We start from the raw sequence: 243793 nt of genomic DNA, 5'->3' as shown, positions 1-243793 counted from the left end.
GATAAAAAGCAGCAGATCCTAAAAATCCTATAATCAATTATCAGAATAGTTGTTCTCTGTGCATCAGTCAGCTAACAAATTAAGCTCTAATTAACAATTACTGGTGACAGTTTCTGTATCTTTCATAGTGTTTAAAGATGCCCCAAAAGAAAGGGGACTGTGTGTCTCAACATGCAGACGAGCTCCATCTTGTTTTGACATTTTAAATGAAATGAGTTGACATGACAGAAACATGCAGATTGGTTAAGTTATGTCATATATTGGAAATTTCAGACATTAAATTAAAAGGATCCTACATCTCTCGGCAGTAAGATGTGCTTCCCCTTGTCAAGCCAAAGAGTTTAGAAACTGCCTCACGCAGAGCTCATGTACTGTGTCAGATGGGACATAAACAGCAGACAGACAGGTGTGTCTGTAGTCACGGCGCCTACAATAAATGTGATTAGCATCTCCCTAAATTCACACAACACATCATGCTATCCTCTGCTCAACTACTCCAGGCTGCTTTTATTCCAGAGCTTCAGAGCTAATTGCAATTAAGATGCATGGGGTGCTGAGCTGGGAAGTAAAAGGAAGTAATCAGTGTTGATTATAGAGCCTGAGCCTGATCAGAGTAAATCACACACTGCACGGTTCCTCTCTGGCTGCCTGAATCCCAGACAGGCATGACACCGGAACAGAGCCTGTTTTTAGTGTGATTACGTCCATGGCAGCGCCACCGACTCCAGCTCTCTGCCAGATTTGAAAGGATTACGACACACGTGACACAGTGAGGTTGACCCAATCATGTCTTGTCCAGAGACGCACACATACACACACAAAGATGCGTTGTGGGTCAAAAGTGAGCACAGTGCACCCAATGCAGCTGCCAGCCTGAAATTAATGGTTTCCTCACCAGTTGTTTTCGTTTCATAATCTGGGTTTGAAAACTGCTTATTATCACTGAAGCTGTGCTGCTGCGTTTCGAGCAGGATCCATGTACGCAAACAAAGCAGCAAAACGAGACCAAATCGTTTCATCTGTCTAAATCTGCCTTTTGGAGATTGCCAAAATCAAGCTGCAAGACTTGTGTGAAACTGTGCAGTTATTCTGTGAAATGCATGTTTGAAGGCAGCGTGCTGAATGAACATTTACAAGTCTGACAAATCTGTTCCTCTGTGTGGACTGTTTAGATGGTGTTAAATGATCCAAGCTGAAAAACATAACCCTGTATTGATCCAGTGAAGCAGAAGCAGCACAGTGAGCTGCGCCAGTCAAAGCCTTTTAAAAACTACAAAGAGAAGCTTCTGCAAACATTGTGGTTTCAGGGATATTTCAGCACATACAGTTCATCTGCCTCAACATAAGAGCTCCATGAAAAGAAGCCACTTCTTATATCAGAACTAAGGCAAGAAAAGGCTTTGTTCCCTTTCCTGTCAACAACTACGCTTTTCCTTTTCTCTCCAGATGTCATGCACGCACATCCGGAGGCTGTCACCAACCATCTTGTGCGAGCAACAAATGAGCTGCTCCACTGAAGCAGTCTGGGGACAGAGTGCCTTGCTCAAGGACACACGTTTGGTGAGTGTGTGAACTTCCCTGACCTCAGGTCTGAGGAGTCAAACCAACGTCTCTAATCTCAGAGCCACCAGGCATCAGTATGAGAAACACAGGAGAACCTGTGCACTCCGGGCTTACTCATGTTGTTTGTTACAGGTTAAAGAGGCAGAGGAATGGTCTGCCCTGATTGGCTAACCAACACTGACACCTAGTGGTTGATAAATGCAAAGTGAAGACAAAAGATCTGCTGGGCATTTCAAGGTGAAGGTTTATTTGCTTTACATATCCACTTTTGTTTTACTTCATTGACATTGACCATAATTGTCAGTGTACACACTTACATGTGTACACTGCTGTGTCTACTGTAAATATCCAATTAAAAGCACCTGAAAATAGCTACAAGAGAGTTCGTGAGGAGTCATCTTCGTGGTGACACATGAAGCGTTCGTGACGGCTGAGGTTCATGTTACATCCGGGTTCATTTAGCGTTTTGTTTCAGCGCGTGGCTTCAGAGGGAATGCACACAAAAACATGCAAAGGGAGTGAGGACCTTAGGCATAAACAAAGCTGTCATGCTAATTTCAAGCATGATCGATGCGTAATGGGTTTTAGCACGCTGCTGCCTCACTGGCCCGGCAGCACAAATTAATGCAAGCACGTGAGGAGGGAATTTTTGAGGAGCGCCTGAAATTCTGAAATTACACAATGATGGTTTCCCGAAACGAACTCTGGAATGAAGAAATAGATAAAAGCTGACATGAAGAAACAGAAAAAAACAGTTTCGGTGTCTCAATCAAAGATGTCAGGGAAGTTGTTTTGGCAGTATTCTTCAAAGCTGAAGTCATCAACCGTGAAAGTGACATCCTTCCACTTCTTCACCGTAATCCTGCCATCAGGGGTCTCCAGGGCAAAGTTCTTAATGGCTATGTTGGGCAGCAGGGCAACCTCCTTGTACTTTATCTCAAATCCCCAGTTCTGTGAATGCAAACAAGGATACAAAGCCCCAACGTGAGCACCAGCAATCTGGTTCAGATCTGAAATTAACATTTGGCAGAGGGCCATCTGTACCTTGTTGCAGTTGCCGTTATTGCAGTTGATTGTGCACCCGGGCACCCAGTCCGGAAAAGTCTTGTCCAGCCGCACCTCCCCGCCGACTTTGTAGCGTCTCCTGAGAGCAAAGAAAAGCCGCGATCAGAGGATTACAGACGTTTTTCAGCCTGAATATACTTCTGCATGAAGCTGAAAGAGCTCAGCTCACTTAAAGTCAGGATTGACGTTGACATAGTGTGCATTTTCAAGAAGTTTAATGTCGCTGCCAGAGGCCACGGGCTGCAAACAGTTTCGACACACGAGCTGGACACTCGCAGCGGCGTGGCGGCTCCTCTTCTCTGCCTTTTGGCTCTCTGCAATTCTTCTGCAAAGAACGGCCTCTCTTTGGAGCTCAGTTATCTGGGGACAAAGCAGAATAAAAGGTGATGGCAGAAATATGAAGCAGTGAGAGTGAAAAATGAGGACGGACGGGATGTCGCACCCTCACCTTTGTGCGAAACTCGTAGCAGCTCATGTCCTGGACCTTAGCAATGGCTTTTCCAGTCAGTTCCACCAGATAGTCGTTGGTGAGCTCCCGGCGCTCTTCCCTTCCTCCTTTCTGGGCGACCACTGAATACCGGCTGTCTCTCGCTCGGGCACGTCCGCTAGCCTGCTGCTGGGCAATCTCATTGGTAAGCAGTCCGTAGCGTACCACCAGGTTGCACTGAGGGATGTCCAGGCCTTCTTCAGCCACGCTGGTGGAGATCAGCAGGTTGAGAGTTCCCTGGCGGAAATTGCGGATGGTGTCCGCCTGCTCGTGCTGCAGCAAAAGTGTGGATGTAAGAACTTAGAAACAAATCATAGATACTGAATTGGCATAACTTAAAGCTCATAGGTTAGGATTGTCCATCAACACACCTGTGTCATGTAACTGATGCCATTGCCAGCCCCAGTGAGGATGGCTGCCTTGATGCCAGCTTCCTGTAAGGCTTTGTTGGTGCTGACCCAGTCCTTCAGGCAGTGGGTGCTTTTACGGGTTTTACTGAAGAGGATCCCCCTCGATTTCACATTTGGACCAAACTGTTCTAGCAGAGTGCTCTCGAGCTTGAACATCTTTGGGTTCTCGTAGCGAGAGTCCCTTGCCAGTTTTCTGAGCTCCACCTGATTCTCTGCGTGAAAGCGACGGTGATATTGAGCTAAAACTCACATGTAGCTAAGAATCATGCAGCCAAACATAAAAACAAGCGAGTTTACTAATATTTCTGGATTCCCACCTTGGAAAAGTCCCACCAGGAAGAAGTCGGTTCCGTCGATTTCTGTATCGGACTTGGTGTCGTAGAACTCCTCCAGGGAGCTATAAGCATCAATCATTCGCAGGGTGTCATTGACGAGCAGGGCGTCGTTGTACTGCCTGAGGTGGCGTGCACTTTCTGCCAGCGGTCTGTTGCCCTCTCTTACCCCTGATCCAAACATACACAAAATATGTCTGAGTGTCAACAGAAGCAAACACTCTTCCAGCCATCACCACCCTTAAAACTGTAGGAATCCATTACAGGATCAAAAACGAACCTCGCTGCTCCAGAATCACCACATCTGCCTCATACTCCTGTGTGCCACACTCCCTCAGTCTGAAGTCTGGAGGTGGGTTCATGTACTCATGGATCTGCAGCATCATCCACTTGATGTGATCCCCGAATGGATCCTAGGGAAAAAGAAAAACAACCAAAAAAAAACATTGGATGTGATAATAGCATCATCTCTACAAATAGTACTGGGAACGTTTCAAAGGGGGGACGAAATAATCGGCGCACCTCAAGCCTTTTCTCCACAATGTCAAACGTCTTGATGGGTTTGGGTACTCTCTCCTGCAGCTGTGGTACGTAGTTTTTCGTTGAAACTATGGCAGAGTCCAGGTTGGCACAAATCTGAGAGGGAGAAAGATGGTGAGTTGTGGCAGATCAGACACACCAGCTAAATTCAGCGACAAATTCAGCCTCAGGTAAACCCTCACCTGCAGCACATGCTCCACGGCCTTTTCCAGGGTCTTCGCGCCCCCTGTGCCCGGCGATGCAGTCAGACCCAGGATCTGCGGCAATGGCCGCTCTTCTCTCAGGTTTTTCTCCACGTAGCACGCCATCACCTTGTTGTAGACCGAATCCTTGTTGGTGTGGTGACACTCGTCGATTATCAGCAGAGTAATATCTGTAAGGAACCATGAACGCATCTACATCTTACCGTCTATATCAAGACAATTAGAAAAACATCAACGAAGAAGCTCACTTTCGCTGACCTGAGAGCTCGACGTGTTTGGTTTCCTCCATGTTAGTCAGAGCATTATATAAGATCTGTGCAGTGCAGATGACCACGTCCGTGTCCTGCACCACTTGCCCGAAGAAGTCCTTCTCTTCACTCTCGCCACTGACCGGCATCACGGTGTAGCTGCAGCCCAGGCGAGGCCTGAACTCGTTGTTGTAATGTTGGTCCACAAGGGGAACCTGCAATGTGGAAGACATCAAAAACATGCTGTGTTTCAGTCTTTTTCTGCTACACTGGTTGCGGGAAATATCCTGTTTTTATTACCATTGTTAGGAAAAGGATTGTGGACTCTGCCTGTCGTGGGCATTCTGTGTACCTTGTTCACCAGGACCACCACCTTAGCCCTCGGTGTGGTCTCCAGGTGTCTTTTGGCCACATACACAGCAGCACGAGTCTTTCCACCTCCAGTCGGCAGCCAAATAATTATGTTCTCTCCCCGAAGAGCCCTTTCAACCACTTCCTCTTGGTATGCATACAGGCCAAAATCTGCCATCCTACACTTGTCCTGTTTGATGAATCAGAGTTAAAGAGACTAATCACATTGTAGAGAAGAAGTCATTACAAGCTTAAAGTCTGGCCACATGAGGAGAAACAAACAAGCATTCTGCGAGACATGAATGCCGAATCACCGCATTCATCTTAAAGCTGCTACAAAGGAAGTCAGCCACCATGAACTCACCAGTCAGCTGTGTGCTTTTGCCGCTTTTCGTTATCCACTGCCGCCTGTCATTGCAGGTGGAGGGCTTTTAAATTCGGGTGTGATCAGCTGCGTGATGCGGAGACACGGAAACGAAAGCAAAACCTGCTGAAACTTTGGAAAGTGGCCCTGCTGAGGGGGGCTCTGGAGGGACAACAGACAGTCTTCATTATGCAGCAATGAGGAGGCCTTAACTACACTGATATAAGCCAGATCTTTGACAACCCTTTTCAAATAGAGCCACGTCTAAGCCTACATTCATCTCATCTGTAGATTTATCCTTGATGGAGCTGAGGTGTTGTTGCACAAAGCGTTAAAAACCGGCTGACATGAACCCTAACATCACCGTGATGTCAGGAAAGCAAAACCTACTGCTGCTGCCTGTGTTCATGCAGGGAATCCCCACAGCTGATTAAAACTTGTGTAACTTAATGTTTTCTGCCTCCGGCTGTTCAGCAACTGAGTTCCATTGTGAGTCATTGTCTTGAAGTCATGCTAAATGTTTGAGTCTGAGTGGAGCTGCACTGACAATGAAGGACACAAGTTTTTTTTTTTTTTTTTTAATTTGAGCTTTTGGAGCAACCAAATGCTCAAAATAATCCAGTTTTCTGTCAATAACTTGAATAGGAATGTCTATATATAACAATAAAGCAGGAAAAATACATGTTACAATACATTCTGACTACCTGCACACCTGTGCAAAAAGCTGAATTACCTCTATATGAACAAAAGGGACTCATTAAAAAGTCTAAGATGATAATAATGATAAATAACATTCAATGCATCAGATAATCACAGGACTGATGAAGCGTTCAGTATGAAACAGAATCTGTTTGAGTGAGTCACATGAGTGGCATCCATGCAGACCGCACTCAACAATCATTATGTGGTTTTAGGAGCGATTAAATATCTGGTTCAGATCACGTGGCCTGCAGAGGGGCCCTGCAGAGGGAGGCTGTGGAGGGACAACAGCTCCTTCTCACCGTGCAGTGACGGGGAAACTTCACAGTCTGTCTTCCACAAAATTTCACTTCCTGGTGCACATTTGTGCAAAATAAGGTAGATGCCTAACACTCAATAAAGGCTATTAAGGCCCAATTTTTACCCGTTAAGCCTCGACAAAAGGTACTTACTGAAGGCAGTTGAGGCAGCACACTTATTCTAGTCACCAACAAGTCATGATGCACCACATTTAGTGTCCTCTCAAAGTGTCCACATCTATCACGGGGTCCCTGTGAATTAGGACCACATAAATAAAAATGGTTTCAGCAGAACAAGTACAAACAAACCAGGTCACACGTTCAGGTCTCATGTTGAATTCAGACCTGAACATGTTCGTCCTGTTTGAGTGTTCCTTTGCCAAATGTAGCCTCGGCAGCATCATGTGAAGTCACGAGTGAGAAGTCGTCTTGCAGGTATTGTTTTTGTAAACTCTGAAATCCCCGAAATCTTAATTCAGTTCTGAATGAGAGATTCAAGTCTGCACCTGTCAGTGTAACAGTTAATTGATGTTTCCTCACAGTTTAGAAACCACCTCCACATTAAGGATTGTTTATAAAAAAACCCTTTATTGTCATGAACAGTATTACAGTTACAGTAAATGGCATTTATACCATAACTAGAGACAGTAGCCATCCTCAAACAGGTGGAAAGTTCACTCAGACTGACCTTTTTAAGAAAATCTGAAATGCAGCATAGGTAGATTAAGGGAGAAGTACGCAATCGACAACCCTGAATAATGCAACACTGACATCACTTCAGTAATTCAAAGCTAGTCATGATTCAAGTACAAAATAAACACACGCTCACGCACACGCACACCAACACAAGTCAATGAGACATTCAGCGAGCGGGCTCACCCAGCGCTGGACAGCGGGTGCATCTCAGGAAGCACCTGGTTTGACACTGACCGCTGAGCGGAGACGTGTTTTTAACAGTTTATTACAACGACTGTAACACTTAAAAAAAAAAAAAAAAAAAACCTGCAACGAGTTTTTCATGAATTCAAAGTGTAAACTGTCCGTCATGCATTAACACCTGAAACAGCTCGTGTACAGTGCGATAAATAAACCAGCTCTCTTCTTTCTGACTCGGGTCAGCACAAACTGACCTGTGACCCCCCCAGAGTCATTCCTATGTTCCCCAGACTTCAATGGCACATGATGGGAACATGACAAACGGGTCCTATGTTCCCCAGGTCCACCATATGTGCTCTGCGAGGGTCCCGTGTCCCCAGGTTTAGGGTTTTGACCTGAACGCAACAGGAAAGGTCATGTGTGTTGACAGAAGAGTAAACGAGGGAACGCAGGAACCCTCCGACCACTACATGGACTCTTTAGCATGAGAGTGGCTGCAAAACAGAACAAATCAATGCCCACGACGACGACCACAACGACATCACCTGCGAGCACGGTCAAAGGTTTGGAACACAGCCCTGCCAGTGGAGAATGGTGAATGCATCGTATGTGCTGTACAAGTAACTATTATGTTGTTGTCAACATGAAAACAACAGTGTTTTCTTGAAGGCAACGATGGGGGAAATTATTCTGTTTAGCGCACAAGTGCTGGAAATATTTGACGCCCAGTCCATCACTGGCAGTCCAGCAGTGTCTCAATCAACTCAAGAGCAGCGCCGCGACTATTTATCATCAACCAATCCGCGATTTTGATCGTTAGTCGCCTTTTTTTCTGACCGACAGTGAAAAAATATCCAAAGATATCTAATATATGCTGGAAGGAGAAGAGAAAAGCGACTAATCCTCACTTTTGGGAGCTAAAACTAGCAAATGTTTGGCTTAATTTTACACCAATCGACCGATTCGAGACTACTCAAGAGTCAAAGAACTGCCTTTCTCTCCTTCAGCGCCGGCTTTTTTATGGACGTCAGCCCTCACAGAACGTTTATCCTAAAACCCGTGAAGATGGCTGGGATGTTCAAGTGTCTGTCAGTAACGGAAGGCAACGTGGCTTTAGGTCCCGAGGTCCAGTTTTCTGTGAAAAAACAAACTCTACACGACACACACTTCAGCTGGAGTGACGAGTTTTACGAAACTTGGAATGAACAAACGTCATCAAATGCGACAAAACCAGGTCAGTCATACTATAAATAACGGTGGAAAGTGTGGCTTTGTTAGAACTTGGACCTATAACTTTGGTACACTTAATGAAACATGTATACGCAGATGATCAGTGGAAAAGAGGAAATGACAGAAGATAACCTTTCGGGGAAAGTTAATGCCATACGGACACTTTGTAATGCTCAGCTGGCTCTGATGCTTCCAAACGGCCCTCTTATGCTCAGGTCCAACAGTTCCCTTGTCAGATGTGTCAGTCACGTACATACATACAAACATACCCTTCGATTAACTCAGATATGACAAGCTAGCGATGTTTTCGGCGCGATCTGCTCCGGCTCGGCGCGAGGCCGCCGCGTTCGCTCGCTCCTCGGCCGCTCCGGGCTCATTTCTCGATCAGGCCTCCGTCTTTTAATTTGAAGTAGAAGAACTTCTCCAAGGTGTTGGCGCACTTGCAGTACTCGCTGTCCGGAGGGTTGTACTCGCGGCAGTTGGTGATGATCCGCTGCAGGTCGGCGATAAAAAGCTTCTTGGTCACGTAGTATCTGTTCTTCAGTCTCTCCGTCATGGTCTTCAGGTCTGCGGGGACAAAGACGGAGACGAGAGCAAAGCTTAACGTGAATTCAGAGTTAAAAAAACGCAGCTGGACAATCGAAGGGACGCAGGCTCACCGATGGGAAAGCGGATGATCTCGTAATAATCTGGAGCCTCGGATTTCTTCACGGGCTCCATGAAGGGCCAGGCGTCAGGGTGAGTCTGTTGAGACAAAGTCCTGGTTAGTCCTGTGGCATGTGCGTTCCTGTCTGGGGTCTGCAGGTTAGCCTTACCTTGATCTGGGCCAGGAGGTTCTTCAGCATGTTGTACAACACATCCGGATCCTTCACCTCTTTCCTGCAATGCATGCAAACGAACGTCAAACGAGTGTCGAGATCACACAGATCAGCCGATTATCACATCAGGAAGATGTAACACAAGCGTCTCAACACTGTGACGCCGATTTGAAGAATATATACTGAACGTTTACCCTTTGTCCTTGTTGCTGGGCTTCCAGCCTGTCTCTCCTGGAAGAGAAAGACTTGTGAGTAATCGGACAACACTGATGTTTTGAATGTTTCTTCGCTGCACGCAAACCAAACACTCACTTATGCCTGGAATGCTCTCCACCGGGATCTGCCGCACGCCCTCTTTGAAGCAGGTGAGACCCGGGTAAACCTTCCTGATCTGGCTCTGCTTCCTCTCAATCAGCTTCTTAATGATCTGTCAAGACATTTAGGAATTTAGTGGCATTAAAAGCACAAAGATTCAGAGCAGAAAACACGTTACTGCTTCGGCCTCACATACCTCCTTCTGTCTTTTAATGATGTGAGAGAGCTCGGTGTAGGGGATCCTCGGGTTCAGCTCACACTCCATGAGCGTCGCTCCCTCATAGTCTTTGATGTATCCCAGGTATCGACTCTTCGGCACTTTGATGTCTTTGGAAAAGCCCTGCGAGGAAGCAGCGAATTAGAGACAGGACAGCGTGGAGGGAGAGGACAGGGACAGCTAATGTGCAGGTCACGCCGACAGTACCTGCTTCTTGAAGTAGCCGATGGCGTACTCGTCGGCGTAAGTGAGGAAATAGAGGATGTTGTGTTTGATGTGATACTCCTTCAGGTGGTTCATCAGGTGGGTCCCGTAGCCCTTAAATAAAAAACCGGACATGTCATGAAAAGGTGAGGTTGATGAAAAATGGCTGAGAAAGTGTGTGTTTCTGTAGCAAAGACTGATTTCAGTAAGATTAACTGGGGAGCTCTTAGGAGCTACTTTTAGCTCGAAAATGTTTTGTGAACTGAACACAGAGGCAATGCGTGAGCAGCACCCGACCAAAATCATCAGTGATGCATGTAAAACAAAACGAAGAAAACACGCTTGAAGCCTAAAAATACACTTTGGGTGGCGTCTGCGTGCATACAGTGGAAGTACAACACGAGTCGATAAGCAGTCTGTTTGCAGCATGACTTCTGTCAGACGCCTGTGAGCTGAACCACTTCCTGTGAAGAAGCTGCAGCAGAACCTCTGAGACTTAAAGTGACGACAGACACACCCCTTATTTGTAGCTTCTCCATGCTCGGCCTGCTACGTGTGCTAAAGGTGTTAAAGAAGCTACTGCAAACGAAAAAGTGTCGCCGAGCGGCTTGTTCGTCCGATCTGACCGCCACAGCTCTTAAGAGAGAAAGTCATTACGTACCTTAACTTGCTCGTTGGACGTGACGGCACAGAAAACGATCTCCGTGAAGCCCTGAGTGGGAAACATCCTAAAACAGATGCCACCGATGACGCGGCCATCTTTGATAAGGGCGAGGGTCTTGTGCTTCCTGTGAAAGTTGGAGATGTCAGAACAGCGCGCAGGCATCCGGCGACGTGCGCTATGAGAGCATCTACTCACGGGTCGAACACCAGCCGCGTGATGTACTCTTTGGGCATGCGAGGTAACTGATGAGAGAAGACGTTCTGCAGGCCGACCAGCCACATCAGGATCTTCTTGTTGGACTTCTGGGAAAGCGAGTTTCCAATGACGTGGAACTCTATGATCCCCCGCCTCTCCTCCAGCCTGGCAGTCTCATCGCGGGCAGCGTTCGGCGTCAGCAGATTCGTCTAGCAATACGAACAGAAAAACCATGAGCGCCACATCCGAAACAACATATGACGCGCCCCCTTTCCCTAAACAAGTCACCTGCGATCGATCGACTCACCTCTGGTCCGAGCATGGCGGCGGGGTCAGTGATCGTCATCATGACCTCATTGACCAGCTCCATTGGAATATCTCCCATCACGCGGATCCGCTTGGCGTCCTCCAGGGTCAGCGCCTCCCGAAGTTTGCGTTTCTCCCCTGAACAGACAGTGACATGACTCAGACGGCGGCAGCGAGAGGAGACCGCTAACACTGATCCTTGCCGCGCTGTGGCACGTGAGGGTAGAGAGGAAACGGAGAATCAGACCTGTGATTGGCTCTGCACCTCCGGCGTCCATGCTGCCCAGAGAGGAGATGCTGCTCAGACCTTTGGGCAGAGCGGAGGAGCCGGACACTGCAGCGGGACTGATCACTGCGATGGAGACACACCGAGGGACAGACAGGTCGTTATAAACTGTGACAACAAAACCAGCTCTGATTACTTCATATATTTATGTTTAGTGTTCTTACGATCACACCTATGACTGTATATTTACATATATTAGGACTCTTTTCTGGTCCCACCTGAACGACCAGAAGGCCGTCAACCCGTCTCACCTGTCTGATGTCCCAGCTGTGTGCCGTCTGAGGCCGGCATGGTGAAGTCAGCCTCCCAGATCGGCGAATTCTCCCCGTAGATTTCCTCCTCCAGCATGGACAAGAACCTGACAATGGGAAATGTTATTTCAAAGTATGAGCAGGAGCTGATAGCCACAGGGAAGCAAAACAAAGGGAACGAATACACGTTTTTCACAATGTAAAGTTCAGCATTAACGCAAATGCAGGTGGAAGACGAGCGAAGACCAACAGCAAAGAACGGGATAAAAGCTGAAACTGATTCTCCACTTCACCAGAGTCAGGCCTTACTTGGGAAAGTGTGTGAGGATGAGTGTGCGCTTCTCTGGCAGCAGCTTGTCCTTCTCCACCCTGAACTTCTCCAGGAGCTGGCGTCGGGTCACGGTGAAGATGGACTTGAGCAAGCTGCGGCCGAACACGTGGGTGGTTTCATAGCGCGGCAGGCTGTCGTTACTCTGGGGGACGTGGCAGTAGCACAGCCACCTGGGGGTCATGAGGAAAAACAAGCTGGTACCAGCATCCAGCACTGAACCCTAACAAAGAACACACCTGCTTCCTCGAATAACAACACATCCACGCACCTGGTGTAGTCCACTTTGTAAGCCGTCCCGTCGTCTTTCTGGGTGCGCTGGCGGTACTGCGTCGGTGTCTCCAGCTTCCAGTAATTTAGGCACAAGAGGAACATCTTCGACAGCTCAAACATGGTCTGCCTTTCCTTTGGTGCAAGGTGGCTGAACTTATACTGAACGAAATTCAAAACTCCCTTTGGAGGAAACGGGAAGAAAACAGCAGCGGAAAAAGGAAAGGAGGGTTATAGAAATGCTGCAGCTTCTTTGGTGCATAACAAGGACAGAAAGCACAAGAAACATACGAGAAGCATGCTTATTTTCAGACACAGGTGGTATATAATCCTGCAGATGCTTTCAGTTTCAGCTTCACCTGCTCGATGTTGGGCTTCTCAAAGGGTGGACTTCCAAGCGATCCCTCTACGACCGGCTGGCTCATCTGCAGGATGCATTTCCTCAGCAGCTGAGAGAAATAGATCAGAAAGCAAGAACTGGTTAAACTAGGCTAAAAGAGTCTGTTTTACCTGTTTGACTGATGTGTGAGATGCACTTTTTCTTACCTTGAAAAGGTAGAAATACACCTGTTTGGTGTCAGTGTCCTCCTCTTTATGTACAGACATAAAGAGGTTCTCCACGTCCACCACCATCCCCAACAGCCTGTTAATCTCATCCTCAGACACATTTTCCAAGTGGGACACGTGATCAGCTGCAAGCAGAAAACACACATAGATGGTGTCAAACGACACAGGGAAGCAAGAAGCACCCAGGAATACAGCTTGATTTGCTGTGGAGAGGAGGGCTGGGGTGCACTGGAGTGTGTGTGTGCAGGCCGGTTAGTTTGTACCCAGAGCATGTCCACAGCTGCGGCACGGCTCGCTCAGGCTGGCCGCTTGCTGCTGCAGGTCCATACGTGTGGCTGACGGCGGGTTTGGGTTTTTCCATCCATTGCACTTGCATGTGTCAACAGCCTGAGAATAAACAAAATATAGCTGAACATCAAATAAAGCGACTTAAACAGTGACTCAGCTGCTGCTTTTCTACGCCAGTGAGTGGCTAAGCAGTTGACTTGAGCTAGCTGGTGATACATGCATCTTCAAAGATTTAATGAGGATAATACAAGTGTCCGGGAGACTGCCCAGCTAGCTAGCTAGCGAGCAACAAAAGTTCATATTAACGCTTCGTTATAACGCTATTTGTTTATGTTTTTGTATGCGGTGCCTTGTCTGTGCTACCAAATGCTTCCCCCATACACTAATGCCGATATTACCGAAGAGTGCTTTGTTGTGGTGAACTTTGGCTAGCTAAGCTAACTTAGCTACCTTGCATGCGGAGAATACGCCAAGTTTCTCAAGCTTTTTCGCCCGTGGGAAAGCTCGGACTTGGGCTTTCTTCTGGCTTGCACGCTGTTGCTGGCTAAGTCCCGGTCTGGCGGGGTCGCTATTCCCTGATCCGGAGCCGGTCGCGACAGTACTGGACCCAGCTGACCCAGCAGACTGGGCTTGGAGAAGCCGGGGTTGCAAGGCCTGCGCCGCCGGGTCCGACATATCCACGCTGCTACCCTCTTCCTCTGCTGCCGTTTAGCTCATATGCTGCCTTCAAGTGCCGTTGGTGAAATTGTAGTTCAGAAACAGCGGCGACGTTTCCGAGTGGAAATTATTTTTTCCATTAAAACAGTGACGTTGAGAGCGTACATAAATAATGCAGAGACCAAGTAATTTCACACACGAAGCAGACTTTTCAACACAACTTGTCAAGGCAGAAATATAGCAGCATGGTGTATCGACTACTCCCCTCAACGTGCCAAAATTACGTGACCGCCTCTGAAGAGGCCTCGGTACATCTACCTCAAGCAAAACCATGCACATTTCCGTTATCATTGCACATTTCGACACTTCTGCCTAATTGGAAGTTTTATTTTGATTATTATTACCGGAAATTTGAGCATTATGTTATATCTATTTTGATGCTCGTGTAATTGGATGGTTCCCTTCATGAGTATTCAGTGCCCTCCAGTGGTCACAGTGCATAACTACACGGTCGGCTTTATTAAAAGGTGCTCCCTGCCAAATTTAGCAGTCGTGTACTGACTTGGTGGAACTGATGGATGCAAAAAAAAAAAAAACGTTTTTATAATCAGGAGGGCAGTGTGGATAGTCTAAAATAAACAGAAGTAGGCTGTCAATGCCTTTGGCTCCCTCAGTCCATGTGCCATCCAGTGGTCAAAATGAGGAACTGCAACACTTTAACTGAAACGAGCTTCATTGCAGCAATAATACCATAGTCACTTCCGGTTGTAACTTTTCAAAATAACGCGAGAAGTGCCTGAAACGAACGCTGAAATTATCTTAAAGCGACCGTACTAATTATATTTTAGCAGTTACTCTTCGGCTAAAACTCCATATCTACATTCTAACGTGAGAATAATAATATGATTAAGTATCTTTATTGCTGTTCTTTAGAGGTTTCAGTGCCGGTCAAAAGCAAATGTTCCACTGACTCATTAATATTTGGATATGGTGAAATGATTAAACAGGCATACAGAAAAGATACCTTCCCCTTGTTTATTGGTAAAATTACATTGTTTTTCTTCTTTCTCTACCCATGACCCCACCCTCCCCAGTATCCCCCCACCTAACAGCAGCGGCTGCTGTGCAGGTTCTGTTGTGCTAGTTGTTGATGCCATAACAGGATGACAGCGCAGTCGAAAGCAATCCCTCCCTGTTATGAACAGTAAAAATAGAGAGAAAAGAAAAAGGAAAGGAAGCTGACGATAACATCTCAATTCACAAAGATGATGAGACAGAACCAGTGCATTTAATACCATAGATCTCCAGAAAAAAAAAAATTAAGACATAAAAAAAAAAAAATCCATCACAAAATAATTAAGGTTAACAAAACATCATGTAGAGATTGGGAAGATATTGTTTTGACATTAACTACTGATTGATTATAAACTTGAAAAGTCTGATACAAATACAGCAATGTTGTCAATACACAGTCGTGATTTTGGTCGAGAAAACAAATCTTGCTTTATGTATTTGTAATTGTACACTGATGATTCAAAAACGTTACATTAATGCTAAAATTACTCATGGGTGATAATGTTAATAAAGTACTATTTACTGTATATGGTTGGATAACATAGATGGATGATTGTAAAACCTTGAAGTCTAGGCTTTAAAATCATACTGAACAGCCTGTGTCAAAAGAAGATGAAGTAATAATAATAGTGATAACAATAACAACGTAATAATTCAATCTACACAGCTCTACCAAGAAGGAAGTATCTGTCCATTCCCGCTCTCCTGTCCTGACCCTTCTCTCTTCATCTTTTCCAGGAAGCGGACCAGGAACAAGACAGAAAAGTGAAGGACTGCTGCATGCACCTGGAGCTGTACAGCGTCATAAGACCACGATGGAAATACTTTAGAAATTTCAAAGGTGCATGTGGAGGCAGGGGGTAGAAGAGAAAGGACAGGGCCGATAATGAGCCTTTATATTCCTTCCTGTTGCGTTATTTTTTTTTCCTCTACACAAATACGGAAACAAAGGTGAGTTAGATGGCGCTATTAAGTGCCATTGGTAATGACTGATCTCTTTTTTTTTCTTCTTCCATGAATGGGACGTTTTTTGTTTTTTCGTTTTTTTTCCCCTAAGGTGACGTCAAGTGTCCATCATCAATAGAGAGGTCATGGATTGGCAAGTCCCGGGGGTTAAAACATGATTCTGTGAATAAGCCTGTGGGTCGATTTCTTGGTCTGTCGATCGGTTCCTCGTCTGGAACCGTCAGTGGGCTCTGGCAGTTTACTGGCCAGTGGACTCGTTTGCCAAACAGTTTTATTGGTGCTGTGTTGCTCAGAGGGTAGCTGGTCCGACCGCGGTTTGGTTTGACCAATGGGACATTGTTTGACAGCTGGCTAATATCTGGTCTGGTTGATCGAAGCTGTAGATTGGTTGGATCAGCTGACATGTGGTCGTGTTGGTTAGTTCCCGCCCCCACAGCACTGGCCGCTCCTGCCCTGCGGCGCGGCCTCCTGCAGGTCCACGCCGCCTCTGGCTCGTCCTCCGCCGCCCGCTCCACCCTGAGGCTCGTTCTTAGGAAGCTTCTTGGCTGTTTTGGGTGGAGTACAATGGATGAATTTCTGCACGGTGCTAATATGACTCATTTCATTATTGATCTAGAAAACAGCAAAAACTATTTTCTAGAGCCCGAGGCGATGTCCAAATACCTTGTTTTATTTGAGAAATGGTCTAAAACCCAAAGATATTCAATTTACTGTCATGCAGGACAAGGAAAATCCTCACATCTGAGAATCTGGAACCATGAAATATTTGCCATCTTTACTCGATAACTGACTTGAACAGAGCTGAAATGACTCGTAGGTTAATCGATTCGTCTGTTGATGGAAAATTAATCTGCACCTATTTTCCTTTCAATGCACATGCACACAATTTCGGCCACTGGGGGTCTCAAGCCAAACAACAGAAGGCAGAGTCTGATGCAGTCATGCAGCAGCCTGGGATCATGGGCTGCTGTTCTAGTGAATTTCTTCGGGTTTTGGACTGATGAACATTAAATAGTTATCTAATCCATCGGGCCCATCGATTAACAGACTCATCTTTGCAGCTCTACGTGACGGTGACACGGTTGCGAGCAGCTCTTACCGATAGCCATGAAAATCTCATTGACATTCATCGCAGTCTTGGCTGAAGTCTCCATGAAGAGCAAACTGTTGTCATCTGCATACGCCTGTGCTTCCTAAAGGAGGAAACACAACACTGCAATCAGCATTTTTTTTTATTTTTCTAGATCCATCAGTGTCAGACTGTCAGAATTCTCTTCACCTGGAAATCTACAGCTCTCTTGTTGGCCAGATCTGCTTTGTTTCCTGCCAGTGCAATAACGATGTTTGGGCTGGCTTGCCGCTGCAGCTCCTTCACCCAGTTCTTTGCACGTGTGAATGTATCCTTTAAAAAAAAAAAAAAAAAGTACATGCATGATCATAAAACCCTGCTTTTAAACGCAGGTTTTACATGACAGAAGAGCAAAGGTCTCTCCTGAATGAGCAATCATCAACCCAAACTGGAAGACAAGGATCAGCAAAACGTGTCACTTTCTTGGCTGGCGTCCCGCACCGTCCACGCAACTTACTGTGTTGGTGATGTCGTAGACCACAATGGCGGCCTGGGCTCCCCTGTAGTACATGGGTGCCAGGCTGTGATACCGTTCCTGCCCTGCCGTGTCCCAGATCTCAAACTTGACTGTTGTATCATCCAAACATACCGTCTGTGTGAGGAAGGCCGCTGGAAAGAAAATAACACGTATTAGACGGAGACTGGAAGACAATCGCAGCAGAAAATCACACGCTTACCTACAGGGCTGAAGTTTAATATTTAAGCTTCAAAATGTAGTGATTAAGAGTGCAGAGAGAGGAGATTTAAACATCAGGTGTACAGTAAGAGCACACTGTCGCGCACGGAGAGCTGGCACAAGTGTACACGACTCGCTTACTCAGCCGACCGTCACATGACTGAGGAAACGGAGCACTCATTTTCAAAGCACGTACTTTAAAGCTTTGTAATCTTTGACCAGGCGTGCAGCTGACCACCGGTTCAGCGCAACAGAAAACATGCTGACTCGTTCTGAGTCTCGTAAGCGCTGAGCATCCTGTCTCTTCATCCTAAAGCCACAGTGCTCAGACGGTGTAGGAAATCTGGTGCAACGTAACAAAAAAGAAATGACACACGAGGAAAAGGTGTCGCTGGTTCATGTATTCACATCTTCATGGCTTTACAGCAGACAGTTAACCTCACAGGTTACCGGATAAAGTCTGAAACAAGTCGAGCAACCAGAACTTTATCAATAAAGACTCTGATAATCTGCAGCTCCAGTGGAAACCTGTCACTGTTGCTTTTCCAGCTGGATTGAGGATTTGCACTTCACATCCCACTTAAAAGTTTACTTCTGTAGCCCTCAGGCTGCACTCGCCATCGCAGAGAAAACCAACACATTTAAGCCCAACGCTTTGTAAAACGTCAAAGTTTCGGACAGATTATCATATTGTTGCTTTAAAATTGAACAGTGCTCTTTGATCAGCTTCACTGATCCACATCGAGGAAGCGGCCATTGTTGTCTCAATTCCTTCCTGTTTCAAGTAACCTCGCTCAACTGCTGCCAAAGCACTGGCATTCACAGAGGTCGACCTGAAGCCATTTTCTGTATAAAACATCGACAAATATGATTTGTTTTCTGCAGAAATCATTATACGTGTCTGCCTTGTGTGAGGAGCTCGGAGGCTCACGGGGGAGTCATGTGACCAGCTGCAAAGAACTGGTTCTTCCACTCCTGCACGGGCTCTGACAACGGAAAAGATTAGAAGCAACAAGCGAGCAGTTCCTCTGTGCTGGCAAGGACATGTCTTCTTCTGCTGCGGCGCTCATATTTTAGAGAGTCTGCACAGCGACATGAGGCAGGGGGGTGAAACATGCTGGGGCTGTGTCATAATTCTGTTATTCTGTAAGAGAAGTTTTAAATGATTTCACTGACTATAACTTCTAAAAATCATACATGATTTGTATTAAATGGTCCCTCTGAGCTGTAAATTACAGCTGAGGAGCTCATTAAAACATGACGGGGAGCGAAGACAACCCTGAGACCAAACACACAACCCCCACCTCCGATGGTGCTCTCCTGGTACTCGTGGAACTGGCCTTTGACAAAGCGCAGCACCAAGCTGGACTTTCCCACCGCCGACTCCCCCAGCAGCACTAGCTTAAACTGGCAGATCTTGTTGCTCGCCGCCGCGCCGTTGGTCCGAGCTGGTCCGCCTCGCCCTGCCATAGCGCGGTGTTGAAGACCGGGAGGAAGAAGCTGGGTGAAGAGGGAGGAAGTCTGGTGGAGTTTAGGCCTGGGCTTGGAGCGGGGGCAGGAGAGGGCTGGGTGAGGTTCGGTTCAGGCAGGTAGGTAGTAAACCAGAGGAAGAGGAGACCTCACCGGTGGGAGCTGGAAAACACAACGCCGTCAGGATGTTAAGCTGTACTGAACACAAAACAGGCTTTTCATTAAAACAACCATGTTATGTGCTGGTTATCAACAAACAAACAAACAAACAAACCAACATCAATTCACTGTCCCTGCTGGCAGCGACCAAGAACTACGAATCAAGTAAAATACAGTTTGACTGTAAAACACATCAACACTGAAGCTTTTGTTTCAGCCAAGTTTTTATGCTGTTGACACAAAAACCTGCATCACACTGGGGCCGGGCCTCCAGATAAAGACTTTATTATTTAACCATGTTTAGTATAAACAAATGCTCCTGCTCTCACAGGTTGTCCTCATGGTGTGTGTGTTTTTGACATCACGACACACCGCAGAGTGAGATTCTTACTTCTGCTTTACTTCAGCCTCACTGCTAAAAGGGATGCACAGAAGAAATAAAATATATGCAGTTTTACGATAAATAGAGTTATACTATACAAATAAAATGATGTGGATCTGGAGAAGTGATGGCGAAAGGGTACAGAGGCAAAACGGAAAAGTAAAATTGAAGAAATGAAAAACAAACGTAGATAGAAATTAGTATAAAACTTTTTCCCTGCTGCCTTCCCCAAACATAAGTTCAGCACATTTGTTCCTGTGAGTCATCTGTTCACAGATGTCTGGCCCTGGTGTTAAGCAATGACTAGACGCCGTTCAGATCTCTGTGGCCTCTTCCATCGAGCGCCACCAAACCCAGATAATGAGCTCAATAGAAAGCATTAAGATTAATCAGCAAACCACCCATGAATCATTTTGGCTCTGCAACTTCCAGTGACCACGTTGTGTCGTGGCATTAATAAAAAGTTTGTTTTATTTGTGGAATTCAGGCAGTTTACAGTCAGTACTGTGAGTCTGTGGCTCTGAGGTTGACTTAGAACATCTTAATCTTTAAAAAATATTTCATCCAGCCTTGGCTGAAACAAGCTTGACAACTTCACTTGATAACAGCACACCAAGATGTGAAAACAAGCCAACAATAGATTGTCTTAATTTCAGACTGCTTTGCGTATCTGAAACCTTGCCTAATCTTTTTTTTTTCAGTTGGGTGATACACATGAGGTCAGCCAGCTTCTGCTTGGTCAAAGGACAGGAAACACAAGTCAGCTCAAAGCAGGAAGTGAAGATTGCAGAACACATTTTACTGCTGAGCACATTAAAACCCGGGATAGCCTCGGCTTTGTCACAACTTAGCGCAGAAACACAGTGAATACTGAGGACAAGCAGGAGGTTAGACTGCTCCTGAGTGAGAAGGGAAACGTCAGGAATGAGGAAGACTGAGGTAAAGGCGTCACTGCTGATACTCTGTAGAGTTTGGTTGCGCTCGGCTTTTCCTCAGCCCGTTGCTGAGCTGAGCTTAAGCTTCAGCATGTGACAAGAGATCACAGCTCTGTACATAAAATATTCATAACCGCCACGCTTCATCTGACAGTGTACCAACCACACTGCTCATTATATGAATTAATTTCTGCTACGCAGGTCGTCATCTACCATTATGCTTTGCAACACTAGTTTAATTTTAGACATCACAGAGCATCATGGGATATAAAAACATATCAGTACCTTTACGGTTTTCCCTGTTTACTCAAACAAAACTAACGCAGTGGCATTACATGAGTGACGGTTAAAGAAATAGCTGATCTTCTGCATGCTGCTCATCTGTTCACTTTTTATATTCATCTTAAGAAAGGTGCACGAAAGTACACCCATATCCAACCACAGCAGACATCATCAGCAGTGCGCTACAGGTCTCACTGGACTCTAACGAGGCAGGAAAGAGCAGAGGAAATCAGAAGCAGAGTTGGAGAAGGAATAAAGGCACTCTGTTCACTGGGTCAAATTTGGCCTGCGCTCATTTGATTGCAAGGAGCAAAGCTGAGCTCTCACCTGTTCACATTCCTCACGAGGGGGGGCGAAGGGAAGGAGGGGGAAATGGACTGGGTTTGTGGAAACAGACCTACGAAACACCCTGACTAACAAACGGAAACAAATGTAGCTTAATTGCTTTTCTTGGACAGAAGATGTGCAGTGGAATGAAAATCAAGAAAGCTAGCTTGAATTCAATTACAGACAAAATATAAAAAGTCATCCATGCATGTTTTCTTTTGTGAAAAAAATGAGGCTTCATCAGACATCAACGATTTTACAAACTGCACATTTTGCTGGCTCAGTGAAACTACAGATTTAGAAGGTGTGGATAAAACAGACGGGTGTCACAGACCTGTATCAGCAACAGGCCAGAGGAACAGGCTTTGCTATAGCACAGTTACTTTAAATGTGTGCGTACTATTTTTAATTTCGGCCAGCAAAAAAACGCCGTGCTGCAGCCACTCAGAGGAAGAGTACAGTGAAGGAAGGTTTCAAAGACAAAGAATGGCCTATAGGACGCAAAACAGCTTATGTGCCCTGGGCTGAAGCTACTGTAGAATACAACTATTGCTCGGTATGTAAACAATTATTATTCTACACACAGACAGATGATGTAGTGACTGTTAAATGCCAAAATAGTACGCCAAAGTGCAGCATATCATGTCAAGGGTAGAAGTGGCTGTCTGGCATGCAATCAGAGGCTCTTTGTTGCACTGAGGCAGACCTGCACACATCTTAAGCAGCCTGCGACGAATGCTTTGATGGCATCCCTAATGGGCTCTGAGGACCTCCACAGGGAAGTGGGTCAGAGAGAGACAGTGGGACATGGGTCATAGAAAGTGGGAGGAGGAAAGGCAGGAAGAAGGAGCAACCAAGAGGGAAAGCCTGTGAAATATTCATCATGGCCTCCTGTATGCTCTGCTGTCAGCAGGACATCCAAACACTTAGCAGGGATTGCAGTGCATTGATCGCCTGAATATAAGAATGTGCGCACAGATGAAACACCTGTATGTACCTGTATGTCAGCTTCAAACCCAAAAAACGACATAATATTCGGATGGGTAATTAGCATTCGCCCCATGAAAGCATGCGATGTGACGTCCCACAGTCAAATGATTCCCTGCCGCTGTGTCACAAGTAAAGCTCCAACATAAAAAAGTAAACAGAGACCAAAAAACAAAATGATACTGATAGTGGTATTACTCATTAACGATGGCAATAAAGTGATGTCATACTTCTCAGTAAAAGCTCATGTTCAAAAAAATCATTGCACTTCAAACTTCAGAAAAATGATTAGATCTGAGAGTGTTTTTATGAAGTAAATAAATATTTCATATTGCATTTTTGTATAGTGCTCAAGGGAAGGCATGAATATTAAGACAAACTTTCTTTTCTTCGTCCACAGCATGAAAAAAACAGCCTCATGTTTGCAATAATCAAATAAATAAAAATATGTGGTGAATTTTTCCGTTGCAGGCCATGCAATCTAAAATTTATGGCAGGATAAGTTCTTCACATGGAAGTTAGATATCGATTACAGAAAATAAACATATAAAACTGGGAGTATACTTAACATTGTGCTAACAGGGACTCATATCTCAAGTCATATATTCCCTTTAAGTAGTAATCCAATACTATCTGCAGCCGGTGTCACTAGATGGCAGTTTCGTGAAAACAAGCACAGACTTGTGCTGCTCACTTAATTTGAAGGGTGGGGTCCTGGAAGAACTGGTGGTGTCTGATAATGAGGGGTGAATATTTTGCCAAATGGTCTTGCTTGGAAGTAGGCAAACTTCTATGTACGGTGAAACCATGCGTTCAAGACCTGCACATTATTAGCAAAAAGCTTTTATATGCAACACAACAAAGAGCCTCAGAGACAACAAGAGCAGAACATTTCTAATGAAACAGGAAAAGCTCTTGATCCAAGGTAAGCAAGGTAAGCCCTTCTCCAGTCAAGTTTCTCATAAAGAATGGCTTTGGAAACAGTGACAGGGAAACTGGTGAAATAACTCAGGAAAAGCAAACAGGATACTCATCACCAGTAGTTAGCAAGGCCAATAGGAAATCACAGACACTTCCTTTTCTCGTGACTTCTGTGTGAAAAGCTCAGTACACAAACAGATGAATAGTTAAACTACAGGCCCAAACAAAATCTGCACCTCAAATCACAATCAAAAATTTAGAAGTAACCCATGAGCTTTAAAACATTTGCCAGCTGAAATATAAATGTGCAGTGGTGGTTCTGAGGGTGCCAAGTTACACAGTTGCTTACCGTATGCGATTACTACAGTATAGGCTGAGTCTTGCGCAGCTTTTCCTATGTCTAAACATGGCAAGAGAAAAGACAAAAAGAAGACCTTCTCTTGCAAATTCTTCCTTTATGCACGAAAATCTGAGAGCAAATACTGGTTTCCATACTAGCTGCAATGAAAATCAAATCCATTCAGCGCCTCACAATACATCAAGCCGCATAAGACATAATTTTCCCCTATTATATATTGCTAGAAGTTTCTGGTAAGTTTAAGGAAATTAAAACACTACCATGCCTAGTTGTCAGCAGCCCTGCAGCTTCAGACAGTGCAGAAACATGGCCTGAGTAAGAAAAGTGAGGGGTGTCCTTACGAATCCCAAACACAAATATTAAGCATGCTGATGGGAGACAAACTCGCAGTCTTTCTATCAGGGCTGGTTGGTCAAGTGCGTCACCACTTTGGAAGGACAAGGTCCAAACACCATAAACACAAGAAGAACCCAAGCACCTAACTTTAAATCCCTTGTGTCCCAAAGGTCCAAGCTCATTTCCCCTTATTAAGTCGTAAAGAGGAGCTATGAAGAGACACGTGCATGCCAATATATTTGCTGTTAAATGTAAGGAGAAACACATGCAGACACATAACAGCCTCAATAATGTAAACAGGCTGGACTACAACACAAATGCTGTCAGCAGTAATGACACCTTTATCACACATATTGTGATGGCACTGCTGAAAGTACAAGCCTGCCGGTATCTTGTGGCCTGACAGTGAAAAACTGTGAACCCTGCCTTCTACCTCAGATGAGTGCTTTATGTTAAATCTTCAGGGCAACCTTGTAAGCTGATCCACGCTAGAAACTGTCAAACGACCGTTTACAGTATAAAGAAAACAGGTTGCTCGACAGTTGTAACGTTACACAATTTGTGACTTGTGGGTAACAACAATTATTAGCTTTTTGACAGGCACAAAGCACAAACAAGTACATGCTACCAGTGCTGTCAATTACAGCTACATATCTATAATTTTACAGTTAGTAAGTTAAAAATGCTAAAAACGTGTGCTACTAGATTATGCTGACTTGCAAACTCGTCGACGTTACACAGTCGGCAGGTTCGCTGTTATGAAAATTCGGTATCAACTACCGTAACGTTAGCTAACCAAAAATGTGTATTGTCGCTAATTTGTCCTGTAAGGAGAAAAACGCTAACATTAGCCGATCAAAAGCGACCGTTATCAGTTACTTAGATGGCATAACACCGACTAACAGTTGTGCTTAGCAGTTTTCCAACTTGCTAACTAACGTTAACTAACGTCGACTAGCTAACGTCAGCGACAAACGTTACCATTTACCTAGCATTAGCACTAGCTTGCTAGCGTGAATCGTCGACAAAAACTACTGCTCAGCTCTGGGGAGGAAAACTTGAATTCTGGTAGCGTTAGCTAGGTTAGCAGCTATAGCCAAGTGTCGAAAACGTCAATAGACAACTTTCCTTTTCTCGGCCCCACGTCGTCAGCTGTTTGACATTTGACAAAGTCGAGGACTCGGACTTGCTATCGTGTCTGCTGCTGGCATTAACACATGTCATATGTCTCTCACTAACGTTGGTGCTAAGGCTTTTTGGACATTTTATGTGGTCTCACAGGGCTCGAAGCTCGTAGCTGTCTGATGGACATTTCGACTAAACCCGGACTTAGCTGATCGGTTGATCAAAATTTGACAGAGGGGTATCTAAATACGGTTAACAGCTGGCCGAAAAAAGGCCAGCATGCGTCCAGTGTTCCTCTTTATCACCATGCTCTATAATTTCAAGTTGCTCGACTTACAATACTTTCTCTTCTTTCGCTGGTCTCATCGGCGGCGGCTGTCTTCTTCTTCTTCTTCTTCTTGGGCTCTGGCCTTCCCTTCCGGTTAGCGATTTTTCCGGGAGCGTCCCACTTTTTGTCAGTGGCGGACTGACCAATGACAGCAGCAGTCTACTCTCAGACAGCAGCCTGCAGGACAGGGCGGGGAGGTGTGCGCTGTGCAGGGCCTCTCAGTCACTGTCTCTATTTAACTCACAAACTTAATTTAAACATAATTATCAATGTGATTTATGTTAAAACTGAAAATAAAACATGCACACACATACACTTGTACACACAACAAAGAAGGAGAAGTTCTTTTCAGCACAACCAGAGAAAAGAGATCAGACTGAAGGAGGAATCTGTAACTCATTTTAATGAATTTATCACAGAAAAAAAAAAAAACTTTTACAGCTAGACAGATACTCTAACCATGTTTTCGGTTTGAAAGACATTCTGGAAAAATGACACAATGAAGCATGCAGCCTAAAGTGATGTAGATAATAGTGTGAGACTTGCATTATGAACCAGGGGATGTTCTTGTCTGATATTCAAAGCTGATCTTCATCTATATGTCTCCTGTAAAAAAAAGAAACTTTGCTTTGCAAGTTCAACCAAGCATAAACCTTCTATGTTCCTGTGAGAAACCAAATGAATCAGCATTAACAAAATAGCTCTTTTTGCTCTTTGTTTTGCTAATGCTATTGTGCACATCAGAATTACGGCTAACATCCACTTCAGTACATGATTTTAGGTCAGGATTTCATGTTAAGTGCTACAGGGTTACATTCAGAGGGCCTGCATGCAGTGTCTTACCCTGCTCAGAACACATGCTCTTGTTTTGAAGACTAGCAGCAGTGTCAAAAGCCATAAGAGTATGACACACTGGTGGAGGCTATTGAAGGGTTTGAGTGTCTTATTGTGTCCAGAAGTTCAGGAGTTCAGTCAGAAACGTAGTTCAGCTGTAAAGCAGTGCTGTGAGAAGAAAGCAGGTGTAACACAGGACAGGCTACAGACTATTTTGTGGGGACTTCTTGCCATAGTGCCACTTAATGTGGTCATATGTATACTTACTATGTTAGTAGAAAGGGGCATTTGCCTGTACTATAAAAGGAAGTTTTTCATTCTCAGGATAGGTTACAGCTGTGAAGGAGTGCTGTAAGAAGTATGGAGGTATTTTGCAGGACTATGCATTACTGCAGGACTATTTTTCCTCCTCACACATGAAATGAAAAAACAAGTTCAAAATATTTTCAGTACACAAGGTGCAATGCCCGTAGAGGGACCCTCGTACGACGAGTGCTCGTATGAATAGTGATGAAGGCTGACATAAGAAAGAAATGTTAAAAGTAAAACCCTATTGCGAATGTGCAGTGCAAAATACTGTTGGAAATAAAACGAGTATCGTACTCACTCCTCTGTGTGAGTGTGATGTCAGCCTTTTGTTGTTGTAACCAATCCTCACCACTGGGTGGCGCTGTACATCCATAGCTCGTAACTTGCATCTCAAGCCTGGTCAGACTGAATTTGAATAATTGTTGCGATGACAGCAGTGAAAATATATACAGTGGGTCTCCCTTTGGTAAATGCCTTGCAGGACACCTGATAACAATCAATTGCTTGTTTTTATAAATACCCAAACGATCCTGTATTGAACACAAAAGAGCGACCGTGAGGTGCATGTGCACTGGCCCTACGACAACCCCTGCAGACCAGTCAGTAGTCTCTACCAGCTTAACAAGTGAGTTTTATTCAGTGGAGGAGGAAGGGTTTCGGCAGTTGTTCATGCATTTGAGCAGAGAGCGTTTTATTTCATGGAAACTTTACACCAAAAGTCTTTAAAGGTACAACAAAGTCATCACTATCATACAGGAACACAACAAGAAGTTGAGGTCATCAGTGTGGGGTTTGCATTCCCCCCATGTCCAAGAGAGCTGGTTGAACTTCTACAGTTAGCGCACTGCTGCTGCTCATACCCTGAAATTCATTACTGTCTGTCCTCTCTTGGTACAGCGACGCTCTGCAGTCGGAGTCTGTCACCTGCCCCAGCAGAGAACATGTGATGTCCTGTGTGTGGTGGATGGGGCTGGATCCCACGGGGTCATTTTGCCTGGGACCACTGAGAGAGCCCTGTTGGCTCTGGCTGTGCTCTGTGCATATTGAAGTGCAGACCCCTGAAATGAGAGAGCTGAAGGTCGTGTGATACTGCGACTGGCCAGTGGGGGTGATGGAGGAGTGGATGGGTGTCTGGGAGTTGCTGTGATTGTGTGTGGGATCAGAGTTAGTTTGAACACTCAGAGATGGATGGGAGCAGCCAGAATTGACTGGGGAACAAAGGGAGCTGCTCATTGTGGGAATGGCAGCATTGTAGGCCACCTGCGGGGCCTGACACATCACTGGGAAGCTGCTGAAAGCGGAGCTGAGGGCCAGGAGGGATGGCCCTCCCTGGGTGTGCGGGTGGGGCATGTAGGCAGAGTTTGGAGTTGTTCTGGAAGTTTGGAAGGTGCCGCACTGGCTCTGTAACCTGTGGCCTGTGCCCCCCTCTCTGTCTGAGCAGCACAGGTGTAAACAGGACGACACTGGGCTTGAAGAGTGCAGCAAGGTGGGACTTCTGCCCTGGGAGGACATCCCACTGCAGCCCCACACATTCCTGGCAGGGTGGGTGATTGCTTCATGATGGAGGTGCAGCCCAGTGGCAATAGTTAAAGGAACATGCGGCTGCCAGTTGCTGGAAGAAGTCACACTGGGACTGGGAGCCATGGGCATGCCATAGGAATAGGAGGAGACTGGAGGGGTATAATGGAGCATGGCTGCATGAGACGGTAGGAAGTGCATTATGTCATGGAGCTCCTTGGCCAGGTTGGATACTTCTTGGTTCAAGTTGTTCACCTAAGAGATAAAAAAAGAGTTGGCTGTCAGGCATGTCTACCTTTTAATAACTTGATATCAATCCTCAATGACAGGAATCAGTGATACACCACACTATCTATAGATATCAGGGAAGCCAGCTCGCTGAGTATTTTCAAAATCTAAAGAAAGCTAAAAGAAAGTATCTCTCTTCTAACAAACAATGGCTTTTCTGATATAGACCTGAAACTTTTGCACTTTGTTTCAAACTGCTGTCTTCTTTTAAAATGTTGTATTTTACTTGATTTCATGTATTTTATGTACTCTATTTTAAACATAATTTTATTACTATTATTCATTTTCCATATTATGTCATGAATTGTCTTTATTTTCACCATTATTCCATCTTACTTTTACTGTAAAGTAAATTTTTACTACCATACTATACATGAAAGGTGCTATACAAATCCATTTATTATTGTCATTATTAGAATTATTACATGTCTGAAAATGATTTTAAAAAAACCTTGCTCTGAGACTACAGTTAAAGTTGGAGTATGTTCACTTCTTGCTGTACATTTAACACTATTTTCACACCACTGAGTTGAAGCTAAAAATTGTTCATACCTCTTTGTTCAGTTTGCTGATGTTCTGTCTCACTTCCTCTGTCTCCAGAAGCAGGTTAGCACTCACCTGGAAGCGGTCTGAAAAAGGATGAAACAGTAGACACAGCAGCTGATCTCAGATAATCCTCTTCACTACTCTGTATTCACTAAATAACATAACATCTAATACCAGATAAGTATGATTATAGGTACTGGTTTGAATACACAGTGTCACAAATCTGATAATTTCCTTACGCTTATTCAACCTAATGATATTTCAGCATTTGTTCCTGAAAGGGGATTTTAATTAAGATTTTTGCTGCCCCCAATCCAATATAGCTCACATTTCATCCATTGTTCAGCTTGCGCAGATTTTACCTGTGACATTAGTCTTCGTCTCGCTCTGCTCTACATTAAATTGAAATGTATGACCATTGTCCTCAATTCCATCCACGACCCTAGCAGAGACAAAAAACAGTGTTACATAAATTTAAATGGATGGAAACTGATTAGTGAATCATGTTTGGGTAAAGCAGGATGAACAGGTTACCTGGGGCTAAGGTTCAGTGGACTAACACAAGGTAAGGACGGCATGAGTAGCTTGGCAGGCCGATGGTTCAAGCCTGGGTCACTGGTAAGCCTGGGCAAAGGAGACGGAGAGAGCTCTTCACTGGGGAACGGCTGAGGAGAGGGGCTGCGGCCTCTACCGTCCTGAACTGGTGACCTACAGAGGTGGAGTGCACTCATGTGGCGGAGCTCCTCTCCTAAAAGGGTGCTGAGGCAGGGCTGACGAACAGGGCTGCCTATTCCATGTAACAGAGGCACTCTTCTCTGCTGAGAGTGTCTCACGGCTTCTCCGTGCGCTGCATGATCTGCCTCAATGATAAAGGGCAGTTTATGGTCCATAGAAGCATGACCCTGAGGAGACAATGGATGGAAAATGAGATTTTCTTTGTTTTGTGGAAATAGGTGTCAGCTGCAACAGTTGATTTAATGCCATACCCATAAGATCAGTGAACAATTAGGGCTTAAACATACATGTTGATGAGCATCCAGTTAAGTTAACCAGAGACAATTTGCATGTATCGTCAGAGCTAAATTAAAATATCAAATCCAGAGCTTTCTCTTTTGCAACAGACCAGAAACCCCAAATAGAAAACAAACAGTGACAGTCTTGCGGCATTAGATGAAATGAGATATTATTGTCATCTCTGCTTCGTATCAGCATGCAAATTGGCCTGCAAGGTTACGTTTCTGAAAACAAAACTTCTGGAGCCAAATAAATTCTAACACCTTGCGCATAACAAAGTGTTGAAATAATGAATGCAGCAAAGCCTTGTTTGGCCTCTTTTTGGCTCGAATCCTTAATCTCTTGATTACCTAATTGGTCCTGCCTGTGTAGTCCATATATAAACTGTTCTCTTCACTTTCCATTTCTCTTTCAGTTAGCCACATCGTATCAACCTTCGTCTCAGCCGCTGAAATGAATTCAAGCACTTAATGTGCCATTTTCTATATTTACCACAACACTTCTAAGTTGTGAGTAAAGCGGACTAATTCCTATGAAGTAAATACAGATTGTGCAGTAGCTGACTGCCAGATGTATCAAGCAGATCAAGGCTGAAGTAATTACCTTAGAAAAGCACACATACCTGAGCCAGCCTGGAGGACCATGGAAACTTTGTTCCTCCCTGGAGATATTTCAGTCGAAATTAACAAGAGATTACACACACATTCTATACTTGGCTGCAAAGTATAAGTATGTGGTTGCTAATGACCAGGATAAATTGAAATTTCTGTCTTGCAGTACTATCCACTGCCTAAATGGGATAACAAATGTCTTACATCAGCTTCACTGCCCTCTCTCAGGTTGTAGGTGAGGTTGTGGTGGATGTCAGAGCTGAACCGGCTGCCATACTCTGGGTACAGCTCAAGGACCTCCTTCAAAGCCCTAACACTGATGTACTGTAAGTCACAGTAGGTCAGCGCCTTCACATCCGCATTGGTCTTGATCACCTGACCATGTTCTGGGAGGTCAGCCCCAATAAGGTCACCTTTGCCTGCAGGGATTGTTGTTTAAAAGAGAGGGGTTACAACAAGGTGAAAACAGCCGAAAGACGCAGAATGAAGGGAGAAAATGTTTCATATTTAGTGTAAACCGACCCAGGATGGCCTGGACCATGCCATCTTTCAGAACCTCCAGGGAGCCCGAGCAGACGAAATAGTTGGCTTGTAGGGCATCTCCGTGGCGTATGAGGTATTCTCCTGGTGCACAGAAGGAGGTCTTGATGTGCAGGGAGAGGGAGCGCAGACACCCTCTGCTGGCTCGCTCAAATACAGGCAGCTGCAGGATGTCTTTGTTCAGGTGCATGGCAATGTCAGCGCGCAGTTCGTCTGGGAAGTCATGCAGCAGCTAAGAAAGAGGACAGGAAAAAAGAAATGCATCGGCTGCAGCGCTTCATGAGCTGCAAAATACCCCCACCTCTGTGGTTCTCTTTTTACTCACGAGCATAAACACGTGTTTTGCTCTTCCTGACACTGCCCACTGATGCTTTCACACAAAACTGCTACACACAAACAACCATTAAAATGAAGAGCAGTGCTTGAAAAACTTCAAAAAGCAGCACATCCCATACAAAAGCATTCCTCTGTTGATGGTGCTGCTGACATACTGTGGATGGAGCTCATGTAGTGAATAAAAGCTTGTTCAAGCCTCTGAGGGCTGCTGGCATGATTTGCTTGTGATTTTGAACGCTGCACGGTTCTGTATGTATTTCTAAGCTCCATTAGGGAATGCTTTTCTTCTAACACCGAATCAAATGAGTCCATGAAATGTGAAAGGGTCACTAGTTGAGTCAAACACACTAAGTTCTTGTCCACACCTCCCACATAGCATGTCAGGAAGACAGCAGCAGCAGCAGCTTGAGTCATCTGTCAGCGTCGCACTGTATCTGGTCAGCACTGCCACATGTAGGCTCTCAGAAGCTTTTTGACAGCACGTGTAGCCTAATCAATGTAGTCACCAGTTTAAGTGGAAGAAAATACAGCTGAAGCCTAAAAAGATGCTTCAAGCCATAGACAGCTACCTGTTCTGTCCAACAGTTGTGAGATGGAGAACTGAATAAGATGGCCGAAACACGTAAACAGAGTGCAGGAACGAACGCCAACTCTGCAGCTTTATGCACATTTTAGCCACTTCAAATGAATCAATCGGTCAAATGAGGCGGTAGAAGCCAAACCAGAGCTGGTGACAAAATATTGCAGTTAAACGATACTTTTTGAAGAATGTATTAAATACACTTTGTGCTTTTGCCCCCTTCAAGTGTACTTAAGTGCACTCCAGTAGCCCTTGAGTACCTCTTGAGTAATACTTGACTATACTTTAAAAATAGTATGCTAAATTGGCACAACTTATCACAAACTCTAAGGGTACAGAAGTACACTCGTGAAAATTAGGATTCATGAGCATTCAAAACATGCTTGTAGTACAATTGTATTATATCAAAAACATGATGAAAAAATACTTATAGTATAGTATAGTATAGTATAGTATAGTATAGTACTATATAGTATAGTTTTTTAATACATAAGTAGAACTTAATGACACCTTGTTAGACGTATACCTCAAACATACTTTAAATTTAGGACAACAGTGTACTATTAAGGGTGCCAGGAAACAAAACTGTATTTCGATGCTTACGTTGCACTTCACGAAAAAACCCCCCAAAAAAAACTTACTTTAAGAGTGAAGCTTTTAATTCAAAACTTCTACTTGGCATAAGACATTTTTGATTTTTGAGTTGCTGCTTCTTTAAGCAGCCTAAATGATTTAAATACTTCTTCCACCAACGCTAAATATGAGACCAGAGGAAAGTACAGATTGCGGTTTTACAGGTTGATGCACTCACATGACACGGCAAGCTGCTCAGTAAAAACAGACACGAGGTGTTAAAACCAGCACATCTTCGGAAACCAGCGGCTATGTCTGTTACCTTCAGCACTGAATTCATTATGTACAGATGGTGATGGCGAGGGCGTTAATGAGTATTCTTTCTGTTTCAGCTCCTACTCTTGTAATTACAGGGATCTTCTCCTAGATAGGTTCTGGCATTGTTACTGAAGTTCTATTTGCAACATCGTGCCGTCTACTTAAGGAAGTGGAATAAGACTCGAGAGAATTTGAGATGACCCACATTTTAAGGATGACATATCTGAATGTAGGATCTAGCTCCCACACAAAATGTATTTTTCCTTCATGAAAAAGATCTTTCTGCAGCCCCCAAAAAACAAAAAAATCAATTAGGGCTGAAATATTGAGCGATATCATGGGCAAAAGGTTACCTGACCTAACCGAACTGTGTCAGTCCAGATTCCTCACCCACCTCATTGGCATTGATGCCATTGTTGACTGACCAGGTGGCCTGAAAGTACTCCAGCATCCTCTGCTTCAGCTGTTGAGGGAGCCGGTGCACGCGGATGAAGTCCTTGAGATCCTTCATCCGGGTGTGGTAGAGGGAGCGGCGTGAGTACATGCGCTGGATGATGGCAGTTACGTTGCCAAAGACCACTGCGTGCATCAGGGCTGCAGGTGGGAGAGGGACTAACGTTGTGATATCCTCAGTATTTATCATAATTATGGGAATTCTCTGTAATCTCCAGTAAACTCACCGCCCATGAGCATAATGCAGATGGAGAAGATTTTCTCGGCGTCTGTGTTGGCACACACGTTTCCAAAACCGACACTGGTGAGGCTACTGAGCGTGAAGTAGAGAGAGGCGATATAGGCGCTTGGCATGGAGGGCCCACCCATGGTACTGTTGATGTAGGGTGTCTCCAGACGCTTTCCCAACTCCTGAAGCCAGCCTGGGGGACAAGGTGGAGGACGGTTGTATAAGCTAATGTGGGAGTACTGTCAATGTTTTCATTTTTCCTTTGTGTCTGCTTCAATGGACGACCTTTTCTCCTTTGCTAGGTGATTTAATGGGTACTGGGTGATATAATGCATTACTGGTGATGTAATGAAATTAGTCTGTGACCCACACTTCCTCCAAGAGGAGAGACAAGCTCGAGGTTGAAATGATGCTGAGGCACTCAAGCACAACAAACAGCACTGGCCCATTTGGGTTGGCACAAGAGACAATAAAAAATGTCTCAGGAACCCTTAATGACTGAGGATGAACATGATACTCTGGTTCAGTGGCGTTGGAGCCGCCACACACACAAGTGCTCACCAATGTCCCAGGTAACGGGATCGCTGCTTTCTATCTCTTTGCGTCCGATGACGTACCAGACGCAAGCCATCCAGTGAGCCAGCAGAGCAAACACAGACATGAGCAGCGTCAGGACCACAGCGCTGTACTGGGAGTAGCGGTCCAGTTTCTGTAAGAGGCGCAGCAGCCGGAGCAGACGAACTGTCTTCAACAAGTGCACCAGCGAGGTCTGGACAAGGAGAGCAGAACAAACCAGCTGGAGCATTTTATATCAGTCGCCTACACTTCTAGTTTTATTCCACTCTTGTTCTATTATTTTATATATAGACAGATTGAGTGGTCTAACCTGTGGCCCATCCTCTTTTCTCCTCTAACCTTGATTCAGAGTCTTTTAAAAGTCTGTATTGAGAAGCACTGAATTTAATGCTACTGTTAGCGGGAAACTTTTTAACCAGAGTCGATTTCAACAAAAACCAAGGCTGCAGTCAGAGAGATGTCTTTGTGTGTCAGCCGAGGCCTGTGGCAAAGTAAGACTAATCCACGAGAAGTACAAGTGTTTATCTGGAGGATGAGCCGAAGCGAGCAGGCAAACAAGGATGCTCAGTGAAGTGGTTGAATGCAGAGGGATAATCATTTCCAGTCCAGTGCTCTGGGGGAATAACACCATCCAAACATTAAAGTTGGTGCACTCAAAGACAAAGGAAAGAACAAAGCCTGGGGCGTAGTGTACTTCAGGATGTGTAAAACAATCAACTCACCACTGTGATGTTAAACGCATAGAGAAGGTCAAAGGGCAAAGCTGCGATCAGATCCACGAAGAACCAAGTGGTGCAGTAATGCAGGTAGATGGATCGGGCGTCGTACACCACCTGACCCGACTGACTCACATAGGTGGTGCGGAAATTCAGGATAATATCTGAAAAGGAAAAGGGAAATTGACCACAAAACAGAAGTATTACATAAAAATAAAAACATTTCATGAGTGCATACACTTAGGGCTCATAGTGGGAGTTTAATCATAGTATAGCTCCAGTATATACACAAAAGAGTGCAATGGAAAATTAGTATATATTGTAAAAAAAAGCAAATATATTGTAGCACGTCTTAGAATAATAGCTGCAGTGGCGACTGAGGATGTGAAAATTGAAAAAACAAACATTGTAAGAACTGCTCTATGGATGCCAGAAGGAAAATAAAAGCGGCTGGAAGTGATGAGATCATGTCAATCATTTCCGATGTTGTACACTAAAAAACCTTTTCGCTCCACACTGATCATATGAAAAGACATTCAGTTGCCAGGCAGCAGTCGCAACATTTTTCCTCTCTTCTTTATTGTAATAAGATTGAAGAGAGGGTGCACCCACATTGAAATGAAGCTGGTTCGGGGACACTTAGCATTTAGCACTATTTGCTGAAGCTAAAAATAGACAGGCAGGGTGACAGCATGTACGACCTGGTGAGTTTATTTTGAGCATGAATATCACTGTCCCCAGACAAACTTGTTGAGGGAGAGGAAGTGAGCCTCGCGACAGATGTGCTATCACACTTCCTTTGAAGGAAAAGTGGGATGAAGTGAGAGAAATCTAATTATAATTCGTAACCTGGGGCAACAGAGGCACGCTGAGTGGGCGCGGAAAGGTAGGAGGTTTGGTTGTGTGTTAGCCATTGCCAGGGAAACCACTGCAGCTGCACTGGAAAATACATTTGCTCTGAATTTAAACCGAACATTGTTATCTCGTCATAACACTGCTCGAGATGCTCCAGCATAAAGGTCAGCTGGTGCGCAGCATGCAATCAGTGTAGGAGATGTTGCTTTAAAATTACAGTGGCACAAGCTAGCAATTATCTCACAAAAATACAATCGCCTACTATCAGGAGGAGGACCTTTGTTGGCCCAAGTTGCTTACAAGTCTTGATTGTTGGGGATGTTGTAGAGCATTTTGTTGCTGTTAACTGTCTGATGGGCCTTAGTAGTTCAAATCAGTTTTTTGAAATGATTGAAAATAAATCTTTTCATGCATGTACCGAGTATGAAGAGCATCTCCACTGCAATGTCGCTGCCTATGGTGCTGCGGCTGACGAGCGAGTGGTGGTCGCCGCCCTCGTCGTGAGTGACGAAGCAAATGTCGTACGGCACGGCGACGGCGACGTAAAAGGTCGCCAGCAGGATGAGCCAGTCCCACAGGGCCTTCGAGATGCTGTAGTGGAGCAGGATGAAGCGGGACTTCTTCACAGCTGCCACCTTGTACTCGGGTAGAGACGGTTTCTGAAACACACTCTGAAAGATGCACAAATCATAAAAATCTTGCAGCTCTGCGACATTTGAACCTGCAGCGCTCTCATTGGCATCCTGGCGCTGTGGAGTGGACGCAGCTGGAGGGAAGAAGCTCATTTTTAGAAACTTCTGAAGTGGATTATATCTACGGCCATCTTGAACCCTGATTGGCCTACAGAGGCAGAGCTGGCACACAGTAATTAGCTCAGCGTGAAACTCAGAGGGTAGCCACTAAACCTGCTTATAATCATCTTCATCATCATCTTCATAATATTTTCAATACATTTTTTATAGGCTTGAACAACCAATTTACACCCATAGGCTTGCTGAAGTGCATTTTCTGATCCTCGGTGTCAAAGAGAGGATTGTTGCAATGCAGCTTTTTTAACTAAAAATAACTAAACAAGCAGCAAGCTTTGAATAAAATGTCATCGGTACTTAGGTTACATTTTTTTAAGGTAAATGACATGAAAGCTTAGCTGTTAAGAGAGCAAATGCTTTTATTTTAAGCACAGTAACCAAACAGAACAGGCATCAGCAGTTTCATGATATTTAAGACAGGCGTTTGCACTCACGTTGGCCAGTTTCCTGTCCCCCCTCTTGCTGAACAGGTTGGTCATTTGGTGCAGGATGGTCCTCCCCCTCTCTCGAGCTTGGGAAAAGTGCGATCGATTGTTTTTCCTTATCTGGCGAGCAGCCTCTGACATACCTGTGAGCAAAATCATAATCCTCACCCAACAAATGTAAATGCTGTTTTTCCCATTAGCGTCAAATTTTTTTCAATGAATGAGGACGTGGGCATGACATTTTGAAGATGAGATAGTGCTAACAGCTTGGAAATGCTTGTGGCTAGGCCTCACCGTCTGCTTGGCTGTAGCGATGGCTTTTCCCATATGATTCACTGACGTCTTTGAAGGATAAGAGGTACAGCACCACCTCACCTTTCTCGTTTTTAATTGGCACGATATCCAGAAGGCACCAAAATGGATTTCCTGACGATATTAAATAAGCTATTATTACACCGAGATTACCCAACAATATAGCTGGCAGTTCTTACTGTCTCTTTTTAGGACAGATGGGACAAATGTAATATTAAAAAGTGTGTGTTTCACGCACGGCCAACTCAACGTCCTCACCATTTTTCCGATAGAAGCAGACCTCTCCCTGGCACTCCTGCTGGCCCTCCAGAGCTTTATCCACCTGCTGGATGACGCTCTCACTGGTCTCGGCGCCATGGAGGAAGCTGCAGGTGCAGGTTTTCTGCATCACCTCGGTCCGAGCAAAGCCGGTCAGCTCGCAAAACCCGTCAGAGCAGTAAACGATGGGGTAGCCGTACCGACCCTGAGCGTTTCCCAGGAGGAAGTTACTGTCTGCAAGGCAAACAAGGAGGCTGGAGATAAAGCCACTGTGTGACCTTCAAGAATGGAGACTGATTATGCGAGAGGCAATATTTTGTGGTTTTCTGACTGCACAGCTGTGGCACAGCTTGAGGCTGCTGCAGCTCTGAAAGTATAACAATCAGACAAGACAACCAGGTTTTTTGGTTGACTCTTGTCTTTTCCCTCCTCTTCTACATACTCCTCTCCAGATTTGATTCATTTGTTGATTCACCAACAGAAAACAACTACGTCTTGCTTTTTTATCTGAGTCATTCTATTTGCTTTCAGCTCAGAGCCCTGAAATAGTCTAGTGTACATCAGAGACAGCTTTGAAGTAAGCTGGTGGTGTGTATGAAGTCTGGGGATATATGCTGAGACCCAGCTGGCTCCATGGGGGACCGGTGCCTCAGTGAGGCTTTGGCCCTTAATTAGCATGTGGAGCATGTTTTCATCCTGCCACCAGTTGTGCAATGGATTTAGTATTTACACAGCTTGAGACACACACATGCATGCGCCCACACCCACACACACACATACATTTCATGTTGCATTAGATGGGGGTGAACAATGTTTTTCCATCCATTTTCTGCCGGCAGGGTCACGGTGCCAAGGTAGACCAGACATCCTTCACCAAAGGAACATTTTCCAGCTCCTCCCAGGGGAGCCCAAGGTGTTCCCAAGCCAGACGAGATATATATCATCTCTCCTACTGGTTGGACGTGCCTGGAAATCCTCCGAAGGCACCTATGAGGCATCCTGATCAGACGCTCCTGATGAACCTGAGCTGACTCCTTCTGGAGCGCAGAAGCAGCGGCTCTATTATAAGCTCCCTCTGGATGTCTGAGCTCCTCACCCTGCCCAGCGGCCCCACAGAGGAAACTATTTTCACCCTTATTTTGGCAAAACTGTGCATAGAAAATGTAATTACTACTTTGTAATTATGTAAACAAATATCATCCTTTAGGTTTTTGTATTTATACTATTAAACTTCTTAAACTCACTGGCCAGTTTATTAGGTACACACCTGGCTAAAACGAACTTACTGTATCACAACAATCGTGAGCGTTTTGGAGGATGTCTAGTTTAGCATTGCGATGTGGTGCTGTGGAATTGTACTGCATCATACAGACTGGTGTTTATTTCACTGAGTTTAGGCTAAATAACATCAGCGTCACAAACAACATCCTCCAGAATGACCTGAAAGTTGAACCGAATTAAATAGAAAGTGAACATTAGACCTTCATGTAGGTCTGTTGTTAGGTAGGTGTACCTAATAAACTGCCAGTTGCCAGGCAACTGGACAAGACTCCAGGAAGTTACTGCTGTTTTTTTTAACACGTCTTTAAATCTTAAAGATAGCATAATAACATTATATATAGACATAAAAATATCCATGTATCATACACATATACACACACACACACACACAAGCATAAGGAAGCTGAGTCCCCACAATGTGACAATGCAAACAGATTTATGTCCCCACAACCTAAGGAAAACATGGTACACACAGACTAGATATTTAAATCTACAGACTGAGAGTCAAGGACTCTTTCGGTCAGTTGTCTGAGGTCAGCTGCATTGTTTTTAAAAAATAATGGTGGCAGACACGTTCACGAACGACACATCAGTAACACAAACAAGGTACAACATATTAAGTAGGAAGCCTTAGAGGGCTGCTGGTTGGTGGACTTTGTTGCCTTCAGACAGAGCCAGTCTGCCTGTTTCCTCTTTCCAATCTAAGCTAAGCTAACTCAGGCAGCTGCTAGCGGTAGCATTAGCTTCACATTTTCACAGATAGTATATAAATCTTCTCAACTCTTCATATAAAAAAGAAAACGAAGTTTCCCCAAAACTTTAATTCCCTAATTGCTGTTTCACATAAATTTCAAATAGGCTTTCTTGTCTTGAAATTTGTTTTTAACACTAATTGGGGAATGAAATCAGTCTAAGTCATGTTGATCGCCACTTCTAAATGAACATTTCTTTGCATTAAAGTTAAAAGGCTGCGTTTACACTGAAGACTCTGTATTCCTGCAAATAAAAATTAATCACAAAGGAAACAGCTTTCTTTCTAACACAGGCACATAATTTAGCTAAATCTTTGATATTCAGCTATTACGTAACAGTGCATGCTGCCATAGGAGAAGAGAAAGAATACTCCTCTGTCTGAAGGACGGTTTTATGTCCGAGCACAAATGGTGGACATGAAGATCTTAGTGGAATCAATTTCTTTGTTTATTTGTAGATGAAAGCCATGTTTGGAAAAAAAAAGAAACTCCTTCAAACATAACTGTTGGAACATTGAAGAGTCATTTTAAGGCAGAGTAGATGGCGAAGCAGAGGAAAATAATCATGAAAAGCACTGAGGTTAAACTGAGAGATGCTGTAAGTCTCTTTCGTAATGACACAGTAACAAAGTAGCCTGTGATCCATTGCTTATTAGCTGCAGAATGATTTGTCAAAATAAACGACACGGGGTCGTGCACTCTGGGGGTTATTGTAAAGACAGACAACAGCAAAATCTCGCCATTATTCACTGACTAATGCATGTCTGTTTTGCCTCGCCTCCACACAATCCTAAATATCCCTTCAATATTTAGACAGAAAGAGTCCACTGAATGGCCTCGTCTTTCATTTATTCTTTCTGTTGCTCCCTGAATGCGGCTGGATTACATTTCAAACAAGTGTCTTTGTTTGGCTGCGCTGCAAAAAAAAGTAATGATGACATAGCTGCAAAGACAACACTGAACACCTGCACTGCAGCCCGTTTTAATGGGAGGGATGCTTTGTCTAATCTAGGACAAGAACACAGGTTGATAAAACCAAAGCTGATTCGGGCAGTTATGGATTTAGATTTTATGTGACTTTTCCTACCGAAAAACAATTAGCAAGCAAGAGAAGGTGTTAAGAAATGTTTGTTCCAGAGGAAACGACAGGCAGTTAATGATGTGTGAATACTTTCTACCTGACAAGTGTGCAGTTAATCTCACGAGAAACTGAATTAAGACCTTTCCAGGTTTGTGTTGCCATAGCAATTTGTGAAGAAAAGAAAAAAAAATCATATGGCAATCCTGCAGTCTGCATCTGCAGGGTTACAGAGACATTACCCTCTGCAAAGCAGATGTAGCCAGTAAAGTACCTGCAATTTGTATGCGATGCATTTAGCAGAGATAAAATGATTCCTCAGCTAAAACTGAAGCCCCTCGTGTCCCCTTGTGCAGATTTCTGTCGATTACCTGATCACCTACGCTCATCAGTTTTAACAATATTGATGCAGATCAGTCAGATTCTTGTTGATCTTCATGATCAGAAGTATACGCTGATTGTATCTCTTACCACCAGTTGCTACATGCTGTCTCTAAAATCAGCCGTTTTCACTTTCCTCTATGTCTTTCCTCTATTTCAGCCTGTTTCTTCTCACGGCTTCGTGTTATTCCAGTGAACAGTCAAAGAATTGTGCATCTGTGAAACTTACACCCCATCGCTTCTTCAGTAAATGCCCATTTCTCAGCTTCGACAGAAAATCAGTGCACGTTGTGAATCGTTATATAACAAAATAATCTCAATATCACAGGCGGTGAATCACTGTTACAACCGTTTTAGCATTTTTGGATCTCAGTTCTGGGCATTCCCTTAATGTATTTGCTTCCTTTCAGTTAAATTGCGCTCACTCATACACAATGAGTCTTGTCACTTATTTTCTATGGCAGCACTCATGAGGAGGAGAAAATGCAGTTCCAACACCTGAACAGGCCATTAGCAGAAGAGACTGTCGACAAGGAGGGATAAAAAAAAAAGGCACTTTACTATCATAACACTGAAACAATTCAAAATCTACTCTTGACCCTGTAGACCCAGTTGTAAAATTATTATATTAGAAATCATAAATGTTAGTCTAAAGTCTTAAATAGTGTCATTTTTTGTGCTTTCAGAGAGGATGGCTGAACGAGCCCTCTGCTGACATCTGATTGGCTCTTGGCCTCTGTATTAATTCTTTTTAATTAATTTCCCTGTTCACACATCAGGGTCATGTGAATGCCACCTCCATTCCCCAGTTGACATTCACGCTGTGGATAGCTGTATTGTATTGCATTCTTCTGCAAAGAGATATGAGTTGAAACAGCCTTCCAGCTCCGCAGTTATCCGCACGTCTTCAAAGAAACTCTCACTTCAACAGAGAGAGATTGAGGCCGTTCCTTAGATTGAATAGTGTTCTGCTCTGATGCCGTCTCTTTGTCAGCTGGTCCTAGCCCCTGCCTCCCACTGCGCTGCTTGATCAGTCTGCACAATTGCACATGTGATACAGTATTGTGGCAGTTTAGATTGAAAATCTAAAATGTCTCCTGCACTGATGTGCAAGTTTATGTGTGTGTCATGCAGAGAGCAGGGGCGAGACGATGTGAAGGGCTAATGTAGGATTTGTGCGTGTGTGATGGGGAGATGCAGACAGAGATAGTGTCATCACACTGAATATTTGAATTTCATAAGTTGTAAAGTACATGGACAGTCTGACCCGTATACGCTCGCTCACACCTTTCATCGTGTTCTGGGAAGAGCTGTCCTGTGTCTGCTGGTGACTTTCTACTCTGTGCTGACTCTGAGGCGCGGTGCACGCTAACAGACATGGACTGGTAGGGCAGGGACAAAACACAAACATGAGCAGCCATCATCACATAAGCATGAAGATGAACAACCGCTGTCTGACTTTTAGGCTCTGCTTTAATTCTGCAAAGCACAGACCTGCAGAGTCCACGCATGTTATGGTCTGTGAGTGTGCATCCAAGTGCATCTGCTGTATTATAATATATTTAGGTGCAGCACAAAAAGGTTCTGTGGAGCAAAACACGGTATAAACAAGGAGAATCCAAACAGGAAAATACATGAGAGGAAGCGATTTGCATTTGATGTGTTTTTTAAAGTCGAAATGACATTCGTGGAGGTTTTTTGATGGATAATCTTGAATATTTTTTATTTTTTTATTTTTAAAGCAATATCTGTAAAAAAAAAAAAAAAAAAGAGATAAAAATAAAAGAAGAAAAGTTTGGGTAAAATTTGTTATATTTTATAAGCAAAGCTTTGTTTCTTCAGGTCGACAATTCCTCGTGACTGCAGATTGTTTAAGTGGTTTTTAATCATAGTGTTTAGTATAATTTTAGTATAATTCTGTAATTGTGCATGCGGGTGGAATCGCATAATTATGAGATGAGTGACACTGTGCGGGGATAGATCTGATCCTGGTTGAGAAATCCATTTTCACAGTCGGTTCTCACCAAAATGTGAACACCTCTCCTGCCACCCTGGCCCATGCCTGACACAAAAACACCAAAAAGATGTACAAGCACAGAAAACAGACAACTGTGCGGATAAAGTGTTATTTCTTGGGTAGATTTTAAATTAGAGGAACAATGACAAACATAAGCTCTGCAGCCTTCAATATGGCTGTTCAAAGACACCAGCATTTCTTTGTTGGTTACTTTAAGAGAAATGAGAAACTGCTTGATTCTCAATGAAACATCATAATAAGCAGCACTGTGGCTCAACAAGTGGCTCTTCACTTCCAATAGATCACCACAGACTGCACTGTCCATCTCCACGTCCAGCTCTGCCTCACTGTCAGAACTTGCAGTCTAATAATTGGATCTCACTACAGTTGGACACATTTGTCGACAGCAGTGTTTTTCAGTGCCAGTCACGAACCTAAAGTGGGTTACAAAAATGCCAAAGGCTAAACTCCTAAAAGCTACAGTAGGCTTCGCTGGCAGAGTCGCAGCCTCAAAAGTGCGACAAATTCATTTGTGGCCATCACAGATTGAATTGAATAACTGGTCTTGTAATGTATCTCTGGAGAGGAAAGTTTAAAACCCACTGATGACATCATGCACAAAGAACCAGCACAGGCAACCAGCAAGCAGAAAGTATGCACAGAATGCCTTTTTGTTCTTGTTAAACTACATTAAAACTGCAAACTTACTTCGAATGCTGCTTATTTGCACATGCAATGTAGTAATCAATTACCTTTCCAGTCATGACAGCACACTTTGAGAGTATTCGCAGGGACAACTGTCAATATAATGGACATCTCTGCTCCAAAATATACTTACGAGTGCCATCGAAGTGGTTTGCAATGGTGTCCAGGAAGGTGTTTTGTGGAGCAAGGAGGCCTTTCATCACAGGCATCTTGTACTGGATTTAGAGAAGGCTGCAGACTCTCAGACAACACTTTCCATTAGTTCATCACCACTCCCCAAAGAGGACCTGAAAGAGGACCGCTGCGCCTCTCCTCCACTCTCCTGCACAATGTTCTGATGGAGTTGCTTCTGTTTTATGCCGGCGAGAGGAAGCCGCCAGCTTGCATCGCACAGAAATCTAATTTCTTCTTGTGAAGCGGGCTCAGAGGTGTTGCAGCGCTCTCTCAGTGTTGAGTCAGGAGCTTTCAGGTTCAGCGGCGCATCCCTCTGCTCTCAGCATCACAGCCAAGCCTCAGTTCTTCTTCAGTCAGTCTAACTCCACTCACCGTGGTTCCTGCCATCTCTGAGTTCCCTGCCTCTCTCTCTCTCTCTCTCTCTCTCTCTCTCTCTCCCTCTCTCTGTCTCTCACACACAAGCCTGAACCCCCCCCGTGCATTCATCAGTTATCTCTCTCACCTTCTCTCTCTTTCTCATACAAAACCTGCCTCCACCTACTTCACACCCCAAGCATAAGTTATGGAAATCCCTTCCCTCCTCTGTCTCTTCTCCCTTTCTCTCGCTACCACTGCATCTTTTCTTAAACTCCTTTTTTGGGAGGCACAAGTTACTTTTCTGTCTTTTTCTGCGGCTGCTCCCTTCAAATTGCAGATCATTAATGTGTCTGTCGAGGGAGAGCCATATACAGCATTGAGAAACATGAAAAGAGAGCAGTTGTTGGTTGCTGTGGAAACTCTTATTTTTTTTTAGACTTGGTTGGTGTCTGCGTGAAGATTTCTTCTACTCTTCTGTGGACGTACAGAGGTCAGAGGTCAGGTTGAATAAAGCGCAGCACTTGATGATGACTCATTGTCCGGCTGTTTGATGGCACGTCCTTTCCGAAGCTTGATGCCATCAGCAGCTTGAAGGATGTATCCGCCTGCTGTCCGTAACACCATATGCATATTCAATTTCTTTGCTATCTATAGGCTACTATCCACAAACAAACACTCAACTACTGCTCTCCGCTATATAGGAGTGTAAAGCTGTTGTGCACAGTCACACACCCACCAAGAGCTGACATTTCATTAATGCATAAGTTATTCAAATCTTATCCATGAAAAGGTAGAAAAAGAAACACAGCCTTAGTTTTCATATTAATGTAATTTGGCTTGTTTTGTTATATACTGATCCACATCATTTTGCCGGATTTAAAGTTCTTTTAAAGCCAACATGAGCAGTAATCTAATAGTTTACGTGACAGTGGCAGATTCAGCTTGAGACGTATGCTTTGACATGTTGCAGAGCGGCAGCCTTACTCTGCAGCTTCAGCGCTTCAGCAGTCTCACACAAAATCTGGTTCCCCGAAATTATTCACTGCAATTCCAATCAGCGCTGTGGAAGAATATAAACTGATTTCTGGAAAGACAAATCAATAAAATGTCCCCAAAAGTGACAAAGAAGTGTGAGCATCTTGGAGCCTATACTGTGTGTTTTAGCATATATATTAGCTGAAGAGTCTCAGTAAAGTCATTAGTCATCTCTGTCTGGCACACTGAGTGACTCAAGATTATTTCCACAGTAGCTACAGTAATCCCAGCTTCTCACTCATTTTCTATTGCACCTTTTTGATTTTCTTTTTATGCATTTACCTTCGATTGTGGCCAGAAAACAAGTGAAGTATCGTTCAGCACCGCAAAGCATCCCAGAGGCTAAAAGACACGGCACACAGGCAGAGGTCAGTGTTATATAAGTACATTCAATGAGGGGTGGGAGTTTGGGTCTGTTCAACATGCAGATGGTGAAAAAGAAATTGGATTACAGCCAGTGTTTCCTTATTTAAGATACAGAGAAAACAATCTTGACATCTAAAGAGAAACTTTGAATAGAAATGATAGAAACTTTGATTTCTTAAGAGAGTAATAAATTGGGAGGAAAGCCAATACTTTGAGGGAGAGAACGAATATGAAAAATACCTGCAGGATGAGTGATAATACTCTTGCTGCAGTGCTGTGCATGAAAAAGTTTTGAACCCTCAAGCTTATTGCTTGAAGGCTTAAACAAAAATCATTCTTTATATTGATTAGCAAGTGCACAGATACTTCCACACATCTGTGCAGCAGTCAGATCAGGAATGATGGAAGAACAGTACCTCTCTGACTTCTTTATCATATCAGCTCCATCTTGTGGCCCTTTTTAGTCCTGCATCGTCAGCGGTTCCTTGCTGTGAGCTGACGTGCTGGGCTTTGATTCGGTTACACATGTAACTGGAGTGGATTGTGTTTCCTTTGAACCCTTCCCTAATACCCCGGTCCACCCATTTGAAGTTTAATGTGTTAATGGAACAGCAATTTTCGCCACAAAATTGTACATGAGGAGAGGAAAACATAACAGATGGTGCTCTCTGTTCATCATACTGTTTCCATTTTCTCTTCATTTATGGATCCAAGTGAAAAAATGCCACACTCTTCAGAGAAATCATGTCTAATCAGGCTATAGAGATCCACGCCTAGCGTTTATTCAAAACTGACATTTAGCTTCTACCAAAGCTTTTAATTACTGAAGTGGGAAATAAAGCTCCGGTACAGAGACATGATAGTTGTTTGCATATGGTAAATGGCACCATTATGATCCATGGTGTTCATAAAAGGCATTTTTGGATGCAGATAATTTGATGCGATGATTCAGTAAATCTCACAGTATTAAAATGCATCTAGACGGGCACTGTCGGGCCACTGTCCCAGAGTGCTGTCTGTATCACAGCTGAGCTTTACTGCCATCTGCTAGATTTAAAACCAATTGTCCGATCTCACAATGTTAACAAAAGAGAAAATAATTCGTGTTTCTGCTCCGTGATTTGGATCCGCTCTAAAATTTAATGGGTTCGTCCTTGGCCCGTGCTTCACTCTCCCAACAGGTTTCATGGTAATCGGACCTGTAGTTTTTCTGTAATCCTGCAGACAAACCAAACCAAAAACAAAACCTCATTGGCGCAGGTAATAAATTATAAATCTGAGGCAAGAAGAACCTAAAGACTCTCATTTATTCTTGTTCATGTAAGATCTTCTTGTAGTTTTGATAAGATTCGTGAGAATACTCTTTTGCACCAGTAATGTTTTAATAACACTGCACTGATCAACGATGTGCTGCTTGAAATTGTTTGACTCACAGTTTCAATACAATCAGATTATCAATACATCAGAGCGAGTTTACTTAATAGAACTGTGAAAAATATTTCGTTGTAATCCCCCCAAAAAACACCCACGAATGATGAAAGACAAGTGGTCAACTTCATATTTTTTATTACACCACAAGGCCTCTTCCATGTATGTACAACATTACACATCTACATCATGTTATCTGCATCCTCTATCACATTCAACAAGGCACAGCTCAAAGAAAAACACAAAAAATGTTTCTACATGGAAAAAATATACATTTTGTGCAATGACACTCACTGAAGAAGTGCGATTTTAACAGAGTCCCAGTGTGCATTTAGCTTAAAACAGGCAGGGGCGTTGTGATGGTGGATCCTGACTGAGCCATCCAGTCCATGTACTGCTCTCCTGTGCTCTCCTCAGTCCTCTTCCCCATAGTCAGGATCCCCGCCGCCTGGTTCTTGGAGCCGTGGAGGAGCTGATGGAGTCGGCTCTGCAAGCGATCCTCATACTCTTTGCGTTTGCCCAGGGTGAGGATGCCGGCGGCCGCGTCTCCTCTGAGCGGTCCTCCCAAGGTCTTGCCGCCAGAGCGGCACAGCAGCACGTAGAGGCGACAGGAGCGAGACGGCTGTCTGCAGCACTCGGACATGCTGTGAGCATCACAGGCCAGTTGGGACAGCAGCAACATCAAAACAAGCAGCAGGACTTTCTGCTGGGCAGAAGAAATGAGTTTACACTGATAACTTTCTATCTTTGACATGTAAATATAATTGAGTATGTATGTTTTACACTGTAGTGCTCAGACAGAGGTTAACATGATGCTGGTTAGACCTTAATGTGTTTAATGCTGAGTGAACATGAGTTGACTCTCCAATAATATCATACTGACATTTATTCCACGTATACATGCCAGATCCTTAATCTCCAGTCAAAGTGATGTTACATAAACAAAATCATCCCAGTATAATAGATTGTATTTAATTTTTTGAAGTTCATATCATTCAACAAATGTAGTCATGGCGAAGCAATCTGCCTAAATCCTGAATAAATCATTATCTTTTAGCGTTATTGAAACAGATAGAAGACCAAGAGGCACATTTTTCAACCCTTGTCCTTGAATTAGATAAAATACAAACGGTGTACTCACTGCTACTTAAGCTAAAGTAGTAATACCGCAGCGTAGAAATACTGTTACAAGTCGCAATCCTGCATTCAATTCGAGTAAAAGTTTTAGCATGAAAATATACTTTCAGTACCAAAAGTAAAAGCTCATTATGCAGAATGGCCCATTTTAGAAAAATCTATATTACACAATGTTGTACGATTGGATTAAAATAAGGATGCGTTAATGTCTGCATCACTTTAAGGTTGCAGCGGGCCTAATCCGAAGTACTTTATACAGTATACTACTGCATAAGATGCATATTTATAATCTGAGTTTAGAGTTTTAGTAGCCCAAAAGTATTGAGCAATGCACATACTTACATTCCACCATTATAAAATACTTTGTCAAGACACTGACAACCAGTGATTATGTGCCTGATGACCCTCAGAAAGTGTCAAATGATCCAGAGAAAAATCTGTCCAAAAGAAGTTTGGTAGGACAGGGCGTCATGCAGTTCCCCGAAACTGCAACCCAAGTACTGCGGTTTCACCAAACGCAGCTTTTTCTTCTCATATAAACTTAAGAATTTAATAGAAACTGACACAACAAACTCTTCCAAGTCAGCTGTCTCCGAGACGAGGACAAAGATTTAGAGAGAATAAATGCTGAGAAAAACTTTTAAAACCAACAAAACGCTCACTAACTTCGACATTAATGATCAAAGTTAAGCTCTTACCCTGTTAGACGCGTCCCTTCCAGTGTGTTTCTGGAAGCTGGTGGAGAACCACGTCATCTTCCGGCTTGTGTGCAGTGGAGCCATCTGATGTTCTTATTGCTCCAGGGGAAGAACTCGTCTCTTATATTGTTCTGTGATGTCCATGCCGACGGACGTCATTCAGGCCGACGGCAAACACGCCAAAAAACAGCCAATTCCCTTGTTTCTGCTCCATGCTCATTTGAAGGGTTGACGTCAGGCTTGTTGCCGTTCATTAGTCTCCGTTGGCAGATCATCTCCTAGGCACTTCTCTGGACCTTTGATGAAGTACAAGTATTTCTTTGTGGCTGCATGCCAGAGGTTGACGAGGACATACCGTTATAATGAGTGGTGAGTGACAGAAGTTAATTAGCTTATGTGTCCTGTGAGTTCTGAAATATAAGCACAGAATAAGCCCAGATGTCCCTTCACAGCTCTGATGAAAAGCTCATTCAAAAGTCATGCTAATGAGATTCTATCGGCTTTATTCTCTCGTACAATAGTTTTGTTGCTCCTACATAACACTGATGAGTGGAGGTGATGAAGCTTTGGGTTCACAGCTGAAAAGGTCCCCAAAATTTCAAGTAGGATTATTCTAACTGGAGAAAACAGAGGGCTTTAGCAGTACCTCTGGGAGACCAGTGACTGCTCTGCTTTATAAAGCGTAGAGCACTGGCTCCCTCATAAGCCAACATAAAATCATTTGAAAGCACTTTTTGACTTTCAGATCGTTGTTTTTCATCCTTTCACAGCCATTTGCTTCACATCTGTTGCCATCTTACGGGCGCCGGGGAGCGCGGTTTTAAATGGACAGACTCATACGTGATATAACAAGCAGCCTACTTCTTGTTCGCTGAATTTTGGATCAAGAGAAATAACAGCGCATCTAAAGTAATCAATAAAGCTTTTGAAAGGCTTTATGGATTGGGAGAGCCAGCTATGTCTGTTCAAATGCAATTAAACACGTCACTTGCCAGGCACATCTGCATGAAAGTCACTGAGGAGAAATGAACGCGAGGAGACGGGATAAACAACGAAGCCAGTTTTAATGGGCCACTTGAAGGAGCTTTTACAGAATCCACACTCACTTTGCAGTGAAACACATGTCAGGTTACTGTTTGACCCTCGTGCTGTGGCGCTAACCCGTGACCCCTCGTTCCAGTCCCACATGCACTGGTTGTCCTGATCTGCACCACAGAACAACAGGTGTCAAATCACTGTATATGTGGAAGTAAAGTTAAAAAAGAATCAGAATATCAATAGAACTAACAACAAGTATTAGAATATCAATCATTAATGTCCGTGTCTGCAAGAATTATTATAGCAATATATGTTCCTTTCATACATTTTACATACAGTTTACATCTATATTCACTTTATGTTACGTTTTTTTTTTTTTTTTTTGTGACAGCAGTACCATGTTCCTGTTGACCTTTGACCTCTAGCAGGCAGGGTCAAATATTCCAGTTGTGATTGGCTGGTGAGCTCCGCCACTTACGGACGTGGGGCAAGCTCCACCCGGGGGACCAAAACACCACCTCACGTAACGTCAAAACACAGCCCCTGGGGAGGAGACGAGGAGACCCTGTGGGGAGAGTTCAGGAATGCCGAAGAACTTAAATCCTACAGAATGAACCTGGAGATGTGCGGGGGCTCCGTGGAGGGTGACACCAGCGATGGGACGCGAGAAGAGCACGTGTGTGACTGAACACATGAACAACTGCAGTTTGTTTTTCTATTCTAGCTCTACAGCTCCCTGCTTTGTGCTGAAATGGTCATCTGCGACTCCTACTTTGTGCACTTGAAAATGAAAACGGCATCCACTTCACTGCGAGGAGCGAGGGTTCGCACTTAGCTTCATGTCTACGATGGAGGAGGAGGAGGAAGTGTGAGCACGAACAAGTAAAAGCTCAAAGACATGCCGAGGAATCTCTGGAAATAAAAAGGCAAATGTGTGGCAGAAAATGCCAAAGTGAGGTAAAGCCTGTACCCACAGAGCTAGTGGAGGGGCATGTAACGTAGCACTGCCCAGAGAGAGACATCGAACTGACCGAACCAGTTCCTATGCAGGAACGCAGAGGTTCCCAGTTTGGCTTTTCACAAGAGAGAAAACAGAGGAGACCTAAACTTCTTGGCTCAGATGGAAGATCATCTTCCAAATCCACGAGAAAAGCAAACAGCATCTTTCCAGTTTTTTCAAAATGTGTGACTGAAGTGTGAGGTCTCTCTTTCTTCTCTCCGTCAGCCATCTGACCGACCCCTTTCAGACTTGAGTCTCGCTTCTTACACGACGAGCCTTCCTCGTCGTCATCATCTCTTTCACTCTCTCCGCCGCTTCCTGCATCTCCCTTTCATTACTGGCCTCCTGATTTTCCTCTACGCTCTTCTGCTTCTCCGTCCCTATCTCGCTCTCTCTGTCTCTCTTTGGGTAGGGTTCTCTGTGGGCACAGGCTGCGGGTCAGCAGGACCCCGCGGGATCCTGACTGACCATCTCTTTCTCGGGGATGGCGTCCAGAGGTCCCGCTGCCCTCTGCTGCTGGCTCTGGAACGGAAACTGGAGCTGGGGCAGGGGTGGGGGTTGAGGGTAGGCCGGTGGTTTTGAAACAGTTTGAACCAGAGGGAGAGCTGGCAGCTGGGGATGTTGCTGTGGAAGGGGATGGAGATAAGCCTGAGGTGCGATCTGGGGCTGGGGCTGGGGCTGATTTTGGGAGTGGTACAGCGGTGGGGGCTGGGGGTGGGCCTTGGCCTGGGGCTGTTGCTGGATCTGGATCTGCTGTGGCTGGTGGTGAGGGTGGTGCTGGAGCTGGGGGGATGCTGCTCCGTTCTTGCTGAGACCACAGGACTGAGCTGCGCAGTGGATCTGGCGCAGAGTGTCCAGTGCCTCGCTCTTAGCGTGCTTCAGCAGGTCTGCCTGGCCCTGAGGTAAGAAGAGAGGCCACTTTGTCAACAACACATCAGATTATAGGACAACAAAAACAGCAGGAAACATCTACTTCTATGAGGTTTAATCTAAAAAGAACCATTACCTGGTTAAATAAAGGTGAGAAACGGGGGAACAAATCTGATAAAAGTGGGAATGTTTCTTCTATGTGCACTAGCTAATATTACACTGAAGGGGGCAGTATAAAGCCACTGAATGCAGGCCTTTGGTTGTTTGCCAGCCCTTCGTCCTGCTCCTCTGAGCTGGTGAACAGTGCTGTCATATGGTGATAATGTTATACTACATTTCTGCTCTTTATTTGGGAGCACCCCAGAGATGAATCCCTGCCATATGTGGAGGAAGCGGTCAGGGCAAGCATCCTGCTTTACAGCACTGTCAAGTCAATCTGGGCCACTGCCATGGCTGCCTGCCTCTTTCAGCTCGCTGTCTCTGCCATGTGGAAATGTGGTCGAGTCTTCTCCACAGGCGCTTATTTCTGTGTGTGAGAGGTGCTTATATTATTAGAACTGGCCAAAATAAAACAAGAAAAGGAATCTGACCACATGCTTTTCTAAACTCTCTCCACTTCTAAAGACTCTGACTCTTCCCCTCAGGCCTCTCAGCCTTGCCACAACCCCCCACCCCCACCCCCCCACCGCTCTTACTTCCTTTACACCACCATCCCTCCAACATCTGTTCAGGAGCAAGCTGAAAGCAGTCGCCTTCTCATCAGCAAATCTACATATTTTCCCTCCCTCCCACTGAACTTCACTCTGGACTCCGTCTGACCCGCTGTGACAGCTCGTTAACATCGCTGTGAAGAGGCACAGGCTGACCCGCTGCAGTGTAAATGGTGAAAGGGATAAAGTTCCCAGTGCCACAAGGCGGGCACAGCCGTCTGACATATTGCAGAATGAGCAAAGGTGCTGCCCCGCGCACGGTGCCCGACGCTCTGCTCCCAGGGGATGTCAATATGCCGCAAGTGGCCTTTTACCTGAGCATCTCCTGCACGCAAACCATGAGCATGAATAAGTCATACGTTTGGGAAAGAAAAGAAATTATGTAAGTCATGACTCACTCGGCATAAAATAAGACAGCGAGAAGCCCGTCCTGCGCTGCCAGAGCCAAATCACGACGGCGCTTGTATTTGGGTACATTCACCCCTACAGCTGGGCTAAAGCTATCCACGGAGGCCTGAGTCCAGGCCAGCCACCAAACTCACCGCTATATCCTCATCTAATTCTGCCCTAATCCCCTCCTCGTTTATCAAAATCAGTCCATCCCTTGATGAACATATCAGCAGTCAATAACCTGCCTTTATTGTACACTATTTTAAGGCTTCACGGAGTGGTGTGTGACAGCAAAGCACGAGCAGGACTCACTTATGGGCTCAATAGGATCCCGCTTGAGCCATCATCTTCATCAGCAGAACAAATGAGCTCAAGAATGAGTGCTGGCAAGACAGAAGGAGGTCAGAGTTGCGACGCTTGGCCGCCCATTGCTAAAATCTGAGCTACTTAAGCAGGGGTTCAGTGAGTTATTTTATAACGTGCCTCAAACAACAGTTGATTTCATGTCTTTGGAGGCTGTTATTCTTCTTAAAAATGGCTGTTGCTCGACACAAGCAGCTCTTTCTCTCTCAGCTGTTCCCCTCTCAACAGGGTGGTATCACGGGCAGAAATGGGCCTCATTCGCCATGACAGCTCTGATATGACTGTAACGGTCAAAGTGAGGGCGGCGAGGGAGAGCTTGCTTCCTCACAGCTTCCCCTCCATGGACCAGCGAGCGCTTCCAGGCCTGCTGAGGGTCCGCAGAGGCCGACAGGTGAACTAACCGGCCATGGCTGCCAGCTTCAGCAAACAGGCGCCAGGCTCGCTGCGAGTGTTCAGTACGAGAGGCAAATTACAACTGAAGAACGGGAGGAGGAAGAGGAGGAGTTATGTGCACGCCGAGATGCCTTCATGTTCATAATGTGGCTCATCAAAGAAATTAGAGGGCCAAGAGAGGATGAAAGGGGGAGGTGTGTGAGGGATGGGAGGGGCAGGATGAGCTTCGGGGTGTATGGGGTGAGGCAGGGATTAGATTTGGGTGTCCATCTGTTATGGTACTTGAGTTTCCCAATTCTACAGAGTGCGATGAAGCTTAATTAAGATAAATCTGGTTGTTGCACATACGGCTTTAGTCAGCTAATCAATGAGTCAAAGCAGTTTTGACAATCAGTTAATTATTGAGGTCATTTATCAACCCAGTTTTCAGCTTCCCAAATTCAAGAATTTGCTGCTTTTATTACTGTTTTATGTTATTGTAAATTAAATATATTATTAATACATAGTTAGTCAGACAAAACAAGCAATCTGAAGATTCTGGGGTACTTATAATGACTATTTTTCACCATTTTCTGACTTTTTATACACAAAACTATGAACCACTTGTTTGAAAAATGGATAGATTTTCACCGTTAATGAAAATAAACTGTTTGTTGCAGCCTTTATCGTTGCCGTCTTCCTCTCTGATGAGGCAGACATGAAAAGGCAAAGCAGAATCAAGCGATCAAACATCCACCTAACCTCACACTCCAGCAAAAAGCCCGGCTAAGGGAGCTTCTTCACTCGATGCTAAACGATTTCAGGGTGATGAGATGAGATGAGATAAAAATATCCGGGCTGCTCTGTCCTTATTTAGCAAAACAGGCCCACTGTGCAGAGCACAGTCTGAGCAGCATGTGGTGTTTTATCAGTGCTGGTATTAACGCTGGTGTTCATAGAGGCAATGAGGGCACTGGGCAACCTTATCTCCCCGAGTCAGAGTCAAGAACGCGTTTTGCTGAGCATCGTCTTCACTGCGTGTCCTGGGGGCCCACTGTGTCCTTATGTGGAATAACAGAGCAGCATGTTTGTGTCTACAAACAAGTGTGAACAATCCTATCGCGTCTCGTCAAGATAGTTACATGAGCAAAAAAAAACTTGGAATCAGCAGTAATTAATTAAGAGATTTAGGGATTAGAGAGGAGGCAAATACAATTAACCCAGAGAGCTTTCTTAAAACACCATGTAGTTTAATCTCAACAACGGGGTCTGGAATCGCTTATCCAGCTGGTTATGGCCTCCGAAACAACGCAGAGGTCTTTGTTGTGCTGGAGACCACACGTCAGCTGTGGTTCAGGCCGTCTCACCTTGAGGACAGTGATGTTCCAGGCGTAGCTCTCCATGGCCTTCTGAAGTTTGCGGCCCTTTAGACCCTCTTTTGCTCCAATGCGATGCAGGTCCTCATGGAAGTCCAGACCTGGACACAGACACACACAGCAGGTGATTTCTGAAGAGAATACACTCAATAATTTACACAGTAAAGCCAAAATAAAAAGACATTTAGTCATAAACAAACAGAAGTGAAAACACAACGTTCTTAATGAAGGTAATAACAGGAATTTGCTTGCTCTTATGGTCACTTTTTCACTTTTGCAGCGTGCTGCACCAAGTCTGCAGAACAAAAGACATCCAGTCAGCTCCTCATGAGCACCTTAATAGCCAGAATAACAGTCCACCGTACAATGTGCTGCATTGCTAATGGGGCTAAAATTGAGGTAGTGCAATGCAGGCTGACCTTTAATTGGTCTATCAGTAGGTCCGGCTTCATTTAGCCCAGGCAGACCATTACTAATCCTCTGGGCTTTAAGAACAAACTCCTCCTAACGCTGCATGTCTCCGCCTGCTTGTCAGTCTGGCCCTGACGACTGACCTTATGCCACTCGAGCTTTGATTCACTGCAAAGACATTGATGAAGCATAATGTGCTATAATTCACAAAAGCCCATCTTCTCAAGTCATTCATTCTTCCGTCCTCAGCTATTTTCAGCAACCGGTCGACAGATACGGCACCTCCGCTGTTGTCAGGAGGAGTCTTTAATTAAATGGATTTTCATTGGAGAGCAGGGAATTACCTCAGCCCGGTGTTAGACTCCTGCTTGTTTTGTTGAAAAATAACTCTATAGACTCCATCCGAAATGACATTTTACACGGTAAGAGACAATATGTATGTAGCAAAGCTATAAAATATTGAATGATACAATTCTGTGGCTTAATATTTAATGATCCGCTTACGATTTGCACGATAAAAGTATGCCATGCTCTCCTGATCTACTCGTGCTGTTATATCATCTCCCACTACACAATAACATTATGTTGGTGCGTTCATAGACATACTGTATGTGATGCGCACACATATACGCGGGCCTCCTCGTCGCATTCAAAATGTGCACAATCATCATTCCGGCAACGTTTGAAAAAAGCAGATCAAAAGGTCACAAAGAAAATACAGGAAATACAATCTCTGGCCTTCAGTGTTTGTCAGACTCAACCTTCCTAAAAAAAGAACCGGGACCGCTGTTGTCTTTCATTTCCATATAATTGGTGATTTACAGCCATTGCAGAATATCTGTTTCTGAGCCTGAAAGTTGTGTTAACAGGGTTTAGGGCTGATTTGATCTTGTAATCTGGTGTAGTTAATGGGCTGCTGCTAGTGCATGGCTGAGCCGAGGCGGTGTGCGATCACAGAATTTGGGGAGCGAGGCAGGCAGAGAGCTGAATAAGAGATGAAATTAGCTGGAGGCGGCTCGTCGCAATACGGCCTCTTCAAGCATTTAATTTCCCAATTATTAAGCATTTCCTTCCCCCAACAGTCACGCAGTTGCGGTTTCTTACTGTCACTTAAAATCTGTGAAATTTGAGCTAATAAACAAAATGAGACCCCCATGGCACACTCTGACAAGACGGGGTCTTATGCTTAGCTTCTCTAGTGGAAACTGAGGGAGGCGGAGAAGTGAATGCTTAGGCAGACAGGACTGAGGGACAACATGTCTCCCACTCCCTAGCCCCTTACCTAACCCCAACCATAACAACCAAATGCCCAACCTAAATCTAATCTAACCTAACCCGAGGTCTAAAACTCCAACTGGCTCTCACAAACATAGCTGAACAAGTGCAAGCACACACACACACACACACACACACACACACACACACACACACACACACACACACACACACACACACACACACACACACACACACACACACACACACACACACACACACACACACACACACACACACACACACACACAGTCCTCAGTAAATGCTTTCAGTCTCTGCACTGAGCAGAGAGGCTTTTTTGCCTTTGTAATGAGTTCTGCAGCAGCACCTCTTACTGTATGCTCCAGATACACATGCACAGAGAAAGAGACAGCCAGAGAGAGAGAGAGAGAGAGAGAGAGAGAGAGAGAGAGAGAGAGAGAGAGAGAGAGAGAGAGAGAGAGAGAGAGAGAGAGCAAGGTAAGTAAATATTAAAATCAAACAGAATCTCCAAACAGGATCTGATGAAAAGAAATGATGAAAACAAAGATGGGGAGAGGGGCTGAGAAGGAGCTACATACAGTCAGAACAGTGTTTCATTAATTCATCTGGAGTCAGACGCGCTGCAGAGCCCAGGCAGAAGATCATCATTGCAAACAGAGAATGGGATTTTCCAGCTGCTGATGAGCCGGGAAAACAATGAGCGCACAAAGCCGAGGAAGACAAAGGGGAGGGGAGATGTCTTCATCCACCGGATTTTCATGGTAATGGAATCCACATGGAGTGGCCTCAAACCACACCGACACAGTCAGAGCTGTCGGTGAGAGAGAGAGTCTTTGCATGGAGGGGAACATCAATAAATAACAGGCGGGCTTGCAGGAAGGCAGCGGCTCCTGAACTCATACAGTGAGCTGTTCTGGGGCCTGGTTTAAGGTCTCTAAGGTAGCCGCTGTTCTGCTAGCATCCATATCTGAGAGGAGCTTCTCAGAAAAGCTGCCTACAATGTACTCTCAGAAGCATTTTAAGGCAGCAAGTTGAGCTGATTTTAACTGTTTTATAAACTTTTGGGTAGTTCAAAGACCCTGCACACCGGTGGTCCACCATCACAGACAGTGCTGGGAAAGTTCACTTTCTACATGAACTAGTTCATAGTTCTTTTTTTCATTTGTTGCTGCGAGCTATTATTTTTCTAAATTATTGCCAAAGCTCATATAGAACCACAGACAGCAATTATTTTATCAGTTTTAAACTACGCGTCAGATTTCATCTTCATATCCAATTTTGAATCCTTATCCAACCAGGGTTTACATTAGCATCGAGGGGACAGCTTTTCCCCATTGCTGCTTTAACGCTTTGTTGCTGTCCATTCAGTCCACACGAGTAGCAGCTGCAGCTTTCACCTCATGTGACTGAAGTGCAGATTTTCTTTTTGAAAGCCGGCGGGAAAAGTTTGCACAGAAATGACCTTGTCATAAAACTCATTTAAATGATCATACGATGCCTACATGCTGCTTTTTGTTTTGATGACGCATGAGGCGGTGCGACACTGACGGCTCTACATTTAAGGCCTGTTCACGGTGTGTTTTAGCCGGGTTTTCACCCAGAAGGCTCTATAGAAATCTGGCACCTGACTGAACGAAGTTAAACTGAGAGAGCGTGCCGTTCACAGACACCAGAATGAACGAGTTCACAGTAACATTCATCAGGCAGTAATACAGTACGTTCAGTTCACGTTCGCCCAAAATATGAACAAGTTCATGAACTATCGTTCAGTGCTCGCGTTCAGTGCTCGCGTTCAGGCACAACACTGATCACAGAGTACTTCTCTCGGGGATGTGTGGGCTTGCACTGGGCTGACGGACATCTCTGTTTCTGCAGCCACAGCTCCCTTGATTCTCAGTTTTAGCCACCGAGACTGAAGCGGGCTGTAGCTGCTGAATGCTAACAACGTTATCACCATTTTCAATCAACTTTTAAGAGCCAGCACACGAGCACGTCGGCTTTCAGCTGAATGCAGACACGAAAGAACTGAATATGCTTAAAATGTTCAGAGAAACTGCCAAAAGAAATCCTAACTTGAGAAAATCCTCTTAGAAGCTAGAAGAGCAAAGGCTCATTAGGAGAGGGAGTGGGAGTGGGAGTGGGAGTTGTGCTCTCCATACACAAACAGATTAGATATGCGTGCAGACACATAAGCCAGTGTAAAGCGTATACACACAAATACACAGCGGTAGCATCTGGAGGTGCCAGAGTGTGCATCCCAGCTGTCTATCTGGTCTCCCATTAGCAGCGTGTGTGATGGCGAGCCATCAATAGCGCCCAGGGGGGATCATCCAGCACCTCTCCATCCTCATCAACACGTCAGCTTCACTGCCCAAATTAAACTGATTAGCTGCAATAATGACGGGGCATAAACTGAACACAGGAAGGAGAGGGAGGAGGCGAGTTTGGGAAGTGAGAGCCATAACAACCCGAAACCGTCCTGCATCTCCGTTTCTCATCTCCTGCTGTATGAGCGGAGAATCGGCCAATCGCGCCACGCTGCTCGAATTCGGGACGAAAGGCGAGTTAGGAGGTAGGCGGTTAGTTCAGGCCCCTCATTTCAGATCGCAGCCCGTGAGTCATTGTGATTACGGCCCTGTCACAACAGCATTTAGCTGATGAGCAGAGCACACTTCCACTGGCTGGGGCAAACGTGTCAGGTCCAATCAAAGGCCTTAAATTAAGCTTAGATGCAGCACACACACACACACACACACACACTCATCTCACTCCATTCCATATTCCCTCACCAATGCTGACGGCCCGTCCTCTAATAGCACCTTATTCTGCGTCTCACACAGCCATTACACCAAAATTATACCTTTGGCTTCCAGATCGATCAGAGGGACAAAACCTTCAATTCCATGCAAATCCACCGTCTCACCCTTTGCGCGCCTCAACTCTGAGATTCTCCGTCTCTGTTCGGGCTGTTGCTATTGTCTGCACATAATCATATGGCTTATGAGATGGCTTCTGAAGGGTGCATTCAGGCCTTGTCAGTCTCTCAAAAGAGGTAAATCCATGCTTTCCCAGCGTTCACAAAGATGCAGCATTTTGTTGGGGAGTCATGATTTAATCACAATGTCCTCCGTAGTTTCTCTGCTCTCTGGAGGATTAGAAATGCTCATAATGAACCAGACTCGGGCTAAACAAGACAAGACAGAAAGAGACAAAGCCCATTTAGAACGGTCTGTGTTGTAACACTGCAGGGAGGCAGGTGAGCCTGTGCTGCATTTCATTGGATCATCTGATTGCAAGTAAGTAGCTTAGCTCAACCCTCTCAACCTTCCCATTTGTCCCATTTTGAAGGTCAAGTTTAAGCATTTTAGGGCAGTTTCACAGTCAGCAGCACACGTTCGCCAGCAGCTCATCAGTACACAACACATTAATTTTATAATAATCCTCACTGTATATATATGTACTTAATTTCCATTTGCGCTAAACCATACAGTTAAAAACACTTGACGGCCATTATGAGAGAATTCTGCATGTAAGTGAGCAAAAGCAGCAGATATCCAAACAACAGGGACCTGATGAGTCAGGATGCAGATGGAGAGGACAAAGAGCACTGCGAGCGGAGGAGCGGGACAGAAGTGTCGGCATTAATATTGGAAAGTGATTTGTTTATTTAACACAGGGGGGAGATTATTATAGCTGATTCACACAGGCAGTGCAAACCACCTTAATTTCCCTGTCAAGCATTTATTCCATCTTGAAAGGCTTTTAATTGATATTCAATCTAATTTGTATTTGCTTCTGCAATGCTAAATGTGTATTTTTTCGCTTTGTGCTTGCAGGTGTTGGTGTAAATGGAGCTGTTGTACATTATTAACCAGAAAGGCGACATTTAACTGCAGCAGCATGCAGTTAAATAATGTGGTGACGCACTGCTGCTAGACTCCATTCTGTATTCTGAGCTAATCTTACTTTCTATCCGCTGAGGCTGCAACAAGGTTAAATTTCATTTAAAGTTCAGAACTGTTATTTCCAAATTTTGATTTGAGGCAACAGGATACGTTATATAGCTTTTTTTTTTTTTTTACACATGAAAAGCAAAGTAATTGGATTTCGGTAAAGCGTTGGGGCATCTCTGGCAGCCTGCACAGCCACATTATGTCGGAGCAAAAGCTGGCTTTTGTACATTATATTATTCCTATCTTTTTTTTTTCAGCCCCGTGTATCGCTATCAAAACTACAACAGCGAACGTCTGGAAGCATGAATGAACAGACACGGCAGTTATGTGAGCTTCAGAGTGGTGGGGGTTTGGATCGAGGCATGTGTGTGTGAGTGCTGGGGGCAGGGGAGTGGGCGACGGGGAAAGTGCTATGTTTGGCATGCAGCTGAGGCCCCTCAGGGCTGTCGCTCCAGCCCTCTGCCTCATTGTACCATTCTTACATAATGCTGCACTTATGTGAAAACCTCATACCTCTAAATTTAGGGATTTCCATGTTTTCACTTCAATTGACTCCGGATTAGATGCTCCTTGAGAAAAAGCTTAAACCCCTGGGCTTGTGAGGCCCTTTCAAAATTGATTTAATGACTTTAAACAAGCATGCTCATGAGGCACAAAACCGGTTTGATTTTCTTACTGTAGCTCCTGAAAATTTGACATTTTGGACGTAAGAGGTTTTCACCAGACGGCGGCAGTAAACTGAGCATCAGCCTCCGGTATCCAGCTAGTGACACTGCTGTGAGTGAGGCTGTAGCTGTGTGGGGTTTAAGCTCTGCTTAACTCTGCAGCCATCGCCTTTGAAGACGCTTCCAGCTCCGGGCTAGGGGCCCATGGAGCCAGGGGACAGCGCTGTGATTGAAGCCCCAGCATTCAACCTACATCCCTGGGTAATTGCACACCACGAATATCAGCTATCAGCTTGTTGTGGTGTGGGGAGTGAGGCATACGCCTGCCTCTGTGTGACACCAGGGAGCGAAGCTGGGCGTAGCAGGCTTAAATTGGCTCATCAGCCTCAGGATATTGGGTTGGCTTGCGCTCGTGAGTGAGCCTTCTCAGTCTACTTCGGGTTTATCGTACACAAAACGACAACACAGCTACAAATGACTTTCCATGTTTACATTAGCTATCATAAACTCTCTAACAGGCCTGAGTCTGTAGGCGTCACATTTGTTTCAGCTCTTGCCTTCAGCATTAAAATGTGAGGTAAAAACATGCAAAATGAAGATGTCAGCATTCAAACTATGCTCTCCTATTCGAGGAGCTCTTCAGCAGAGGCACTTCGGCGCAGTAGAGAAGCAAAGCAAATGAGGAACAATTAGCGCTGAATGTAAAAGAGGCCGGAGAAGACAAGCCGCACGATTTCTTGATTTGAAGCCATTTCTCTCCTAATGATCTTATTATGGTGAATTTTATCCTTTCCTCTAAAAGGCCGGACCTCTTACTTTGAGCACCCTTTTTCAAAATGCCGTACTGATGAAATGTTTCTTTAATGCCCGCCCTCCCTCCCTCCCCGCCGCCAAACCTTTTCACTCCGCTCTTCCTCTCAAACGATGTTAACCTCTCTGTCCTCTTTTCTCCCTTTTGTCTGTGTGGCTGACTGACTGTTTTCACCTGCCCACTGACATGATAACTACTCGGCGGTGACTCACTGATGACGGCCGGTTCTATCAACAGCGGCGACTGCTGCTGATGTTGATGGAGATGTTGCAGCGTTAGATAAACTACCCTCATTCCATTAGGCGGGAGGACACGACTCATAATACGTTTGAAGGCTGCGGATGGCGTTCGTTTGGATCGGCGAGCAGGAGAGCTGGAAATTTTCACAGCCTCAGAAAAATGTATGTTTCTTTGCACCTCATGGTCTTATTTTTCTTGAGCAAATTAAAGAAAGATGCGGGTAAGCGAGGTAATTTCATTTGTGTCTGATATAAATCTTGTCCTTGAAATGTGAATCATCTTCTTCGCAGCAGCAGAGGGATCCATCTAAACCTGCCTCGTCTCATGCTGCTGACATAATGAAGCATACCTGCTCGCTGTGCTTGTGTGAGCTTGGAGTAGACGACGTCAGCGGACTCGATCAGTGTTCTGCTGGTTTGGATCATCTAGAAGACAGAGAAGAAGTTCATTTGAAACACATCTCAGCATCAAAGCGCGGTCAAGCCCTCAGAGGAGGCCTGACCAAACACTGTAAACAAACACCTGGAGGGAAACACTTCATGTTGACCACAGAGGTGTCACCTCAACAGCCGGGGGCTCATTTTGAAGTGGATTTAGCTGCTTTATTTACAAGCACGCACACAATTCACCCTTAGCCCAATTAAGGCAACATAGCTGTCATGTAAATATCTTTATCTGATGACTATAATTGGGGTAAGATCATAATCAGAGGAAGCAGATTCTTTCTAATTAATTGGGCGTGTAAACAACACGGTTCGGATTTGTTTTGCCTGGTAAGTAAGTACAAGAGAAAACTCAATAAAATTCATGAGGAAAGCTAAATTGAAAGCAGTCTGTTTAGTATTACAGCTTTGTAGCACCAGTGTTAAACTCCACAGGCTCGCAAAAAGCAAAGCAGGCCTTCAGATTTGCTGTCCAGATGGGGCCTGTCTGAGACATTTAAGTCATTATTTTAATAGTTGCAGGTTTTCATGTGAGAATTTGCTCTTACGTTACAGCAAACCGATCTGGGTTTTGGGCTGTTTGTCAAACAAAACGAGACATTTAATGACGACTCTTGCTCCTTCCTGTATATAACAGCTGCACATATGTTTGTTTATCTTGTCCTGCTGTGAGTTTGTTCTCTGGACTGAGAACCAGAGTCACATTCGTATGTGTCACATATAGTCGACTGACTGAATATCTGCATCTGGTGTCTTGGCACCACAAGGAAACTTCCTGTTTTCTCCTCTTCTTGCTTCTGACCAACACAGCGCTGTGCAGTCTGAGCCCTAAACATGATCCCGCGGGCTAAGGGGGAGCAGCTGAACCAGCCCTGCAGCACTGAGGAGGAAGCTAATGAAGTTTCACACTCCTGTTAGCAGGGAGACAGGAAGTGGACTCTCATCCTGTGTGTGTGTGTCTTTTCTTGTTTCGTTATTCTTATGAGAGCTGGTTTCAGTGCTGACAATTGAGGAAAGTGAGCTCCTTTTGGACAATCCCTTCATCCAGCGGGTGGTTTAATCTAAGGAGTCTAAATATAAAATGTTAAAAAATATACAGAAATCTTTAAGTATCTGATGAACCGGCATTTCCAAGAACCCACAGATGACGGATGGATGCACTGTGAGGTGTAGCAATAGCGAAAGTAAGACAGAGCAAGTATGTCCAATAGCAGCAAGTCAGCAGTCTTCAGTGCAGCGTGTCTTGAAGCTGCACCAGATTCTGGTCTCGAAAGTATCACCTCTGCCTACTGCTAAAATCGTGAGTCTAAAGATATATTTTAGCTGCAGTGTACACATAACTTCCTGCACATACACGCAGACGTGTGTGTACGTGAGCTTGCTCCAGTGTGATGGTGCTCTGTCAGCTTGGAGTTATAATGCCGGCAGGCTGCAGCTGACATGGGGGTGACTGAGGACACGCACACTGATATGCTACAGTAAATGGCCTGGTGTTGGCAGCCATGCACCCATGAAGTCACATGCATTTACACACATGTACACACACACACAGTGGAGCCTCTGTTCCTGAGCTGGGAGTGTACCAACAGGCCAGTGTTTGGGATGCAAACGCTCAGCTGACCAGGCTCAGGCAGCAGGATAAGGCCATAGGTTAATGCATGTGCATCTGAAAGCTGCCAGTACACAGGCTGTCATTATAGGGTGACAAGAGAAGAAGAATACACTCCCAGTTGAATTTCATGAGCACTGTTTTGATATTTCTAATGTCGTTTGTGAATATCCTTCCAAAAATAAATTATTCTGATGAACAAAGTGACAAATATCCGGTATTAGAGGCCTGGAGAGTGCATGTTCTAATGTGTACGCGTCTAAAATATGGATTTCTGCTTGTCCCCGAAAAGGTTTTTGTGGACTGGAGCGTGAGAGTCGCTCTGACAGTGCCAAGCCTCCCGCCTGGTGTGAAGCCTCATAAAAGCCGGAGCAGATTCCATTTGGCTCCGCTGGCTGCGTCGCTCCTGATGTCAGCGCACCCCTGTAGGTGTCAGTAGCAGGAGCGCCGATGATCTGAACGGCGTGCACGCGACAGCCTCGGTCCTCCCTTGTGACCCACTTCACCAGCTCCCACCAAGCCTCACAGGAGTGGAGGTGGAGGGGGGAGGAGAACAGCGGGTGGTAACTAATTACAGGCAGAGTCCTCCAAACCCCTTTTGGGCCGTGCCAATGTCAAGTGGTGAAAATGCAGTGTTCTTGTAAGAGAGGAGGCCGGATGGAGAAGGACATGTGAAATTATACAATGAGAAGCTGCATCTTGACAATGTGACTGGTCAAATAGGTGGTTCTGGCCACGTTCAGAGGCCTCGGAGCGCAGCCAGCTCTGTGAGCGCTCAAATGATAAGCAAACAAGCATTAAAGGAGCATTTTTGTCAGCTCTGCACAGAGCAGGAAGTGCACGCAGGGAAGCCTCGGTTATCGTACTCAAATGCCAGAGTGCTCTGACATTTTATCTTCAGCTGACGTAGATATTTAGTGATGTTACACACTATGATGCTCCTGTCGCACATGAACACAGTGTAAGATATAAATAAGTGTGTTCGTGTACTGAATTTGAACAATATTGATTTCTGGAGGGCATTTCTGCAGAGCACATTTGTTCAAAACACTGTTCATATGTGCAATACCTAATTCAGCCTCTCACTACGGCGGTATAAACATTTCTGTTTGCCTGACATGCTGGTGCACACACTTCTTCGTACCATGTCGTAGGCAGTGAGCACTTTGCGCAGCAGCTCAGGCACCGGACCCTGAGCCTCCATGGTGGGGTAAGTCTCGCTCAGGTCCACTGTCACCCTCAGTGAGCGCTCACTGTTCATCAGCCAGGTGGACACGGTCAGGATACACTGCTTCATGTTGGCCGCCGGGGTCAGGCCACAGAGCTCCTTGAAGGACACCATGGCATTCTGGGAAGAAAAACACAATGAAGGACAGCAGCTTGAGTCTGCATGCTGATTTTATGGGAAACAGCATCAATTAAAAGTGTGAAACATTCCAGCGCTAGCAAATAAATTCATGTAAATACTGTGAATGTGGTGTCCTCTCTGTCCTTGAACCTCTTCGCTGTCACTACAGTATGTTTGTGTTCCAGCGCAACCAACCAAAGCAACACAACCGACCGAGGCAAATTCCTGTGGAGTTATTGTGCTTGGCAAATGCAGCGACTGCGGTCCTAATGGAATGGTAAATATTGCCAGCACTTTTTGCAGATGACCTTGAGCGAGGAGATTTAATGAGAGGGATCGCGATACTCCCCTCAGACCAGAAACAAGATAAGATAGCAGCGGAGTGTTTGTCTTGGTGACAGTAAAATTATCGGTTTCCCATAACGTCAGTGTGCTCATTCAGCAGCCCAGAGGCTCTGGAGCCAAACTTCTGGCCACTGCCTGGAGGTGCGAAGAACATTCAGTTACTCATCCCTTTATTTCTGCTTTCTCACATTTTCTCTGCGACTTTCTCTGCATGTCTCTGTATTTATCTCCCTTCTCTAACTGCAAATATCATCTTAAATTGATCAAATATTAAGTAAATACCGAAGCAGTCTTCTCCTTATGTTCAGCCGTAGCTCCGTAAAGCAGGTCTGCAGCTAATCACAAAGTTATTCAAACCTTGAGCTCCTCCTCTCCACATTTTGTCAGCCTGAAGACACTGAATTAAATTGAATTTGGAATATGCTGCCAGCCTCACTTTCCCTCTGCTTCGCTCACTCCTCATCTACCCTGGGTCAGTCTGCTTTCCAGTCCACCAAAGCCGGAGTTTCTGGGTTCTTTGCAGCTCCAGAAACTAGACAACAGCCTCTCACTGCATTTTATTCTTCTGCCAGTGAAGGAATTTAAAAGGTTAAATCTACAAGTCATCGTGCTTTACTCATAAACAAGAGCTTGTTTGTCGGTCGTCTTGATTTCTTGTAATTCCTCACGTCTCAAACTTTATCAGAGCTGTTAGGATTGTGAGGGGGCAACACTGCACAGTATGCATCAGTGTCGAAGAGAATGCTGACACATATCGAAGGAAAACTGCTCACTGCACAGAGTTTGGCTGCTCCTTTGAATCATCATATGTCAAAGTTTGAAATGCTCAGACAAGGTGGAACCGGCACAGACAGCCGCTCGAGTGTCGCGTGATTGTGTGCGAGCGTGTTTGTGATGTAGACACGTGGCCACGTACGCTGACCAAGCGCAGAGACAAGACTCCACACTGAAGCTGCTTGTCGAGCACTAACAGCCCCTGCAGGTCGGTTAAGAGCAGTGAGAAGCTGTCAAAGAAACATGGTGATTACAATCAACATCTCAGGTGTGTTACGTCTTACATCAGGACAATATGTTTTGTTGGCCGGGACATCAAATTCGAACGAACACATTATTTGCTAGAACGAATTCAAACACTGCCCATACAGCAGGCGAGCAGGAGAGTCCTCACATCTGTTTGTAAAGCAGCTGCTTTTTACAGTCTGCACACAGCCTTGGTTTGTTTTTCTGATTATTGATTTCAGAGCAAATTGTGTTACTGTTATCTGAAGGGACTGACATCCATACAGACAGTAAAGCATACACTGAAAACCCAAAGGCCTCAAGACACACTGTGATACACACACAATACTAAGGCACTTTAACAGTGTACAGCTCTGTCTGCTCCGTCGCTTGTTACCCTGCCATGCCGGATAAAGGTCTTTCATCACAAAGGACAAAAACCAAAGCAGAGAAGAAATATGGAGGCCAGAGAAGAAAAAAACTGAATGTCACAAACAGCAACACCAAAGACTTCGGTTGTCAGGTGGAGTCTGCTGTCCGTGACACTGCTGAAGAGAGAAAAGGCTCTTCTGAGAGAGCAGCTGGAAGACGCTGAGATGGAGCAGCGCATGACTGGATGCTGCAGAGAAGAGGACTGCAACGCTGATGACTCAGCTGGAGAAGGCTCACCATGACCTGAGGAACTCTGAAAACAAAGTTGCAGCTCTGAATATAAAAAATGGCAAAGAAGAAGCTGAAGAAGCAAAGCAGCTGCAAACACGAGGACGGTTTGTGCTACAAAGGCTTCACAGACGGTGAGAACAAAATCTCCGAGCTGACGCTGCAGCTCCAAAAGGCTCACAAAGACCTGGAGAAGTGCACGGCCAAGCTCCGATACCGAGGAAGCCGAACAAGAGCAGCACGAGAAGGTTGCGGCTTTCGGGTTTTCCTCTTCAGATTCAAATATTATTTCAGCTGGAAATGCTCTAAATATAAACAATCAATAATACATATATTGCATTTTCTAATCTCCACTGGATTTACCTTATTGATTTCCTGGGTTGATACTGTGATTGAGAGCTGAGTCACCATTTGAATGCCAATTTTTGCATTTAATTTTCACTGAAAATAAAGATAAATAATGTTGATTTGATCATTTACCAAATGTATCAAACAAGCTTATGTTTGGAGAATATTATTTGTGGGCTGGGGCGTTTCTGTAGCACCACACAGCTTCATTTATTATATGTTTTGACACTTTTTTAAAGCATTTTGTAACCGCTTTTACAATGAAGAAACAATTTCCAGGCAGCTGTGAATGTTTACCCACAGAGACATCACCACATATGAGGTTATAAAACCTTTATCACCTTTCTCTACACCAATTATGGATGTGCTGTAGGATGCATTGTGGTAAATGGAAATATATGCATAAACACATGGAAATGTCCTTATAACGTATGCCGCTTGTATACAGCTTAGATGGAGGCTGAACATCTTACCTTGAAGTGGAAACACCTATGCTACATGTCGATTCACTTGCTGGGATGTATAAGGTACTTCTCTATAGTCAGTGTATGACCTGCAGTAGATGGCGGTTGGCACGCCGCAGTTTGGAGAAGCAAACAGGAGTTCAGGCACAGATGCTAAGCAATGTACTGCTGTGGACAGGGAGAAGCAGCAAAATGTATTTTAGCCACCTAAAAAAAATCAATATCAGGTTAAGTGTATGCTGTGCTTGGTTTATTTTCACCACTTCATCTTGCTGTCAGACAGCCTTTTCCAACGGGAGCTGACGGCGTTACATCCTCTAAGCCACCAGACTCCTTTGACAAAAACTATAATTTTACCTTGCAGAACACAGAAGTTGCTAGTCTCGATTGGTTAGTTAGTTTGTATTATACTGTTTAATTCAGATACGAACTAAGGTGTTAAAATATCAAAGTCTCAAAATAACACAAGCAAACTAAACGACTGAGGCAGCAGTAGAACAGCAACTCCCGTGTTCTGCGATGTAAAATTACCATTTTTGTCAAAGGAGTCTGGTGGCTATGAAGAGAACGATGTAACAGCTTCAGTTCCCCGTCAGAAACAAGATACGGCAAGATGAAGTGATAAAAATATTCTAAATAAAGGTGCACTTAAACTCATACAGATCTTTTAGGTGGGTCTTCTTATAGGGGGCTAAAATATGTTTTGCTGCTGCCCTCGTCCACAACAGCACCACAACTGCTTAACTTCAGTGCCTCTTCTGCTGTCTGCTTTTTCAAACTGGGGCCTACCATCTACTGGAGGTATTACACAATAGAGAAGTACCTCATATAACCCCACTTTAACACATCCAAACTAAGGGTTAGTTTGGATGTGTTAAAGCAACCAAATCAGTCCCACAGCTTTTCACATGGCACAGCATCAGGTAGCTTTGGTCAAAAGGCAAGTAGTAAAGAGATGAAAGAAGGGAAAGAGAAAGCGAAAAAGTCTGAAACTGCAAAGAGACAAGAAGAGCGAGGGCGCTGACGAGAAGCACTGAAGACACACAAGTCAGGTAAGAGAGCGTGAGGGAGAATACGAGATGCAGGGAAAACCAGAGGCAGAACAAGCCAGTGCTGGTATTTGGAAGTCCGTCCACACACTCCGCTCTCTGCAGTGTGGGAACCAGCTGTCTCCCTGGGTTAGACCTCCAGGCCTGCAGAAAAATCCACCCCACCACCCCCTACCCCAGAGAATGTGCTGTCACTGCGGGGCCTGACCTTCCTGTAGGCAGAGAGGGTGGCCAGGGGGACAAAGTCGGTATCTGTATCTGAATCTGTATGCAGAGCCTCAGCCACAGTTAACACCTCTTGGGCCACCGAGTGCAGCCAAAGAGAAACACAATGGTGGACGTGGGACAGCTCTGGGTTAAAACAACATTGTGTGAAATATGAGCATGCGTGAATGCACGTGTGAGCTGAAGTTATTAGCATTCACGATGCTTTGTATAATTCCACGCATGTGTGTATAGGACCACATGCGTGAATGCTTTTCAATAATTGTTGCACTATAAAAGCCGTACGGTTTGCAAGCTATGGTGCTGAAAAACCCAATGAGAGGCTTATGTTTTTAATTACTCCCTTCCCCCCACTTCACTCCCCTCCCAAAATTCCCCAAATGAGAGCTCTGTGTCCAGTTACAAGCCTGCTTTTGTTTCTGTTTTCCTCTCTCGCTCTCTTTATGCTTTTATCTGTGCATCTCTCTGCTCTTTCCTCTGGCCCACAGTATTGAGTGAATGTGCCTTTGGTGGCACACACACTTTCAGGCAAATAAAGAGAAACTCCAGGCTCACAGCTCCCCCCAACTCCATCAACACTTTACAAGGTTCATGGGCAGCAGCACTGCGGAAAGGACATCATTCAAGTCTTGCACAGACGTAATTGATTCGCTGCCTTGATCCACATAAGAAACATGGCTGATGGGTTGCCATGTTTCTGCCGAGTGGTCAATGTTCATGGTTCTTCTCAGGCTTTTTAGTCTAATACACTTGTCTTTCTGCTATTATTCAAAGCAGACCACCTGGAGGCTTCGCTGTTAGAGGATAAAAGGAGTCTGAAAAGAGCTTAGTGAGGTGAAATAACACTTTTGGCGGTGACATCTGAAGTGTGTGTGTGTGTGTGTGTGTGTGTGTGTGTGTGTGTGTGTGTGTGTGTGTGTGTGTGTGTGTGTGTGTGTGCTGCGTTCACGGCTGAGGCTGTGCGCCATGATATCTGGGATTTCAGTGGGTATAAGAACGGATGATATTTCCCTCATGTTAACGTCTAATCTCGGCTTCATGTCAGGGGGTTGCGTAAATTCAATGAGCAGTTTAATTAAAGTGACCGCATGCAAAGGCCTATTTCTTATTCCCATCATTTTGAACCTTTGTACAAAATTTCAACTCAGCATTAACAAAATCTAAAATATGAGTTTTGTGTCACACTCTCTCCTCCATGTTTGTGTGGCCTTCATGCAAATTTCCTGTCTGCAGTTATTGCTATAAAGAGTGTGATTTGCAGCTCAATGACATAAACAATAGAGCATAATATGATACATCATCACATCGTTCAACCCTTGTGGCAAAGCTTTCAGGACTTGCCTGGTTGTAGCCTTGTGGGTTGCTGATTCTGGCCTCCAGCTCCAAGGCGCCAGACGCCACACAGGTGGCCTCCTCAAAGCTTTCACAAGTGTCCATTTTTTACATTTAAAAGACAAACGTCTTACTCTAAAAACACCTCAATTTATCCCCTTTAAAGCCTTCCTCTCGATTTCACCTCTGTCATTAATTTCATCAACTTTCATCTCTTCATTTCAAAAAAAGTAGAATTTACATTTCAAACCTGAGATATTGTGTTTCGGTGGCGGTTCAGTGTTGTTTGATCAAGTTAAAAGACGCCGATTCACATCCAATCGCACACTGCCTCTTCTCATGTAAGACCATAGATTAGATTATGAAGCCATTTGTTATGAGAGATGACTCAAAGCTACCGAACAGATTAAAGTGTCAGCTGTGACACATGGCACGCCTCTGATTATTTCCATATTTAGCATAAGTTAGCTGATTGGACTTTTACAGGAGTTAGGACGTCTGATGCGTGTCAGAGCTGCAGGGCTGACTTCACAGTGAGCCATATTCCATGTCTTATTCATGAAAAATCCCCATGCTGACTCACACCAGAGCAAAGATTAGGACCTAATCACGACAGTCATTAATTTAGATTATTCCAACAAGCAACACTTTAATTGTGGCAAAAAAAATCGAATCTTTTGACGAGTGAGGAAGCACTTCTTTTGTCAGGGTTGGTCATTAACTGTTAGTATTCACACGCATTTATTTCCAATGATTTTTCTCAAATTACCTTCCTCTTATGCCATTCAGGCTGTATTGTGCTAATGTTACTACCTCTAAAATTACAGGATCAATTTCACCTCCCGAATACAAACATATTTCTCTCTCTATCGGGGTCTCGGAGAGGAAAATGATCCTCTTTCAGAACCTGCCTGTTTCCATGAAAATGCATGACAGCATGCCACAGGATCTCTAATCACATCTCTGCTTTTTTACTTTGGTCTGGTCTCCTGTTTGCTGTGCCATTAGACTGAGGTTACTGCTTACTGAATTTATGACCTGGATACACATGAAGGAGTGTACTACATTAGCTTCTGGAGGAACATATGGTGCATGAGTCTGTCCAATTTTATGTCTTTTTATACAAGACATCAGCATTATGGTATTGATTTTACTGAGCCTGCATTCTCCCAGCGGTGGCTGCTTGTGCACAAGTCAACAGGTTGCTGCAGAAATCTGGTTAAGGCAGGAAATCAGAGAAGATGAGCAGTAATCCGATTTGTCAGCTCGGTTATATACATTATGAATATATGATGGAGAGGACGGAAGAAGTATTTTTTTGTCATTTTTGGTCCTCCTTTTTCTGAAAAGGACAGAGGACATTGTTCTTTTCTCATGTGCAAATGACGTAGTTACCCTTTCAGTATTAGTTTTAATTAGACTTTGAATAGAAGAATAATGATCCTTTCATTCTTGTTTACTACTGTCTCTTTTTACAGTCAGTGTCTTTTTGTCTTTGATCCTTACTTTTTCATTTTATGGTGCTTTTACTTTGAACAGGAACAGCATGACCAATTATTTATTTTGCATTGTTTTTGCAAGAGGGCTGTTGTAATCCTGTTTGGTGAGTAAATTATCAACGCATTTTTACATGCATTTTAAGAAGCACCATCGAAATACATTGTGTTTGTTTGCTTTTTTTCACTGCTTAACACAATTCTATTAACACAATTTTGCCCTTGGTAGACAAGGCATTGTTGATGGAGTGGTGTACAACGAGATTATTTTCATTTTGTCAGTGAAGACAACAGCCTGAAACTGTAAACTGACAACCAAACAACACCACATGTGGCACCTAAAAGGCTCTCTGGCTCTCCCTGTGTTGTAATTTGTGGACTGAGCAAATGAGACAAGCTTTGTATCACCCCCTTCACTCATCGTAAACAAAATTATAAATGCACTGAAAGGCTTCTGCTACTGGACAGAAGGCAAATATACATCATGGTTACTAATCTTCATTTGCTCATCTGGAGGACTTTTAAAGTAGTGCAGTAAGTGCCTAGCAACCCAGTCCTCTCTCCTGGGCAGCAATCGTCCCTCTTAAATGATTACACTATTCATAAAGCTCGTAATTGTACAGCAATGTCACTTTATTACCATTCTCTGCTACAACATTAATGAAGCACAATTAGCGACAAGCCTCTATCCAGTGAAATGAGTCCAATCAGAAACACTCAGATCATCATTTGGACCGACTGAAGCAATGGAAGCTTCTGCAGATTCATCTGGGGGAAAAGGTTTCTCTGCCTTTTCATATCCTTAACTTAAAATACAATATGCATATAACCATGAATATTAGTGAATACTTTCCTGTCCTTCAGTCCTTTGGTAGAATATGGCCTTCATGTACTGATACATCATATTATAATGTTACTTATTACAAATTCTGCAGAGCATGAACATTAATGATATCGGTTCCTTTATCCGAGCTCATTAACACCAAAACTTCTACAGGTACGCAAAGTACTGCATATTAGAAAAAGCTGATTTCCATTACTCTCAAATTACCACTGCAAGGAGCTTCTGACTTTGATGCGTCAATAATCTGTTCTGTACTGCAGCATCAGCTGTAAATGGCATCATATTCTTTGTTTTTTTTAAGAGAATGGGAGTGACAGACAGCTTTCATGAAATGTCTACAGAATGTGCAGAGACTTGGAAATGTTGGATTTGGATCTGTGAGTGTTTCCAGGAAAGCCTCTGCGGTTGAAGATGTTATCCCGCTAAAAAAGTACTGTCACGTTTTCTTAAGAAGACATTGAGCATTCAGAGCAGCAATGTTGTACTCTGCAGAGGCGCCCATTTACCCTCCTCTGTTAGAAAAACAGAATGTGTCATGCATATTTGACCTCAGACATTGACGGACTGAGCACCCAATCTACCTAGATCAACTGCTTGAGCTGAAGAAAAAAAAAAAAAAAGAAGTGCAGTGCTGAGAAACAGAGATGATGGAGTTAAGTAAGTGATAGAGAACAAATACAAAACTTAATATTGCTAATGGTTTTGTGATTATATTTATCAATATTTATTTGCATGTAACAACTATGTAGTTCCTTACCTGCACATTTTCTCTGAGGTCTGTGGCCTCCCTGAGGGGCTGGGTGGAAGCTCTGAAGAGCTCGTCCACAACCTTGATCCCTGTGGTCTTGGTGGTGGTGTACTCCCGGGCCTTCCTACCCTTCCTGACAGACAGCCCCCTCTTATGTGCCTTTCCTCCACCTCGCCTGTTGGTGATGGCTACATGGACAAACAGGGTGGTGTTGGGTAGGAACTCTCCTGTCAGAGATTGTAGGGGGACATGTCTATAGCCTGGCTGTAGGCACTCAAATGGGATAGTGTACTGGCCAATGAACTCGTCTCCAATGTAGTCATCATCCAGCACCACAAAGCGCAGTACTGCAAGTTCTGGTAAATTGATCTGGAATTCAAAACTCTCATCAAAAATAGGGTTGTCGCCATTCTGGGACACAGTCTTGGTTCTTTGCTCGGCACAGTCAGCTGGGATGCCGTGGATCTCCACATATATGTAAGGCTCCACCACATCACCCTTAGCAGCAGAACCCCGAGGCTTGGGCAGATTCTGCCCACTGATGACTTTTATGTGAAGAAGCTGGGCAGACACTCCCGGCAGGGAGTCCCGCGCGTTGGCACTGAAGTAGGACACCTCCTCCCTCATGATGGCTGGCCGCAAAACATACCCACAGTTGCCATTTTGCCTGAACCAACCTAGGTTGAGGTCCATCATCAGGCCTGGCGTCTGGTAGTTCATGGCCACAATCTGGCAGCCACACTTCCAGAAATCCTGGGGGTTCATGTTGCTGGCATCAATTCTCATAGGTGTGGGATATACCCTCGAGAGAAATCGCTTGTTATAACAAACAAATTCTTCTGGGAACTCATTGGCAAACCTATTTGCATCTACCTCATTGAAGGAGCAAATCTCCCAGTATTTCTGGTCCCTCTTAGAGATCTCAAAGTCCCTAAACTGGACTGACTTGCAGAGAGATACAAGATCAGAGAGCTCCCGGCACAGTTTGAGTCTCTTGTAGCCTAAGCCGTTTAGGTGGTCCTTCTCGTCAGCTCCCACTCTTCGGGACATTTCCAGGCCCTCCTCCTCATCGGTTACATCCCCCTCAGCGTCAGCGCAGCCGGGTGGTAGCTTCTTCCCCTTGAGGAGGATTTTACCTTTGAGTTTCTCAGGGGAGGGTAGGTAGTTTTCCTCCTTTTTGGGAGGATCAACATATAGCTTGTCCCCTAGAATCTTCTTCATGTGCTGTGCCATGACCCTCTGCTGGGGGATGCAACAGTGGGTCACTAAGCAGAGGATCAGGGGATACTCAGAGCTCTCAAAAGCATATTGGTTTATAATGTCCAGGACTTTTGAGAAAGCTAGATGTGACGCTACAGAACTACCCACATACACCACTGGCTCATTATCAGGGCCGTCCCATACGATGACCTCAATGCTGCGGCAGCCCATCCTAAGAGCCCGGATGTAGCTGCTGATATCTGACGAACCCCAGAAATGATCTTCCAGAAGGGAGGCATTATGTGATGAGTTGATGTAGTAGTGGGACAGAGGCTGGTTCATATCCTGGCACACACGTTTGTGCTGGGGGTCAAAGATGTGGCATTCAGAGGAGAGGAGGTAGTGTGTAAAGCCATCAATGGAGAGGTAGCTCCTTTCCCTGCCTTCAGCAGATGGCTCAAATTTCTGAACAATATCCCTGCACATGTCCTCCGTTACGCCTTCCACACCCTGCTCCACCTCTACGAACAACATCAGATCTTTACTGTCTAGATACTCCTTGTTACTGGAGAACTGCACCAGTAGGAAGAAAATCTCTGGCCGTGTGCAGAGCTCACAGTAGGCCTCCACAAAGGTGTCCATGTTAATTGCCTCTCCGTATTGGTCTTTAGCTTTCTGGAGCTCCTTGAACTTCAGCTCTATCCTGGACTCTTTCATTCCAGGGTTGAGGCCCTTGATTATCTGGGTGGCCCTGAACAGGTCTATGTGTCCTTCCTTTTCCATATCTGCTAGTTCAAACACAGAGCCAATCCATGACGTTCGCAGACTTGGTTGGCTGGGTTCCACCATGTCCACGGTGTGCCGGCCATAAGACACCAGATACCGCAGGCCCATCACCCAGGTGCTCACAATATCTGCAGAACTGGCCACCAGATCTAAGGACTCATAGTTATCACCATAGATGATTGAGAAGGCGCATTCGTCAGGGAACTGGTCTGAGAGACCGTTGCTGCGCAGAACTGGAGTTTTCTTTCCCAAGCGGACCTCCTTGATGCCCTTGATCTCCAGTTTAGCCTTCTCTGAATCCTTCTTGGACGGCTCCCAACGGAGCCAGTGCATGTCTGGATCCAGCAGGAAATAGCGGTTGTACATGCGAGAGTTGGAGCGCACTTTTTTCATCTCACAACCCTCCATCATGAAGGCCATGCAAGCAGCTGTGCTGTTGATCTTGCGGTCACTTGGCATTGAGCTGAAGGATACTGTTTTCTTCCTCACCTGCCTTTGTTTGGAACCATCCTGGAAACAGAGGGGGTGGGGGAGGGTTGGGGTGGAAAAGGATTTCTTGGTTACACTTTGTATCTGAATTCAGGAAAGAGCAATGTGATAATAATGTACAGAAGAGGGGAAAGCTGACATTTTTCCCTGTCATCTTTTTTTTCACCTACATAGATAAATGCACATCAAATCCTTAAAAAAATCCTAAATCTAAACACAAGCTGTTACACTTTAAAAAGGTAATGAGGGACATTATACGCCATTCCCATTTGTAGTAAATTGTAAATTGTGCTTTGTTGCTGAACACACAAATATGACAGACACCTGGTTATCAACTGCTTAGTTCAATTCTCTTTTCTTTTCTTTTTTTTTTTGTTCTCCCCAGTGATAAGCCAACATGCTGGGGCCAATCTTTATGGAAATGAGACCCTGTGGTGGATAGGCACCACGTGGGGTTGTCTTTGACATTTGACGGTTAAAATGGCAAAAAAAATGTATCATATATGTATGACCAATATGATTATAGATAATTACATGCTTATTTAAAATGTACATCTTCTTGAATAATCGTTACGCTCATATTTTAAATTGCATAACTTCATGTGAAAGCAGGGTAACTTCTGGGGTTTTCCTTCGAGGCAAATCGTAACGTAATGCACGCCGCATGAGGTCTGTTTCTTTTTAAAACAGGACTGTTTGCTGTAATGATACGGTACAAAACTGGAGATACGAGTTCAGCTTGGCTCAAGTCACAATGGTTTCATCTCTCAAACGTAAAGGGCTTTTAAATCGGTTTCAAGTTACCTTATAACTGCAATTGAGATGTGGTTGAATATCCAACCTGTGGGCAACCCCTTATAAATAAGTTTCTTGTCAGCTGATTCCAAGGACACTGCAATGTTTGTTAAAGCTCTGAGGAGACTGTCTCCCTACAAGCGAGGCAAAAGCCAAATTTGTGAAAGTAAAGCAAAGCAGAGGCTGCACACACCACCTGCCATGACACAGCCGAACTTTTGCAGCTTTTGTGTCTTGGGCCTACCTGGCAGAAAGCAGACAGACGCCCTATTTCCACAAGGGGCTGTGGTTTGCTAGCTAGCCTGAATGCAGATGGCCTGGTTAAGGGCTTGGACAGCGTGCTTGCTGAATAATGCATACGAAAGTTATATTAAAATCAAAACTAAACCAATCCACAGTGTGCTGTTACATATTAAACATCCGAAACACAAAGCCTTCAGACTGTCATTGCTGAAACTCACAGAGGACAAATTCTCTTTAAAAAGTGAAAACATCTATTGCCACAGCCACGTCAGTAGTGATGTTTGATTACTTAAAAGACCTCTAATGTGAAATAAATGTAACTAAAGACACCTAATTTCAGTTTCCCTCCTTGTTCCCTGTCTTGTGATGAGTTTTAGTTTGAAGAATGAGAGCTAAACAGGGCAGAGGACCCCAGGGCTGCAGAGGAGTGAGTACGTCTTCCTGCCCAAGACAGTGACTGCCTGTACAGGTCTGATGGATCTCCCCAGAGCATGGTTCAACCCTAGCCACAGTGCAACAGCTCAGGGCCATCCATCTTCTAGCTGACGGTCAGAGGCAGATGACGCCCAGCACCTCATCATGATTGATGAGCACCACTTGATGCAAAGCCGAAGAAATGACATGATCATCGCTCTCTGGTTTTGCCCTTGTTTTACGACCTCAATCTAATTTCCCTACACATAAGTACTCAATATCATAATTTACAAATCTGTAATTCTTTGGCGATGGCAAAAATGAACAGAGATATAAATCTTTCTTTAATGTGGGTGAAAATACCTTTTGGAAATTCTTGTCAGTGCCTTTGCCAGTTTTACACCAGATGGCCCACTGATGCTGGGACCACCCAGGTCAAAAGGGTTGTGTTAAAATAGACTTTTTCAAGCATTTTCTCCCTGCCTTGAGAAAAACTTGCATGCAATTGTTGTGAGAGCTAGTGCCAAGACCCACAGGCACGCGGTAATGCATCTACCCTTGCCAAGACCGTGAGGGTAACAAGGTTGCTGTTGGTTCAGCTGGAGGATAATACAATTTCAACTCTTTCACAGAGATAACCTAAGAGGGAAAAGAACTTGTCAACTACTTCATATGAGAGGCAGACGGATCATAGCATCTCCAAAAAATCATCCGCCCCCAACCCATTAAAGTGCTTGTCGTGGGATATAAAAATCTGGAGGCCATAATCAAGAGATCACATTTCAACCCAAGTGCCTCAGTCTTTAATCTCACTAGCCTGCTCCTTTTGCCCCATGAGACAGAAAACTACAGTTAACAACTGTAGCCTATTTGTAGAATGGCCCAAAAAGACGGTTTGTCTGTACTCCGGTTTGCTCCTCTGCTGTTTGCAAATCAAACAGTTGGACATCTACATCGACTCGGCAAGAAAGCTCTGAGAGACGGAAAGCAGACTGCACAAGTGGCAAGAGGAGGAGATCTGTTCAGGTTTGATTGTTTCCAGGGCTTCTTCAGGGAAGTGCTGCAGCCACTGAGGGTCAAAGAGCATCAGGGTAATCCTGCGTCTCATTAACATGCTGTTACAATTAGCCGGACAGTCAGGTAGGACAACATGCTCTTACCCTCAGCGCCAGCCTCTTAATCAAAACCAGCGATCGTGTCACACACTATTAAAACTTACTTACTACCATTTATTGAATTATAATTAGAATCATACAGCTGGTGACCTGGAGGTAACGGATTGGAAAGGATCACTTGTCTGGTCAATGATATCTGTGCTGTGAACATATGCATAAATAACAAAGGCCAGGGGTCAAAAACTCCTCTAGCAATCCTAATTTCATGAAATTTCCAAATGTGTTTTAAAAATTTCTGCCTGTGTATTTTCCTACATGCAGCCATCTTTTTTTCCATCGATCGGCCGCACTTCTGTTGCACTCTCTCACCATTTCTTTCACAGCCCCTGGGGTCTTTCCTGGTAGAGATGTCAGTATTTTTGTTTACTGTATGTGTGTGTGTGCTTGAGTGCTTCTGGCTTGACTGCCTGTTGCTGCTGTTTTCTGCCGTTGCCACAGTGATGTGGGGGTATTTTGGTTAATCCTCCACACCTCCCCCATCTCTTTTCCTGTGGTGACGCTGGCTGCCCCGGGCTGGGTCAAACACTCCCTGATGGAAGGGTGAAGCTGCTGGGGACGGGACAGGCTGTGAGACGAGTCCCCCAACATCCTCTGAAGGGCAGTGGTATGTCACACTCGCTCTCCCTCCCGTCGCTGCTGTCACGCCCTGGCGCTGGGTGCCACAGGCAGTGCAACATGGCGAACTTAACTCCAGGGAGGCAATTAGTCTAATTCAACATGAGTTCTCAGGTTGCCTGTTACACTGCAGTGCCCCGCTGAGTGGAGTACGCCAAAACAATAACTCTTTAAAACGGTACTGTAGGGCACAAGCTCCTCTCATAGACTTCCTGTCTTTGTATCATTTCGTAATCAGTATATATTTCCCATTGTATGGGTATATCCCTAAAAGCCAAGACATCAGGGTGGCTTTCCCGTGCTCCCTGAGTCTGCTGTGACTCCAGGAATGCAGCACTATCAGCAAAACGAACGCCTGCTTCATCTCCGGAGTGAATGCTTGTGTACGTGGAACAAAAGCACCCCGACAAAAAAACCCCAAGAACTTCCTCTGCTGCCGGCTCGCTTGTTATGTCAGAGAGAGCTCGAGCAAACCGAAAAAGTCCTCTTGCTCTGCCTGCTTATGTGGTGGCAACTCCGCCATCTCTTCACCGCAGACTGAGAGATACAACGTTGTACTGTAGCTCAACATTTGAGGGCTAAAAAGGGTACGCCTCTCAGCCGCTGGACTGTCGAATGTTAGTCAGACCAGAGTGCTGAGCTGCTCAACCCTCTTTTGATCACATGGATGATGAATCTCTCCCCCAAAGGTCTTCCTGTGGGACTCTGGACATACTGCCTCTTTCACTACCGCGGCCCACTTCCTCCCCATCCCACCAAACCTCAAACCATCCCACCTCCTCGTCACGGCTGTGCTGGCCGCCTGCCACTCGCGGCTCCTTGCTCCTATCATATCTCAACTCTAAAACGGGTCTGCAGAAAGCAGTCAGGCACGGCTCAGCTCCTCTCGCCCACAGAGCGACTGTGTCATTTCGTGTGTGTGCAATGTGAATCGGTGAATAAGGCAACAGGGGAGCGTGGGTAATGGGGAGTGAAGACAGAACAGAGCAGTGCAGAGCCGTCTTGATGACGTGCTCTCCAAGATGTGAGTCAGAGTATGTGTGCTGTGTTTGCCTGCATGTGTGCCAGGAGATCATGGGATCACTGTCTACATACATCACCACAGCTAAGCCACGCTACATGTCAAATACACACACGGCTATGTCAAAGATTCATGCTGACCCCGTTCTGACGGCAAAGCGTTACCATCAGAGTGTCCAGTGTTAATTTGTGCAACTAATTATTGTTTTAATCTCTGTGATGATATCAAAGTCAAGGCAAAAACGTCTTCCCCTCTGATTATCAGATTAATGATTTTCATCATAGTAGCTGTCTCGTTGGCTGCCCAGATGAAAAATGGAGCAAGAATTCAAGGTCTGCAGTTATTTTCGCAATTTAAATTTCAGTAAAAAATACAATCATCTTTTTCCATAAATTAAACATAGATGTAATCTTCGGTTAGGGCAAGGTTTTCCCCAACTTCACGTGCAACAAAGAAAAAAAGCAACAAATAATGGACTGAATTACTGCACAAGCCACATTACCAAGTGAGGATGAGCTGATTATTATGTGTATTATTATTTTTTGGCACAACATCGTCCTCTGCAGAAGCACCGGACGTGAGGAACCAAAGAGCTCTGGCTTTTGCCTCGAAGGATTTCACAGCTCAGTAAGCCCCAGTCTACATGGATAAGGTAGGTGGGAGGTCATCATCATAGCAGCCCACCCCCCCTCGCCCTCCTCCCTCGCCCACCACTACCCCTAAGGCACCACAGTGCCTCTTCCTTCCCACATCCAAGATGGTTACACAAACTGGCATCTGAATCCTGCCACATGGAGTTTAGAGCAGACATCACTCAGCCTCTAACAGACTCTACTCCCTAAAAGTGGGTGGAAAGAGGCATCCAGAGACAGAGAAAGAAAGGGAGAGAGAAAGTAGACATATGCTAAGAAAGAGAGATAGAGGGAGAGGCTGACAGAAATTAAGAAAGAGAGCAAGTTTAATGAGCTTGATGTTAACTTAATTTGTTTAGATGTTTTGGCAATGCTGTGCTACCTCAATGCCAATAAAGCAAATGAAATCAAACTGAAAAACTGAATGCTCATAGGGGGAAAGAGAGGGATGGAGAGATAAATACAATGTCAGTAACATTTTGCCTTGGCAACACGGAACTGTTATCTGTCATGCTAATGAAGCATCTTCAGATTGAATACAGATTTTGTAAATAGGAGAGGCGAGGGAGGGATGGAGAGAATAAAGAGAGAGACGAGGGAAAGAGAGTCGGGGGGGAGAGAGAAGTCGGGCCTGTCAGTGTTTGTCACTGTAATCTCTGGTGTGGGCGACCGCTTTAATTCTCACAGCGGCACTCTCAGCCGCACATTGTAAAACTCATCACACCATCTTACTGCAAGTTTCGCAGAACACGAACATAATGTGTGAATAGCCGAGAAAATCGAAGGTCTGAGAGGGAGCGCGCGTGAACTGAGCGTGTGCAGACACGCTCGTGCTTGCCCGGCCGCACCGGTGGATTTACATTTTCATCCAGGTGGTCCATTGTGCACGACGCTTGCTGTGACTCGAATGCAAAGCCCCGGTTCTGCTGTTAACACTCTCCGTGCTCAAGGTAATGTGTGGAAATCCCCCAGAGAACGCTGAACAAGCCAAAGCGCACCAAACAGCCTCACTAATAACCGGCCCACAGAGGGAGTAGAGGTCAATGCTATCGAGCTGCGACCCCCCCCCCCCCCCAAAAAAAAAAGGATCAAGTGTTGCTGTCCGGCTTGGATGTTTCAGTCGCAAGTATTTGTGTTTAAGAGTCAATTTCTTTTCACTATCAGCCATGGGACCACCTCATCTCCAGCTTTTGGTCATAAATCATGTCACACCTTTCTGAGCTCACACATTTGAAGGCACTCATGCGCACACACATGCACGCCGATGTCGGGCTCTCCTGTGGCTTCTCCATCACGCCTCCCTCGTTCTCCCCAGCCGCTTTTCCTGATGCTTTCCATCGCATCCTGGCGTCACCAATGGGGCCAATTACTTTCCCGCAGAACCCATTTCATAAGCTCAGCTCAGGTGAGTCGGCGCGCGTTCATGTGGGGCACGTGTGCATGCTTGTTGCTAAGCATGACGGGGAGAGACAGGCAGAGAGAGACAGACACTCTTTTGCAGGGTCAAGTCACATCCAGTTCAAGATTTCCTCACGGTCAGCTTCCTGTCTTCTGTGGTCGTCCTCCTCCGTAGGCAAGGTGTCCGCTGTCAGTCTGAGCTCCCACTCACTCTGAGTGATTGTGTGTCTGTCAGGTCATGTTGGTAATTCTGTAGAAGCTGTGTTAAATAATAACACAATAATCCTTGTATATGGGAGGGGGGAGACACAGGAAGGGGATGTTTGTCCCTGGATTCCCTTACAATCTCCTGCCAAATGCACCCTCCGCTGTTTTCCCCGGTTTGGCGGGGGATGTTTGAAGGTTGTTTCGTCAGCTCATATTTGTGATTTCTCTCTCTTGCCGCCTCCATTGGCGGTGCCAACTCTGTGCAAGCGCTGTGCCCCCATTCAATTAATGTATCTGAGTGTCCCAGAGCAGAATCTCAAAAGATGACAGGGTTCAATTCTCAGTGGGCCCGCCCAAACGCATGCACCCACGGCACTGCGAGGCACTTTGAATAAAACCGTTCATAAAATAGCATCTGAGGGCTTTCAATACTTAAAGCTGCACTCAGGACCTTTGCTCATTGGAGTTTTAATCTCAAAGTGACAGTGACAGGAAATAGTTTGAAAGTTTTGAGACAACTTCAATTTTTTAATACTGAAGGCATTAAAGGGGCAAGAGAGGTCATGTGGGTATTTGTTTAGCTTCTGGTTAAGAAATATTTTTCTTTTTAGGCTGGGATTAGTTACTTCCTGCATGAATAAGACTATAAAAACAACTTAATTTTGTGTGGGAAAACAAGCTGTTATTGTGTCATCTCGGTTAGGAACAGGACGCTCTCGTCTTTTGCAGTACGTCTTTGGATGAGGGGGTCCAGCGCCATGCTAGCTTGAGCAACCTGCATTTTGGACATGACGCATGATGTTTTGGTACTTTTTCCATGACTCGAAGACAACCCTGTTTCCCCCCGATTCAAATAACAATCATGAAAGTCAACACAATCGGAGCTGCAGGGTTTTTATCCGACAGCAGCCTTACGCTCCCAAACTGATCACTTTGTGCCAAGCCCCTCACAGTTATCACTACTGGAGGCGCTGATGGACTCAGATATCACTGCGTTTAATTCTTCCCCATGGTCTGCATTGCTTTAATTAAACAATGCTGTCTGATCTCAAAGCATTCCTCTCAATACATTCATTACCACAGTGTTTTCTCATTTCCCCAAATGGTTTTCAGCCACAGGCACCGGATCTTGGCTGTGTTTGCCAGAAATGTGGAGGATGTGGGGGAGTGTGACATCAAAGTGTGTTTGCCCAACTCCCGATGGTGACCACTGAAAGGATAACAGTTGACACTGGTGCTCTGACACCTGGTTCTCATCATTAGTCCCCCTCCTTTCTGTCTATTGCTTGTCCTTTCACTCTCTCACCATTGTTTGCTCTCCGTCTTTGTCTTTCTCTCTGTCACTTAATGTTTGTGTCTCCTGGTTCCTGAACTCATTTTTTTTCCTCTCTCTTACTCTCTGGGTCTCTTTCTCTACATATATCCCCTCATATAGCGCCAATAAAGACATGAGATTGATACTGGGAAACAATTAAGGTCAGACTAGCGGTGTGCTGAATGTTTCCACCCTGTGGGAAATGATCTATCACTTCCTCAATAACATCTGACAGAGGCAGCTGTTTTGAACCCGTTCACAATGAATAAAACCAAAGTGGGAGCCAGGGAAATTCTTCTGGGTGCACACACACTGGATGGGGACATTTGGTCATCGTCGTCCATTTCTGCAGTTTGCATCTATGTGAGACTGCAGCTCGCTCTGCACAGGAAGTGAGAACATTGCAGTGGCTCTTGTGTGCAACATTAACAGATGCGGCCTTCCTCTGATCCACTTCCAATGAAACTTTGCACAGAAGCACTGACCACGCACAGCATTGTTGCCGAGTGGCTGAGACGCGTGATTATCAGAGCCAGACAGAGGAAGCTGAGGATGAGCGGGAGGCTGATTAACAACAAATGTCACCCTGCCAGTTCCATGCCACACATCTCTGCAGCACTTACCTCCACCTAAGACTCAATGTATGAAGTGACAGCCTGCCAAAATATGACAGGAAACAATGCAACAAAGGGGAAAACAAGAGAGATGTTATCTGTGCAGTGTAAGAGAATCAAAATGCGGTCTTAAAGGCCCAGAAACATCAGGTACTCCTGAAGGAGTCGATATGGGATTTGCAAGTCTGAGCACAAGTCTGGCTATAAATAAAACCATTAAGGAATAACAAGGCCACAAGTTTCCTGAAGCTTAATCGTTGTCTCTCGGACCGCCTGCCCCGGCATCCTCAATACTTCAGTCTGTCAATGCGGCCGCACGGGCATAACCTTGACTGCCGTCTGCAATGCAGCGAATGGCGGGGAGAGCGAAGTGCCCCCGTCTGCCACCAGAGAGCTGTGCTGCTGCAGTACAGGACACCTCTGCTACAGTCCTCTCCCCTCCTCCACCCTCCCCTACGCCTCACCTCCATTTTCCCCCTCTCCTCCCCTCCCTGAATGGGACCAAAGAGAGGAGGAGAAGCATCCTGCGCTGTCCTCTGACAGATGTTGCCTCGTGCTGTTCAGAGAACAGCACATGAAAATATCACCCCAGCCTGTCCTTGAGATTCTGAGGTGTACTGTACATCGGACAGAAATTGGCAAGGGGACAAACTATGAGATGCACGATCAGTCCCAAAAAATGCTCAGTTCTCCCTTCATCACCTCCTCGTGCACACCTACACACACAGTGCAAAACCCAGATATTATTGTGGAGGTACACACCTGCCTCCATGTGCAGCACACTCACTCTCCAAACACCTACCATCCAGAGCTGAGAAGCTATTTAGATGCTGGAGTAGAGAAAGAGAAGGAGGCTAAAATTGGCAAGTGTTCAGTGAAGTCCAGTCACCTGTGTGGGTGCAGAGGACTCTGTGTGGGTAGAGGAGCAGGCAAGCTTACTATAGCACAGTGTACACGGAGCCTTTGGTAAAGGCTATTGTTTTCTTCCAAACCCCCGTCTGTGCTCAGCGTTTGGCAAAAATAAGACTACATCTCCGAGCAGGCTTTGATCAATGATGCATTTTCTCTCTGACACATTCCACGCCTGCGTCCGTGAAGCCCACTCAACTCTATAAATAACCCCCGTGAGCCTGATCCTTGGCTGGGCTCCTTCTGTCTCGTCAAGAGGCTGGCAAACCAACTCATGGACTGTTCCAGTGCCAAAGAAAAAAACAGCTCTGGTGTGGTAGTATCTGCGCTCGCTTATCTTTGATCTGCAGGATGATGAGCCTTCTTACACAGCTCCTTCCCTCTCATTTTCTCTTACATAACCGCTCTCCATCGCGCTTAATTGGCTAAGCATCCTTGAACCTCGAACTGTTTCACATTACGTCTAAAAGTGTTAACGTATTGTTTGTTAGCGAAAGGCAACAGAGGACATTTACTCCGGTTACTTTACACTTTTTTATCTTCTACTCCAGCCCCGTCTCCTAGAATTACGTTCATATGCAACTAATTAGCATTCATAATTACGTTGCGCTGACAAACATAATGGTTGCCTGGATTATGTTCAATGTCTGTATGAGTGAATGAGGCACTACATTTATGTACCATGCTGGAGTTGCAGGGAGGTGGTCGGGGTGGACGGCGGGCGAACAGAGTGCAGGACTGGTTTGGTTACGGCACAAAGATCGTGACTGCTGCTGACATTTTCCGTATCAAAACTGACCCTGATCTTTCCCCAACATGAACCCAAAGCTGTCAGTGCCTAAACATAAAAAAACGCTGACTAATGCTGTAGTCACTGTGACTGACTGCCTATTACGATGGAAAACAAATGACATAAATTGTCAATAAACATACATTCAGTGCGCATTTTAACAACATCTCCTTATTAATGAGACTCAGTGTGCATCACATTTCCCTCAGAATGTGTTTGCTGTTGCTAATTAGCTGCACTTGAACATAATTTCTAGGAGACAGGGCTCTACACCCCACTGCATTTCAGAGGCAAACTTTTTACTCTATTACATTTATTTGATGATTATATTTATGATGTACATTAAGTTCTAAAAAAATGAGCCTATAAGATATACCCAACAACTAATAAAACTACTAATAAAAGCAGCTCCACTTCTGATTACACATCAACACATCAGCAACAATAATCCAATGATGAGATATATAATAAGACAGTAAACATTCTGCACAGCAAGTACTTTGAATGCTGGATTTTAGTTCTGCATTTCTGTGATGTGTAATTGCTGCTTTTGCTCAAGTAAAGGACGCCTCTTCCACCACCGGTTAGGGTGGACTAGTGACAACTAGTAAGCGCTGCGTGCAGAGACGGGCTGAAATGTAGCTGAGACGAATAACAGTTTCATTAGCTTTTTCTCCCAGCGGAGACAAATGTAGGACATGGGAGGAAGTGGGTGTGTTTGTGTAAATGCAGAGTGAAGGGAGGGCAGAGCAGAGTGGTTCAATGTGCCCACTTTGCAGAAGAGCTCTGGATGAAGGTGACCTCTGTGTTGGCCCTGAAAGCCTGACTGGCAGGACTGCAGCGAGGAGAAACAGAACCATCAGGAGCCGGCTTGATGGACTGCTGCTCGACCGAGGAAAGACAAGGTTGCCAAACTGGGGATCTCTTCGGGAAGAAAGGAGGTTGGCATGCAAGGGAAGAAGAGGGAGAACAGCGGCTCCTATTTTTAGGTCTGGCCTCTCTCCTCCACTGAGAAGAGGGGGAGTTAGGGTTCCCTGGGAGAGAAGTGAACAGCAGGAGGGGAGGTGAATCTGACGAGGATGCGTAAGAAAGCCACGCTGATATCCAGGCCTCGATACAAGCTGGCCCAGTTTCACCAGAGAGCCGTGGCCGCCACATTAAACTGAACTCATGTCTCCTAGCAAGGACGTGCTCTTGCTGCTAAAGGTCATGTGAAGGTGACATAGTGTATGTGCCACCTATGACCAGCCTCATTTCTCATGCTGTCGCTTATTTGGGTAAGACTGTTATTCTCAGCGCAGTGGGGATGCAGTAAGCCCCAAACAATCAACACATATATTATGCAACGTGATCCTCGGGAGTTCGGTATAAAAGCGGCTGTTTGAGGGGATGTGGAACTCAATCTGCTGCATTACTGTAAAAGGAAACAACTAGTTGGAAAAATGCATCATCCTCTCCTCTTCATCGAGCCTCTCCACGAGTCAGACTTATTTCACTTAATTGTGCAATTTCTTCCGGATTCTGACTTGTGATGCAGCATTAAAAAAAGATCATCTTAGCGCTACTACACTGGCCTATGTGGACCTACACAGAGCACACACACACACACACACTCCCACACAGCTTGAAACTGAAATCCGTATCAAATGGAGGAAGCACCAATAATGAGTTAGATAAGTGATTGAGGCTATTTCGGTCCACTGTTGTGTTATTTCTTCGTGGTTGACTTCACGGGTCCCTGTGGAGCACAAAAAACCTTGTAAGCTTTCAACCAGCAGCTACAAAAGCAGCAGAACCACATCAGTGTTAAAAGGAGGACCTGGGCCCTCAGTCCCTGTCATTACCGCTCTCCGTGGGGAGCGAGGGCCTTGTTCCTGGTTCCTGAAGACTGCCTGGAAGACAAATTTTGCCCCAACCAGCATCACTTCAGTGCACACATCCCAGCTTCCCTGCACCCTTCTCCCATTCTCTACCAACATTTGTGCATACTCTCTTTAGAGATGGAAGATGAAATCCAAAATAGCACACAAACATAGGTTGAGGGCTTATTTCAAAAGGTAGGAACTATGCCCAAAGTCACAGCATTACTCACATCTCTCCAAGGACAACAAAGGCCTTTGTTGGGCATATGCTTAATTATGGAGAGAGAGAAAAAAAGAGCAGAGCGTGGTACTCATTGTCCTTCATAAAGGAAAGAATAGTGGAGTGGCTGATTTGACATATCAGGCTGGAGTGTGTGGGTGTTGCAAGGGCAATGAAGGGGCAGCCAGGGTCACCGGGGAGGGAGTGAGGGAGGGAGGGGTGCAGCAGGAGGGAAAATCACAACACTCACAACTCAAATAAACAGCTTCCCCCTGCAGTGAGAAACCCTGTTCAACCGCGGCTGAGGATGAAGTTTCTCCACTTAACAAAGGAAGACCAAGTTATTCTTCTTCCCTGACTTAGCGAAAGAATTTCCTGCGTGAGAGAAATCAATTCTCTCGCAGCGCAGAGCGGTTTTGGTGCCGACAGCCTCTTGGTGAAATGAAAAATCTTCTCCAGCACGGCCAGCTCAGCAGCATTTGAGGCCAGTCCGCCGGACGGTCACATGCAGCGGGGATCCGACAGGGCGCTCCTCTCCTCATCCATCTGCTGCTCTCCCCGACCCCTCCCCTCCTCCCCTCCTCCCTTCCTTCCTTCCTATTGGCATTTCTATTCCAGGTCTAAACAGACTCATCTGACAGAGCTAAACATGACCTTCATTTGTGTCTTTTTGTTATTCCCTTCTGCCTGCGCCGTTCACCAGAAGTTGTTCAGTCACTGGGCCGTGCAAGTCAAAGCTCCTTTGTCACTTCCTGTACAAAGGGCTTATTGTGATTTAACATGCTGCATCTGTGTGCATCCTGGCTGATTTACTACACTCATTAAGGATAACAGCAACGCCAGCTCTGCGCTGCTCCACCGTACAGGCTTAGTGTGCAGGAGGGATTTAACAGTATTGTAACACTGCAGCAAGGTGATAATAATACCGCTGAAAGTTTAACTACACGGTTGAAATGGATGTTAGGAGGAGGAACGGAAGGCCTTGTTCCATTGCTTCTATCTGTCTTTCATCTCCTCGTTCCTTTAGATCTCTGTTTGCACGGCGAGGGCACCTGAAGGACAAGATGTGTCACGCACACACAGTTTAGCACACGTGCGCACACACACGTAACGTAATGCAAATGCTCTAATCTGATCAAACACGAGGCAGATCGGGAAAAAAAACAGCTAGCTGCATAATACGGTAAGATTGTCATCAGTGAGCAAACATAATGTTGTGGGAAGAAGACGCACATTTTGCTTACTTTCAAGAAAAACAGGAAGTAAAACCACATACGTATGCATGCGTTTCTTATAGTTCGTCAGCAGAGAGTGGCAGAGGGTGCCTACGTGCCAACACTTTATCATAGCTCTGCAATCTATTGATTTCAGAAATGCCTCCTGAGCAGTGCCCACACCCTAAACAGCTCCATCCGCATCCTGCCCATCACATGCACATTTTTTTCTTTTTTTTCATGAGCTACAAGCGCACAGTATTGTCAATCAAAAAGCTGACTGTTTCAACCCAGATTGCAATCAATTCTCGTGTTGAAATTCATCAGCGGTGACCTTTCTTCAGGGGAGCCGGGCATTTCATTTCATTCACAAACCTGTCTGTGACAGATAACGGCGAAATTACGAGGAGGGGCGAGAGACGAGACCTACCCAGCGCTGAACGCTCTCTCTCTTTTTGCATGTTGTCAACACATTAATTAAATGATAATGTCAGAAATAGAGGGAGATTCTGACATGATTTGCCAGGCTAATGGAGTTCAGAAGAGCTACAGCGGAGAGCAGAACTCATCAGGTGATGAACGAAAACGCTTTATATCATCTTATAACGCAGGTATGTTGGCATCTGATTGCAAAGTGAAGTTTCAGGAGAGCATTTTAAACCACAAGAGAGGCAAACTGGGGAGACTGTTAGTGTACACGGACCGCATACGCTGCATGTGGGTGGCTTTCCTCTGGAGTCACATGCTGCTGCTTCCATCCCCCCAGATTACAAGGTCACGCACACAGCAGGGAGCCTCGATTTGGGGGAATCCCTGCATCTTGCTAAACCCCTCAAAGCCCATATTCAGACATCACAAGGGCCAGTGCAAAATACATGGTAACATGAAGCTTTGGGAAAATGGAGACAAGCAAATTTTCACGATTAAATCAAAGGTTGATCTGCTTTCCTCTGTCGTGAGAAGAGAAAAGCCTTTTGAGATCAAGCGTTTTGTTGTTTCTTTCTGGAAGAAGCTTAGCCTATTGACATTTATACAACTATCCAATGTAAGAGCTTAAGAGCTTACATGTTTTGTGCAGACTAAGAAGGATTCATACCCACCCCCATCCTCCCCAAATATTGTAAAACTGGACTCATTACCTTTTCTTACCTGTAGTGCAGACTTCTTTTTTTGGAGGGACTTAACACAAAGCAAAACAAACAACGATGGATTGTTACACTAAAATTCAGATCATGTGGCATTCACACATTATAATTAAAATATTATGAGTTAAAAGTCAAAATCCACCGTGAACATCTCAAACAGCTGCATTTGCCTTAAATTTTGCACAAAAAGAAATAATTGTTCAGTCTATGTGTTAATGCATATTGTACTGGCTTTCCAACAGTCCTGCATTTGATTATCAGGGTAAGCGATAATGGTTGAGGTGTGAAGTTGCTCAGCTGAAGCCGAGGCGGCAGAACCTGCAATATACTTCTTTACATTTTGGCTTTATCTCATGGTATTTAGCAGATCATTTGGCTTCCTCGAGCTCTGTGGTGGTATCATCTTGATGAAAGTCTTACTGCTGCAGCAGCTTCAGTCATTGCACCACACGGCAAACGCAGCACTACAGTGGAGCAGGGCGAAGGTTTTAAGGTTTTGATTAATTACAGACACTTGTTGTCCAAAGTGATGGCCTTTCTGTCGTGGGGAAAAATAGAAATGGATTGAGCAGCAACGTAGGGGCTGATCCGCTAACTCTGGGCACATGGGAAATGGCCTCTCTCTGAGATACAATTAAAAACAGATCCAATAAAAATAATCATATCATATTGCTTGTGAGATGAACGGTTTCTTGTCCCTTTCCAACCAAAGCGGCTTTGTGTGAGAGAGCGACAAACCTTGTGTGAGGTCAGTCATATTTGGCTTAAATGATAACAAAGCGAACTTCAGCCTCCAACACTGCTGTATGTATATAACGCATGTACAAATAAGGGACACAGTTACAGTCGCAGCCACAGTTCTGACCTTGACGCAGGTTTTATCACATCTGTGTGCTGAGAAGCGTCTCTTATGTACTCTGATGTTATATATTATCACAGCTCTGTGACTGTGACTTTCTTAACTGTGTTTTTCAGTTTACAGCGAGCCAAGCTAGCCATCATACCAGCTTTCTGAGGCTAATCTAACCAAAACAAACTTCTAAGTAACTGTTAATTTACCGTTGGACTCGCCGTCAGCATTCTTCTTTTTCTTTTGACTGCCTGCCTATATTTAGTAGATTCATTGCTGTTTTGCACATCTTTCGCGCTGTAATTCATTAATTTGACGTTCAGAGGGAAATGCACAAAGAGGTGAATAAAGTGGCCTGGTTCCCTAGCAACTCGGCAATGCCTTTCATTTGTTAATTTAGACTCAAAGAAGGTCACCGGCTCGAGGGCCGACAGAGGAAGGAACTTCAGTCTGACACAGAAGGACACGGAGCGTCCAGAAACACGGAGTCTGTGTGAGAGATCGTCCCTGAACGTCATGAACTCGTTATATTTCATCTGAGTAATCACGTACAATCAATATTCTAATAGATATCTGGTGTTTTTATCTATTTGTTTAAGTCCGGCAGCATAAAAAAGGTGAAATACATGATGGATTCTGTTATTCGCAGCACAGACGAGCAAAGAAATGCTGCAGAAGTCTAAGTGATCACCTTGGACTTTCTGTTAGCATTATCATCGAATGGTTAACGTCTAGGCTCATTCAGCATTTCACATTTGCTGCACTTTCCCGATGAGCACTGTGTCTACGAGCATCACTTGATTCTACAGGGAAATAAAAATGGATTCTACAGGGAAATATAGCTGTGGAGAAGATGTGGGTGAGACGGAGGCCCGGCTCACTCATAGCGGGGAAGAGAACCGAAAGCTGCTGTGCACCACACACTGAGCCGAGTACATCCAGTTCCTGAGCTGTGCAGAGGTGGTCTGAAGGACACCAATCGCAGTGTATACCGCCAGCACACGGGGAAAACAATGGACACGGCGAAATGAGTCATCCTGTTTTAACTCTGTCCAAACAGTGTGAAAATGCAGAGTGGAATCAATACACAGGTTGGTGGGAGTGTGAGAGATGGTGGGTGAAGGTGTGGGCGTCTGCGTTTTCCAGCACGGTGGGTAATTCAGAAGGTGTCAAAGGCTGAAAACACAGAGGGGACGTGGATGGATCTCTGTTTGGAGGCAAGAGTGGTGGAAAATAAAAAACAAAACCAGCAACATCACACCTTTTTTCCTGTCAGGATTCATTCCAGCTCGCACAGTTCGATCACATCATGTTACATCAGCGAGGCAGGAAGGAGTGATGGAAAGCTGTCTTCAGAGGAGTTCCAAAGCAGCGAGGAGCGGCCATTAGTGCACTTACAGACTCGCCCTCCATCTCTGTTTCCTTTTCCCTCTGAGTGCTGACTCAGCATGATGCAAGCATGCAAAGTATAAACCCAGATTCACCCAAGTTTGCACAATATCACATCACTCGGTCGAATGGCGTCGACCATCAACCCGTGTTTAGCCTCAGAGCGAGTGCATTTTTCACCTCCTTTGACTTTAGGTCGCTGTTTGTCCTTTCGACCCAGGTCCAGCTGTCTGTTTGTCCCGTCCCCAGCTAACCCCCCGCAACCAGAGCGTCCCTCCAAAACCACGCCAGATGCGCAGAGAAAACCTTGTGAGGCGTTACCTCACAGATGTCTTGCCTTCCCTGCGTCTCTCTCTCTCTCTCTCTCTCTCTCTCACACACACACACACACACACAGAAACATGCACAAATACAGCCGACTCGCCACTTTTTCCGGCTGATTGTTCAGCTTTCAGCTTCTGCTTTTTAAAGTGAAGAGAAAACAATTTCCAGCTGCACATCCTCTTTCACTTTCCGTCAGACGCTTAAACCAGACAAAGCTGCCATTCTGTAAGAAGGCACAAATAAAGCAGCCAAAAACATGGCTGGAGTGAAAACACAGAGCTTGCATCATGACTCCAACATGGCCGAGGCAGCGTGAGCACTAAGTGATGGATAACGACATGGTGATTCGTGTATGTTTCAACGTATTAAAAGCACAGTGTATCACCATATGGGTGCTGTTAAGTGCTTATTTTTCACCACAGCTATAATCGATGATACAGTAGTTCGCACCACAGCCCGCTTGACACAGACGAGCTTTAATCAACAGCAGAATGAATTTCAATGGTTGACTAAAGTGGAAAATCACCCCTTGAACCAGTCCTGTGGCACTGTGGTCTCCCCTCGAGGAATACATCAAATTTTGGGGGGGAATTGATGAGAACACGGACACACTATGGATGTTTGACTAGAGGCATGAAATTATTTCTCCCCTCTGTCAAACATCGTGCAAACGAGCAAATTTAGGAGGTATTTATTATTATTTATTGATTTGCAAACAGCACCGGCAGATGGCTACAACTGGTGAGATGAACAGAGCTGCACATACGCAAATCATCCAGCCACTTTCACACCACAAATACATCATTTCAAGACGAGCTGATGGTGGCTCCTTTTGCAAAACCCCCAGCTAAAGGGAATAAAATCTGCCACCAACAGTTGTCATTTCAGCCTGCACAATCAACAATTATTGGCTCGAAATGAGAAGCCTGTGTTTGTCCACCACTGCATGAAATCAAGGATGCATTGTTTCGAAAACGACTAACAGATTTGTGGTAAGTCTGCCACACTTATCACTGTAAGCTCGACTGCAGGAAGCCGACATCGGTGACTCAGGGGAGCAGGTCTTAGCGAACGGTGGAGCTGCAGAAGAGCCGTGTGCACATCTTTTTTTTTTTTGTTAAGCTGGTAAGAACCCACTGTTTGCTGCAGGAACACTTCACAACAAAGACAACTTTACAGATCTAAAACAAATTTATGTTCGGCTGCCGGCGGGCTATTAAGCTAATAGTTACCTGCTTTCTCTGATGGGCTGTAATTTCCACAGCTGACAGGACACACCGCTCCAAACATTCACGTTATTTTGGAAGGTTTGTCCCTAAATCTTTTCTTTATCGAGTCACCTCTGGGCACCACTCTGGTATTTTCTTTTCATCTTGGTTGTCTCTGCGCTGGTATCTGTCGCCATGTGTCAAATAGACTCAAAGACGTTAATGCAACAAAGACTTAAATTTGCTCCCTGAGCATAAAGTGCTCCCTGTTTAATTTTAACATAATCCACAGCGGCCCTCGTTTTTGCACTGCTGAAAGCCGGGGCCCTGTAGGAGTGTGTGGCCCCTCCACCTCGTGGGGGCTGCAGACGTGTACTTTACTATTACGGCCGAGTCAATAACACATTTCCACAGTGCAGGCCTCTATTTCAATTTATCTCCAGTCAAGAGCTCCATCAATAAGGGATGTAGCAATTGACCTGATACCACAAGCCTGCTAATGGCCCTACATACATGACAGCCATAACATACGGAGGGTATCACACAAGACGGGGCAGGCAAACACGCCGCCACATCCACGCCGGCCATCACAACTCCTGTCAGTCTGAAATCAATACACAAAGCGGGGGAGGAGATTGTGGCGGTGCTTGGCACAGGCCGGGCTGGAAGATGCTCATGACTGATAGCTGGCCGCCACATTCCTATATCACCTATGCAGTGTTGACTCTGGGAAATGTGATCCTCTCTCCTCCATCTCTCGTATGGCAGCGAGGGGGGAGGGGCCGAGCAGGAGGAGAGGGAGGAGCAGCGCATCCTCTTGCAAGGACAAACTGCGGCTCGGACAGGAAAAGCATTTATCGGCATTAGCAAACGGTGCACGTGCGTGCATGTGCGGCTAAGAGCGTGCCCGTGGTCTGAAGCCGCCCTGGGATGTGCAGGTTGGCCTTCACCTGCGTTCCGCTCCAGCGCTCCTCGCATCACTGCTCGATAAACTAGCATCTCATCGGATTGCTGCGCTGCTATCTGCTAATCTAATGGCTCCTGGCCAGCCTCAAGATTTAGCCGACCATCACGACGACACTCCAGTTCTCCTCCTCCTCCTCCTCCTCCTCCTCCTCCTCCATCCGGCCAAACGGCTCTCACTCCCTCCAGCTTTCACCTTGACCTCTCCGGGCTCGTGCCGGCTCCATTTTTCTTTTCACTGTTTGTTTTCCTTTGCCTCATTTCCGGAACCCCATCAACAAAACACTGCTCTTTCTGCTCCCCACATCCTCAGCCAGACCTCCTTTTCTCCCCCTTTCATCTCCACTCTTTTCCTCCCTCTCCGCTCTGTGATAGCAGGCGGCTCAATTGTGATGCCATTGTGTGGGTCGGCAGTGGTGCTTTGAAGCAACACAAACACACATGCACACACATGCACACACACGAACATTACCGGTCTATGGAGTCTGGGGTGTAAATGGCAGGTAGCTGCACCACAGGGGCTGCCGTTGTTGCCAGCACCATGAATGCTTCTTCCACAGTATAAACAGTAGCACGCACACACATACAGACACACGCACGTGCGCACACACACTGTACCCTCCTCACAGCCAGAAGCAATGTAAACAAAGACAGGCAATGGGGGAAAATTGCACCTGTTTCCAACACTTTAACACACAGACACACACACATATGTGAGGCCTGAGGGAGTTTTATCAATCCCAGCATGAGGTGTCTGTGAATACAGTGTGAATACTAATTACCGGCGGTGATGGGGATGACTGACATGCATTAGATGTGTCTGCGCTGTTTTTCTCCTTCATGAGATTCAGCAGTTTCCCAGAACCCTCGATCACAGCATTTGTGATCTTCCCTCATCTGCAGTCGCACCCCTGAACAAACACACAACGCTGTCAGATAAACATGAAGCGGAGCATCTATTCTCTCAATGAATTTAATGAATTCTTAGAAAATGCCTGATTTAGAGGGATGAGGGGGCTCGATTTGCAGTCAGTAGGCAGCCATGGCCTACTTTCGCTTGTTTTGTCCAGTTCTCTGCCTACAGTGTCCTCAGTGAGTCACTCAAGACTCTTAGTTCCCATTTCCTGTCCTCTTTGACGTCCATCCACTGAACATAAAACATAAAATGTACAACAAAATGATATGAAGAGGCAATCCAAATATGTAAAGCTGGGCTCACCACCCCTATAATAAAGAAAAACACCTGCTTTCGCTGTTATGTTTACACTCTCAGCGTCGGGCGAGGAAAGAGGACTTCTGTAATTGGTTGAGGGGTTTTCACTGTCTGTTGGGTAAACAACTGGGATAAAAGCCAGTGTGACTTGAATAAAACCATAAAATCTAAAAGAGGAAAAAATAGAGAAGTGAAATTTGGCCCAGAAGTAATATTCCTGAAAGCACAAGCAGCCCGCCGTCAGTGGCCGCCATGTTTCTTCATCTGCGACTAAAGAGGAAATAAAGGGAATAAAACTGCAGCCGCGCTGAAGCTTTGACGTCAGATGTCTTGATACAGCTAATATTGTTAGCTGCGGCCTTGAACATGACACAGATTCATATGACTCCACGCAGCTTATGTGTTGTGCTGGTTGTCACTCAATCGAGAAAACAACGTACACAATTATGGGTCAGACAAGAGGAGCAATAATGTAAGAATGAATCATTAAATCTGCAGTTTCAGCACTAGTTTCCACATTAAAACGGAGGAAACACACACAAACGTCAATCTGCTGGATGCACACTCACACTGTTTTGTTTCATCTAACAAAGCAGCTACTGTACTACACTTCATTTCAAGATGACGCATTACAACTCACATTTGTGAGTCTCGCAAGGCAAACAGCGTCTGCCCGGCTAGCGTTTTCTGTTTGAAAGAACCGGCGCCTTCACCTCTTCAAACCTCTCTCAGACGTGGAGACGAGGCCCGCGCTGTGCTCAGGTTAAATAAGGACAGGAAGACGGGAGGAGCGCCCTTGTGGTTCCACTGAAGCACATGCAAAATGTTTGGCTTTGCATTTTCAGCCTCTGCCTTCATCTGCGTCTCACTTCCCCGTCTCTCTCTCTCTGTCTCTGTCTCTGCACGCTCCTGCTTCGTGACCGGGCTGCTGGGAGAAGACTGCGGTCCTCGCTGTTCAGGATTTCAGCCAACTGAAGGTGCTAATGGTCTATAGCTGTAGAACACACAGTGCCGTCTCAGCTCCTCCACCTCTCCGTCTCCATCCCTCTGCTTTTTCATACATCTCGCCATCTCTGACCGACTCCTTCGCCTCCTCCCTCGTCGCTTCTCGCCGCTGACGAGGACTCAACAGAGCGGTTCTGCCATTGATCTGTCTGTTATTCCCTCACTGCTGATCCAGCATGGGGCATTTAACATCCAGGCCAGGCCCAATGAGCAGTACACAATGAGAAGTCAGTCCAATCACTGCGAGGAGCTCAGCCAGCATTCAGCAGCACAATCAACAGGTCACCTCTGTGTCCTTTTGCTTCCTGTTGATGCGAGTTAGAGGGAAACTCTGACTTTATATAATGCATTTAATACTTACTGGCCGATGCCGCTGAAATAACACTCAAATATGTTGCTGCAATTTAAGAAAGAGCAGCAATCTGTTATATTTTTGCTCTGGCGGTTTTAATTATTTAGATGAATTAGTTTACTTTAGGTTACAACTGTAAATAAAACTATAAAATTAAGAGTTTGTGTACAAAGAGCAGGCTAGCTGTTTCCAGCCTTTATGCTAAGCTAACCGACTGCGGCTGAGACGTGAGAGTCGCATCATTACTCTCATCCAACTCAAAGCAAATAAGAGCCTCCTTTAAAGACGCCGTCTGTGCTTAATTTCTCTTTTTTTAGAGGTGTTCTTATCCGCCAAGGGGATTAACCTTCGGAGTAATTAAGAGAACATTTGATTGTGAATATAATTCATGGCTATCGCCCCTTTTTGCTGTAAACTGCAGTGAAGAGTGCTGCTTCTTGCGGCAGGAGATGAATCTTTTGGATGCATGGGAACATTAAACGATCTGATTCATTTGAAGGATCTGGCTCCATTTGAATCTTTCAAAGCCAAAATTATGATACTCATAATCAAACCATGGCAACAAGGATGAAGACGATCGCAGTCATTCAAAGTTTCCACAGTTTTATTCGAACATTATCCAACTGTAACGGCCGTAAATGTGTCAGATAAGACGCTTGATCCTTCGCTAGGCTCGGCGGTGAACTCTGAATTAGATTAATTGAAATTCTTCTGTTTATTTCTGGCGCACGCTGTGTGTCATCCACACCTCTCGGCACTGCTGACAATCAGAGCTGCACACTGACCTTAATTCTCCCTGATTACCAAAGCGACTTCCCTGTTGCATGAGTGTCTGACCTTTTCACACAATCACACAATCATGCACTCAGAGTTACACTTGCTCGTGTGCGCACATCCACTCTGCCAACGCCGTCACACACACACACACACACACACACACACACACACACACACACACACACACACACACACACACACACACACACACACACACACACACACACACACTCATATATGTACAAGCGCAGACATAAAATTGGATTGCAGACCGACGAACAGTCGCTCTCTCTCCCCTCCTGTACACCTCTGCATCCATCTAAAAAAGGCTCGTGACAAAAAAGGTCTCCTCTCACACACAGGGCTGTTGACAACTGGGTCACCGTGTGCTGAAAATTTGTACCCACTTACTGTGACTGACCTGCTCTGTTCAGGCTAATTGGAGTCTGACATTATGCAATGGTATTAATAAGGCGCCCACATAGAAAGGACGCCTTGGCACTAGGAACTTATTGTGCCGGTAATTTGGCATGGTCTTCCACGTTGACTACAAATTGCATGTACTTCTCACTTTTTGGATTGATGCATTCGATGCAGTATGAAAAAGCAGCGTTTCTAAATGTAAAATTGTTTGTTACTGGCTTTAAAAACTCGTCCTTTGGGATGCATTAAAGGAAATATTCCTGCGTTTCAAGACATCAGAGTTGGCTGTAAAAAAAGCGACGTAATTAAATTATTAAATCCTGCTCATCCTGTTTGTTTATCATTGATCTTCTGGGGATAACTGTCAGACAAGTCATTATTTCTATCTATTTATTTTCAGGAAAGTCAGAGGCCAGAGTTTCCTTGAACAGACCACCCAGGCCTTTTCTAATAGTCTCTGCTCACAACTAATTTACCTCACGATGACAACCAAACTTTGACAAAACATGTGTATTCTGCGCCAGCACAAACTGCAACTAGAGGCGGTCTGAAAGGTAGGAAATCCATTTTACAGAATGCAGTCTACAATGGTTGGCGGTAAAGCCTAGCTGGGGCTAGACTTGGTTGTTTTTGAAAGGAATATGGAGGCGGGGGTTTAAACCACAGGCTTTTCACCACTTGCTTTGTCCCTGACTTTCATCGACCTTTTCCTGACTCATTTTTCCTCTTGCTGTGTGGGAAAAAGGTGTTTGCTCCTCGCTGAGCGGCTCAGCTGGAGCTGCAGCAGCCGCAGAGGCAGAAATAAACATGAGGTGGTGGAAATAATGTTCATTCCAGTTTGGCGTTTAGTCAGCATCAACTGTCACACCACGTTGCACTCATGCAAAGATGACGGCTGCAGTGGTGCTGACAAGTTGCGGTGGAGTCTTCAGGTTTTTTAGACTTTGCTTCGATGCACAGTACCTTGCAGGAAAAATTCCCTTTTTTTCCGGCGAAGCGTACCCACACTTTAAATTTTTAAAGGTGCTTCGCCATGTGCAGTAAATCCAGTCAACAACCACAAGTTGTTGTACAAGCACAGTTCATTCGTGCATCACCAGTTGCAGGATTTTTTTGTTGTTTCTCTTCACATCTTTGCATTCTAATCCTTATGCGCTAGTTAGATAAACAACTAACTGGATAATTTTCACATTTCTCTTTAAAAGCTAAGATGAAAAATGTGTTAGCTTGCGTATCTTTCCAAACTTGGAACGGTTCTAAAATGTTAATTTGAGCCTTCTTTTAACTATACGTCTTCATTTTCACCAGGAAAACCAAAATCAATGAACCCCCTCTCCGTCGTCATGCCCTCTGCCTCTCTCCCTCTCTTCTTTTCCCAGCCCTGGAGCAGATCTCACGGCACGGTATCACATTTCACACTATAAAGTCCAGATCTATGTCTCTCAAGGCCCCTACACAGGCAATGCAAAGAACACAAAATCCCTCACTCCAAAGCCCAGCCTGCTTCCCCTTCACGCATAAACTGTATACTTTCAAAGGAAACATAAATATACAAACTGATAGGCAGAACATTCAGCAGGCTTAGGCCTGGCGGACCAGAGGCCCAGACGGAAGACAGAAAGCTGGGATCACATGAGACCCTGTGCCTCATCCTCCCATCCCCAAACTCATATCTTATATATTCTCAAGGCCGACTGAAGCCGTCTCTGTCAGTAACTACCGCCACACGCTTACAGCATAGCACTGCAAACACACACGGACCATCTCCACACGTGTGCTGTGCTGAGGAGATGAACACAGACTTCAGCTTTCCCTCGCTAAGCTGAAGACACACTTGTAGAATGTCAGAGCGATTTAGCGAAACCCTTTAGAAGAAACTGTCAATAGCGTATTCAGTTTAAGCTGCCGAGAAGCAAACAGATGCTGCAAAGAAACGCTGGTGCTCTGTGTGTGTGTGTGTGTGTGTGTGAGGGTGTGTGTGCATGTGGACGTGTATTACTCATGTTGTGGGAATATGAATCTGTTTACACAGTCATACTGTGGGGACTCGCCTTCCTTATGGTGTCAAAACATAATGTAAATCAGTACATTTTAGGGTGAAGACTTGGGTGTCCAAGAAATGAATGTAGGTCTATGCAAAGTCCTCAAAAGTGATGGAAAAATGGCTGTTTGTGTGTGTGTTTAGAGCATCAGTGGAATGTTTGACTGACATGCCCATGCTCGCACTGTAACCTGCAGAAAGACGCCCCGGGGCAAACACACATGCAGTAGGTAACAGGCGGCATGCAGGAGGACGCGGTGGAAACAAGAAGTTCAACATCTTTAAAGCATAACAGGCCTCAGTTACATCTGCGCAAGATTTGGGATGAACAGTAATTACTGAGAACGTGAAAGGCAGCGTCTCCTGTGGAAGAGCAAAGTCCAACGTGAAAGAATTCAGGTTCCATCTCGTGTTCAGCTCGTGTAGGTGTTGCAGGTTAAGAATGGCTCATCAATAAAGGGCACATTCTTTTAACGTGTGGGCATCCAGCACAACTACCAGCAAAAAAGAAATTCAAAAAAGCTGAAACAAAAGATGAAATGCATGAATGGAATTACTGTTTTCCGGGCAAATTGTGACCACGTGGTGCAAAATGCCAAAAAGGTTCAATCACTGAATCAAACAAGACAATTAGGTTTCACGTCACATCCCCTTCCAGTCACATACACACTCAGCTCCTGTGCTTAAAGCCCACAATTTCCTCATCTTGTGCCATCTGTGCCACGGCAAAAAGAAAAATGGCACCATCTGTGAATCCTTGGCAACTGTGTACCGGTGGCTATCATACATCACGGTGGTAAAAAGATGTACAGTAGAGCTCAGGAGACAACAAGCCTCTCCATTCACACGCTGTTCATGAACATCCTTGATGTGCCACTTCATTCACCGCCGAGCCCAGAAACTAGAGCATGTCAGTGTCATCTCTGTGCAGCAGTGGCTCAAACCATTTCTGAGACGTTTTCTGCACGATGCATAATGCATTGTGCACTTTGCATCAAGTTTTTGCGGTGCATTGACTTCCATACATAAACAAGACTGAGAGCCTGCAGCCATTCTAGCAGCTCTGTCTGGCTGTGATACCATGCTAACAGTGATGGTGCCAACATGCTAATGATTTGCAGGTATAATGTTTTCCATGCTCACCATCTTAGTTCGGCGTGTATTATTACCTCAGCTGGCATTATTTCTGCATTTTTTTCATAAAACAATAGCACTGGGTCAGTCAGGAGCTATCAGGATTGATCCTCTGGGAGCCATGAACCTTTGTACAAACTTCCAAGGCAATCCATCCAACGGTCGCTCAGATGTTTCAGTCTGGACCGACTGACTGACCAGCAGACATTACTGTCATGGGAGCCATACCATGCATGGTTAAACATAATTTAAAGGAGATGAAAGGAGCCCCATTCATTTACAGATTGTTTGTACAGCCGCATTAATTTAATAGTTCTCATGGAGCAAAGAGGAAACTGAAACTGTGAATTAAGTCTGAAGTAGCAACATTTCGGTTTCTTCAGATACATTTCAGAGAGTACCCAAAAAAGTACAGAGGGTTGACACCCCACATTTCCACTCACTGACTGCAAGCTGTAAACTGATCATAGGATAATCTCATTATGCTCAACAGCATCTTGAAAGCAAAGCTGGCTGCTCTGCTTTGTAGACCTCAAAAGAAAAAAAAAAAGAAGCACTTGGTGTTGTTCAGCTTTCAGAAAGGGCAAATATAAAGATCAAGACCACGATTATATAATGTATAAATAAGCTGAGGTCTGCGGTTGGCTGGGTCTTGACATGGTGCGAGGTTAGACAGAGTGGAGGAGCTCAGTGAAAAAACGAAAGTAAATACAGCAAAGCACAGCAGACAGAACCCAGGAACAGCGCTGGCATCCATGCCAGACGGCATAAGACAGACGGTTTTTCTTCAGGAGAAGTCTCCACTGAACTCCACCAGAGTTCAAAGCCTCAAACACAACCTCGCGCCCTTGCATAACCACAGCATTTGATCTGTGGTGACATGCAGCGAAAAGGCAGCTGTATGTGCTTTCAGTTGAGTAGAGCTAACTGTCACTAATAATCAATATTTCTGATCTGTTTTCGAGGAGGATCATTTCTGTTGCCCGTGATTAGATGTGAAACGCTCTGCGGTTCACACGCTGATGACGGCCCGCCTGTAGTTTCCGTGCAAAAAGTCACGCCGCATTCAAGGCAGCTTGATTCGTGTGACTGCTCTCAGGCCGCATACACGCTCAGATGCAGTACACTAACACCTATTAATATCTCTGATATCTCACCAGCTCTGGCATGTTTTAATGCACATCCACCCACAGCGTCAGATGGTCAGGAGTTGCTTCACTTCCTTCCTCCTGCAGCTCTCTGGCTTTATCTTCCACTATTAGTTTTCCTGCATCTTACTGCATTCTCTCAGGAAGCGGCGCTGAGGCCGACTGTCACGGTTAACTTTCCGTGAGGACTTCCCTCCTGTTTCAATGAGAGAAGACATCGTGCCTGCACTTTCCAAGAATGCCGCAAAATTCAACGTTAACATTCGCCACTGTCGCTTCCAATATGAGACGGACGGCGACTGAAAACGACCACACGCGTGCACAAAGACACACGCGCTGTCTCGGCTCGTCATGCTCTCCCTGTTCTGCTCTCAGGCGCAGAGATAACTCCACCAGGCCACCCCGGGCTGCAGCAGCAGGAGGAGGTGGAGGAACAGGAGAATGAAATGGTGTGGACGTGAAGACAGCGCGCTCCCTCCGGCAGGCCAAACCTAACAGATTGAGTGTCTGAGTAAATAAAGCGAGGGCGATGAGGACTTGGTGTTGGTCTTACCTGTTAGCACCCTTTTCTGCTCTTTTTAATTAAGTTGCATAATGAGAGAACCCCAAAGGAACAGAGTGAGCTCCTTCTCTGGTGTTTCCTTCCCATTAGTGGGATTACTTGGGGAAAACCACACTTAAACGTATAAGATGTACCATTTCTGCATTGAAATGTTGTATATTTTGTTGCGCTGTCAACTCAAATGTTTCCAGCAATGTTCAAATGTTTGTTTCGGTCGTCTGTCACCGGCGACACGGGAAACACCAGATGAGAGAGCGAGGAAGTGTGAACATCTCTGCATCAGATGGTGGTTAACAATAAAACAGTTCCCATGATTTTGAGCTCCTTCTTGACATCAAACGAGTCGTCTGTTGTTGTTTTGATTGAGGCAAATGGTAGATATGGTGCGTTTGAGTCTGTAATACGGCAGGAAACCAGAAGCATGAGCGTTTCACACCGTGGGAGTGGGAAAAGTGGGAGAATGAGAGCAGCACAAAGTCATTCTCGACTCTTCTGAGCAGACCTGAATGTTGAAATTGTTCCCAAACCCACCTCACATGAAGCAACGCCGAAACAATGGACTGTCGGACCGCCACACACATTGCTTTCAAGTGGGAATGTTAAAGCATGGAAATGCAACTTTTAATTTCGGTGAACTGTTTTGATGATTGCAAACTGTTTCATCATCCTTCGTCACGCAGTACTCTTCTGAGTGTACTGTTACATGCCCTTCCTGTCTCACTGCGCGCTAAGAAATGTGACTGTGAGGAGGCGCTGTGTGTTTTACAGGCAGCAAAAAGCAGGTCAGAGCAAAGCCAGGTGGAGCAGCTCCACAGATATGCTGTCCTATTCATCCATCAGAGCCCTGTTCCTCCAGCCCAGATGAAGCGGGGAAACATCCAGTCTGAAAAAGACGAATATTACTCATCCTCACTTGTGTCCTTGAAAAGACAACAGCTATCCTGGGAGAGGCGTCCTGCGAAATAGCATGTGGTATCACCTCCTCATCAAGCGACGTCCTGGCTGGGCTATTTCGCCCAGAGGTTTTCTTCTCTGTCATGAGGACCACACATGCAGAAAAATGCCGGCGCCCTGCCTCCGCTTTGATGTTGTCACTGTTGCGCACGTCCCGCAAAGGATCATCAAGATAAGGCATCGCCCAAAACACACCCTGGTGGTGTCCAATCAAATCAATAGCTCCTGTTTGAAAGAACGGCCTTTGTCTGGGGCCCAGTTTGACACATGGGTAACTGAGGTTCCAGCTCAAGTCATTATCCTTTAAGGGAATAAAGGAAGAGGAAGGATTAAGAGGCAACTTTGGACAGCGCCACCCCCACGAAACACGAGATGGACGGCCACACGGACAGCAGGAACTCTGCTGGTCTGCGTCGCCTCCACGATTTGTAAAGAGGGGAATGTCAAACACACCAAATCCTTCTCAATAGCTGTTAGTCTAGCCTAGTGTTTGCTAGTTAGCATTAGCGCTTTCAAACTGTAGAGATAGGTAAATAAAAGGTCCACTGAAATAACGTTCAGCCGCTGCCACCCCCCAACCTCCACGCCCATGAGACATTCACAGCCCCAGTAATGTAATGTTTACTTCAACACATTGGAACTCCAGCTCCCATGATGCTTCAGGGGCTGCTGCTATGGATTCAGTTACACTGTGGGCTGCACCTTTGGCCCTGTTTTTTATGCTCTATGTGTTTAGCTTTTGGCACATTGCCACCATTGAAAGCACACCAAATTAGCCTTTAGCTGTTCGTTCTAGCAATGCACCCGTGGATGCACAGAAAACTAAGAAAATGTACAAATGCAATGAGTGTTGTGTTTCTTTTTTTTAAATTTGACAGCAGGGACAAAACACAAAAAATAAGTGGATCATAGGTGTTCATGCCTCAGAGGAATGTGATTTTTAACACAAATCGGTGCAGTGCCTCTGTGAGTGTGTGTTAGAGCCTCTGCCGCGGTCCCAGCTGGTGACACACAGGCCAAACCAAAGGGCCAAACTACAATAACTAACTTCCCCTTGTTTTTCGGACAGCAGTGTGCACCTGTCTCTTCCCCCTAACACAGCATCTTTATCTCACATCTCTCCCTCTGCTCCCATGCCCCCCCGGGGAGGCGCACCTCACAGTCTGAAGACCGCTGCTCTGTGCCATGCATGCACATCCAAAAACCAAGCTTCAGAAACTGAGATACGGACCCTCCGTATCACGTCTCAGACAGAATCTCAGATTGTGACTGATCTATTTGATTCTTCCTTCCTCGTCTTTTCTCCGCTCTGATCTGACAGCGATTCGGCTTCAAGTGATAACACATTTTGGAGCGGTGAAAGAATTTACTAGGCCTATTAAATAACCTTGAAAGAACAAGCGAAACAGACACATGAAATATACATAAATCACAGCTGCTCTTTGTCTAAATTCACTCCGCTGAGATGCTAATTGTACTTGTTCTAGGAATGCATTTGGGGCTCTTGAGCTCAGCGTTTCTCTGTGGGTGAGTGACCTTTATAAAACTGTTGATGCTTTTGCTCCCTGTCTGATGCTTAGCTGTGCATTCAAATACAAAGAGGCCTATTTGAGATGTTTGTATTTGGCGGATTGCTGCTTTGAGAGAACCAGCCAAGAGAGCAAGCGATGATTCAGCAGCCCCAGACGTCTGTAATCACCACTTCACATCTTCTGCAGCCTCCATTTCAACGCAGTGCAGATCTGTTTTCCAAAAATATCTAAGCGTTCGGTGCGCGGTGCTGCTGCAGGAGGGATGGGAATTACTTATGCACTTTAAAATCCTTAAAAGAGACATCCATTTTACCATAACTTCCTGGATCTCTATCCATACTGTCTGCCCATTACTTAAAATGATATTTTTGGAGGGAGCTCTTAATCTACGTAAAGCTTGTGATATGAGCAGCGAGGCGTGGATGTGCTCTTGTTCCAATCCTCATCGTCATCATCTCAGATGATCCCGCCAAATGTAATCAGCGTTTTTAGCTCGGGCTTGTTGTCGTGAGGCGTCCCCGGTCCTCAAGGGGATCAGCCAAATCTCACATTAGCTAAACAATAGCCAGGAGCAGAGGCAGCCCGACAGCGGGATCCATCAGAGGGCAGAAATTTAAGACGCCGCTCGCGTCTGACAGATCCCCTGCAGCTACGACTCTATCCAGGTGTCAGACGGGTTTTAAGTAAACTTTGAAATGTCACGAGGAAAGACTGTGAAGGACCTGTTTCTTTCAGCAGAAGGCTTTCTGATAAGATAACAGACTGTAGCTAAAGACAGAAGCCTTTCGAAAATGAATTACTGTTGTTTGTGACTGTCAGCTGGCACTACTGACATACAACAACTCATATATAAGATAATTCTTTTATTGATCTCCCAGAGGAGAAATTCAGCTGTTACAGCCGCACAGGGGCTGAGAAGTACAGCTAAAGAATAAATGACTAAATGTGTATAAAATAAGAATAAAAACTGAATAACTGATAGAATAAAACAGAAACTATACAAGAATCAGAATAAATTATATCAAATAACATGAAATCACTGATAAATGTGTTCTTTACTGACCAAATAGTTTCCAATTCAAGTGAGTTTAAACACTTTGTGGAGCCAGAAAATGAGATCATGATTCATGAGGGGCCACGTTGTGGGATGCAGGCGCTGGGATCCACTTCTAAAGGTCAGCACACACAAATGTATGCAGCTCCATTCCCACACTATATTCAAGTGAGGAATTCTTCTCACTGGGTCTGTTAATACCTGTGGAATCAATGCCTTGATGCCAGAATACACCATCAGAAGTCATTGTGGACCTCCAAGGAGACAGATATCTTCAGTTAGATTGTGTACTCTGTCAAAGTGCAGGAATCCTCCAGAAAAAAAAGTCTAGGATCATTCAGATGAAACGACATTCTCGACCGGCTGACCGTCCCTGATATCAATCTCGTGCACCCCCTGTGGGATGATTGCTCCATAAAAAAAGGACTATCCACCCATCAACCTTGGGCAGTTACGAAAGGCACTGATGTCTGCGATGGGACACTACAAGCCCTCTGCCGAGTCGCCGGCACGATGCGTGCAGCTGTTATCAGGCCAGAGGTGGTCGAACACAACTGCTTTTTCTATTTAAATGGTCAGTGAGTGGAGGAGGAGGATCTGGAGATTGGAAGGAGCTTTTCTGCGCCCTGTGTCTTTGTGGAATGACATCTCGTCTCCTATTTTTGACCAAGAAATGTTCAGGCATTTAAAAGCCAAACACGCAATTTTCCAATTTCCTCTTTAAAATACGATTACAAATTTAGTTTGACCTCCGGGCCGCACGTCATGGCGTTTAACCGTCGGCACTGCAGCATGAGCACATGTGCAAACAGCCGCAAAGCAGGACGTGCGACGTGAAGTAAGGCAAATTTGCTCAAACGCCTCATGCTGCAGCTTTTGTGCTGGTTAATCCAAAAGGAAAACTTGACTAATCTACAAGAGAAATGTCTGATATAAGATCATTTACATGTTCTTGGAGACGCAGAGGTTGTTGCTAGCGAGTGACGCGCAGGTTTACCCTCGGCATCGTGAAGTCAGTGTTCCTGCAGCCAACTCCTGCTAAAGCATAAGCCGTGTCTGGAGTCTGTGTCAGGAGGAAAATAATCCAGTGGAAGTGTGTACTTCCCAGTCTGAGTTCCTCCAGGAGCTGCCGGTCTTATGGGGATCTGCGGCAAATCCTGGAGGAGACTTTAGAGTTGTCTTTCTTTTCGTGGTTGCAAGCTGGGTTGAAAGTGAAACTTTTGAGGTTCTGGGGAAAATAAAACCGATTCTTGAAAAGCGGATTGAAGTCTGGGAATGCGGGACTTTGAGTCTTTGACCGTCACCACACCAATAACTGCTTTGCTTGCTTGATTTAACACACCTGCTGAAAACCGAACTGAGCTGCGGTCTCTTTGTTTTGTAGTGATGTATATTTCATTGCTGCTGTTGTTTCTGGATGGTCTGACAAGCCTATTATATTTTTATTTCAGAATTTTTTGTTTCACTTCCTTTAAAAACATCAAAAAAGTTCTAGAACGATCATTTCTTTCCTCTGTGGAGTTATCTGGCGAAAATCCAGTGGTGAAATGTCAGTTTTTTCCAACACCAGGCTACTTGAACATAAATGAGTAAAGAGCCCTTGAGAGCGCTGAAGAAAAATCTGTCATTTTTCAGACCTCTTCAAAATCAAAAGCATCACCTCCCCCTGCACCACGTTCTCTTCTTCACTCTCAGTTGACAGAAACGAAAGACTGCATCGTATATGTATGTATGTTAGTCCCTTATTACACGTCTCTGTACAGTGTTGAGCTGATGAGAGGCACACTGGCTCATATTGGCTCAAGCCTCTCATATGAGGCCATGAATGAGGATGAATTGATATCCTGACAGTCACCGAGGCAGCGTGCCAAGGTGCACGGGAGAGAGGACCTTATGCAAGACAGGCTGATAACCGAGTGATCTTTATTGATCTTTATCCCCAGTGGACATTAACTGTGTTACATCACTGATGTCTTTTTCTTTTCTTTTTTTTTGGATTACTCTTAATCCAAGCATGCACCGCTTTTTTCACATCTGAAAATAAATGTTTGACCTTTATTCTGCTGCTAAGGTTAAGGACTCTACAAAAGGAAAGGGGGGGGGGGGCAGTGAATAAAGAAGAAAGGAGATATGTGGGAGGACTCTGCTCAGATGCAGCAGCATCATCCCTAAATTCTTGCTAAAATCCGGCTTGCGCCTTCCGGAGCTGTGCTGGTTGTCAGTTCCCTCCACCCTGCAGCCAGGCTGGGGTCGGCCTTGCAGCTGTCCACAGTCCAGCATTACATAACAAGGCTGCATCACAAACCCCCCTCAAGCCACTTTGCAGCCTCTCCACCATGACTCTGTCACCCCGCTGAAGAAATGACACGAGGACAAAGTTGGATGCCCGCTTAAGGGGCCGACACACAAGCGCCTCTCTTCTAAGATTTGCTTGTTGAGGGCCGAGTTAATGAGGTAACGCTGCGCTGTAATTGCTCATTTGCTTCCCTATTCCCATGGACCTGTAGCCCCTTCACCTTTAAAAGCTCCACTCAAGACACACACAGCAAATTGCTGCTTAAGTGTGGGTGGGTGTGATGAAGCTATACATGAACCACGTCTACAGAATGGCTGACCCACTTTGCCACCAGGCTCTGCTAGCACAGCGTGTACCATTTCGTGAGTATAATGTGCGATGCGTCTGTCTGGAGGTGCTCGGAGAAATGAAACCCTCCTCGGACTCCGAACGCGAGAGAGTATCAAGTGATAGAAGGCATATTTAAGGTGACAGGAGCGTTCCACCTCTGTGCTTTGAATATCTTTAAGTTAAACACTCAAACTTGCTCTACAAGGTCGTCACATGATCAGCATGAGGCGGCAGCGACGCTTGCTAGCAGGATGCAGGTCTACTTGAAACCGCCTCTGAGAAGGAGAGGGCTTAGTGGATGTGTCTGGAAAAACTGGAGTCTATTAAAATTCCAACAAAAAGCAGCAGTTTTATTCTTGTTTAATATCTGCAGAAGCCTTTTCTACAGTGTGACGCTTTCTGAAGAGCAGCTGAACACAAAAGAAGGGAATTTCACGAGTTATGCACCATTTATCAGAGCACAGCTTCCCTCCATCAGTACCGACATCAGTCCTTCATATAACAGTGCTTTCCCATTAATTCACCAAGGACGTGTGCGCACATGGCCGTCCAACAGAAGAAGAGCCTGAAGAAGAAACGTCAGTGCACTTCTGAGAAAGAGTATGATGAATCACTGAAACTCGGTGTGGTTTCATGAGTTCTCCACCAGCATTTCATGTCATTTAAGGCAGTCGTATGCCTACAGCACGCTGGATTTTCTAAAATATCCCATCCAGATCGCTTTCTTCCAGCCACTGGGGCGGAAGCAACACTTTGACACAAGCCTCAGCTCATATATTTGGAGCTGTCCCCGGTTATTTCAGGAGAATCGTACTTCTTCACAGCACGCTAGCAAAGCACAGCAGGATCGCTTTCTCACATCATGTGAACGCGGTATTCAGAGAATCGGCCCTTGAAGATTTGCTATCAGTCATATTGAGACAGCACAATCCCCTCCAGCTTTCCTGTCATGTTTCACTCGTGAGCTTCTCGGAGGTGGTCGGATTGTTGTGGAGGGAGAGGAGGGATTTGGGGGCTTTGGAGCCACATGATATTTGAAGATTTTCCTCTTTTAACAAACAAATGTTTTCTGTAGTGAATACCAAGAGAAAGCCTCGGGGTGGAAACAGCAAATAATGTACCTTTATTTGGATTCCTCTGAGCTGACAACATTCAACCAGCGGCAGTGTTTGTTTTCATGCATGAACATACATGTTGTTTGTGGGAGGGTGCACTGGGTCTGCCCACATCCACAGGGAATCTAATAATGGGGGTAACAATGAATTAACCAGTGTTTTGTGTCAGTTGCTAAGCAAACAAGGTCTGATATGACAGAACGCAACTCTCCAGTGTGTCCCACCTACGCAATACTTCAATCTCCACGAAGGACCCCGTGAGGGAGTCTGTCAGGCTAACAGCTCCCTGTGATGTATGATCAAGGCATTCTTGTGCACAACACGGGGCGACATTATAAAGGGTCTGTGTGTGGAAGACCAGTCAATTAACCTCCAGTAATGGGAGCACTAATTAGGGCCGGGCAACCATTAAAAATATTAAAATCACTGTATCCATTACTGGAAGCGGCCCTGCACAGATAGATGGCCTGCCCCTGGCCCATAAATCAGCTTTATATTGGTCAAAAGTTTCAAAGCATGCCAAATTCTGTGCACCATCTGTTTCACCAAGGCCTGCTCTTTCTTCAGCATCATCAAGCGTTAACACATTTAACCTCGCAGCTCCCACAGCAAACATCTAAAACAGCAGATATCATACAAACTCTCACAGAAACGCACTACAGCTCTCTGCTGTCGCTTCACTGGTGTGTTCCTGGACTGGACTGCAGCAGAAACAGCTGATTCAGATAACTGTAAATTCCCAGGCTCCTTTTGTTTGATCTGATGCAGCCTGCATGTCTGAAAAGTTTAGGACCGAAGGCAGAATATTTGTTTTTCAAGACATCATCGTCTAATTAACCTCACGCGAAAGTGTCAGCTGACTTCATCAGTGAGAATGACGCACAGCATGCAGGGACATCCACACGTGAAAGACCCAAATACAGATGTTCTGCGGAGCCTCAGTGAAGATTTTCGCATGTCATTCTTAGTCACGGTTTTATCTTTCTGCTGTTGCCGTAAGTGAGGACTGATTTACGCATTCTGACGCTGTGCTAAACTTCTAGAGTTCGCAGCTTATTTTTCATTTTTCTGGGGAACCCACTGGAGCTCTCCGGACCCCTGGAAGTGTCACGTTTGCACGGGCTTTCCTTGCTTTGTTAGGCTACAATCTGTCACAGCCACTTGGCAAATTCCCCTTGTGTCACCTTGAGAATGGTTGACAAGGAGAATTAAGTGTTTCAATCAACTAACCTTCATGATGCCGCAAGGTGTGTTTCCAGTTCCCTGACTCCTCTCGGCGGAATTATCACGGCTGCCACTCCCGATCCTTGGACTGCTGTGCTCCCTGTACCGTCCATTGGTGTAAACTCCCTCGGCCCCGTAGCCCTGGGCAGCGGCTGACACCTCCAAATACGCGCGGGTGCCGGTCGGAGGCAGCGCGGCCGCGTCGCCGGGGACTCCCGCCGCGTTGGTCGCGCCCTGGGCCGGCGGGGAGCCGATTGCCAGATCCAAAAAATGTCCCGACACAGCATCTGAAGCGTGTACCCCTGCCATGATCCGCCGGTGTTACAGCAAAGCTCTGCCCTCCACAGTGTGGAAACAGCCCATTTTCTCAAAGCACGGTGGACTTGTTGACGTCCAGGGTGGCTCTTCTTCTTCACCGGATCACCGCTGCCGGTCCATCACCGGAGCGCAGGGGAGCGTCTGAAGCCGGGCAGCGGACGGTCCGTCCCGGTGAAATAATGAGCAGACGGCGTCCTCCGCACGCAACCTTCTCCGATTAGCTTTGAGAAGACGTGTGTTCAAAAGACCTGGAAATGCTGACTTGTGCGGAGGCTTTGCCGTTTGTGCTCACAGCCTCCACTTTCGTCTCCTCGTCCTCAAAAATCTGTCTCGCAAACCACGTCCGCTCGTGTGGACTCTCCGCCGTGCGCACCGCCTCGCGTCCTGTGCACTTTTGCTCTGCTTGCAGACGGGAGCGCTTCCCCCTCTCACACGCGTCCGCGGGACAAATTCAAGACCGCGAGAGCGCAATCGCAATGAGCTCAAACCCGCACGCACACGCGTGCGCGTACAATTATATCCAACGTGTCCCGCGCGCAATCACAGTTTGATCCTTCGGCGTGCGCGCGCACTGTGGCTCTATCACTTAAAGCAGACAGACTGCACTGACAGTTTGCGAGCTCAAGATGAAACATTTGGACATTTCATAAACGCACGAGGCTCGAGAAGTTTTCTGACCGAAAATATCAACATAATATTTGCTGTGAAGTTCTCACAGAGCTCGTGACTCTCTCACAAACTCACGCTCTGGTATCCAGCAGGCTGCAGGCTCTCCATAAGAGGGAGCTAAAGAGCATCACTAGTTAAAAATAAGTTAAAATACTATTTTAAGAAGTCCGCAATGCACAGAAGTGTATAAAAATCAGATTTCATGAATATAAAATGTAACGTTAAAATGTGTCCATGTCTTATCTGGGAGCATTTTCTGAGATGTGCTCATGTAGGAGCTTTCTCGTATTAGTCTTGTATCAGCAACAGCAGTTTAGACCTGCAGCCTCCTAAAGACTACAGGCTGCTGCTTGGTAACGAGAACAGCAGCTTTTTAAACATGTTTAAATGTATTTTTATTCATTTATTTATGATTTCACTCCTCTCCATAGTCATGAGGAGACAGTGATACATGGAGGACAGCTCACTGCCGGCTGAACTTGACAGTGTCTGGTTAGTAAATCGCTTTAACTTTGTAGGTTTACACTGTAAAATGTACAACCTTAAGCAGCATCAACCCTACAAAAAGAAAAATGAGTTGCAAGATTCACTGCCTTCAAGTGGCTCATGTGTCAAAATGGCAACAGCTTTTATTTTCCTAGCCTCTAGGTGGCGCTAGTTGGACCAGAACACGCAGGTCCATAACTGCAGGTCTGGAGCTGCTGGTGCTGCAGCTCTGCAGCTGGATGAGTCAGTAGATTAGATTCAGCCAAGCACTTAGAGTCCATGTTTGTCCTGCTGACAAGAAACTCTGCAAACCTCCATTTGTTTGTTGTCCCTCAAGCACATGAGTGTCCCAGCTGTGAGTGTCCTCTCCCCCTCGCCCCTCCTTCTTGTCCTCTCTTTCACTCTGTGTGTTGGACCGTCGGCCGTCATGGGACCTCTTTCTCTCCCCTGGCTGTCGGTGCCTCATTGATGTTTTAGATCTGAATCCTCATCCTCCAGGAGGTTCGGCCTCTCCTCTCGTCCCTGGCGCTCTCTCCCTTGTGTACATGCTGTCCTTGTCTCGCTCTCCCTCTGTTTGTGTGTGTGTGTGTGTGTGTGTGTGTGTGTGTGTGTGTGTGTGTGTGTGAGGACAGTGTGAGCCTTGACTCTTGTGTGTTTGTGCAGTCTCTCCTCTTGGTCTCTTAGTCTCTATGGTGGAGAGGAGGCATGGCTCAGGTCCTGTCTGTCTTGGGGACACCTGGGGACACCTGGGAGTTGCTGGATGTCCTCCTGGAAAATGTAACTAAGTACATTTATCCAACAGCTTTAGTTACTCTGCAGATTTAAAACCTTTGCAAAGCTTTAAAATATGTTTTGTTACAAGTTCAACTACAGTTTATAGAAGTACAGATGCAATGATTTGTCAATTAATCAATTAGTCAATTGATGGAGGATTAGTTGGCACCTATTCTCACATTTTGAAAGTAATTTTTCATTCAAAAACGAGCACTGTGATGGTGTTACTTTGGTCTCTGGGTAATCGTGATGCCATTTCTCATTACGTTTTGAATTTTCATGATCCAGTCAATTAATCAATGAATGGAGAAAATAATCAGCAGATGAATCCACGATGAAAATAATAAACAGCATGTTTCAAAATAGTTAAGAAGATCTCCACCTCAACCACCTACAACAGTAAAATCCTGCTTTGACAATAATGCATGATCATAACAATCGAATTATATAATATATAATAATATAAACACTCAGAGGGGACAAGTTTCTGCATTAAGTGCTTTTACTTTTAATACTTAATAGTATTAAAAGTATATTTATGCTTATACTCATACTTTTACTTAAAGAAGATTTCGATCCAGGATTTTCACTTGTAATAGAGTGTTTTTACTTAAGTAAAGGATGTGAATACTTCCTCCACCCTACTCAAATCCACTCAACATTTCTGAATGCTCTTTCATGCTTTCATGATGCAGACATTCCTCTTTACGAATAGAAGCAGTTTTGTATGAATGCTTTGTAAGAAAAAAAAAGTAATGTTTTGTTCATGGAGCGCAAACTGCTGCACAATAGTCACGAAATCTTGACTTGAGCCTGGCTTCAGGTGCGTTACTTCAATCACACGCTGTGTCTTTGTTTCATCAAGGCAATTTGCTGCAATGCAGGACGGTACAGAGAACAGCCTCAGCAGATATGTTTCATCGTTTAACCGACTATTGTCGCTTTAATTATGGGAATCCTGCTCACAATGCACACTGAAATACCTTGATCCTCCAGATCTGAGGGAGTGTAGCTCCTTTCTTACTCTACATCTAAATGAGCATAGAAGGGACAAATAAGAAAAGTAGTTGGACTGAAGCCTTTATCAGTCTCTGCATCACCTTTGTGGAAGAGTGGAGATAAAGTTTTTTTACGGTCTTCACGTGCTGAGGAGAATAGTAATGGCTCGTAACACATGAGCGGCCACTCCTCTGTAATTTCAGAGCATCACTCTTCATCAAAGATGTCAGGATGCTCTTCCTCCACCCACCTCCCCTCTTCTCAGGTATCGATTTGAATGGAATCAGCAGGAGGAAACAACTGCAGACTGTGAACATTAGTCCCATTCAGAGTGAATCGGAAAGGCTGCTGTTGTGCAACGTCGTGGCAGTCCGACCGTGGCACCTCTGTTTCACAAACCATAAAACTGAGCATCTGCTGACGCCCCTGAGGCCGGGCCAAAATAAACTACAACAATGAAGGGTGTAACACTCGACGTCAGGCCAACTCACATCATCAGATGAGACATGGCCAGTAAGCTGGGATAATGCATCCCCCATTTAAAACCCTCTGAGGAGGCAAATCAAATCACAGCCAATTTCTTTGAGAGGAGTCGTGTGCAGCAGAGGGCGTGAGCTCAGCGTCTCTTCAGAACTGTCATATATGGGCTGGCTAATGAGAGCCAAAGCAAAGGCTTCACTTGATTCTATATTCAGACTGTTATCCTTCATGTAAATGCTGCAAACAAAGGAGAAAATAGCAACACCCACATGACACGCAGCGGTTTACTGCATGTATTCATCAGATGTGCTTTGTCAGAGGGCGGGACAGTCTGTACGAGTGAAGTCTTATTCGAGCGTGCTAGCAGATATTTTCACAGACCTTGGTGGCGATAAGTGTCTTAATCTGCAGCCAAAACACAGCCTCTCTAATCACACTTAGTCCTATGAATGAGAATGATTTAGAAACATGCTGCTGGAGCCCAGCTACATCTCAAGGACAGGTGGAGTAGTGAGAGGAAGAAGTGAATGAAAGCTGTCAACGTATGAAGTGGCAGAGGGAGACGGGGGTGAAGGTATGGGATGCTCGCTGCTAGACTGAGACGGCGAATGTCTATGAGGAGGAGGCTGGAGAGATTTCATGCCCCCATCTTTTTCCTCGCTCTCTCTCTCACTACCCCCCGTCCTTCCCCTCGTGATCTCTCCGGGTCATGTATTATGCATTCTCAGAAATAATTTAGCAAAGGTTCTGCTTTTAAAAGCCTCCTCGCCTGGCCTAGCTGTCTCACTTTAATGCGAAGAGGCCTCTGACGAGCGGTCTCCAGACTCAAACATCAGCTCCGCGGAGGATCGGAGTAGTTCACATGAGTCCACGGGATGTGACGCCAGTCGGCCTCTCGTTGATCCACCGACAAATACTGTATGTTGGGAGCGCTGTAAAGCACTGCATTATTCAGTGAAAACAGGGCCCGATCAGGAATGATGGGAAAGAGCAAAACATACTTTTTGTTTGGTTAAGAGAAACAGGCAGTGGGAGAGAAAGTGAAACACAGAGTCGGCTGTATCGGCACTCCTGAACACTGAAACGGCAATATCATTCTAACATAACACCCGTGTTGTTTTCCATTGAGGTCTGCTTTAGTTTCCTGTGGCAGGATGTCGGCCATGGCTGTGCAGAGTAAGGCACCTCTCCTGCCTGCTGCAGCAGCTGTCAGGTTCACACCGATGGATCTCCACCGTCGTGCCCACGGGCCTCCAGCAGCCATCGTATTGATGACAGCTGGCTATTGATCAAATTCTCTAATCCCAGCTGGCAATGGGGGAACAGAGAGGGTCACCCAGTCAAATGGTCAGGATTTATCACCACACTAGCTTTTTGTGGAAAGCATCCTGTTGCTCGCTCACACCTTTATTTCTCATTTCTAGTGCCTGCAACTTCTGTTTTGTTTTTCTAATTTCAAAAGAAGACAAAAATAAAAGCACAAGGGCGAGAAAGTACTTATGAGAGATGCACAAACAGTGTGTGAAATGTACATTTGAATGATTTTTACCTCCGGAGGAAGTTCCCGCTGCTCACAGCTGGGGAGCGGCGGGTGTGTCTTCTTCAGCTTAACCACCGTACTTCCTGTGCCTGCCCATGTGACCATCGGTCCAACAGGAACAGAAACCATGTATGAAATCTTTCCTGTAAAGGCTTTTCACATGATGTACTTTAATTCTGTCTGTACACCCAAACCGCCCGAAACGAAAACACAAGACTGGAATCAGCTATTAAATCTGACTGACTGGTCTTCCGCAGGATGTAAAGACTAAACACTTGGCAGAAACAGAGTCTGATTAATATTTCATCACGCTGGAGACGATTTGTTTACATCAGCTGAGTAGGAAAACAGACCTGTAGTCTGAATTGCTGATGTTATGTATAATCAAAGCTTTATTCATGTGACCAGACCCCAGTTTACAGTATATGGCCAAACAGCAGTGATTGTGCCTTGAACCTCACATACTGTGAGCTTGTTTAACTGAAGCTTTCATTTCCTGTTGTTTTAATGGGGGTATTTACTCACAGCAGCATCGCCTAATTGGAAGAATAAACCATGCAGAGATAGCAGGTTAAAGGCCAAGCGTGTGTGTGTCAGACGCAGAAAAGTGATCATGTGTGGCGCAGACAGCAGGATGGAGTCTGGAAAGAAACGCTCCTCCTCAAGGAATATCAATGTTTTGGCTGTTTTCATGCTTTACATGTGTTGCACGACGGCGCCTTTTACAGTTCGAAACATCGCATCTTGGATATTTAATCAATTTCAGGGAGGATAAGGTTGTCTGGTCACACTTGTCTGTTTTCAGTGAAATCATATATATAGCTGAATATCAACGATGAGGGGAAGACTTAATAAGCAGGATATGAGACTCTTCTGCCATCTTTGCTGTACTTTGAGGATGACAGCACGCTCTAGCATTTCAGTCTATTTAAAAGAGCAAATACTACATTATATTTGATGACTGATGACCGATTGCACCCCAAAGCTGCCCAGTCAGGACTGTGGCGCCTCGACTGATCCATTAGACTTTACTGACACCTGGTGGTGGCTTGGATGAGCTGGAATAAAGAACTGGTGAGATCATCTGCTAAGCTGACTTCAGTTGTGGGAGTATTTGAAGACACTGGTCAGAAGCCAGTATCATACACGATCCCGATTATTATTTAGATTATGTAAGTAAGGCTCTTATACCTATCAAAATAAAACAATCACAGACCATTACACACAGTTCAGGCGCTAAAACCAACATATTCTATTTAGGAATAAAATTATAAAGTTAAAAAACACAATTAAAAAATGATTGCTCCTATTCCAACTGCAGGACGTTCCCCTGATATCTGGAGTAAAGGTGATGGGATATGAGAAATAGGATGTTTGGGTCGACCTAATTATATGTAAAGAGAAAGAATAGAACATCAAACATTGGATATCTACAGCAAAACTCAAAGTTAACTTAGATTAACTGGGAACTGTGAGCGTCCAGAAACCGACAGCAACACTGCAACCTGTATAAAGATTTAAATAATAATAATGATGATAAAATAAACCACCAGCAAAACAATTTCAAATACAACAATTTAACCTCCGAAGAGCAAAAAACCCTGTAATTTAAGAAAAACTGACATTGCAGCTATATATGTATATCTTGCATAATTTATTATCAAGTCATGTTTTTCCTTTGTTATAGCATTCTGTACATTATGTGCAAACCATTTTTCATGCTGCCTTAATCTGGTTATAATAAACCTGCTTTGACAATGCTGTAACTTATTATGGTGAAGCCAAGGAGGCAAATTTTAATTTGAAGTCATTTTGATATGAACTGACACTGATAAATCGACTCTGTAAAGTGCATTATTGTTAACCCTCTGCTGCAGGAAACCCCTCCTCTGAGTCTCTGATCACTTCAGTTGTAAACCGCGGTGCTCATGCTATACCACTGCAATCAATGCAGGTTTAGTATCCAAGCAACACTGACCTCTCAGATCCCTTTCCACAAGATGACAATCACTGACCTGCACACGTTTCCAGCCCTCAGCATGGCAGCCCGTAGATAACATACTCATAATTAAAAAACGGCAACATGCTGCACATTCTTATCAATCATGATAATTAGTTTTTTTTCTCTTAAGGAAGCAGCCAATGAATTTATTAAACTATAACCTGATGATGACGATTATTTAAACAATAACTGGTCACGTTTTATTGAATTCTATGTAAATGAGATTTTCTTATCACCTTTCCCAGGCATGACATTGGGAAGGTGGCTGGCATTTAAGGTAAAGCTCAAACGCGCGCGCGCGCGCGCGCGCGCGCGCGCACACACACACACACACACACACACACAGAGGGGGAGAGGGGGAGAGAGAGAGAGAGAGAGAGAGAGAGAGAGAGAGAGAGAGAGCTGCTATGTTTCTTATATCCACCAGATGGCAGAATAGAACTTATTAGAACTTATTTGCCCTCTTTAAATTTTAGAGTTACTACAATTGAATAATTAATTTTCACATTCACATTCATATTAATTCATGAATATTCACATTCATATTAAGTTTAACATTGCCTCTATTGAACAATGCCAAAAACTGTTGTTGAAACGTACTTTTTATCATCACATCAGAGTTAGATGCACACTACACGCCATGCAATCGTCGGTCTGTCGATCCTCCGCGGCAGACCAGGAGCGGTGGGCTGCCAGCTGCCAGCTGCCAGCCGACGCCGGCGCCCGGGGGACCAGATCTTCTTCGTCACCACTGGTCAGGTGGTGATCTTCTTGCATGTTTTAGTGGGGGTTATTTAAGGAGGAAACCCCGGGTGAACACATGTAACTCCACACAGAAAAGCCCCCTTTTTGTCCTCGAGCAGCAGCAGCAGGCACTAAAGGCATGGTGGAGGACCTGCCACCCACAGCGGGATTCGAACCAGGGACCTTCTAGCTGTGAGGTGACAGTGTGCCACCGTGCTACCAAACAGTTAATGTGTATTATATATATGTAATATATATTCTCGGGGCAGTATGAAGATCAGCTTTTTTCTAGTTTGTGTGTGAATGCAAGTGAAAGCACAGAACATCAGCATGCATAAAATTCTACTTATATTACCTATTATTACTATCTGCGGTCTGAAACTTGATATTCATATTGCAGGAAACATGTTCCTGCATGTTCCTTTAAGGTAAACCTATTAGCATATTAATCTTGTGTCAGGTATCTCTGGGATTGTCCTCAGGGGGATGGGATGAAGGGTTTCTCTGCAAAATGAGTGACAGTCTCATCTGAAACACGAGGAAAAGAAATTTCCTTCCACCCAAAGCACCATGACCCTGCAGAAATCCTCACACAGTAAACAGATGAAAACAGCTTGCTGCCACATAAAATCCTGTTTTGCTGGACTGCAGAGAAGCTCATTTTGTGCATTGCAGTGGATCAATGCTCAAGCTCTTTGACAGTTGTACATTAGTACCTATAATCTGTTTTTAATTGCCCACACCCGCTCATATACTCTGCATGGTGCACTTAAACACGATGCTTTTGCTCTGCATGTTCCTGTTGAATCCAGATGAGCTTCTCGAGAGCCACTTCTCTGACTCTGGTGTCGACTGCACACATAAACCAAAACAGCATTTATTTTGCAGTAACATCAAAACCGTCCGCACTTCCACAGGCTGAGTTAAAATTATTTATAAAACTTTATTTTCTTCTTTTCAACTCAACAGCCGTTTCTCTTGGAAAACCTCCAAGCGATAAACCCAAACCACAAACATGGTACATACATCGAACAGCACACAGCGCCATCTACATCGTCAAAAAATACACAGTCTACAGTGGAACAAAGCTTAAAAATGATGAGAGTAATGGTGATGAAGGGTAATATCACAAGACTGCCAGTGTAGCTTGAGATTTCAATAAGCGAGATACAAAAAAAAAGCTTGAAGACGAGATGAAAAGATAGACGAGGGAATATCTTTAATACTGTAATGTCTGTCGGACAAACACAAAAGTACGTCATAAATTCTTCTCTGATTTCCAGTTGCTCTGTGTCCTTTTTCCAACTGGGAGCTCTGGTGACACTTGAAACTTCTGCTCAGACTGAGGAGGTATGTGTATGTAAATCCTCAACAGGGTCATGCAAAGGGGGGTTACATTCAACAGGGGAGTGCCAGAGAAACAATAATAAAATAGAATTATGATAAAGAAAATAAATTCATATATTCTGTGTACATAGATCATTTTCTATTTGGCTTATACATCAGCTAAGCAAAGCGATTCATTCCTGAGGTGCAAGGCTTTTGTCGACGACATATTCTCTATTCAGCGTGTGTGTGTGTGTGTGTGTGTGTGTGTGTGTGAGAGAGAGAGGAGGGAGTGGGCTAATAGTCTCAGCCTTTTCTATTAGACTAATGTATTTGTAATCTTTTATGTGTGGCAAAAAGAGGGACGCACAGGGAAAACTGTGGACCAAAAACAAAAGACAAAGACATAGACTGACATGACGCTTCATCCTTGAGTTCTATATGCGGCCCAGTGGCTGGTGAGTCCGTGCAAGCATTCAAAGCCTGCACCTATCAATCTACATGCGCTTGGCAACTTCAGCTGCTGGTGCGGTCACAGAAACTTGCACACAGCAGTTCTGCCAACCTGCCGTGACACAGACATAGGGAAAAAGTGGACGGACAGGCAGAGGAGTCCGGAGGGAATATTCAGACAAACCGACCGGACGTGTGACACTTCACGCTTCTGGGCTTCATCAGGTGAGCGGCTTCAAGCGTAAAACAGCCGACAGAGTCAGCCGTGGGGCAGCGAGGGATCTTCTTTGCACATATTAACACAAGTGACAAGAACAAAACCCAATGAGAGTACCTTCTGGTGCGAATGTGGTGCAGAAACAACAACAGAACCAATAGTAACAACAACTGTCAGTAGAATAATGCGAGGTAGCGTTGATGAGGGGAACAGAGGGACCTGAGAGGAAAAGCAGGCAGCGCTGGGTAAATGCTTAGATTTGCATTTCTGTGTACAAACAGAAGACAAATAGCCCTGTGAGAGCGAGGGAGGTGCATAAACCCCCGTCCTGGGTTTCAGCTGGTGAACAAATCAGAACAAATACATCGTACACTTGCGCATGTGTACCGTGTGCTGATGTGTGTGCTGTCAGTCGCAGAGAGCAAAGAGAGTCACTCTGCCGTTAGGTTAGTGTATATTGATTCGGAAAACAGACTGTAACTCTGCAGAGCGGTGAATCGGATAACGTTGTTAGGAGCAAAAGCAAAACCCTCAGTATTAAAGTTTCTCCTTTTTTTTGTCAAAGGGCAAGTTCAATGTCACTATCAAAATACTGATAACCCATTTACAAAGAAGAAAATGTTACAAAATAAAAACATTCGACTGTTAAAATGACTTCGTACAGTAGCATATTTTTTAAAAATCTGTTAAAAATCAATTGGAAATGCATGCACGATGTGAATGAGCATTACCTCTTCTCTTCTGTTTCACAATACTGTAACGTTGTAGGTTTTGCATTATACCTAGTCTGTTTTACAAACACTTATGGACACAAATAAAACTAAGAGAAGTCACGTACATGCATGCTCTCATGCTGAAAAGAAAAAAAATCACAACCATTATTAACACTTCACATTATAGCTATCTGAAAAAAAAGAGAGAAATGAATGGAATTAAACCATGAGAAATGTCAATGCGACTGGGGCAAGTTTGGAGGCAGGGTTTGTTTGGTGTTGTCTCGGGTTCGGAGGTCGAGGGTCAGGACTGCTGGCCGCCCCACTGGCTCTCTACGGGCCGCCGGAGGAGCTCCTCCACATGCCTCGCCACGTCCATGGTGTCGTCCAGGTCGAAGTCTCCGTCCGCGTCCAACATAGAGTCGCTCCTGCCACGGGACACAAGAGCGGAGCCAAACCACACTCAGACAGGCCGGCAGCACATCACGCAAAGAAAACCCCAAAACAACTATGCATTCACACAAAAATGCACACTCACACAGAGCAGCTCATATGTTAAAACGCTTGATGACTCACATAGGTGGGTATATGCCATAAGTGTGAGGGTGATTGACGGGTGCTGGGGAAGCGCCGTGATCCATGTAGGTTGGATTCCCGCTTGTTGGGTCTGGATTGGCTGTAGCAAACCTGTGCACAGACACACATACATAAACCCCAGATAAAAGCCTATGAGTCTATGCTCAGCAGTTGCCTAAGCAACTACCCTCAGCATGTTTTCCAGGCCTCGCTGCATCATTATGGCCATTCTCTGTATTGAGGGTGAACCAACCGTGGAGACGCGGGAGCGAGGCCTGCTAACTAACAAGCCTAACTCTAATGATGAGTGGAAGACAAGCCCGCTCAGGAACCCTGGCCATCCTTAATTGGCCTCCTCCAACTGTAACAGCTAACTAATAGCTGATCTGAATTCAGGGTCCAATATTTAGTGATTAGCTCTAAATGTTGCCACAGAGGAAAAACTGGTGGGTGGACGGCAGAGAGGGAGGAAAGGGGAGACGGAGCAAGGATGGAAGAACAGGAGGAAAGGTGAACAGGAAGCTGGATACTTACTCTGGCACCACTTGTTTGATTTGCGGTTTCACGTAGCCGTCCACTGCTTTGGCTTTAAAACAAACAAGCACAAGGAGAGAGGAGGCTCAGTGCAGTCGTCATGCAGCAATCAAGACATCTTTCACTGACACGGCTGCGCAACTGTGATATTAAATTTTGAAAGGAGCGCAGCCTGTGCAAACAGGAGGTTGCTTACAGAGTGGCGGGGTGTAATATTTGGAGAAAACCTCATCCTTGGGTCTGTCGGGGTACAGGAACAGGAGGTGATTGAGATCGCTGATGCGGTCAGCCAGAGAGCGAATGGAGAAGTCTTTGGTTGTGTAGGGCATGAGGTTCCAAACCATTCTCTCACCTGGAGACAAGCAGCAGCCAGACCACCGGATAAGCAAAAACAGCAATATCATCAGTTTTTCTCCGGATAACTTTCAATATCATTACAGCGCCATGCATGACGATGAGAGCGGTGCGCTGCGGAGCAATGCAAATACCAACTTTTCTTCTAAACGCTCATTTCCATGTCATACCTGCTTTGTTGGGATTTTCCGCCACCCAGGCAATTGTGATTCCTCCGATCTCAGAGTCACTAAAGCGCAGAAGGAAGGTGCCGTTGGGTTTGGACATCAGCATGTCCTGAGCCTGCTGCTTGTTCACAAAGCCCAGTATGGCTCTAAAACAAGGAGAGAGACATGCAGAAAAAGAAGCACATTAAAATCATTACGAGCCTCGTTTACCGGCGAGAGCAGGTCCAGCTCCCCAGGTTGCCATGGAAAATCATGAAAGTGAACAATTGCCTGAGTTCTCGAAAGTGACAAAATGGGGACAGAAAAACATTTCCTTTCAGCGAACATGCAGTCCAGCTGTCAAATTGAAAAAAGAGAGGTAGTGCTTTTATTTTTCTACTCTGCCACATCTTACAGCCAAAGATTGAAACTGACAAAAAAAGCCCCTCGGCAGCGCCTTACCCGTCATTCCAGTGTGGTTTGAGATGCTTTTTTGTGAGTTCCATCACACCATCAAACCACTGCCAAAATGTGAAGTTCCTCCCTGGCAAGCTTTCCTGCAAAGCAAAAGGTTTTTGGGGGAAAGATTTTTCAAAAATGCACACAGGATTCAAACAGACATGTACATCTTTTAAAAGGTTTTGGTTCCCTCATGTCCATCCAGGAAATAAATACAGAGAACAACATGTTCTCATCCCAGTTTTCTTCTCTGTGCATGCAGCTGCATGTGTATACATTGAGGAAAAAAGAGGAGGGGGTGAAGCTGTGCGTCGCTTACACACCAGCGCGTGAAGTGGCTGAAACTTGATGTTCCTGTAATCTAATGAGACTGATGGAGTGTGGTGAATGCGAGTGCGTTTTCTGCCATCAGCGGCTGCTTGGAGCCAGAAAATGAGGCCTCCAGCCTTTCACTGTGTGGACAAACAGGCCCATTAAGATGAAGACCTGGCTACCAATGAGGTGTTCTCACTCAAGTCCGCCACAGAATAGGGCTGTAGGAACACTGCAAATGGAGCACGAAATTTTCTATGTATGAATAACCAACAGTAAATCACTCCACGGACAACAGGCATGTGGCTCAAATGACTTACTGAAAATGGCCTGTGGGCATTTCAAAAATGCAAGGAGAATAAAACCCTAAGTATGATGCAAATCCAAGCATTAAGCCTGCTGATAACAGATCATTAGTATCCTCTTTATATAAGCTCTGTCTTCAAATTCAGAGAGAAAAGAGAGGCAGAGAATCACGAGGAACCAGACTTGCGCTGACCCTGTTAAACTGTGACCAAGTCATAGTCATGTTGCGGTAGTCGTCGGGGTTGTTGCTGGAGCTGCTGAAAGCCTTTTGAGCCAGGAAGACCAGGTTCTCCTCTGACAGGCCTCGGTTGCTCTGCACCTCAGCCTTGTACTTCATGTTGATGGCGTCGCACAGCTGGGGCCAAAGCACCTTATCTGGCACGAGGAAAGGCACCCGTCCCTGCAGACAGCAGAGGAGACGGCGGAGGATCGACATGAGCTTTATCGACGCGAGCGAAGGCGGCAGCAGAATGCGAAAGCACAGTCATCAAATGTGCAAACATAAAGAAGTGCGCCCGCAGCTATTATCAGAGGAGCAGTATTTTTATATCTCATCACTGCTTCTCTGAGGATTAAGGACATTTTTCATGAATTGATCTAGATGAACAGAAAACAAACCACAGAGGAAACATACAGTATACAATATACAATATACATAAATGAAAAAGGTTCATTTTTGCATGAAGGGCAGGAACTATTGATTATTTTCACTATTGTTTAATCTACTAAGTACATTTTTATTAAGTGATTTATGGTTTAGCCTATAAAATGTCAGACGTGCCCATTGAAGAAGCTTTGTTCATTCATTTGTTATAGAACTGAACCATTTATGTGATATGTAGGTGTCTGAAACCTTTAAAAACACAGGCTGATCAACCATCGCTAAATAAAATCTGCACGGAAACATTTACTCACCGGCTCTGCAAAAGCGTTGTCCCACAACACCGTTGCTGTGGCATTATTGTCTTGGCTACCGTGAACTATCACCACTACAGGAAGTGATAACGTCTGTTCAGAGAAAGAAGGGAGGCCATCAGTGTAAGAGCGCTGTGCATGCTGCAAAACATCACGAACGTCATGGTGTGTCTGTGGTTCCAATGGTAAGGAAGAGCTTTTTAAACAGCGTCGTAAAACTCTTTGGAAAGAGGAACGGGAATGAGTGGGACTGGTTAGGCTGATGTGGTGCGCTGTGCGCCTCACTGTTAGTAGGAATGCACGCTGAATGTTTGGGGATTTAGGCTTAAAAATAAACAGATTCCCACTACTGTAAGAGTGCAAATACACAGTATCTTCGTGCATCAGGGCTAATGTGGTCCTTTCTTGCACTTCTTCTGTCTCCTCCTACCTTCACTTGAAAGACGAGCTCGTTGCCTCCAACACTAAACTGGGACTCGAACAGAATGGTGAACTTCTCTTCTGTGACGGATTCTGCTCCTCGTCTGTCCGATCGCTTGATCCTCTTCAAAGACTGCATGGAAGATGACGGGTGTTAGAGATGAGGAACAGCGGTGATATATGGTACATGCTACACTGTTAGGCTGACAATGCGCACATCATACCTACAGTGCATGCATGTATAATTCAGTTTGAGTCAGACAAATGGGCTGACATGTAAATAATCCATGTGGGATGTAGAGAGAAGCTGCAGACTGATCCTCCAAAGCATGACTGAGTTGCTGTGGGTCTGTGCAGGACTGTACTCTACTGGAATACCCACAACGGCATTGTTGCCCCTAAATCCTAAGCATGCAGATTTTACTGAAAAGTTAGTTAAACGCGGGGTAATTTCTGCTGCTCTCAGTCAAAACAATGAAAACAAAAGGCGTAGATCAGCAACGCATGAAGAAATCCACCCCGAGGGAACATATTTACAGTTATTAGAAGAAGTTGTTATCTCAAGCACACTTCAACAGAGAGCCACTTTTGCCCTGGGTTTCCGTGCTATCACAGCACACAGTGATCAAACGCATCTTGGCAGTTGCTTCACTTCAGAGCTACATGCTGTACGTCTGGGACAGATGCTCTATAGCACAGACCTGCAGGCAATGAGATATTTAACTCAGTGTAGTTACTTCACTTCAGGAGCACTCACCATGTTCCTGAAGTGGGCGCTGAGAGTGCCCGTTGTCTGGTGGTACTCCATCACGCAGTTATTGTTGAGAATTTCCCCACTGCTGTCACTGAAGGAGAGAAACCATCTCAATTAGCTGCAATGTCTGGCGTGACGCACCCCAGAGCAGAGAATTATATTCTTCCCAGAAGATATTAAAACAAAATGATGCTCGTTTGGGACAGCAGGAGCTGAGAGTAAAACATGCTCGTTCTCATTGCCTGTATAATTAACAACAGTCGATCTTCTCGACATGAGGAAGCACCGTGCAGATGTCTGTGGGCGAGCGATTGGGTGCCATCTGAAGTGGTTCAGATGAGAAACAGCAGATGATGGCTGAGCTGTTGAATTGCTCACCCCATTCCACCACTGGCTGACCTACAGCCTTGGAAGGTTTCTATTAGTCGGGAGGAATGTGGGATGAGGCTGTGGAACAGGCTAAATGTGGATTCTGCATCCACACCATAGATTCCTCTGAGGCTCTGGTCGTTCCAGCCATGTCTCTGTGGTGAGGTCTGGAAACACACTAGACCAGAGTTCATCCTGGGATCCAGTAATCCCTGAAGAAAACTAAGACTCCTTATCTTATTGGCGCCATGGAAGCTCATCAAAGTGTCCTTGTTAAAGGGAGAAGGGATGCTAAAAAATGTGTATATGAAGAAGAATCAAGAGGAGGCTGGCGTGTTGAAGCTGTTGAAGCCTGTATTAATCAAAAACAAAGCAGGCAGAAACACCTGTGTGCGCTCTCTGTGTTTGTTTCTTGTGTCCTCTCTTTTGAAATGCATGCCGACACGAATGGCTCACTGCACTTACTTCCTCGTGTTCTCGTTCTTCAGCAGGGCCTTGGCTTGCTGTTCGCTGATGATGGTGGCTTTGACCTGCGGAGGGTTCATGTGCACGTTCAATTTCCCTCCCACCAGGAGGCGCACCGTAGCGGCAAACTTGGTTTGGGTTTTTAGCACCTGTGGGGGCTGTTTCTCAATGATGAAGGTGCTGCGGAGACAAAAAGAGAGCTAGACTGAGTGACAGAGCTAAGTCATGATTAGGTTGATCAGCTGGTTAAAGGTGGGGTGAGTCATTCAGGAGAAAGATCGCTGATATCTCCTGATGGTCCACTCGCTGTCAGTCCTGTGAGTGCCGTTTCTCCAGAATGACTCACCCTGCCTTTAAAGTGCACATAATGCAGCAGTAAACCCTCGGTCAAACGCTTCGCAGCACATCATGTGCTCTCTTCTCTTCTACCTCTCTTCGTGCATCTCATAAAATGTTGCCAAAAATATGTAAAAATAATTTCCAGAAAGCAGATTGAGGACGACCACTGCGTCAGTGTATTCTACCAGTATTACCATGAAATCCAGTTGTTAACAGCCTGAATGTCATTTTCTATAGTTTACTGTCATGTATACAATGCTGCATACATTTCCAAACAGTTTTAATGGAAATGGTCTTCAGCAACACTGCAAAAAAACATAGAATGCATGCTTAACACATAGAAAAGACTGCGTGAAGGTTTGCATGCTCATTAACCTTTAAGTACACATATAATGTGGTTTCGTGTGAAACGCTGAAACGACTGTTTACAGAGAGAACCCCACAGGGTTCCTTTAAACTCTACTGACCTGCAAATTTGAGAATGTCAGCCTTTGAAAATTACCTTAATTGTAACCATGCTCACCAATGGAGGGCCATGAATGCGATCATTGTTCAACCAACGGGGGCAACAAATACTTTCTTTCAACAACGTTGGTGCCATTTTCTGTCTCCTGATTTCCACATTAACACAAAGGCTTCAGAGGAACATGGAGAGGATACCATTGAGGAAACATACCCTTCGTTTGTCATGTGCGTGATAGGAGTGCATTACTGTCTGGGTGCTGGCTCGTCTGCGGCCAATCAGAAATCGCTGTGACAGAAACATGGCCTCTCAATGTGTTAAAGGTCCCCACAGGGACAGTCTTGTAGGGAAGTGGGAAAGGAGGCTGTCAAAAACTTAAGATTACTTCCCGTTCAGAGATGCTGGGGGGTTAAAAGACCCTGGCAGATGTGTCTTTGGGCCAGAAATAACGCAGCGAAAGAAGTGCCACTGCTTTCCTTTAATCTCCTGCACATTGCATGCTCTTTGTCTCTGCAGATCTCTTAAGGTGCATTCAGTTTCGAATCCTTTGCCTCTGGGCACATTTGAATTCAGCCCAGACTTTCATAACCCCCCCCCCCCCCCCCCCGAGCGAACACAGTCTTCTTTGACCACTTCAGGGCTTCGTCTCTCCTCCTGTTCACGGCTCATTCTGGATGTGGTCTGAAACAGTGCTGGATGATGCTGTTTGTAAAATGTGACCCATCGGATGCATCATCTGCTTTGGCTCAGCAAGCTTTCATTTCCTAACCGTGGATGTCAGTACTACCACAATCTCTTACCTGGACAAATCCGAACCCTGAATGTACTTTAAAGTTATAATCCTGAAGACTTTCATAAAATCGACTGTTAACTGTTAACTCTCTTAACACTGGATCAGTGCTATATCAACCTACTGCGAATGCAAACGTTTACTACTGCTGCTGCTTCACCTTAAAAGCGTTCAATTGGCAAAACACGAGGAGGCTTTTATTGTGAAGCAGCCACAGGAACTGCAATTTCAATTATTTATCAAAAATGTGCCAATTTTTAGCATTTTTTGACAGCAGATCAAGTACAAATAACGCAGGGAGGAATGAAACAAGGCCTGACCACAGCGATGAAAACATGCAGCCGTCTGTCTCCTTGTGTCAGGAGCTACTCGCGGTTGAAGTTATTATTGAGTAACTTCTTTATCAAAACAACACAAGTTTGTTTGGCTGCACTGTAAACGGATACACCAGTCGCTCTTCTGACAAAGCAGCTGCTGAAGGAGTGTTTGCTGTAGTATCAAACTGCACTTGAGTTTACCACCATAACCACAGACGCCCTCAAATCAACCAGGACTGAAATAAGACCTGCAGCTTCAACCTTAACTTACACAAAACTTAATCTAAAGTGAAACGGGTACACATACCGTAGCTTCACTCGTGTGGATTAAATCATTAGGCCTCAGTAGTTTCATTTTTGTTTCCATAAAGGTCAAGAATAAGTGCAGGAAGTGATGATGCCTCAGTGTATATAACACATCCATCCGCTTGCACGCATGCCGGGGCTGATGGTATGCTACACTGACCTACATTCATGCCTTTAGCTTTTTTTAGTCAAGATTCAGCCTTCAGAAGCACACGAACACACACACACACACACACACACACACACACCTGGTGACCAATGCTGAGATGATATCTGTGATCGTACTGTTGAGTTCGTTGAGGAGCTCTTCAATGGGGCCGGGGATGGGCAGCTGTTGTCTGAGGTGCTCTGCCCTCCGAATCTGCTGCCTGTTTTGCCAGATAGTTTCTGCCAGCTTCTCGCACCTGACACACACGCACAAATACACACATACAAGGCCTAAGCATAGACATGGTCTTACATGTCGATAGAAAATTGTCATGCATCCATCCATCTGGACAATGTAAATTAAAACTAAAACAGGACATCAGGATGTGGAATCACTGATTGGAAAAATGAGGCTTTATTTCTAAAAAAAAAAAAAAAAAAAAAAGGCAAATAGAGCTCTGAAAGTGAAAGCGAGTAAAAGCCTGAAACATGTCTCTCCTCTTCGGAGCCAACAAACTTTGGCAATAAACCCAGCAGTAGTCAATTCAAGGCTTGTAAACCGGTGACCCTTTGCTTTGTGAGGGAGTCTAGTGGCTGCGATCTTGGTGGGAGGTGGAAGAGAACTCACCAGGACTGCAGGATGTCCAGGCCTCCCTCCGGCGGGCCCCCGTTGCCTGCCAGCTGTTGCCGTCTCTTCCACTGGATCAGCTCGTCATCCAGAATGATGGTCTGCTGCTTCCTCAACAGCTGCAGTGTTTTCTGGTGCTTCTCTGCCAGGTCCTGCACATAAACAAAAAAGCACAGGAATCACACTTTAGCACTCTTGCACAATAAGGCTGTGTGTGTTTTTCCTCTAAGCGTGCATGTTTGTGTCTTACCAGTCTGTATTTCTGTAGTGTGTTGGCCTCTCTGGTCAGCCATGCCTCCACAGTGGCTCTCTTGCTGAGAAGGGCGGGCTCCCGTAGCTGCCGGTCAGCAGGGGGAAGTGTGGCCAGGCTGGTCAGCTGAGCTGAGGCGGGGTGGGGTTGTTGCCATCCAAATGGGGGAAGGGTGGGGATGATTTCGAGAAAAAAGGAGGAAAATGGAGAGGAGGTGTACATTAGCCTTAACAGGAAAAATTATTTACACAAAAGACCCTCCTCTGGAATAACAAAGACGTCAAGAGCTGGGTGTTCTTTTCTGAACACTCCAACAATCAGCACATGCAAAGGTTACTGGGTTACGGAAGCTCCTGGTGAGTGATTTCCATTGCTGATCGGCAGCTGATCTGCAGATGAGATCACAGCTTATGACAACACCACAACTTCACAGTCGGGTTCAAGCTGCGCATCAAACCACGTTAAAAGCTTAACCAAGCAAATGTTTGGCACGCGTTAAATAACTGATCATCAACTCTGCTGCCAATGGCCTCACGATCTAGCCAGTCAAACCATTTCTCCTTGCAGAGCTGCACTAACGAGACGCAAGTCCTCTGGTCTCACCCTGGATGCGGAGGCTCTCCTGGTACTGGATGATGAAGTACTCCTGGTTGTGCTGGAGCTTGCGCAGGTCGTTCTCAGTGTCCTGGGTCAGCAGGCGAAGCTCCTCGAAAGCCTGGTTGATCTGTTGGTATTTCTGAGACATGCTGTCCATCATCCCTCCCACCGGGGAGCTCGACTGTCAATTAGAAAGTGAGATTGAGAGACAGAGAGGAAACGGTGGGTTTGGGAAGAGTGATTGGTAAGGCTGGTTTTCCACTGGAAGGTGCACGGCCTGTATATTGTCTGTCACTGGATTGTTTACTGGTGAGTTGAGAGCTGTGCTACTGGGGCTGTCTGTGGGGGTTGGAGCAGAGATATGAAACCAAGCTGGACTTGATGCACTGACCCCTGCATGTGGCAGTTGGGCTATTTGACAGTAAAATCCCAAGCGACCACAAGCCCGATGGGACGACGAACAGAGAAGGAAGAAACGCATTTCTTATCTTACTCAGGCAGACTGTGTGGCCAGTTAAACAAGAACACTATGGTGCCTAAAGGTTCAGACTAAACAGGGTGAAATTCAATCAGTCCAAATATGCATTCCGCTAATAGAAAAGGCATGTTGTGAATGAAAATCAATTCACCCCAGGAGAGCTGAGAGTCACATGTTTTATGCACTGCTGGCTTTATGGTTTTATAACCCAGTGCTTGTAATAAACTGTGAAATATTTGACTTCCATTTTGACTTCCTTCCTTTTTGCAGCGTTGCAGTGGAGAAAAACAAAAGGTTTGCTTTTACAAGGCCATTTTTCAGTGTGACTGAGTAGGTATGAGTGGCTGCAGGTATCACATTTATAATAATGCACGGGAATCTGCAGACCTTGCGGGGGGATAGATGGCGGAAACGGAGAGTTGTTACCCAATTACCCAATCTCTGAATCAATCACCATTATGTAGTTGAGTTTCTGTTTGTGCTTGCAGGCTCTGTGCAGGCTACAAAATGAATGATGCATGGGGAAGCCACAGGTGCTTGCCGATGCAAGTTTACATTTCAGCGGGGATGTCTGTGAGTTGACGAATGAGCCAACGTATGCGTGCAGGTGTCAGCTTGCGTGTGTGTATTTTGCAGCGCATCCTACTCACATTGGTGGCCTCTCTGACGAGCCTCTGCTCCGTGTAGAGGATGTGCTTGATGCATCGGACCAGCTCCAGAGGACAGCGGTCATACGTGCTCTGAAAGACAAGGAGCGCATGTGCTGTGTTAAGGCTCGTTAGCCCCTGACGTGCTGAGCGGCCGCTGCACACAGGACTCACCAATTTAGTCGCATCAAGGAAGCTCGCTAAGTTCTGGAGCCAACGCCGCAGACACACTAAAGCCCATTAGACGAGCCTAATGAGCCCCTTCTCTGAAGCACAGCGCACTTCACACTTCACACGACCCATCAGCATACGCACACATTGTCATGCACAAACCATGGTGGTTTACATGTTACAGTAATATCGGTTCTGCTGATGAGTAATGTTTGCAGTTTCACTTTCTGTTTAAAAAAAAATACTGTTGCAAGTCAGTTGATGACATTCTTCTTGTTTCTAGCTTTAAGCGGGAGAACAAAGGTGTGTTAAAAGCTGAATTGTTTCCATCAAGCGAGGAAGCACCCTGCGCTACGACAAAAAGAAGAGAGCATCCACAGTCCTGCTTCAGCTCTGCTAGTCTGACTTCTGAAGGTGCACATTCAGTCCACATTCCACATATCACACTCAACCTCAGCAATATATGCACATTCACAATCAAAGCAGGGAAAACAGAGCGGTAGGAATTCAGGATTGCAGTTTGATTTTGCACAGCCAGCCCCCTTCCCGCTGTTTTCAGGGAGGGGAGAAGACAAACAGAAGAACGGATCTGTGAGCAGGGATCATAAATAGCAGCGCTGGCTGGCTACCAAGGCCCTCACTTGAGCTGTCCTCTTGTTTTCCTCATGGTGGATACAACCTGTTCTTAAAACATTTAGTGCACTGTGTGCTCTTTCTGAGGGCTGAGCTGAACAGCTGTGCCTTCCAAACCCTTGTTTATCATCTTCTCAGATTGGTAATATGTGAAATGTGAGTGTTTGCTGAAAACATGGCTACTGTCTGAGCAGGCGGAATTCACGGCTTTATGACGCCATTTCGATACTCCTCCAGAGCTGTTTTTGCCTTATTTGATCACATCAGCATCAGGTGCTTCATGCTCCAGCGCATCTCTGCAAACCAAAGCCAGTCTCTCAATCAGCTTTAAGCTCAACATTTTAGCTGGAGTGAGCCAGCTTCTCGTGATCGGTGAGAAAACTTTCCAAAAGACTTACCTTGAGCTGGCTAGCGTAGTGTCCCAGTTTGATTTTGAGTAGGAAGCCGTCCTCTCCCACCTGGTGCTCGGCCTTGTTCTGCAGCTCCTGGATCAGACTGTCCAGCAGGCGTTTGGCCTTGAACTCCTCCTGTGGGTTTTCCAGGTCTATGGCATCCCTAATGACGCAAACATGCATGAAATAGACTCGACGAGCTCGGACCTCCACCAGGGCCAAAAGTCCACTCTATGTATTCTGTCGGTGCTGCAGAGCAACTCACCACAGCTGGCCTTCAATCCACTGGGACAGATAATGTCGCACCTCAATGGGGAAGTGTTGACCGTACAGAGACTGCATCTGGTGCAGAGCATCTCCCTGGAGCTGCTGGGCCTGGATCCACACTGCCATCTTCAACACCCTGCAGGAAAGTGAAAAAGGAGCAGATTATCAATTAGCAAGCAGGGAATACAGCTTAAAGAGGAGAGTAAAGTGAAGAGAAAACTAGATCATCCAAGGCCACATAAAGCGAAGTAATTATGAAACTTTCACTTTCAGTTGTTTGTTCACTAACCCCTCCCCTGAACAACAACTGTAACTTTGATTGTCAGGTCTGTCATGCTGTGAAATTCTCCATGATGTGGTTTGCCAGGGGCCGTAGGGACTGGCTGATATTCATCTAAAGAGTTGATTTTTTTATCCTTCCAACCAAAATGCGAGAGCGAAAGAATGACGAATGGTTCGAACAGTGTTGTTGTGACCTTCCGCAAGCGGCAATCATTGGCATTTTTGTTATGTTTGTAATGACATTACTATTCATGCTAGCAGCTCTGTCCTGATCTTTATTAGTTTTGGGTAAATTACTCCAGTGACTCCAGCCAACATTAAACCCCAGACTGCGCTACCTTATACAGTGAGACCCCGCCTCAACGTTTTCTCAAAAATGATCAGACAGCAAGCTAAGAAATCAAACAGGATTACACTGAAATAATCGTGCATTTTTCTTTATCATAGTGGGACTAACTAACCAATTGTCCACACATGTTACTGCCAGCTCACGGAGCATAGATTTGGTCAAATGAAACCTGCAGTTGTTGTCGACTGCGGGTCCAACCTATGGTGATTGAATATGTTTGAGGGCCTTAACAGGAGCCGACAGCTCCACACCGAGCGCTGCAGTGTTAGTGCAGTTTTTGTGTCTGGTCACTGCTACTTGTTTCCAGTCAACACACCCACTCACCCTTCTCAAAAGTGGCACAGTCACTGTCAGTAAAGGACTGAGTGATATGAGTATGCGGGAAGTTTGCGGCGTGTGTGTGTTTGTGTGGTTGTGGCTGTGTATTACTCACATTGTGGGGACATAAATCTGTTTACACATTCACAATGTGGGGACTCGTCTTCCTTACGGGGACGAAACACAGGCTCCCATACCTTCCATCATTCAGTTTTAGGGTGGAAAAATGAATGGAAGTCTATGTAATGTCCCCAGAGGTGACGGAAAGTCTGTGTGTGTTTGTGTGCATCTTTTGTGTTTTAATCTATATTTAATTGACACAAACAGACCTACACATAGCATCACATGCTGCATCCGTTTGTCTCACCTTTCATCTCTCTCTCTCTGGCTCATTTCCTTCATCATACCACTAGCTTACAACATCCATAAGACCCACAAGGCATTTCCAGGCTGCTGCTGCCAAACATAAAGAGATTTCCTTTATTTTTCCTATTTTAAACCAGTTTTTCCTCTTTAAAAACAGATGCTAGTCAGCAATTGCAGTTTACACTGATCTAGGCCCGGGCACTTTGCCTCACGGGTAACAAACAGGAAGCCCCTTCAATGCACAAAAAGAAGCCGCTTCGAATTTAAGCAGATCCCATGACTTGCACAAATGACCCTCAGTCATCGGTCTAATGACGCCACGAGCCAGTGGGATAACAAATCAATTTAACGAAAAATACCAAAACCTTTCCGACCTCTCATCTGATCGCCAGCGTGTGCATGTGTGTTTGTCATGGCACAGATCAGCCCTCATAGCTGCGCCCATGTTCACCGACTGTGTGTCTAGGAGAGATGAGCGCACAAAGATAATTCCAGTCCGTATGGTATTTGCGTCTGTTGACACTAATCCTATCAGCCTACGCTAATGCTCCTGCACTTATATCGGTCTGAATGTGTCCTGAACTTTCAACCTTTGACCTTTCAGCTTGTCCTGCTCCTCTGTGGACTTGACACTAGAGCGCAGACTTGAGAGAGAAGTCGCACTCATGCAGCTTACGATAGTGCGCTGTCATTATGAGCCGCTCACCTCTCCATGGAGCAACAGCTTTGATCCATACATCCGGACAGATGGTTTCAGTAAACTGTGCGCTGAAATCACACCACAACTGCACTTGGTGGATGAATTTAAAGGGCTTTTAACAGTCACAATTAAAGGGAATTTGTCTGTGTTGATCAAATAAAATGCACAAATAAAACCTCATAAGGACAACAGACTGTCAGAGTGTGTGTCAGACAATCAAGAATGTTATTTGATGTTAAAATAAAACTGTACAAGGTTTCCAAGGTTGGACATGCTCTTTATCCTCTGCTACTCAGAGATGGTGGTCAGGTGTATCGTGTCGCAGCTCTGCTGACTGACAAACATAACAGCTACGCTACCTTGCTGGTTGATGATTCGACCTGAAACAATGAGCTGAAAACTCACAAACACAGCACCAAACGCTGCCTTATCTTCGCTGCAGTTTGAACATGCAGATTGTTTGCAGATGAAGCGTAAGGCGGCGAGCTGAACGCACACAAAAGCATGCTCACGGCACATTTTCAAAAGACAATTAAGAGCTTTTCGAATGAGTAACATGCACATGTTTTATCTGTGAGGGCATCAGCAGCGAGCATCAACACTCGTACTATCAGCTGATTGGAGGAAGACCTGAACAGGAAGAGCATGAAACCTTTCTACCACCTCTTTCTGTGACACCCATTGTGGGTGCAGGACTGTCTTTCTGTACCATCCTGTATAACACAGACAAACAGGCACACAAGGCATGCTGGGAGCTACAGCTTTAAACAGAACAGCATTTGTTGTGATAGCAGAAGACTGTGGAGCAAACTGAGGTTTATTGGTCTGTCTGTCCTTTAACAGCTCTTTAAGGTGGAGGCTCCAGGTGCTGATTGCCCACCATTAGCACCTCCGTTCTCACCTCCGTTCTCACCTCCTGCAGGAGAATGAGATGCTTCCCAGCAACTGTTTCAGTCTCTGGCTAACCGCAACATCCAAATGTCCTGACATGAACCTGACAGAGACTAAAAAGTCTCGCTCTTTGTCACTTTTCTCTCTTTACAAGAAGCTCTAAAGGCTTCAACACGTTATCCGTTTCACCACTGACTTCACTGCAGATTTAAAAAAAAAAGAAAATCCACCTTACCTCTCGCCTTCAGCTCTACCATGTAACAGCAGGAAACTCTAAAGAGGAGCACCACAAACCTGAGACAGAGAGAGAGAGAGAGAGAGAGAGAGAGAGAGAGAGAGAGAGAGAGAGAGAGAGAGAAGCAAAAGGAGGAAGTGAGTCAACTTTGGGTGCTTCTGAGGAAGCTATCTTTTTTCACAAGGACAAGAGCATTAACAAAAAACACGAGCGGTTGAAAGGGAAAGTCCACTGAACAGATTTCGTTCATTCCAGTTGTCTTGGACGCGTCAACATAACAATGTATTTTATTCAACTTCCCAACACCGAAAAGTACACAAGCAAACCTGAAGTGACGTCATTAACTGCATGACACATTACAGAACACCTATTGTTTATAGCAACTTCAGCTTTATTGCCTGAGCTCAGGCTGTTGAGTCTATAGGTTATGGTAGCACAGCGCTTACATGGTGGCATCAATATAAATAGGGGTAATAAACACAAGCAGTCAGATGATTGGACAGGGTTTACTGTCACACAGCCAACAGTACGGTGCTGCTACAGTGCTGCAATTCCTCATTGCATCGTGAGTGTGCACAACGCCAGCAAGTGCAGCAGGTCAAAGAGCTTGGCCACATTAGCTTGATTAACTTGGTTAAGCTGGTTCTCCATTTTTCTCTGGCTGCATCAGCCGTCTGTCCAAGTCGAATCCTGTCCGCCCTAAAGTTTTTCTTAAAGCCGTGTGTGCTGAAGACCAGCTAATGCCTTGTTTTTGTCTCTTTCTCAGACTGAACTGATCCACTGTGGAATAATAGGGTTGAGAGTTGTGTATATAGCCTACAGACCTGCTTTATGATCAAGAACAAATGTTTTCTTTGCTTTAACCCTTTTGCTCTGCATCCATGCTTGTTTTCAGGAGATAGAGAACGTTTGGTCCAATCAGAAGGCTGGAAAGTGTCATGGCAGCTGTATTAAGTTTTGAAGCAGAGCCATGACTGTCTGCTCTGAGGTCGGGCTTATCATGATTGAGACAGCTCTCATTCCTGGCCAGAGCCTAAAGAGGTAAAACAGCTGAAACACATATGCAGGCAGAAGTCTCCAGACAAATATGTGCGTATCTTTATTTTACTGTCTGGATCTGTCTTCCTTGAATCCATCCTGCTTGTTTGTCCAATTTAACTCTCTCATTACCTAGACGTTCACTTGCAGTCGAGACGGAGGAGCTGTTTCGTCTAAAAGTTGTGCTCTGGGTTTTTCGGGGTGGCGTGTGTGTCTCACTGAGCAGAGGAAAGGTAGCCCAGCTGCCATGTGGCTGAACCTATGAGCTCTTCAGCAGGTCTGCATGCTCTGCTCACACCGATCCGACCAACCTACCTGCCTCATGGCGTTAGGACTCTAATTCCACCTCAACAAATAAGATATCACTTTAATAATCGAATACAGTGACATTTGCACAATGTCGTGAATATTAGCAGAAAGTTAAAAACGTTAAATGATGCAGTAGTACAAACAACAGTGGGTTTGTGAAAACATTGCTTTGTTAGATGATGATTGACATTTAAAATGTTGGATGATGTTGGAGTTTAACAGTCTGACAGCTGCTGGGATGAAGAACCTGCGCTAATGTTCCTTCTTAAGTGTTTTTGTGTGTGAAGACTCATTACAGAAAAACATCTAAAGTGGCTGCCGAGCATGAGGACAAATCCCATTTCAATACACTTTCTTGAGCACTGAGGGTAAATCATATGTCCACACCAAGAAGTTATCACCGATATTTATTGCAGTTCGACATGGGCCTCATATCAGCGCTCACTAATGCGTTTCTCCTCCCATGACAGACTCTATGAAGCACTGCTGGCTCAGTTTTCTGCAAACAGATTGATGCTGCTTGAGAGGAGAAGCCTCTCAAGCACACACAGGAGGGTATTATCTCAGCTGAGCAACTCACGCATCTTCACATTGTCTCACAAGACAAGGATGAGAAAAATAACGGCGCGATATGGTCCAATCAGAGCTCTGCAGCTCCGCAATAAACACTGCGTTAGCGAAGTTCAGCGCTTTGTGTGTCGCGCAGCTGCTGATTCATGCAGTCATTTTTCAGACCTCAGTTTGTGCCGTTACGTTTGGTACACAACACTCTGGAAGGTGTTCCTTGCATTCTGTCGACTCTGTGTATTTATGAGCGCGCACGCGCGCGCACACACACACACACACACACACACACACACACACACACACACACACACACACACACACACACACACACACTTGACGTCTGCCTTGGCTCACCCTTCAAAGATCATCAGTTGTCGTTCTCTTTTATCTTTATTGCCATTCTCTTCCAAAAGAGGGAGAGAGACCTTGGCTGTGTCTCCAAAGCTGTTCTCACACTCACACATACTTTTTGTTGTCCAATTCGAATTTACTGCAAGCTGCACTGCCAACAGATTCTTCCTGTGTCTCTCCCTCTCTCTCTCACACACACACACACACACACACACACACACACACACACACACACACACACACACACACACACACACACACACACACACACACACACACACACACACACAACGCAGTTAAAGCAATTCAACGCCATGGTAACACCAGACACTCATTCCGCTCGACTGATGAATTGCCGGTTACGTGAATGAATCCACCTCGGCTTCCAGCGTTCGATTCCGCTCTCTCTCGGAGACCAAACCACCCCGCTCGACACCAAGTTCGAGCAAAATCAGTCTTCTCCTTCAGCCTCTTCGCACAACACTGGCAAGGGTGCAAGGAACAACTACGCTGGTTTTCTTTTTCACCCACTGTGCAGAATCTTGGCATATTTATGAGTTGAGAGCGGCTGGATGAGGAGTCAGGAGGATGGGCTCCAGCTACAATTACGCAACTGTTCAAAACAAACAAATCAAAACCCCGTCTGTGCAGGGTTCTCCATACCAGCCCAGAGAGGGCGAACCGAGCATCTACCTGTTCCTAAGTGTGCAGGTAAAATGAAGGTGGATGCTGTTTTATTCAGCCCTTCCAAGTTCAGACAATCCACTTCACACCAGGCTATAAACCCGATAGCCACGCTTGCTTTAGGGGAAAATGAGAGTCAGTCTCTCTGTCTCTCTTAGGATGTGGAACCACATTAAGCAACTCCACTTCCATTTCCAGTGGTTAACTTGCTGTAGTTGTTGTTCTAGAAAACCTCAAAAATCCTTATTTCACAATCATGGAGCTGTTTTAATGGCTAGAGGCGGCACTAAATTGTCATTCAACACTTGTTTCCTCAAAGCCGTCCTGCAAAGTGTGATTCTACCCCGGACAAGTTTTTGTAGGCCGTGGCAGATTTACAGTCGTCTGTCAAAGCAGCGCATAAATCATGCGTCAGTGCCAATCACAGCATCTGGTGATACTCAGGAGCTCCTGCAGCACATGGGACACTGCACAGAAGAAAACCTTAAAGCTGAGACAATCAGTTCTCACTGGAGAAGACAGAAAAATCCCTCTTGCTCTGAATTAGGAGAAGTCAACAAAAAGAGGCTGCATTTCTTAGCCAAGCCCTCGCTGGTTTGTTCTGCCAAAGACGGAGCTCTCAGTACACCATGAGCCTCTGAACAGGGAGCGGTTCTGGGTGAGTGTGCTGGTCTGAGCAGAGACCAAACAGTCTGAGCAGCAGACATCCTCCTCTGCTGACTGATTTGTTCCGATGATCTTCAGCTGCGAGCCAACGCGCAAGCCTGCAGCAGGAGCACTGCCACAGTCCCTCTTGTGCTGGTCATCAGCATCTCTGTTGAGCTCAATTAGCTTGCGACAATCACAGCTCAGCGTGACGAGTGTGATTTAAAGCCCAGCTGAGAGGTGTTTTTTTTTCTTCGCTCTCCAGGGTCTCAGGATATGCCGGCATGCTCATTTATCTGGCTCCAACACGAGCGAAGTGAAATTAAACACACAAACTGGTGTCACCCACTCTTTCCTCTGAGGAAAAACTGCCATTCATCAATGTAAGCGCTTCCTGTTAGGAAACTGAAGTGCCACCCACCATTCAAAGCAACCTCACCGCTCTCCTTTAAGCTCTGCGAACGCCAGAAACGAAACATATGATGCTGCAGCCTGTGTTTTAAAAGGACCAGACTGGGGTTTTTGCATCTTTTATTAAGAATCATGCACACTTAACATGACTGACAATGATGTGCCAAAGCCAACCACAGCCTTTTGGGTTGAGTTTGTCTCATGTCTCCAAGCAGTTAATGGTTTCATTTTATGTCACGACAGTAGAAAATGAAATTACTGTGCCCCAATCAGTAACCTTTAACCCTATAAATGACAGTTTTACAACATGAATGCAATCAAATACAGATGAAAAATAAGCATTCTTGCACTGATTAAAACCATAAGCGTGTTTTACAACTACATCGCTCATGCCATTACTTTAGAAAATTCCATTAAAATGAATTGTATTTGAATACCTGCAATCAATTTGATTTGGTAGTGACGGCAGGTTTTAATCCTTGCTTTATATTCTTTTCACAGAGGAATCATTTCGTGCCTTCAGAAAATTGCCAGTAACACAGCGGGCATTTAAATTCTGTCCAGGTAATAACAGAGCTGCAGTTTAAAGCACTGACTGTGATCTGGATAGATGCATTTAAGGGTTTGAGGGAAGATTTGCTCTAACCAATACTTGAATCTGCACACTCACAGCAATCTGTTTGCTGCAAGAAATAATCCTCTTCACGGTCTCCATGTTCACTTATTTTTCCTGGGCTTCATTTTAAATGTACACATCTCATACAGCAGCTTGTGGACACGGACCTCAAGTCTTTCTATTTTCTTACAGGACTGGAGCGAAACCAATGGCTGCTCGGAAGACACAATAATAACACATCCACATTTCACTTAGAGGGTTCAGGGCTGTGGCTGTTTGGCCAATTATCAATTATTTAGCAGTTAAATCAGCTATTTCTTTAGACACTACACCTGATTGGACCAGCTGAGGCAGTCTATTCCTGTCTGGGCCAGCTGCTGTTGAAAATCATGCAGTGTGTGTGTGTGTGTGTGTGTGTGTGTGTGTGTGTGTGTGTGTGTGTGTGTGTTGTTTTACAGGGACGATCAACTTCAGTCAAAACCATCGTACAGTGCAGCATGATTTACAGAGTATTATTTCATCATCAGCAAAGGTTCAGTCACCTGCAGCTCTGTGACTCTGTTTTCTTTTTGCCTTTTCCATGAATTGCATGATAATGTCTGGTTCTGTTCCGGTGCAGACACGCACACACAGACTCGCAGGAAGTTGGCCGGCTGCGTGATCCTCATCATACTCTACTGTGCCTTGCATTCAGTTGGTTGTCCACTGTGTTTACTCACTCGTTCATGATGTGCTCCTTTCTCACTGTCAAGAATTAAAAAGCATCTATGCATGCATGCGTTAGCTGATGTGTGTGGGGGTGTCCACAGGTCATACTGCTTCTGGTGTGAGAAGACTCTCTGACTCCTTTTAGTTTGATTTGTCATTGCTGCGATCAAGAAAACGTCAGCACAATCAAACACGCCAGCTGATTTCAGTCCTTTCTTTCCTTAAAATAAAGCAGCAGTAGCAACTTAATATGAACGAAAGCACAGTTTTCTTTATAAATAGCTACAACTGCATCATCTGATTGGTCAAAAAAAGGTAAAATACTTTGCTGATGCTTGTTTGGTGCCGAATTAAACTTGGTGCCTGAAGCTTGAAAGCAATCCACAGCGTTACGGATCATCAGGGTTTCCAGCTTTAGCGGATCGCTAGTATGAACAATTCCAGATTGAACAAAATGAACACGTTTTACTCCTGATGCTGCCGTCTTTCTTTATTTGTCTAAGTAAATAAAGGAGGTCTAAAATAAACAACTGGCTCCACTGCCTGCCCTCTCGCCTTCCTCCCTGCAATACTTCAATGCTCCCCTGTTCACCTTCCTCCATCCCTCCCACAGTCCAGCTGCTGCATGACAGAGGCTATGCATTATCACACCCACCCCGAGCCAACAGCATTTATAAATAACATCTCTGAGTAAAACTGCCAAATGTAAAATTAAGCCCATAACTTACATCTGGCGCTATGTCCGGCACGCGCGGGTGCATTTCCAAAGCAACTGATGTTTACAAAAATAACAAGTCATCTGCAGGTACAAAATGCACCAACCGTCAGAGCAGCAGGAATGTGAGAAGGACAATGTTTATGAATAGTTTAAACAGACGGACTGTTTATGAAAAGATGGAGGAGGGTGGTGGGGTCAAGGGGCAGCAGCGCGGTGAAGAGCAGCAGTCGGGACGCGACACATTATCCCAGCCAGGCCAAACATCCTCATTACATCACCGGCACAGATCTGACCGACTGCTCTCCTGCATGCAAACACTACAGGCCGGCCAAAGTACATCCTGCCAACTCATCAACTTTTTCAGCAGGCAGACCGCGCAAACACAGTCATTGACAAGGATCACCTCCAGGCTGAAATATGTGGCAATTTGAACGTGAACTTACACAAAGTTGTGCGACATGTGGTGCACGATCGCCGCAGGTTCTACTTTAATCTAAAATCGGCAGCTTGAACAGCTCAGCCGAACGTGGCTAGAGGCTGGATGAGAGGGTGAGGAAAAATGGAAAAATGGCTGACTATCAATTCACACTGAACACACGAATTCAAAGAACGATAGATGATGAAGACATGTTAGACTCGTCACAGAGCAGCACATGACAAGTGGATGTGCCAAGAGCTGAAAGGGAGGGACACACGACTATAAGAGGGTCTTTGTGCTGTCCAACCTGCCCTGAGGTCCTGTTGCTATGCTCCAGCCCACATCCCATCACGCTGTCAACATGAGGAAGATCACTCATTAGCTCAGTAATGTGCGGTGTGTGTGTGTGTCCGCACATACATGCAAGTGCAGGCGGTGACACACAGCTCGTGTACTGTCTCACATTTTAATATGGAAAAACCGTAATTAGAGAGACAAAAACAACACGAAGAAGAGGAACACAACTGATGGCTAAATCACTTCGTCTCTGGCCTGCAGGCCTTGCTGTTATACCTCCACGCAGCAAGCTGCGCCAGGACCAGAGCTGTCAACATCACGCCCTCACGCTGGCAGGATGAGCTAATTTTTGGGCTGTCGCTGACATGACAAGCAAGAAATTGGCCCCAAGACTGTGCTGACGACCTCCTACAAGCAGTCAAAATGTGCACCAGTCAGAAGAAGAGAGAGGTAAACTGCATCGCTGTGTGTGAGCCACAGTAGAATTTGTTAGTGATGTCTGAATAGCCAACAGGGAGGAGTGTTAAAGCTTAATGGTGAGGGGGTAGATGGATGGACAGAGTGGAAGGTTCTGCTGCAGCATTCAGTGCAGGAGCCACTGTCAACCTGACATGAGTCACTCGTCTTACATTTAAATATTCTATCAATAGGATACAGAAGAGTCAGTTTGACGACGCAGGGGGCAGAACGGCCTGCTGTTACGCTCAAATACAAACACCTGTGCACTAGAGAGCTGAAATTTAGCCTTTTGTGTTGTGCTCTTAGACACAGACAGACACACTTGAGACTGATGGATCAAACGTAATTGCATAAAGAGGACAGCCAACACATGCCCGCAGGTAGCCGGGTACCCGCAGTGCTGCAGCGGAGGCCTGAGGATGCTCTTTGTCCGCTGGCTGCCATGATGAGCCTCTCCAAATAAAAGGAGAAGATGGTCTCTGATGGACATCATATAGCCGCTTTCACGCGGGTGGATCAGTGGCCTGTGGGGGGGTTGTTGTGTAGATATTGTCAACACTGTGGCAGACATCAATTAAGCATCTGTACGACTGCACATTAAGGACACTGGCTGAGCACAAGCAGGGTGTGGTGAGTCAAACAGGGAGCTTGGATGGTTTTTACATCAGGTGCTGTGGGTTATCTGCTGATGCTGGTATTGGTGCCTGGATATTGGCTGATTGGATTGGTGATTTTCCAGTATGCGGGTGCCTCAATAGGCACACAGTCAAGATATCAGAGTCTGACACCACCTTCCTGCTCTCTCCCCCCAAACACCCTGTCTGCCATCACTGGAGGATATAAACAGGAAGTCTAATGTTCCTGGCTTACATTTGTTTACGTTTTAGCAAATTGGTGCCATTAAAAGCATGCCATTAGCTGTTAGCAGTTCCTGTTTGCAAAGTATCCACAAATGGATTATTCTGATAATTAAGAAAACTTAAAAACATGATGATTCTCAGGCGAGTTCTGCAAACCTCTAGTCCAAAGTGACCAGACACTGACAAATAGAACATGGAGGGAATATAAGACCACAGACAGCATTAAAGCTGCCGTCACAATAACTTCGCTTTAACAGCAAACATGTGCACACAGGGAAGCAGATTCTCACAGACTGTAAGAACATTTAAAGTAATCTCTACAAAGCTTGTAGACTACTGCAGAGAAAAAATAAAGTTATTATTCACAGGCTTACAGTAGCTCCCCTGGGGTTGAAGGACTCATATGTTATTACAACGTGATTGCAAAATAACTCAGAGGGGGCAAATCAGACGAGGCCGAGAGAAAACTGAGAGGGAAGAGGAAATCAGTGAGAATCAGGGAATGAGCATCAGCATGCCACTGAAGACTACACAGTGCCAGAAATAAACGAATCACTTCAACAAGAACGGCCATAATTTTCCTGATCTTCATACTGACGTGCATTTGCTTTCAGGCTGACGGACTCTCATTTCCTGGCCCATTAACTTTCTAAACTCTGGCTGTTAGAGGATAGTCAAGAGGCCATTGCTAATGGAGAGCCTTTGATTGCTCTTATAGGGTTGATGATGAATTATTATTGCGTCTTGTGGTCAATCTGTGTTTTTTGCACTTTTTATAGTGCTTGCTTGTGTCTTTATTTGGACATGTCTGTCATATTTACCTCAAAATTATGTACCTATGTATGAATAATTCAGCCCCAGACAAGCATGGAGGGAGCATGTAACTGTACACAGAAGGGGACGGGATGAAGTGAAACTAAAACTAAAGAGCAGATCCTCAGGTTAAATTGAAAAATCATACAGAAATCACATCTGTCTCAGTCCCAGTGGACGAACTATGCAGCGCCTGTGCTCTGCTCCTGCTTCCATGATGAAACACCAATCCTCAGCAATCTGTTATTTCTGTGTCACCGGCTGGAGCTGTGACTGAGCAGAGCAGCCTGCAGGCTGAGTAATGGAGCAGCAGTCGGTATGAAGCGGGATCAATCAGGGAGTCATAATATACTGCAGGTGACAGCACCCTGCCGAACTCTGCTGGACAATTCAGCCAGGAAAATAACGATGCGTGTAATCAGCCTGCCTCACTATGACAAGCACAAGCGGTACACGGCTGCCTGGGATACGACCCTGCTGCATGTAGCAGGCCAGGCGCTTCAGCATGCAGCGTTCTCTTCGTGCAACTTTGCGCAGAAGTACATTTGCAGAGCCTTGTTTTGGTAACAGAGAAGCCTTACTTCACTAGTGATGACATGTGGCAATGGTGGCCTTTTGCAACCCTTGAGAGCGGCAGACTATTTAAAGGAGTTGGCTTGGTAGAGAGAGAGGCTGCAATGTCTCTTCATTCTATTGTGATCTTCAGTTTAAGATCCCCGAGTGACTTTTCCAACTCTACATGAGCACAATGACGCTCTTTTCACTTCTGAAAACTAACATAAGACTTACTGCTATCGTACAGGGAATAATTTCAATTAAATCTCTTCGTGCAGTTTTGCTGACCTGTGCCTCAAATTTGCTCAAGTCTAAAAAACAAATAGGCTATGCTATAAATAGCAATAGCCAGTTGTGAGTGTAGTGATTATTCCTCGATGAGATGTACCTTCCCAAATGTCAGATGTCTTGTTTTAGAATGAAACACACACACACACACACAGAGGCACACACACCATGTGGTGTCACTCAGTGCGTCATAAAGAGGGAATGAGTGCCTCTTGCAGATCTCTATTGCTGTACTCTCTGTGCTCGCTGAGTCCCTGGCAGTGTGACCTCATTGTGCTCAGCTGGCCTGCTAGCCTCTGAACCCACTGCCCTAAACCCCTTCCAGCCAGAGCTCGACCAGCCAATGATCTGCTTTGTTCCCCCGGCTCACGCTCTCCAACCATCTGGACAGACGTCTAAGAGCAAGTCAGGGTATCTGAGGTGAAACGGCTGCAGCCTACATGTGCAGAGGAAGCTGCTCAGTTCTTGAAATACTTTCAAGTGTGAGAATGAATCTGTTGTTTGTTCAAGTACAGAACAACCTTCATCTTGTTCAATAGGTGCAAAGAAGAGCAGGTGTACTGAAGCCACGAAGCACAAAACAGAGTGAAAGCTGGCTACATGGAATGAGTGTTGAGATGATTTTCTGTCTTCCAGACACCCACTGCAGTCCAGTCAGGTCCATATATCCACTTGTAGACTCAGAAAGCTTGCTTTAGATTATTCAGGTCAGCTTTAGATTTGGTCAAATGATGTTACAGTCAATTCTTCTGGTTGATTTTTCCATTAGAAAAGTCAATGTAACGTGTCCTTGAATGCCCCACAGAGAGTTTTAAAACTGCTTACACAACACATTACGTCACGAAGATGCTTTCATTGGGCAAAAAAGCCGACAAACTGTTCATGGTCACAGATTAGCAACATCAACTCCGACATTTTCATTCTTCTTTTTTTGCATGAATGAAAAAAAAAAAATGCTGCCAACCAGCAGTTTGCTTTGAAGGCAATCGTGTAAAGTTCACACAATCTCTCCCCTCAGAAGGAAACATATAAAAAAAACACCAGATCAACTTCCTTTTTTTTTATATAATTGGAGGAACAGAAAAGCTGCAAAAAGACTATCCAGTGAATTTCTGTGTCATTATTTTCCATCATTCAACCCTTATTATGTATTTAATAAGGCCAAATGTGCAAATGTCACTCAGCTGTCAGTCACTTCTCACACCTTTAAATCCTGTTTCAACGAAGCATTTCAGAAAAAGAAAGAGTGACCAGAATAATACACACTACAGAACAGGGACGTATCACGCTTAACAATATCTAAAGCAGTTACTTCTGTATTTATCGCATCTGTCTGTCTCTGTCTCTGTCTGTCTTTGTCTGCGACAACCCACTTTTCTCTTCTTTTTTGAATTTGGTCTTTGTCACCACATCCGCATTTGTGCACGCACGGAGGACTATGGCATGAGTGTGTACTTGTTTGTCCACACATGCGTCCACATGCGTGTCTACACATATGTGCGCCCATGCGTGTTGGTGTGCAGAGAACCAGTGGGCGACATTATATAATCTGAGGCCCAAAGGGAGTGTTAAATGTGGACATGGCCTGAAGCTCAAGACCGAGGCAGCAGGAATGCCAGCTTGTTGGAGTGGAGCCACTTTTGGAGCAGAACCCTGCAGCCAGAAAACCACTGAGCAGAGACGGACAGCCGGGACAACCAGCCAGCCAGTTGTCACTGTCCAGCAGTCGGCTATAATGAGGCATCAGCTCAGAGTAGTGTTAGTCCACTTGTAAAAACAGATATTAGTTCTAAGCCCGACCTGCTACCCTTTAAGCTGCCAGCATGCTTCATCAGAAGTGTTGGTCCGATGGCCGAATAGCTTCAGAAACCTCCTCCATCGACAGAAATGAGTCGAAATGTTGGCTTGCTGTCGAGTTTGAAAGTCAAGTCAACAATGAGTGGATGAATATCACGTCTCCGTCTTCCCTGTGACAGCCTTCCAGTGAGGCCATAAACCAGCACTGTCCCTCACCCACGGCCAACCACTCAAAAGCTGCCCCGGCCGACTTCATGATGCATTTTCAGATCCGTCGTGTTTACTTTCTAAATAAAAACACTCATAGTTTTAGACTTAAATTATTCCATACGACCACTGCGAAGCCAACTTGGTCGTGCTGTTTTCCACAGCAGGACTGCATGTGCCTCCATTACATGAGGGATCAACAAACAAGTGTGAGACAACAGAGTGGTTTTGATTACAAAGAGAGCGAGAGAAAAGAAAGATTACTCTTAAGCTATAAATGTTCACATCTTGACTGCACATTTTCACAAACTGCCAACATCCTCCTCTGAAGGAGGGTAATAAGGCTCCAGCAAGGTTTAAGAGGTATGTGGGGATTTGGGATGCAAAAGATGATTAATGCTTTCATCTGACACCTGAATCAATTAACTTATTTGTCTGAGTGAACTGGAATAAACCGGGAATTGAATAATTTAGTTATTTTTCGTTTGGCTGTCATTGGTCTTTGTTTCCAATTGAGACAAAGCCAATCTGCCAAACTCACACAATAAATTCAATTCAAACAACTGTTTCAAAATAAGAGGCGACAAATCCCATCATCATCATCATCATCATCACCATCATCATCATCATCGTGTCCAAACACTCCCCATATATCACTGATTCATCTGGCCAAAAAACAACAAAGACGGCCTTCTATCTGATTAATAAATTAAGAGACAACATGCATGGAGCAGAAGGCTTTAGGCTGTAAGAAAGAAAAAACCCTTTCCAAAATAAATCACCCGACAAGCAGCTTAACCTACATAGAGCATGAATTGGAAACAAAGAACATGTAAGAGGTCCAGACAAATATGTTCACTGTCCCATGTGTTCGCTGAGGGAATTTGGGGTAATTGTCACAGCGTCCCGTCCCCTTCTCTTCTTAACCGGACACATGCAGCGGGAACTCTAATCTGCCAGCACATCCCCGACTGCTGTGTCATTCCAGCATGACTGGATGCTTCTGCCTGCCCTCTTTATCAAAGACGTGTAAAAACAATGAAGCTGCAGAGATAAAGCCTTTTATTCTTCAGATTGGCAAATGAATTATAGAATGATTTCTAATCATCAAAATCGTTTTTGGCTTGCAGAAATCCTTAGAAGTCTCAACTGTGTATCTCTGATTAGACAGAAATTGTTTTCCTGAGCTAGTGGAGCAGAGCAAGGCATTAGCGCTGAAGCTATTGTTCAGAGTCAGGACCTGCCATGAGGGCCCCCTGCCACCAGTCGTTTTTCCAGGCCTGAGTCAAATGGGGCCCCTGAAGAGAAGACAAATTAGTACCTGGCACACACACACACACAGTCGTGTTTCCATGACTTCAGAGGACATTATGTTGACTTACATTCATTTCCTGGAGACCCTAACCATAACCACAACCACTACCCCCCCCCCCCCCCCCCCCAACTCGAACCCTTACCCCAAGCCTTCACCTTAAAATTTAATGATTTATGTGACGGCCACTTTCGTTTTATCACCAAAAGGGAGGCGAGTCCCCGCAATGTGACTGAGTGAACAGATTTATGTCCCCACAACATAACCACACAAACACAGAGTAGTGCTCTAAACAAAAACACTTTTGTTCTTCTGTCATAAAATATCGGCGTTTATCAAATTCCAACAGACAAATTCTACGAGCTTTGTAACTCATCTGCAGGAAAAAAAAACCTTGGAGTCCATCTACATAAAAGCTTCCATGTAATTTATGCAGTAATATGGCTCCGGGAAGTTTGCCTGATATTTCTACTGCAGTAACATCAAAGCTGCATGTTACAGCATGTATTGTCTACGAAATGTATGAAGTCTAAAATGTCTCAAACACAGATTCAAGAGCTAGAAAATGAATACAGCTGACATTTTGTTTTTAACTTAATTTTAAAATTCATTTTCAAAGTCACCGTAATTTTGGATCGCAGAGGCCCTTATTAACTGAAAAACAGGATAAAATGAATTTACAGTGAAACGACAAAAAACAAACGTGGAACGTGACTTGGACGCTGCAAGACGGTTTTATGCATCGACATGAAATTTCTTTACAACAGCTGACCTTTATCCACACTGGTTGGACCTTCCCTGACAGAAGAGTCCAGTTCCATGATAAATAACTTAATCAATATGTCATGCGCAGCACCTCTGCCACGCTCTGCCATTTGTCTGGGGCCAGGCGATGACATAAACGACCAACTCAGGCTCAAGGCCTGCGGTTCACACAGTGTTTCGTCCTGTCCAACAATCTAAACAGGAGGATTAATACAATATCTGACATGAACATTTATATCCCATCAGTTAAAAACAATATTCAGGTCAATTAAAATACTGAAAGACTACATTCGGCACTGCAGAACTGCATCTGAATTGGTAGATGGAATAAAACAAAACACTCTACCACACCTTGACCCTCCCTGCAGACCTCCCTGCACAGCCCTGTCAGCTGCCCCCCTGAATGCCATCTGACAAGTGAACAAACATCATAGGGGCCCTCCAAGTCTAAGCGGGACCAGGGAGCTGGGGATGCCCCAGACAGGACCTGTGGGAGGGGATGTGTGGGGGGTCAATGAGGAACTGTGATGAGGCCCCAGATGAGAGTGTTGTTTACACACTCCTGTGGTCGGGCAAATGAGGAGGCCCTGCCGTAAACCTCCCTGGGTTTGAGACTGGAATTTCAGAAGCTGCCGCCCCATCGAAAGACATAGGAGGAAATGAAACTTTACGGTGGATCCCCCAAAATGGAAAATTGTATTTTATTACTTCTGGATCAGGCTTGAGAGTGAGCAGGCAGCTGTGCACCTTCATGGGTGGGACTGGGGATTTCCAGCATTAATGGTGACATACAGCATGCATGCGTGTGTATTAGATGTGTATTTTTATTTGGAAATTGGGAACATTGTGAAAAACAGGCAAAGGCTGCAGTCAGAAATCCCCTTTCAAAAACAAGATGCTCCTGCGGGTTTAGAGCAACAGCACTGTGTCAACTGCTTGCTATCACAGCTGCTCAAAATGTCACTGCTTAAATCAGCAGGGTGGCTGATGGGGTGAATGAACTGTGACTCAGAAACAGTGACTCACAGATGCAAATGTAGCTATACATATACAGTATATATGTACGTTTTTAACTATCCACTGTCCCAGTTTTGTGGTCAATGAGTGAAATGGAAACCTCACCTCATGGCATGCATGTCATCTTCTGTGACTAACTGTCTGAAAGGAGTGAATGATATGTCATCATCTTGTCTTATATTAACATAAAACGAGGCATGCCCTTGTTTTTGTAATCCCTCCATCATATCTGCCTCCCTTCATTATCAGTCCATTACTACAGAACTCCCTCACTTCCTCTTCCTCTAATAGCTCTTTTCCATACACATGTGCAGGCTGGGCCTGACTTGGTTTGCCTCAGCCCAGCATGGCAGCGATTTGTATGTGCGTACCAACAGAGCTACCCTCTTGAAAGCGTGTCTTAAAGGTGCAATGTGTAAGAACTGGTAAAGACAGGCAAATCAAAAGTCACAAAAGTGGCAATGGAAAAGCCCTGCAAAGATCATTTGTTCCTCATTTGTTTACCGGGCTGAGGTTTTTTGTTTTTTTTTTTGCTCTCATCATGTATTTCCAGCTTTTCAGGGGGTCAGCTGACTGCCTGACCATCCTCTCTAATGCTGACATGCTAGCTCCTTTCCACCTTTAACCTTGGAGACCTTTCCTTACATTTCTGCTCTTTTGAACAACATTTTTATGTCTGTCAGAGAGCCCAACCTGTGAGTAACTTCCAGTCACTGCCCTGGAGATGTATAGTAAGAGGATCTTGCAGCAAACCCCCAGCTGGTGTGGACTCAGCCTTCCCGCTGGGTGAGGAGCTGGGAGGAGATGACCACGCACTGCGTGAGCTCACATCCATAAGGAGGATTCAGGCCATTGAATCAATGCTTCTCATCAGCTGGAATAAAGGTTGTGCAGCTAAATTTGTTTACCAGAGCCAATAACTTGACATTTACATGTGATTATATTGTTAGCCTAACTTTAACAAAGTCAGCCTGAGAAATTCTATCCAACGTTGCCCCTAATTCATTTGTGCTTGAACGTCCTAACTCTATCAACCCTTATCTCAAGGACTTGTGCTCTTTCCCCTCTCAGTCATGCAGACTCAATGGCTGTGACCTCTATGCTTGCTCTGAGAGGCACATCATGCTGTAAAAATCAAGGAGAGGGTACGTGTCTGTGAGGTCTGGTTGTGTGTGCGTGGCAGAGGGGGAGGGAGGCTGGAAAGACAAATAGGGGTTATGTATTGTTTCAACATCTTCAAACTGGTCCAGCAACATCATTCACACCTGAAAGAAAGAGCACTGCTGCTTTATATTCAAACCCACCTTGCTGCTTCTCTAAGTTCAGGTCTCTCTATTTCCCTTTAGCACTCCTTCTCTTCTTCCCTCTATCACTGCTCTTGTAAACACCAATGCAGGCAGCTTTTGAAAGCTCTGCCCTTTGATCTTCCCAGCATGTCATGTGTCAGAGGTCAGATAGCTGCAGTTTCTCACACACGGTATCTAACCCAGTCACCAGAGCTCTGGACCCAACCCCCTTGCACTCTTGCTCCCCTTACCGTTTCTCCCCTCCCTTCATGGCAAGCTCAGTGCTTTCTGTAAAGGTCAACTCCACCTTCACCGCTGAGGCCCCAGGGCGACGACAGCAGCAGCACCACTTCATGACAGACAGGACTAGGTTCGAGCATTAACAGAGCGCATTCATTTGGCAGCAGGGGATTATGAACTTAAACATAACTCTTAAATTTAAGAATATCCTATACCTAGGATTTGTTCATTGGTTTAAATTCCTATTTTTGCCTAATGATTAGCTCTCAAGCACATCACTCAAGCAGTTACTTCTGCTTTCAAATGGTCTTGATCCTCCGGGCACCCAAACCCTAAATTTATTTCTCTTTACCTTTACTTAAAGCTCGATCCTAAACTCAGCCAGTGACCTAGGACAGAGTTCTCTCGACCAATGAAAGAGCAGAAAGCAGGAGCACAAACATTTGCAAACCAATAAAGGCAATCCTTGCAGTTCCATGTGTTTATGTATGAGGATTGAGCTTGAAGCTGCAACACTTGTTCGACAATAGCAGCAAACACTATGTGGGCTCCGAAGGGAACCATGGAGCATTAACATGCATGCAGTGTCCAGGCCCTTCCATCAACATGTAACGAGGAGTCTGGTCCTACGCATTATTGAAGACTGCAGAGACTCTTCCTTCACATACCCAGGATTCAAAACGCCTGCCTCAACATCATGACCATAAGCGGACACCCACCAGACAAGTCTGAGCTTGGCTCGGGTTCGGGAGTGGACCTGTGTGCCACACAGTAAAACTCTGACAGCCCCCTGAGGTTGTTCCTGACTTACCAGAGCAGCCTCTTCATGTAGAAATGTTTCAACACGCCTGCTGCCTTGGTGATGGTCAGAAGCAGCTAATAGACATCCTTGAAGTGCTTGACAGTGCTCAGATGTGAACCAGCCATCACTTTCATCAGTCCTCCAATTTTAGGGGATCCCTGTCTCAGGGGACAGCGCAAGATCCCAGGTACTAATCCTGGAGCAGTCGTGCAGGCTGGTAAATATGGGACCTCCCCCTCAGTGGTGATCAGTAAGCTCTAGCTTGCCAAGGAGTAATGTGAGAAACAGGACATGCTGGATTGAACGGAGCTAGTTCTATGAGCACATGCAAAGCCCTCTATCTTCGTTACCCTTCTGCTTCGTGGATGCCAAAATATGATAGTTCTTGGCTGCTCTCTAAGACCAGGCAAAGCCAGTTGTCACATAACAATGTCAGAGTTTGCTGAACACATTTAACTACTGGTAAGGTTCAGACATTGTTAATTAACTAATTATAGTACAGATAGTTAATATTGGCCATGTGCTGACAGGTGTTTTGATTTGGTTTTGATGTTTATCTAACTAGCATTATGTGGCTATCTTGATTTAGCTTATTGCTAACTTGAGCCATTGGGCACATGCAGCACTAGTTGGCTGGCAGAGAGAGAAAAGCAGTGAGCTGTGGTGGTGCAAAAGCTAAAGGGGTCCACCATCTTTTGCCATAAGAAGGCCACTGTTGATCAACCGGTCAACCAATAATCCAAACGTCATTCTGTTGCCGCATTGCTGCTTGCTTATGGCCGGAGGACCTTCCCTCACAAACGGAGCTTTCATCTCTGCCACATTAAACAAGGAAAACAAAGGCATCAACCTTATGGTGCTGTATGCATGGTAGCGTCTGAGTGATTATGGTAGTGGCACAGGGATAATCTGGATAAGCTGAGCATGGACACTGAAGTAACACTGAGTGCCACAGCTACCCCCCTCACCCTCATTCCTCTGCTTTTCCTGGAGGAGATATTTCCTCATTCACTTGCTCTGGTGGATTCAAGGTCAAGTAACGCTTAAAGAAAATTATCCTAAACTTGAATGCCTCTTCAATGCATCCTTCCTCAGTGCATGTACGGCCATGAACAGAGGAGAAAAGAGGACATTAAATCATCTGTAGCCAGGAGATAGCAAAGAGAATAGACCTTGCATTTACAGACAAAGCATATTTTCAGAGGCACTGCAAATGCAGCTTCATTTTCCTCTTATTGTCCAGTATGACTACACAATGAAGTTGAGGCCATTTATGTGGCTCATCTAAATAGGTCTTCCATTTACATTAGGGGACTTTTGTCAGCACTTTAGTTTGCTTCTCATCAAACACAGATACGGCACATGTTCCACAGTTCAAAGCGGCCGATCTCACACTAAAAAGGGAATTTAGACGAGAACAGTACAAACCTTTCAGTGCTAGGCTTGTGCTATTTATAACTCACAATTCTATACACATGCTGCCTCGTGGTTAGCTCTGTGCAAAACAAAAGAGCAGGGATAGCAGATCATGTGAGAATGGAAAATGTGTTTAATGAGATTTGATGATAATGCCACACACGGTGGACCATGGTGATGGTACCCAATGTATTTACACAACACACGCACAATTTCTCATCCAATGCCCGCCCCCCCTTCTCTCTCAGTGTATATTTAACAGCGCATGTGATCGACTCACATGGCCAAACGCCTCATAGGGGTAGACAGCAACAGATGGGACTAAAAGTCAAAGATGTCGGGCAGATTGGGATCCCTGATGTTTCTTTGAATGTATAGGTGAAGATTAAACGGCCGTCATAAACAACAAGCTTACACTGATGTTACGACTGAGACGCTTGGACTTCATCATAGATCTCTCTTTGACCTATATGTTAACAGCAATATGCTTCATTGTAGAGACTGAAACTAAACAATCTCATGCACATGTTTGCACTGAAACACACACACACAGCATAGATGAGTGCACAAAAACAGAAAAAAAAATGGAAGTGAATATTTATCTTTGTCCAATTAACGTCCGACATCAGCAAGGTCACACACCTACCGTCATACACTGAATGCTGGACTGTTTAAAATTACACAAGCTCTATTTCCTGTCACAGAAGGCAAATAAAAGAGTTTTGTTGTGTTGTTGTGGGAGTGGCAGGGCGGCTGGAGATATCGTGCAGTGCTCATCTGAGAGACTTGTTAGGCAGACGCTGCCGTGGGCACAGATGAGCTCACAGGATCAATACAGGGCAACAGCTCCACAAATCCAAACACTGACTTTACATTATATTGCACCACTGCCTCTACAAGCAAGGCAGAGACAGATAGAGCGCATTTATTACCCTATGGTGTCGGATTCTGGAAGATTGTGAGGTGCACATGGCAAAAAAGGGCAGAAAATGCAGCAGAAGTCACACACACATACAAAAATAACAATGTAGAGAAATAAAGGACAACGGTATTCATGTTTGATCACTCAGGCCTATTTCCACTCTAATCCACCACACTTTAATCCAACATACAACCAAATATAAATGAGACATACACATGAATAATTCAGATTTTGTTTCCCCTGATATGTCATCATAATCATTTTTTAATCAAATACTCTTTACAGTAATCTTACGCAGATGTTAGCTTGTTCCCCAGACACAAGGGAACATCCATGACCTAAATCTAGCTGAACAAAACAGATGCATACATGTCACACACACACACACACACACACACACACACACACACACACACACACACACACACACACACACACACACACACATGGACATGCATTCATTCAAACAAGGGTCATGAATAACAGCAGCACAAACAACGGAGCTGAATTGTTTATGTTGTCCCTCCCGGGTGCATACGAGCGTGTGGCTCTCTGTCTGCCACCCGTGTCGATGCATGAGTTGACGTGTTTTCTGTTTCGAATCTCCGTCTGTTTTCATCCACTATCTCCCTGCAAACATAGTTTTCTATTTGTTAGTGAGCTATCTATTGGTTTTCCAATCTGTCTCATTTACTGTAAGCCTGTAATAGGCTTGAAGAGGGCTGTGGAAGCAGCAGCAACTGCCTCTCATCCTGCTCAATTAAAACAAGTGTCTCTAACAGAGCTGGTGCTTCTAAAAAAGGCATCGCTGAGTTTACATCTACTTTCAGTATGTTAAAGCTTCGGTGTGTCGCTGCCTCATTAAAATGACCATAAATAGGACGTTTGTCAATCAGCATCAGTTTGTGTGTGAACCTGTACGACCCTGGCCGTTTGATTGAAGCTGTCACTGTGAAGCTGCATCTTCTTTCTCTTGTGCCTCACATTCAAAATGTGCTGCAGAGAAGTTCAAGCTAAATAAGGCTGAATTTGAGAAAGTAGAACCTGAATGCCACACCAGCACAGCGGACATTATTACACGATTTTAGCTTATCGCTAAATTGTCTTGGTGCCTATGTACACCAGTCTGTAACAGACAAAGCCGTGGAGGACTGATCAGCGTATCTCGGTCATCGTTCTTTCATAACAAGCTTGAAGTGATCTGCATCACAAATATTTGTTTATGCCATGTGTTTAAGTTAAAAAGCAAAGTTGGCTGATGCATCGTTGTCAGGCTGTTTAAGAGCTGTCAAAAATCAATTCAGAAGGCCAGAGATTGTCGTGCTCTTGAGGAATAATCATGTGACACAGCTGTATTTGCCATCTGATGTGCCAAGAGGTCATCAGTCACTGCTGAATAACTTATCTCACTTAAATTGGACCAATGAAAAAGCCACTGCATAGAAATAAGGCTTAAAGTCAACTGTTTGTTCGTGTAAACAGCTTAAATATGCAGTAAACCACAGGGAAATGCACATCATGTTATATTTACTATTAACTAATCAAAAACATTAGAGCTCATCCTGTACTGCCCACTGCCTCAGCGCAGTACTGTTACTCATTACTTTGTTGGCTACTTTCGGCGATTGTCCTGCCAATGAACCTCTAAATATTCAACATTATGAAACTGCAAGGGGAGTGCCATTAGTTTAGCCCCACCCTCAGGCCCTCCAAAGTACACACCTGCCCACTAGGCATTGTTTATGAGCTTATGACCTGCCCGCACGGCTCTTCGGTTTTCCACTTAATTTGCCAGATTGTTTGTTATCTATGTTGCCATATGCATTCAAGCCATTCCTGTTGGCTGTTTGCCAGTCTGGCCCAGTGAACTGCCTTAACTCCACCCAATCAGTCTTAGAGTGTGCCTTTTTTTTCACCTGAACTGTGATTAGCTGAGTTGGAGCTCTTGCGGCTCATCTACTAAGACTGTCCTTAGCACAGCGGCCCTTTGCTGCATGTCATCCTCACTTCCTGCCCCCTTTCCTGTCTCTTTCCAGCTGCACTCTCAAAGGCAAAAAGCCAAAAAGTATTAAAACCATGTGCAACGGCACAGAGGACTGGCATTTTTGTTAATTCTTTCCTCTCCGCTTGTTCTTTACTGGTGATTGTGGATGCAGTTAACTCATCCTCAGGTTACACTGGGTAACAACATGAACACCTCATTAAAGTGACAGGCGTTGCGGTGTGAAAATGAACTGTCTGAAGAGGAGGAGGGCAGGATCAGGCTACACCTTCTGCCTCAAAGAGGAAAGTTACAAGTGTTATATATATTGGACTAAGCAAAAATAGTTTCACCAAGTCCAGCTAAGCTGAAATGGTGGAGAATAAATCAGTGGATTCCTCGTCTCAGTGATGCTGCTTCTCCTGTATCTGGCCATAATTTGCCAGCCAGTTGATGAGAGACCCTCCCTACCTGTGCACCATGCACACCAGTAATGCCACTGCTGCGAAAAGTGCGAAACACAGAGACGCAGAGATGACCATTATTTGATATTGATTGCTCTCAACAGCTTGTTCAGAAGAGGCTTTTTCACCTGGCTGTTCCCTTTACACCTGACGTGGCAGATGCACTTACCTCAGCCTGGGGTTCCTCTGCGTATCAGGATTGATTGAAGTGAGGGACAAGGGTTGGGCTGTGAACAGCAAAAGAGGCTGAGGAGGGCAGAACAAGGCTACGCTTCACTGCCTCAAAGCAATTTATACCTTCACAAAGTCCAGGTGACCTGAAACAGCACATGACCTGAAAGGTGAACCATCACACTGATAGTTCATGTCACCACAACAAAAGGTGAGGAGGACTGAAAAATCCCACGCTAAAAACAATGCAAAGAATTGTGTCTAAAGGTGCCATTTTCAAATCTATTGCACAAGATTAATAAAGTCTGCCAACACTTATGTGTTTACACCATAGTACCACAAACATACAAGATTATTCACCCCCTGGGGTTTATCAGCAAATCCAAGTCAGATCATATCAGTATATCACTGAATACACAGTTTGCTCTGTACATATTATGTACCTAACTTCAAATAACATAATCCCTGTGCTTAAAATAAAAGCTCTGCAAACTTCTTTACATTGTGTGCTGTTGCAAGCACACTGCATTCCTTACTCCATTTCTACAGCTTGGCTTAGAGGGAGCATTTAAGGACAAGTGCAGTGTGGTTTTTTTCCCCCAGCTGCTAAGCCTGAGACTGTTTTTCTTCAAATTTGGTTAATATCACAGTGTTACTGCAGATGCCCCTCTCTCACAGACACATGCTGTCAGATGGCAGTGCGCTTAATACAGCTTCCTGGTCACTCCTGCTTTCAGAAGTAGGCCAGCAGGTCAGGCTACATAAGGTCACAACACACAGCGTGAAGAGTGTGGGTGTGAAAAGAAAAAATAAACTGCTAACACTTTGCAAACAGAGATTTAGCGAGAACACGGGCGCCACAAAGAGATGTATCACTACAACCGAAGCATAAATATGAGACGGATTTGTGCGGAATCCTCCAACTTCAACTCTCATGATACAAGAAGCAGTTGAAGCAGCTCACTAATACTGACTGCACTCTTTATCATTGACAATATATCCAGCAAATGCCCTGTAGTTAACAAAGTGCCTTCACCTCTTTTTAAGGCTCCGGACCTCACATGATATAATTTACTTGAGGACATAGTTTTAAAACATTGGTTCCCATAATTCACGCATGGCAGATCAAGCAAGACTCGGGACCCGAGGCCTGAATAAAACACAAAAGAGGTTGTGTGGTTTAATTTTACAGCACCATTATGAAAAACATCACAGATCGATAACTCACCAAATGACAAACCCAAGGCACAGCCTCAGATGTGTGCCGCTTCTCGGGTTAAGATTCTGGCTGTAGGAGCACACTGAAGCTTGTTTTGGAGAGAGGGGGAAAACAGCCTCTCCTTTCTCACAGAGTCCCTAAATGCACCGGGGAAGCCGGTGGCTTTCGCTAACCTTGGAGCTGCCGATCCTCAGCTGGGCGTGCGTCCCTACTGGAGTAACAACTTGGATCAAGCTGCAGGATGAGAGATATTGTTCAAGACTTGCGACATAATTTGCCGTACACTTAACAACAGAGTGAGCGTGTGAATGCAGATTTTGAATCGACAAGATATGCAGATTATTCATATCTGCATGTGATCAATGCAAAGTGGCCTGCAGACATGAAAGAAAGTGCGCTACTGAGAGCCTAATGGGCCGGTGCTGTGGTGCCACGGAAGCAAGTTGCGACAGCGTTTTGCTCCTGTGTGTTTAGGCTTGCACGGGGGTATTGTGCAAAGAAGAGAAAATGATTACTCCAGACTGAATGCAGTATATCCATTCGAAGCCTATTCTGGGCTGACCTCTGTCTCTTTACACAACTGAAAATTTGCAGTAACAGAAAGGGAAGCAGCCTTAGCGGCACTGATGGGAATTCAAGGGTATATTTCCTCTCCTGATTTGTGACTTCCTTCGCATGGTTTAATGCAAACTTGCCTTGGAGTGTTTTGGCTTTAAATTGTTGTTGTGTCACTGTGATAATAACCCGAGGCCTTATCGTGCTTCTCAGGGTCTGGAAGGGTTGACTGTCATCCTCCTCTCTCTTACCCACTGCACTGACTGAAGAGGAATTCAGTGAAAGTTAGACACAGAGAGAGATTTGAGGAGAACGAAAGGGAAAGACAGTGATGCTGAGAGGAAATGAAACTGCTGATTGAACCCTGCAGAAGTACATAGCTTATAGCAATCAAATTTGAGTCTTGTGTGGCACAGTGATCATGGGACAGGAGTTCACGCTGTGGATGCCAACAATCAGCAACGCTATTCGACAGATGGATCAGAGTGCTCCTGGCCTAGACCAGGCTAAAAGCTCATGGTCACGTGACCAGTGGATTAGCGTTAGCCCAACCGAAAGGGGGAGGAGGTTAGGGTACATGTCACCACATGCTTCCTTATCACTTCCCTTTGAACGTGTTTCCCTTTCTCTTTCACTCTGAACCTCCCCTCATCCCCCTGTTTGTCTTCCACACTTCATGTTACATTATTCATGTGACATTTTCACCCAAGAATTGGATCACAAGCAAAGGAAATTCATCCGATTCCTTTTATCTTTCATGTGTCCTTCCTCTCCTCCTCTGTTCAGACCACAAGAAGCCCCATGCTCGGCACAGTCATTAGTGCATAAGTGATTCGGACACCTTTGACTCATGCTCAGTCAGATCAAAACCACTGCTCTAATCGGCTCACTTCCAGCTACCCATGATGTCAATGCTGAGAACATGTCTCCTGTGCTTTCCTTCCCAACTAACTACCCCCCCCTCCTACTTATAGTACTCAAATTTTCTCATTGGCCTTTGCTGAACTCTACACTTGTCTGGCAGCAGGGAGTCAAAAAGTGAGAAGCACAGGCAAGCTTAAGGACATGCCATGCTGGGAGCACATGGCACAGTGAAACACTGGGCTCCCCTGTCTCTCCTGCTGCTGCTACTCCTGCATCTGGGTCTTTCTGTCAGGGACACAGTGTGCCAGCCAATTCATGCCTGACCAGCATGCCATGTTCCCTCGCCAACCCAAAAACACCCTCGTTTTCACAGAAACCTGGGAAAACCCTCCCTGCAGAGACCAAGGGAGCATGCAGGGTAACACGGTGCCTGCCAACAGGGTTAAAAGCAAAAAGGCATTGACCATTATTTCCTGCAGATCGCAGCTTGACTGAAATGGTTTATTGACTGAGAGAGCATATGTGCAGAAATGAACACAAAAGAAGATAGAAAGGGTTCTGACAAGGAGGAACAGCCTTGAATCATTCGCTAAGAAGCTGAAAATCAGTCTAGAAAATGTAAAAAATCCCAGCTGCATCTTCTCAGAGCCCAAGATGATGAAACTGCTTTGCTAAAAAGGTATAAAATGCGCAAAGATATAAAACAGAGAAATCCAGTAACCTTAAGAAAATGATGAATCAACTATCACTGTCAAACAGGAAGGAGTCAGCAAACTAACCATTCCCATTGCTGAGGAAGGACCCAGAGAGCAGTCATAGAGCTCAGCCTCAGGCTGCAGCTTCAGGAGGGGACATAATCACAACATTCCCGAGTACTGGGAGCCAAAGTCAATGGCGGCTTGACTGCAGGACTCCAGGAGACGTTTTTCGGGTTTGTCCAAGGGAAAGCACACAAAGTCTCATTGGAGCAACTCAACCTGCAACTCTGTCAAGGGATGTGTGTCGGGAAGGTGATATACTGCAGGTGAGTTCATCTGCATGCAAATACACACACACGCAACACGGGGTATTCTTGGAAATGACGCAGAGACACCAAAGCACCACTGACATTTCAATTCTGCTTGTAAGCACAAACACCAGGGTCTTGATTCAGAATTGATTGATTCATTCGTGCGTTACAGCTCTGACAGTCAGCCTTGCGTTGACCTTTGTGAACGCACCTTTTCCTTTCTGGCCCACGCATCAACAGGTCAATGAGGAACAAAACAATGACGTTCCCGTTTTACAGCAGCGCACACTTAGGAGAGCTAAAATGAACGGCAAAGACCTGAACCCGGATGACCAAACTTACTTGTGAGAACATGACAATGGGCACATGAACAGAGCCGGCATTTATAGGAGCCTACAAGCCCAAGTTTCTCCAGAGAAAGACATTTCTTCTTCTTCTCAAGCCACACAGAGTGTAAAATGACTATAAAGGCTGCGACTGTGTTCCTACAGGCGCTGTAGTGCTGAGATTATAGTGGTCTTTTTGTAATTTGGTTTATGGAAATCTGAAATATTGCCACAGGGACTGTTTCTGTATTTGTGATCCGATTATACTGTTAATACTAAGAGACTGTACTGCACTTTATGGTAGTTTTTAACCTCTATTTCTGAGGAATACATATATCATCCCCCTAAACTGTATCATATTATTATGATATTAAGATATTTGGTAATTGTAACATACCAATCAGTCATGTAAAAATAGCTTTACTTGAATAAAACGTCATTGGTCCTAATAAGAAGAAGTACCCATATATAATACAAGCAGTAGCCTATTTCATTTTGGGGAAACTAATAACCTGCTGGGTACTTTACACTACAGTCATGCACCAGTTTCATGAACTTGTGTGTCTGCATGTTGAGCCTTCATCCGTAAGTAACCACAGCAGTCAGGCAAACGGTTTCTGCCTTCCATGAGAAGTAAAAGCAATTTCCACAAGGTGGAAATGCTCGATCAGTGTAGCTCCAGACCGCACTTGAATGCAGCAGGATGTCAGCGTTGAACCAAAAACAGTCACTGAACAAAAGCTCTCAGGCAGGCTTTCACCTGTCAGCCTATTGAAGCACGACCATTACACCGTTATCGGCGCTGTATAAGGCTTATTCCAAGCAAAACGTGTGAAAAGTGTGTGCGTGCGCGCGTGTGTGCGCTGACGCGGGTTATCTTCGTGGTCTTATTTCACCCCGGCTGAGACTTCATGCCTCATGTAGGTTACACTGGTGTCGTGCGGGGCTGGAAGCAGGCTTTGCCCCTGCACAAAAAAAACTTAGCGTACAGTTCAGAAACGCGGATCTAAGCCTGTCCTTGTAGTATCATGACAGCAGTCACACGCGACAAGGTGACAGTCAACTCACTGGCACCAGAGCCACGCTGTCAGTCCGCGGAGGTTATTCTAGAAAACAGCACGGGAGACCTGCCTGTTGATTCAGCAGCGCGAACAAGGCGAAAACTACCGCAGAAACAAACCCAGCAGAAATGTTATTTCACGCGTCTAAGTTGTCCGTGTGCCGCGTCCGCAGACGGACGAGCGGTGTCGCGCTCGCCGTTTGTTTACAAAGCGCTGTCAGTGTTGTTTCGCAACGGGGACCATCAGTGGGACGAGACGAGGACGCTCAAGCCCTTCGGACAAAAACACGCCGTGGAAAAGGCGTCAAAGTGTCAGACTCACCTCCGCGGAGCGACTCCGGCTGCTGTGCGTTGTCATAAAATGCGCGCAGAGGCTGCGGCGACGTGAGCGACCTCCGACAACAATCTCTCAGACTGTCAGTGAGTGAGTCGCCTAGTTTCCAACAGTTCGCCTCACAGTTCACTGCTCTCTCTCTCTCTCGCTCTCTCTCTCTCTCTCTCTCTCGCTCTCTCTCTCTCTCTCTCTCTCTCTCTCTCTCTCTCTCTCTCTCTCTCTCTCTCTCTCTCTCTCTCTCTGACAAACCGCCCACTTCCGGTGGTTCATGAACGTCTCCGAGGGTTCAACAGTTTCTGCTGATTTCTGTCCTGCTGATGATCGATTTGGACAAACGTCTTCTTTCAGGCAAAGAGGTGACCATAGCAACAAGAGACACATGAAAGCTATCATCATTTGCTGTGTTGTTATAGATATATTTGATAATATTTCTTCATTATTTTCATTTATTCGTATAACATCTGCGCGCACTGTCTGATAGGACCAATATCATCTGTACGCGTTTTGATTTTGAGGAACTTAATTTTCTGCAGCGCCACACAAATAACCAAACTTATAAAAAGTAACTACTAAAAAGCTAAATCACAACAACAACAACAACAACAACAACAACAACAACAACAACAACAACAACAATAAAAGAATAAACTGCTTGTCATTAAGTAATTCAATTAATTAAACTGACCGTGGTGCGGGTCATTAAACTCACTTTTCTCTGACTCGCTGTGATCAAAGCTGTTCTGCACATGGTCAGAAGCGGACCGCTTGATTAGATTAAGTCTAATCTACTGGTGAGCAAATCTGAGATCCGACTCTGTGCGTCGCGCCCGAATCAGCAGCCCTCACTCTGGAGGAGAGCGACGCCGTCTGGTACAAAAGTGAGGTGAATTCAAATGTCGGATGGAGGTGTTTCACGGTGGACCCCCGCGTCCTGTGTCCGTGCTGGGGGTGGGGGTGTGAGTTGGTTTGAAATAGAAAGTGTCATATGTCATCTGTCGTGTGACTGATGTTCATGTGAAATTGCAAGTCATAAAAAAAACTCACACAGGGGGGAAATGTGCATTTATGGCATAGCTGGGTTTACACACCATATGTTTAAACCCATTTTAGATAGATTAATTCACAGAGAGAGAGAGAGAGAGAGAGAGGGGGAGGGACCAAAGGTAAACCTGCCTAATTAATTAAAGGATAATGTGCGCCTGGGGCACATGCAGCGTATAAAAGAGCCACATGTTGCTGCTCGAGATAAAGCAAAACACGCAGAAACGAGAAACAGACACCATGAACGTTTGTTAACTGCTGAAGAATAGACGCTAACCTTGGTTTGTTGTACTTCTGTCACCTCGGAGCACTAAAGTTTGGTTGAATAACAAAAGTGTACATTGTGACATATGAGCCCTTTCACGTGATGTGTGGACTCTTACATTAAAATGAATATTCATGTGTTCGTGTATAAGCAGTGTTTATGAAAGCAATCTGTCAGATGAGTGCGGCTGAGAGCGTTTTCCTCTGCAGGAAAATGATCACAGTCCGGCGTTTGTCCTGATTGTTGCTGCTGAATAACTGATCTGAAAAGTCCCCTGTCACGCTGCAAATAAATGACATCATTTTCCCACATCCACATGTCAAAAAGGCATCATTTATATCAGCAGCCTCTCTCTCAAACACGCGCGCGCGCACACGCACCACACTGCAGCCTGTTGGAGCATCATCGATCCTTCTGATTGATCAGCTGTGGGTCTGTGGAGCTGAAGGGTGACAGTTGCTTCCTCACACAGCTGAGTCAGCAGCTGCTGACGGTAATAGCCCCCCCCCCCCCATCTCCTCAAACCAGGCCGCGTTCATTTCCTATCGCACACACAAACAAGCCACACACGGGCGCGGCAGAGGCCGAGTGATGCACAAACTGCTTCCTCATTGCCTCTGTTTGTTTAGCTGCTTCTTCTCAGCTGTCAAAGGACCCGCGGGAATCCAAAAACGGTCCGGATGATCGCACCAGCGTTAGAGCAGAAGATGTAGTGGAGCTGCAAACGGGCAAACACGGAGTTTCCAGTCAGGGAAGTCCAGCGAGCCTGCGTTGAGAGATCAGTCATCAGAGGCAGAAAGAGAAATGAAAATAGGGAAGTGCGATGACGGATCAGCTCTTACTGCACATTTGATGTATATCTTCACATTCAAATTGCAGCTTATGTGAAAGGAATTGCTTAAAGTCATCTGGTGCGGCCTTTCACAAAAGCATGTTTATCTTCTTTTTTATTTTACAGTGGATCTAAAACAAATTGCATCACACACAAGTGCATCACACCTCGTCCCTGTTCCCCCCAGCAGGACGTGCCAGACCAGCAGAAGCCCTTTAGTTTATTGCTTGCATATTATTTATCACATTTTGCTTTACTGCTTGTCTTAAATCTTTGGACTTCCTCTTTGTTCATGCTCTGTTGTTTCCCATCTACATTAATGCATCTCAGCACATTTCCAGTGAACTCTCTCCTGATTCTGGTCATCCCAGTCCCTATAAAGCTGATGTTATCTGCCTTTTACCAGCAGAATGAACTCCAATAAAAGCCGTATCGGATTTCCTCTGGCTAGATCAGAAGACTAACGTCTGTTTCTTCATCTGCGAGGACTCAAAAACTTCAGGTTGTCACTGCTCGTTTGGCAGCATCACAGCATCCAGACTGCATCAGAGACAGCGATGTCCTCGTCCAGCATCGTTTGATCTGATATCTGCTTTTTACTCATCTGTCTTCATCTGCTTTATATCTGCAACACGCAGGACCGGCTGTCCGTTCAAACAGGAAAAGCAGTGTACTCTGACCGCACATGAATCGATATATTAATTGCTTATTGATACAGAAGTGAGAAACAGACAATGTCAGGTGTGACGTCTGAAGCGTGTGATTGTGTCAAGGTTGCTCTTTTGCACGTAACTTTAAAATTAGATCATTTCTGACCCAGCTTACAGAGACTGCCTCACTTCCTTCCATCACTTTGAATCTTAATTTGTCCTTCACACCACTGCGGTGCATAAAGTTCAGCCAGAACGGCTGTTTTTAACCAGCTGTATATTCATTTATTCATATTTGGTCCTTGTAGATGTTGCCCGCCTGCTGTATTTTCAACAATAATTTGCACATCTTCCTGTTAAAGTAGTGACATGATGCTGTGTATAATCTGGACATCTTCAGAATTTAAATTTGCATATTTGACATGTTTGTATACATTTCTTACAAGTCAATAATTACACCAATACATTATTAGACTAGAGTGCTAACTTGTTTTTATTGCCTTCTGTCAAACAATGAATAGTTACAGAATATTTTACAGAAACCTCGTGACATTTCATGGCATGACGGACAAACAAATGTGAAACTCAACCGACGGGGTTTGCTCAACCCTATGAAAGGTTCAACCGCTACACACCTTAAAGTGTACACTCTGTTAGAGTGAGATATCTTTCTTCAAAAGTCCATGGTTAATTTGATGACAAGCTTGTCCTAAAATAAATTCATGAAAGGATTTACATCACATATCTGATCATAGTCGAATTCAGACGCAACAAAAATATCAAAACTACTCATTTCAAAAGCGAGTGCAATTCACATGATGACAAATTACAATATTTAAGTGGCAGTGACAAAGAAAGCTGTTACCAGAGCACCACTTCTACAGGTCATGTCACGTAATTTCTCACAACACTAGAGGGGGAAAGCGCTTACGGGAAGATAACCTCAGAGGCGTTTTAAGTTCTTTGTCTTCTCTCGACAGGTTTTTAACGCTTCAGATGTCTCCGAGAAACAGAAGAAATGTTCCATTTCGAGCAAAAAAACATACTGAAACAGAACCTAGCTCAAGTGCAACCGAGGTATTGTGGAACACGTGACATTACATTTGGCAGGGACTACAAATGCGACAAAACATTTTTTAAAAGACCATTAAATGCATAAAACCGGTCAAAGCACAGTTCCAAAGCGGCGTAGCTTATACAATAATTACTCGTTACATCATCTTATTCAGAGAAAACACATGAATTCATAACCATTTTAGAAGTCGACAACACAAAAATACAATGTTTTCAAAAAATACAATTCGAGATACTGAAAGGTACTGAGGACAGCTACCAAGACGGGGAAGTACAGAATGGGAGCAGGACGCTGCTTCAGAGGCACCCGGTCAGTGTGAGAGGACAGGCTGACACACAGGTGGACAGTCGAAGGGCTTTTAGGTTTTCAATTTTTTAAAAGAGCATCATCCAATTCCCTGTGGCGTGAACGTGAGTCATTGTTACACTGGACTAAGAACTGTACAGGCGGACCGTGTGCACAGGAGGAGAGAAATCACTGGATCCTCTGCGACAATCAAATCCCGACACAGGAAGAACGAAAACCAAGAGACAAATGTCTTCACATAGGAGAGGCTACGTCCATGTCCAAAGTGAGTGAATCTGTGGAGGAAATCCAAACACGAGCTCTTAAAATCACTTATCAATCCAGTCCTGCAGTGTATGTGTGTGTTATTCTTCTTCTATGTTTGTGAGGACCAGTTTGAGGTAATGGTGAAGACATTTCTTGTGGTGTTGGTTAAGGTTAGAGGGCACAGTATCAGGAAATCACTGCGTCAGTAGGCGCCTACGTAAGTTCAAATATGTGTGTATGTGTGTGTGCGCGCACCATTGGTGTGTTTGTGACTCACCCAAATGTCCCGGATTTGCTTCAGCTTCATTGTGCATCAGGGAGTCGAGCGTGCGAGGCGACATGGGGAACAGGTCGCTGGTGTTTCCAGAGTTTGTGCTGTGAAAAAACAAAGAGGAAAATTATGTTTTGTAAACTGAAACGCTCACTGCTGCTCACACACACACGCACGCACGCACACACACACACGGATACCTGCGATGCTGTTTGTGTTAGTCAACATACTTTCAATATAACTGAAGTGACGACGCTGTTGTTGTGGCACACAACCACAAGTGATGAGCTATTAGTCACCCCTTAACTTGTGTGCGTCAGTGTTCATGTTCATCGCACTGACCACAGGGCTACCACAAGTCAAACGGGCTGTGATTGGCTGCGTCGTTTAATAGACATGAGTGGTTAATGAGTCTCATCACAGGACGGTAATTCAGCATTCGTGTCGGTGTGCAAATTCAAGGCCAAGAAGGAGAGCAGATGAAAAATGGGATGCATCTGTGTTAAAATACTGAGAATAATTTAGATCTAAACAGCAAAATCCATTAGAAACGAAACTGGGCAGATGCTGGGCATGCTGCATGCCGTTTCTCACTTCTCTTTCAGGCAGTGCTGAGCACACTAACACAAATGCATTTATGGTTAACACTGATGTTAATGAAAGCTACTCTACAGTCAACGTGACAACAGCTGGTTAGCACAGTGGATTAAGTGGATCGAACAGACCATTAGTCAGGTTTAACAAAGCACAAATGTCTTTTCTTTTGTGTCCGTCTTTGTTCAAACTGACATGCTTTTGCCTTTTCACATGATTTTCATCGGTAGTGCTACTATTGTCTGAAATCTCTCATCAGTTTTCCTCAAACAATTCTAGCAGAAATACTCTGGACTGTTGAATCCATACAGATGGCTTTGGTGGTGGAATTATGACACAAATGTCTGGGAGTGGGACAAACAACTCAACCAAATGACAAACTGAGGAATGGCGGGGAGATGCTCTCGTATTAGCGCCAGGAAAGGTGAGTTGGAAACGAACAGGAATTACAGTATGCATGTGGGGGGTGCTGCACCAATGTCCCTGAAGCCCACCCGTCAAACATACAAACAAAGTGACAGGATGCACACACAGCCCTACATGCCACCTCTCCCCGAGCGCCTACCCTGGGAATCCGTTCCCAAGCAGCTCACTGTCCGGCAAGTCCATGAACACGGAGGGACACCTACGGAGACAGGTCAGGATCTCGCTGAGCAAACCTCACAACGCCATCAAACCCACGACCAACCAAAGCACACATGGCTGCCTGGCCTGCGCACACACTCCTCTGACCTCAGTCGACCTCACACCGTCGCACCGCGATGCTCGGCTGGTAATGAAACGTGAACTCGGAGTCCATGTTTCATTTTGCTGCGTTCAGTATTTCTGACACATGTTAGTTGTGAATATCTAATATTCAAATTTCATTTGTTCTTCCTCTGTTAATGGGTTTGCACTCAGAGGTCACATTTTTACTTTGCTGCTAATTAGATTCTTTTGGCCAGTTTGGCTGTGTTCACACAGTATTCAGAAATGATAAAATAGAAGTAAAACTGCATCTAAAGCACAGTGCTTAGAGGCTGAAACCACACTTTTTGCCAGGTGTGAACTGCAGTCTGTCTAGATGCACATTCAGGCTGGTGGTTCCTCCAATAATGCTGATGACTCACAGTGCAAGTGAAAACAGTTTTATTCTCTTTTCTTTGGACATTTGGCAACTTATAAAAAAAAAAACGTTAAAAAAAGGAAGTGCAGTAACATTAAGAAAGAATTTCTTGTCTTTGCGAAAAAGAAACAGTAACGGCTAGCGATAAGGGCGAACTTAAGTGGAGGTCATTGGGTGGCATGAGATCTTCCCGTAAATACTTAAAGACAAGGGAGAAGTGGGAGATACTTACGGGGTAACGCAGATGAACTTTGTCTTCAAGTATGGCTGAATAGCTGTCAGGAAAAAGAAAATGTCAGCACAAAAACTACCGACCACATTAAAAAGTGCGAGAAATAACATGCATGTAAAGCAGTATGTGTTCCTCTTCAACTGCACTGACGGCATAACAAACAAGGCAGTGACTTACTGCCCGTAGGGTCTCCTCCCATCTCAGGTTCAGGAGCTGCCTCTGGTCTGCAGTATTTCCCAAAAGCTTCCTCTTTGGGGATTTCAGGGTAGAGGTACACGAGAGGTGAAACCAGGATGTTGGTGGCATCCATAATCTTGTAGCCCATGATGATGTCGGCGAAAGACATGCTGTTGAGCTGCTGCTTGGTGTACGGCTCCACTGACTGGATCTGCGTCTTTCCTATAACAACAACCGAGGAAGCTCAGTGTCAGGACAGAAAATAACCTGGAAACAGTAGAAGAAGAAGTCCAAAAATACTCACCGCTGATGTCTTTCTCCACCCATGTAAATGTAATGCCGCCCTCCTTGCTGCTCTCACTGAAGCGCAGCAGGAAGGTGCCCGGCGGCTTTGGACTGAGAAGAGCCCTCTCCCTCTCCTTACTGATAAAGCCCATGATATACCTTCAGGAGAGCAACAGGAAATCACATAAATAGATGCTGGGTTTAAAAATGCCAACTCTATTTTAAAATCATTGCAGCTGACGGGCAAAAGAATGCTCAGGGACTTGACTGAGCAAACAAACAAAGGACGACCTCTCACCCTTCATTCCACAGGGCCAGGATATACTTCTTCACCAGGTCAATGATGTTGTCCAGCCACACCCAGAAGGAAAAGCCTTTGCCAGCCATGTTTTCCTGAGAAGAGGAAGGAGAAAAATAACTCGCATCGAAGCAGTACAATGGGAAGAGGGCAGAGGGAACCGTTTGTGTTTGGCAGTACCTTACAGAACTTGGCCCAAGTGATCTGGCAGCCAGAGTAGTTGACACAAGGCCCTGGATTGGACAATTACAGAATGACATCCCTCATCAATACATGGCACAGTGCAAAGATAAACATTTTTGGAGACTTTTAGGCGCGACACCTCACCGAGTAATTTCTCAGCCAGCGTGGTGAGCTGCTCAATGGTCAGGCCTCTCTTGGTGGTGGAGGAAAACTGCCAGCTTAGCACCTCAGCGACCTGATCCCACGTCCCCACTGGAGGTTTGGTGAAGAAGTTCACGTTCTGTGCAGAGACACCCGGGTTTAAAAACAACTCATTTTTTCCACTGCAAACTGCAGATTTCAGTCCCTCTCCACCAGAGGGTGCTGTCTCACCTTCGGGTGGTTAGTCAGCATGTTGTACCACAGGATGGAGGCCCAGGCGTTGGGCATCTGGCAGATGTTTGAAATGACCACCACAGGCAGGGAATGAGTCTGCACAAATGGAGGAAAACATTCATTTCAGTATGTTTTTCAGCATCTTCTCTTGTTGACATTTACTCGCGCAATACGATGCGAAAATGCTCCTGCTTCTATTTCAGCACGCTGTCTCATTACGAGACTTCCTCAGGACGCACTCTCGTTATTACTGCTCTTACACCTAGAGAGCACGCTGCTGTTCTTAGCACAGGATATTCTGATGCAAAGGGGTTGTCCTTTGTCCAGCGACCCCACGCAGATGTAACACCCCCAACATAAGATGTGCGGCTCATGAAAGAATGATCTGATTCACCCACATTAAATAATAATAAGGAAGTGAAACAAATACCACCTGTCAAATGATTATGTTTCAGACGCTGTGGAAGCTGCTTTGACAGCGACACAGCTTGTTGGATTTTGACTCAGCGTCCTGACACTACGGATGAGGTGCGTAGGAGGTTAGAGGAAACACAATGCATGCTATGTTGGACATGAGACTTAACTTGGTCATAACATACTACTATGACACCTGAGTGTCTGCTGTCTGCACGTTAAAGGAAACACATTTCTCACCCACAGACTATTGGGGAAAGTTGTACAAATCAAACTAAAAATATGGCTTGTCATACAGTTTTGTTGACTTCTGGTCTAACATGAAAGTTAAACTGAAAAAGTTTGTGGCACAGAGACACGATACTGACCTCCAGATCTATCTTCAGGCCTTGGTGATAGACTTCTGTCTCAAAAGTGATAAGATGGAGCTCCTCTGTGACGATCAGAGAGGCCTGGAGAAAGCAGATTATTCAGACCTCTTGTGTATAAAAGCATCAAAGATCAAGTTTAAACAAAACGTATCAACCTTACACATAGAAAACAAGTGTCTATGCGAGCAATTTGAGCATTAAACTACAGCATCCCACCAAACGTTAGAAACAGCACTTACGTCACTGTTGGTCCGGCCACCATTACCACACCTCTGTTCTCTCAGGGTCTGCAACAAACAGGAAGTCAGTCAGTGCTCCATAGCGGGCTTTTAGCGAAGAACTTTGACTCAACCAGCTTCACCTCTATAACTCACCAAGTGTTTAAACTCTGCTGACAGGCTGCCATTGTTGGACTCCTCCATGTTCATAACTTTTGTGTTGGTGCCGAGGATGTTAAACTTCCGCGACCTAAGAAAATCGAGGAACAGCAGAGAGTGAGACTTTTTTCTGAAATGCTGAACAGAAAATGCTCAGGCTTGAAAAGATGTTTTTAAAATCTTACCCTCGAATTGCAGCCACATCTCCAGATTCCCTAAAAAATAAACATTTAAAATCAGTAAATTCTCCTGCGGTCTTCAGTCAAAGTCAGAGTCTGATGAAGACTTAATACAAATGTTAAAACCTCCACATCCAAACAAACTCACTTGTCAATGCAAACTTTAATTTTCAGCTGGTAATTGAGTTCAGGAAACTTTACCAGTAACCTGGAAAAATAAGAGAAAAACGACAGTCAACAAAATTCATCAGGATATCAAGTGATGCTCCATCAAATGGCACCTATAAAAAGCTGCCACTGAAATGTAGAAAATGATGTTCGTTGCTTCTGAGGTGTGTTGGGGGGGTAGGGTCCTACCTGACTTTATTTGTGAACTGCACTCCTGTCTTTATGACCAGAGGTCTGTCTGGATGCATGGGCATGCACGGCTGTCTCTCCACTACAAAAGCACTAGAAGACAGAGGGGATCAAGTTTCAGAGAGAGAAATCCAGCAAACATCAGAACAACAGCTGGTGAAGAGAACCTAAGGTCAAAGGTCCCTTCGCTGATGATCTGCAGCTTTTAGAGGCATCTCAGTCCTCGTTCAGAGACTCAGATGTCATCACATTTCCTAGAGACTGAAAGCTCAGTAACATGGGTAAGCTTAATTGCGAGCTCTGAATCTGTTCAAGGCATGCATAGTTTAACACACAACAAAATAAACACTACATATATCTAACTGGACATTACAAACACATCTGCAGAGCAATCAATTTGATCTCCCACTGTCACTTTGCAAACTAAGAAGAAGATGTGTTGCATGCAGTACCTCTTCATCAGGTTTCTGAACAAGTCCACGATCTTCTCCTCCAGGGCGGGCCGGTGCTGGATGATGGGGTCTCCTTTGTAGGACACCTTCTGCTGAAGCTCCTCCAGCTTCTTGATCTGCTGTCGAATCTGGAGCTGCGACTCAGCCAAAGATGTGATCCTGGTCAGAAAATGAAACCCAGTTCAGGATATTGATGAAACCTGCCTCTGCTGGCAAATACCAGAGAATAATTGTGGCTGGGAACATGACTGCAAAAAACTTTTTTGCTGATGTTGGTATAGATGAAGGGAGATCGGCAAAACGATAAGTAGAGCAGAGAAAACGGTGCTGCGTTTCTTATAGTTTGAAGCAATTTCTTGATTTGTGGCCAAAAGATATATTTAACTATGTTTCAGTGCAGCCCACAGCCCAAAGTATTTCCTCAAAGCTTTCATCAGTTTAAAACACACATTTTACTTTCCATTATATTTAGGAAACTGCTCAAACTTTGCCTGGTTACCATGTTTCGAGGCGGTCCAAGCAGATGTTCGGTGGACCTCCAATACAGGCAATTTGCTGCCTTCTCTTCCAGTCTGCCAGCTCCTCATCTGTCAGGTTCTTCTGGACATAATCCATGGCGGTCAGCAAGCCTCCCATCTCTGTCACAATTTGCTACGAGATAACCAGCACAGCACACATTAAACTCATAAGTCCGAGATGATGGCTGTTAAGTCTCTCGCATTTTTCTGACACAACATGACAAAGCATAGACACGCACCCTCCTGAGCTGGTCCAGGGCGCTCAGCATCTGCTCGAGCTGAGCCATCTTCTGTCTGGTAGCAGCTGCTTGGCTATTCCCGTTTAGGTCCTGGGACAACTCTGGACAGAGGGAGGACACATCAGGACAGCAATCAAATGTGATTCAGTCAATTTATAGCGAATAATGAACCTTCACCTGTGAGTTAAAGATCACTGCTAAAGCTGAGAAACGTGAATTTGAACGTACCTCCTTGGCTTTTCAAAGTCTTGTAATTGAAGTCAAAGTCATCCTGCAAGTTCTCAAGCATTTTCATCTTCTGTTCCATATCCTGAAGAAAAAGAAAACACAGGACGATTTATGTATTTATGACAAGACAGACTCAAGTCATCTTCAGGATTCTTCATACTGCATCTTAAAGCTCTTAAGTAGCGAGTCACTGATGGAAACTAACCTGCACGCGCTTCCTGATGTCTTGAAGGTTGTGCTCCAGGATCTGCTGCTTCTCTGTCACTACTGTGCCAGTGGGATGGGCTGCCTGGCCATCCTGCAACACAATGTCAAACCATTGTGAAGACCTATTCATGACTTGATTTGTACGTATGCATTCATGAACTGAAGCTCCTTCATATAATATGAATACCACAGCGTAGCACAGCTCTACCTGAGCAGCAGAGGTGGCAGTCTGCAGCAGTCTTTGCTCCTCCCACAGACAGCGGGCGACAATGCGTGCGATTTCCATCGGCTTCTCCAAGTACTTGCTCTGCAGATGCTGCTTGATCCGACGCAGGTTATGCTGGTAGAGGACATTGTTCTCCTGCAGGAAACGGCTATACTGCTGGTCTATTTCCCCTAAGAGGTTGTGGAACACCAGGGTGGCGTGCGACTCTTTATTGGCAGCATAAGCCCTGGTAAAGGAGAATATAATCAGGATATGATCATTTCCAGTTCCTTTAAACACCTTCACATCTGCTTTTTTGATCTCATCAAAACACCCTGTATCCCACAAGATACCTGGGAAACTACCAAGGGGAACAACTGAATATTTCTTTCTAATGATAATTATGCATATGAGTGAGATACATAAAAATACACACTGATAGAGAACCATGTTGAATGGCTGCTGGTGGAAATGATGCCTAAATGATACCGGATCTGCACTAAAACAGACAACATAACCTCTTTCGCTACTTCATCACTCAGCACAGAAATGGTGCGATGAATATTATGCATGAGATCTCTGCCGTGGCGTCATGAGGGAAGAAGTTGGCGTGATAAGGAAGAGGGTAACAATGAATGATAAAACAATAGCTGTCGGTGCGGCGAGCCATCAACAAGTCACGGTGAATGGCCCGCTGCCAGTGTGGAGGAAGAGGAGGATAAAAGCTATTTAATGTCATTTGTTATCAAAGAGGAGAAACAAAAGGAACTCAATTATTTCTCACCAGTCCTGACTCTCAATCCAGGGGGCAAGGAACTGCCGCAGTTCCATGGGGAAGCTGTCGCTGTACAAGTGGTACAGCTGCTCCAGGTACCTGGTCTCCAGCTGCTGCAACTGGTTCCACTGAGCCATCCTGACACACACCTCCTGAAACCTGCACACAAGAGATGGAGGTAATACACAAATTGAGCAGCACTCTCTGGGATGGCACTCACTGCTGCTTATTAAAAACACAAAGTCACACGTCTTAACAGAATAACTGTCACACTGGTCAGCAAGAAATAACTAAGTGTCAGGTTTTCTCTCAAAATCGTGACAGGCCCTTTCGAGGCCTCGTCTTCAGCACAGTCACTTCCTGTTCAGGGAAACACTAAGTCTCAACCAAGAAATATAGGTCGACACGAACAGCTGACAAGTCCCTAAGCGGACAGGAATTTGTGCGCTTTTAACGAGGGTTTGCCCCTGCCGTGTTCGCTGGAAACAATGAAAACCACACTTCCTTTTCTCAGCTGTTGAAACGCTACTGCAGGAACGTATTCTTCGACATAATACAAGATTGGCACTTTTTCATTTCCTTCATATTAATTTTCCGATGAGCACAATGCAACTTGAACAATATGCCCTCATTAATCCTAACTCAGCTGTTTGCAACAATCATCCATCAGATGCACATGGATGGGGGGGGATCAGCTAGCCTTCTCATCTTACCAACAGCAGGCTACACTCGTCCCTTGAGGGCTCTAGACCGTCCACTAACAATAACCAGACACTCAGTAAAGCCAGCAGAAATCTGTCTCCTCGAGCATCTGTATTAAATGACCAACTGAAGCCTCTCATTAAACCTCTTACATAACTTTTACATATTATTGCATTATCATCAAAGATTTGAGTCAAAGTCAGAGTAGTACTTGGTTGCACAATACTGTATTGCACAGTACAGTATGCAGGATTTAGATATAAGAACAGACATTTAGCATAGCTCTGCTCCTTAGTTACTGATGACTCAAACACGCTCTTGACAAGAAACCAGACTCGGCTCTTTGTTTCCACGAGCGAAGATGGTGCTCTCGCTGCCAGAAGGCACAGATATCAAACACAGTGCTGGTAGCATGTGAAAAGGTCATATAGGTACCCAAATTTGCACTCAACATCTGCATCACTCAAACTGCACTTGATAAACTCCGTCTTTAATTCATCTACGTGTGCACTTGATGTTTTACCCACTCACTTACTTGAGAGGACAGAGTAACAGAAACTCCTCTCAGTGTGATACAATCCGACATAACACCATCACTAACCACAGACTCAGTAATTACAAAAGAGTTAATCAACTCTAATCTCACGGTGTCAACAAGAAGGAACATTAGAGGCTTTGCAAAAGTGTCCTTTACTTAAGATTCTGACACACAGTCGCACAGAAAACACAGGTGTAATCCATAATATTAACAATTTAGGTGTGAGGGCATTGTCAAATGAAAACCATTATGGAGGTTATTAATTACACCTGTGTAAAGGACTTCAAATGACCAACGTGAAACAGCACAGTAACTTCTAATGGACTGAATAATATCGTACGGGTATACTGATCTACCTGCTAACTGAGTGTAAGAATTAATATCATGTAGTTTCTATTTAGGTCAGCCTGAAACAAAACATGTTACGTTTCACCTCAATCCCTTCAGTGTCCCAAAGAAGCCTCTTCTCTTCAAGCAGACATCTGGGTGAGGGTTTTTTTTTTTTTAAGCAAAACTGAAATAGTCCATCAAATGTGATGGTTTTCATGAGACCTCCGTTCCTCTTTCCCTGACATACATGAAAAAGGTGCATCTGCATAGTGTGAATTTCTGGGCCCGTGAAATGAGTCACTGTCAAAAAGCATTTCTTTCTCCTTTTCATCATCCGAATAAATAGTTTCTATTCTCCATTTCTGGTGAATTTGGGTTGACCGTATCTCGCCCTGGTATTTCATTTCTCATACTGAGCAGGAAAGAGAGGACCCATGAGGCTCAATTAGTACAATTTACACACCTCTGGGCATAATCTGACCTCCTCTGTATACTCTATTTTCCACTACCTTCATCACGTCCTTCCATGTATTTCCACTGAATTACAGAGTTACCATGAAACTCACCACCTACACCAAATGACTCGACTGCTCTGACATATGGTGAAGTCCATCTGCGAGCTCGCCGCAGGATTATCAATGACCACAGAGGAGGTGCAACGCTGCTTTATCATTGACTCATAGTTATATTAAACAATGTTTGGTACTGAGGTAACGCCACAATTGCTGGCTGTTTGTATCAGATGATTTGAGGCCTTGGAGACAGACTGAAAGATGGTGATCTTATACAAATACTGATTCAAATGCCAAGGTAAGCATTTGGCCTAAGCACTACAGTTTTAACATTGTCTGAGTTTTAACAGCCTTTTTCAGACGTTTGCCAGGCCGGACAGGTGTGTGCTGTTTGTCCAGTTTCCAATGCTCTGCGGTCACCTGGCACTAACTGTAAAGTACAATGTGATTCCTGAAGCCCTGATGCTCCAGGAAGTATTTCCTTGAACACACAAAGAAAGCAGCACTCAAGGAAGCTTTTCATTTCATGGTGTGTGCGAACCCAGGTGACAACAAAAGCAGCCGCTATCATGCGTGTTATTCCTGTATGCATTTCATGGCAGCCAGAAAACACTGATCACAATCAACGGCATTGAAGCCTGGTAGACTGCATCACTGTGACTCCACATCTGTGAAGATGGCATTTTGAAGACCTCTGCCATACACCTCAAATCTGGGCAGGAAATCCCCAAATCAAACCCAAGTCTACTGCAGACTGGAGAGTCAGTGCAAGGTGGCAGACATGTTGTCCCGCGGAGGGGATGGAGATGGGCGTGACATCCGAAGGCAAAAGCACAACAATTACCTGCATTTCACCGTCCAAACATGCATCCAGGTGAGGTTTGAGTTAATGTTTAGCCCTGTTTAATGACACCTGACGTCTGTAACGTTAGACCATTGTGAAACTAGGCCATCCAGAAACAAGACATAATTCCACGCGACCAAGACTGAGAGTCTTGGTGGTAAGATTAATATTATAAGGAGCAAGCAGACGTAAAGAGCTGAAGATTTAATGTAGTAACACTTTTGTAACTTACGCAACATCTTGAGCACAGAGGTTTCTCCAGCATGAATAACTTATAACCTCATCACAATGCTGCAATTGTTCGGTACTGTAGCGGATACCAGAGCTCTCCGTGCATCACAGTGCTCTGATCTAACATAATAATGACAACAAACCCGAGCCAGGTCCAAGAAAACGTGTTAAATAAACGCCAAAAGCAGAAGTCGGTAAAGTCGCTTACCTAACTCGATGTTACGTTACTCCTTTAGAAAGTTGCTCCGTAAAAAAAAACTCAAACTCTTTCGACTGAAAAAAACTGCCAGTAACGGTCAGTATCGACTTTTGTAAAAATTTAGCGAACAAAAGTGGAGAACACACGGAAAAAGGTCGGAACTCTGTCGCTTATCCTGCCAACACGCGAAACACTTCTCCAACGCACGTAAAGACCTGCTCAGAGAGCCCATCTCCTTCACTGCAGTGTTTCCAGCCAGACAAACGCCATGAACTACTTTATTGACACTTACAACAGCCAATAATAATCGCCGTCTCTACTGTAGCCAATCAGAATGTTGGCTCAAAGATAATGAGGCGGGACTTACGGTGAGGTTGGTTGAGAAAGTCGTGTTTACTGCTGTCGCAACTGCGCTGTTCCCGCCTGCGCACCCTCCCTGCGCGTGGAAGTCACAGAAGGCCCGCGCGCTTATTTGCTGCGGAGGGGGCACGAGCACTTTACGAGAACAGCCAGCCTGGAAGTCATCTGAGTTACTGGCAGCGTCGACGTCATCAAGAGTTTAAAACACCAGTGCTGTTTATTATTGACCTGTCCTAATCATTACTCAACAAACAGAACAAAATACATAAGCTCAGAGTGTAATCAGGTTTATACACGAAAGCTCATATCATTCAGGAAAATAAAAATAATAGCCAGTATGTATTATTCAGTAAGCTTTTATTTATAGGCAAAAGAGGTCTTAAACACAGCAACAAAAAAAGCCAAGCTTCATTATTGGAGTATGAATCAATAACACCAAGAGCAATTACACGATGCAGCAGTGTAACTGTTCAAATATGTGAGCAAAACATAACCCAAGTCACACTTACAGCAGGCTGGTTCCATGTTTTCATAAGCAGTAGCTCAAAACAAGGCAAAATATACATGGTGGCAAAAACACACTTTTTATCCATTTAATGGGACCAATATTTTACAAGTGCGTCAATGGTTGATGTGCCAGACAGTAAAGATAGCTTTGTCAAAAAGAGAAACAACTATATATAAAAAAAAGATACTGTAATAATAAGAAGTCTATGTGATTTCACAAGCCGGTAATTCTTTGCCTCTTTATGAAGTTTCCACTTGATGCTGACGTAAACCGTCAGTGTCGATATATATATGGTATGCACACTTACTCTTTACAATCACACACACACATCCCTCTTTCTGTCCTTCACCCTGTTCTCTACCCTGCTCAGCGCTCAAAGGGAGCACTCTCCTTAATTGCATTCCCCAGCCCATTGATTATTTTAATGGCGTTCTGTGCTACACGGTGGGCTTCTGCGTGCCTACACCACCGCAAAATCACAGTCTTTAGGGAGGGAAACGGAAGCCACACTTTCTTCCTGTCTGGATCCTTGTGTGCTCGTCAGTGACTGAACATTGTCAGGCTACAGTTCATCTGTCTTAGCTTCCTCTAATCCTGCATGATTGTCTAACAATGATAACCTCATTGATGAATGAAGGTCAGACAGCTTCAGTTTTTACTTTTGCACCTGGTTTCTGCAAAATGTACATGGACCACACCATATTGTTCTGACATTTATCCAAGTGCCTCGCCATCCCTAACACTCAGAAACGTGCTCACTTCTCACTGCAATTAGGACGGTATTTGCATTGTGTTTCATAGTCAGTCATTAAACTGTCATCTTGCTCTTAAGACCATCATTTCTCTGCCTGCAATTACCTTGGCAAAATTTAATCGGGATGTGGAAACGCACTGTGATGAGCTGTGACCATGGTGACACAGTCGTTTCTCTTCTCCTCTGTGCGAGGTGAGCTACAGTATGTGCAAGTCGGTGAGTACAACATGTCCAGATGCAGTAAAAATAGCACGGTGAAGATGCATCAAACTACTGTCCTGCTGTTTTTTCATCGCAAAGATACACCCGCACAAAGGTTATGTCCGAAATTTCACTGACATCAGCTGTTTCATTAGATTCTAGCTTATATTTTAAATGAGGGACCAATTAAGAGTGAAGAATGGAGAAGAAATTAGAAATATTTCCCCACGTATGACGGCTCACTCAGTGGGGGACTATTGATTCTTCTAAGGCTTCATAATCCTTTTTAATGAAGGCACAAAAAAATGTCCATACAGGTTACTGACTTGCTTTTCAACAAAGTCTTATTCTCTCAAGTTAGTTGAATTTGTCAGTGTTTTAATGTAGCAGATGTTAAACTTTATTTTATTAGTCATTTATGGTTGTTATTTAAATTCAGAGACATCATCTTGTGGCATTGGGCACAAAGCCTGACTGACTTGCTGTAAATAAACTGTGTCCTGATGCTTTTTGCATGTCAGGTGTTTTTGTAAACTCTTAAGACAAGGAAAACCTTTTCTCCTGCCTCCTCATGTCTTTATCTCTTCCCTTGGCCTAAATCTTTTCCCACTTGTTCACTTTTGTTTTGTTTTGCACAGCCATTAAAGCAGAAATCCTGCCTGCCAACAACTTCCTGTTACCTTACCTTGCGCATATCAGACATAGCAAATATATTACATGATCCATCTCAGCAGCAAAGACTATTTATACCTTTTTTCCTCATAGCCTTATATGTCAATTTACCAAACCAACAATAAACAGTGATACAATGAACATCCAAGTGTAAGATAACCAGCCCAGCCTGCAGCACATTTCAAAAGCTAGCTTTGTTTTTGTGTGGTTTTTCTCATTTGTATGCTAAAGAGGAGCAAATATGAAAGTCATCCTTGTTGGGTACAATAAAAAGAGATCAGAAAACAAACGAGATGTCACAGATTGTGATCATGTCTTCAAAGTCCCTACGACTAATATTGTGTCCTTGTGATTAGACTCATTCATCAAGAATCGGTTCCCGTCATCTTCCTTCTTTCTCTGCCTTCACAGCCCTGCAGAGCTGCGGGGCTCTATTCACTTTGGGCCTTCTTTAGGTGGTCTGGCTCCACGCTGACCAGCTGAGAGTCCTCAGTCACCTCCAACAGAGCCTCCATCTCCGGGCTGTCTACACTCACCAGCTCCCCTTCCTCCACCTCCACGTGCACGCCCAGCCCGTTCTCCTCTCCTCCCGGCTGGCCCTCGGCCTCGGTCACCTCCACCATCTCTGTGTTCTGCAGCACCTCCTCCTCCCCTTCTCGGATCTTCTTGACGTGGAAGGTAAAGGGGGGCACGCGGTACACAGTGGTCTTGGAGCGAGCGTAAATCGTGTGGTCAGGGCTGAGGGACTTCTTCACCTTGTCTTTGGAGCTCTTCATCTTCACCCTGCGCTCCTGGCTGGGGGTCATACGGGTCCCGAGCTTGCCGATCTTCTTCTCCAGGCTGTGCTTGGTTTTCTCCAGGTTGTCACGGGTTTTCTGTCTCGTCTTCTCCAGGTTCTCGCGGGTTTTCTGCTTGGTTTTCTCCAAGTTCTCCTTGGTCTTTAGCTTGGTCTTCTCCATTTTCTCCTTGGAGAAGGCTTTCTTTATGTTGTCCACTTGCTGCTTGGTGGTGCGTTGGAGGCGCTTGGTACGAGACTCCTCGATTATCTCCTCAATCTCCACCTCTTCATCTGAATTGACATTGTCTGGGAGTCCCTCTCGCCCCTCCTCGGGTATCTGCTCAAGGCCCTCCACTGCTTTTCCTTCAACGACTGTCTCTGCAGTCTTGGTTTTGGACGTCTTTGGAGGCTTCACTTGGTCCTGAGGGAGCAGAATAGAAAGGATAAGAAAAACAGAAAACTATTAAACCACAGCTGCATGACATTAAGGAGAGACAATGTGTGAACTGAACAACGTTTCCAATTTGACATTTATTACAATATTAGCAGAAATGGTGCTTAACTGATTGTGTGGTATCGTTAATGTACATCATTGAATTTCATTTAATGCCATGTGAAAATTATCAGCCTGACAGAGTGAAGTTAATGTCCTTCGGGGGGAGAAATCCAAATGAAAAATATGAGCGTGATACTTAACAGACTGATGTGTCATCCAAACACTCAGTGCCCAAAACGTTTCACTGCTTGTAGCTAATGAGTGCCATCTAGTGGCGTCAGTCACATGTCAAAAATCAAGCGCCTGCATGGCTACACCCAATTTTACACCTCTTAGAAACAGTCTTAGAAATAGCAGAGGATAGGTTGTTGTGGTCACATGTATTGTTAACCAAATAATAAAACTATGGGGCTTAAAACCTCTACTATCTGAACCTTCACAGTCATACTGAAACTAAAGCCAGCAGGCTGTTACCTCTAACCACAGCTTTATTTCCTGCCATATCGCTACGTTTTCTCTATAAAGCCTTGAGCTCACTCACTTTCTTTCCTGTGACTAAAAGGTCTGATTTTAAACCAAATCTAACAATAAACAAAAATGAGCTTGAGGTGATCGCACGGACAAAAATCTTCGGAAAGTATATAAATGACTATAAATGATAGATGTTCTATAATTTATAATGTTGCTTTCATTTCATTGGAAAGACCTGGTGGTTAGTGCAGTTTCAAATAAGCCATATAACATAGAGCAACCCAGTGCAGCAGTTCACACGTGGTCAAACATATATCTGTGTGTGTGACTCAACATAAGGCCATACTATCTGTTCTACATAGAGGGGAAATGAGGGAAAGCTTCTTTATTATAAAACCAATTGTCCAGGTTTACACTTCAACTTCCTCTCAAGTCTTTAATTTTACCACTCAGGAATAAAGGTCTGCAGAGTCACTAGAAGGTTTTCCAGGGACTTCATGACATCACTTGTTCAAATAACAAACTATGCTGCTGTAAAGCTGACAGCTGCCAATCACTCAGCACTGCAGCGACCCTGTTTCCGTGCTGGCTGACAGGACTCTGTCAGCGTGGTAGCAGACGTCCACACAGTGATCAGCAGCACCACCAAGAATGTTATGCACATCAACAGCATGTCTGTGACCCCTCGAGGGATTAGAGGTGCTGCATATCAGTGCGTCTCTTTATATTTAATCCCCTGTGCCATCATCATCCTCACTGAATTTGCTACAGACAGGTCTTCATATGGATTATTTATAAAATGTTATTCTCATCAGGGTAGAAATGCCCCTGAAACAGCATTTAGACTTTAATGTAATGAAACATTTTTGGCTAAAATCTTCCATGTCCAGCAGATCCTTGTAGGCTAAATAAGCTAAAATATCAAAATATGAAACAAAACGAAAGCATCTTTTATTTATATTTATTAGCAGATTTGAGCAGAAGGCTCACAATCTGAATTTCATCCTAAAGCTAAAAGCAAATTTGGTCTGATGGCTTCGTGCTAAATTGGAGAACAATAGAATATCTCAGAGTTTTGTGGGGAGATCTCCCACAGAGGAAACACAAACACAGCACCGCTGACTAACAGCAGCCTGTTTGTCTTCTCCACCTACAGCTCAACGCCTACTCACTGGGAACACTATAGAAACAAACAGTTTAATGAGGATGCAATAACCTGTCAAATTAATCACCATGGCAACAGATTGCAGTTACGCATCCCATCTCTCAGGCCAGTCCAATGTTCCAATGCGACTTTATGAGATCTGTGAATCTCGGTTTGTCGCTGTCATTATCAACGCTTTCAAGCAGAATAACGGTTTAAAAACCGACGTGGGAGCGACTTGTGAATGTGGGTTTTATCGTGTTATGTCATTAGTAAGTTGCCACATTCATACCAAAGTCAGATTTAATAGTGATATCGAACTTCTGAAAGATAAAAAAACACCTGTCGGACCATGTGATCGGCACATTTCCCCGGGCAGTTCAGACATTGCCATACGATCCATCATAAAACGGACACTGCCTCCTTATCTGGTGTGTGTGGTGCTTAGCCAGCCCGCTCTGTATGCGTTTATTTTGGGCTGGCCTTTCCCTCTCTCTGGATTCCATCTATCGTTCTCTGGCCACCAGCCACCGCAGCGTTCAGTCCCACCGACACCCCCCGCCCTTCCGAACACACAGCACCCCCCCGCCTCCCGCACAGCAACAGATAAACACAGCGCTCTGTCACCATGGCAGCCACCTGCTAATGTTGTCTCTGGCGGGTGGTGAAATTTAGCTGGATAAACAGCTGACATCTCAACAACAATATACCGACATGAGGTTCTCAAGAGTGAGCACGTTAGAATTAAACTAAAATAAATACTGCGCCACCTTTGCACGCAGAGCGAAGCAGAGCTGAGCTGCATTAACTGAACAATAACGAGAGGTATTTCTGAATGCATGAACACGTAACACCGCCACTGCATTTCTCCATCGACTGTGTCACAAAGATGCAAGACGATGGACAAAAGAGAAGCTGCTCATGACCTCATACGTCCCTGGAAAAACGTGCTGTGGGGTGAGTTTGGCTGCTGGGCTAAAAAGTGAAAGCCGGTGAGTTAATCTTACATCTAAAAAAAAGTAAAATAAGTCTTAGGGCATCTCTTGTTTTCCTGACAAACAGCCCTAGGAAAGACAACATTTGTGTACAACACACACATTCAAACGCTGGCACATGCACACACCCGTCCTCACGCGCAGAAATGCAGTTACAGTCTTTTCCATGAGGAAACGGCAGCCTGAACAGGAAGCCTCTGCAGCCAAGGGAAAAACAGCAGCGCACGGCATCCTGGGAACAGCTGAGGTCATTACAACACGGTCCAGGACCACGTCAGCGGCGTACCCCTGTAGAGGTAAGTGCTGCTTAATCGAGATCATCTCTGCCCAGCTCACTAATATGATTTCCATACGGTGTTCCTGCTTTTAAAATGTCACGTCAGGGTTTTTCACTGTCACGTTCTAACTTTTTGCTTCATTTATTTATTATAAAAGCTGAAGTTAGATGAATATTTCCCGAGATGATGATTGAAAGTGCGGCCTGACTGACGCTAGATTTGTGAGGCGGACGCTGATATCAATATCAATCAGTGAAAAGCAATGCTTTTAAACACGGGTGCATAACAAAAACACACAGTCTTGGCACTTGTGAGGGCTCTCTGGTGGACAAACTACTGTAAGCAATGGAGATACTAATCTCTTTGACTGACATACAACAATACAGATATACAGGATCTGCGGCAAGCTAACATCGACCAGTTTATTAGTCTAGTTCGAGGTTTGTGGGAACACATAATCATTTTGTTGTTTGCATCCTTTAACTGTATTGTATCTGTGGGAACCGTGATAAGATCAGCCGAGCCTGTTTGGGTTTCCCTGCCTGATTACAAAGCAGGAGACTGGGAGCTTGAGCAAGAGGATGGTGAGTACATTAGTGTCCCTGTGTTACCTTGATTCCTCTCTCTTCCCACTTACCAGCAATGGAAAAGTCGACACTGCGCGTGTGTGTGTGTGTGTGTGTTTACTGACAGGTGCCAGGGGGACGGTGACTGAGTGCATGTGTGCTCTCCTCTATGAGAAGGAGGTCTGTTGCTGATGTTTGTTTTTTTCGTCTAAGAGTGGCGTGGATCACGCCTCATGGAAAAGATGGCTAGAAAGAGGAAAGAGTGGGAACTCTCTCTCTCTCTCTCTGAGTGTGTGCGTGTTTGATTTGCTCACACAAGTCAACAACTGTCTGAGCCGTCTCTCACAGGGAGGGACAACACAGGAGACGCAATTAAAAAAGCCCCAGCGGACTGAGGTGATGGTAAACAGCCAGGATTTTCTCAACCTACATCCTGAAAAAATCCTCAGATTTTAGGTGTTCATGTAGCAACAGCAACGCTTTTTCATTGTCTAACTATTATTAGAGGCAAGATGTTCTCTGTCTGACTCATACGAGGTCTCTGGGAGGATTTAATAACTGACTTGTTACCATGGACAAAGAGCACATGCTGTTCTCCAGCAGCTCAACGCAGACACCGCAGCAGCTGGGACTGATGCACTACCTTCCTCCATCCCCTCCTTTGTCTCTCCATCACCTTCGCTCGTCCAACATTCATGCTTAGTTATTTAAAATGTACTGTCACCCACAACGCTTGCAAAAAAAAAAAAAGAGGTGCTTTTTGATTGTTTTATGCAATAAAAATTGAGCATGTTGTCAAAGTGGCTGTGCAGGATCTGAACTGCATCCTGTTATGATTGAAATACATGATAAATATTAATATTTTTGTACACTTCAGTTTTTGGACAGATTAAATAACCAAAGCACAGCTTGTTAATTAGCTTTGGAGGCGCTCTTAATTAGATTGATTGCCTTTGTGCAGAGCCAGGCTGGCTGTTTCCCCTGGCTCCCCGTCTCCGGGTCGTCTTTGTATATGTAATGTTTGTATTTATGACAGCAGTGATCCTATTCGTAACATGAAGTCAAGCAAATCCAAATAAGGAGAATAGTGTATTCTGTTTACACAAATGATCTGAATTTAGAGCTTCAAATATTTCCGGAGGCTAAAGATGATTAGCAAGGTTGACTTTCATGACGAATCCATGCACACTAGCATCGATCCACACACATGCTTTGAGCCACTTGCACACACACACACACACACACACACACACACACACACACACACACACACAAGCAGACACACACGCAGACACACAGTCTTCCTTTTAAGGCAGTGTGATGAAAGGGCTCGCTGGTGAGTCACAGGAGCAGCTGTCTGATCCTGTCCAGTCCCTGCAGCTGTGCACTTCGCTTTCACAATGAGTGATATCACTGACCCCCCCCCAGAGGGGAGAAGGTCAAACGAGAGATTGACATGAGACAGAGGTGGATGTTCGTGTGTAAGTGCTCCTGCAGAGGCCCGAAACGTGATGCTTTGATCTCTAAAGAGCGCTCGGAGGCTAAAGCGAGGATGCTAACGCGCTCTGGTTGTTAATATTGATGCACGCCACGCTCTCCTAAATAAGGCTCAAACAATTCACAGATGACTGGTCCCATCGCGGACCACCTCAGGCATTTCGACTCTTATGACTGACAGCACAACGCAAATTCTGTTTCACCAAGCTCTCGTACCCATTTTAGCACAACCTACACGGATGGTGTCATGTCAAAGCGTCCTGTGGGGAATGGAAACATTAACAACCAATCCCGCTCTATGGACAGATTCACTGAAAGAAAGGGCCTCTATGTGCCATGCGGCCGACATGGCGATGTCATGTTAGAGTGCACACCACAGGAAGGGAGTTCCTTGGTTTTTCTGTGACGGTGATTTATGATTTCGCACACGAGGACCTGAAGGGGGAAGCCCTTTTCCACATGTCAGCCTTCCCACATCCATAGCCCTGAAACCAGTGGAATCCCAGAGTTAGTCCCATGCAAAGGCAGAAAATGTACTTTTCCATTTACGTCTGTGTGTGAACTGCCAGCCGCAGTGCTGGAATATATATTACATAACTATCCCCTCTTCTCCAATGTTGGCATCCACATTTACACTGAAGCTGAAGGGATCCTGTACGTTCGAGCTGGAAGGCACAGACAGGGATTTGCACGTACTGCTGCAGAGAGCATGAAGATTGTTTTAAACGTGAAACCGTTTAGCAATTATCATCGTGTCCTCGTTCAGTCCTGTACATTTCTGTGGATGAAGTGAGGGCATGAATGAGCTGCCAACATGAATACAGCACCGGGCCCGACCTTAGGAAACTATAACTACTGAATTACATTAAGCCAATATAATCATTAATGAGCAAAATCTCCTGCCAAATAACTCCTGGGGGTTCAAGAAGGAAGGCAGCCAGCCAAGCACCCACGCTGCTTTGCTTTGTTCTGAATTGAGCTTTTGTTTGTGTGATACTGACTAATGATAATGTGACTGGGACATTATAATGGAAAATCTGACGGGAGAGCTTTTACTCCGTCTAGCGTAGCATTAGCCACCTCAGCTGTCTTTGTCCTAACTTGCACTCAGGAAAGTCTTATTCTTATTTTACAGAATCTCTTGTGGAAGTCGGAGTAGTGTATTAGTGTGAGAAGTTAAGTAAACAGAGATAAAACGAGGATAAAACTTTTCACCTTCAAAGTTTGCCTCGTGCACCGATGACATAATTTAGCTAGGATTTCTATTATTTATAGATAAATCATCCTAAACATCCATGAGCATGCGAAGTCTAATCCCAAGGGTACCAACACCCAGAGAGTGTCCTGGCACGCTCTCGGTGACAGCCTATAACTCACGCTGCAGTGACACGGACGGCGAGGCCTCGCAGCAGCGGGAAATACACCAGCAGGGTAACCTGACTGTTGCGCTTCAGACTGAAGGTTTGCACATACCAGACTCTGACATGCAACCTCTGAAGTTACAGCGGGAACAGTTGCTCATGTTAACAGTGAATGTTTGGATGATGCTTTAACTGCAACTTTTTGTGTTACGAAAATAAAGGCATGCTTTAAAGGGGCCTATTTATGGTAGCTATTCGCAGGTCGTTCCAGTTTTATTTGCAAAAGTCTGAGATATCTACCACCAGTGTTTATTGTGTCGGTCCAGAAACAATGTCCACAGACTGTGCTGTGAGCAGTTTTCATTGGGAAACTTAGCTTTATCCCTTTAGATATAAATTATCACCAGCAGTAGAGAAAGCAGAGCATGAACCCAACATCGAATGCTACACAGTCAAACGCATCTATCTGGAAATAAGCCCACATAAACACATTTGTAACGTCATTAATCAATCAATTGGTGCTGCGGACTGCTAAATTCAGACCCACTCAATGAAAGAGGACACCACACCATTCCACTGCGTTACTGCTGGTGTATTTATAATCAAAAGCAGCATAGCTGTTTGGCCAACTTTTTATTTTGGCCTCGTAGATGAAGGGCGTGCCTACAAATCTTGGAAGACGCGGCATGGAGGGTATCGGCAGTGTCCACCGAGTTGTGATGCGGCGATGCGCTGCGGGGACACATTTCTGTTCGCCGGCCAAGACGCTGGATGACAACTACAAGCGTTCAAATCCAGGGGCGACCTGATCTTCCTCCCAGCTGGTAAATCCTGTCTGCTACTGTGGGATGGGAATGTTGGGTGAGACAAGAAGGCAGCTGGGGCTTGAGATTGGGCATCAGGACATGTAAAATGTAGTTATTTTAATAAGGGCAACTCGAGAGTCCGCTTATGGACCCGGAGAAACACAACTGGGCTGCGTTGTCCTGTAAGATGGCACACACAAGCACATGCTCAAAGGGACTGATGGAGAGCTCATTTTAGTGTTTTAAAGCAGAATAAGCTCAACAACTGAACTCCTCTAACACAATACACACACAGCATGTGAATCACACATTGTCTGAAACATTATAAGCGCTGTGGGAGGCTTCACAACCACATGAGACAGACAGATCTGATAACAGATGATAGTAATAATAATAATAATTAGACATGTGCAGTGTTTCCACGTGTTGGAATAGCAGGATTCCTATTTTTTGCTGCACAAACTGCACAACAGGAGCTCAGGAAAGGCTGCAGTAACACTATCAGCAAACCCACCTCCTGTATTTCAGACACACACACCGCAGAGTGTTGTACACTCGATCTGAAAATGCCAGGCAGAGAGCAAATGGACTGTCTGTGAGTGTGTATAGGATTACAGAGTCCAGTTATGCCACACCGACCCTTAGCCCTCAGTGAGCCTTCACGAAGCGATGAAAGCGCTCGATCTCCTTTTCACGTTCTTTTATAAGACTTAAATAAGCAAAGAAAAGGAAAACAGGAGCAGCAGCACAGGACGAGGACAACGCTTCTGATCTTTGGAAATATAAAAGAATGACAAATGAAACATAAAAAGGACCGCTCTTGCTTTGAACTTCTTCCTCGTGGCGTACAAATTGTGTGTGTTGGAGAAAGAGAGAGAGAGAGAGTATCAGTGTTACAAGATCCAGATTTGGTCAAACATGCCAAGAGAAACACAGTTCTGGCTCCAAGATGTCGTCCGTCGCTGCCAAAACAAAGAACAGAGACAGACAAGCAGGCTTTAAGTGAATAGTTGGACATTTTGGGAAATACTTCTTTGCCTTAATGCTGAGAGCTAGATGAGGGGATCAACACCCACAAACGTGTGGAATACATGAAGCTGCTGTTATCTTAGCTTAGCTTATCTTAGCACAAAGACTGGGAATTAGGGGGAAAGCTAGTCTGGCTCAACAAGCTAAATCTTGGCTATTAAATCTGCACAAACTTAAGCCTAAAAAAACTAAATCTGCAGCTTTACGTGGGGTCACCCTCCACTGTTTGCCAAGACTCCAGGAAGTGACTACGCCCAGCCAAGAAACGGTCCAGCAACAAGTCTTTTTTTTGTTTCAGTACGGATTAAACAGGACACGATGTGGTAATTAGAGATTTACTGGGTTAATTCAGAAGCGCTGGTGGCCAGACTTTGTTTTAATGTATCTGATTCTTCTCATAATAGTGCACACTGCACGTCTGATTTCTGTATATCTGTTGCTTTGTCACGTATGCCGCAGTCTTCCTTGTAAGCAACCCTCATGATCTACCGGACGACTTCTTACACGCGGAGCCTCACACGCCACCAAGTCCTGGAACTCGGCGCGGGCTCGACATAGAAGCTGACATGCAGCAGCGAAATGTGGAGCCTGCCAGGTATTTTTCCACCAACCCAGGAAAGAGGAGCGCAGCGGGAGTAAAGGACAGAGAGGAGAGGCTGGAGGAGGACAGCACGCTGCACAGGTGCTGGAGAAAAACACTGAATGAGCTGCTGCGGCCTTAGCTCTGGATTCCACGGCCGAGGCCGAGCAGAAGCGGCTAAATTGATAGCAGGAGTGATAGAAAATGAGAAGACAGGAGGAGTGGGCATGTTGGCAGGAGAGGCAGAGAGATGCCAGCGAGATGAATCATCACGCTAACTTGGCGCTGCCGGTCGAGTGCTTTTTGGTCGAGTTGGTTAGGGTCGGCTAAGTGCTTCATAACTACCCTCTCTGTAATGAGGCTGAGATCTGTTTAAAGATTCAGTCAGCTGTGGCCGAAAGCCCTGGCTGGATCCCTGTGACCGGACTAAGTGGAACTGAGTTATTACACAGGCTGGGTTGGGTTAAAAGCTATTAAAGACAAGCGGGCCGGAGCTGGTGGCGAGGCTCGTTGGCTGCAGTCTGAGCTGGGGATGGTCTGTGAGGCTGGCGTGGAATAAGTAGACTGTAACTGAGAAGTCTTACATCTCCCTGATAGAGTCGACCACATGGCTATCACTGTCCTTGAGCTGCAGCCAAACACACCCTGATTCCAGACACGCAGCAGTACCGTCTCACACTCTGACGGACATACGCTCTCACGTTGCATAAACTGGATTAATCCACGTAATTAAACAGATTATGAAACACCCCCAGTCACTGTTTAAGCATCTAATTAAAGCACCTTACCCCTTATAAACTAACACGCGATGTCAAAAACATTTTAGCCCAGTCAATCTTCCTGTTGACTGCTCTGTCGTCAGCTGTAACACCTGCAGACAGACACAGCAGGACACCCTCGTCCATACAGGTCTCCTCCTGCTGCCTGGACAGATGAAGCAGCATGAGGAGGGCTGAGCTGAGACGAAGCCCTCTGAGGTTTTCAACCAGCGACAGCTAGCTTGATGACTTGATGGACATCGGTGCAGATGCTCCTGGTTTCATCTGAGGACGCGCAGGAGGACAGATCACCAGCACTATGGCCGCTAACTGGCAGGGTGTTTCCCTTTTCTCCTCCTACCATCATTACGGCTTGAATGTGGACATCCAACAGAAACAGCAAATCCTCTAAAGGGACATTTACGACATTAGCGATCATTATGTTACCACCACCGTGAGGCTTCAGTGAGAAAGCTGCAATAATATTCATAAACTATTTCATCGGTGTATTTCCCGACAGCTACTGCTATTAGAAAACACAACAGGAAATGAGACCTGCAAGGCTGGAATGAAATATTAATACGCATGGCAATACGAGACTAATGGGAAATAAGAAAATAAACTTGGACTCATTTGGAATGATTGTGTTTGTCCTGGAAAGACAACCGAGCAACATCAGACACGCAGCTCCCCTCTGCTGCTGCACCGTCCAGCCCCCCGGCTGCACAAAGACAACATCTAACGAGGAAGGAAATGAGAGGAAATGTAGAACATTCGCCCCTCACGCGAATTTCAGAGTCTGAACTCCCACAGTCCAAAAGCAATATTCAAACTAAAATGAAGTCCAACAATTCTGTTTCTGATGAGGGTTTTCTTCTCATGAGAGCTCACAGTAACTTTAAGCATTACTCAAACGCACATAGATGGACTGAGATCTGTTAAAAATACTGAGATGCGTATCTGAGATGCAGCTCAAGTACTGTAAAAGTTTGAGGTACTTAAGTATGTTTTAGTATGTCCTCCACTACGTGTATTTGATGGCTTTACTTCCTGCACACTTTGCATATTCAGACTACTGATATAAAATATAATCAACTGAAAAATGATGATGTATTATCATAAATTAGTGATGTTTACTCTCAAAATTGATGTTGTTATTCTGAAATGGCTCGTTTACTTTGATGGCGATACTCCTACAGTTTTACTCATGCAGCTTTACTAATACTTGCATCAGAGTATTTCTACACCGTGATATTGCTCTGATCTCTGTACGTCTTCCACTGCCCCACCCTGCTGTTGCTGGAGGATCCTGCGTGCTCTCACCGCGGCAGGTTTAATTATAAAGCATCGCTGTCAAAGTCTCTACGTGCTAGAAATTCTGCAGTGCGCGTCTATTCCCAGAGTGCACACAGAGCGACGGAGGAGGAGAACACGGCACCCGAAGCCGAAGCTGCGATCGGTTCAACAAAGCGAGCGTGAGGTCCTACACGGCGAAAGCAAAGCTGTAAAAACGGACCTCTTGTCTTCCTCACATTTTAGCTTTGCCTGACTTTGACACTGAGAAAGGAAATACCGGTGAGGAATGGCCCCCCCCCACACACGCACACATGTTTGTACTGCACTTGTGAGGACGCTGCATGAGCTCACATCAGCTCCGCAGATGTTAACCGTAACTTCAACCATAATGTCTACATGCTTAACCTTAACCCTGATCTCATCCTTAACCTAATTCTAAACTTATCCCACCCTAACACATTAGCACACAAACAGACAGTGGAAAGGGGTGAAACCTGACTGAGAGCCAGTGTTGATTTGCAACGCTGCCAATATCTGAGCGGCCTTTCTGTCGCTCGATTAAACCGGACACGCCGCAGCCATCCTCTGGCAATAAATAGACTGTGAGCGCCCGAAACAGCTACTGCAACATGGAAGCTCCAGCTCCTACAACCGCGGTGAAAACATGACAGCGGTGCAGACGGCGATGAGAGCGTTACAGCTGCGACGACACCAGCAGCGAATGATTCAGGATGATTTTTACTTCCTGCTGAAGCTTTACCTTAGCTTTATACAACAGTGCAAGCCCTAACAAAGAGCTTCTCACATGCCAGCACCTGCGTGCACAGTGTCCCACACTGACAAGACGTGCAGTTAAAAAGGCTCGCAGAAGACCACGCAGTGTCACAAACAGCGGGAGGCACCTGCTTTGCAGAGTAATTTATTAAGGCCTAGTGTCTATGATTGGATTTCTGCGAGATGCCAATAGTGTAACCTGCTCCCACAGCGGACATCCCAGGACGGGGGTGTAAAAACGCTCGCCTCCCAATGCAGATCCGGCAGTAAGACCCACTCACGAGTATCTTGCAACTCTCGGATTCAATGTTACTAATGCGTTTAAAGACAATGTCCTCTCTTTTCCAGCCTGCACGCTGCAGAGGTGAGGATGTGATGTGGATAAGGTGCGCTGCCCTGCACGATGGAAGCTGTGAGCTCACCAGCCAGACATGACAGGACGTCCTGCTACAAAAAAAGATTGCTCAACAAGTCTCAAATGCACGAAGGCAGTCAGAAGGACCAGTCCTCTAATGTCACGCGTGAATTCACACTGTGTCTTTCACTTCTTTCTTTCTTTTCTGTCTGGTTTAAAGATGTCATCTGACCCGCCGCAGCGCCTTTACTCGTGCTCTCAAGTGCAGGTTTGAATGCATGAACGCAGTCCATGTGTCCACTTCTGAGAAACCTTCATAATAAAAACGACATCTTCATCTTACACGGCAGCAGCCTGCCAACGATCTGCCCTCTGAGCGCTCGGAGGTGGGGCGCTGCTTCTGTCTCAAGTAGCCCTTCATGCCGGCGTTTATAGGCCTTATATTTGTATTTACGCCCACTGGTCTTTATATAGTTTCACTGGGTAATCATGAAGTCCTGTGGAGTGGGAGAGGTCACTATCTGCCTTGACTTTTCCACAGAAGCTGCTAGTTTTCCCTTCACTGGTGAGAGGAGGAACCCACCTTTAAGTGAGCGTGACTACAAACTGCGCCACTGTTTCTAAGTACTGGACTGCAGTGTTTGATTCTCTGTAAACATTCGAGCCTCATTTGAGTTTAAGGAGAAAGTGATTCAGATGTTTATGACACGGAAAGCAGAGAGCTGAAGCTTTGGCCCACATCCTCTATCCTGAGATATCAGTACCCCATTTTCATTTTCACAAGAGCCTCCTTTCCCAGCAAACCCTTCAGTACAGCGCCCTTGAAAGCCGTACCTACAGGTACCGAAAAGGCTGCAGGCAGAAGACAAAAACAGGAGTTTGGGAAATCCTCCATCAAAGCAGGTGATGAGAAGACCCTGGTCACTACGCTCCGACCAATCAACAGACTGCAGTGTCTCCACCTTTAAGTGATGGATCAGTGGGCTGGGCACCTCGAGCGGTTCTGTTGGTCTCATCAACAACTTTTAACCGTGGAAAAGCCAAAATAAGGGTTTTAATGTGTAACAAACTGAATGTGGAAACATCCACAGAGGGACTCGTTTTTACTTTCAGTACGTAGTGCAGCTTCCATTACACGCAGCGTACACACACCTGGGACATACTACTTCACCATCATGTTGCGTCTTGAACTCTGAAGCTCATACATCTGTCCTCGTCCATAAAGCTAAATGTGATGTAAAAAGCAAAAGCATGCGACAGAGACTTCATATGAGCCCTGCTGACGGCGCCTCTCTGCCGTGCAGAGGATTGAGGGTCAGAACAGGCGTAAAAACGCGCTGGCTTGCATACTGCAAAATGCAACCGGATGCATGAGGACGCCCTGGTATTTTTGGTGTACTGCGGTTGACACGTTGGGTATTGGGACATGCTAAATCTTTTTCTGGTTTACCAAACAGCATGGTGGTATCGGCACTGGAACGCAGTATCGCTCCCTCTCTGAGGAGACGATGTCTGCAGGTTCTCTGATGGTTTGACAGATTTTCAGGTTTCACACTCGCTCAAACACACCCCTTAATGTGTACTGTGAGTGTAAGCTTAGCGAATTCATGTTTAAAGCCACATGTAAAGTATCACCACCACAAAATAATGAGAGAACATCTCATCCACACACTGCAGCCCTCAGTGTCCCCCCACCTCACCTGGTAGATGAGGACTTTGAAGTTGCGTCTCTTGAGCAGCTCGTTCTCGTTGCTCTCCAGCTTCTTGATCTGGCCCGCCTGCTTCTCCAGGTTGCTGCGCACCGTCTTGACGTTGACGCTGACCTTGCGGACCTTCTCCAGCATTTTGTTGACAGTGTTGGCGGTGCCGATGTGGTTCTTGGACAACTTAGCCAGCTCCCCTTGGATGGTCGACACAGACTTCTCCATGGCCTCCTGCCGGGCCTCGAGCCCGTTCTGGGTCTGCTGGATCTGGTCCACCACCCCGATAATCTTGTCGAGCAGAGACAGAACCATGACCCCGTTCATCTGCGCTTCACTCTTGCCTCCAGGGCCAGTGGCCAGCACCAGGTCCACCTCCTCGGCAGGGTCGTCGTCGTCTGCCGCCGGCTCGGTGGCAGCGCCCACCAGAGCTACCTCGTCGTCATCGTAAGGCACTTCTAGGGCTGCGTGCTCCTTCTTGACACCTGTATCCGCCATGGCTGTCCACTCCAAACCGCCTGCACACTCACTACAGACAAAAATACAGTGCTGAAAAACAACCTGCAGGAGCCACACTGCACAGAACTCACTCTCTAATCCTCTCTTTTCTTTCAGATGACTTTCTCCACCACGTGTTTGCCTCCTCCTAGTCTACTTTGCACTTAAACTTTCTCTTCACACCACGTCTCTCTCTCTGCCTCTGCTCTGGGATGCCAGCCAGCCAAGGGGAGTGGGGCCTCTCACAGCTGAGGCATGTGTGCCCTGACTCAAATGCCTCTGCTCCCTGTGAAACCACCCAGTCAAACTTTTTCCCTTCTTACAGCCGGCCCCCACCCCCCTGGCTCCCAGTGCCGCCGGGGCTCCACCCTGTTCTGCCCCCATAGGGCAGCATATTTCCAAGACTCCACCTCTCATGGTGACATGTCACACTTACTCTCAACCAGGGAGGGGTGAGGGTCACCAGAGGTGAGGTCCAGTGTCACGATAAACATCAGTTCACATCAGTGAAATATGATGATTTAAGCTCCGAAATCCTGGTTCTCATCTGTAAAGTTTAAAGGAAGAAGAGAAGAAGAAGAAGAGAGAGTAACTGCCGCAGCAATTTAGGCTGGTTGTTATCGTTCTCCCCACTGTCATATTTTAACATTTGAGCCGAGACAGCATGAAAGATGGACATTTTAAAAAAGGGAATTATTGTCTTAAATATACTATTGATGGCATGAAAATCTGAAACTGTGAAACTGCCAAGAGTCACGAGCTGCACACGCTGTCAATCATTATATGAAATAAAGCTGCTGTCTGGATAAACAAGAAATATTTGCATTATGTGAATGCAGGATGCAGCCTCCACCTGTGTCCACTAGAGGGCAGTGAACATGTGATCATTTGCTTTAGTTTGGTCAGTTCACTGTATTAATATGTATTAGTATCAGTATGCTTTATGGTACTGCAGTTATCAGTAACTATGCTAACAAAGAGCTGTAAATAGTGATATTAATACTAACTTTACTGATATTAGCACTGTGTGTGATGCTAGCTGGAGCTGACCTGAGTGTTCATAGCCCAGCGGTCATATACAGGAATTGTCACATTGTATTTAATTTTTCAAGTCACAGTCAGTGTAGACATAGCACAATTAGCTTGGGTGATACTAGCTAGCTAACTTTTAAACCTGTTTTGGAGGAATTGGCTAGCCTAGCTAAGTCGAAAATATGGTCATAAATGCAAATTGATATTAATAACTGTTACACTGATGTTTGCACTGTGTGTGACGCCAACATTATGATCCCAGGAACATGTAGCATGTTAGCTAACGTTAATGCATCTTTACAGCAAATACTTACGTTACCTTTGGGAAAATGTTTTGTCCATCTCCAGTTACTTTCTTGCGATGGTTTTATGCGTCCCTGGAGGAAATTTTCCATAGAGACCGCTAGAAAGGAGCCGTCGAGGCCACTGTCAGTGACAAATAAGTTTCTGACAAGCGACGTTAGCTCAACGATAGCCGTGAACAAACAAATACCAAACATAAGCTAGCTGGCGACAGTTTACCTCAAAGTAACGTCAACTCGAGAGTTTGAGTTCCTGCCCTCTTGTGGTCACAATCAGTAATTACAATTATTCTATAACAGCGTCAAGTAAGACGCATTAGTAAAAAAAAAAAAAAAAAAAAAAAAAAACTTCCGGTTCAACTGTCAAAATAAAGCTTCAGTGCACATAATGTCGCTCCAGATTTTCTTGCATTTTTATGTACGAAATCTTTCTGTACACTTGCAACTTACTTGTTGCTGTATATATTTTAAGGCAGACTGAGTTTGTCTGTAGTTAAATGTGTATATAAAAATGCATGGGCAGATAATCTAATCTAATCTAATTTAATAATAATAATAATGGCAATGACCATATTATTATTATTATTATTATTATTATTATTATTATTATTATTATTATTATTATTATTATTATTATTATTATTATACAAACTCTGGATGATAGCTGTAGTTATACAAAGTGACCACTGGAGGGCATTGAACACTCTTGATTGTTCACTGACGGTGATATCAAAATCGGTGTAATATATATTTCCGACGTAAACATTCAAAATATCACTTTAAAATTAAGTAGAAGTGCTATTGAGGTAGAGACAAAGGCTTTCCCCAACAAGCTACAGTCTGAGTTTGAATAAAGTGGTGAAGTGGTGAATAAGTGTGGATTTAGGAGAGGAAGTGGCAACGTGGATCTAGTGTTGTGTCTGGAGGATGAGGTATGCTCTAGTAAATAAATGCTAAGAAGTAGAACTAACAGGAACGAACAAGTTACAAGAAGCAGTACCATGAACAAAATATACAGAAGAGAGACACGTGATTATCACACAATTACAGAAAACAAATAGAGCATTTTGGCTTCTTCAGAGCTACTGGAGTAATTACGCGACTCTCCGGAGGGAGGCAGTAATGCGACGTTAAGGATTCCAACTGCCGTAAAACCCGAAAGCAGAAGAAGAAGAAAAGTTCTCTGCTTTAAACAACCGAGCAGTCCATAACAAACAGCAAGGAGGAAGCGAAGGAAAGCAGAGAGGGGACGGACTGAAACTCCGCGTAACAGCAAGGTACTGAGTTAAAACCTGTTGATTAGTTAAAGTAGTTGAGACTATAAATGGTTGAAACTACTCTAGCTTTCATGTTGTCATCGCGGGTGGTTAAGTCAAATATTGAACAACAGGTGCTCTTCGTTAGCTTCAGCTATCTTGTTAGCCTTCGCTCCAGCGTTGTAAACTGCAAACTGAGCGAGGTTAGCTGTTATCTAAGGTAGCTTACTAACAACCTGATGTCAGAAAAAAATACTGTTAACCTCAATACAGTTTAAATTGTCTTGTATAACTTTATCTTGGTGGTAGTGTTAAAGTTACAGTTCAACTAACGCTTGCTAAACCGATTAGCACCCGTCGGCTGACGTTACAGTTAATATTTTATAGCTAATGTCAACGTTAGCTAATTAGCTACCGGCATGTACTTTATCGCATTACGTAAAGGCCTTCGGTGGATCGATGTTTTCTTTGCTGTGACAGTGACATATTAATTGGGTTTGTTAGTAGCCATTTGCGATTTGACATCAGCTTTGACAGGTGAAGCTGCATCAGTCAGGGGACGTCGCTAAGATAGTTAATTTAGCTGTCTGGTGTGGTAATCGATGAGTTAGATACGATATGTTTAAATTGCATATTTTTGTCAAGTTTCCTTGTGTTATGCAAGCCTGTTTCGCTGTGAATCGGTTAATTTGCACTTTGCGTGGATGCAGTGGGAGTGTCGAGGCTTACTGGAGCTACAGGTCACATGCTACTATGTAATCCACAGATAAGCCCTGTGTGGTCGCTTTACAGTTGGAGGTTGTGCCGCAATATAGCTGACAGATATTCTAAGAAAATCTTCGCCTTTAGCATTAAATGACAAACATTACAGAACCTGCATGCTGCCGACATTGACAGTTAACCTGTGGTTCACATCCACAATAGAAATTATGGGCACTTGAATTGAAATGGTTCAGAGAAAAGTCTTTTCAGCAGCTGCATTCCTGCACTGATCATGAGATCAGCATGGGGCCCAGCTAATATTTTTTTTTCTTTTCATGTCTTGTCACATGCCAGCTTCACACCCCTGTGCTGAACTAACACACAACTGTTATATAGGCCTCCCTCATTAGTGATCTTGACACCAGTGTGCCACGCAGAGAAAAGTCTCTGGTATACAGTATACATTGTGTTTTCACCCATGTTTGCTGGAATTTGAGTGTCGCTAACGGACAGTATCGATGCCCAGTCTCTAGAGGGTCTGGTTGATTAGAGGGTGCTGGACCCTCACATCCTGCAGCAACATGGGGGAACTCTTCCGAAGCGAAGAGATGACGCTCGCTCAGCTCTTCCTCCAATCAGAAGCGGCCTACTGTTGTGTCAGCGAACTGGGAGAGATCGGGATGGTGCAGTTTCGGGATGTAAGTCCACTGTTGTCCTCTGGATTACGACTGCTGTGCTATCTACAGATTGCTGTTTCCTGCCAACTCAAACTCCCTGAAACTGGTACCTGTTGTGTAAAGCGCCACATCAGTGGCATTGCTGGGAGAGTGCATGCCTTCTGCATCATGTTCATCATGTGCTCACAGCTGACCCCTCATTCCTGACGAGCCCTGAGGGAAGCTTTGTGCTGGAGTATAGGAGGGGATACAGCAGGGTAGATCTGTGCATCAGCAGTGGTGTCTCAGACATTCAAATTAGACACCCTCCACAGTTTTAAAAATGTAGATTTTCAAATAATAATGTAGAAAATTAGCTTTTAAATGCTTGTTAAAAGAGTTTATTGATAGACTTTAAAAATAAATCATATTATTGGGTGTCAGTGGATAGCTATGTGAGCACATCATTAAATCACTGATATCAGAACAGCTCCAGTTGCTTAGTGGTTTTAGCACCCATTCTGATTTTACAAATGTTACTGATTCACGGGTTTATCTTTCCTTACTTGCAGCTGAATCCTGATGTGAACGTGTTCCAACGAAAGTTTGTCAATGAAGTGCGACGATGTGAGGAGATGGATCGCAAACTGAGTAAGAGAGCTGAGATAAATCTTGCCAGAGCTGCCTCGGGTGGAAATTTACAATGCTGCCAGTTGGCCTCCTGAGCTTCAGGGGTCCTGAGCTTAGTGTTATGTGGAGGGGAAACTGTATGTAAACTGTACCCCTCTTTTTACCGTGTTACCTCTCTCACAGGATTTGTGGAGAAGGAAATAAAGAAGGCCGACATCCCAATAGTTGACACAGGGGAGAACCCTGAAGTCCCCTTCCCAAGGGACATGATCGACCTGGAGGTGACTGCTCTCTCTCTTAAAGATTAACGGTGAACTCTGTCATCTGCTGCGTCCCTCTGCTGAACCTGCTGTGCGTCTCCCCACAGGCCACATTTGAGAAGCTTGAGAACGAGCTGAAGGAAATAAACACCAACCAAGAAGCCCTAAAGAAGAACTTCCTGGAGCTTACCGAGCTCAAGCACATTCTGCGCCGCACGCAGCAGTTTTTTGATGAGGTCAGCGGGACTGTGTGCACAGGGCTTACCAAACGCTGCGCTCAGCAGTTATTTTACGACATTGTGGTGGCCTGAAAGATAAATAGGACTTTTGCTTTATCTTCGTTTATATGCTGTTGTAGAGCTTGAGACACAAGTGAGCTATTTTCTATGTGTTGATGAGTTATTTTCAAACCCTAACTTTAATTAATTAAATGCATTCACTCTGGTAATGAGTACGTTTCAGTGTGTAAACTCTGCTATTGCTGTTTTTCATTGATGTAGTTCACATTCTTCTGACAAGCTGCCTGCACTGATCTCTCTCTCACACACACACAAAGGAGCGCTTGTTGCTGCTTGATTTGGCAAAAGGTTTTTCCACATGTGATCGTTTATAGTTGCTCATGTGACCTTGGCCTGTTTACACCAGCTATTGGCTTTTATATCCCGTAACTACACCAAGTAATATTTTGCACAGATTTAATTGTGTGTATGCTCTTGGCCTGCCAGCCATTCACCAACATTAGTTCCACTTCATTGCCTTCAAAAACGATGTTTGGGATCTATTCAACGTTGTCGTGAGCGTGAATTGACGTGAATCATTTAGCCAAACACGTACAGTAGCTGTTCAATCATTAACTGGCTCTTGTGTCTTTGTCCTGTCTAAATCTCAACATTCAAGTAAATGAGATGTCTGAGACGTTTTAGAAGTGATTATGTGCCGTTGTAGCTGATCATTTGTTAACTGACTCTCATGCAGATGGAGGATCCCAGTTTACTGGAGGAGTCCTCGACCCTCATGGACCCCAACGAGCCGAACCGAGGGGCTCCTCTGAGACTGGGGTGAGTCTGTGTTTGTGGTCTTAAAGGGATTAAGCTTTTCTTGGAGATTTCCCTCTGTGCGCTTCCGCCATCTGTGTCTGAAACCAGAGTGTTACAACCAGCCAATCACCTCCCACACACCAGCTCAGACTGCCCAGCTTAGTCAGGCGACAAAGGTCACGTCAGGCGGAAATCTATTCAGAATGCAAATGTAGTTTATTTTAGTGTAGATATCGACTTTTCATGACTTTTCTGAGATGTGCTTGTGCCTTTTACCTTTTATCCATGTAGACAACAACAACGGTGACACAATATTTCTGTGTGCTATAGATTTGTGGCTGGAGTCATCGGCAGGGAACGCATTCCCACATTTGAGAGGATGCTGTGGAGAGTTTGCCGAGGGAATGTGTTCCTGAGGCAGGCGGACATTGAAGATCCTCTGGAGGACCCGACTACAGTCAGTACTAGTTAACAAGTGAAAATTATGCTCTGTAAAGTCTGACTGTGTCTCAGTTTATCCTAGAGTAAACTGAGTAGAGAGCTATCCTGATTTCCTGTGGCGTCGGTCAGATGCTGGGCCTGTTTCGGTCCTAACCGTGTGATGTTCCCACAGGGCGACCAGGTCCACAAGTCTGTCTTCATCATCTTCTTCCAGGGAGACCAGCTGAAGAACAGAGTCAAGAAGATCTGTGAGGGGTAAGTGACCAACGTTCGTACAGTGTCACCAAGTATTCTCATCCAGCAGATCCTTATCTGTGCTCCTCCACCCGTCTTCAGTTTCAGAGCCACCTTGTACCCGTGTCCAGAAACACCGCAGGAGAGGAAGGAGATGCTAGCAGGGGTCAACGCACGCATTGACGACCTGCAAATGGTAAACACACTTCCAAGGAAACCGCCTGCACATTGTTGAGTCATCAACACTCACTTGCACAAAAACACACTTGAGCTGGTTAGTTCTCCTTTTTGGATTTTGTGTCTGTCTGCTTAGGAGGAAATCAACTGCTAAGTGATGGTGGAGGAAATTTCATAAGACAGGAACCACATCTGCTCTTTGCAGCTCATTCTCAGCTTCCTCTTGAGTCGAGAATTTGATTTAGGTTGCACCAATGACAGCTCGTAGAACAGCTGTTGGCGTCACCAGCCACTGCTATAAATCATAAATAGAAAGTGGGGGATGGTGAGATGGATGCTTAAAGGATGTTGGAGGCGGTGGTTGGTAATCATAGCTGTTCTTTAGGTGAGCAAAAGCCAGCTTGAGCCCAGAGAAATGTGCTGTAGCAGGCAGAGTCTTTCCATAGAGACTACACTATTGTTATTGTGCCTGCAGTGTTGAATTCCTCTCTGGTGACTTGTTATCAAGCACAAGTTAGAGCCCAGAGGAGCTGCTCTTTCCCTAAGCTTTGCAAACAGGACCTGCCTCGTGTCTTTGTCCTGTGCCGGTACATCCGTCCATATGGGTTTGACATCGTGTCTCACATATCACAGAGATCACATTTGTTGTTACTCGACTCACTCATCCAGCTGTGTCGGTTTTGCTCAAGCGTCATGCACTCAGACGTTATGGGATCATTGACGGCTGCAGCTACAGAAACAGCATGACAGATACTTGATATTTGACGTGCGTCCTGTTTGACTAATCATTTCATATCCTCTCACGGTCTTATATACTGGGCCGTGTGGATCTTGTGGTTGCAATGTTATGCCTGTTGCTACGTGGGCATGAGAGCGAAATGACAGACTGGTATGCATGAGGGAGAATGTCCAGCTGTTTGGACACCAATCAGCTACACGAGGGCCGTGAAGCCTCTCGACAGCGGGTGAGACTGTGCCTCCAGGCGGACGGCACAGAGCTTAAATATCCTGCTATTTGCTGATCGTGGGACTCACTTTGAATGTGAGTCATACAGCAGCATACCTGCCAATATCCTGAGTCTCTTTTGGGAAAAGCTAACAGATTAGACAGCCCATTGCTCTTTAACTAATCACACCAGTTAATGAAAACCCTTTCTATCAAAGTCAAAGAATGTATGATTCATTGCTGCTATTTTGAGGGTCCATGTTATCATAGACTTTTAAAAGATTTCACAACCCTTCTGCTCTTGTCTGTCCTCGAAGGTGCTGAACCAGACCGAGGATCACAGGCAGCGGGTCCTGCAGGCTGCAGCCAAGACCGTCAGAGTGTGGTTCATCAAAGTGAGGAAGATGAAGGCCATCTACCACACCCTCAACCTCTGCAACATTGATGTCACTCAGAAGTGTCTAATCGCTGAGGTGTGGTGTCCCGTCTCCGACCTGGACTCCATCCAGTTTGCTCTGCGCAGGGGGACGGTGAGTAGCTGTGCACCAGGCAGTCCATGCTTAAGGAGGAAAGTCCACTACGAAGCAGGTCCGGCTCTTATTTTCTTGACACACATGGCCCCCTTTTTATTCTCAGGAAGCTTATTCTGGTTCGGGTTTACCTGGTTATGTTTTGAATGTGGCAGAACCAGTTCGAATCCAACAAAAGCGCACCGGCGCCAACAGGGCGCTCAGCTCCTGTGTGTGCTCTAATATCTGTTTATCATCTGTGAGTTGAGGTATGTTTATGTAACTGCATCATCGCCAACTGGAAGAGCTTACAAGTCATCTCTGAACAAGATGTAAACCAAATATAATGTTTTTATAGTAAGCCAAAATGATGCTCGCTGCAGCTGATTCCCATCACGGTGACCAGCTGCACGTCGTGAATGAGGCTCTGCAAAAAAGTCAAGTTTAAAGTTTAAGACAAGCTAAGGCAGCCAGCTGTGGTCAAAGACAAGCGCTGCATTCATTTTGGTCACAAACATGTCATTTTCCCTGCCGGGCACTCACATTTTTGGTAGTCATGCGTGACACCTTGTGCTCATGCTGAGATGGTTGGTCAAAGAAAATCAATTTCTCTTTACTTCCAAGTCCACTGGTCATCTTAAAGAGGAACTCCGCCAATTTTTTATATATATATATATATATATATGTATATATATATGTAAGAATTCTGTTTGGGGGGGTATTGCCGTGCATGTGAAGTGTTAAAATGGAAAACAAAATCTGGGCTGAAGTGAGCTTCAGACTTTCCTCTGCTTCAGACTCGCAGCTCAAGGCTTCATTAGCCACTGCTGGCATATAACACACAAATCTCTCACTGATCTGTCAGCAGTCAAGTTGCATTGTTGAATTATATTGAATTATAGGCACCAGGTTTTAACAAGGAAGAAGAAAGTTTGGGATAAAAAAAGCAACATCTCTGATGATACATCAGTTTTGATAATAATGCAATAGTCCCTGTTGTTAGATAAACACACAAAATCCTTTCCAAACATGTTGTATGAGCTTGGCGGAGTAGATGTGTGTAGGTGTACAGCAGGTGTAGCGACAGAGACTTGTCCCTGTCAGGCATCAACTGTCTCTACGCTCAGTTTATCTCTCAGCTGTCTTCATTGTGTTTGTCTTGAAACATGAGGCCACGGTGCACAGTATCAGGATCTTATCTGTACCACTACTTGTGCAAAGTTGTCCCGGCAGCCTGTGTAAACTCAGCTCAGATAAATGGACTGGATGATCTCTTTTATCAGTTTATTAAAGCCTGATTTTAAAGAAGACGGTGCTGAGAAAGCAGCAGGACACCTCTCACTGTGTCCAGTTGGCTTTCAGCATTCTGGACACGTAAGCTCAGTGAGTGGGATTTTAAAAGGATGTGGTCATGGTGGTTGCATTGCTTCCAAGCTCTTGAGTCTTTGCCTGTGTTTGTCCATTTGTGGAAGGAAATTTGCATCCTAATCTCGTTGTGCGTGACATTTAGGAGAAGAGCGGCTCCACCGTGCCCTCCATCCTCAACAGGATGCAAACCAAGCAGACCCCTCCCACCTACAACAAGACCAACAAGTTCACCTCGGGCTTCCAGAACATCGTGGATGCCTACGGAATTGGCAGCTACCGTGAGATTAACCCAGGTGAGCACATGCATCCCTAAAACCTCTGCCCGTCGCTGTCAACCGTCGGCGATCCCGTGTCTTTTAAGGCAGTTGAACTTTGCGTTGGAAAGGTCTGTTTACCCAGCTGCCCCTCGTATCGAGCTACAGTCACTGAGAGGCTTCCTGCCCACCCCGCCTCATCACCCATTATCACCTTGTTGACACATACCGTGTATTGTGACATGTTTCACTCATATGTGGTTTCACCTGCCGCACCGCCCTCCCCTCATGCGATGCCTGCCTCCCTTCCTCCTCGTCTCCAGCACCATACACCATCATCACCTTCCCCTTCCTGTTTGCCGTTATGTTTGGCGACCTGGGCCACGGGGTGCTCATGACCAGTGCTGCCCTGTACCTCGTGCTGCGAGAGAGCAGGCTGATCGCCCAGAAGAACGACAATGAGGTACGGATCCCACCATGGCCATCCCATCATCCCTTCACCATCCTCACTGGTTTCTGTGGATTTATGTTCATGATTGCAGACATGCTGCTTTTCTTGTTTGAGAAATTAGATTTCTGCTCGTTGATTGCTTCGTTGCAGATGTTCAGCATGGTGTTTGCAGGACGTTACATCATTCTGCTAATGGGAATCTTCTCAATCTACACTGGGATCATTTACAATGACTGTTTCTCCAAGTCCCTCAACGTGTTCGGCTCTGGCTGGAGTGTCAGGCCCATGTTCAACAGTCGAGTAGGAGGCAACTGGACGTAAGTGTCGTCACTGACTGGAGCTTTAACCAAGTCACTGCCGTCATCAACGTCACAGAACTGATTTCTGATCTCATCTGTTCAGGTTTGACACACTTGAAGGCAATAAGGTTTTGCAGTTGGACCCGAATATAGATGGAGTGTTCAACGGGCCGTACCCGATTGGCATCGATCCGGTGAATATTTGTCTTTTTAATCTGTGTTTTCTTTATTCTTCTGAGTAGAAATTAGCTTAGCTGTAGGTTTTTGAGGCACGTCTTTGCCTTGAATATGAATTAACAAAGAATAATGTTGTTAATATTACCAAGTTTGATTTAGTCAGCGTCACTCAGTTCATCCCCCGCTGACCATTTTGCCCCTCAGATTTGGAACATTGCCACCAACAAGCTGACTTTCCTGAACTCGTTCAAGATGAAGATGTCCGTCATCCTGGGAGTGATCCACATGCTGTTCGGAGTCACACTCAGTCTCTTCAACCACCTGTGAGATTTCCGTCCCTGTTCACACTTTCTCCTTGTATTTCTCTCCCTTTGAATTTGTGCTAAATGATTGTTTGTTTGTGCTTCTCTGCAGGTACTTCAAGAAGCCGCTGAATATCTACTTGGGATTCATCCCGGAGATCGTCTTCATGTCCAGTCTGTTCGGCTACCTGGTCATTCTGATCTTCTATAAGTGGGTCGCTTATGACGCCAGCACCTCCAGGGATGCCCCCAGTCTCCTCATCGCCTTTATCAACATGTTCCTCTTCAACTACAGTGACCCCACTAACAAACCTCTCTACAGAGGACAGGTCAGACACACTTCCACGTCCATCCTTTTGTCCTGAAATGAACCACAGCAAGGTTTTTGTCCTTCTTTAAGGTTTTTCTTTGTCTCTTCTCCCCTGAATGTGTAGATGGCCGTACAGTCGCTCTTGGTGGTGATCGCGCTGGCTTGCGTTCCCTGTATGTTAATAGTGAAAACTCTGGTTCTGCGGCGGCAGCATTTGTGGCGGAAAAACCTGGTAAGACGAAGCCGACCTGCACTTGAAATAATACATTGTACCTCAGTTATAAACAGAAGTGATTTTTTGTCCCTTAAATTTTGCTTTTTTTGCCCTTTTTGTCTTTCAGGGTACACAGAACTTCGGAGGGATCAGGGTGGGCAACGGGCCCACTGAGGATGAGGCTGAAATCATACAGCACGACCAGCTCTCGCAGCACTCTGAGGAGGAGCCTGAGGTGAGAGAGACATCAGTAGCAGCAGGCCAGCAGCTTGGAGGGGGGGGGGAGGGGGCGATAGGATCGACTCATTCTCTCAATAATTCAGTCACTCTGCCACAAGTGGAAACAGAAAGCCATAGCTCAAGTTTCCACTTCCACTGTGGCGATGGAAAGCATCAATTATGGATGAAGGTCCGGTGCTCCACACCGCGACCCTCGGATTTAATAAGACATGTGGTCCTGTGTCTCCTAATTTGTCCAGTTTTGTGTGTAGCTGCTTGTAAATATGCCGGCTGGTTTAGCTTCTTTTGAAAGTTGTACACATGAAGAGCTTTAGCAAAACCAGCAAACAGCTGAATTGCGAGTTTTATGTGGGCCTCTTAAAAAAGACGAATCCCTCAATTCGATGTCTAAAATGCACGTGTGCGCAGTGCGTTGTAATGTTCGGTTCACCCTCTTTCCTTTAACTGAGTAGCTAATTTCTCTCGTTACTCTTCTGTTTACTGATGTCTTGTCTCTCTGTCCATCTGTGTGTGCGTGTGTGTTGTCAATAACTAAGCATTGCCTTTTGTCACCTGCTGTCAAGGCCCGCGAGGAGGAAGAGGTAGGACAGGAGCTCACGCTGCACCTCCACCCTGTAACCTTTCCCCTGCATGTCTAGCTTCTCCGCCTCTTTCTGCCCTTCGCTTCGTTGTCTATGTGAACTGCCTGCCGCTCTTAGCTGTGTCTGTGTGTGTATGTACGTGGTAGCCGGTGTGCATTGGTTGTTGAAACATGGGTCGCAGGGGTCTCTCAGTCACAGCGACGTGAGCGAGGCATCAGCGGGGCAGCTCATTCTTTGGGTTCACAGGGTCCCGAGACGACGGTGCCTCTTCTTCTAATTCAGGGGGCTTTGCTGATCTACGGTGGCAAAAGGCTTTCCTATCAATGACCTGAATGATCGTGCACACACAATGAACCCAGACTCTCCCGATGTGGACCTCAGGAGCTGTCGCAGAGAGGTTCATGCTGGCAGCAGTTATGTTTTGATGCCATGTTTCTGTCCCACAGTTTAACTTTGCCGATGTAGCGGTGCATCAGGCCATCCACACCATAGAGTACTGCCTGGGCTGCATCTCCAACACTGCCTCCTACCTGAGGCTCTGGGCCCTCAGTCTGGCTCATGCACGTAAGTCGAGCTTTTATCCTCGAGGTTTGACGGGAAATGAATACAGCAGGTATCATCGCAGGGCTGAAATGTGTTTTCTTTGTCCCGTGCGCAGAGTTGTCGGAGGTGCTGTGGTCCATGGTGATGCACATCGGCCTGTCTACCAGCAGCCTCGCAGGCTTCCTCCTCCTGGCCATAGTCTTTTACTTCTTCGCTGTTCTCACAGTTGCCATTCTTCTCATTATGGAAGGCCTGTCCGCCTTCTTGCACGCACTGCGACTGCACTGGTAAGTTGTGTTATTCTGTTTGTTTGCCACATTTGTTTTTTTTCTGGTAATGGCTTCAGAGGACCTTGATTCAACTATTTTTGAGCGAAGGCTGACGTCGATGTGAAAACTGAATTATAAAGAAAGGTGATTTGAAAATTTAGAGCTCTCATCCAGAATCTCATTCAGCGTTCAGATGTTTTCTACATACAAAACTGTGCTAACACCAAATGACTGTAAGCACCACAAACCGCAGACCTATAGCTCCATCTAGAGGCTGCTTTTTACCTGACAGTTTCTCAGAAGACTGACGAGGGTGCACAGAAACAGCTGTATAGATGAGAGGCAGCTCCTTCTGTTTGTAATTTCACACAGTTGGTGAACATTTCAGGCTGTTTCTTTCAACTTAAGGAACCAGTGAAAAGGAAAAATGAACAGTTCAAGGAACACAGTTGGTACTTAAGGTCCAAATCCAGCATTTATTTAGAAAAGGTAAAAAGAAATAACATCAAAGATGAGTCAGTGAGACACGAGTCCTCATTTTATCAGAGAGAGGAAGTGATTAATAATAGCTACCGTGACATCAGGCATTATAAGTGAAGTATTAAAGTAATCTAAATGTATATGTGGGAGCATCACCTAAGAAAACACTCAGAGGATCCAAACAGGTTTACTCCTCACACAGCTGAGAATTCACAACAAGTTACATAACAGCACGCTGACAGCATCAGGGTGCGTCTGCCAGTCAGCAGCGGTGTGTCCAATTAGAAAATAACAAATTGTGGTTTCCCTTCAGCCCTCTTCTTTCTTGGCCCGAGGCCTGGAACATGCCTGGCTCTACTCACCGCGTCGACGGTGTATTTTTGATGCATGCGCTTTGAGCAGAGCCGTCTGTGACTCCTTGCTCTGACTTTTGCCTTTGTTGTCTCCTCGTTTGTCTCTCCGTCTGGCTTTGCTGAGTGTTATCATTGTCTTATAATCCTGTGGTACATCACAGGGCATGCCTGGGTTCCAGCCATAATTATCCCTTTCACAGGAATGTCTGGTGATTCATCTTTCACTAAATGGTGCAGCTTTATACGCAAAGTAGCTTGTATTAAAAAAACAGGTACAATATTTTATTTCCACTGGTTCAGCGTAAGGTCGCCGGTGCACAAAGAGCGCTGGTTTTGGATTCTGCAGTGATGTTTGTGAAAGCGCCGTCCCCTCCTCGTCTGCTTTCCTACACCAGACAAACTATGGCATGGCAGGTATTCGTGGCTCCTCAGTTAAAAGGTCATCCAGCCATCGTTTAGCATCGGCCTTTTAAAAATAGAGCCTGATCATTTTCCAGAAGGGAAGAAGCTTATGTGTCTGGGTCCCGGAGCAGGGACGCAGACTTCAGGGGGTGCAGACGGGGGAATGAAGAGCAGGGGTCATCGGCCTCGACTGCTCTGCTCAGCATTACCCAGCCTGACAGCCGTCACCGTGTTGCTGTGCCAGACGCTTCCTGGTCATTGTTTTTTAATCGCCTCTGTATTTTCTGTACAGGGTGGAGTTCCAAAACAAGTTTTACTCAGGCCAGGGCTTCAAGTTCCTCCCCTTCACCTTCGAAAGCATCCTGGATGGGAGGTTTGAGGACTGAGACGGCTCCACGTCTTCTGTTAATGTCACTTATCTGTTGTGAATCTGTGCGGTGAATAGTGATTTTTTTTGTTTCCGAGTCGCCAGGTCGCCGAGTGGCACTCCAAAAGATGATCTGTCAGACTGCCATGTTTTAAACTTCTGGTCACTTTAAAGAATCAGTATCTAACTCTGGAAATTACTATTCATTCATTCCTAGCGTCATCTGTTAATGTGTCTCGTCTTAGTGAAGTCCTTTTGTTTTACCTGTGTTTTATTTAGTTTAATATTATTTATGCAGTTGTTTCCTTTATAAAACCCGCGTTTTTCACCACGTGGCGGCGTTGGACTCCCGATCGTCGGAGAGGTCTGTCGTGTGCAGATGTCTTGACTGATTCTTTTGACAGATGCTTATTCAGAGTAAAGTGACAGAAGTGTTTTTCCTGTCTATCCTCTCCACATTGTTGTATCCAGGTTATCTCTTTCTCTGTTTTGACATCAGTGTTCAGCAGCAATCGACATCTCGTGCACAGAGCATCTCATCTGTTTCACCCTCTTTGCACATGCCGACACCTCTATTACGCTGCGTGCTGACCTCACGCACACACATAAAGGTCCAAAGGGAATACAGTTTTAACTTGCATCAGGATGTCAGTCAGTGCTTTGCAGGTGGAGATGAAGCGACTGTTCAATCCAACGTTGTGCGTCAACATTGCTGTGAATGCCCTTTGTGTTGGGTGATCTGCTCGCTGTCCATACAGGACACACTGAGCATTAAAGGGGAATCTATGGGTGGATGGTCTCTAACAATCCAACACTAAAATGATTCAGTTGTGCTGATTGTTTTTTTTTGTTTTTGTTGTTCCTTATGCTGATTTAAATTGTATGCTACAGTTTAAAATGTTATTGCCACACAAGGGAGTAAGACCGGCATTACAGCAGACATCCTGAGAAATCGTCTAACACACATTAATTGTGCAACTCTGTGTCAATAAAGTGGAAAGAGCTGGATTCACTCGTGGTTTTTGTTTATTTTTTCTCTGCTTAATCTGCAGCAGTGCTGGAAGTATTCAAAGCCTGCACTCAGTAAAAGTAGTAATATCACACTGTAAAGATACTCTTTAGTAAGAGAAAGTCCTGCATTCAAAAGCTTACTAAAGTGAAAGTACAGAAGTATTATCAAGAAAATGCATTTGGATTATCAAAAGTAAGTTTAAATTTTATATCAACTCTTGTTTAGCTAAACCTGATTTTAGGAAATACTTAAAACAGGTTGATTTGCATAAAAACATGTTGGAATATCCTCACAGCACTGGCAGATCCTTTTAAAGACATCAAATTAGACTCAAATCATTCAGTTAGCATCATATTTAATAAACTGAGCATGTATTTTGTACTTTATGTGAAATCTTCATTTGTAAAATAACTCGTAACTCAGTAAAAAGTAGAATATTTTCCTCTGAAATGAAGTAGAGTGGAAGGTAGTGTACTAAAGAACGGAACTTGAGGAAATTTACTCTAATTACCCATCGGCACTGATCTGCAAGGGTGAACACATCACATTTAATTTAAAAAGGAAATACTAGAGTTAAACACTTAGGTTTGACCTCCTCTAGGTGGTGCTATTGAGCAGGCTGTGTCATGGTAGTGGTCCATGAGAAATGAGTGTTTTTTTGTGGCCCCTGTGTTAGAAATAAAAGCACCTACACTTTCTATGACGGATGACTTATTATTATTACCTGCCTGAGTGCCGCTGAGCTTCGAGCCTGAAATAAGATATCGGGCATTTATTTGGCAAACTGAGAGGAAATGACCCACCAGGACCCTACCTGCATTGTTAATAAATGTACAGTTATGTATGTTGTGCATAATGGGCCTTTTCTTTAACGTGTCACTTACCATTGAGTAATCGAGCGGGCTCACTCAGTCTAGCCGTCTACAGGCAATTACGTTATAATGAGTCAAAACAGAAGTACCTACTTGTGTCTCCACCCAAAGGTTTCTTTGGCTTTCTCCGTCCTGTCAAAAGCAGCAGGAAACATTCAGCTTTACACAATATTACATTGTCAGCAGAGGTGGAAGGAGTAGTCAGATCTTATATCTAAGTTGAACCGCAGTGCAGAAATAACTCATTGTGCATATTATAGCCTATTATTGGATCATAATTAATAATGCACTGATGCATACATCACTTCAGTGTTGCAGCAGGTAAATGCTATTAATCTGTAAAACTACAGTACTTGAGAAAATGTACTCACTTTGCACTGCTGCTATTCAGCCCATGAGAAAGCAGTTTTACATGTAGGGGAAGTTTTTATGGGGTGTCCCTGCTAACACGAAGCCTAAAGCAGCATCTCATCCTGCTGGCACCTTGGGAGGCCTCACTATAAAAACCTTCAGCCACACTGGGATGAGGAACATTATGTTCTCTATCCTGTGTATTTTTTCAAGGCGGCCGGCTGCTATTAGCCACAACAGCCCAGAGTAATAATAGAGCTCTTTATTTATCTTACAGTTTTTCTGGACAAGCTCATTTAATTTGATATTTCCCAGCGTGTCATGTGTTACCAGGGGTGAGAGCAAGCTTGCATAAGAGCCCCAGAAATCCTGCTGTGTTTACGCTTCCAGGGACTTTGACTCTGCAGTCTCAGAGCATGAACCCCGATGAGACTCAGCTTATGATTTTGCTCCTTTATTTAAGGCAAACAGTTAGTGCGCTTTAGCTTGGCAGAAGAGTCTCTCTAGGAATGTTGTGTTTCTCCTCAGATTATTGTAGATTTTTCTTTGGGATAACAGAGATGCTTTTGCAGCTGTGGTGGTGCTGCAGCCTCGGTGTCCTTTTCATCCACGCAGGCACTGAAAAACATGGGATGTTGTATTACTTGAACGTGTTTCTGTCCAAAAAGACTGCAAAGAACAATCCATACGTTACTGTATATCACAGACTCGTGCTACAGTGTGTTCAGTGAATCTGCATGAAATCTCTCATCGCTGTATTCTTGCTGGCATGACTCAAACATCGTTCACATCTCTGTGTGATGACGGATTCATACGGAAGATTTTTTCCATTCTAAGACACTGTGCACTCTGCAGCTGTGGAATAATATTGATGTTTTCTTTTCGTCTTCTTCTTCTTCTGTTTTCCACCCACACACATTTTCATGCCCAGTGTTTAAGAGCAGGTCGCTGCCACTGTGCTGTTGTTATGGTGAATCGTTAATATCGTGTCTTTTTATGCAACATTGCAAAAATACTGGACGTACATTAAACAGGCTGAAAATACGAAGATGGTAAATTTGTCAAAATAAATGATTCACAAGAATATGGAAAAGTTCCCATGCTAGCTGTATCTGAATTACTTTCCGCTATTAACCTTGGTTTTACACACAAACACACACATGCACACACACTTAGATTAACTACGGGTCCACAGCCATGCTAGCGGCTCTGTGAGGCTGTACATAGGCACAGCTTTGAGCTAAATGCTAACACCAGCATGCTAACAGGCTAATATTTAACAAATGTAATATTTTCCATCTTTTAGCATGCTAGCATGCTAACATTTGCTAGTTAGCAGGAAGATGAGAATGCAAGTTTTGCCGCTGCTGATAAACCAAAGTATTGGACGCAGTTAAAATCTGACCCAAAGATGGCTCTCGAGGAAAAGTCAGGGGATCACCGGTGTCATTAGGAGTCATCCTCTGGGCACCATAAATGTCTGCACTAAATTTCAAGGCAATCCATCCAATAGTTTTTGAGATTTTCTCATCAGGACCAGTCGACAGGCCATCATCGGCGTGGCTTTGCGGATGGCATGCAGTTTGTTTGTCAGTGCTGACAGGGCTGTCGTCACTTAAAGGTCTTGATCCGTCCTGACGTTCATCTGTAGAAATAAAGCCTGCCGTGTTGCCACAGGCTGTCACATCAGGAGTGATTGTGGCTGACAGACAGAGAAGGTAAAGGTGGTTCATGCCGACATGACTGACAAGCAAGTCCATTCAGTTAGAAGGCCCAGGTGAGTCTGAGAGAGCGGAAGCGGCTCTTTCCTCGGAGGGCTCGTACCTTTCCACACTCCTGGGATTTTATTACCAGGTCTCCAGATAACATTGTTCCTCAAACAGTTTTCCACGACCCGTCTGACCCCCAGCTATTGTTTCCAGGCTCTTTTTTCACACACCGATTTGGCCGATTACATCAGGAAGCTTCAAGACAATATGAAAATTTGACAGCAGTGACAATGTGGGGTGCACACACACACACACACACACACACACACACACACACACACACACACACACACACACACACACACACACACACACACACACACATCTCCATACCTCTGTGTTTCATAACACACTGAAAAAAAAGAAAACAGGAGAAAAGGAACATGAGGAGGAAGAAAAAAACAAGTGACAATCACATAAAAAGATGTGACAGTTAACTTTCTGACTAATTAATCTTCCCTGGCTCCAGGAAACCTTGGAAATATTCCTGGAGGCAACAAGTTCCACTGAAAAGTCACAGAACGTTCCTGAAAAGGAGTCTTGTTTCTCTCTTTACCCACAGAACCCATAACACTGACAAATGAGCTCACACCGCCGACACGAATTAACCTGAAACGGGAAGTCGTTGCTGCTGCAAGAAGCAGAAGAAGAAGAAGAAGTTTACTTTATTAATCACAACATATGTACATGCCATGCTTTGAAGCACACAACAACAACAACACATCATGCACATGCTTCAGTGAAATTATTCCTCTGCATTCGACCCATCCTGGTAAGTCCTTCCTCCACGGCAGACCAGGAGCGGTGGGCCTCCAGCCGACAGCGGCGCCCGGGGACCCAGTTCCTTTTTCGTCACCAATGGTCAGGTGGTGATTATCTTGCATGTTTTTTAGTGGGTTTTTTGTGGAGGAGAACATGCAAACTCCACACAGAAAGGCCCCTTCCTCGAGATAAAGGGCTGCAGGCACCAAAGGCATGGCGGAGGACACGCTCCCCAGCGCCCCAAGCGGGAATCGAACCTGGGACCTTCTAGCTGTGAGGCAACACTGTGCCACCATACGCCTTTATTACAAATACAAGCACTTCTCCGAACACTCAAGCACAAGTGATAGATTCATCTCAGTCAGGAGATCAGCAGCCATGCATGGGTTCCAAACTAAAGGAGTCGTCTACTAAAGTAAACACATTATCAAGTTTTCAGCCACAGTGACGCAGCTCAGGGGATGGCAGATGGCAGTGGCTGTTATTCTATTTGTCCTTCGACCGCTTTGGTCCAGACTGATATCTCATTGACTCCTGGATGGATTGCCATGAAATCTTTATACAGACGCACATGCTTCCCAGAGGAGGAATCCACCAGACTTAAGTGATCCCCTGGACTTTTCCTTTAGTGCCACCATGAGGATGTCTGTGAACTACTGACTGGGTTAGAGGGCACGTGGTGGTAGAGGCACAGGTGAAAGTAGGTGGTGATGGTTGTGGACATGAGGCAAGAGGCTGGAGCTGGAGATCGGTACAGGGGAACTCACACACAGGAGATCAAGCACTAGTAAATGGTCAAATCTACCACTAAGCAGCAGAAACAATCTGGCACTGAGGCCTCTGCAGTCCACTCTTTATGCTGTGCTTGATTGTGATGACTCTCAGCTGAGTTGGAGGCAGCTCCCAAGCCACCTGGAGAACCACGCCCAGCCTCCGCCAACAAGGAACATGCAGGAAACAAAGACCCACACCTCTCCACAGTACGCTGAATTTCCCAAACCACCACATAAACATCACCGTGTTTGCATTGTGAACCTCACAGAGCCGCTCGTATGGCTGTAGACTCTTTGTCTTTGCTGTAATGAAATCTAAACTTTTCCTGTGTTTAACACTAAATACAAATATAACTTGTTATGTGTGTGTGTGTGTGTGTGTGTGTGTGTGTGTGTGTGTGTGTGTGTGTGTGTGTTCGTGTGTGCGCGCTCCAAATAACTCCCCACTCCGGCGCTGTAGTAAACAACAGGAGCGCTGTTGGGTTGAAAATCAAGAGCTCGAAAGGATCCAGACCACCAGAATCTGTTCCCTGTCAGTCTGAAAACCTGGACTCCCTCCCAGCCCTGTCAGCGGACAGAGTTCACTGTGGGTACGCTGGCCAGTTTGTGCGTTTGTGTGTACAAACTCCAGTTTAAGCGCATGTGAGTGGGCATCCATGTGCACCGCGTTTTGAGAAGCCAAACAGCGGAGCTGGCAGTGTTATTTCCATGAGCTTACCCACATTAAAATTGAGCCTTTTAAGGATTAACTTAGCAGCGTCCCTTATTTTGGTTGGGTTCCTCACACAGCTTTGAGTTGAAAAGTTCTCCCTGAGCTCAGTCTGCCTATTGTGTGGCTTTCTGAGTGTGGTGTGTGCCGTTTCTGCCCCCAGTGAGGGAGGATATAGTCACCGCAGACGGCAGCATCAGGTCGAGCTACTCTTTGTTGAGAATGCTTTTGTTGTTCTTCAACCGTTTCCAGGGACAGAATAAATAGCTCCGCTTAACCAAAGGCATTTGCCTCCCTCGCTGCTGCGAATGCACCACCATGAGAAACGTATTACCAGCGGTTACGAGTGTTTTGCCTCTTTTGGAAACGCTTTTTCTGTTTTTCTTTTGCAGGCACTGCTGGGACACGTGAAAGAAATGTTCTCCATCGTTTGTTCCAGTCAACACCTGATAAGCGAGGATGGAGGACATCATCCAGGCTGTGATTTCTCATGTTTGGTTTTTATCTCTATGAAATACTGCAGCGTTTGAGGCAGAATTTGAGGCAACTGTGAGGATTTTTTCTTGTTTTCTTACTCTTAAGGTCCACTTCCACCAGCCGTTGATATCCATCAGCATCAAAAGGCTGCAGCTCTGAGTTTATTTTGGGTTTTATGTGGATCTTGAAGATCCTTTCGAAGGTTTGCACCAAGATCTGGAAGTAGGAGGTCAAAGTTTTTAAGGTGTCAGCTGAGGGTGTATAGATAAAGTATAGAAGAGGTGAAAATTCAATGATGAACAGAATTGGAGAAGAAGGCCGATGCAGGTTTTACAAACCCTGGAGGATAGATATTACACACACACACACACACACACACACACACACACACACACACACACACACACACACACACACACACACACACACACACACACACACACACACACACACACACACTTTGAGCTCCCTGACATGAGTGTGCTGTCTCTGTAACAGCAGCATAATCAGGAACATAAGTGTAAAGGAATTTCCCCATTATATAAGGTGTGTAGGGAACCACTTCTGAGAAATCTGGTGCACTCAAAGAGATCTAGAGATAGTGGGATTGAGAGAGACAGGGCGAGTGAAAAACATGACAGCCAGAGGAGCTACAGGTGTGGAGGGTCAGGCAGATGGAGAGAGAGGAACGCCACGAAGAGCCGGGAACGCTTCACTTATGTCTAACTGTGATGGAAACAGGCCATTGGTGGCGGCAGCAGAACAGAGAACACTAGGATGGAATAGACTCAAGGGCACTCCAGTAGGACATCTAATGTCCACTGGCCTCAGTGTGACTGGTTAGAATACAAAGACAGACCCAGTTCAGGTAAGATTTTAGGGTCAAACCATTTTTAATGAAATGCCACACACAGTTGTAAAAGTAGAACGCAGCACAAAGTATCACAGAGTACCACAATGTACCACAATGTGTGCCAAAAAATACCCAATGTGCTTTTAACCAGGAGAGGAAGAGGATAAAAAAAAGCAAATGTCTACAGCTATGCTAGTGATGCTAAGCACATTTAATACCTATGTCATGATCACCACCTTAGCTTAACATGCTAAATTATTGCTTATTAGCATCTGGGGGCCGTGAATGTTTGCACCAGGGTTTGTGCTGATCCGTCCAGTGGATGTTGACACATTTCACAGGATAAAACTGAAGGAAAACATTGAACTGGTGCTAAGAAGGTAAAGGTCAGGTAGGTTTCATCCTCTGGCCATCATGGGTATCATCATCTCCATATACTCAGCTCTCTGTGCTGCTGTTGTTTACTTTCTAATGATCTGTGAAGTACTTTATTTAACACATTTCTGCATTCATCTAGGAGATATTTGACTGGGAGGATGAAAAGTGCTTTACATCGGCAAATACTTGACTGCAGACCTTTTTTAAAGCGCGTCCCAAAGCTGTGATGGAAAACCCAGAGTTAACATTTCAGTTAACAATCTTTGGTTATGTAACTGATTGTTTTTGACCTATGCGGTGCAGAATGAGACCTTTCCAGCTTCCCAAGAGGTTTACATTTTGAAATCTCAGTTTGGATTTTCATGAACCTCAAGGGATCAATGTGTTATGACTGCAGGCGCTGGCAGACAGTCCGTAGGATGGCTGGTTAGCATGTGATGAAATGTCTGTTCAGTGCCTGCTGCACAAACATCTCAGAACCAAGCAGATGTCAGGTTTCCTATAGTGGAAGGAAAATCAGTGATGTTATATGAATGTTATCTGTTTTGACTGTTGTTACACAGACTCAAGAGAGATGAATGGAGCTCACAGAGTAATGTGCATCATGTTTAAAAGCAATATTTGCTGCCCGATAACCTTCAAAAGCCATTAAGCAGGACCTTAGTTTCAATCCACAGAGACTGTTGAGAGCAGGTTATCTGCATGGTGCAGAAAGCTTTTTGTCTTTGTGTACGTTTGGTGTCAAGCCAGACTTCACGGTGCACTCAGCAGCCAGGAGACAGCACAAACTGCCTCCACATCTGTCTTAAATCATCCTCTAATGGTCACCTTAAATATCAAAGTCACATCAACTGATCTTAAGAGTCCTTTCCGAGAAACAGCCATTTAATCAACCACTTCAATAACTGTGCATGTTTACAGTATGCGTGTGTATGTGTGGGTGTGTGCTGTGTGTAGTATGGACACAATGCCGCCTCCCACTGAGAAAACAAACCCCATAAGGAGGCGAGGAGGGAAGAGAGGCATAAAGGACGAGGTTTGAAAAAAGAAAGGAGGCCAGTTATGAACATTTCTGGAATTCCTCAGCTCCGTGCAGGATTTTCTTTAGGGGAAGTGGTCGTCCGGCCAAGAGCCACCGGAGCAGGACCCTGCAGGGAGCCCCGTCTTCTCCTTTCTGACCACGGCGAAGACTGGCTCAGTGCCCACCGCGAGAGGAAGAACACATCAAAGCAAGCATTCAGGATATTGGCAGGGAGGGATATTGTTTAACCTGACACAAATAAACAAGCACAAGAGTGCACGAAAGACGAGGACAGACAGAGAGAAACTTTACTACAGTGGAAAGCATGACTCTGTTCCTCTTCACAGGATGCTGGCATTTCCTGTTCAGAGAGGCTGCTGGATATTTATGGAAGACTGGCCCAAAGAGGGCCTTTTCTTTACGATGCTCTCTTTCTCTAAATAGACACGCTGAGAGGAAAAGCAGATGCCTCACATGTGATCGGGTCCAAACATATGTAATCTGTTTTGGTATGAGGTTTGCTTCTCCTGACAGGTGAGCTATAAACACTGGAAAAGCACAGAAAGGTTTCGGTCTTTATCCGCAACATTATGGGATAATAGAAGGGTTCATAGAGGAATAGCAATATATGGTGGGATGATACAAAAGATATGTAGAAAGATAATAGAAAAGAGTTGTGTCACTCTGAGTGGTCATAAGATGACTAAAAAGAGTGGAAATAAGAGGAGGAAAAACCCTGAAGCCTCTGTTACACAAGTCTGACTTTTCTCTATTGTTGCTTATCAAGTCAAGCCTCTAAAAACCATTTAGATGACACAATCTGAGCATGGTGATCTTTGGTTAAATAACAAGCCAGTAATAGACATATGCAACCTCTGATGAGAGGTTGCCAGCAGACATTACATCACTTTACAGTGTCTCTTATCCAAAAAGCACCATCCAGTTTTCTTTACTTTGTTACACACCTGTGAGCGCAGTAAAATTACATACAGCACCTGAACGCTGCAAGAGCAGAGGTCCACTGATAGTGTTGACATGCTAATGTCTTCACTCAAGGCCAGAAATGTAAAATCAGTTGGACCAACGTCTTGAAATTGGGTTTATTTAATAAAAATCCAAAAAGCTAATTTACTTCTATCTATCAAAAATCTAAATCTACTTCTCTTTCCTTCAGGAGTTTGCATAGAAATCTGCAACACTAAGTTCATTCTGTGGAGCACATTGATGGATTTTGCTGGAAGTAGGAGTGAAGAAGACTACAACCACGCTAACTTGCGGCCGCCTGCGCGTAGGCACAGGTAGGCTTTCAGACAAACAACAGAGGCTGCATGCTAACATGCTGATGTTAAGCAAGTGTATGATATGGTTTAGTGTGTTAGCATGCTAATATTCGCTAATTAGAGCCAAACAAAAATGTACAGCAGAGCCTGGTGGGAATGTCTGCAGATATTTGGCCACTTTTTGACCTGCTGGTGGCTCTATAGAGTCAGGGGATCCCTAAGTCATGAGGCCATGAATGTAAAATTTCATGACAATCAATCCATCACTTATTGAGACGTTTCAGTATGGACCTCAGTGGTTTACCGGCATCGTCTTACAGAAATGTGGGCAGCATGCCTAAAAACAACAGAAGAAAAAAATCAAAATGTTTCCCACTTGTAGTTTGGATGTAACTGAACCCTAAAATTAAATTAAGATAAGACTGAACTGAATGTATCCCCAGAGAAATGAGAGAGTCATAAGCTAAGTTAACTGCTTGGAAAATAAAGTGACGCTGCCAAATGTTGAATTTCATTGCTGCAAAAACAATAACACACACAGGCACAGTTTGAGTTTGATACAAAATGCACATGTATTTTTCGTCGTTACATTTTGCAATGCATGCCATCAACATTTATTCATTTCAACATAACGTCCACAAGGACAAGTGCAAACCTGCCTGAAATTCATGAGCAGAAAACAACAACAACACAGGAGTAAGTAAAAGTTAACGTACAAAATAAGACACATTATAATGATGTTAACATTCATACAATGGTAAAAAAAAACATCAATTATTTTTTCAGATTAATCTTAATACTAACTCACAATATACATTTCAGTACTTTTTTTTGTAAAATTCTTCCCAGTTTCTTTGCTCCCAAGCATCTAAAAGGCAAACATCACATATTTATACAAATCTGCGCCTCTCTCTTGACCACATTCATCTATTACAAACATAGCAACAAAGCTAAACAGTCGCTTTCTACCTCTGCCATTCCCTCTTTCCAAGAACGATGTTTTCACAATATCTGAAGAGCAAGAAATCTAGTGGCAACCTCGCTCGTTAAGTACAAAAAAAGACTTGTGCAACTTGTGCAATAGCAAAAAAAAAAAAAAAACTGTAATATTAACACAGAGGTGAGGTTGGAAAAGTGGCCCATTTGTGAAAAAAAGAACAGTGAGTGGTGGAAAATGGGTAATATGTACAGTACATTGTGTGACAGCTGACTGTGCTTGATGAGCCTTTGGTTTCTTACTATTACATGAAAGTCTGATGACAAAATAAAAAGTGCTCAAGATTGTCCTTAAGAATAAAGAATGCTACTATTTCCAACTTAAACTCAGGCATTGATGTGGCTTTGTGTATTTAAACAAGGGGGTGAAGTGGTATAACAAATACACATAAATAGACATACAACGGTGGAACAGTCTGGCTTCAGGAGCTGTCCGTTGCTTTAATTCTTTTGTTAAGTAGAGCCATCTGCAAAAACCCTTTACTTCCTTCAACAAAGCTCATCACAGAAGATATGTCTGGGTCAGCTGAAGCGTAACTTGTTTGGATGAGAGCACGCAGCGAGTGAAGTCAGGCTGCGTCTCTTCTGAAACCCAGTTCGAAAGGCTAATTGGGTAAAAAGAGAAACCAGTGTGTGTGCAGGGGTGAGCTGGCCACAGTGTAAAGCTGATCCCAGTTCAGTTCTGTCACTTTTAAGGCAGCGGTGCAGTCCTGCGACGTGCGAAGTGTGTCCTCTCTCGCTCTTTTCTCCTGCGTCTTCATTCCTCTCGCATTCCTTCCATGCAATCATAAATCACACACAGAGGTATCAAACTACACACAGGCCAACCTCACAGACATCACAGCAGTAGAAGCAGCCAGCAGCAGGCGTGCAGCATCCATATAGCACGGCCCTGAGTCAGATCAAGACCGAGAAGCTGCAGGCTCACTGGCTTTCAGCGTCTGCTCCGCGGAGTTCGTTCAACCGCCCTCCGCCTGTGGAACCCCCGCTCAGCAGATGAGCTCCTGCTGTATCTCCGGCCGCGTGGGAAACGGGGGCTCGCTGAAGGAGAAGGCATCACGGCCCGTCTTCAGCTCACCCTGGCCCGGGCACATGAGGTACGACTCGATCAAGTCCAGCTCGGGTGATGGAGCCGGGCTCTCGGGCTCCGACTCCGACTGGCTCGTCTCCGGCTCGTCCAAAGAGGAGGCCGACGTAGCGTGGAGGTGCGGGTGGGAGTGGGGATGGGGGAGCGAGTTCAGCCAGGGGTGGTTGAGGCCTTCTTCTGCTGTGGCCCTCTTCCTGTACACACAAACACAATAACACTGCGGATGAGTGGAAATTCCCGAAGAGTTTACATAACCGATGGATTGCCTGGATCTTCCGATTCACCCGATCCGACGTCTGCCATATTCCTTTTCAACATTTGGTTTGGAAGCCCACAAAAAAAAGCACTTTTTGCTCTCAAGATTTTTTCCCCTCCATCCCTCACTGATTACTCAAACACTGAGGAATCTCCCACTTTTTCCAGCGCTACCAGTAATCTGCTGCAATTAAACGATACTGAGTGGAGATTATGGCTCTGGATGAGAGACAGAAGCTGCTGTTGCTTCTCATCTACAAATTGTGGTGACAAATTAAGGGCTGATTCAGAGCTCTGGTTAGAGTTAAGTTGATCAGAAATATGGTCACATAGCTCCCCTTGAAAATCCCCTTAGTTCAGCTATTCTCTTTTTTATCACGGCGACACTCTGGTCCATCACTGTTTGGTACAATGTCAAAACAAGATACTGGCCTAAAAAGTCTTTTCTTTTTAAAAGTGAGGTGAGCTGCAACCATTTACAGAAAGAGGAAATGACTTGTCGCTTATGTGACGCAAATCTTGTTACCACACACACTCATTTCAGCGTATACGGATGTATTTCCGGGCCGGCGTGAACCTGACTCACATCCTGCAAATGAGCTCGAAGTGATGCTTTTGGCCATAATCATCTGACCATATCTGCAGCCTCACCTGGGGTTTTTAACCAGCAGGGACTTGATGAAGTCAACAGCCAGCGAGGAGATCCCCTCGAACGTGTCCTGCGAGTAGTCTACGTTGACTTGGGAGATGTTGAGGAATGTCTCCTGCTTGTCGTCTCCCAGGAAGGGAGACTCGCCCGTCAGCATGACGTAGGTCAGGACCCCGATGCTCCTGTTAGAGAAAGAGGACAGAAGGGCAGGAGGTTATGCTTTGTGACACACTTTAACACAACAGATTTGGCTGTCTGCCACTGTGCTGCAGTTAATCATTAATTAAATGCAAGTATAAAGCAAAGCGGTCAGAGGTCTAGACTGTCTTTTACACATTAGAGGTGATGTCATTGTCTTGAATATGTCTTTATTCCCAGAAGCGAAGCGCAGACTAAATGAGTTTTGCATGGCACCCACTAAAATGAGTGGAAATAGTCTCATGAACTACAGTGACACACTCACCACATGTCTGTCGCAGTGCTGATGGGTTCATAGTTCAGGATCTCCGGTGCTGCAACAGAAACACGGGGCCCCATTTAGTCATGATAAAAGGCACAGGTGATCCTTGGTATTTCTCAGGCCTGGAAGCAGGACTCACCCACATACTCTGGGGTACCCAGGATCTCCCTGACTTCTGTGATGCTGTCCATGCGTCTGGACAAGCCAAAGTCCACAATACGAATGTCCCCCAGAGGTCTGGCACTCGTCAGCAAGATGTTCTGTGGCTGAAGAGGACACACGCACAGATTAGAGAGGTGTTACGTAATGATTAATGATTATTCAAGACGCCTGAGGTTGTTCTTTACGTGTCAGTGTGACTGAGTTAATGTATTTGAGGTAAATGGTCCCAAGAGGATTTGAGGTCTGGTTCGTCAGTCAGCATTAAGCTGCTGCTGTGAGATCATCCTCTAAACCAATCAGATGACTGAAAACAAGCAGGATATCCCTGCCAACCACTAGGATGGCTCCAAGGTTTGTGTGTACAAGTACTGTAGCGTACGTACAACTGTGCTTAATCGTGGTTCAGACGAGCCAGAGGTGGTTTGAACCTCTAAGATAAACACAGGAGGAGACAGGCCAAGGCCAGCTATCAGGCCTGGACCGCTGCAGTCTCTCAGACCTCAAGAGGGACTGAAGAGTGTGTGAGATTCACCTCTTCAGGACACTTATTCTCACACCATGTGGATAAATATCAAAATGTTTTAAAGCATCAGTGCTGCTACGTGAACTGCATTTAACCCAGACCGCATGCAGCTCTTTCAGTCGCTTTTTAAACACTCATATAACATGTGAAATGAGACACCAGATACTCGGTTAACTTCTGAGAGGCTCGGGCGGAAAGAAAGCCCCAGCGATGACTGGGTTACCTCAGGGCCCCGAAAGAAAAATAGTTCATAGTTGCCGAACGTGCCCTCGTGGGAACAGGGTCGTGACACACTGAATGAGCTGCGGTTGTGTAACAGAAATCAGTCTTCCACTCCAGGGAATAGACTGTCATATCGTCTTTCAGCACGCTCACCTTCAGATCCAGGTGCACCACATTGTTCCGATGCAGGAAGGCCACCCCTGTCAGGATCTGCTTGGCCAGCCGGATCACATCTTTCTCTGTGAAGGCCTCGTCGTTATCGGCGACGCACTGGTTGAAGATTTCGCCACCGGCGGCGCTGAAAGGAAAGCACAGGAAGGAAAAGTGAGAAAACAAAACAAGGATAAAGATGAGAAGACAGGAACTGTGCGTGGATAGCCATTCCGCGGAGTTTAGCTTGGCTTACTTTCAGTTCTGATTATTCACTTTAACTTGTTATAATAAACTGTACCTTAAACTGTACAAACACGCCCTTCCTCTCAGTTTGATATTGCTCAAGCTGACAATAGCAAATTCCAGCCCATCCCATTAGGACAATTTTGGTGAACAAACCCAAAGTCATTTCCACTTTCTTTAAAATTACATAACAGCCAGTCTCCTCATTAGTGTACTTTGGCTTGGTTGCAAGAAGTCCACCCATATCCACACACTGAGTCTAACATGACTCAATCTAAATCTAGATACTCCACCTCTGCATGTACCTGCCCCTTTCCAGGAATATTATAGGGGATAAGAATGGTCATATCAGCGTACAGCAGGTCCAGATATGGCCTTACACAGCCTGATTTACTGCAGGTCAACTTACTAAATCAAAACAGGGCAAACAGAAGCAAACTTCTGAACGTGTGAATTTGGGAACTGGACACTGAAAGGTGCAGCACAATTTAGGCGTAAGGGATTATCCGTCTTTGGAATTTAGCAATTAGACAACTCATTGGTGACTCCCTGCATTTTTGTGGAGGGAATAGTCAGACTCCTGCCTGGTCTTGCTGCACTTGTGTAACAAAGTTAAGTAAAGTGGAGACATGGTGGATTTAGGTTGGATGCTCCATCAGTCAGATCTATGCCTGAAGCTGACAGTTCACCCCAAAAACTAGAGCCATGTGTGGGGGATTTAGATGACACACATGGTTTTCATCTTCAGAGGAAAAGTCAAGGACCAGGCCCTGAGCACCACGGTTACATAACCAGCACCACCCAATCTCCTGTTAGCCTCCTAACCCTGCACTCTTTACTATCCTCAGCTGTGAAAATAGCACCCATGTTTTTTGAGGATTTTGAGGATATCCGTCATTGGTCCATATAATCTTTTCTTTTTTTGCTCCCAGCACCAAATACTTGACCTGCCACCTACCCGGCTTGGTGCGAACATGCTCAATCCCATCTGACAATCCTCAAAGTGTTTAGAGAGCAGTGGCACTGCGCATCTGTTTACTCTGATCTGCACATTTTTGCTAAATGCGAGCAAGTCTGGTGTTAGTGTTTTCATTTAGGAGAGGAAATGAGAAACACGTGAGTGTGGTTTGACAGATGTGTCAATTGCTGAAAACTGCAATAGAATGAATCCTCATGCCTCTTAAGCGTTAAATAGAAAATGAATCTGTCAACTTAACAGGAATTTGACCTATTACATCACCTGTCTGATCAATTAAAGGCTTGACATGGCGACGTATTTCAAAAGCTTCATTAAGCTGTCAGGAGAGGACCTGAGGAGATTTAAAATCTTGATAAAGACCAGCTTGTTTAAATTCAACAGACTGCACACGTTCTGGCCAAGCACTTAGGAATGATCTGATACTTCCCTGAAGTCTAAATATTGTCTCCGCGCTCTCCTTCCAGGAGACTTAACGTACACACGACTTCAGAGCGCGCAGGAGACATCCTCCGCTGCACAGAGCTGCAAGAAAAAACCCGCAGCGGCTAAACAACCATTTGAAGGCAAGAGAGCAGATGAGCCTAAAAGAAGCGGATATTAAAAATATTTTAAAGTGGTAAACCGAGTCAACCTCCTTTTAGTTCTGTAGGAGAAGCATTGAAGTCAAAGCCCTTCTTGGCTGACCACCAAGCTGGGTGCTTACTGACGTCACCTTATCAGCACCGTGTCACCGCAAGTGCAACCCGACTGTGGGCTGAATTGTCTGGACGGGACTCCAGCATGCTGCACTTTTTAACAATTACATTTCTGTATGTGTAGGAAAGCAGGAAATGAAAGACTGTGCTTCCTGGAGATCATCTGTTTCAGCTACTGTGCAGTTTCAGAGGTGATGCACGCTCGTTTTTCATCAAAATCTCTCCAACTAGTCATTATTCTGGGGTTTTCTGTGGTACTGACGCACGCTGGAGCTACACTTACAAAGATGATTAGAATTCAACTTCTCGCTTCCATTTCTCTGACATTACCAAGGATGTGGTTGTGGCTATGAGAAGTGTGTGTGTGTGTGTGTGCGCGGCACTTTATACGAGCGCGGTGGTGTGCTACTTTAGGGAGCCTTGCTTGCTGCTTACATTTAAACCCACAGGAAATGGAAAATGGCTTGCAATTCTTGAAACTCATTCTGAGGTCAGACAGTTTGAAGATGCAGCTTTTCAGCAGCCAGGGGTCTGTCTGCGAACGCTCCTGCAGCTTTTAGGACAACTGTGCCCTGCATTAGGTAATAACTGACAAAAGCATGAGCTGACATTTAAAAATTGAGTCCTTTAAGTGATAAAATACTGCAGGTGTGCAGGCTGTTTGATTTCACGCTCAAAGACTTGCCGGTGCAGCTCCATTTGGCAGCCGAAGAGGAACTATGGATCAGCGCGGACTGACCTCCTGCCATGTTTTCTCTGCAGGCATGCAGGGGTGAACTGTGGTGCTACTTCCCCTTTCACACTTCAGTCAGAGGTCAAACACGGCCCCCCCAACAGAGAGGCCTTTGTTCTGCGGAGGCATTCCACGTCTGGGACGGGGAGGACTACTGAGGACTGCGCAGGAGAGGGCTTCCTTCCTGAACAGCGAGCAGTTCAGGAACGTGGTCAGGAGGACATGGTTCAAGTGTAATTGCAGAGCGTTATCTCCCTGTAACGAGGCTAGCAAGGTAATTAAGATGCTACATGTCCTATCCAAATCCTAATTAGAGGCTAGAGCAGTCAGAGAACACTTACTGGATATGCATCATGTCATTTAACACCCAACCACAACAGACCAGAGCCAGACAGACAGACAGACAGACGGGATGACTTTACTGGGTCACTGAGCGTGCAGCTGGATTCAGCCGCTCACCCGTTCACCTGCATGTTGACAGGCAACATACTGTCTCAAGTACTAAACAATATGTTCTCACAGTGAAGTCTAACTGACTCATTTGTAGCCTGACATTGCTGTTTTCACACAGTGCGAACGGTGCAGGCACATCGGCATTTAAAGTGGCAGTTCCCCACAGCCATTCAGCACAATGAGAAATCGAGGTGTTGAGGCTACGACGACACGAGCGGCTAACCGCAGAGAGAGAGACAATTTCCATTTAAGGAAGAGTTCATGCAACAATAGAGCGAAGCTACACATCTCACACGTGTGTGGGTTGTTGTCTTTTTTTTTTTTTTCTTGAGGTGAGAAAGACTTGAGTGACATGCAGCTGTTCACTCAGCAACCAGGACTCTAAATGAGGAAGTGGTTTTTTTTCTTTTCACAGATCTGACAGATAAACAAAAGCTGAGAATTCTCATGAAACATGACAGCCGTGACATTCCCGTCATACAGAGCGCCGCATGCTGCACGATGCGTATCTGACATTTGATGTGAAATTTTCCCCAACTCAGAAACTTGCTTATCAAGTAGAAATGAATGAATGTGTTAGGGGGTTCACTGAAGCCAGTTTGGTGTCCTCAAATCCCTCAAACATTCTCCATTAGAAAAACTCCAGTCATGGAAAGTTTTTCAGTGAGTGATGATTACAGGATTTTCATCTCCCTAACGATTGAGAGCCTCATCATTTTACTCCAGTTTTCCTGGCATGGCTCAAACAATGTCAAGTGAGGACAGTTTAAAAGGCCCTTTAGATCACCACCATAGCTTTCCTGTAATATAAACGGCGCTGCGGGGGTGTTTTAAACTTTTATAGACCTTTGTGTTGTTTCTGTAATATCTTCAGGATTGTCTTACCACTCCAGAACGAGGATGATTTCGCTGTTGGTTTCGTAGACCTCATGCAGCCCCACCACATAGGGGTTTGCTTTGGCCAGCTCCAGCACGGCGATCTCGTTTAAGATGTCCATGCGGCAGTCCTCGCCCTTCCGTCGCTTTCGCAGGAACTTGGCAGCGTACTGCTTCCCCGTTGCCTTCTCAATGCACTTTTTTACCACCGCAAACTTTCCCCTGAGAAACAAAGAGGGGAGAGAGAGTGATTAGTGAGACGGCAGAATAATCACAGCCACATTACTGGGCTTTCGAATATATTTGGTCAGCGATGGTTCTGTTCTGTGTCCAAGTAGCCAACTGGACCACTGGATTAAATTTAGGCCAATTCAACTGCAGCAAATGAAAGGCTAAAATTACTGGACATTCTCATGACAGTTAAACCGCTATGATGTGAAGCCGAGATTACAGTGCACGACGTTTGGAAAAACCCGCCAACCAGCCACGAGGGCAGCACTGTGGGCGAGGTTCAAGCTCGGCTCAGAGATAAGAAGGTTAAGTGGCATCATTTGAAAATGCAGCCCACTGCAATCGACCACTGACGGCTCAGACTTTAGATTCAGTGGAGCTTGCCCCCTTTTTCCTCCTCTTCCTCTAGCCTTCAGCAGAGTCTGACAGGAGGCAGATAAGGCTGACGGTTTTTGGCAGGAGCTGCTGAATACTAGGCAGGGACCTGATAATGCTGAGGCCACTTTGTAGATCAGACCAAAACAAAGACGCAGCAGCTGGCTTGCTGGATGTCGCTGATTAAAACACAAGATTATAAAAACAAGACACTTTTACAACCTCATCACCTCCATTCATTTTTCTGCATATACATTGATGGATTCACAGGAGGTGTTAAGGGTCAGCCGTGGGTGTGGGCAGGATGTCTGATGTGTGCAGAATTGCCTCTCTGAGTCAGGGCGACCACAATCGCCAGCCATCCCCTCCCAGGCTGATAATGAGGCCTGGTTCACTTCCCTTTCTTCACAGCTGACAGCAGCAGGGACAAATGGATTTGTGTTGACACCTCCGCCCCAGACCCTCGGCCAGAGCCTGTTTCTACTTTGACAATCATACAAAAGCTGACCAGTCGGCCAACAAGGCAGCCCCGAGACCAGGACCACCCACCTGACCGCAGCTGGGGAGGCCAGGCAGGGGGTCACTGCTGTTACAGTCAGGTTGGAGCCTAAGCAGCATGCTAAAATGGACACTGTAACCTCAACATCTACGTCCAACTGAAATGCCAACGTTTTAATGAGCTACACAATACAGATATGTAGCAGAAGGCTTAGGAAGAGTGACCGCAGGATGTGACAAGATGACTGAGAGCTGGGCAGAATCTAAATGAAGTGGCCAAGTCAGAGAGGTCCAGTCAGCGTGGTGCCAGTCATTTTCCCACACAGCGTTACTCCAAGCCCACTGCGCTGTGGACCAAAAACAGCAACTGTTCTGGCCAGAGCCCGGTTCTGTTTTGGCTACCGCCCCGGCTGCTGCGAGGCCCGTTTCTTCCCTTTTGCCGTTTCCCAGTTTCGCAGAATGGTGACGACTCATTGTTCTGAGTGAAAAGGCAAAAGCCGTCAGAGCCTTTTCATCCTTAATTAGCCAAGTTCGGAGCAGCTCACTGTGGGCTGGGAACTACATATGGAAAGAAAAGGAATGACCGGTGGCCACGGAAAGGAGCAACAGGGGGTCTTTTCAAAGGCTGACAACAGGTCAGAGGTTACTGAACATGGCCATCTTCCAGCCGGCTACGTTCACACTCTGGCCGGGCTACTTGGCAGATGCACAGAACTTCCTGTACATAGCATCACAGCGCTTAAACATAACATTTTACACATTAGGTTTCCTTTTTTTGCAGTAAAAAGCTTGTTGCTGGAGGAAAAAGTCAACCAAACTCTGACTCACACTAATGAGTGCTTTCTCAAACCTTCTGCCTGGATCCCCAAACACAATTATGCAGATCAAACAGCTCATTTGCAGGGTTATCCTCAGCAGAAGCTAGCTCGTCTAAACTGTCTGGAACTAGTCTGTCATCAATCATAATCTTAACTGTGACGCACAAAACTAATTCCTCTCAGCACTGGAGATTGTGATAATTTGATTGAGAAATTGGTTTCCTTTGGAGTCTGCCTTTGTCTCCCTCAGCGGGGCACTGACTCATGTCTGAAGTGAAATGAGAAATGTCAACCGCCACAGCACTCATTTGCCTGTTTCACAGACAGACTGACACACAACATGAGTTCCTCTTCCTGCTTTTGACCTGACCACAACATATGTTTGTGCACGGGTCTGCAGGGGGACCACAACTCATCATAATGCAAAGCCTCACGATGAGAAGGTTTTGAAAATGCGGCGAATGAGCCTTATTGCCCCTTTAAACTTAAAGAGAGTTGACAGACTTGGTGGAAGAATTCAACCCAGCGAGTTCTAATATGGTCAACATCCCCCCTAATGTACAGACCATATAGCTGATCTGCTGGCATGCAGCACTATGTGCATTCCTGCGCTTAATGCGATTATGAGGCCTGATCTCAGGATGTTGTTGGGCTGGACTCATGGGAAGAGGAGAGAAGGAGGATGTAAGGTTGAAGTATGAGAGTGAGAGGCAGGAGAGGGGTGTTTCGAGGCTGCTGTGGCATACACTTCATAGGTAGCCTCCAGCCAACCCCCCGTAGCTCCTGGCTGCTGTCCCAGGATGTCTGACAAGGAAAACTGGCTGCTGCCAACACTCTTTATTTAGCCCGCTCCACCGCACTCTGCAGTGGAGCAAACTTACAGCGAAAACTGGAATTATAGCAACAGATGCAGAATTGGCACAAACGGCAATCAACCAGCTGTGGGTTTAAGTGAAACCCAAGAAGTCGACTGCAGCTCCGTGTGTTAATTCAAAATGCTTTTTGAGGACAGTAATTGTCATCTGGGGAAATCCCAATTAAATATCACTGGAATGTGCATTTCTCTATCTACTGTACTGACTCACCAGTGAGAGTGACCCAAGAAATACATTTGGCTGAAGAGAGACAGAGAAAAGAAGCAGATGGTGTAAATGGGGCATCTCCTGGAAAACAGGTACGGGACGGGAGGACCCATACACCACCAGGGTTCAAAAAGCAGCCATGTTTTCTTATACTGTCCTCTCATTTTTGTATATTTTGCCACTTTCATCTCTTGCAATAACCTGCTGTGACAAGTTAGAAATATAACTACAAACTTAAACTTAAGTTCAGCTCATGGCATGTGAGGAAGTTTACGTTTTCACCACCACACACTGTCGGAGCACCTAGAACACACAAGTGAGCATCAACTGACGGGTGAAAATCAGCGCGTGGACAAGTGCAGACTTTTAGGTTTGAGTCCGCACCACACTTTCTGCCCTTCAGATAACTCATTTAACGTTTTAAACAAAGTGATGAGAAGGTCTTAAGTCTTTTCTGAAACTTTCACCCAAGACGCACAAAGGCGCATTACCTTTACGCATGCCAAAGCGCGTCTCCATCAGCGCCTTGGCGCACGGATGGAATTCGGGATTGGAAATGTTCAATTAACACTCTTTGCATTAGCACGTGCAGAGAGCAGATCTAATATGATTACCAGATTTACACGAGCTTATCATTGTTGTGAATTCCATTTCGCCAGCAGAACCAAAGACAGCGCACAGTTTTCCTGCTGGAAAGCGTTCATGCGACAAACAAACTCACCTGCCCAGTTCTTTGCCGGCCAGCTCGTAATTGGCTGTGAACGGGTCACTTCTTATCCTCGTGTGGATTTTTGTCACCATTCCGTTTTTGCTCATGGTTGCTGAATCTGGCATTGATGTCGAGCTTGACGGGAAACAATCTTCTTCCACCCAAAAAACACAACAGAGGCGATTTTCTGACGCGCTCAGCTAAAATCTCGCATGATAAAAAGGGTCGATTAGAGCCAACTGCTGCTGTGTCCACTGACTGAGAGATAATCCGGTAAGCGCGTCCCGAGCGGGAGGACGGTGCGCTGCGGGAGCGTGTGACACAGTCGGTGCGGTAAATTAGTTTGAGAGCTACTACACATTCCTGACAATAAACTCCTTGTCGGACCAGCCCCCCTGCGCTGACGCTCAGCAGCGGAAGCCAATGAATTTGCTGCAGGGGACGGACCCAAGGTGCATGCCAGCTGGCAAGTGGTGCGTTCAAGTGACAGGAGCTCACTGGAGCAGGTACACAAAAATAAACAAAGCTTATTATTAGCATTTTTGGCTTAATAGTTCTTATGGTGACTTAAACTAATGAAATCATGATAATGATTAAATATGAACAGCATGGCACACTAAAACAAGGACAGAGGTGAGGAGAGGTGCTCAAACAGGTGTTCACTTTATCCTCTTATGATTTACAGCAGTCATTATAATAGTGAAGATGGACACATCAGTTAAGACTGACAGCCTGAAAGTTCAGGTTAAGTCTTAACACATAAGTTAAAAATGTGTTTGCCGGATGTAGTTAACTAGACACTTGTGATGGTTATCTCAGCAATGACTGTAGTTGATGAACCCGTTCGCGCTTCACCTGTAACCACATTCTGGACCCAAAGACCCCAACGTTTACCCACACCATGCTAACACTCAAGTAGAAATAGACACATGCGTGCTCACAGAGAAGTATGTGCTGGCGTGGGTGTGCTTGCAGGTGAGACTTTTTCTCACACATTGCTCAGTCGTGAATGTGAGGCTGCCCCCGGGGTATGAGAACTTTCTGCAGAGCGTCTTTACTTTCTCATCAGTGCAAGAGTTGTTTGTCTACCCATTGGACCCACATTTCATTAAAGAAGAATTCAAAGCATCCCATTATTCAGATCGTCAGCTTGTGTGCTGCAGCCAAAGATAGTGAACTTGGAATGGAAGGTGTCGTGATCATCATGCACATGTGATTCTGCTTCAATATTTCAACCAAACCTGTTTCCTGTTTTCGTTCATACTTAAACCAGAAATAGAAAACTCACCATACAAGCAACCCTGCGGGCAGGACAGTGAACATAAACACAAGCCAAGGAGGAAGCGTGATTGGTATTTGTGGCCTGCAGAGCGGGCAAATGTGACGATGACCTGGTCTCCATGGGACATGTCTCACCTACGCGCCAGGGGTGTGCTGAGGCTAAAACTGTGAAACTGTGGAGCTGTGACGCTGTCAGAAAGACCAAAGCCTGGACTGACCCCAAGCAAGCCCAACAGCACACACACACACAGTCCCAGATGATGAAGAACTGGTGGTGGTTTTCTGCCTCCATTTAGACCCTGTGTGAAACAGACCATGTCAGACGGTGTGAGACGTTCACCTCCCCACAAGTATTGTGATACCCTGTTGAACCTTTGACTAATTTATCAGTGGTTAAATATTGTTTCAGCACCCATGCCATCATACAAGTGGCTGCATTAGCTTCCAGAAGACTCATACCAGCCTGTAGTCCTCATGTTTCTAAATGAGGACGTTTGCACTGCCTCGAGGGAAGGGAAGGGAAGGGAAGGGAAGGGAAGGGAAGGGAAGGAGTGAAGAAAAAGAAGAGATGACAGAATGACAGGTCCCTCTGTGCTGGTTTTATGGCCGGTGGCTGAGCACATTGATAATAATGGGCCACATGCCCTACATAGCTGTTATCCAGCACACAGAGCAGGATTTGTCCAGCGTTACCATACATGAAGCTAATTTTGTTACCACAAACAGCAACTGATGTAAAAGAGACCTATTGAGAGTGGACATTCCTCAGGCCCTACCGAGTCATTAGCGTCCAGCGACAAGGTTACATAACTTGTTACGCCTCCTCAAATTGTTACCTTAAGCCTAAGTGAGCCCGCTCTGAAGCCTTGACCCTCTTTCTCTGCCAGCCTTCCCATTAAAGCAGGGGTCAGAGTTCAGGAGAGCCACGCTGGTGAGGCAGCTCTACCTGGCCCCAGAGACCTAATGAAAACACATACCAACGAATTAGCCTACCAGCCTGCAGTTTAGCTAACATAAATATGAGAAGTTCAGTCGTGACCTGGGGAAGGCAAACGCTTTCCAAGCCACTGGAACAAATAGGCCTTGTCATGAGTGGGTCAGAAAGCACAGCCCTTGTTTTTTTTACAAGGCCTCAGCTGCAGAGTGGGTCCGCTCCAAAAACACGTCCAGGATATGGATCTGATTGATGTAAAAGAGGGACGTCGACGGCTTTAGCTTTGCCTGAGTTTGTGCCAGACATCCATAATGTAATGTCTTCACTATAACACATCCTCACACAGCTCTCTGTGGGAGCAGAGCTGCTAAAGAGCCGGAGGAGGTAAAAGGTGGTGGGACAAAGGTAAGCCGGTGTTAAAGAAGAGACCCTCGCAGGATCGGGGTAAACGTACACTATTAAGCTCTCTTATGACTCCCTTGGTAAATGCGTTAGAGAGACAGGCAGTCTTTTGTCCACTTTTTCAAAGCTGTCCTTTCTCCTCTCTCGTTTTTGTCGCCCATGGGTGTGTAAAAAGAGGGGGGGTGGTCTCATTATGTAAGTGTTTTCTCTCATGACTTTGTGACACTGTGCTGTTAAATGCTAGCTGCTGTTCCTTTATGAGTCTGCCCGGAGGCCTGTACAGTTAGACTTAGATGTCTTACTCTGATAACATCCCAGATTTTTCCTTTGTGTTTGATGGACCACAATGACCTGTTTCCACCCCGCGCTTATAACATGGAGAAGTACGAGTGAGGAAGTATGCCATCATCCAACACCAGAAAATGTCAGACTGAGGAGAAATCCTTGTGAGACACTGTTTGGCTCTCTGTGACAGAACGTTTTTGAGTCTTTCAATGCTTCCGCTCCCTGATTTCTCTTGTTTTGCAGCTTTCATACAAGCAACATTTCGTGAGAATGAAAAAGCCATTAATCTTTCTTAAGAAATTTCCCTTGTTAACAAGGCCTAAAAGACCACATCTGCAAAATGCAAAAACGCTGAATCCTTACAGAGCGTGATTGCAAGCTGTGTAAATTATCTGTTTATGGTTCATAGCTGTAAACCATTGTTTATGCAGCGAGGGGATTCTGTGTAATGAATGGGTTCAGACTCAGAAGGGCTACTTGGTAATCTCACCTCAGTCGATAAGTGTTCCCTGCCTTCTCTGGTTGCTTAGGCACGGCTTCAGTGCATATCTTATCTGTCATGCGTTGTGCAATTTGTAATTAACAAGCAACCGATGCTTTGGTAAAAAAGTTCCATGTCTCTGCACTGGCAGACCCTAATTTGCCTGGGTACATAGCGTCTATGTTACCACTTACGGGGTTAAAGAAGACTACCAGCGGGGTGATTAAATCCATGATGTCATGCTTTCATTAACACGATAAATCATTCATGCAGTGGTGTAATGGTGGTGAGCCGAGGTCGCACACTGGTGTGATCTCTAATCTGTTTGCGGTGACCTCAGTGTAAAGCAGCCTGAATGAAGTGGCAAAGGTCTTGCACCTCATAAAACTATACAGCCCAATAGCTTCGGTTGATTTAAACGCTTAACACACCACCCACGTCCCTTGCTCTTTCTCTCCTCTATTGCTGCTGGTGTTTCTGCCACATCAACTGCTGCGGTGAACAAAGAGGACAGACATCTAGTTTGCGGCCGGACAGCGGAGGATCAGTGGGTTCCCAAACACTGGTGCCGAAGTCATTCACCTCAGGACGGCAGGATGACGTGCAGAGCTGACGCTCGAATGGTATTAAAAGATGACTTCCTAATCCTTTTGGCAACAGAGAAAAACACTGAAGGAGGGATAAAAATAAGACATCAGAATAGGCTTGAGATCTCGTTGCCTTGTTTGTAATCTATAGACAGCACATGGCAAACAGCCCTGGAGGAGAAGCGGTGTGTGGCCTCGTTGAGAATCCTCAACTTGGATTTCAGTCATGGCATTATTCTATAATGTGAAGTTAGCTGTAGAGTCAGAGCTCCTGATAGAAAAGTCCCCCATAATGTATGCATAATAAATACAGCTAAGGCTCTTATTTACATTTTGTCAGATTGAAGGCACGCCTGTAATTAAGTATTGAATTAATTTCAGCTTGATTAACTAAAGTGCAGGTAAAATGAAAAAGAGGATGAAGAGGATGAGCAATCATAGAGGGGAAAAATCCATTTCATGCATTTACAAATAACCTCAACCATAAAGCTTAGGCCAAGGAGTTGCAACGGACTGACCTCCCTGACCCACAGCTAATAGTCTCTTTTCAGGTTGCATTGTTACCCACATCAACACAAAAGGTTATTTTAAGTCACTGTTATGTCCACAGTTTATTTCTGTTGTCCTCAACTCTGTCCCAGTAGGAACTCTGCATCCAGATATCTCAAGTGAGTAAGTGTTTTTGACTCGATTCCCAGTGCAGCCTCGTTTGTTTATGGCCCCAGGCTTACATACAGTACATGTATGATGTGCACCTCTGATTGCATCTCTGTTACATATCAGCCAAAATCAGCAGCCGTGTTCGACACGGTGGGTGCAGCTATCAATCAGTAACAGGGGCAATGTGAGATCAGCCACCTTCAGTGTGCTAATAGTTTCAAATGGCCCAACCTCGAGGGTGTTAATCAAATCTGAAAAGCTGGTTTTGGTTCATCTCTCCTGACCAGAAAAGCAAATGGGGAAAAACTGACATGATGTTCAGGATAAATGCAACAGATGGGAAACACTGAGGGGAGCCAGTGGGAAAGCTTGTTGTTAAAACTGCAGACCGGCCGTTTGCAGTGGAAAGCTTAAGTGTGAACTGCACATCTTTCTTGGCCACAAACATGAAAATGGCTTTTATTTGACAGACTTTTTCCCCTGGTTGCAGTAGCCGATTTGTTTTCTTGAGGCTCGTACTGCGTGGGTTGTTGCAAAGCAGCAGTGCAGGAAGGGAAGGAGGAGACAGACAGAGGAGATGAAAGTTGTGTTCAGGTAGAAGCTGCAGATGAGACGTTTTGCCACATCCTGCCTCGTTTCTGGCTGTGTGACCTCCCAGACCGGAGGAATTCATAACCATAGCTGTGCACACGTCTGCTAGACACTGTTTGCACGTAAAGGCAGTGATTGTGGTAAAGTGCTTATTTGCTTCAGGCAAAAGGGAAAAAACAGCATAAACATGTTCATCGCGGGCGGATGAATTAGTAAGACTTGTGTAAGTGATACTGTGACAAAAGCTAGCCATGCAGCTCTGCATTCACAGATCAGAAGAATCTCTTCATCTGTCTGAAAGATTATGGAGGTAGCATCTTGATAAGCTCTGTCTCGCTGACTCCACATGCAACAACTCTCCGAAGCTTGTCTGGATTGGCTGCATTTAGATTTAGATATTACACCACCCAAAAGGCGTGTGGGGGTGTGGGCATTAACAGATGCAGCCAGGCTTAACCGTGGACAGACACGCAGCCCAGACAGACCGACTTAGAAACTGAAAGGGCTTTCTCAGCTGTTGCTTCTGTCTCCAGTCTCCAGACCCCCTCACAGCCACATCATTGTCTCATTAATCCAACAACGGGCAACATGAGCCTTTCACAGCTCAGTTCACTGTACGTGCTTTATGCCTCGATAACACTAGCATTATTCAGATAATGTCGGATAGTATTAAATACAGTGTGGGGGATTTAAAAGGCGGACACCCTCTTGGACCACATGAAAAATGTGGGCCAACACCGTCCTGCACCCGTGGCCATCCATCAAAAGTTTATCTGGGTAGGTTGGTTGCCAAAACAAATTAGTGTTGTCTCAGTTGGGGCTCGATGACATGCAAAAATAAAGCTGTAAAAAATGTCAGCTGCAGTTTGACATTAATGAACATGATTTCCCAGCAACCCGAGTTAAAAACGGTGGAGGGAATTTGGCTTTTCACTCCCGCTGGAGATGGTCAGATAACACGACAGTCAGCAGAGGAAGGAGGAATATAAATGGCATGAATGTGAAGGAGAGTGACAGAAGAAGACATGCCAGTGGGCAGAAGAAGGATGAGAGAGGCAAACAGAGGAAATGGGGAAGCAGAGAAATCCATCTGGAATGTCTGACTCCGGAGAGAAATGGAAAAAATGTGTTTTAATTGGCAGCTGAGCATGG

At 45.1% G+C, this 243793-nt stretch overlaps 10 protein-coding genes across 13 annotated transcripts; 1 reads left to right on the top strand and 9 right to left on the bottom strand.

Annotated features, from left to right (window-relative positions):
* Positions 1–1785: 1785 nt before the first annotated feature.
* dhx58 (DEXH (Asp-Glu-X-His) box polypeptide 58) lies at positions 1786–5688 on the bottom strand. Its single transcript, XM_070981994.1, has 12 exons — positions 5564–5688; positions 5201–5389; positions 4859–5063; positions 4580–4770; positions 4380–4493; positions 4138–4270; positions 3843–4028; positions 3487–3737; positions 3077–3388; positions 2798–2988; positions 2608–2707; positions 1786–2514 (listed from the first exon to the last, which is right to left on the bottom strand). Exons 2-12 carry the CDS (start codon positions 5375–5377, stop codon positions 2329–2331), a joined length of 2046 nt encoding a protein of 681 aa, XP_070838095.1. The 5' UTR covers positions 5378–5389; positions 5564–5688; the 3' UTR covers positions 1786–2328.
* Positions 5689–7135: 1447 nt separating this feature from the next.
* Positions 7136–14077, bottom strand: kat2a (K(lysine) acetyltransferase 2A). Its single transcript, XM_070980282.1, has 18 exons — positions 13827–14077; positions 13352–13475; positions 13068–13213; positions 12881–12970; positions 12523–12704; positions 12233–12424; positions 11924–12030; positions 11634–11738; positions 11388–11524; positions 11081–11289; positions 10883–11009; positions 10225–10335; positions 9997–10140; positions 9798–9912; positions 9680–9716; positions 9483–9546; positions 9327–9411; positions 7136–9234 (listed from the first exon to the last, which is right to left on the bottom strand). Exons 1-18 carry the CDS (start codon positions 14049–14051, stop codon positions 9041–9043), a joined length of 2394 nt encoding a protein of 797 aa, XP_070836383.1. The 5' UTR covers positions 14052–14077; the 3' UTR covers positions 7136–9040.
* Positions 14078–15045: 968 nt separating this feature from the next.
* On the bottom strand, positions 15046–25588 carry rab5c (RAB5C, member RAS oncogene family). The gene is made up of 6 exons (XM_070980286.1): positions 25498–25588; positions 19183–19510; positions 17660–17811; positions 17353–17475; positions 17173–17266; positions 15046–16618 (listed from the first exon to the last, which is right to left on the bottom strand). Exons 2-6 carry the CDS (start codon positions 19346–19348, stop codon positions 16491–16493), a joined length of 663 nt encoding a protein of 220 aa, XP_070836387.1. The 5' UTR covers positions 19349–19510; positions 25498–25588; the 3' UTR covers positions 15046–16490.
* A 285-nt stretch (positions 25589–25873) lies between these two features.
* On the bottom strand, positions 25874–44330 carry kcnh4a (potassium voltage-gated channel, subfamily H (eag-related), member 4a). The gene is made up of 16 exons (XM_070980907.1): positions 43936–44330; positions 37589–37822; positions 37313–37444; positions 37028–37161; positions 36203–36455; positions 34936–35093; positions 34199–34406; positions 33636–33830; positions 33350–33549; positions 31131–31380; positions 30813–31027; positions 30620–30658; positions 29518–29885; positions 29346–29425; positions 28990–29066; positions 25874–28404 (listed from the first exon to the last, which is right to left on the bottom strand). The coding sequence occupies exons 1-16, from the start codon at positions 44009–44011 to the stop codon at positions 27412–27414; spliced, it is 3612 nt and encodes a 1203-aa protein (XP_070837008.1). The 5' UTR covers positions 44012–44330; the 3' UTR covers positions 25874–27411.
* Positions 44331–47386: 3056 nt separating this feature from the next.
* On the bottom strand, positions 47387–49503 carry hcrt (hypocretin (orexin) neuropeptide precursor). Its single transcript, XM_070981479.1, has 2 exons — positions 48998–49503; positions 47387–47865 (listed from the first exon to the last, which is right to left on the bottom strand). The coding sequence occupies exons 1-2, from the start codon at positions 49079–49081 to the stop codon at positions 47494–47496; spliced, it is 456 nt and encodes a 151-aa protein (XP_070837580.1). The 5' UTR covers positions 49082–49503; the 3' UTR covers positions 47387–47493.
* Positions 49504–50048: 545 nt separating this feature from the next.
* Positions 50049–136189, bottom strand: stat5a (signal transducer and activator of transcription 5a). Its single transcript, XM_070981512.1, is given in 30 exon segments — positions 50049–51932; positions 55108–55217; positions 62803–62878; positions 65650–65853; positions 74373–76859; positions 113308–113612; positions 113615–113727; positions 113868–113946; positions 113949–114114; positions 123273–123464; positions 123467–123648; positions 124116–124162; positions 124349–124450; positions 124599–124709; positions 125133–125184; positions 125329–125484; positions 125657–125799; positions 126095–126189; positions 126903–127109; positions 127625–127717; positions 128055–128177; positions 128802–128889; positions 129633–129812; positions 132096–132251; positions 132623–132774; positions 132873–133003; positions 133476–133650; positions 134598–134687; positions 135797–135953; positions 136056–136189. Coding segments are annotated over 30 exon segments (6759 nt in total). The 5' UTR covers positions 136184–136189; the 3' UTR covers positions 50049–51473.
* Positions 136190–169945: 33756 nt separating this feature from the next.
* Positions 169946–182537, bottom strand: stat3 (signal transducer and activator of transcription 3 (acute-phase response factor)). Of its 2 annotated transcripts, XM_070980283.1 has the most exons (24): positions 182305–182534; positions 178949–179098; positions 178168–178411; positions 177958–178050; positions 177753–177834; positions 177525–177625; positions 177267–177418; positions 176768–176926; positions 176316–176408; positions 176107–176166; positions 175965–175994; positions 175777–175870; positions 175642–175689; positions 175400–175483; positions 174615–174713; positions 174387–174522; positions 174240–174292; positions 174060–174154; positions 173781–173920; positions 173477–173698; positions 173300–173342; positions 172528–172587; positions 171375–171472; positions 169946–171126 (listed from the first exon to the last, which is right to left on the bottom strand). In XM_070980283.1, the coding sequence occupies exons 2-24, from the start codon at positions 179074–179076 to the stop codon at positions 171086–171088; spliced, it is 2355 nt and encodes a 784-aa protein (XP_070836384.1). In that variant the 5' UTR covers positions 179077–179098; positions 182305–182534; the 3' UTR covers positions 169946–171085. The 2 variants fall into 2 exon arrangements, with proteins under 2 accessions (XP_070836384.1, XP_070836385.1); XM_070980284.1 differs by lacking the exon at positions 172528–172587 and having other exon boundaries at positions 182305–182537.
* A 458-nt stretch (positions 182538–182995) lies between these two features.
* cavin1a (caveolae associated protein 1a) lies at positions 182996–200476 on the bottom strand. The gene is made up of 2 exons (XM_070980129.1): positions 199675–200476; positions 182996–185989 (listed from the first exon to the last, which is right to left on the bottom strand). Exons 1-2 carry the CDS (start codon positions 200170–200172, stop codon positions 185222–185224), a joined length of 1266 nt encoding a protein of 421 aa, XP_070836230.1. The 5' UTR covers positions 200173–200476; the 3' UTR covers positions 182996–185221.
* A 2215-nt stretch (positions 200477–202691) lies between these two features.
* Positions 202692–215972, top strand: atp6v0a1a (ATPase H+ transporting V0 subunit a1a). 3 transcript variants are annotated; one of them, XM_070980740.1, is made up of 22 exons: positions 202692–202783; positions 203991–204162; positions 204693–204771; positions 204934–205031; positions 205118–205246; positions 205986–206068; positions 206378–206504; positions 206661–206743; positions 206825–206918; positions 208163–208375; positions 209865–210015; positions 210300–210439; positions 210578–210744; positions 210830–210920; positions 211108–211226; positions 211318–211534; positions 211640–211747; positions 211857–211964; positions 212533–212550; positions 212997–213114; positions 213209–213380; positions 214890–215972. In XM_070980740.1, the coding sequence occupies exons 2-22, from the start codon at positions 204046–204048 to the stop codon at positions 214981–214983; spliced, it is 2526 nt and encodes an 841-aa protein (XP_070836841.1). In that variant the 5' UTR covers positions 202692–202783; positions 203991–204045; the 3' UTR covers positions 214984–215972. The 3 variants fall into 3 exon arrangements, with proteins under 3 accessions (XP_070836841.1, XP_070836840.1, XP_070836842.1); XM_070980739.1 differs by having other exon boundaries at positions 212506–212550; XM_070980741.1 differs by lacking the exon at positions 212533–212550.
* A 9799-nt stretch (positions 215973–225771) lies between these two features.
* stk17al (serine/threonine kinase 17a like) lies at positions 225772–237765 on the bottom strand. Its single transcript, XM_070980285.1, has 7 exons — positions 237433–237765; positions 233717–233929; positions 229729–229873; positions 228808–228934; positions 228672–228720; positions 228211–228390; positions 225772–227498 (listed from the first exon to the last, which is right to left on the bottom strand). The coding sequence occupies exons 1-7, from the start codon at positions 237543–237545 to the stop codon at positions 227207–227209; spliced, it is 1119 nt and encodes a 372-aa protein (XP_070836386.1). The 5' UTR covers positions 237546–237765; the 3' UTR covers positions 225772–227206.
* Between the last annotated feature and the right edge of the window lie 6028 nt (positions 237766–243793).

This window comes from Chaetodon trifascialis, chromosome 15 (assembly GCF_039877785.1).
Source record: "Chaetodon trifascialis isolate fChaTrf1 chromosome 15, fChaTrf1.hap1, whole genome shotgun sequence".
NCBI classification, from domain to species: Eukaryota; Metazoa; Chordata; class Actinopteri; order Chaetodontiformes; family Chaetodontidae; genus Chaetodon; species Chaetodon trifascialis.
Note: the sequence above shows the minus strand (reverse complement) of the source record. Positions and strands in the feature narration are given on the sequence as shown.

What these genes read in the sequence shown, in the direction of transcription:
- stk17al (XM_070980285.1), bottom strand. Translation starts at nt 237,545, where the DNA reads ATGCCAGATTCAGCAACCATGAGCAAAAACGGAATGGTGACAAAAATC. An exon ending in TGGTGCACCTGGATCTGAAG is followed by an intron (nt 228,935 to 229,728) that starts GTGAGCGTGCTG and finishes TGTCCTCTTCAG; the next exon opens with CCACAGAACATCTTGCTGAC. An exon ending in AGCACTGCGACAGACATGTG is followed by an intron (nt 228,391 to 228,671) that starts GTGAGTGTGTCA and finishes TTTCTCTAACAG; the next exon opens with GAGCATCGGGGTCCTGACCT.
- atp6v0a1a (XM_070980739.1), top strand. Translation starts at nt 204,046, where the DNA reads ATGGGGGAACTCTTCCGAAGCGAAGAGATGACGCTCGCTCAGCTCTTC. An exon ending in GGATGGTGCAGTTTCGGGAT is followed by an intron (nt 204,163 to 204,692) that starts GTAAGTCCACTG and finishes CCTTACTTGCAG; the next exon opens with CTGAATCCTGATGTGAACGT. An exon ending in GGGACATGATCGACCTGGAG is followed by an intron (nt 205,032 to 205,117) that starts GTGACTGCTCTC and finishes GTCTCCCCACAG; the next exon opens with GCCACATTTGAGAAGCTTGA.
- rab5c (XM_070980286.1), bottom strand. Translation starts at nt 19,348, where the DNA reads ATGGCAGGGCGAGGCGGACCAGCTCGGACCAACGGCGCGGCGGCGAGC. An exon ending in CCAGGAGAGCACCATCGGAG is followed by an intron (nt 17,812 to 19,182) that starts GTGGGGGTTGTG and finishes TTTTCTTTCCAG; the next exon opens with CGGCCTTCCTCACACAGACG. An exon ending in TGAGATTTTCATGGCTATCG is followed by an intron (nt 16,619 to 17,172) that starts GTAAGAGCTGCT and finishes CACCCAAAACAG; the next exon opens with CCAAGAAGCTTCCTAAGAAC.
- cavin1a (XM_070980129.1), bottom strand. Translation starts at nt 200,172, where the DNA reads ATGGCGGATACAGGTGTCAAGAAGGAGCACGCAGCCCTAGAAGTGCCT. An exon ending in TCAAAGTCCTCATCTACCAG is followed by an intron (nt 185,990 to 199,674) that starts GTGAGGTGGGGG and finishes CTGCTCCCTCAG; the next exon opens with GACCAAGTGAAGCCTCCAAA.
- kat2a (XM_070980282.1), bottom strand. Translation starts at nt 14,051, where the DNA reads ATGTCGGACCCGGCGGCGCAGGCCTTGCAACCCCGGCTTCTCCAAGCC. An exon ending in TGTATTTCTACCTTTTCAAG is followed by an intron (nt 12,971 to 13,067) that starts GTAAGAAAAAGT and finishes TATTTCTCTCAG; the next exon opens with CTGCTGAGGAAATGCATCCT. An exon ending in ACGCGGCTGGTGTTCGACCC is followed by an intron (nt 11,010 to 11,080) that starts GTGAGTAGATGC and finishes CAACTTTCACAG; the next exon opens with GAAGCACAAGACCCTCGCCC.
- stat3 (XM_070980283.1), bottom strand. Translation starts at nt 179,076, where the DNA reads ATGGCTCAGTGGAACCAGTTGCAGCAGCTGGAGACCAGGTACCTGGAG. An exon ending in TGGATTGAGAGTCAGGACTG is followed by an intron (nt 178,412 to 178,948) that starts GTGAGAAATAAT and finishes CTCCTTTACCAG; the next exon opens with GGCTTATGCTGCCAATAAAG. An exon ending in ACATCAGGAAGCGCGTGCAG is followed by an intron (nt 177,835 to 177,957) that starts GTTAGTTTCCAT and finishes CTTTTTCTTCAG; the next exon opens with GATATGGAACAGAAGATGAA.
- hcrt (XM_070981479.1), bottom strand. Translation starts at nt 49,081, where the DNA reads ATGGCTCCACTGCACACAAGCCGGAAGATGACGTGGTTCTCCACCAGC. An exon ending in GAAGGGACGCGTCTAACAGG is followed by an intron (nt 47,866 to 48,997) that starts GTAAGAGCTTAA and finishes TCTGCCCAGCAG; the next exon opens with AAAGTCCTGCTGCTTGTTTT.
- dhx58 (XM_070981994.1), bottom strand. Translation starts at nt 5,377, where the DNA reads ATGGCAGATTTTGGCCTGTATGCATACCAAGAGGAAGTGGTTGAAAGG. An exon ending in CAAACACGTCGAGCTCTCAG is followed by an intron (nt 4,771 to 4,858) that starts GTCAGCGAAAGT and finishes GGTTCCTTACAG; the next exon opens with ATATTACTCTGCTGATAATC. An exon ending in GGTGATTCTGGAGCAGCGAG is followed by an intron (nt 4,029 to 4,137) that starts GTTCGTTTTTGA and finishes TGTTTGGATCAG; the next exon opens with GGGTAAGAGAGGGCAACAGA.
- kcnh4a (XM_070980907.1), bottom strand. Translation starts at nt 44,011, where the DNA reads ATGCCTGTGATGAAAGGCCTCCTTGCTCCACAAAACACCTTCCTGGAC. An exon ending in ATGCGTTTAACATCACAGTG is followed by an intron (nt 34,407 to 34,935) that starts GTGAGTTGATTG and finishes CTCCTTGTCCAG; the next exon opens with ACCTCGCTGGTGCACTTGTT. An exon ending in CTGCATTATGCTCATGGGCG is followed by an intron (nt 33,550 to 33,635) that starts GTGAGTTTACTG and finishes TCCCACCTGCAG; the next exon opens with CCCTGATGCACGCAGTGGTC.